The sequence below is a fragment of the Thamnophis elegans genome, chromosome 1 (assembly GCF_009769535.1).
Source record: "Thamnophis elegans isolate rThaEle1 chromosome 1, rThaEle1.pri, whole genome shotgun sequence".
Classification (NCBI taxonomy): Eukaryota; Metazoa; Chordata; class Lepidosauria; order Squamata; family Colubridae; genus Thamnophis; species Thamnophis elegans.
The window spans coordinates 114,508,239-114,796,596 of record NC_045541.1 but is presented as its reverse complement, the minus strand read 5'-3'; the positions used below and the strand labels follow the sequence as shown (position 1 = coordinate 114,796,596).

The following is a 288,358-nucleotide window of genomic DNA, read 5'->3' as shown; positions in this document are numbered from 1 at the left end:
ATGAGTGGTCTGTATTATTCCAAAAAGTATGCTGGCATGTTCTGCTTCCTAACATATTTTTAAACCATGAACACAGTGGATGATCTTTACTTATTTTGCACAATCCTTACCCTTAAATGAACTATGTAGGATAATTTTTAGCATCCTGCAATTAATTTGGTATACAATTTTCTTTCAACTTTCAACCTAACCTACAGGATGGATATTGACTGAGGAAATACATTTTCTGTACCTTAATTGGGGTGATCTGTGATATCAAAAAGCAAATCCCTCTTGCCAGCCTTGCTGCTCCAATTCTAGTCAGATCTTTCATTTCCCCCAATCAGTATATGCTCAGGTAAACTTTTCTGAGGATTGGAGCCAATTTCAAGAGGCAGTAGCGAATATTCTCCCCCACAACTATAAGCAGACAGCCTGATCGGGTTACCAAATCCTACTTCTCCAGAGAATAGATTTGGCTCGAATCTACATCTGTACATTTGTCTGCATCTGGATGCAATTCTTCCAAAGCAGATGTCCTCTCTGGAGAGTTTCCCTTCCAAAAGAGGAATCCCATGTAAGTCCACAGCAGGGGGGGGGGGGGAGCCAGCTAAACGATATCTAGTAAAGCCTTTGGATACACATGCTGGTGAACTTAATGCTGTTTTTATGGGTGATAATAAATCATTCAGAAGAAACCCCCTCAGGATGTATTCTGAATGTGTTCCATTCAACCTCTGCAGTTTTCATTATTTTGGATTTGTGAAAAAAGTCTACTCCGCTAGTATAAATAAACACTGTCAAAAGCAAAGTAGTATTTTTTACTGAGTTTTGAGATTTGCATTCAGTTTAAGTTACATTATATCTTGGCTTCAATGTATTGGTATTACATCATGACACAGCAGTTTATCCTAAGCCCTTTCTTTCATTTAACCAATTAAATGAATTAGAAATCCTCAATTGTCTCCCCATTCCACTTGTTTAAAGACATCAATAATAATAAGCTTTCTATTTGAATTGACAGGACAAAATCTCCAGTTTATAGATCTTTGGCCTTTTGTCACTGAATAAAGAAGCATAAATTGGTTAAAACACAGACATTTTCACTTTTTTTGAGAAGGAAGTTTGATGCGACAAGAAAGGACAATTAACTGCATCCATAGCTTTGTCTTCCTTCTTCCTAAGTTTAATTGTCATTAAAACATAATGCATGATTTAAAAAAGGAATGCACATTAAAACTCAAAATATACTTGTAGTATGAAGGGAAAATATATTGCCACACAAAAATAGATTGTGTCATTTAGGGTTAAAAATTCTAAAAGTCAGTCTGAGGAGGATGTGGATGGGTGGGAAGAATGGCTGGTTTCAGGTTGGCTGGAAGCAAATTATTTATATCTCCAATAAGAACAATGTATGACTACCATAGAATATTTCTGTGTTCAATAAGTAATTGTATCTTATAAGCAGTGAGTGTAAGCAAGAAACTTGCTTGGGGTCAGCTACATTTTGTGATTAGCCAATCAGATCCAATCCCCCTTCAGTGTATGGAACATTGAAATCATCTATTCTAAAGGTTCCACCCTTGCAGATCAATGAGTAAAATAAAATCCAATAAGATCACTTTTCTTTGATCCCAATCTTGGAATATCTTCAACTAGGAATGATCCTAATCTTGGAATATCCTCAACTAGGGGATTCGTATACTGCACAATGTATTCTAATTTTTGTTCTGTTAAACACACATTCTGTGTAATTAACATTTTTTTCCATTGAATGCTGTGCCATTTACAAAGTTTCCTTCTCACATTATTTTTATATATACACACACACACATGGAGAGACTGAGAGAGGGAGAGACAGAGAGAGGGATGGGGGAAAGAGAGAGAGAAAGAGAACTGTACATTTTATTTATTTTTATTTGAAAGTTTATTGGCGCCCATCTTATCACAGGGCAACTCTTTTTATATTTTATAACATTTATATTTTGTATTTTATAATATTCAGTAATACAAAAGCCATTTGAATGACTAAGAATTACAGTAAAAAAAACTTCTTTTACCAAGAATATTTTCTAAAGGAGAAAAAGTTGTAGGTTTGTTTTTAATGAAGACACTGTTGTACAATCAATGCTTTTACATGTAATAATTTCTTGTGTTTTGTTTCCTCTTCTGTGCTTTTCACCTTGTATGTGACACATACATTTCATATACATACACACCCATTCAGTTGTTGACTGCTACCTTTCCACAAGAACCACACACCTTCATCTATACTTGGGCCTTGATTACTGAAATGGAATTAAATATCAAAATAGTTGAAACATAAACAAACATTGTATTGCCTCAGTAATTCAGCTAGGTGTTTTGTTTTGTTTTGTTTTTGGTTCTTTAAGTCATTTTTTCATTCCTGGCAACTGCCTAGACAAGTCCCTATACTTTTTCTTGGCAAGGTTTTTCAGAAGTGGTTAACCATTGTCCAATTTCTAGGGCTGAGAGAAAGTGAACGGTGGGGAGTGGGGGTGTCACCCGGCTGCCTTTTTGTCTAAGGTGGGACCACAACTTATGATCTCCTGGTTTCTAACCTGATGATGCCTTAACCACTACACTCACAGCAAATAATGAAAGTTTTCAAAGTTACAGTATATAAAATCACAGTGCTGTCCCCACCTTGTAAGGCGATGCTGTTATATAACAAATCTACATGATTTGTCTTTTACTGTGATCTTTTATAGTCTATATTTAGCCACAATAAGTATTTTAAGCTACATGACAGTAAGTGACATATAGTAAAATTTGGAGATGTGGTTTGGAATCAAAGATCTCTTAAGGATCCCTTCCTATTCTGTAATTCCCGAGTGCTAAAATATTTTTGTGAGTACAGCTTGCAATGTGAATGACCTGAAGCTTTGTATTTTCTGACAAAGGGCTGTGCTTGTATTTCAAAGGCCTCAAGAATATATATGTGATTTAATCATATCTTGCCCAGGCATGTACTGAATTACCTGAATGTAAGGATTCATTCTTTTTTTCACCCTCAGATTCAGGAGAGAGGGCTTTGTTGTTAGTTGTTTCGGGTCTCTGTTAGAAAAAGACAAAATAAAAAAGAGCTGGCTTTATTTTCTACAAGAAATCTTATGGCCTTATTGCTTATTGTAAAAATCAGATATGGATTTCATGTGCAGAAACTGAATATGTGTGAGTAAAAGCAATTCAATAACTTAGTACAGCAATCACAAATGAGTTTTTCTATCTATTTTTTGAAAGTCCTAATTAAAATATTGTAACAACATAGCCAGTAATAGCTAAATACTTGAATTATCCATGGATTCTTCATTGGGTAAGTTTTTCAGCTAACAGAATCATTCATAGCAATCATATTTTATTTTTTAAGTATGAGCAAATCAAATGATTCTATTGGCTGAAAATCTAACAGTACTGAGCATACCACTTTCTTCATTGACTGGAGAAAGTTACAAGCAGAGATATTGCTGTATATGCAGTAGAATTATTCTAAACAATATATAGTTCAACATTTAAATGATAAACAGTAGCATATAATGGGGCAGCCTTCTTTTGAATTTTGTTGCAGGAGAGATTCTTGGCAAGTGCAAACTGAGATAGATATTATCCTGTATATCTTTCAGTAGCTTCCATTATTTGTTGTTCGTTGTCTATCCCACATAAAGCAAAAAGATGGGAGAAACAACACTTCTTTGTGAGAATGTTAAAAGCTGCTTGTAAAAATTGCCAGTACATAATTAACAAACCACTGTATTTTGCTGTTTTCATATATTGGTGTGGAAAAATGAAACAATTTTATTTATGACACTTGCTGGCATATGATCAAGCTTTACTAAACAGCTTAAAAGAATAAAAGAAATACCAAGGACAGATGTAAAATAAAAATCACTAGAATTCCAAAGTTCTACAAAACCCTGAAAACCCTTTATGCTATTAGAAGATCTAAAAATCATTTTTATTTATATGTAAATTTCGAGTTATTAATTTTATTTTAAACTTTTAAATAAAATTAATTTCAATAAATTATTTTAATTAATTTTTAAAAGCTGAGAAAATTATCTTCCTCCCCCCAAGAAACCCCTTCAATGTGTATATTGGACAAGAGGATGTTCTATAAATGGAATGCAATCAGTCAAAGAGACTCTATAGTCACTTGCTTCTCTTTTGGAAAAGATAACGACTTTAAATCTTTTTTAAAACATTACACCCATGCTTTCTACTGAGCTTGAAAATGGTCTGGAATCTGATGTGTGTTGTAACTAACTTTTTGCAATCAAATGTATTCATTTTGGTGGGGGAGGATAGTGGGATCCATTTGGAATATTAAGAATCTGCAATGGGCAGGTGTCAGTTTGAGAAAAGATGGCTCAATCCTGATGAGAAATCAGACAGTGTCACAGAGAAACTCAACCAGAGGTGGTATTCTACCAGTTCGTACCCGGCTACCCGCCCTGGCTCTAAGGCATCCCATTTAGGCTCCTTTTTTTTGCCAAAAGTACATGCACGGAAGGCTGCGCATGCACTCACATTTTTGAACCGGTAGGGAAGGTAAGTGAATACCACCCCTGAAGTCAACATTATCCTGCCTTGATTTTGTTGAGTAGAAGTTGAGACAGAGAGAAAGTTGGACAGGTTTCCAAGTCCCTGTTAATAACCTTACAATGGTACCATACAATAATAAATAGCATTCTTGGTATCCCTGCTGTGCTAGTTTCGCCAGCTGGCCTACCTCACAGGGATTGTCATAAAACACAGAAGGTGGACTATTAGTCACTCCCAGAAGGCTCTCTCTATGCCAGGAGTTTTCTGGGTCCTTATATCCTTGCTATAAATAGAGATAGGAGAATGTTAATTGATAGCACTCGGCTTTGCTGCGTATTAGATTCCTATTTATTTTTTAATTCAATTTCTGCAGTCGCTCATCTCAGTCAGTGATTCAGGGCACCTTACAATTTAATTTAATTTAATTTGCTTTCAAAATTTAATTTACATTCAAAAGTCAGGTGGGATAGAGGGTATGTCCCCGCTTAGGTATCTTGGGAAATGGGCTGTGTGTCCAGGTCATCCACCTCTGCTGTGACAAAATGAAATCATTTGGCTCTAGCTAAGAATCACCTTATAAGTATGGCAGCATAAAATACGGTTAGCAAATAAATAAATAAATCATGCCATCCTCTGCAGTAGTCACTGATGTCCCCCAAACCACTTTTAAAGGCAGCCTACATGAGATAGCTGAACAAACATCCATTTATCTTGCAAAAGAAGGACATTTGACATGAAAAATGATGGCAATATGATGTATGTCTGCAGCTGGAAAACGGACACTGGCAAAGCAGTGTACATTAGATATCACTATCAGTGAATAATTAAGGATCCAAGGGCTAGCCAAGACTTGTTTACCCTTCCAAATTTCCACTGCCTTCCTTTTGAACACCTACAAAGCCTCTGTCAACTGGGTATAGATTGTGCAAGATAAGGCATTTAACCACAGAAGAAAGGGGAAGGGGCCCAATCTTAAATTTCTTAACCTCATTGTAACAGTGCTGTTTCTGTTTTCATAGTTTCCTAAAACACCACTGGATGGGATTTAACAACTCTGTGAGCAAGGGCCAAAATGTTGTCAGTAAAAGCTGGGGTTTAATGGTGGTTGTTATTGTTGTTTGGTCACATTTTCAGTTGCTAGACTTTCCATTTTCTCATTTTGATCAAGTTAATTTTATCTAGAAAATGTTTGTGGTATGGTATTTGCCAAGTGTAATCATCTTAAGATAATATTCCCAAGAAAAGAACAAGAAATTAAGTACAGTATATATGTGTTACATTAAAGAATGAATTGTCCTGTACACTATACAGTACATTCTTTAATGTCACATGCATATACTTGCTCTATATAACATATAGTACAGTTGTGGTAAAATTAGATATTAACAGTATAGAGCAAATGGATACTAAGAAATAACTGAGCAATCAGTTCAAATGACACCAAAGTGTTAGATGTAATTATTCCAGAATATCTTCATTTAATAAATACCATTTTGCAATGGCATTTTCATATATAGTCTTTCCGCTTTGGGTGCAAACTATCCCACTGGTACCTTATATAAATTTGTCCCATCACATTTGTGCAAAAGCTGTTTTCAAAATGCCACCTAGGATAATGGCTATGCATCTCAGGAGCTTTTGTTTCACTGTCTGCAATCGATATCTTAGCATATAAGAAGGTGTGGAAATATTTTGGGCTTCTCTGGCTAACATGACAGAAAAAAACATTCCCATTACAGGGAAAAAAAATTCAAACCTAAGTCAAAGTTAAATTTAATTCCAAATAATTTGTTGTGTAAGATTTTGTCACCCGGGTCCCTCTTAAGGAAGCTACAGATGCTGTTCAGGCATATACCAAAATCGACAAAAAGTTGCATATGATACCTGCTAGTTTTTGCTGCTGCCACCTGTTTTCCAGGGAATAACTCACCTGATTCCTATTTGGTATCTCCAATGTGTGAAAAATAGGGCAATCACAATATGTTCTCTCTTTTTTGGAACATAATACATCTTTGGGTGGTAGATTAATCTCACCTAGCATTAACACAATCAAACTTTATTTAAAACTAGCTGATAACCTTGCCCATGTATTTATTTATAGAGGGGAAATTGTTCGGACCAAACATACTTTCTAATGCTGGATTTTCCCCCTTACCAGAGGGAGCCCCCTTTGGAGTACTGTGAAGCTGTTACCAGGGCAACTCCACTGTATTGTACAGTAGAATCCAGTACGGCAGAATGGCACAACAGGTTGTATCTTCACAGAACACCACCACCCCAAGAGGTGTTAGGGGTATCTTACCCCCATGGTATTTTTCTCTAGAGAGTAAGTCATCTATGTACCAAGTTTATTGGAATTGCTCAAGGTGTCTCAGAGTTATGCTGGAACACACACACACACACAGCCATTTTCATATAGTAGTAGTAGTAGTAGTAGTAGTAGTAGTAGTAGTAGTAGTAGTAGTAGTAGAAGAAGAAGAAGAAGAAGAAGAAGAAGAAGAAGAAGAAGAAGAAGAAGAAGAAGAAGAAGAAGAAGAATATAAAAGTATAATCACTGATGCCTCAGAGATGGAGGGATATTGGAGTTTTGTTAATACAAGAGGTTCAGACTAAAGTCCTTTTGGAGCGCTGGAACTATGATTCTGATTCTTTCTAGTTAGAACTAATGAGTGCTGCAAATTGGCTCTCCTTGGGCACAAATTCCCAGTAAAATCCAGCTAGCTCCAGGAATGACTGCATCTATCTTTTATTTGTAGGGAAGTGCCATTTTTGGATACTCTATACCTTGTCTTCCACAGGTGATATCGTCCCATGGCCCTAGTAGATACAAACTGAATAAATCCATATTGAGATGTGTTTCTAATGATGATGGTTTATGGATTTAATGAAATTACTGGGAATTGGATGAATTGCTGTGAATATGATAAATATTTTTAAAAAGAAAGTGGAAACATTCTGCACAGCCACTTAGAAGCGGATCTATTTAAAAGTTGGGCTCCAAATACCTGTTGTCAACTATTAATGTTGGTAATATGGATATAATCACTGTTGTAATGTCTCTTATTTCAACACACAATTTTTGTAAGCTGAGTACCTTTTACTGATAAATAAGGTCTTAAATAAATGAGAGGAACTGACATCAAATAATGTATTGCAATCATTGTCATACATAGATACAACAGATCCCAACGAGAGTGGTTTTATTCATGATAAAAATACCGTTCTCTTCCAAGACAAAATAGCAAAGATTCTGAACTATAAACCCACAATTCCCAACCATAATGAATCAGTTGGAATGAGTTGGAATGAATTCCCAACTCTAAGAATCAGACAAAATCAACCCTCCCTTAGTTTTTTTATTTTGTTTTGTATGTTTCCCCTAGCCACAATTTATTGTTAAGGCTTACTTCTGAGGGATTCACCATACCAATTTGTTGCAGTGGAAATGCTGTTCATATATCACACCAAGGAATCCAATGGGGACTTTAGGTTTGGATAAGAGTGATATATAAAATCAGCCACTGTGTTGTAAAATTTTGGTCATGCCTTAATGTGTGAACCAGCTTTTAATCCTGTCAGGGATTCTTGTGGCTTCTGTAAGGATTAACATAACGATTGTGGCATGTGTTTTTGTGGATTACCCACATGTTAATTTAACTTGTACACAGGAACGTGGTGATGGGAAATAGTAAAAAGTGAGTTGAAAATGAAATACAGGCATTCTGTATCTTCTGCAAGTCATTGAGTGCGCTTGGTTATAAGCTGTTGGTTGCTTGGTTTTGAGTGTATGCCTCACCACTTTTGGGTTTTTAAATAGGCTTAATATTTTTCATATTGCCAATTCTCCTGAGCCTGCTGATCTCCTTCTCCCCTCCCCTCTCTCTCCCTCTTCCCCTCCCCACTCTTTCCCCCTCTCTTTCAAAAGTCTTCTCCATCCTTCCTCTCAACTTTCAACCCACGGGTGAAATACTACCAGTTCGGGCCAGTTCACCCGAACTGGTAGTAAAAATGTTACTGGTTCTCCTGAACCAGTAGTTAAAAATGCTAAAAAAAAAAAAGTAAAAAAAAAAGTTCCGATTGCGCAGCTGATTGTCGGAACTTTTTTAAAACTTTTTTTTTTTTTAGCATTTTTAACTACTGGTTCGGGAGAACTGGCAGTTAAAAAAATGCTTTAAAAAGTAAAAAAAAAAAAAATAGTTGGCCATGCCCACCCAGTCAAATGAGCCACCACCACCACCAAGCCACACACACAGAACCGGTAGGGAATTTTTTTGAATTTCACCACTGTTTCAAACCCCTGAGATCATTATTTAGATCAGTGGTCTCCAGTCTTTCCAAATTTGCAGGTGGAGGATGGGTAGAGGGGATGGTTCCGCAGGAGCAGCAGTGAGCAAGCACATGAGCATGCAGTTCCACGTGATGGGCACACGTACCCCCTGTTCACATAAATGGAGTTGAACGCACACACTCATCTGCCTACTATGTGCTCAAATGAAGCTGCTTGTGCAAGTGGAGCTGTGTGTGCTCTTGCCTGCTGCTTCTGTCGCTTTGTTCTGAGTGGGCCATGGCCCGGTAGTGAGCCACAGCCCGTGGGTTGGGGACCCCCGATTTAGATCATATAATTTGTAGGCTTCTTGCAATGTACTTTACCAGTGGCCAGGCCTCCTATCAGACACGCCTCTTCACAGACAAACAAGCAATAGCTCTTCAAAACTATTGTACCTCTGTAACAGTGATGGCCAATTTTTTTACTATGGTTCGGGCATGCTCACACGCACGCTTGCGCAATGCTTCTGCGCATTTGCAGAAGTGTCCAAGCGGGTGGGAAGAGCCTCCCGCCACCGTTACTACCGGTTCGCCCGATCTGGGCTGAACCGGGAGCAACCCACCTCTGCTCTGTTAAGTATTCCCAGCTGCACTCACCTGACCAACAGTTTCTAGAGCTGCATAAATAAAAACAGCTAGGAGAAGGTTGTGTTGGGGGAAATGACTAGAAAAAGAAGGGTTAGGCATGTTCTGCTTGGAAAAGATAGATATTCTTTCTAGCACCCATGCCGCTGGGCCATGTAGGACAACTGGGCTAGTGCCAGGGATCTTTTGAATATAATATGCTTACTTCGGGATTTGGAGTACAAGTGAAATTCCCATGTTCCATAAATGCAGGCTGTGATTGAGTGAGAGAAACAGCTGCGTAGCTTTGGCATCAGGCTTTCCAAGCTGACCCTTAGTGTGTAACCTCTGTCCTCTGGAAAAGCGGCATCCATTTCAGGCAGTGTGGGCATTTATTTACCAGGGGAAGCATTAGGTGCTGAATTGTTCCAAATGTATAAATAGCGTGAGGCGTCTCCAGCATGTTCAGTGCAGACGTGACTTGCAAGTACCTTTCACTTGCGGAGGATGAGGCACATTCCCATCATAGATTTAAAAAGCCAGGATTTGGACTAACAAATATGTTAATCCATAATCTAGATACGTTGATTATGTGATTCTCAGAGGATTTGGTTTCAAATTTTGGTCCTCGAGTAGCAGTGAGTAAAATGAATGAATGCCACCTCTGTGAAATATAGGTCAGGAATGGGAGATGATTCTGGGACACTCTTTACTAATCTTGGGGCTTCCAGAGGGATAATGACCACAGCAGCTGGGAATTCTCCACATGTAGAGGACTTCCAGTTGGACGAAGCTACCTTAGAGCTATTTCCATTTAGAACTCTAGTGAGTGAAACGGAGTCCTAAAGCTGATTCTGCTCTGAGGTGGAGTAAATCAGTTGCTTGTAGATGTCATGAAAAGCTTTGATTTCTTAAGGGATCGAGTTATCATGACTGTGGATTACAGCTGGGAGGGAAAGCACTCATTTCTACCTCAGGGACTATGAGTTTACTTGATCTTGGTCCTAACACACTTTGACCTAGCCCAATGGTAGCATTCTCTCATTCTCTCTCTCTCATTCTCTCTCTCTTATTCTCTCATTCTCTCTCTCTCATTCTCTCCCTCCCTCTCTTCTTCCATGTATGTATGTATGTATGTATGTATGTATGTATGTATGTATATGCCTTTAGAAATTCTGGGTACATACATTTGCATGTATGTACACAGATACATACACATACATACATACACACATATATAGGCAACATATATATGTACCCAGAATATCTAAACTTCAGTTTTATTATTAGTGCTTCCAGAGATTAATATGGCTTTACTTCATCTAGTACGGAACGATATGTTGTTTTTGCAGTCCAAGGTATTATCAAGAATTTTCTCCAGCAGTATAATTCAAAGGCATCTTTTTTTTGTTTTTCATTCAGCCTTTCTGATAGTCCATTATCTCAGCTCAACATATCTATATCTTACAACCTAGAAAACCATGACTTTGACTTAGATCCTGTTATTGTCACTGTGATGTCTCTGCTGGTTTATATTTTGTCTAGAGATGTCTCATATCTTTCTCCCCAAGTAGCTTTTATTCCATAGCTTGCGTCATGATCCTTGTAAATTTGGGAGGGTAAGAAGATAAGGCTTGCAAGATTTTCAACAAATTCTTTGCCTGTTTGCCTTGGGTTGACTTGGCCTGTTATGGTAACCCCATGAGAGGAGGGGGAGTTGGTACTCAGCTGCAGTCTGGCCTTTGCACTTTCTTCTTTCACCTTCAGCAAGGGGTTTCCTCAGTTTCTTTGCTTCTAGCCATCAAAGTGGTGTCATCAGCATATCTGAGGTGTCTCATACATGCAGTCTTTGACTTACAACAGTTTGTTTAGTGACCATTCAAAGCTACACCAGTATTGAAAAAAGTAACGACCATTTTTCACACTTATGACCATTGTAGCATCTCCATGGTCACATAATCAAAATTTGGGTGCTTTTGCAACTGGTTCATATTTATGACGGTTACAGTGTCTCAGGGCCATATGATTCCCCTTTGAGACCTTCTAACATTAAGCTGTATTGATTCCTTTCTGTAGGTTACATTGGTGGCTTTTTTATGTACAGCAAATGGTTCGTTATCATTATGTGGCATACTTAATGGTGTAGATCAGAGGTGTCAAACTCAAGGCCTGGGGGCAGGATAAGGCCCATGAGGTGCTCAGAACTGACCCACAGGGCCACCCTGGAAACAGCCCATTTTCGCTGGTAGAGCTCTCAGGCCACCACAGGCACCCCCGACACAAGTGATGTATAGCTGGCTAACCCCATGCCACCTCCTGGGGTCAAACACAACATTGATACGGCCCTTAATAAAATTGAGTTTGCCGCCCCTGATGTAGATGGTCTGATTCATCCATGTATTTTTTTTAAGAAGTAGGTCTTTGAGTTCATAGGACTTAAATTTTAGCAGAATAATAGAATAACTGAACTGGAAGGGATCTTGGAGGTCTTCTAGTCCAACCCCTGCTCAGGCAAGAGACCTTATTCCAGACAAGTGGCTGTCCACTATCTTTTAAAAAAAACTTCAGTGATGGAGCATGCACAATTTCTGATGGCAAGCGATTCCACCGGTCAATTGTTCTCACTGTTAGGAAATGTCTTTCTTTCCTTGATTAGTTTCCATCCATTGTTTCTTGTCTTGCTTTTTGGTGCTTTGGAAAGTAGGTTGACCCCTTCTTCTTTGTGGCAGCCCCTCAAATATACGTAGCAACACTGCTATGATCTCACACCTAGTCATTCTTTTCACTAGACTAGACAAACCTAGTTCCTGCAACTATTCTTCATAAGTTTTAGCCTCTAAGGAAAAGGTAAAGGTTCCTCTCGCACATATATGCTAGTCATTCCTGACTCTAGGGGGCGGTGCTCATCTCTGTTTCAAAGCCAAAGAGCCAGCACTGTCCAAAGACATCTCCATGGTCTGTGGCCGGCATGACTAAACACCAAAGGCGCACAGAATGCTGTTACCCTCCCACTAAAGGTGGTTCCTATTTTTCTACTTGCATTTTTACATGGTTTTGAATTGCTGGTTGGCAGAAGCTGGGACAAGTAATGGGAGCTCACTCTGTTATGCGCACTAGGGACTTGAACTGCCGAACTGCCGACCTTCCTGATCAACAGTTCAGCATCTTAGCCACTGAGCCACCGCATCCCTCTCTAGCCCTCTATTAATCTTTGTTGCTCTATTTTGCACTCTTTCCAGAGTCTCCATATCTTTTTTATAATATGGTGACCCAAACTGGATGCAGTACTCTTAAGTGTGGTCTTACTAAGGCTTTATAAACAAAATTTGAATTTCTGTGTTTCTTTAGGAAAATATGTTTATATTTAAAATAAAACCTACATTGAAATTGGGTCACTTGAGTATTTCTCAGCATCAGTGTAGATACAAATATGGTTAGCTCAGGCTTATGTTATATATTGTAATGGCCTTAGTAGTTAAACTTAACAATGGTTTCAGAACAATGAGCAATTAGCATTTGTTTTGCTTTTCATCCACTGGAGTGCAAATGAGCAAGAGTGCAGTTCAAGTAAAAGTAATTGGTGGTGTACCATAAATTGAGTGAGTGGGTCACTCACATGCTTCAGTTCTTGAATAATGCACCTCAATGGATTCTGTGGCAAAAGCTTGCAAAATGAATGCCAGGGCTGCCTCCTGATCAGCAGCAAAAAGGAACACCTGAGACTTTAGCATATGTCCTTTCAGATGCATCCATCACTGAGTAGTCCATAATAATTCTTGACAAGCCATCTGCAATATTTCCTTACTAAGGCAGAGAGGTCGAATGGGGAAAACACCACTCACTTGGAAGAGTCTAAGTTACAATCTCAAATGACTCTCTATTTCAGCAGAACACGGATACTGCAGAAGAGACTGCATGCCAAAATATCTGTTTGCTTTAATCCTATGCTATAGGAAACAAGGATCTATCTCTTCTCTCCTTGCTCCATTACTTAGCAAATTTGAGAACATATAAGTAATTGAAACTTGGTATTATGTTTCCACAGCATGTACACGTAGCAGACAATTTACCATTTGGGGATAGGAACTCCATGGATGGCTGATTTTGCCATGTTTGCCAATAAACCACCTCTTTAGATTTGTACAACTGAAGTCAAAAACAGCTCAGGAATCTGTGTTCTCTGCCTGGTGGATGTTTTTGCTCAAGGTGGCATAAAGTCTTGAACTTTCACCACAGGAAATATAGTAGTACATGGCTAGTTTGGTCTAGTGGTTAAGGTACCAGGCTAAAACCAGGAGACTATGAGTTCTAGTTCCACCTTAGATATGAAAGCTAACTGAGTGACTTTGGGGCATTCACTCTCAGTCCAACCCACCTCACAGGGTGGTTGTTGTGAGGAAAAATAGGAGGAAAGAATATTATGTGCCGTATTTTTCGGAGTTTAAGGCACACCTTTTCCCTCAAAACAGAGGGTGAAAATCTGGGTGCGTCTTATAAACTAAATACAGCATTTTTGGCCTGCCGAAACCCTGCCCCCTTCACCAAAATGGCTGTGCATAGCCTTTAGGAGGCTTCTAGAGGGCTCCTGGGGACTGGGAAGGCAGAAATAAGTGAAAAATGGGCCGTTTTTTGCTCAATTTTGCCCAGCCCCCAGGAGCACTCTGCAAGCCTCCTAAAGGCTATGCATGCCATGCCCATTTTGACAAAAAACAGGGCCCGTTTTTGCAAAAAATGGGCCTTTTTTGCTCGTTTTTGCCCCCCAGGCTCCCTGGAGTACTCTATAAGTCTCCTGAAGGCAATCCATGCCCTTTTTTTTTGACAAAAACAGGGCCCATTTTCATGAAAAATGGGTGGTTTTGGGGAGGTCTGCAGAGTGTAAAAACTTTTTTAAAAAATTTGCCTCTTCAAAATCTTGGTGCGTGTTATATTCTGGTGCATCTTATACTCCAAAAATATGGTATGTTCGCCATCTTGAGTTACGTATGAAGTAATAAGGCAGGATAAAAATCTAATCAATCAACCAATCTTCTTAAGTTTGGCTCTTGATAAAAGCAGATCTCACCTCTCCCCACCCAAAAAAAATCCTCTGTGCTCTCTCATTGGTGTGTGGGGAGCACTGTTCCCTCTAAGGTGCGCGCCTGCGCGGCCGCGCACCTTGCAAGAAAGCCCCGCGCAGAGTTTCTATCTGCCGCGCAGAGAAAATCTGTAAAGGAAACGTTTTGCAGGCGGCCGGCTACAACTGGATCCGGCAGTGCTGTTGCCTGTTGGAGGAGGAGGAGGCGAACCAGCCTGCCACCACCGGCCACAGCCAGCCCCGCCGCTCTTCCCGCCCCCTTCCCAGCCCCACAGTCCAGCGGACGCAGAAGAAGCAGCCCCGGGGCTCCGCTGCCATCCCAGGGGAGGAAAATCGTGTTGGACCAGCCTTGGCTGCAACAGTGAGGAGTTAGGAAGTGGGGGATGCAAATGCCCAGCTGTCCGCAAGGCATAGAAATCCTCCCATTCCCCATAATCCTGTCAGAGCTGAAGAAGCTCTGTGCAAAAACCCCCCTTTGTTCCCATCTTGCCTGAGCTCAAAACCGCAGCCTTTAAAGGAGGCTCAGCGTAACGCGGAGGAAGGAAGACGTTTCCTTCTGGGGAAAGAGCTGGAGGCCGGGAGAAAGATCCAAACGCGGACCCTGGCTATCTCCCCTCCCACCTCCTCGCTTCCAGGAACTCCCCGCAACCCCCCCCGCCCCACAAGAGAGACATCAGCGCCGCCCCGAGGGACACGCAGCGGCATCGTCTCCCCCCCCCGCCCGAATAGGGACTCCCAAGTTTTCTAACATTATCTGTTTCTTCTGTTTTTCAATGCAATCAGAGACAAAAATGTTATGTCTGAAATTAAAACACAAGAAGATTGGTATAACTTCAGAATATAGGAGAAATATAAGCTTATTTACTAGATATTCAGGATTAAAACCAACGTTATGAATAGCTTTCACACAGGATACAATATTTCAGAATGCAGAAATGAAGAAGCTGGAGACTTGCTTTGCAACATATTTTACGCACCAATTAGGAAATTTTAATTTTAAAAAACTTAAGAGAAAAAAATACCCCTCACAATAACCCATATTCTTAGAGACTTTCATTTTGGATCTACAATACATGAGGGTGCCTTAGCACCTTGGAGCCATACAGTGGTAGGAAGGGACTGTGATAATAGCTGAATTCTATTTTAATCCACTCACACTTTATAATTCTATGCCTAATGTTAATCTTTATTTATTCTCAATAACACATTAAAACCTTTAAAATGCTTTTGTATGAAATCATGCTAGAAAGAATCATGTGTCTCTAACAATTTTATTGAAATTATAAAACAGGCAGTGACATTTTAATAATTTGAGACACAGTTTACAGAAAGCAAAATTGATTGGGGTTATTATAATTCCCCATTTGTTACCAGAGTTTACTTCTGACAAAAAACAGGAGGAAGCCCTAGGAAGGGCTATTTTACACATTCCTTGAGGGGCTTAATAGTTAAGGTGCTGGACTAGGATTTAAGAGACCTGGTTCAAAACTACCCTCAAGACACAGCCACTTTTTTTCGCAGGAAGGGGGAGTTGAGCTGGTGCTCTGCAGATTTTGATTTTAGAAAAAGAAAATAAAGGCTGCTTGGTCCACATGGACCGGAAAGTCAAAATCCAGAAAATTAACCTTGTTTAGGAAAGTTTTGCACTGATGGAAAAATAGTGTTTTCCAGTGAAAGTTTTTTCCCTACTTTTCCTTGTTTGCTTTTTTGGCCTTCTCTTCTCTCCTCTCCTCTTTTCTTTCTTCCTTTTTTCTTTCCTTCCTTCTTTCTTCCTTTCCTCTTTCTCTCTCTTTCTTTTTTCTGCCTCTTTTTCTTATCCTCCCACCCTCCACTCCCCTTTCTTTTTCTCTTTCTCCTCTTTCCTTTTTTGTCTCTCCCTCTGTCTCTGTCTCTCTCTCCCTCTCCCTTCTTTCCTTCCTCCCTCCCTTCCTCTCCCCTCTTTGTTTGCTTCTTTAAATGCTCCAATTGCTAATCTATATCAGTTGGTAATTTATTCATAACTTGCTAATATCACTGCAGACTATTGGATAGTAAGGGGGAAAGTATAGTCCTCAACTTACAACAGTTCACTTAATGACTAAAGCTACATCAGCACTGAAAAAAGTGAATTACAGCTGTTCTTCACACATGATCATTGCAGCATCCCCATGGTCATATGATCAAAATTTGGATCTTTGGCAACTGCCTCATATTTATGACGGTTGCAGTGTCCTGGGGTCACCTTTTGCAACCATCTGCCAAGGAAAGTCAGTAGGAAAGTCAGACTGACTTAACAACCAGGTTACTGATTTAACCGCAGTGATTCACTTAACTGTAGCAAGAAAGGTTGTAAAATGGGGCAAAACTCACTTAACAAATGTCTCCCTTAGCAATAGAAACTTTGGGCTCAATGATGGTCGTAGATTGAGGACTACCTGTATAGGGAGATTTCGTTACTTAATGGATATTTACATGGTAGAATTGAGTTTCAAATAACACTAAGTTCGTTGTCTTGGGTGACATCTATGGAAAAAATCCAGGTGCTCAGGTATGAAAATGTGCTGCTCAAACACTATACTTTTCCGCTCACACGGAAAAAAAATTAGAGGGAACATTGGTGGGGAGGTGCATTCTTTTTGGGGCAGAAGTGCAAAAGATGCTAGGGAGGTAGAAGAGCTCAGTAAGAACAGCAAAGATGTGGGCAGGGGCTGGCTGTGGAGCAGATCATAAGCTTCTCAAGCGCAAATTCCAAGTTAAAGTAAAGCAGCAGAAGAAACCAAGCAGTTTCCACAATATGGTCTTGATCATATACCCATCATTTTCAAGAGGAACATTAGGAATCATTTTGAACACCTTTCAATAGATTTCTGAAATCAGGAGAAAGTTCTAGCAATAGTATTTAGACTTATATACCACCCCATAGCGCTTTAGGGCACTCTCTAGGCAATTTACACATGTAAGCATCTTGCCCCCAACAATTTGGCTCTTCATTTTACTGATCTTGGAAGAATGGAAGGCTGAGTCAACCTTGAGTCCCATCAAGATTGAACTCCAGGCTATGGGCAGAATTTGCTTGCAATACTGAATTTAACCACTGCATCACCAAGGCTCCTTCTATCCTCAAACCTATATAGCAATAGCAATAGCAGTTAGACTTATATACCGCTTCATAAGGCTTTCAGCCCTCTCTAAGCGGTTTACAGAGTCAGCATATTGCCCCCAACAACAATCCGGGTCCTCGTTTTACCCACCTCGGAAGGATGGAAGGCTGAGTCAACCCTGAGCCGGTGAGATTTGAACAGCCGAACTGCAGAACTGCAGTCAGCTGAAGTAGCCTGCAGTGCTGCATTTAACCACTGCGCCACCTCGGCTCTATATGTTAAAGCATACTAATGGACAGGTAGTAATTAATCACATGGGGATGTGTTTTCCAAATTTAGGTACTCGTTAATGATCTGTTTTATATTTTCTCTGGACAATCCCACCATCCTGTTTAATTGTATAAGATTAGGCAATGGCTGAGATGAGGGATTAAGGAAATAAACAATGTCCCCCAATATCTTCCTGCCCTTATAAGTTTCTTCCTTGCTGTTTTTTTTTAGAGTAATACTGTATATTGATCAAGGTGCCAGTATTGACGTTGACATAAACTCCATGGGTCCAAGTAATCATGGAAGACAGCTATGGGTAGGAGGTTGTTCTCCTAACTGAAATATTTAACATTATAAGATTCTGTTGAGGCATAATATGGATTATTAGCTGATGGCCAAAAATTAAAATTATATTTTTATAAAAATTCCTACCAGACACTTTTTTTATAACCCATGAAACTAATAATCACATTTAATAAAACAGTTACTGTAAAGTCTTTAATACAGATAGTTTTAATATCAAGAAATTATATATCTATATAATAGTAACATGTTAATAGTAATATCACATATACTCACAAGTAGTGATATCACATATAATAAGGTTATCAGAATCTTTATTAGTGCTTTGTTCTGTGGAAAATTCTGAATAGTTTTCTCTATTCACCACCTAGACATGAGATTTTGATATATTATTAAATGAAACAATTTTTCTAGAGGGGTGGTTTTTTTTTTTTTTGGTCTAATTTTTCTGTTAGTAAAAATTTTGCATCTCATGGATGAGGCTGTCACAAATGGAAGGAAGAAAGGAAGAAAGCCCTTATTTGGTCTTAAAGTTTGATCATGTAATTTCAGCCGAATGCACTGCTTTCATCCTATGACTATGCATACTTATTATGCATCATATTTAGAATATCCATTTTTGATTTATGTTTTATATGTGTGTCCATGTCCATGTGTGTGTGTGTATGTGTGTGTGTGTGTGTGTGTGTGTGTGTGTTGTCTGTAAATTTTACCAAAGATCCCCCCTCATGTACTGATGAAAATGCAGTTATTATTTTTATTCAAGTGAGTCAAATATATTGCCAGCTAAATATCTGTCCTGTGTCTAGTTTTGATAAAACATGCTTGTTCTTAACTATTGAAGAATTGCTTATTAAAATCTATTTGTTAAACTAAAATTTTAATATTTACATTAATGAATGGCATATACTGATAATTAGTTACCTATCTATCTATCATTTATCTATCTAATTTAGGTACTGCCCACCTTCCTCTCAGATATATGATGTTTTATCATGCATCGATATGATTGTAATATATACTTCATTGATAAAAAATATAAAATTCCTTTCGCAAAGATCTCATTAGATAGTTGATACAGTTTAGGAGCAAAAATACCAATAAATGCTTTATAACATTCCACAGGAAAGCCATGCAGTCCTGGTGCTTTAATTACTCATAATTTAAAAAATCATTTTTTTTAAAAAAAAGCTTTTCCATGGTCAGAAGAGTAATTGTTGTTGTGAAGAATCCAATTGCAAAAGATCAATTTTAGATTAAAAGACATTTATATCTTCATCAGATAATTCTCAGGGTTGCTACATAAATCCGAATAAAAAAACTTAAAGATGTATGTCCCTGGCAGTTATATATTTTGCTTATCTTATTTTCTTTTTTGTTCCTAAAATTCTTCATTCCCACAAAATTCCACCACTGCTTCTAAATTCTATAATTTGTAGGAACTGCTATCTTCCTCCTCATTTCCACCCAGAGCTGCTTGATAGAATCAACCATATAAATTTAATAAATAAATGTCCAAACCTTTGGAATATTTACAGAAAGGCTGCATCTTTATCAAATTAAGTATCAGGGTAGTTTACAACTTAATTTTCATAAAAGGATTCAAATATTTAACTGTTTTGTATTCTAATTATGTAAAATTAAAATTCAATATCAGCAGTCTTCCAAAGATTCATGAATCGTATTTTTTTCATGACCTATTGTTTATTTTAGATAATTTGCTAATTTACCTGAGGATCTCACTCTGAAAATGAAAGAAGAATGGATATCCCTACAACACTACACTAAGATGAAAAATGCACCTTTGGTCTGCCTGTAGTGAATTATTTGGGCCAATACACTTCCTCAGAAGGACTTTAAGGGCAGAGGTGGCGCAGTAGTTAGGGTGCATTACTGCAGCCACTTCAGCTGATTGCTAGTTCTGCAGCTCGGCGGTTCAAATCTCACCGGCTCAGGATAAAATGAGGACCCAGACTGTGGGGGCAATATGCCGACTCTGTAAACCGCTTAGAGAGGGCTGAAAGCCCTATGAAGCGGTATATAAGTCTAACTGCTATTGCTATTGCTATTTATGGATCTACATAAAGCTGAACATGTCTCAGGCTAGAAACTGGGAGGCTGTGGGTTCCAGTCCTGCCTTAGGCACAAAGCAGCTGGGTGACTTTGGAGTAGTCACTTTCTCTCAGCTATAAGAAGGAGGAAATGGCAAACGACTTCTGAAAAACTGTGCCAAAAAAACCTAGAGGAACTTGTCTGGGCAGTCTCTGAGCACGAGACTCAATTAAACAGAAGGGGGAAAAAACCCTTTATCTGGTTTTTAACTGACTGTCATTAAGGTGAGATTCGGAAACGCTAACAAGTCCCAAACAGATCACTTACAAGAGTACGTTTCCTCAACCTTGCCTTTATCATCCAGACCCCCACATTTCCTTTTGTGGTTCAGACTGACAATTCTAATTTGGATGTGTATATAGTATGCGTATTCAATCTACTCCAGAGTTGGATGACAGCTTCTTGTGATCTTTTTCTTTCAGACAGCTTCTTCTAGCTGAATAAAATGGTTATATTTTTTAACAAGGAACTTTTGGCCACCAAAGACACACTTCAGTGTTGGCATTATCTCCTTTAAATCATAGAATGCCCTGTGAATGTCAGAACTGACAGAGAAATTTGGAACACTTATAAACCTCTAACACAGGGATCCTCAACCTCTGGTCCGTAGCCTGGTATTGGTCCACTGCAGTTGTGGGTTCCTACTAGTCGAACTGGTAGTGGTTTGGTGGCCTGGGTCACTGGAACTGGCAGTGACCTAGGCCTGCCATGCCCACAAACTGGTTCTCCGGGCCATCTTGTTTTTCAGTTCTGTGTAGGCGCAATACAGTTTTTATTGCACTGTGCATGCATGCGCAGTGAACTACTGCCGGAACCTACCCCTGGTCCACGGCCCATTGGGAACCAGGCCATGCAAGTGGGGTGGTAGAGTGCAAAGCTCCATTTGTGCATACATAGGATTAGGTGTGTGTCAAACCATCCTCCTGCTGCCGCCACCACATGCCGCCACTACTGGTCTGCAGAGCCAGGAAAGTTGTGGATCACTGCTCTAAGAGATTCGCACAGCATCAAGGTAGATGGGCAGAATTCTCTTTCCATTTTAACTTTTCTATCTCTTAAACGGTATTCCTATCTCATAGACCAAGCATGGTGATAAGCCAGAATATTCCTTGTCCGTTATCCTTCCCCTTATACAGTACCTGTTAAGTGGCTGGAAACCTTTGGGTCCCCTATGACCTTCTTGGAGTGCAAGAGAGACTTGTTCCGTAATGGACAGAATCTGTATTCAGTAAGATATGTGTGGACATGGATGAATGACCTTCAGCAAGTTTCTCATCCTTCACATTTCCTTTTTCTTTGGAATGGGGAGAACTGCATCACAATGACTGGACATACAACTTCTTTTTCCTTGAGGAAAAAAATAGTGCCTTGTGCTTCTGGTTTGTCCCGGTTCGGCTGAACTAGTAGTGGTGGTGGTGGGAGGCTCTGCCCACCTACCCAGTTGCTTCTGTATATATGCAGAAGCATTGTGCACACACACGAGCACAAGCGAACTGGTAGTAAACCGGCTAGCAACCCATCACTGCTGTGCCACAAGAATTGACTAGTTGGATATTTCAGAGCATTGAAAATGAACTTCTATCTTCTTCCCTGTAACTTTTGATGGCCTCACGTTAGAGCTGATATCAAGGGCGATGTTTAGTCTTGCCATATCTCTCACAATGTTAGCACTTTTATTAGCAAGTGGATTGGACTGTCCTATCTCCACTGCTCCCCCACAGGGCCTTGAAATATAGTTTCCTTGAATTTTATTACCTTTACTATTTGTCTTATACTTTATCACATTTCAAGGATCTGGATGCCATTCCTTTGGTAGTTGCTTCCCTCCCCCTATGATGGCTCATTTAATTTCCTGCTGTAACCTCCTGTCCACTCTTGAAACAGGCTTGCCTATTCATTCAACAGAGTTTCCAGAACCACAGCTTGCCCAAGCATCACATTTCAGTCCACACAGGTGTTAGACATCATCTCTGGTTTTCTAGGGGCTCCTCTGATTGGAGGAGGGGGAAGGGGATGCTCTTGGCACTTCCACATTTGTAAAAGAGGGAAGTTAAACCGAGGCAGAGGAGTAAGAGTTGCAGCTTGTGAAGCAGGGATCTCTGATTTTTCATACCAGTAAAATCCAGTTTGTAAACAAAGAGAGAGATGGCGGAAAACTTCAAGGCTAGGAAACAAGCAGCTACAATCTCTTTGATTCTAAAAGGGGCCCTGGATTTAAACTTAGGGGCTCACTTGATTTACGACTACAATTGAGCCCAACATTTCTGTTGCTAAGCAAAATGGTTGTTAAGTGAATTTTGCCCCATTCTATGACCTTTCTTGGCTGGTGTTAAGTGAATCTGGCTTCCCCATTGACTTTGCTTGTCGAAAGGTCACAAAAGGTGATCACATGACTCTGTGACATTGTAATCATCATCAATGTGAGAGATTTAATAGCTACCAGCTGATATAAGGTTGTAAACTATAAACTGTAAGCTGATGCAATGAGGATGATTCAGCAATAGAGGTGTCTATATATAGATGGTCATTAGAGGGTGTTTCTCTCTCATCGTGTATCTCATTTCTCTCCTTGTGTCTGTAGCTGAGTGGTAAGGGATTTATTTATCATGTGTAGGTCTGTATATAAATATATATAAACCACTATTAATTGTCTAAAGTCTCTGTGTGCTGTATTATACTCCTGGGTTTATCTCATAATAATAGTCTCACTGCCAAAACTCTGACAGGTTATGGGCTCTGTCCAGAGAGCGGGCCAGAGTGACTTGAGAGCCTAGTGTGAGCTTGCACCAGAGTAAGTGGTTTATATCATGGTTAGCAGGCAGCATGACCTCTGCTGGTATAATGGGAGGAGGTTTCCTGGTGTCTCGGCTGAATAAGACCAACTACCTCTCCTGACATGATCACAGGACCATGAGGATTCTGCAACACTTGTAAGTGTGAAAAACAGTCATAAGTCACTTTTTTCAGTGCTGTTGTACCTTTGAACAGTCATTGAATGAACTGTTGTAAGTCGAGGACTATTTGCATATGTAAAAACAGGATTCTAGATGGAAAACGTCTTAATTTGTATGGATTCCTCAGCAGGAAATTGAATTTTCCTCTTTCTTTAAGAAGGTAAGAGAAACTATATGAAATGAAGCCTTGATTTCTACAGTAGTTACATGATTTGAAAAGTTTATAGAATTCCAAAGATGGTGATGTCAGGATAGAACATAATTCTATTCATCAGAACAAGCACAAGGGCTCTAAATATAGATGGACCGGCTTACTACATTTTGTAAGAAATGTAATACTGCATATCATTATCCAAACAAGTTCTTATCCCACAAGATTGTGGGATAAAAACACAAAGTAATGCATAATTGTCTTGAAAAGTGAGAATCCCCTATAAGATGATGCATGACAACATGTAAAATAACTCAACCACACCATTACTATGCAGGTGGGCCTCAACCTGTGACCATAATTAAAGCTGGAATTATGGTCATAAGTTGTACCAGTCATTAAGGAGGTCACAATTTAATCACACCTGATTTTACAACCTTTTCTGTAGTGGTTGTTAAGTAAACCACCATAATCATTAAAGAAATGCGGAGATTGTTAAGGAAACTCATTGTACACCGGGGGGGGGGGGGGGAGGTTTGCCAGAAACTGGAAATAAACTCTGGTTTCTGATAAAAAAAAGTTGTAAATTATAGTCATGCGACCATGGGACACTATAAACAATTATAAATGTGGAGTAGTTGCTGATTTCCAAAATGCAGTCATGTGATTGCAGGGGATCCCAGCCATTGGAACCCCATATCCAATTCATAAATAACTTTGGGGAAGTCTGTCATTAACTTTGAATAGTCGCTAAAAGTGGTAGGTTGGTGTGGGTATGTTACGGTACGGCTGTACTGGTACTAGCCGGGAGCAGCTGAGAGCGTACCAGTATAGTGGCTCATTTAGCCCACCCTGTGCTCTATAATTATTTTTATAGGAAATGGCAAAGTGCACACCTGTGAACAGTGTGAGGCACCTGCTCGAGCCCCAACAAGCAGCTGGTTGTCACAGGGATGGTGTAGTGCACATGCGTGCACAGCGCACGTCAGGCGCGTGCATGAACAGACCACGAGCAGCGTACCGGTAGCGACGGTAAGAACAACCCACCACTGGTCACTAAATATTATAAGTTGAAGACTGCCTGTAGATATGTTTATATGGATGAAATATTTTCATGTAGAATAGATTTATCAATAGCCATTACTCCTGATATTTAAGTTTCTGTTGTCTTCATGCTGCACTACTGAAAAACCTAGAAACATTAGGCAGGCTATTGTAAGAAAGAGATTCCTGGACATTTGTTCTAATTCAAGAGTATCAAACTCGACTTCATTGAGGGCTGCATCAGGGTTGTGTTTGATCTTGGAGGGCTAGGGGTGGGCGTGGCCAGCATGGGTGTGGCCAGCTCGACGTCACTAGTGTCAGGGGCACCTATGACAGCCCGAGTGCTCTGCCAGAAATAAATGGGCTCACAAGCTCTGTTTTTCACTGTGAGGGCATCCTGCAACTCTCTGCCAGTGAAACAGCCCTCCTGAGGTCCATTTTTCCTGGCAGAAGCACCATAGGCCAGTTCTTCTCTGTTTCTAGGATGGCCCCACGGACCAGATCTAAGCATCCCGCACGCTGGATCCGGGCCGCCTTGATTCATGAAAAGATACTTCTTATACAGTAGTGCTAAATGTAATTTGCAGCTAATTATGAACCTTTTAAAAAAGACTCTGTCTGAGCAGGATACAAACATTTGCACCCGCATGAACACTGATAGGAAGTAATCTAATTTATATTTCCTGCATTGTTTCAAATATCATTAATCAATAACACATGGCACTATTGATTAAAAAAAGACTTAAGAGCCAAAGAAGCTTTACACCCCCTGTAAGATGCCAAGCCATAAACCAATTAAAGGCATGGTAACTCTTTTACTAGGTGACTGAACTCTATAAATCGTGGGAACTGCAACTTCTTTGAAAAGCTTAGTGTATCTGAAGAGAGAATGTGGAATGTAAACCACTTTGACAAATATCAATTATTGTAAGAAAACATCTTATACTTCTGGATACCAGAGCAACACACAAGATAAGTGACAGTTGCTTTTCTCAGAACAGCATTTTTGGACTTTATAGCAGCCTTTGTGTGTATATTTTTCATCTGATGCCTCTCTGTTCCACAAAAAGCTGGGCCAGTTCCAGATTCTCCTTTGTATTAGTTGACAAACAAGTCCTCAAAGAACTTTTTACAGCAGCCAAAAATAAATCCTTTAATTACGAGGTAGCTTTACAGCAGACATTATTATATGCATCAGTATTATGAGAGTTGATATTTAATATCGAGCTTAAGATACAGGTTGATCCCTGGCTGTTACTTTTTTCTTAATGAAGCAGGTCTTTTAGTACTCTACACTTTGCTGCATAGAATCATTTACCTTGACTGAATTTCTAAATTCTGTCACAAAGGATAAACAAAGTTGCTCGAAGTCTATTAGGGCTGATAATTAGTTAGACGTGTAATAAAAATATCACTGTTGTTCACATTTTTTAAAGAGATAAATCAAGTGTTTATTTTTAAACAAACATTTATTTCAAGCCACAGCGTAATGAAGTGAAAAACTATCTACTTATACTTTATTATCAGTCCTGTACAACTTGAGGCCTGGCACTGTGAGGGTTTTGATAAAACTCCTTCTCTAGGACTGCAAAAAAACAGCATAATTATCATGTCAGATACCTTGAAAAATAGCTTCTGTGGCCGATAAGCTGCATATCACTTGTAATCCAACCCCATTTTCCAGAACTTCCATATGGAAGAATTTCAATAGTGAATACAATACCATACAATAGCAGAGTTGGAAAGGACCTTGGAGGTCTTCTAGTCCTGCCTAGGCAGGAAATCCTATACCGTTTCAGACAAATGGCTATCCAACTTCTTCTTAAAGACTTCCGGTGTTGGGGCATTCACAACTTCTGGAGGCAAGCTGTTCCACTAATTAATTGTTCTGTCAGGAAATTTCTCCTCAGTTCTAAATTGCTCCTCTCCTTGATTAGTTTCCACCCATTGCTTCTTATTCTACCCTCAGGTGCTTGGGAGAATAGTTTGACTCTCTTTTCTTTGTGGCAACCCCTGAGATTTTGGAACACTGCTGTCATGTCTCCCCTAGTCCTTTCTATTAAACTAGACATACCCAGTTCCTGCAACCATTCTTCATATGTTTTAGTCTCCAGTCCCCTAATCATCTTTGCTGCTCTTCTCTGCACTCTTTTTAGAGTCTCTACATCTTTTTTACATCGTGACGACCAAAACTGAATGCAGTATTCCAAGTGTGGCCTTACCAAGGCATTATAAAGTGGCATTAACACTTCACGTGATCTTGATTCTATCCCTCTGTTTATGTAGCCTAGAACTGTGTTGGCTTTTTTTGCAGCTGCTGCACACAGCTGGCTCATATTTAAATGGTTGTCCACTAGGACTCCAAGATTCCTCTCACAGTTACTACTATTGGGCAAGGTACCACCTATACTGTACCTGTGCATTTCGTTTTTATTGCCTAAATGTATAACCTTACTCTTTTCACCAACGAATTTCATTTTATTAGATAGTGCCCAATGTTCAAGTTTGTCAAGATCCTTCTGTATCTTAAGCCTATCTTCTGGAGTGTTGGCTATTTCTGCCAGCTTGGTGTCATCTGCAGATTTGATGAGTTCCCCATTTATTCCCTCATCCAAATCATTGATCAATTATATACAGGTAGTCCTCAACTTATGACCACAATGGAGCCCAAAACTTATGTTGTTAAATGATAAATTTGTTAAGTGAGTTTTGCCCCATTTTACGACTTGCCTCATTTGATAACTGAATCACTGCTGTTGTTATATTAGTAAAACAGTTGTTAGGTGAATCTGGTTTCCCCATTGACTTTGCTTGTCAGATGTTGCAAAAGGGGATCACACAACCCAGGGACATTGCAATGGTCATAAATGTGAGTCAGTTGTCGAGCATCCGAATATAAACCACATGACTGTGGGGAGGCTGCAATGGGCATAAATGTGAAAAATGGTCATGTCCTTTTTTTCAGTGCCATTTCAGTGTAATTTTGAATGGTCACTAAATGAACTATTGTAAGTCAAGGGCTACCTGTAGCCAGTTTTTCAGAAATTTAGAGTAACAATAAAACAAAACACAATATAATAAGCACAAAACCCAAATGACTGAACTTTCAATAGTAACAGCAGGCTATTCTGAACATCAGCCATTCAGGATGAGAACTAAAATCTGTCTAATTTAGCATCCTTCACAGGTAAAACTTAACCATTTAGTAGTCTACACAAAACATGAGGATAATAGCAGGAAATGATATTTAAAGATATGAATATTTCTGGAGTTAATATTATTGCTTGTTACTAAGAACTCCTGAAAACCTTATTTTTCACATCTTTGTTTAATCCCTTGTATAGATAGCTGTTTAATTTAATGATTATCATTACAGATTATTGGAAGTGATTTTTTAAATTTTGGTTATATAGTGTTTCATGTTTTCTACTGGACTGTCATAAATTTAGATTCACTAAATAAGATGAAGATTTAGAGGGGAAAATGTCCACTTTATTTATTTTTAAAAATAATTTTATTAAAGTTTTAATAAACATATATTAGCAAAAACTAATATAAACTAAATTAGAAGCAAAAAGGAAAGTTAAATAAGAGTTCCAAAATTGCAGAGAAAAAAGAAAACAAGTAGATGGGAAAGAAACAAGAAACAAGACAGTAATAAAGAAATAGTTCCCAACCTTAATCACACAGAGTGTAAACTAATATAATTTTCACTCTCTCATTTAAAATTAGAAATAAAAAATATTCTTCCCATAGCCTAACTTTTATTTATGTGCAATCCACAAATCATCATCTTTTCAGTCCTGGTCAGCAAAACATTCATTAGGAATTACCAGAAATATCAAACTAATAGTTCGTTCCTGATCAAATAGTCCAACTGTATATTCTTTCTTTTCTTCACAATCCTGACCTTTGAATTATTCCAATAGCATGGCAAGATTTGATCTTTCATTAATCTTTGGCATTTAAAAGTAGTTTTCAAAGCTTTCAACAGCCTACTTTGTAAATCGCATCTAGAAGCATCATCCAGAATTTCTTGTCACAGAAATTCTTGATTTGTCTTTTATATTGTAATTTTGGTACCTCAATTTTATTGTCTTCGATACTTTCAAATTCCCTAAGTCTACATCAGGTAAGAACTGTTTTTAAACTCTTTCTAATCTTCTAAAGGTTTAATCATTGAAGGGCTTTGTGCTACCACCCCCTACCCCCCAGTCAACCTTCTTCATCTTTCTCTACCCCAACCCTTCCTTATCCTCCCTTTGCTGGATTTTCTGATACCTCAAACTTCAGTGAGGAGCTCTGTTGATGCTGGGCTCACTCCTCTCCCTACTGAGAGAGAGGGGGGGGAGGGAGAGGGAGAGAAGCCTGGGGCCTTCAGCAATCTGAGCCCACCCCAGATCCTACATCAGCCACAGCACTACCATGGAGGAGGAGCCTTGATGCCTAAAAAGCCCTAAGAGCTGAGAATGACATCACTCACACTCTACTTTCTCAGTTGTGGCCTGTGCTGGTATGCTGCCAATTTAACAACCAGTTCAGTGAGCAAGAGCTTTGCGGGCATGCATGTGCTGAAAATGGAGCATTTAGAAGCTGCTTACCTTCCAAGTCAGCATTGGTAAGTAAAACAGCTGGGGGGAAATCAGCTATGCCACGTGATTGAGATGAGCTAGAAAGCTAGACAGGATAGAGCAGGAGCAGGAAGGCAGGCCCAGCTGATCGTCTGAGGTACCAGTTTGCCAGAACTGGTCCAAATTGATAGAATCCCACCCCTGCTTGTGGTCTTCCTGGCAATGATGAGGAACTAGAGGCCCAGGCAGTGGAGGAGGAGGTGATAGTGAGGGATGGGGGCAAGCACACTGCCAACAGAGTCCCTCTACCATAGTGCTTAAGATATCACTGATCCTAGAAGAGGGGAAGTTGAGGAAGAGTAAGAGGAAGGTCCAGTGAGATGATTACTCCAAGGAGAAGGAAAAAGGTCAGCAGGAGCGGTATTGGGGGAAATGATCATAAATACAGATAGGTCCAAATCATGTGACTGCAGGGGTGTTGCAAAAATTATATGTTTGAGGACAAGTTACAAGCAATGTTCCCTCTAATTTTTTTTCCGTGTGAGCGGAAAAGTATAGTGTTTGAGCAGCACATTTTCATACCTGAGCACCTGGATTTTTTCCATAGATGTCACCCAAGACAACGAACTTAGTGTTATTTGAAACTCAATTCTACCATGTAAATATCCATTAAGTAACGAAATCTCCCTATACAGGTAGTCCTCAATCTACGACCATCATTGAGCCCAAAGTTTCTATTGCTAAGGGAGACATTTGTTAAGTGAGTTTTGCCCCATTTTACAACCTTTCTTGCTACAGTTAAGTGAATCACTGCGGTTAAATCAGTAACCTGGTTGTTAAGTCAGTCTGACTTTCCTACTGACTTTCCTTGGCAGATGGTTGCAAAAGGTGACCCCAGGACACTGCAACCGTCATAAATATGAGGCAGTTGCCAAAGATCCAAATTTTGATCATATGACCATGGGGATGCTGCAATGATCATGTGTGAAGAACAGCTGTAATTCACTTTTTTCAGTGCTGATGTAGCTTTAGTCATTAAGTGAACTGTTGTAAGTTGAGGACTATACTTTCCCCCTTACTATCCAATAGTCTGCAGTGATATTAGCAAGTTATGAATAAATTACCAACTGATATAGATTAGCAATTGGAGCATTTAAAGAAGCAAACAAAGAGGGGAGAGGAAGGGAGGGAGGAAGGAAAGAAGGGAGAGGGAGAGAGAGACAGAGACAGAGGGAGAGACAAAAAAGGAAAGAGGAGAAAGAGAAAAAGAAAGGGGAGTGGAGGGTGGGAGGATAAGAAAAAGAGGCAGAAAAAAGAAAGAGAGAGAAAGAGGAAAGGAAGAAAGAAGGAAGGAAAGAAAAAAGGAAGAAAGAAAAGAGGAGAGGAGAGAAGAGAAGGCCAAAAAAGCAAACAAGGAAAAGTAGGGAAAAAACTTTCACTGGAAAACACTATTTTTCCATCAGTGCAAAACTTTCCTAAACAAGGTTAATTTTCTGGATTTTGACTTTCCGGTCCATGTGGACCAAGCAGCCTTTATTTTCTTTTTCTAAAATCAAAATCTGCAGAGCACCAGCTCAACTCCCCCTTCCTGCGAAAAAAAGTGGCTGTGTCTTGAGGGTAGTTTTGAACCAGGTCTCTTAAATCCTAGTCCAGCACCTTAACTATTAAGCCCCTCAAGGAATGTGTAAAATAGCCCTTCCTAGGGCTTCCTCCTGTTTTTTGTCAGAAGTAAACTCTGGTAACAAATGGGGAATTATAATAACCCCAATCAATTTTGCTTTCTGTAAACTGTGTCTCAAATTATTAAAATGTCACTGCCTGTTTTATAATTTCAATAAAATTGTTAGAGACACATGATTCTTTCTAGCATGATTTCATACAAAAGCATTTTAAAGGTTTTAATGTGTTATTGAGAATAAATAAAGATTAACATTAGGCATAGAATTATAAAGTGTGAGTGGATTAAAATAGAATTCAGCTATTATCACAGTCCCTTCCTACCACTGTATGGCTCCAAGGTGCTAAGGCACCCTCATGTATTGTAGATCCAAAATGAAAGTCTCTAAGAATATGGGTTATTGTGAGGGGTATTTTTTTCTCTTAAGTTTTTAAAATTAAAATTTCCTAATTGGTGCGTAAAATATGTTGCAAAGCAAGTCTCCAGCTTCTTCATTTCTGCATTCTGAAATATTGTATCCTGTGTGAAAGCTATTCATAACGTTGGTTTTAATCCTGAATATCTAGTAAATAAGCTTATATTTCTCCTATATTCTGAAGTTATACCAATCTTCTTGTGTTTTAATTTCAGACATAACATTTTTGTCTCTGATTGCATTGAAAAACAGAAGAAACAGATAATGTTAGAAAACTTGGGAGTCCCTATTCGGGCGGGGGGGGGGAGACGATGCCGCTGCGTGTCCCTCGGGGCGGCGCTGATGTCTCTCTTGTGGGGCAGGGGGGGGGGTTGCGGGGAGTTCCTGGAAGCGAGGAGGTGGGAGGGGAGATAGCCAGGGTCCGCGTTTGGATCTTTCTCCCGGCCTCCAGCTCTTTCCCCAGAAGGAAACGTCTTCCTTCCTCCGCGTTACGCTGAGCCTCCTTTAAAGGCTGCGGTTTTGAGCTCAGGCAAGATGGGAACAAAGGGGGTTTTTTGCACAGAGCTTCTTCAGCTCTGACAGGATTATGGGGAATGGGAGGATTTCTATGCCTTGCGGACAGCTGGGCATTTGCATCCCCCACTTCCTAACTCCTCACTGTTGCAGCCACTGCTGGTCCAACACGATTTTCCTCCCCTGGGATGGCAGCGGAGCCCCGGGGCTGCTTCTTCTGCGTCCGCTGGACTGTGGGGCTGGGAAGGGGGCGGGAAGAGCGGCGGGGCTGGCTGTGGCCGGTGGTGGCAGGCTGGTTCGCCTCCTCCTCCTCCAACAGGCAACAGCACTGCCGGATCCAGTTGTAGCCGGCCGCCTGCAAAACATTTCCTTTACAGAGTTTCTCTGCGCGGCAGATAGAAACTCTGCGCGGGGCTTTCTTGCAAGGTGCGCGGCCGCGCAGGCGCGCACCATAGAGGGAACAGTGGTTACAAGTCTTATTTTTTCATCACTGTTGTAACTTGGAATAATTGTTGAACAAATAGACATTAAGTAAGGAATATCTATAATACATCATCACTATTACATATCATATTTCTTTTCTTACAGAGGAGTTATTTAAGATCTCCAATACATTTTGCTTTTGCATCTCTATATTAACATTTTTGAGATGCAACTGGAACTAAGTAAAATATTCCCATGTATGGCCACACTATGGGTTCATATAAAGACATTATTTCTAATTCTTTAAACAATTCAAAACATATTTGTCCTTTTCACCCACAACTCTTGCCTACTTGAAGTTTTCGCTGAGCAATCCCTGATTACCCCACAATCTCAATGTTGGTTTATTACCAAAGGCTTAAATCTCTAGAGTATTATGGTACTGAATCTACTATTTTTTTGTCCAGAGCAGGTATGAAAATTTTAAACTAACTTTTGTATTTAGTCCTGCACATATAAGATTGAACAAGGTAAGATTTGTTTTTAAATGCAAAATGGAAAAACAGTCTATGGGAGGGTAATAGTTTGAATTTTAGTCTGCATTGTAATTTATAACAGGCCCTAGAACTGTACTTTTCTGAAAACTATGCCATCTCTTGGGCCATCATAAGATATTGATGTACTCTGGTCAGAGTTGCTTGTTAAAATAGGTGGCTACAGAAATCAAATTCAATAAATCAATCAAGTTGATTGGAGTATTCATATATGAGTGCAATCTTTGCATGGAATTCTGATAATTCTCCAATGAATCATTGTCATCAATCATTGCCTTTTCTTTCAGCAGACTAAGAACAAAATCAATCTTGGTCTGGCCTAAAACAATTCACATAGATTTGTAAAAGTCAGGAATTAGTCTTGAGCTACCCGAAATTTCTCTGATAGACTTCTAGGACATTAGAACAACACTGGCTGTGCAGCAACTAATAGGGCTGTTCCTGGTTGAGGCAACCCTCATCACAATCACAATACTAGATGCATTATGGCATTCTGCAGCTTTGTTAGTTGTGCGTCCATGTGCTGTCGATCTTGTCATAATCCCTTGCCCACTTGTTCCGCAGATCAGTGATGTGCAGTCAGGGGAGGCAGAGCCTCACCACTGTCATCATGAAAGGAAAAAAAATGTAAAAGGAAAAAGGCAAGAGCTGAGGTCAGGCTGACCTAGTTGCTGCCAGAGTTACCGTGGATGATTCTGCTTAACTGTTTAAAAAAGCCTCTAAAAAAGTGCCCTCTACAGGAGGCAGGAGAACGACGTGCCTCATCTACGTCAGGAATTTTTCGGCTTTTAACCCTTGCTTAACTCTTCTCGAGTGATCATAAAATGCCTAAAGTCAGACTAGATGAGGCACGTTGTTCTCCTGCCTCCTCCTGTAGAGGGCACTTTTTTAGAGGCTTTTTCAAACAGTTAAGCAGAATCATCAGTTAAGCAGTTAAGCACTAAGCAGAGTCATCCACGGTGACTCTGGCAGCAACTAGCTCAGCCTGACCCCAGCTCTTGCCTTTTTCCTTTTACATTTTTTTCTTTTCATGATGACAGGCAAGAGCAGAGTTGAAATCCTCTCTGAAACAGCTGGAAAAGGTACGTGTGGGTCAGAGGGAGGGGGAGGAATTCAAACTTCATCCTCCTGGTGCGGGCTTTGGGCAAAGGCTGGAGGGAAGTGCTCTCCCTCCCCAAGTGTAATTTGATTGCAGGCAGAGCCACATTGTCTTTTCAAACCTGTAATGAGTGAAGCTGGGCTGGATCCTTCCAGGGCTGGGGAAAAGTGTGTGTGCTCCAGTATGGCTCTTTGACTGGCTTCCTGCCTCCTCCTGTGGTCTCCCTGACTCTCTCCAATCCAACTTTGTGTGTGTGTGTGTGCTTATTTGAGAGAGAGTTTGAGTGAGATAGGGAAGGGGGTAGGAGAGATAGTCCAATCCAACTTGTGTGTGTGTGTGTGTGTGTGTGTGTGTGTTTGAGAGGGGGGAGGGAGGGAGAGAGGGAGGAAGGAGGGGAAAGGAGAAGAAAAAGAAAAAGAAAGAAGGAAACTTATTTTACAAAGGAGAAAAACAAATGCTGTCGCTTTAAATTGGAACTGAGCATGCCTGGCTGTGGAATTCTGGGAGTTGAAGTCCACAAGTCTAAAAAAAATTGTGTCAGTGCCTCACCAGCCATAAATCTCACCGCAGGTCACTGCCGCAGATAGATTAGTGCCTTGAGGATTGATTGGCATATCTGTTGCCAAGGTTAAGGACCAATGCCTCTCTGATGAGACAGTAGGGAGGTTTTCAATCCCTCCTCGCTTGCTTGCAGATGTGCCCAGCAGTTTGCCAAGGTCAACAGTCAAGATTTGCTCTTTCCTTCCTCATTCCCAGGGTCAGGCCTATATTCTATCATTTAAAATAAGGCCAGTGAAATTGTGATTAAAATTCTTCTAAAGTGAAGTGTAAAAAAAGATTGCAGCTTTACCATTGGACACATATACAGAAGGGAGCATTGCTGGTTAAATTCAATGGAATTACTTCCTAATTTACAGTATGTGCCTGGAAGAATCCCTTGGGGGAAAAGAGAGGACTTCTTTTGCTGGACACAAAATAGGGTTACAACTGAAGATATGTAGTAAGTGATAAAGAAGAGGCTTATCAAAATTATCATTCATCTTCCTGGGGATAGCACCTTCAAGCAATCCTCAATCACATTTTTCTGTTTACTAAGCAATCCTCATTCACATTTTTCTGTTTGCTAAATGCACTTTTACTCCACTCTTCTTCCTTTCTATTTATTTTGTAATTTGAAAGAAAGATTACCATAGCAGTGGAAAAACATGCAATGATTATAAATGAATCATCCAAACTCTTATAAATTCTATGAATGAGATAAAGTTATGGTCTTATCTGGAAACATCTTAGCCCATTTTATTATATACAATTTTTTAAAAGTAATAATGATCCCAATACAAATCACTATTTACATTGATAGAATTACCTAGGGAATTCAAAATTATATCCAAGATAAACTCTCTCATTAGCAGCTAGTAGCTAATACTTACTACGGCCTAAATAAATAAATACTCTGTACTTACCTGTATCCTAAGACAATTTTTAAAATAAATATTTGTTTTATTTTTAAACAAACACAAATGAACAGAACAAAAAACATAAAACCATCTTCTATTACAAATTATAGAAAGTATGTCAGTTGGTTACATAATTTCTGTGCATCCCTTCCACAGTCATCACTTACAATACTTACATATCAAATCACATTTTTTAAATCAAATATATTTATATATTACTGTTATTGTACCTCAACCTTCATTTGACTATAATTGTTTTTTAATAATTTTTTTACATTTTTAATTTAAAACAAATACAACATCCTTCTTCACATGCTATAGAAAGTGTATCAGTTGGTTACAAAAAGACTTTTGTGCATCTCTTCCACAGTCAACAAACATAATTCATATTAACTTAAGTATTTTAACTCAAATATTCATACATGTCACCATCATCATATATCCATTTTCATTCGACTATAATTGTTTAAGCGTCCTTCATCATAAAATATACCAAAATTTAATACATAACCACATACTGGCCTTTCAATTACTATTTCTAAAATCCTCCACTAACACTAAACCTTTATGTCCTATTCTAGCTAAACATCCATAATATTTAATAACAAAGTTTTGTAATCCTCCTTTCAAAATCACTAAAGTTTACATCCAGTTTCCTTATGTTATACCCATATCTATATATACATTGTTATTCTTATCCCTCTTTTATTTGACTATATCGTATATCATAACATTTTCCCCCTAGTAATCAAAACTTTAACTGTATCTAACTTAATTCTATTATTATTATTGTACAATTGTATCACAGCGGCCAGTTGTTTCGCCGGATTTGGCATTGGTTACTAGTCGGGCCCCACCCAGGGGCCTAGGACGTCGTAACGTATTTTCGTAATATGCGTGCAGATCCAAGCAGTGCAGCTTTTTGCATTTGACTGATGGTGATTTTGTCAATTTTTAACTGTTTTAAATGTAATTCCAGTGCTTTTGGAATAGCACCCAGTGTGCCAATTACCACTGGAATTACCACTGCTGGTTTGTGCCATAGTCGTTGAATTTCGATTTTTAAGTCCTGGTATCTTGCGATTTTTTCATGTTCCTTCTCGGCGACCCTGCTATCACCTGGTATTGCGATGTCTATGATTGTGACCTTATTTTTCTCAACCAGTGTGATGTCTGGTGTATTATGCGCCAGTATTTTGTCGGTTTGTATACGGAAATCCCACAAGATCTTGACCATCTGATTTTCTGTGACTTTTTCAGGCTGATGTTCCCACCAGTTTGTTGCTGTTTTAATATTATAATTTTTGCACAAATTCCAATGGATCATTTGTGCTACTGAATTGTGCCGCAATTTATAATCAGTCTGCACGATTTTTTTACAGCAGCTGAGTATGTGATCAACAGTTTCGTCAGCTTCTTTGCAAAGTCTGCATTTGGCATCATCAGAGGATTTTATTATTATACAATTGTATCACAGCGGCCAGTTGTTTCACCGGATTTGGCATTGGTTACTAGTCGGGCCCCACCCAGGGGCCTAGGACGTTGTAACGTATTTTCGTAATATGCGTGCAGATCCAAGCAGTGCGGCGTTTTGCATTTGACTGATGGTGATTTTGTCAATTTTTAACTGTTTTAAATGTAATTCCAGTGCTTTTGGAATAGCACCCAGGGTGCCAATTACCACTGGAATTACCACTGCTGGTTTGTGCCATAGTCGTTGAATTTCAATTTTTAAGTCCTGGTATTTTGCAATTTTTTCATGTTCCTTCTCAGCGACCCTGCTATCACCTGGTATTGCGATGTCTATGATTGTGACCTTATTTTTCTCAACAAATGTGATGTCTGGTGTATTATGCGCCAATATTTTGTCTGTTTGTATGCGAAAATCCCACAAGATCTTGACCATCTGATTTTCGGTGACTTTTTCAGGCTGATGTTCCCACTAGTTTGTTGCTGTTTTAATATTATAATTTTTGCACAAATTCCAATGGATCATTTGTGCTACTGAATTGTGCCGCAATTTATAATCGGTCTGCGCGATTGTTTTACAGCAGCTGAGTATGTGATCAACAGTTTCATCAGCTTCTTTGCAAAGTCTACATTTGGCATCATCAGAGGATTTTTCGATTTTGGCCTTAATGGCATTTGTGCGGATAGCTTGTTCTTGCGCAGCCAGGATTAGTGACTCTGTTTCTTTCTTTAATGTACCTGTTGTTAACCATAACCAAGTTTATTCACTGTCCACTTTATCTTTTATTTTTTCCAGAAATTGGCCATGCAGTGCTTTGTTCTGCCAACTCTCCATTCTTGATTTTATCACGTTTTCTGTATTCTTGTTTCGTCTGTTGGGCCTTCAATAGTTTTTTGTTTTTTACTTCAATTAATAGATGTTCTTGACTTTCTTTTAAATAATCAGCCAGTGAGTAATTTGAAGGTTGTTGGCAAGCGTGACCCGTCAAAAGTGTGTTCCACAAAAGTGCGGTCGACGAAATCGCGTATGTGACATCATCATAACGCGACGAAAAAGATCGAAAAATTGAAATAAAAATTAAATTACAGCAAGCCGATTCACATAAAGGTAAGGCTTAGGTTAAGGGTTAGGGTTAGGTTAAGGGTTAGGGTTAGGGTTAGAGCGTTAGCGTTACGTTTAGCGTTAGGTTAAGGGTTAGCGTTAGGTTTTTCGTTACGTTAAGGGTTAGGTTTAGGGTTAGGTTAAGGGTTAGGTTTAGGGTTAGGTTTAGGGTTAGGTTTGGGGGGGTTAGGGGAAGGTTTTAGCTTTATTTTTACATTTTTCGATCTTTTTCGTCGCGCTGTGATGACGTCACATACGCGCTTTCGTCGACCACGATTTTGTCGTCCGCGGTTTTGTGGTAGAACCGTTGGTAGAACCAGTTTTCAGGTGTTGTTCCTTTAGTTGCATCTTTCTGAATCAAGTATGTTTTTCCAGTTGTCAACCATTCATTAATTTGGCCCTTTTATAAAATTTCATTCAGTTGCCTGGCCAATATTGCATGTAAACTGGTCAGATATTTGAGCCAGAAACCATGTAATTGATCCTTTCCAGGTGATGTCCAATTCTTTACCTTTTTTACTCGATTTTTGACCATCTCAGTTGTTATTCTAATACTTGCATTTGTTTGTTGCCAATGCTTTTCTCAAAGTCATGTATCCACTTTGCTTCCTTATTGTAGTCCTTTGCATTTTCCCACAATTCTTTCCAGAATTCAACTGTGGCCTGCTTTTCTGGTTTTTCACTTTTGGTGTCATCATTCATATTAAGACTTTGATAAAAACGCCGTTGGTCTGATCGAAATTGCTGATTTTGTTTATATTGGATGATTCGTGCCTCGAATCATCCAATATAAACATTATTACTATTATTATTACTATTACTATTATTATTATTATTATTATTATTATTATTATTAATGTATAATCCAAAGGGATTGCTAATCTTTCTTACATGGGTACCATTCAATATTCATATCCAATTATACTCATCATAACACTACACATTATATACATTAGTAACATTATCAGTTATTTATTTAAGCTATATCTATTGTCAATAAATTTCACTAAGTTTAACTAGTTTTTAATTATATTCTTCCATCTGTCAACCTGTATATTTCCAATAGCAAAACAGTCTCATATTTTCTGCCATTTGTGGTGCCAGTCCTCTAATCATCTTCTTGATCAATTTTGTATAGACTCCTCTTAGCAACTTCTTGCTTATAAGATCTCTCATATAATCTTGATGCCCTCTTTCTGTTTCCTTATTCAGCTTATCTTTGATTGTCAGCAGTGTTATCAATGCTTTTGCTAATAGAATTTCTCTCTTTAAATCCATAGATTCTTTGGTTTCTTCTTCTTCTGTATCTTGCCCTCTGGAATAAATTTCCTCTCCATTTAATTCGTCTTTCAGTATTCCATTCTTTCCATTTTCAGAGACAAACCAATCACCATAAATATCAACAGGTTTAATCTCTTTATATTCATTTTCCACTTCATTTTTTGAGTTTTAACCACCACATTTTGCATTTGATAGACATCCTCAATATCTTCATCATATTTTGCTGTTATATGCTCTATGTCTTCCAGTTTCTTCTCTATCCTTTCATATGTATTTGATAATTTTTGTATTTCTGAAAGTATCTTTTGCAAGCTTGAGATTTCTGTTTTCTTTTGAAATTGTGCCATTCTCTCAGCTAACAAACACAGCTGCTCTAGCTTGGAAGGTTAATAAAATTAAAACATAGATTCACAGAAACATTTATTTTCACTTTTCTCTGATTAAAGATATACTTCAAAGGGACATCTGTGTGCTTCCCTTCTTATCACTCTCTGTAGCCAAACAGTGAAACCTTGTAGTGCCAAGTCAAAACAATCAGTGGAGAAAAAAAGTGTTCCATTTCCAATACATAAACTCCAATCCACAAACCCTCCCAGCCTCCGAGCAGCAGTGATACCGTTGCAAATATTATTTCTTTTGTATCTTTTTTGTATTTCAAGTTAGAAAAAAGAGTCCAATCTTTAAATGAGTTAGAAAAATACCCACAGCAATGAAAGAGGAAAACTTTAGTCCATAGGTTACAGAGAACAATAAAAGAAAAAATAGAAGAAAACTTAATCTACCCATTTCAAAAGGCTTGCATAAATTCCATCAATGAAGATAGCATTTGAAAAGTAAGATAACCACAGTTCAAAACCATTCCAAATTTAATTCCGCCGCTTGATTCTTCTGTTCTCCAATTTAAATTAATTTTAAGTTTTTTATAGGCAGTCTCTTTTTAAAACAGTAAAAGTTCCTCACCAACTGGAAACACTTTCTTTTTCCGTATCCTTCCATTTTGGAGCCGGCCTGTTTTCGTCAGCCTTGGCTGGATTTTTTGTCGCCGGTTTGAAGAGCTTCTCTTACCTGCATGAGGGACTTTGCGATGTCCCTGAGGTCAGCAAAATGTATTCTTGCTGTTCTCCCGTCTCTTCGGGATGGTTTAGGTCCGATTGTACCACCCAGCAGCAAAAGTATTGGCTGCGGCCTCGGAGCATTGAGACCGCACGTCCATATCATTGTGACATTGGCTCCTCCTCTGTCTATAATTGTTTTTACGTCCTTTTATATGAAATATTCTAAATTTAAAGTAAACTATATAATGGCATTCCATTAAATCCTCCTAAAATCATCCAATAACATTATATCTTTATAACATGTTCTAAATAAAAATTGATTATATTTAATAATAAAGCTTTTAAGCCTCCTATCATAGTCTCCATTTGTAGTTTATATAAAATTTCATAGTATCAAACTAATATACATCTACATCTACATCTACATACATCTACATACATCTACATATATCTACATACATCTACATACATATACATACATATACATACATATACATACATATACATACATATACATACATATACATATGCATTATTATTGTTATTAATCATTTATTTGACTATAACTATTATCACTTCATTTTATACATAATACTCTAAATTTAACTAAGTTTAACTTAATTTTTATTATACACATTCATTACATCAACCTGTATCTTTCCAGTAATAGTGCAATCTTATGTCTCTTGCCATTTGTAGCATTAGTATTCTGATTGCTTTCTTGGTAAGTCTTGTATGGACTTCTCTTCACAACTTGTTGTTCATTTCGTATCTTATGAAAACTCGAAATCTGCTCCTTCCATCAGCTTGTCTTTGATTATCACTGGTGCTTCTGTTAAGATTTCTGTTAAGATTTCTCATCTTACCTCCATAAATTTTTCTCTCTTTTCTTCTTCTATACTTTGAAATCTGGGGTAGAGTTCCAGTCCATCTACCTCCCCTTTCCATATTCCACTCTTGCCATTACCAACCACACTCAGTTTTCTGTCAGTATCCACAATTTTCTTATCTCTTTGCTCATTTTTTTCTTCAATTTTTAGAACTCTGTCCTCCACTTTCTTTGATAAACATCCTCGATTTTTCCATCAAATTTTTCTGTTTCTCCAATCTCTTCTCAATTTTCTCTGTTACTACTAATATTTTTTGAATTTCAGACATAATCATTTGCAATGTTAAAATTTCTTTTTCCTGTTGCACCATTCTTCCAACTTGTAAACACTGCCACTATAGCATTCAAAGCTTTTTGTTAGATTTCAAGCAAGTTCATTGTAATCTTTCAAGTCAAGGCTTTGTCTTTCCTCCAATCCAGCTGTTGATAGCATTCCCAAAGAACACCTGTGTAAACAACCTATGCTGTTCCTACTATCACTCTCAATAAACAAGCTGAAAAGCCTTGAAGTGTCAAATGATCAGAGAGAAAAGAAAATACAATGTTTCCAAGCCTACAGCCTCTAAGTGGCAGTGTTACTTCTTTTCCCTCTATTGTTACAGCCCTCTTTATATTTCTCTCTATATCTTCTTTATGTTTCAAACTTAAAGAAAAAAAATCTTAAATGGAGAGAGAAAACAATCCAATCAAGCATTATAAAAAAAGAAAAAATTTAATCCATAGGCATAAAAAGTAGTAGAAGAAAAACTAATCCATTCAGTTTAAAAAATAGGGAACATTTGCAAAAATTCCACTCATAGAAAGAAAAATTAAAAAAAAGATAACACACAAAGTTTAATGTACTTTAATTTCGCCACTTACTCTCTTCTGTCTTCAATAATTTAGCTTTATTTTTGGGGGGGTAGTCTCTTTTCTAATAATAAAATGTCCTCACCAATTCGACACACTTTCCATTCCGGAGCTGTCCCAACTTCACCAGCTTCAATGGCTGTGTTTCTGTCGTCAGAAATAAGAGCTTCTTCTGGATCAATCGGACTTTGCATTGTCCCTTAGATCAGCAGGATGTACTCTTTTCTATCACCATCTCTACAGGATGGTTTAGGTCCAAAAGGACTGTCCAGCAGCAGAAATATTAACTGTGATCTTGGAGCTTCAAGATCGCACATCGTGTTGTCGCGATGTCAGCCCCTCTTTCCTCTCCTAAGATGATTTGTTTCTTTGCTATCATGGCACAGTGCCAGGATCAAACCTATATTCTGATTCAAGGTCAGACTCTGCTTCTAACTGGCAAGTCAGACTTCTAAAATTTCTCAATTTGACTATTGCTGAAAATTCTAACAATGGAAGTCCAGTTCTCTGGAGGATGCAATGGTCAAAGGTGGCTATGCTTGGACTGGCTCCTGCCACCCAGGATAGCCAGTGGATCTTTCTTCCACTGAGCTCTGTGTTGCAGCTCAACCTTTCTTGAGCAACAAGGTATTCTCAGGTGATGACATGTTACCTGATTCTTGTTGATTTGTTGTGTTCTTGGCTATCCTGTGAATGTTATGCAGCTTCCACTGGGACTTTTGAAGCATGGATCAGATATGTGGAAGGAGATGTTTGAAACATGAAGTGGATTGGTTGCCTTAGCAAGGTTACCATAAAAACAATACTAGCTTTGTTTTATTTCACACACACACACACTTATCTGTTGCTCTAAACAATGTATCCAATTGGCTCTGATTCCTCCATCAAGTAATGGAAAGACCATTATGGTGGGAGCAGGAATAAATCTATCCAAGTCCTGCTTTAGCCTTCCAGAGAGATTTCCCAAGCTACTACCATGTTTCCCCCAAAATAAGAGAGGGTCCTATTTTCTTTTGACCCTCAAAATAAGTGCTTGGCCTTATTTTCGGGGAGGTCTTATTATTTTTGAGGTGCAGGAGGCGGGGAGCATGGTCACCTCATAGCTGCTGCTGTGTTGCAATATTTTCATGGAGGGCTTATTTTCGAAGAAGGATTTATTTTAGCGCATGTGCTCAAAAGCCTGATTAATCTTAATATCCGGGGCGATCTTATTTTTTGGGAAACAGGGTGCCATTATGATCTTTTCATGTTAAAACTAAGGTCTCACTGAGTTAATTTGAGTTTTGAAGGGAGTAGAATAATGGAATGATAATCCTGAATATGTGAAAAGAGTGGGAGATGGATGGGGGTGTAAAATGTATGCTGGAACAGACTGAAGTGATGTCATTTAGAGTATGAGTATATAGGAAAGGTGGAATCCACAGCATGATAATAGTTACGTTATGGAGGTGATTTTGCAAGCTGGTCCATATCATATGTATCTATACATTTGTTAATATTAGATTACTGACTTGTATTGGTTGAGTCTCTGAATTTTTAAAATTTCCTGTCTTCTGCTCCTCTTAATAAAAGGCCAGCTGCAACAGCCTTAACCGTTGTAGCTTTTTCTCTACCTTTCAAGCCAGCTCCCTTTGTCATGTTCTCCTTGAATTATACACTATATGGTTTTGATTTAGAAACTGCCTCCACAGCTGCAATCTCCTCAAGGATGCAGATAAGAAATGCCTTTACAGCTTCTCCGCCTGAGGTGGGTTGAGGGTCAAACTGTTAAAATAGCAACACATGGCAATGAACCTGGCATCTGTGTTATTGTTAAGCTAAGTGCTTAGCGCTACAGAATATTGCTGTACTAGACTGGAGGACGCCCAGATTTCCCAGCATTTCATATTATTTGTAAACTCTTTCCCATAACAAGATCAAACGAGGCTCGCACCCCTTTCAATTCTCAGTGAGCTTCATGTACAATCTGTTCTGATCAGCCTCTGCGCTCTTAGCTTTTGTGGGTTAGGAGACCAGTCATCACTGTAACTTAACAGAATACAGAATAACAGAGTTGGAAGGGACCTTGGAGGTCTTCTAGCCCAACCCCCTGCCCAAGCAGGAGACCTTCTACTATTTCAGACAAATGGTTGTCCAATCTCTTCTTTAAAACTTCCCACATTGAAATACCCACAACTTTCTAGCCAGCTTGGATTTCTCCAATCACGTTGATTTGTTTCTTAAGGTGGGTTTTTGGCTACCACAGTACGCAATGCTCCAGAGGGCGGTGTTAATCCAACAGCCAGATTTGGGGAGAAATTGCACAACTTTCTGAAAGGATTCAATTCAGGACAAAATCTCAATCTAAAACTGTCTATCGTGGACCTCATCAGTGGTGGGTTCCTACCAGTTCGGATGGGTTCTCCCGAACAAGTAGTGCTGCCTTCAAACTGAGAGCAAAACAGTTCTCTGTTCCTTTGAAAGTGGGCCTGCCCACCTGCCCCTGGATTATACTTATCTTTATTTCAGCTTCTGAAGCCCAGCTGATCCGGGGCAGCCGCTCCTCAGTTGTTTTCCTTTTTTTCTGTGTAATTTTCATTCAATTGTGCATGCGCACACAGCAAACCGGTAGTAAAGCTTGTAGGAACTCATCACTGGACCTCACCTCATTCTTAAGATGTCTGTAAAGGGGGTGTGCATTGGCGGACCAGCATGCCTACTGTCCCTGTCTTACTGTCCCCATTTATCTGTATTTACTTCCCTTTCATGTTTATGTTCATACCTATACTTGTTATCTTGTACATGTAGAATAGAATAAAATCGAATTTTTTATTGGCCAAGTGTGATTGGGCACACAAGGAATTTGTCTTTGGTGCATATGCTCTCAGTGTACATAAAAAGACAAGATACATTCATCAAGAATCATAGGTTTGACATGTTTGACAGATAAATAAAATCATTTCTTCTAAATTACATGAATGGATGGATAGATGAGTGAAAATGAGACAAGCGAATACAGAAAATGACTGGGCCATTTGAAGACTGAATGAGAACAATGACTGATAAATATCAGTTAAAACCCCCATCTCAGATACGTAGTTTAGTCTCTTTGTTAGTAGATAGCAAAAGAATACATCTCAAGGTATAATTAAATATTTGTGATAACTGGCTGAGAATCAAAGAAGCATGCAAGAGTATTATGAAGTTCTGAGTACTGAATGGGACATAATATTATTTGGTAGTTTCAAGAACGGAATTTAGAAAAAATGGAAGAAAAAGAAAGTGAAAGAAACTAAAGTTCAGTGACTTCAGAAAATATGAGTTTTCTATGAAAAAATACAGATAGTCCTCAGATTACAATATTTCATTGTTCGAAGGTCCAACAGCAATGAAAATAGTGACTTACTTATGACAAGAGCCCCAGGGGCGCAGTGGTTAGAGTGTGGTACTGCAGGCTACTTCTGCTGACTGCCTGCCGCCTGCAATTTGGCAGTTCAAATCTCATCAGGCTCAAGGTTGACTCAGCCTTCCAACTTTCTAAGGCCGGTAAAATGAGGACCCAGATTATTGGGGGTAATAGGCTGACTCTGTAAACAGCTTACAGAGCGCTGTAAAGCATTATGAAGCGATATATACATCTAAATCAGTGATGGGTTCCTACCGGTTCGGCCCAGTTCGGCTGAAACGGTAGTGGTTTGGTGGCCTGGATCGCTGGAACTGGCAGTGACCCAGGCCTGCCACGCCCCCGAACTGGTTCCGCGGTCTTTTTTCCCATCATAGGCATGTTTCTGCGCATGCGCATAATAGTTTTAAGTAAATCTTTTTGTGCACGTGCAAAACTCCCTCTCTTAGTGAACCAGTAGTAAACCAGTTAGGAAACCACCACTGGTCTAAATGCTGTTGTTATTACTGTTTTTCACACTTATGACTACTGCAGCATCCCCATGGTCATGTGATTTACATTTGGATGCTTGACAACTGGCTCACATTTATGACAGTCGCAGTGTCCCGGGGTCACGTGGTCCCCTTTTGTGACCTTCTGACAATCTAAGTCAATGGGGAAACAGGCTCACTTAACAGCCGTGCAACTGCAGCGATTCACTTAACAAATGTGACAAGAAAGGTTGTAAAATGGGGCAAAACTTCACTTAACAAATGTCTTGCTTAGCAACATAAATTTTGGGCTCAATTGTGGTTGAGGAGTACCCAAACTAGGAAATATATTCCCATCAGAACAAATGGAAAATGGATGCAAGGACAGAGGATTGGAACAGGCTGTCTGCGATCTGCTAGGAAAGAATGCTACTATTACCAGGAACACCCCACCGCCCACCCCCATGTATCCATCAAGAACAGATCATGAAAGAATTATTAGTTTGGAGACCAAAGAAATGCTATAGGATATTGTTCCTTGAGCATTTATCTGAGTGTAAAATGCTAGAGAAGTCTGGTGTAACAAATCATCCATATCAAAAGAGTAAATGATTCTGCATTGTTCTGGAGGGAAACTTATGTGGTGCTTCTTGGCTTCTGATCTCAGCCCAGTGATTCCACCATTTTTGAAAATGTCCATCCTCTGCCAGAGAGGATGGAAGAAAGAACTGCTTATCAGATCTGCAGATGACACCAAACTGGGTGGATTAATTTAAAGGGCAAAACGCAATAAAAAATTACCATATTTTTCAGAGTATAAGACGCAGCGGAGTATAAAATGCACCATACTGGGGGGGGGCAGCAAAAATAAGCAACAAATGGTCCATTTTTCACTCATTCATGCCCTCCCCAGCCCACAGGACCACTCTAGAAGCCTCCTAAAGGCTACGCACGGCCATTTTGGAGAAGGAACAGGGTTTCAAGAGGCCAAAAATGCTGTATTCAGTGTATAAGACACACTCAAGATTTTCACCCTGTTTTTTGAGGTAAAAAGGTGTATCTTATACTCCGAAAAATACGGTAACCTGACAGACTTCAAACTTAGGCCAAATTACTCAGGATGATGATCAGCTGTGATAAGTATAAAGTTTTTCATCTGAGTAAGATACTGCACTGGAGGCAGATGAAGAGGAACTAAGAATACTAGTAGCTACCAATTGTAACATAAACATAAACAAATAGTCAGATGACCAATAAAGTCTAGCCATGCATTAACCGATCACAGACACAAGTAATAGAAGGCAAAAGTGCCATTGTGCTAATTAGGCCACACTTGTGCTGCACTTTAAAATGACATGGGGGAAATTGGAGTGGATTCAAAAGAGAGCTGCCAGGATGATAAAGGGGTTTAAAATCCAAGCCCCATGAGGAATGGTTAAAGCTGCTGGGCATGTTTAATTTGCAAAAGAGAGGACTAGGGAGAGATGTGATAGATGTCTATAAATATCTCAAAGACTGTCATTTGCAAGAGGGACAGACCTCTTCTCTATTGAGACCGAGAACAGCACAAGGACGATTGGTTGAAATTAAAAGAAAGAAAATTCAGGGTGAACATAATGCAGAATTTCCATGATGGTAGGAACTGCTTTATCAATAGAGCAATCCATCCTGGCCTAGATGTTTTCAAATTAGAGCTGGAAGCTTTAATGGAATGGCTTAGTGGCTTCCTGCCCTGAGCAAGGACTTGAAGGAGACTTGCTCTGCAGCAGCTTCATTGCCAGTTATGACCAATAAACTGTAGAAGTTGGCAGGAGTAGCCAGGACATTTTGTTGCTTGAAAAAAAAGAAAACATTCCCATTATGCATACCATGCACAAGTTATTAGCAGTAGGTGGGATCTTAGTTCAATCCTTGCTGATGGAACAACATCCTTCTTCCTCCATTCTGCCTCCATACTCCAAGGTTTAGGGAGCACTAAACAGAGTGCATAACACACAGAGGAGGACTCCAGGGAGCAGATGGTTAGAGAGCAACCATCATGACCTCCCTCTCTCCTCAGTATTCACTGTCTTTCATGATAGGCCTCCAGCAGTTCTGACCAAGTCATTATTTGTTCCAGGTACACATAGTTTGTCATGGGTTATCTTTCAGCTAAGTGGCTCTCTTTGGTTTCTGTGGTCCAAAATAAAGGGGTGGTATATTCTACAACACATATGCTTTGTCTCCCTGGGAGTAAGCAACAGAATCCATGCTTCATCTGAAGCCTTGAAGCTCTTCGGAAGCACAGAGACTTTTAGTCTGCAAATCCAGTACTCAGCCACTTGCTTATGGAAGGGTGAGATAGCCAGTAGTTTTCTCTAGGGAGACTGGCCTGGAAAAACCTTTGTATGCAAGGAATATGCTTGGTCATAGGTTGCAACATAGAGGAGCAACTGCCAACCAAAGCGTTCAGCACTGAGCTAAGTGGACCAATGAACGGACTTGTTGCAATATAGCTTCCTGTGATACATGGATATTCAGAATGGAGCATTAGTGCAAGGAGTGGTGGGGAGGGAAGCAGATTTATTTATGTGAGTTCTTAATGATGTAATTGTTGGAATGCTTACTCAGTTGTAAATTATATTAATCATCCCCCTCATAAGTTTAGTACATGATTGCAATAAGTTTCCTATCAGTAAGGTATGTCTCACGGACACTTTGCATAGGATTGCATCCTAGCCTAAATAGGTTTAGTCTCAAATCAGTTTAATTTGCAGTCTTAGCGCATTAAACATCTTTTTCTTCTTCTTCTACTGGATAATTAATTCACAGACTAGTATAATTAGCAATAGGTAAACTCAGACGCCTTGGAGTTTTGATGATTTCCCCAGAAATGGGGTTATGTTTCCATTTCTTTTGTTGCAGTTAATTTTTTTTTAGAACTCTACATATAGTTAATGCTCCTTCCTTTTCCTTGCCTCATGTCAAAAGATCAGAGAGGTCAAGTCTCAACATGTTAAACAACATGATCACTTCATAAACTCCTTTTGAGTGAAACAAACAGGCGGTCGGTTTGACCACTGTGCATTATATAACTAGTGCATGGGCTGCAGAGCTTGGATGGCTGTCAGAAATTCCGAATGGAGGGGGAAGGGTGCTGCCCTAAACTCGGTGATTACAAACAGTTCCAAGAAACCTAAAGGGAAAGTGGCTGTAGATCAAAGGAACCAAATGGGGATAATTAAACTCCTGTATGCTGCCTAAACAGCTTGCTTTAAGTATGCAGAAGGAGATTTCCCCCCTCCCTTCCTGCTGAAGTGATATGAACCCATTTCTTGTATAGGGATAAAAGGGAAGGCATGCTACTCCGCTAGGGAAATACAAACCGATCATGAATGAATAAGTCTGTTTTATAGCTGTCTCTGTGCGTGGGAGAAAAAAAAACAAAAAAACAAAGACGGAGATGACTATAGAAAGTGTTTAGTTGTCCTAAAATTTAGTGACGATTGCCCTTTTGCTTATGTTGCTGTCTCTTTAAGACCTGCTCTCTGAACAGTTGCACAGAAAGGGAGTGACCTCTGGGCTTTGACAGCTCCCCTAATAACTAGCAGAACCCTGGCTCCTCCTGTATTCTTTGATTGGACAGCGGGCCGGTATCCACTTTCCCGATTGGCCAACCGCTTCCCCTGAGCGAACCTTTAGAACTCTGAGACACAATATTCTGTTACATTGTAGCAAAATGGCGACTGTCATTCACAACCCCCTGAAAGCGTAAGTAGGAATCAAAAATGTACATATTCCGCGTGGTTTAAATATGAAAAAGGGCGCCTTTCCGATGCTTGCTGCCAGACTGAAGCTGGTGCGTCTCCAGACTCCCAGCTGATCTCGTCTCCCTCTTTCTTTTCTTTCCAATATCCTCATTATTATTATTATTTTGTGCAACACACAAAAATCTTTCGCTCGGAAATTAATAAGAAATCTATATATTTGCCCTCTACTTTATTTATCGGTGGGGACGGGGAAAAACCCTCACAAAGAGTTCGGGGCTTTAAGAAGGCACGGATAAGCGCTTGCAGTTTTTTTTCCTCCCCTCCCCGGATTCTTGGCTGCTGGAATTGGCCAGGTTTTTTTTTACGGATTCCGGAGTGGGTGATTGTGCTTGTCAGAGTCCTGTGTGTGGCGTCCGGCTCGGCTTCCAGCGCCGTCCGCACGGTGTCCAGCAGAGAATGATCGATTGTGGAAACTGGGTGCATAATGGTTGTCTTGGCATGCAGTCGGACTGCAGTTTTAAAGAGTTTTGCTTTTTGCAAAACGCTCCAGTAGTTTGAAAGGCTTTGACGCGCGAGAGGAAAGGAGTTTGGAGGGGGGGGGGGTTCCCCTCAGGCTTCTGTTGGTTCCTTTTCTATATTGGCAAAACAGGGGTGGGTGGATTGCAGCCCGCCCGGATCGAGGATTTATTGGGCAGGAAAAGGAGAGAGAGAGAGTTGTGGTCCGAGAGATAAATAACTCCGGTTCGTGGATGGTTGCTTCCAATAAAGCGCAGGAAGTCCGGCGGTCTGTTTTGCATGTCGTTCGCTTTTTCGCTTTTCTAAGTAGGCGATCCCACCCCTCGTCAGGATGTTAGGAGAGCAAGTCCCGGGATGGAGAATAGATCCGATGGACTCTATAGACCTCGCGGGGATGCATGCGGCCGAAAGCAAACTCTGGCTTCTGGCCAGAAATCCTCCAACCAGCGCAGGTGCAGGTGGACCAGTGCGGAAGGGGGGATGTTTCCCCAAAGCAGCCAGGGGACGGGAGTGGGAAATGTCGCCTTCCCTTCGGGAACGAAGGTAGGGGCAGTTAAAAGTCTTTCTTTAACGAGCCACCCGATTTCCCAGGTGGTCTGCAGGCACGCATCGGTGGCTAATAATCCCCAAAGCATTACAGAAGGTGGGGTTTGGCACACGGGTCCAGAGGCGGCTGCCTGCGGACGGGCGCGCGCGGGCGCGCTCTCGCTTTCTTCTCTCCCGCCCCCACTACCTTGACATAGGAGTTTTGCTCCTGGGGGTGGAGGCTCAGAAAGCCAAGCGAAGGGAGTTTTGAGCCGGGCACTTGGCGCAGCGGGGGATCTGGCTGTTGCGGCTTTCTCGCTCAACAACACAAGCCCACATTTCTTTCCTTGGAGTGCTTCCGACTGCAGTTTTCTGCCAGTTTTAATCTTCCCCTCCGGAGTTGGCAAACACTTGGGAAGGGTGTTCCAGGCATACTTCTTGATGTGGGCAAAGGCTGGAGAGAGAAGAGCCTTTTTTTTTTCAGTTGAAAGGCGACGCGCGGGGCTGAGGTGTGTGTGTGGGGGGGGTGGGGGTTCAAGGCAGTGGCCCAGAGAATTTAAAGAAATGGACCTCCGCCACTCCTGTCCTCGTTTTGGGACAAAATAAGGAGGGGGAAACCCTGATAAATGCCAACCGTGGTCTAGGAAGAGACGTTTGCTTATTCTTCAGGACATCAACTCTTTTTTTTGTTGCACGGGTGGGGGTGTGGCGGCGACGCCAGGCGGGCAAATGAGCAGCAAAGGCTGGTTAAAAGGAATCTGCGGTCTCCCCCGGTTTGAAAGCTTGCAATTGCTCAGCTCGCGCCCTTCCTCTGAGAAGCTCAGGGCGGCGCACGTGGCTTTCGGGATCCGAAGCATCCTCGCCAAGCACCTGAGGACAGCAAAAGGCTGGAGGAACAACCTGGGGAGTTCCGTGGGAAACCCGAAGCCTGGCAACCTCGTTGACTAGATACAAGCACACATGTATGCAAATCCCGATTGCCCTGAAGGAAAGGACGCCGAGGACTTGGCCGGGCTTTGGAGGGAATTGCCCAATCCTTGGGTATCCCATGGGTTTGGCATGTCCGGGGGAAGCCGGGTGGGTGGGGAGAAAGCTCTCTTTTCCTTTCCTGGGGATGACCTGCTCGGCCCTCCTTTTTCCCGAGCAGTGGCGGGCTGCTGGTGTGGGGAAGTGCTCGGTCTCAGCCCCCTCCCGCTTCTTTCCGTCTCCTGCACTTGGGGAAGGAGGCGTTGGGGGGGGGGGAGGTTGGTTGGCAGTCAACGACCGATCAGGCAGCCCCGATCGGGGGGGGGGGGGTTCACACTAAAGTCCCGCTACCTTGCCGGACACGAACGCGCTGGGGATGAAAATAACTTCAGGGATTTCTCTATACCTCGCCGAGACAAATGAGTGGCGGAATGGAGTTTGTTCGGGAAAAGTCACTTGCGTTTGAGTTTTCCTCCAAGGAAGGGCAATATTTTCGGAGTGAGATGAAGGAGGGAGGGAGGGGGAGGATCCGGAATCGATTCTTGCTTACATCATAGGTGCAAATGAAGCGTGTGTCTATTGGAGCCGCCGAAGGTTTAACCAGTGTGGCGCGGGTAGAGACAGACAAAAAGAGCCGAGGTCTGGAGGGAAGCCGCTGCCCTCTGAACGCTACATCATTAAATTTAGTCCCAGCAAGGCCTGTTCCGCATCAATCATTCCCGACTTCTTCACCCGGCCAGGCTGAGGCTCTGGAGCTTCATTCGTCTTGTGGCCCAGAGTTCTCGCCCCTAAAATCTTTCATGATCCAAGGCAGGCTTTTAATATAATTAGCTCTCCCTTCTCTCTCTCTCTCTCTCCTCGTCCCCCCACCCCCCGGACTGGGCCGAGAGGAGAGGAAACAATAGATACCAAGCATGGCAAATGCGCTCTTTTTTTTTTAAAGTAATGTTGCTGGCCATCTGTCAATTCGCAAGTTGTTGGTTTATTTTAAAGAGCATTGCTTTTCGAAAGTTGGTGATCGGGAAGAAGAATGGAAATTCGTCCCGAGAGTCAATGATAAGCAAAATCGGCCAGGCACATAATAATTGTGGGGAGGGGAGAGTTGAAGGAAAGGGAGAGGAGGGGGCGATATGGCGTGCAGCGTTTCAGCCCCGTGTGTCCTTCTGGACAATGAAAGCCAGGCGAATGACATTTGCATTTGCTCCGTCTGCATTTTTATTCCCTCTTCAAAGCATCATCTAAAAAGATTGCGCTTCCTCTCTCCGCCTTCCCCCCCCCCCCAACCCGCCAGACTTTCCAGAAACTGGCACAAAGGTCCCCCACCCCCACCCCGCCGGGTTTGAAGATCAGCGAAATGGGCATCGTTTTCTAGACCTGCTAAATCAGGTGATCTCTCCAAACTCTTTGTGTCTTGGCCGCTTCCTTTGACTACGCAAAGACCCCTTTTAATTCCGGCGCTTGCGATAGGAGCCCCCTCAATTCCCGCGACGAATCCCTTTGGGCACAGCTTCCCGGAATATTCAGAAGAAATACTTTGGAGTGCCAGATCCGAGGCAACGACTCCTTTGTTAAATTTCCCCTCGCCGCCTTGTTACAGCAGCCATGCACGATCGTCCGGGGGTCTCCCCTGCAGCGCTTCGTTGCATCGCTCTTTTCCTTTCGGATTCAGCCAGGGATACAGGAGCGCGCATTGTCTTATTTTTGCCGTGGAAACACCTCCTTGCCCACAAGGTGTTAAAGGAAAAAAGCAGGAGAGGTTCTGAATCGATAAGACTAGGCGCCGAGGGGCCAGGGAGTAAAGGCTTCTTTAAAATTAGCACGCCCCGCTCCCAGAATAGAACGCGCTTTCCAAACTTACTTCTTTAGTTGCGGGAAGACTGTAATCTATGGCATAGTACTTGGTCCTTCACTCTCTCTCCCCTCCCCCTCTAACTCCCTCCTTCCCTCTCCCACTCTCTCCCCCGCCCTCCCTCCTTCCCTCTTCCCCTCCCTCCTCTCTCATTCTCTCATTCTCTCCTTCCCTCCCTCCCCTCCCCCTCTCCCTTTCCCTCCCTCCTTCCTCTCCCTCCTTCTCTCCCTTCCTCTCTCTCCCTCCCTCCTTCTCCTTCTCCCCTTCCCTCCTCTTCCTTTCCCTCCCTCCTTCCCGCTCCCCCTCCCCCCTTCTCTCTCTCCTTCTCTCCCTTCCCCTCCCCCTTTTATATACATCTTCCCTTTTCTTTGCCCATCTTTCCCTCCACTCCCCATCTCCCAGTTGCGTTTGGTGATTAAAGGACAAAACTTGTACCAAAACAATCTGAAGCAGCCACAAACAAGGGAGAGCTTTGCTCCTGTAAGGAAACAGTTATTTCTCTCTTATCTCCTGCAAGGCATGCCAGTGTGTTCGGTAACCTTTCCCAAATCCTTTCCTTTGACTTGTATTCCTGCCTTAAATCCATTCCATGCCTCCTGACTGGCAGTTCTGGGAGTTGCTCCAATACATCCCATGAGGATTACATTGGTGAAGACCACTTTAAATATTAGCTTCCAGGACAAATATTTAAGTGCTGCTATGTCCACTTCCTGCACTGGTTCCTACTCATCCATGCCTCTTCTTGCCTGATGTGGATCCTGATCTGCAAGGCTTGGGGCGCGGAGGAGGGGGGGGAATCATCTTGGCTCACTCCATTGTTTTGAATTTTGAGATTTTTCATAAGTGCTTGGTTATTGGTTTTGACCGGGTCCTACAATATTCTGTGGAGGACAATATGTACACCAACAAAATTCTGGGAAAGGTTTTCATTTCTTACTGCAACTTGGTGATGATATGAGGCAACTAAAGCACCTTCCTAGCGATTTATTTGTACTGTACAGTGGGCTTGCCTCAATCCCAGAACTTCATGGAATATGCCATAATCCTCCTGTAACCATCTTGTGTTTTCTTTCCTCTCTAGTTTTGCATTCCTAGCATCTACAAGGTGTGTTTAAAAATGTCATTAACATCGCCACAAAGGTGTGATCGGAGCTTCATGTGTTGTTATGTGCATCACAGAGCTTTGATTGCACTGTTGTGGACACCACCTGGATTCTGACTACATTTTGTGGACATCCCTGACATCTCCCTACCTCCCCCAGCTTCAGTTCTTCTGCTCTGGTTCAGTCTCCCCCACTCCCCAACCGCCATCACTCTGCTAAACAAGTAATTCCCTCAAACCATTCACTAAGGCTGCATTACTACTATTATCTTCTCATTGTTCCTATCACCCATCCCCTCCCACGTATGACTGCAAGACTGTAACTTTGTTGCTTTTATCCTTATGATGTATATTGATTGTTTCCTAGTATGATTTGATTGCTTATTTGTACCCTGTGACTATCATTAAGTGTTGTACCTTATGATTCGTGAGGAATGTATTTTTTTTATGTACACTAAGAGCATATGCACCAAAGACAAATTCCTTGTGTGTCCAATCACACTTGGCCAATAAAGAATTCAATTCTATTCTATTCTATTTGAAATACTCAGGAATCCAGGACTTGCAGCCCATCTTTCAACCTCTCTCCTCCCCCACCTTTCCTCCCAGCAGTATTTTGTGGCCAATAAACATGTTCAGTCCGCCAGAAGCTGTTTTTTGGAGCCCCTCCAAGAGAAGTTTCTCAAGTTAGTTGTGTACTTTTGCATACCTTGGGAGGCCCCCAGTCCCCCCCTCTTTACATCCTTCTTGCATTTTGGTTGCATAAGGGCAAACAAAAAAAGAATTGAGATGACAGTTACTACCCCCCCCCCACCCCAACACAATGTATGTGTGTATTAAATAAACACCTATACAAAGGAAGTCTGAAACAAAGAGTTGAAGTGAAAAATGCTGGTATTTCCAGGAAATTCCTCCTATTTTATCTCCAATTGCTTCCCTGGTCCCCCAACACATTCTGACTTCTTCAGCTGTCAACCCAATATAGTTAGTCCTCAACGTATGACCATAATCGAGCCCTAAATTTATGTTGCTGAGTAGGAAATTTGTTTTGCCCCATTCTAGGACTTTTCCCATTACATTTGTTAAGTGAACCACTGCAGTTGTTAAGTTAGTAACATGGTTGCCAAGTGAATCTGGCTTTCCCATTGACTTTGCTTGTCAGAAGGTCGCAAAAGGGGATCGCGTGACCCCAGGACACTGCAACCGTCGTAAATATGAACCAGCTGTCAATCATCTGAACATAAATCACATGACCACAGGGATGCTGCAATGGTCCTAAACATGTAACATGGTCATGAGTCACTTTGTTCAGTGCCATTGTAACTTTGGATGGTCATTAAATGAGTTGTTGCAGGTTGAGGACTACCTGTATATGATGGATTATATAGCTTACAAGCCTACCTTTACCTATCCCAAAGGTGCTTTTTCACAGTGGCAACTGGATTTTCTGGTTTTTTCTTTGAAGACGTTTCGCTTCTCATCCAAGAAGCTTTTTCAGCTCTGACTATCCGAAGCTTCTTGGATGAGAAATGAAACGTCTTCAAAGACAAACCGGAAAGTCCAGTTGCCTCTTGAAAAAGCACCTTTGGGATAACCATGACCTGGATGACAGAGAATCCATAGACATTTAGCTACCTTGACCTGGTTGTGTGGGTATCTGCCTGACAACTGCAAATACACCTCAGGCACTTGTGAAAGTGGGCAATCATGGACAGGGAAAGGGAAGGGGAAAAGCTGCCATAAGCCTGAAAGCGAAGAATATCAACTAAAGGTAGACACAGTAGCACAGAGTAGAGGGAGTCTGGAAACCACCAGGACCTTTGCACTGGGAAGGCTCTGCATATTTGAATCAGTCTTTAGGGCCTGCCACAGCCCTTGAAGCGTTCCTGATGCACCACGTTGCCTTGATGTAAATCTGAAGTATGCTGAAATACAAATGAAGGCAAAAATACATGTCCAAGGATAATGTTGCAGGATCCAATCTGGATCGGTCACTGGGGCCAGAGGTTTAATCTCCTGAATTTTTGGACGTGTGCTGGAGGGAACTTCTCTCTAGCAGAGTGTGTGTGGGTAGGCTCCAGCAATGAGTGTGAAAGCCAGTGATTGACCCAGATGGGATCCTTCACAACTTTTTAACTCTGGTTCAAAACTCTGGCACTATTCAAGCAGCTCTTCGGTAGACAAAAATTCAACTCTCCAGGCTTAAGACAAGGAGGCAGTTGTTTTGGGAATTTGGTGTGAGATACCAATACATTGTCACAATCATGTCACAGCATATGGAGGACCAGAGTCCATCCAGATAAAAGTAGCACCTCAAAAAATGAAGCAATGGTATGGGGCGAAGGACAGTTACAGGCATGGACAGAGGAAAGAATAAGGGATGCTATCCATTTTTAATATTTTAAAATAGGAAAATAGCTGTTAGAAATGTGATCTATCATTTTGTTTGCACGCTGGGAACAGGTCCAATTCTTACATTAGTATCTGTTAAGCAATTTCTGAAGGTACAGTAGCCAATTCTCTGTAGGCAATCCCAGAGAACTGGAAGAACGTCCGAAGGACAGAGGTAGAGATAGCTGTGCAATTGAAGCCCCGTCCTGTTCGGTATACCCACCCATGCATAGGATCCCCATCCCAAATGCTCACATGATCGTATCTGCCATCTTGATCTTCTCCCAAAGCTAAGGATGCCCTGAGTTTGTCTCAGTAAATATAGATGGGAGTTTCCAGCCTGCAAATGACTTCTTTGTTTTGCAGCATTGTAAAACAATGACCACAGAAATGGATATGAATCAATAATTGGACACAATTAGCATATTTATATAATGCATTATAAATTCCAAGATAGGCTCTGTTGAGATTCCTCATCCTCTCGTGAATCTTCTGTATATGAAATAGGATATATACTCTTCAAATAATGAATACATCTTAGATTTTGTACATTATATGGGATGCTAGTTTAAGAAATTAATAAAAAACCACTTGGTAACCTTTGTGTGATATGCTGGGGTCAACATGTGTTGTGCAAGTACACACTAACTCACTTAATCCATACCAGTGATCCTGATAATTATTTAGGGATAAATTAACATCTTCAGGTCATGGAATAATCCATGGTGTGGATTATTCACAAGAATGTTAATTGCCCTTCCTGAAACATTTACAGAGATGAAATCTAAAGAGGCTCCAGTAAATAAGAGTTTTCTTGGGAACTCTACTTCTATCTCTCTCTTACTTCTTCCATTCTATAGGTGTAAGAGTGAGGGTGGATGGGAAAAAGGAATAGAAAGCGGATTCATCTTAAGGTGTTTCCCTTTTGTGAAAGGGCTAGAAGAACTGGAAAATGGCTGACACAAGACTGATGCGATCACCCTGGGTGGAGTCTGCCGCTACCACATGGAGGACAAGCAGTTGGCTGGTTGAAGAAATTACCAATTCAGCTGTCTCCTGCAAACATGACCTTTTTATGCCATTGTAACAAGGAGCTTGCAGGATCAGCTTTAATGAAAGGAAAATATTTGAACTGGAGGCAGAATAATGGGTAGCGTTGGGACCCCTCCTTGCATGCTTTTAACTGCATCATAAATAGCCTGGTGGCTTTTTTAAATACCATATTCTCACGATGCTGCCTTTGCCCCCTTCCCAGCTCACACCTGAAGCAAGGTAAAGTTGTCACTAGGTTTTAAAATATCATTTTCCTCTCCTCCCTTCGCAGTTACTTATTTATTTATTGATCGTCGTATTTGCTCTGTATTTGCTGATGGGGGAATTCTGTCTAGCTCTTCTTGGTTGATTTAGGCTTGACAGGCCTAACTCCTTCCCTCTGGTCACTGAGGCTATGTTTCATGGCCATGTTGACTTCTGCTGCAGGAAAGCATTTCATACCTCCACAAAGACACCTGCCCTGAGTCCCCTTTGAGAGGCTTATTGGGAACACGGAGTCTCTTATAAAACTTGTTATTTAGGCATGAGTTTTGTGACCCTTTGAAAGAGCACAAGGTCTGTGTTTAAAAATACAGGATTATCCTCTCTGGAGAGAAAAAGTTAGTCCTGTGCTGCCTGACTGGCCAATCTTCAGTTGGCAAAGAACGGCCCATTGCCAATGATCTGTCATCATTGAGTGCACAATAGCTTTTCCACGGCTTTGTCAAAAGCAGGTTTTGCACGACTGTTCTTTTTACTGCTTTGTTACTTTGATGCTGGTGGTGGGGCAGTGCCTTTTTGACTACCTCGTTCCAGCTACTTGGGACATCCGTGGCCCACCCAGTTCCAGATGCTGCTGCCCACAAGGACTGAATAAGTTTAGCAGCCATCACGGCCATTCCCCTGAAGGCACAGCTGAGGGTGGAGCTCGCTTGTTAATGATTGCTTTCTCCTACTTCACCCTACCTGTCTCTGGTCTTTCAGAAGAGTGAGTGAGGTAGTTCAGAAGTGGCCCAACTGACCAGTCTTTAACCATTTGGTTGGGCAACTCAATAGGTGGCTAAACAGAATTTATTGTTGTTGTTATTTATAAACAATAATAATATGTATACTAGTTCTAATGCTTGTAAGCTGCTCAGAGTCCTCTTTGACAGGATGGATGGCACATAAATTAAATAAATAAATGATGAGCAGGTCATTCCCAAGCACCTCCCTATACCTGCCCACCCAACATCAGGAAAAATGATTGGTGTTCCCCCCACCCAATCAGCAGGGTGATGCTTGGCAGGAGTCAGCTGCTTCAAGATTCTAGAAACTCAAAGCGGTCACCTAGGGTATCAAAGTATAGGAGGCTCCAACCTTGAACAGACTTCCAAAATACACAATAGGAGTATAAGAATTGATCGTCTCTCCTTGTGGCTTTAGAGCATTTTTTTTCTGGTGCTTTTTGAAAAATACCCACTAGGTTGGTGAGTGATAGTAGCCAGACCTTGCAAGTCACAAAAAAAGAAAGTACAACTGTGGGCCTGAGGGAACGGAAGATATTGCTGAAGCAAGACAAAATGTACTGAGAGATTGACTAATAGCTTATCAAAGTTATGCCCAATAAAGCAGTAACCGGAATGTCTGCTTGAGAGTTCAATATAATCATAGGGAGCACCAGAATACGACTTTGGCCACGGTGCCAAAATGGGGCCAAAATGTCTAGAACCAGCCCAGTAGGAGGAGCAACAAAACTGGGGGAAATCACCAATCTGCTCTACTTAATTTGTCTTTCAGTAAAAGAGCGAGGACAGCCTTAATTGCTAACTCCATTAGTATAGGGCTTGGTAATTGAGGAAGCACATTTGATGTCAGCATACTTTTTTGCAATGAGTGGTGGGACCATACTGTAACATAGCCAGCCATCAGACTCTTAGTATCACAATGGATAGATGTCTTGTGGTGGAGCTGCTGAATCATCATGTACAGCAGTTGAAGCAAAATATGAGAATCACAACTGTGCCCTGCAATAAACTATTCGACAATCTTCTCTAGTCTAATGAAAAGACGAACTAGGGGAGACAGAATAGCAGCGTTCCAATATTTGAGCAACTCCTACAAATATGAGGGGGTCAACCTATTTTCCAAAGCACTAATAGGCAGGACAAGGAACAATGGTTGGAAACTAACCAAGAAGAGAAGCAACCTAGAACTAAGGTGAAATTTCCTAATGGTGAGAACAATCCACCAATGGAATAGCTTGCCATCACTGGAGGCTTTCAAAAAGATACTGGACAACCATTTGTCTGAAATGGTACAGGGTCTCCTGCTCGGGCAGGAGGTTGGACTAGAAGACCTCCAAGGTCCCATCCAATTCTGTTATTCTATGCTCAGTATTCTGGATAGCGAGGCATCTTCTAGGATGTTCTCCAATTAATTTTTAGCCTTCTGTGGCTTTTGAACTTGTCCAATTCACTATGCTGTCTTTGGGGATAGATGGTTAAGTTTCTCTCACAGTGGGTTTTCCGGTAGAAAACCGATACTCTTCTTTTTCAGAGTCTAACAATATCTTAGACTAATTACATGGTTAGTAATTCTAGCATGAGTTTTTTAAATGAAATGGCAGAGATGTATGTGAGAGGGTGTTTGGGGAAATTGCATTTGGTTACTAAACAGCCCACCTGTTTGAGACTGTCAAAGCTACATTAACTGGAGCAGAAATCAAATAGCATTGACCTGCAGTAGTTATGATCTGCTTCAGAACCCAAATTCTCATAATCAATGAAAGTCTATGCTCCTTATAGGTTTAACCTTCTGGGGAAATATTGGATAAATATAGCTGCATATGTGAAGGGCTGATGGACATTGAACATGAACTAAAGGAGAATGCTGTGATCTAGTGTGATCCCCAGAGTATTTCTCTAGAGCAGTGTTTCTCAACCTTGGCCACTTGAAGATATCTGGACTTCAACTCCCAGAATTCCCCAGCCAGCATTCGCTGGCTGGGGAATTCTGGGAGTTGAAGTCCAGACATCTTCAAGTGGCCAAGGTTGAGAAACACTGCTCTAGAGTGTGATTCCCTAGAGTATTTCTAGGGAAAATACTGTCGTGTTGCCGAGCTTGGAAAACCAGAGGTTCCAGTTTATCATGCCTCAAGTGGATTGGATGAAGCACTCCAGCATGAATGGTTGCTATGTTTTATAAATTTGTTTTCTCCATATTCAGATCTTTCATTGTTCCTGAAGTTATATGGATGGATGAAATATCGTACAGTGGTTACAGTAGAAAATGGGTTTCACATATTCTGTAATTCTGGAACTTATTCCTTCCCTTTTCCCAGTAATTAATAGGATTGGAGGAGGATAACGTTCAAAGGACACAAGAATGACCAAATCATTTTATGTATAAAGAGTGGTGCAGTGGTGCAGTGGTTAGAGTGTAGTACTGCAGGCTACTTCTGCTGATGACCGGCTGCCTACAGTTTGGCAGTTAGAATCTCACTAGGCTCAAGGTTGCCTCAGCCTTCCATCCTTCCGAGGTGGGTAAAATGAGGACCCAGATTGTTGGGGGCAATAGGCTGACTCTGTAAACCACCTAAAGAGGGCTGTAAAGCACTGTGAAGTGGTATATAAGTCTAAGTGCTATTTCTATTGCTATATTTGTAAATTTCATAGGCAAGGCACCCATTTCACAATAATGGGGCATAATTTGAAGAATGCTTACCAGACTCTGTTTAATGGATTCTAGTATTAGTCTTTTTTTTAAAAGCAGAAATCCTCAAAGAATTTCCCCCTGATACTGAGTTAGCTTGAACTAGCTTGTTCTATCAATTTCAGTGGAAGGAAGTACAACATTTAGAAGGTGAAGTGGTTTTTTTCCTCATATTGCAGACTTGTTCATGGTGATGAATGGCAATGGTCTCCTGAGAAATTACATTGCTAAGACTGTTATTAATCAGCTGAGCCAAAGTCATCCCAGCAAGTCTCTGTGGTTGGATTTACACAGTGCATAAAACCATAATGTGGTTTGTTACTGTAATTTTAGTTTAGCATGCTGTGTGAACTCAGCAAACTGTTGAACAAACCATGGCTTTATATGATATATGATTTCAGTCTGTCTTTGTTAACCATTCTATTTTCCTTTAAGAAATAATCCTTATCTGAATAGAACATAAAATCTTGTTGAATGTATATTGAATTAACATACATGGGACCTGGCTGGCTTTACTCGCCCCATAGCAGTAGTTTATTCCATTTTGGCTCTGTTCCTTAATTAACTTATTCCTAAATAGTTCCAAAGTTGCAGTGGGATGATTCCAGAGTATGTGAACTAAAGTCTATAATCTTCCATATGTTTGCAGTTCAGTGCAATATCTGACTAGACTGGCTGATTTCTATGGATGCAATGTATATTCTTAATTACTCTAGTCTGTAATTCCAATGGTATGTAGTGCTGTTCCAGTGAAAAATGGTGAGACGATCTAAAATTATACCAGTTAAAAGAGGTTTTCTTTTACTCTTCTGTAAAAAAGTGTCCTCTATTTACAACAGTTCATTTAGTGACTGTTACAGAGGCTCTGAAAAATGTGAATTATGACCAGGGGTAGACTTCAAAAATTGCAGCAATGGATTTGCTGCCCCATTGCTGGGTGGGCGTGGCGATGGTGGGCATGGCCTAGTCAGCCTCCTGTACCACGGCGGGGTGGGGGTGGACATTTTTTGCCCTCCCCAGGCTCTGGAGGCTTTCCTCGAGCTTCTGGAAGGGCAAAAACTGAGCCAAAAACTGGAAGTGTCAGCCTCTGTTTCACTACTTGCTTTCGGCTGCCATTGAAATGGGGAGGGCGAGTATTTGGGAAGGGAAGTTTTAATTACAGGAGAGATTGTGTAAAGGGAGTTTTGTTCTCACACATCTACTGCGCATGTTGGAGATAGTGGTGGGAGCTGCCAAGGCCAACTGTCCTGCATACCAACCTGATGATGCTTTTTGAAGATGGAACTCACATGACACCTGAGGGATTTGCAGATTGGACTAGGGATGGGGTTACCAGGGGGAGCGGGGTGGGTCATATATTGATATCTATGATTTTGCGCGCTTTTGCCTCAGATCTTGCTTTGCTTAGCAGCTATCTTTTCATAACCAGTGAAAGTACTCTTAATTCTGTGAAATGGAGTTAAGTGGTTTCTTTCTTGGTTGCTGAGGGAGGCTGGCTTGACAGGAAGTCATATTCGCTTAACAACCAGGTTACTAACCTATCAACTGCAGTAATTCATTTAATAACCATGGCAAGAAAAGTAATAAAACGGGGCAAAACTCACTTAACAAATGTTTCATTTAACAAAATAAATTTTGGGCTCCATTGTGGTCGTAAGTCGAGGACTACCTGTAATGTGTAACTTAAGAAGCACAATTACTTTGTAATCATTCTTAAACCATATGTCACACTAGTAGCTAATGATAATTAGATTTTGTGTTCTGAGCAGAAGCATGCTTTTGGCATGAACCACACAGTACCAATATTCAGTAGATTATACAGGCAATTATGATGACGGTGTAAGAAAAGGGATGATGTTTTTGGACTTAGTCTTTACCATCCCCTAATTTTGTTTTCCTTATCCTACCTTCCTGTGATGCTTAGATATCATAGAATTAATTCGTGTTCATATTATAGGAACAAGTTTGAGATGACTGCTTATATATATGTGAATGAACCACGAGTTCATATTTTAATCAACTACACATTTAACCTGCAAGTAACTGCACGTTTCTGTGTAAAGAAATCAAGTAAATTGCATTTATACATGGTCCAAATATTAAGAGCTTGGAAACCAAAATTATGAAAACTCTATGTGGATTTTTTTAGGTACCGCAAGTTTAATATGGCTTTTGCTTTCATAATCATAAAATCTTTGTTAGTTGCCAGTTGACAAATAAAAACGGGTGTTTCTATGCCGTGAATAACAACTTGATCAATAGATGGTCAGATAAAATTGACAAATAGAATTAGAAGAGCACCTGTAAACTGCACTGCTTGCCAATTGTAAGCATAATTTCTAACATGCGTTTGTTGATATTCTCTGTAATTTCTCTCCACCTTCAGTGGTGCTATCCCAGATAACTGAGTGGCTCTTATGTTTTTGAATTATGCAGGTTCAACATATGGGAAGTTAAATCTGCTGATTGAACTCTGTGACATGTGGGTAGGAAATAGGTTAGTGAGGCTCTAAAATCAAGACTGTTTATAAAATATAATTAATACAATTAGCAAAGTCTGTTTTCATAGCTATGAATGGTCATGGTTTTCCATTGCATTCTTGCAGGATGGCTTTGTTTCCCCCAATTTCCAGTCTTAATCAGCAGCCCTGGAATTCCAGATGGCCTCCGTCCAAATACTTGTCACCGTTCAGCTTGTCACAGCTCTAAATCTAGGTTCTTCTGATTCCCCACACCTTATTCTGGAATTAGTTTACTTGGTGGGTGGATTCTCAAACATGACTTAATTACAGTAGTAAATTACCGTATTTATTGGCGTATAACACGCACCGGCGTATAACACGCATCCCCCATTTTAACACAAAAATTTGAGTAAAAATTTTTTTCATTAAAAATAAATGACTTGGAAGCTTGGAACTTAATGTTGGATTAAAATTTATAACATTAGAACATGAATTACTTCCCCACCCTCTTCTGTCACATCATTTTCCCCCCTCTGATCCCCCTGTACCACCTAATCCCCCCCCCAGATCCACCTGTACAACCTAATCCCCCTGTACCACATAGTCCTGATACCACCTGTACCATATAACCCCACCCCCCATATCACATACTCTTTCCCCCTGCGCCACATAACAAGCCCCCCCCACATAAACCCCTATTTCTATATGTTTTTGTTTTCACCACAGTACCTGGCCTGTGTCGCTAGCAGACTCAGGTTACTCTTTAATTGCGCTGACGAGTAACGTCCTCAGCGTAACGTCAGGGACGTCACTCGTCAGAAGTCCGGTGGCCTCGGAGGGTCCTGAGGAGCAGCCTTTAAAACAGCAGCGCGGGCGGCTGCGGACTCACAGCTGATTGGGAGAATGCCGGCGCGTACACTTGGGACCAGAGAGCAGGCGGGCGGGAAGGTAAGCACCCGCAATGATGGAGAAAAAATACAGGCAGCGGGCGGCTCTCTGGCCGCTGCGAGCCGCTGCTGCTAGGATGGGGTTAAATCAGGCAGCGGGCGGCTCTCCAGCCGCCGCTTGTTCAATGATGGGGTTAAAGCGAACAGCAGGTGGCTGGAGAGCTGCCGCCACTGCTGCAAGGTAGGGGTTATATCAGGCAGGGTAGCTGGAGAGCCGCCGACGCTGCCATGAAATGGATGCTGCACTTCTATGAGTATCATGGGCGCCGGTGAATCAGCTGGAGCAGGCAGTTTGGGACCCGGCGTATAACACGCAGTATCGGCGTATAACACGCAGGCAGGGTTTAAGCTTGCAATTTTAGTTTTAAAACTGCGTGTTATACGCCGATAAATACGGTACTTCATTGCAGGCAAGAAAGAGACCAACTGCAACAGAAAATTTGCCTGTTGCAGTTTATAAAAACCCAATCTTTTATATATGTCAATACTACAGGGTTTATATTCTAGGCTTTTTTTAAAAAAGTTAATGGACGTGTGACATTCTCATCAAGGTCACAGAAAGGGGACTGGGTGACAGACTTCTTCACTGTTGCCTGGGAAATACTGGTCTTTTGTGGCTAACTTCATTTCTATTAGTGCTTGGGTAATCAGGGCTGATCAGACTGGGTTTCTGAGATTAACCAAGCCCAGTTAGATGTAACCATCTGCCGAAACAGATAGACGTGATTTTACACACCCTACTCATTATGTTATGCACATGGAGATGCAATTAAAGGCTGCAAACTTTTAGAAGAAGAAAAAAAGCACAGAACAAAACAATTTGATTGTTCCTGTTTCTGTTTCTATTACTTTTGATCTGTAGTAAAATCACAAGGTGAGATTTTTCATGACATAGACCTAAATGCTATGAAACCTTTGTTGAACGGATGATTATAGAAGGCTTGATCAAAAGCTGGAAATTCTGCTCACAGGTCAGAATTTGAGAGCTGTATGATCATGTATAGTCATGGGGACTTATAGCAGAAGAGGTAGTCCTTGAAGTATGACCTTAACTGAGCCCCAAATTTCTGTTGCTAAGCGGGACAATTGTTAAGTGAGTTTTGTCCCATTTTTCGACTGTTCTTTCCAAAGTTATTAAGTGAATCACTGCAGTTGTTAAGTTAGGAACACAGATGTTAAATGAATCTGGCTTCCCCATTGACTTTGCTTGTCAGACGGTCGCAAAAGGGGATCACAGGAACTCAGGGCACTGCAACTGTCATAAACATGAGTCAGTTGCCAAGTAGCTGAATTTTGATCATGCCTCCATGGGGATACTGCAATGGTTGTACTGTAAGTGTGAAAAATGGTTCACGAGTCACCTTTTTTCAATGCTGTTGTAACTTTGAACAGTCCCTAAACAAACTATTGTAAGCCAAGGACTACCTGTAATAGACATAGCTTAGATTTATAGGAAAAAGTGAAACATTGACATCCTACCATTGGTGCTATTGCAAAATATAGAAGACGTAACAATTGTGAGGCTAGGAATTTCCTATGAATCTCCAGTTCTGGATAGGGTACTTCCTCTACACCAGTGATGGCTAAACTTTTTGTCCTCGCGTGTCAAAAGCGTGTGCGTGACAGCGTGCACACATGTGCCCAAACCTATAATACAATGCACGCTCTTCCTGCCCCACATGCATGCGTACGTAACCCCCCCACGTTCTCCGTGCATGCACGCATGACCCCCCCCCCCATGCCCCAGGGAAACCTGCTAACCACAGGGACCAAAAATGGGGTGTGGAGGGGCATCCCTCCCGCTTCCCCTGCGCATGTGTGCGCAACCCCCTGGGCCCCCTGCACATGCACACGTGTCTCCCACATATGCCCACGCCCCCCACATTTGCAGCAGAGATTCGAAAACCAGCTGACCGGCGGGAGGTACGCATGCATGCATAGTGGAGCTGAGCTGGGGTGACATCTCACGTGCCTGCAAAGAGGGCTTCATGACCACCTGTGGCATGCATGCCATACGTTCTCCATCATGGCTCTACAACTTTCCATTCCTTTCTATCCATCTTTTCTCATTTCAGAAAGAGGAGAAAAAAGTCATTTTATTAAATGTTACCATTAAACAATAAGGAGCCCCCAATTGCCTACTTATTGGATACCACTCAGCAATGTATTGTAAGATCTAGATTTACTTTTTCTTCAGAAACAACCAATAAAAAACATAGTGGGAAATTGAATGCTCATCTCTCCTGTGATTTACTGGTCTGCTTGAGCTATGAGCAGTGGTACAAATCACATTGATGGTGAGAACTTAAATCCCTTTCTCACTAGTTGGTTTTCTTTGCTTCAACATCAGCTATAATGTGATAACCTTCTGAGCCAAACATGAGGAAAGAGGGATGGGGTGTTGCAAAGCAAGATTTGATTTTCTGCTTGATTGCAAAACTAATAAAGACTATCAGAGGGAAAACATTTCAGATTTTAAATGTATTTCTGAAAGAGCACAGGAGCAACAATGTTTGAAAAGGTGCTTTTTTTTTGGTCTAAATGAATCTTTTAAAGCCATGGATTCCAATTCAGTAGCCTTAAGGAAGAATGTAAAATTAGTGCATCTGGAGCAAAACAACTCGCTTTCCTTCCATATGTGAACAGCAGATAATTTCAGAAAGACATATTGAAGGCCACACTTTATCTCCCTGCACTGTTTAAATTTAAACCATAGGCAGGTCTAGTCACTCTGAATTGTTTGATGGCAATGCCTAATACTCTTGCATCATGGCAGGAAGATTTCCACATGGAATGGTAGAGAATGTGATTAGCAGGATGTTCCTGCAAAATTCTGATTCACTGAATTCTCCAGGCTTGAGCCAATTCTTCAGAACAATATTTATGTAAGCTGGTTTTCCCAATTATTCGTACATAAAAGCTGAAACTCACTGGAATATATTTCAGTGCTACAGAATTAAGTTCCAAGGCTTGCAAACTTTGTGCAAATGGAGATGCAAAAACATAGTTAACCTATCTTGCATTCAGCGGGTAGGGGAATGTCATTTTCCCAACTCCATTTGCCAAATATTGCAAATATTACTTCCTGCATGTATTCCTATTGAAATCAGTGGGGATCACAAGGCCAACTGCAGCTTGCAGAACAAAGCTTGACTTAATGGGCTGCATGTCCTCTATTTCTTAGCTAGGATTATTTGGTAATTTGGGAATAATATTGTTTGTTTATTCACATACATTGAGAATTTTATTTCACCTGCCATTTATTTTTGAATGTATTGCTTCATAGAGTTTCAGGAATGATTTTTAAATAGCCTTTAGGTTGAGTCAGTCCAGTGATGAAATTCAGTTTTTTTTACTATCGGTTGTGTGGGTGTGGCTTGGTGGGCGTGGCAGGGGAAGGATATTGCAAAATCTCCATTCCTACCCCACTCTGGATTACTGTAACACGCTCTACATGGGGCTGCCCTTGAAGAGTGTTCGAAGACTCCAGTTGGTCCAGAATGCAGCCGCGCGAACAATATTGGGTGTACCTAGATACACCCATGTGGCACCCATCCTCTGCGAACTGCACTGACTCCCCATTGGTCTCCGGATGCGCTTCAAGGTGCTAGTCATTACTTTTAAAGCCCTATATGGTTTAGGACCTGGCTACCTGAGAGACCGCCTCCTGCCACTTACCTCCCAACGGCCAACAAGATCGCACAGGTTGGGCCTCCTCTGGGTGCCATCGACCGGACAATGCCAGCTGGTGACTCCCCGGGGAAGGGCCTTCTCTGTAGCTGCGCCGGCCCTGTGGAACGATCTACCTGTTGAGATCTGGACCCTTACCACTCTCCCGGCCTTCCGTAAAGCCATCAAGACCTGGCTGTTCCGGCAGGCCTGGGGCTGTTGATTAATATCCAGCCCCACTTAGACGGAATGCATGATGTGGAATTTTAATAATTGTATCTTTTTAGTCTTAATTTTTAATATGTTTCTTTTTACCTTGCCTGTAAGCCGCCCAGAGTCCCAAGGGAGTGGGCAGCATACAAATCTTATTAAACGTAAATGTAAACGTAAAACTCTGGGGCCAGCCAGAGGTGGTATTACTGATTCTTTGAACTACTCAAAATTTCCGCTACTGGTTCTCCAGAACCTGTCAGAATCTGCTGAATTTAACTCCTGGATCAGCCTATTATAGTCCTTTATTCCTTTGCTCTGCTTTACAAAAACAAATCTTTTTTAGATCAGAGAGAGTGGCAGCTACTTTTACAGCTACATTAAGTTCATTCAATTTGACCTTAGACTTCAGAGGTAGTATTCAGCAGGTTCTGACCAGTTCTGGAGAACCGGTAGCAGAAATTTTGAGTAGTTTGGAGAACAGGTAAATGCCACCTCTGACTGGCCCTGCCCTCATCTATTCTCTGCCTCCCAAGTCCCAGCTGATCGGGAGGGAATGGGGATTTGCAATATCCTTCCCCTGCCACACCCACCAAGCCACGCCATGAAGCCATGCTATGCCCACCAAGCCACGCCACAGAACAGGCAGTAAAAACTTTTTGAAACCCACCACTGTTAGACTTATACATTAGCTGAAGAATTCTTCTGTAAGCGGTTATATTTTTGGGAGGAGGGGTTTTTTGCTCAAAGCAATCAGTAATGAATATATATACAGTATATATCTGTGTTTCTAGACTGCTGATAGATTTCACTGTCCTGCCATACAGCAACGGTATTTCTAAACTAATTTGTTTCCAAAGAGTAGGATAGAAAAAGGCACAGTGCTCCAGGGGAAAATAAAAGGCAGAAAAAGTGAAAAACTCCTGGAAGCGATTGATGATGTTGTATAGGACATCTGGAGGAATAGATATAAGAGAGAAGTATACCAGCTAAGATGTTGATGTGAAAACAAAATAGAAACTTTCTTATTGATCTCATCTAATCAATTAGAAAGTAGCACTGACTGGAGACAATGTGCAAGCAGCCAAATCTATAAATATTTCTAATGCAATGTTTTTATAAGCTAACTAGGTCTGGCCAGCTAATTTTGAAAGATAGTAGTAGAAGGTCATTGCTTTCATGAGGATGAAAGAAAGATTCCCTCATGTCTGTATGAGGATGAAAAAGTGTCACTTTCTAACAGCATGTCTAAATTGGCCCTTTCTGCCAAGGGATGGGATTGTTTGTCTTAGTGTCTTTCTTTCTTTTTCCTCCATCGCTTGGTTCTGGTTTTTCAAAGCAAGCTAACTCAGAACAAGATGTGGGTATGGGTTGAATCAGTGGGGCCCAAGCTTTGTCAATGTAAAACAACTCTTAGTTTGCTTTCTCTCCTTAAGGTAAAATAATCTTCTTAACATCTTGCTTCCCAAAGTTGTGTAATTCACCTCTTGTAAGAACTAAAATTGTTGTTTCTATATTATTTGCCCAGGCATAGCAGTGGGGTTAACTTGTTCTATTCACATTTCCTTATGAGAGAAGCAATGGTGGGATCCTGCCATTTTAACAACCAGTTCGGTGATTGCGTGTTTCCCCCACGTGAGCAGTTTTACAAAAACTTAATCTTCCACATTACTTCTTGGAGAGTAACACAGCTGAGATGCGGCAATCTGCTCTGCTGCCCTAATCAGCTGAGAGGATATAGGTAAATAAAGCACAAGGCCAGGTGGGCGGGCCAACCTGATCATCAGAGCAAACTGGTTCGCTCTCAGCTGATCGTCAGAGCTACCGGTTTCCCTGAACCAGTCTGAGCCGGCTGAATCCCAGCCCTGGAGAGAAGCCTAGAAACCAAATAGCATATACTTTGGTTAATGCTATCAATGGACATAAAAATAATAGCCATTACAAATCTGTTCATTAAGCAACCAACTACCAAAACTACAGATCCACAGAGGTCACTTCTTTATTAAACCAATTGAACTTTAATTGCTGTTTTGAATTTACCAGAAGTCTCAATTTAGCTTTAATGCCAACTATATCTTTAAAATAGTCTTCTTTCTCCAATTTGTATTGGAAATAAATTAGTATGTTCCAAAAGTTTGGGAAATTTGCAAACATGTTGTTATTATAAAACTTCAGTTGGCTTAATAAAATCATCCAAGTAGTTCTGTAATCCTTATTTGAAATAGTTACCTAATCCAACCATTACTGGGCTGGAAAGAACCAATTCCTAAGGATCACAGACTGACTCATACTGGTTGTTTTCTTCAAGCATTCCAGAATCCAGGCTAAATAGCATTAATCTGTTGCTAGATTTCCTAGCACACTGTGTTGTCTACAGGGGAGAAAGCTGGGAAAGAGCAGGTACTGGAGTCAGTAGTCAGAAATTAAGTGCATTCCTGAATATTAGCTTGGGGAATTTTATCCCTACCATCAGCATTATGTGGATAGCAGATGGAACAAGAAGCCATGAGGGAACCACAGATGGTATCTGTGAGTACATCAGTGGCCATAGACTATATGCCGATATCCTCAGAGTTAGGCTAAATAGCAGGAGTGGAAAAATCTTTTTTTTTCTGGGACTATAACATAGGGCTGAATAAAACTGAGAAGGACCAGGCCTTTCTGTTTTTCCCTAACAAAAGAAGGGCAAAATTTAAAAATAAATCAAAAGATGCACTTATCCAAATTGAGGGCAACAGTTTGCCATTCCAGGCATAATGTCCTAGCTGCCATCATGTTGTGATACAGGCTACCAGTTTCCTTGTCTCAAGAGACCCATAGCAAAGCCAGATCAAGTTTCTACGTGCCTGCTGCCTGTTCCTTTCCTCATTTAAATTTTAAGGCAAGAAAAACGGCACCTACTTCAGTGAAAGAAATATGGAATCATTGACTTAGAAGGGTTCTTAAAAAGTTGCATTTCCAACTCCTCCACAAAGCAGCATCCATTACAGCAGTGGATCTCAACTTTCCTAATGCCACGACCCTTTAATACAGTTGCTCATGTTGTGGTGACCCCCAACCATAAACTTATTTTATGTTTTCTGTATTTTTTTCAAAAATATGTGTTTTCCGATGGTCTTAAGTGACCCCTGTGAAAGGGTCGTTTGACCCACAGGTTGAGAACCACTGCATTAGAGCAATGTTTCTCAGCCTTAGCAATTTTAAGATGCATGGACTTCAACTCCCAGAATTCCCCAGCCAGCCATGTGCGTTCATAGTAGTTTGCTTTTTTCCCTTGAAAAGGCATTCTTGTAAACTGGATTGAACGGAACTAATTCTAATTCTCAAGAATTGTTGTATCATACCATCTCAATAAGGAATGTTTGGGGGAGGGGAAGAAATTTAATTAGTACAAAACAGGTGGCTTTAATAATACGTAATCCTTGACAAAGGAACATCCAGGCTGAATTTTTTAAGTTAATGACACGTTGAACAGAATCTATGATTTTTCTCACAATGAGGACATTTTTCAAAGTGAGACAATAGGAGCTGATAGATTCCTATCACGATGACCTGCTTTTTAAGTTCTTATTATTTCACACAGGGCAATACACAAAATGATTATTTATTCCTTCTGTATTTCTACAGTATTTCTTTTTGTGAACCTCTGACGACAATAGTAATATAGAGCCTTTTGTGAGTATGATTCTTTCCTGCAGGGCTGTTGCTTTCAGCGTTCATACAAATGGCATCACCTCGATGTCAGTACAAAGACCATCATAGGGATATAAAGGTGGGACTACATATCCCGTTTGCTGCCTCTAGAGATCTTTCAGAGTGTCTGGATCCTTTTTTAAAAAAATAGGGCTACTTGAAGAGAAGATTGGATACAGTAAGCCTTGTAAAGGCTTAAGGGAGCTATTTCATCCCTTAACAACCTCTGATCCCTCCAAAAGGCTTATGACCCCGCCTACTTTTGGCATGCAGCTTTCTACCTGCTGTGTGAAGTCTGGAGCAGCCTTGAAATCAACGACAATGATGCATCTCTGATTTAGAGACTGCCTACCTTTTAACCAACATCTGTTTTTGGCAGCAATTTAATGTACTGAGAAGATTTGTGTTCACATAACAGTTGGTCCTTGCTTAGCAACTACAGTTAGGCTTGGAAACACCATCAATAGTGATGCAGTCAAATCATGTGAGTGTGGCAGGCTTGCGCCCTACTTCCTCTTCAGTTGTTAAACAAATCACGGTGGTCATTAAGCAAAACACCACATGACCACAACTTCATGATTTTACTTTGCCTTTTCTGTTCACTCTGCTTGTTGCAAACCAGTTGCAAAGTTGCAATCATATGACCACAGGATGGTGTGACAGTCATAAATGCGTGTTGGTTTGCAAAGTGTTTGAATGGCAGTTCTCTGGCCATGGGATGCTACAACAGTCGTAAATGTGAAGATTGGCTATAAAACTGCTTTTAAACACCGTTGCAACTTCAAAGGATTCCTAAACAAGGTAGTCGGTAGGCAAGGTCTACCTGTATTCTAAAGCTTTACCTGCTGAATCTTGCACATAAAAGAGCTTTAAAGAGGAAAAAACTAAGAGTTTGTACAGTGGGGTTCCCCCCCTCCTTAGCTAGGCAATGCAACTCTCTTAAGAAACAAATACTGCAGTAGAATAATGCAATTAGGACAATTAAGCTTTCACAAGAGGGAAAACTACTTTTGCATTCTGGTGTCAGCAATCAGTCAGATTTAAAACCTATGTGGCTAGAGAGTAAATGATTTTATTTTAGTCACATCACCAGTATTCGGATATGCCAATGAACTGTGCAAGGACTCTTTTACAATGCTTCCCTGCAGGCTTAAATGGTTTTATTACCCCTCTTGTGCTATTTATGTTACTACGAGAAACTCAGGAAAATGTGAAAAGTACCCCTTGCCTCACCTTTTAAAACCTTTAAAGCAACAATAACAAAGCCATCTCTCTGAAGTTCCTAGTTTGAGGGAACAAATGGAAAAGAAAAGGGTAAAATTACTTAAGCAATGTATTTTAGCTGATTTGGCCCTTATCATGTAAAAGTAATAGAGACCACTCAGAACAATTTGATAACTCAAGTCTATCATTTATCATATGCTTTCTCTAAACTAGCAAACATAAATCTTTTCACATCTATACATTTCTCTGTGAGCTACTACATCTATACATTTCTCTGTGAGCTACTGAAGAGTAGCTAATTTACATACCGTTGCCTGGTGTAAAGCTACAAAGTGCTTTTCAAACTTTGCTCATTTTTATTTCTTGCGTCCTTTAAATCACAATTCAGCAAAACATTTTCCTAGGCATTCTCAAAAATGAATCCTCCTGTAATTCGGTAATCAAAATGGCTTTTGTTACATTTTCCTTGGTGTACGCAGGGGTGTCCAAACTTGGGAACGTTAAGACTTGTGGACTTCAACTCCCAGAATTCCCCAGCCAGCCATGCTGTGTCATGTCATGCTGGCTGGGGAATTCTGGGAGTTGAAGTCCACAAGTCTTAAAGTTCCCAAGTTTGGACATCCCTGGTGTACAGGAACAAAATGTGCTATTCTCTGTGTGTGTTTATAGTTCATATCGCACATAACTGTCAAAAACATACTTTAACATTTATCCTGTTACGCTATATAGATCCATAGCTTAACCATTTCAATGACTTCCTTTTATTATTATTTTTCTTGGACACTTGATATACATCATATGTTTCAATTCAACTCTTCAACCATTATTGTTCCCATACAATGCTTGAAATACTCCTTTCTGTTGGGAAATTAATTTATTTCCTGATACTTTTTCAAACTGGACCTGTGCCATTTTTCTGCAGTCTTGTTACTTCCCTTTATTTTATTTTATTCCATCTCTGTTTTGTCCTGATAGCCACGATTTCCCATTTAAAAGTCTCTCTATCCCACATTCAGAACATCTTAGAACCTTTGTATCCTTCATGAATTATTTTAATTAATTCAGCTTTGCTTTTTCATTAATTCTTTTGCCATGTACTTGCATAAATAAATATGCTTAATTGATGCATTTGAAATGAGCAAATTTCTTTCTAAGTAAAAACTGATAGTTATCATTTGGGGTCTCAGAAGAACCCAATTATTTTTGGGGAGTTACTTCCTTTTTTAAAATGTTCATCCATCCATTCATGTCACAATATTTTTCTCTCCCTGGACCACATTCTTTCAGGATATTATTTCTCCCCCCCCAAAAAACTCATTTCTGATTCTTTCATCATCATCATTCACTGAAATGTAAGTTGCAGCTATCACTATCTTTTAAACTTTTTTACAGATTTATCATATCTAGGGGACCCTAGGAATCTTTCCCCTTTCCCCTTCCCTTCCCTGTTATAATATTCTATATTCTATGGTCATTTCCTCTATTACCCATCATTATTTTATTTGTCTTAGCATGGATCAATTGTACAAATTGCTTTTTAAAGATTTTTTTTCTCCAGAGAAAAGAGGTAATAATAGCACTCAGTAGGTTTGGGAAGAAATTCTTAGAACTAATCACATTTCAAGAGCTGACAGCTCTTTGACTCGCCATTTAAAATAAGAGTTAGGATTAGAGATAAACTTTTACCTCTGTAATGTACAAGACTTCTCTATAGTGTATCAAGGTGCAGAACTTTCGTTCATATAGAACAGGGGTTAAACTCAATTTCATTGTGGGCTGCATCAGGGTTGTGTTTGACCTCAGGAGGCTGGGGTGGGCATGGCCAGGTCAACATCACTCATGTTAGGGGTGTCTGTGGTAGCCCGATCACTCTGCCAGAGAAAATGGACTCCCAAGCTCTGTTTGTGGCTGCGATGGCTTCCTGCAACCCTCTGCCAGCAAAAATGGAGCTCTGTTTTTGTTGGCAGAGGCACCAAGGGCCATTCCTTTGCTGTTTCCAGCGTGGCCCTGTGGGCCAGATCTAAGCACCTTTGGGCCAGATCCAGCCCGCGGGCCTTGAGTTTGACACCCTTGATATAGAATATATTTCTATAAACATCTCAATAGTAGACTTTGCCGTGACCTGGAAGCTAAGGAAGCCCAGATCTGGTTAGGTTTTGTATGGGAGACCAGCTGGGAATCCCAGAGCAATTGGCTAGACTGGAATATAATAAGTAAAATAAAAAGCAGTGGCAAGCCAGTTCTGCAAAGTTGCTGTGTAATTTTATTGGCCATATATTCCCCACATCTAGCTTGATTTCAGAGAACCTTGATTACATATGTTTGCTATAAGCCATGGTCCAAATTCCCTTTTGACCAAAGCCAGGAATACTTCATTACTAGTCTTTGTGAAATATAATAAAAATAAATTTCAACATACCTTTTAACAGAGGTGTTTTATCTAGATCAGTGTTTCTCAACCTTGGTGACTTTAAGTCCTGTGGACTTCAACTCCCAGAATTCCCCAGCCAGCGAGACCTGGCTGGGGGATTCTGGGAGTTGAAGTCCACAGGACTTAAAGTTGCCAAGGTTGAGAAACACTGATCTAGATGGTATCTTATGCCTTGATGTTTGTTTATTGTCTATCTTTATTTATCTTTGAGCACATGCATTTTGATGATTACAAGGGTTATCTCTTGTTAAGAATGAACATTTCTGACATAATCACAGACTTCTGATATATATTATAATATTGACCATCAGTCACGGTCAACTGGTTTTAGAAATGGTTTCCTGCTTCTCTCTTTAGACTATTCTTTTGTTAGAAGTCTGGGCTAATTCGTTTGTCCATTGAATAATCTAGAAGACACTTCTCTTGATACATATTTATATTAGTATTTGCAAGAAGAACACCTTTTGCCTCTTTGCATGGCATCTTTAATTGAGTTTTGCTTTTGTGCAGGCTGGGTATGACTCTGAAGAGACAGCCCGTTTTTCTCTCCTGAACATTTACTTTCTGCTTTTGTTTTCCTTGCAACCTTATCCATTGAAAGCACTTTTGGGCTCTTCTGTCTCACAGTCTGTCTTCAAGGTTAGCCATTGCTAAGCAACCAGCACACAAAATTCAAGGCTGGTCAGCCAAGTGCAATGCATTTCCCAGGTTATCTCTCCGATATGAAGTTAAGGGTGACTGGAGTTGGGAGGAAGGGAAGCAGTCCTGGGCAAAGGAGGAGGGCGGAGAGGAGAAGCACATATCGCTATGACTTTGAACAAGGTTCTGGTGAGAGAAAGGATTTCAATTCCACCAGAATGGTTCTTTTCCTTGAGAATGGAATAGTGTGCCTGAGATCTTGCCCCATTGTATTAATTCCACCCCTGCTAAACTTTCCCAGTGGTCCAGCAATCACACATGATTCTTCTGGAAAAGAAGGAGCTGCTATAGGGTTTGGGGTGCAGCTCTCCCAGCAGACTTTCACAGTCAAAACCCTCTTGTCAATCAAGAGGTGCCACGACTGAGATATCATCTTCATTATGTGTGTATATAGTTAAACGAGTGAGGTTCTACACATGTTATTTGCATGGATTACTTGCCACTTAAAATTTATTTGAAATAAATTGAATTGAATTGAATTTATTATATTTCTATGCCGCCCTTTTCCCCAAAGGGGACTCAGGGCGGCTCACAACCCAAGTCGGGGGTGGGGTGGGGTGGGTGGGTTTACAAATAAGGAAAAAAAGAACACGAACAAAACAATACCACAATTTAAAACACTCAACAACCATACCATTCGAGGGGAGACAAAAGCTCATTAGCCCCAGGCCTGTCGGAACAGCCAGGTTTTAAGGGCTTTGCGGAAGGCCTGGAGGGTGGTGAGGGTTCGAATCTCCACGGGGAGCTTGTTCCAGGGTACCACCACCATCATTATCATTATCATCATCAGCACCATATTTTTGGTTTTCAGATAGCTTAGTGTTTAAATGTGTAGGTGAACAATGCAATTATAACATCCTGTTCATTAGACCTATGTACAGTGTGAAAACAGAACTGTTGACATTCATAATAACTGGCTTTCATGCACATAGTTCTAGGCACAGAGGTCTGAGATCAGGAGATACAGCGTTAGTGACTGTGCCCGCATTTCCTAGTCCACATTTTCCAATTCACAGTGGTTACTCAAATAAATGGGTTTTATTCTGTTAGTCAATCTAGTTCTTGAGCCAGAGTCTAACCAAGCTCTAATGAGGCAACTTGCCAGATCAAACTTTCAAAAGCAAATAGCATGGGGGTGTTCAGATGTGCCAGAGAAACCTATCCCAACTGGGTGTGGTTCTGATCTATTGAGACTCAAAACCATATCCATAGTTGGAGACTACCAAATTGGGAAGGGTTATATCCAATCACCGCTGTTTGCTGTTTGATTTGGCAAGTTGTTTTAGTAGATGGAGAATCATTCTTTCGATGTAACAGGCAAAGTCTTCAAATGTCTCCTGGTGATTTTATACTGGACACAGTAGTGGGTTGCAATTTATTTTACTACCAGTTTGCTCATGTGCGTGCAGGCACTCGCACTATTGCATGACGCATTTGCACATGTGCATACGCATGCAGGGTGAACCGGCAGCAGCCCACCACTGACTGGACACATCCATGTCATTTTCTTGGCAGCAATATGGAAGTGGCTTACCCTTGCCTTCTTCTGGGTATTTTGTTGTTGCTGCTGTTGTTGATGGTTTTACTTCCCCAAAGAGCTAATTTTGCCAAGTACTGATTGTCAAGGTGCGGTAGAGGAGAACAGAGCTGCTGCTGTGATTCCTTCTTTTAGAGAGCAACTAAACTCCATGCTGATGTTAGAAGAGTAACAGAGATTGGTAGGGTTTGGATATGGATCACAATGAGAGACCTTATCTTTCAGCCATGCAGATCTTCTAAACAGTGTCTAGTTTCCGTACAGTCTGTTTATGTGGGATAAGAAAACTTTTTCCCCCCCCTCAGGGGAAATTGCTCATGGAGTTTTTATCTGCGTAGAGATCATACACACCAACTAGCAAATGCACGAAGGTGAAGGGCGAGGCTTGCTGCCAAGTATATTTCTCCCTTCCCCCTATGTACACATGTATTCTACTTGCTTTAAATGTTTGCGTTGGACTCATAAGTCCATTGCTTCTGGATCAATCATTCTCTCGAATACAGAAACCCTGAGGACAAGAAATTTCTGCTACGTTTATTGGACTGCGATGTTGTCAGTTAAAATGGTCATGATTTTATTGATTCTTCTATAGAATGCTAGTTAGGGTGGAGCCATAGCTTAGAGGTAATGCTCAGGATCTAAAAAAAAACCCAATAGACCACAAGTTTAGTCTTGGCATTACATACCAAAGCAAAAACCAAAGAACAAGAAACATTTATTTTACTCTTTGCTCACTCTATCTACAAATCCATTTCTCCTCTTTTTTCTGTTCTGAAATACAATAAAGTTAGGTGACTATTTTTTTTACTTATAATATATTCTATATAAAATGTGTACTATATTTATATAATATAAATCTTATATGTGATGTAATATTTATTGGTAATCTGGATGATACCAATGTCATTCAGTACAGGCCTTATCCTTTTGTTTCTCTTTTGTTTTCCATTTTCCTCCTGATTTAGAAAAATGAATCTTGGCTCTTAGAAGATATATCTTCTCTGGTGGGCACATTTGATGGGTTCACTCACTTGGACTTTCCTCAGAGCTCCTCACTTGAGATTTCAGAGGACAGATGATATCTGACTATTGTCAGAAGACATATGAGATTTATTTATTATGGATAGATAGGAAGGATTTCTTTCTATGATGAGAGAGTAACTATGTGTTGTTCTCCCTCATACCTGCCACCCAAGTCCTGAGACATATGCATACTTAAATGAAATAGGGAAGGACCTGTGGGTTGACTGCAAGAAAGTCTGTGATTCAACTACTGCAATTGTTGGAAGAAATGTCCTTCTGGGTTCAGTTCCAAGTGGGGGAAAAACACTGGAAACATGGAGGCTGCTTAGAAAGACGGTTTTAATGGTGGATAGGACCGCATGGCTTGAGGTCCTGAGGAAAAAGGTGATCACATGCTTCCAGGTGTTGGGTAAAGAAGAAGAAATGTCGAAGGAGGGGCTTGCAGGGCTTTTTATTATCGGTTCGGCCCCACCTAACTGCCTCCTGCTCCTGTGCAAGAAATGTATTCTGATTGGTTGTCAGACTCACATGGGGCCATTCAGGGGCAACTCTCTAGGCTGAGTCCAGGTTTGGTTGAATTCTTAGATGCCATGTGGTCAGTGGGTAAAGGGCCAATATTATCATGCCTTAATCCCATCTCCCTGGATCTGAAGGGGAGAACTCTTTATTATGTAAAGTGGACTAGCTCAGGCTTTAATGGCTCATTGACAAAAGGCGGGGCAGGAAGCTGCAGGGAGAGTTACTTTGTCTTTTTGAAACATGTGTCTTCCTTTTCACATCCAGAGAAACATAATATTCTGCCTTTTCAATATTTCCTAGGATATTTCATTTTTCTGGGAGAGGGCTGAGTGATATCGTCCTACACAATCAATGATTGGCTGGCATAGTCAGCAAACATTTTAGCATTACCTGTCCACAGAAAGGGACAGAACATGAAGACATGGACAGCCCAGTTACTTGGACAAGGCAAGGTCTCTTCCTTCCCCCAGACTTGGATAAATCTGATCCCGATAACATGTTTTTGTGTGTGTGTGTGTGTGTCTGTGTGTCTGTGTGTGTGTGTGAACATTCCTTTATTTTTTAAAAATACATTACTTCATTTTCCTTATTTCTTTAAATTTTCTTCTTCGAAAAACTTCAGCATTTGCCCTCAGGAGGCAGAAATTTTGGGAATTGGCTGCTATATTCTGGATTTCCTCCACATACCATTCTGAGTAGGGTTATGTATTATAAATTGAGGCATGCTATATTCTATTATGTGAGAAGAGCAACCATATGTTGGGCATTGGCATGCCTTGGGAGACTGCTTTTCAGTGAGGTGTAGTCTGTGCAGGTAGTCCTTGACTTAGAGCAGTTTGTTTAGTGACCATTCAAAGTTACAACGGAACTGAAAAAAGTGACTTATGATCATTTTTTACCCATACAACCATTGCAGCATCCCCATGTTCACATGATCAAAATTCAGACGCTTGGCAACTGACACCAATTTATGATGGTTGCAGTATCCTGCGCTCAAGTCTATGGGGAAGCCAGATTCACTTAACAACTGTGTTAGTAATTTAAGTGCAACAATTCACTTAACAACTGTGGCAAAAAGTTTGTAAAATGGAGCAAAACTCACTTAACAAATGTCTCACTTAGCAACCTAAATTTTGGGTTCAATGGTGGTTGTAAGTTGAGGACTACCTATATAATATAGAAGAAGAAGAAGGATAAGAGGAAGAAGAGGAGGAATAAGAAGAAATAGTAGTAATAGTAGTAATAGTAGTAGTAGTAGTTTGCTTTCAATTAGTACCACTCTATAACATAATTGCATTAATTTTCTACATTTGATGTAGAATCAAACATTTGATCAAACATTTGATTTTATGGGAGAAAATAAAAGAGTCTAAATTTATAGAAGCGTGTATAGAATTTAACCATATACAGTACTGAATTGGGGTGATTTGAGTACGAATTAAATCTAGTTGTGGAAAGAAGCCCAAATTGATTTATTCCCCCCCCCCCCAATTCTTTGTTAAGTGATGGGAGAATTTGAAGGAACAGAAAATCTGTTCACGCATAATGGGATGACATAATAAAGTTGGCTCTGGCCTTATGCTGTGTATCTCTGGGTTCAGTGTTTGCTGTTTGTGGTGTGCCCACTTGTAGTATGGAGCAAACTCTGTGTGGGTTGAATGAGTCCTTTTGCATTTGGCCAAAATAAAACATTGTCTATGTTTTGACACTCCCATTATTCAGTCTTCCCTACAAGAGATTTGGATGAAAGAGAAAGGTCAGGAAAGCAGCACTTATTTATGTTCCCTCTCCAAGAAAGCCATATTAGCCACAGACCTCGGAAAAATAAAGCAGGGTAGCCGGTTAATGTTCTGGTACTTTAAACAGTCCTGTACACCCTGTGCTGATTTATTGTACCGCATGTTCTACTCCCAATGCTCTAATCATTGGCCGATTCTAACAACTTGTGTAATGGAAAGGTCTTTTTTTTTTTTTTGCTAGTAAACCCTGGGAACCTTGTGACTTTTTTAATGCACACCAGATCAATGAATATTTTTTAGAAACTCCTTGCTTAAATGACCTTTCACTGGATGATCAAACCTTTCTGCCCATTCTTCCTTTCCGTCTCTGAAAGAGAAGCTTGTAATTAGACGAAATGAGGACAGGCTATGCATAAGTATCTGCTTGGTTGGGATTCCTGCCCAGAACGGAAATAAATGAACACTTTGAGCTGGTCAAAATCTTTTGCATCTTTTACATTATTGACAGGTTTATGGTTTGACTGTGGAAGGACGGAGAGTTTATATATACTGTATACAAATCTCTCTCTCTCTGTCCATCTCTGTATCTCTGTCTCTCTCTCTCCATACATGCACACACACACACACACACACAGACATAGACATAGACATAGATATATATATACACACACACATACACAAACATACATACTGAGCAAGAGCTACTGACTGTCAGCAATCTTTCCAACAGACTGATTTTTAAAAAAAAAAAAAACAATACCTTTGATATATATCCTATATTAGGAGACAGCACTATTCTCACATCTTGTACTGTGGTAGAAATTTTGGTTAAGTCCAAAGGAACTAACTCTGTTTTAGCTGCTTGTAAACAGATCATGTAGGACGCAGTGGCTCAGTGGCTAAGATGCTGAGCTTGTCGATCAGAAGGTCAGCGGTTCGAATCCCTAGTGCTGCGTAACGGAGTGAGCTCCCATGACATGTTCCAGTTTCTGCCAACCTAGCAATTCGAAAGCACATAAAAAATACAAGTAGAAAAATAGGGACCACTGGTGGGAAGGTAAGAGCATTCCATGCACCTTCGGCATTTAGTCATGCTGGCCACATGACCACAGAGACATCTTCGGACAGCACTAGCTCTTCGGCTTTGAAATGGAGATGAGCACCACCCCCTAGAGTCGGGAACGGCTAGCACTTAGGTGCAAGGGGAACCTTTACTTTTACCTTAAAGAGAGCATGAATGCTGCCATATCTATATCTTGGAAACATTTCAAGGAGTTACTAATGAACAGACTTAGCATACATTACAAATAATACTCAATCAGAATTTCCTGTTTATTTTTTTTATTTTCACTTGGTAACAGAGGTCAATTCTCTGTAGTAGTCTAGGGCTAACCAGCTTATTGTCCTGTTCTTTAAATACTTTAAAGAACAATTAATGGCAGCAGCTGATAATTTTCATCTAGGCTAAACAGAACAAACGTGTGCATGTCTGTTCTTAAACAAAGTGAACACAGGAGTCATGGGATAGTCACAGGGAAGCATAGCTTTAGATTGCTGGTTATGTAGCTGAATTTCACTGAGTTCAGTTTTTTTCAGTGGAACTAAATTTATGAGGAGACATGGATAGCGATAGGTCTATCCATGTAGGATCAGGTCTAGGACTATCTAGACAATACTCTGTCTCCTATGAGAGGCGCACAAGTAAAACCACCTACTGCCAATCACCTCCACTCAACCAATTAGATCCCATAGATTAGGCCTCCTCCGAGTTCCATCAGCCGATCAGTGTCGACTGGCAACCACGCGGAGGAGAGCCTTCTCGGTGGCAGCTCCGACCCTATGGAACGAACTCCCCATGGAGATTCGTACCCTCACCACCCTCCAGACCTTCCGCATAGCCCTTAAAACCTGGCTGTCCCGACCGGCCTGGGGCTAAAGATCTCAACCCCACCTGAATTGTATGAATGTTGTGCTTTTAACGATGTATTGTCTTATGTGTTTAATCTGGTTTGTCCTCCCTTCCCTCTGAACTGTGAGCCGCCCTGAGTCCCCCCAGGGAAAAGGGCGGCATACAAATAAAGTACCTATACCTAAAAAAAAAAAAAAAAAAAAAAAAAAAAAAGTTCTGCCATTCACAGTGAGTTGTATTATGTTGGGGGTGTGTGCATGAAGGGAGGCTCAGCCATCTCACTGTACACATGTTGTACTCTGACAATAAATGTTTGAATTGAATTGTATCAAGGTAGCCCTTCCCTCCAGTCGCTGCTCCTGTGCATTTAACATGTAGAGGCAAACCGATCTCTTTCTGGTAGTAACATCCAGGCATCAAGGTTAGTTGCCACAGATAGACTTTCTCTCTAGGACAGTGATGGTGAACCCTTTTTGGCTCGCGTGCCAAAAGTGGAGGGAGGGCAGGGGGGATCATGCACGGGCATGCCACACCTATAATGCTGTGCGCACGACCCCAGCGTGCATGTACCCACGACCCCAATGCTCCCCACCATTTTTGGCATGCTTTTTTTGCTCTCCCCAGGCTCCAGCAGCTCTTTATAGCAGCCTGGGATGGGTAAAAACAGCTTCCCCCGCCCCCCTGGAGGCCCTCTGGAGGCTTCAGGAGCTTTAGGGAAGCCTCCTGAAGGCCCCTGAACGCTCCGGAGCACTAAAATCGGCCCTACGAGCAAACCGGACATTCGTTCCCAAACTTCCGGTTTGCCTGTAGGGCCAGCCGGTTTTTCGCGCTCCAGAGGCTTAGCATGCGCCCTCGCCAGCTGACAGGGCAACGCCTCACATGCCCTGACAAATGGCTCTGGTTGCCACCTGTGGCACGTGTGCCGTAGGTTCACCATCACGGCTCTAGGATTTGGTTCAATCCTCTTTTAATATCACTTAAACTAGAATGCAGGTGCCTTAGGCAACTACAGTCCTGTACAAACTTACACAAGAAGTCTATTTCTCAATAGAAATATTTAGGGCTGTTACCTTGACAGCCAGCCCAGCATATTGGTGCATTTTTGTGTCCCCTGGATTGTGCCCAGCATATGTTAAGAAGCTTTACACAGAGGAGTGCAACTGGTGTACATCCAGACCTTTGGAGATGCCTCCCTGGAATCTTAAAAGGATTACCAATTTTTATATTTAAGCTCCAAAACAGAAATGATTGAATATAGTTATAGAGAATAATCAGTTAATTGCATTTAATTTTAATTACATGTGAAACAAAGTTGTGTTTTGTCTTGGTCAAATTTCCTATTTGTTAGGATACAACATCAGATAGGCCCTGCCATCAAAAGGCAAAATGTGTTTCTTGCCCTTCCCATCAAACATTATATACTCCTGTAATCGCTGAAGGGCTGAAAAGTAGATTATTATGTGAAAATAGACATTGGGATTTGTTAATTGTGGATGAGCATAGCCTAAAAATATTAATCTAAACATCATACTAACAGCTTACAAAGAACTTTCTGTTATTGGGATACCATTTCTGGGGTTTGTTTTGTTTTTTGTTAATATTTTGGGTATCTGGAAATCTGGGGGAAAACGCCCTGCAGATTTAATGCCTGTATCAATACATAGAGAAGAAAATATACTGAGTTATTTTGGTATTTATCCATTCATTTTTTTTTTACTCAAAACCTACTCACTGGGTTAGCCTCTGAGTTAGTCTAATGATTTACTTTTGCGATCACCACTAAATGATATAAATCTTAGTTCCTTTCCAGAAATTGAGGATGGTTTTGTTTTTGAAGAGTACAATATTTCTTTCTTTCTTTTCTTGTCTTTGTGCATGCAAGCATCTCAGCCTCAGTGGTTGAGGCAGGGGCAAGTGATACATTGTTTGTAATGTGTGTCATTATGAGAAACCCACAATTTAGTACTTATGTCAAACATCAGAAAATAAGGGCATAAGGGGAGAGGGTTTTTCATGATGTCACCATGTGGATGTCATCATTTTTATACCATCTCAGTTAGCTGTGGTCTCAGCTGTCACTGCTTCTGATTTAGACTAAGCATACGTTTGTGCAAGATGTACCTGGAAAGACTGCCTCTTCTAAAAATTGATTGAATTTGGTCATTTAAAAAAATTATGTTGTCATTTGATTGTGAACAACTTTTAAACTTCTTAATCGGAAGGCATTTCAACAGAAAGTTGTTTGTGCTACTAGATGAATTTGATGTACACCCCTGTAATTTTAGTCTAGCCTAGACATGGATGAAATTGACAATATATTGTCAGTTTCCACTTCTTTCCCCCAGGAAATCAGTGCAAATACAAAAGACTTGTAACCAGACTGTGTATACACGTGTGACATTTTTGTTTCTTGTTCTTATTGCTTCAGAGTATGTGGAGGTAATTCTTATTGTGGGTAAATTCCAAACTGCTTTGGAGGGATTGGGAGTGGAAGTGGTAGCGGCATAGAAAAATCCAAAACAAAGAACTGGGCCAACAATTCAATCCTACACCTATTTTCTTGGAAAATAATGATGAGTTTGAGTAGAGTGTACTCCAACGTTAGCATGCACAGGGATTTCTGCTTATGGAATGTATCTGCCTATCTGCAATATGTTTAAAACCATGTGCAAAACCTACACCCAGCAGTTTCTTTTGTGAACTCATCCAAATGTGTGGCAGAGAATTTGGAGAATGCATGAGGTAGACGAGGGAAACTGCTTGGTAGAGCAAAACATAAGTGGACATTTAACACACTTTAAAGTTTGAGAGATACCAAAAGGATGGGCAGTTCAGAGATGCACATTGCACACCCAATGCACAGTTGAGTTTAACAGGTATGCAGCTTTCAGAGAAGGGCTATAACTTAAAGCAGGAGTCCCCAACCTCCAGTCCACAACTGGGCTGTACAAACAAGCGAAGCCCCATCCGCAGGATGCAGGCAGCACACAAAACCACATCCCCTCCAGTCTGTGGAAAAACCTTTCTCCATGGAACTGGTCCCTAGTGCTCAAAAGGTTGGGGTGATGGTGGTTGCTGACTTACAAGATATTAGTGGCTTCTTAGTGATTTAAGCAGCTCATTTAGCAGGCAACATATACAGCGTCTCTGAAAATTGTAATGATAATCAAGCTGTGTGAACCTGACCAAGCCTCCTCGTTGTAAAGTCCTATCTTAACAAAGTGTACAAGGCCACTGGCTTTTGCCTGCTCCTTCTGTCTTTCTCTCTGTTTTTCTATTCTTTCATTTCTCAAGCTCCAACAGCCAGTCCATCAAAGAATGTAGATCCTAGCATGATACAAATGAAAAGTCCACTATTTCTGAGAAAGAGATGTTATACTCTACATTATTTAGAGTATCCTTTATCGACTCAATTTAAAGTTTCAGTGACTTACGATGTCCCGTCTAACTGAGTCCCATCTGTGATATGTGAGCCACTGATTGGAAACCACTGAAATCATCTTATCTTGATTTATCTATCTCTGTGGTCCCCCACATCTCATTTATGCCACAATAAGTAAGCTGTGTCATGCAGCCCAGTACTATGCTTGATTACTCAGAACGAATCCTGTGCTCAGCGGAGCTTCCTCCGGGTCCCCAATAAGTGGGTTTAGGATGTGATGATGTTACCTAGTTTGGGTAATGAAATATCTGCAAGAAAAGAACCAAGCTCAGAGAACACCAATTATTTTTGAATTCTTCAGCAACCACATGCAGTCAGCCATTTTTCAGTTGCTTACTTATTAGTAGGAATGATTTAATTTTATTTATTTATTCATTTGAGTGTATTAGCTGCCCAATTCTATTGCACTCTGAAAATTCAACTTTATGGATGTTGTAATACCCTCTTGAACTTAAAACAGATATTTAGCCTGGTTTCATTTTTTTTCCTATGAGTGAAAAACTTAACAGGAGCAATCCAACAGCTTCTGATCACATTTCATAATTTGCTTGATGTCATTTCTGGAGCTACTGCAAGATTTCTATGTACATGTTTTTTAATTGTGCAGTAAACTGAATCTAACCCTTCTACAGTTCAAGAAAGCTTTTAGTTGAATGGCTCAGGAGACAGACTGATTGCCTGTTATGTTTTGTGGAGATGTCTCCAGAGAGAAGCATGTTAGATCCACATTAAATTGAGAGTAATATATGAGGGGCTATCACAGCAGGCACATGCTCAAAATTGCTTCAGATTCCTATAGAAATGATAGGAGAGGAAGCACAACCTGTTTCCACATCTGGAGCAGCCCCCTTTCCCTCTCACTTAGTCCCCCTTCCCCCAGTGACTTTCATTTTTTTAGTGTTATCTTGGAAAAAAATGCAGCTCACTAGCACATAATTCTCTTGTTGCATCTTTAAAAGTCTGTCTCTGAAGCCATTCTATAACAGTGTAGGATGATTTTAATTATCTGTCTCTCTCTCTTTAGTGTATGCTGTTGGTAATACACTGTAAATGCCTTTCTTTATCCCTCCACTCTTTTATTACTGTTGGTCTTTTATGATTCTTCACTTGTGTTGATTTTGATGGCACAAACTTGATTGGCTCCTTGAGATTCACACGTTTAGAGCTCTACAGCTCTCAATGGTAAATTGAAATAGTTGGAATAAAATAAATAAAGGTCATAAAGTATCAATTGATATACTAAAACAAAACAGTAGCATTAAAAAGGACTATTCCCCCCCCCCCCCCATGCCAGCGATGCCAACAAATAACATTGGTAAATATCTCAAGTTTCCGTTACTTGTCTCCAAGACAGCTGGGGAAAAAAGAACAAAGAAAGGAAGATTTTGTTAGTGTCCTTTTCAGATGCTCTTTTCCTTAGGGATTTTCCTTGTGGTGTTGTGACATTTTAAATGTGCATGAAAAAAGGGAATCAGTGAGCTAAACTGGTTATGGTTTTTTCGTCATAGGACTTTCCTCACATCCAGTTTCAGCTGCTCAGAGTCATCTTTCCCTTGCTAAGAAACTCTAATATCATTTATAGGTAGTCCTTGATGTACAATCATTCCTTTAATGACTGTTCAAAGTTACAGCGGCATTGAAAAAAGTGACTGATGATCAGTACTCATACCTATGAGTGTTGCAGCATCCCCACGGTCACACTTTGGGTGCTTGGCAACCAGCCTGAAGTCCTGGGATTGTCATTTGCAACCTTCCCTGGGTGCTTCCAACAAGCAAAGTCAACGGGGAAAGCCAGATTTGCTTAATGGCCTCTTGATTTACTTAACAGTTGTAGTGATTCCAGCAGTGGTGGGTTCCTACTGGTTTGGACAGGTTCGGCTGAACCAGTAGTGGTTCGGCGACCTGGGTCCCTGGAACCGGCAGCGACCCAGGCCTGCTACGCCCCCAAACCAGTTCCTCGGTCAGCACCATTGTTTTTCAGTTGCACGCGCACGAGCAAACCAGCAGTAGTGCCGGCAGGAATTCCAGAGGTGGGATTATATTGGTTCAGACCGGTTTGGGCGAACTGGTAGCCCCGACCATCAGCTGGGAATGAACTGGTTCGCTCTGACAATGAAGTGGGCCCATCTGTGCTTAGCTCACCTATATCTTATCAGCTGAGTTGTGCAGCAGAGTGGATTGCCGTGCCTCAGCTGTTTTCTTCCCCCGCAGTAATGCCGAAGGTACTTTTTCTCAAAACCGCGTCCGGTGCCTGTGCGATAAGGTGACCAGACATAACGCTTTTGGCGGGACACCCCCGCTTTTTGATGCATTTTCCCACGTCCCGCCCGCTTTTTTAAAAGGCACGCTTTTTTTGGCGCTGGCAGCTCCCGCCCATCAGCTGCTGGGCTGGCTCATCGTTCTGTTCTATGCTACCTACAAATTTAAGCCAGCCCAGCCTGCCGCTCACTGATTTGATTGGCTGGACTCCAGCCAATCAGTGAGCTGGCCAACCAGCTCACTGATTGGCTGGACTCCTTAGCTGAGGACGCAGAGGAGTCTCCATTTTATTTTGTCTTTCTTGTTGGGGTTGCAGCTGCGCTTACTGGTGGTGAGTAAAATTAATCATGTTTTGTAAAAAATTTTACTCGGGAGTAAATTTTACTTACTCCCGAGTAAAAATTTTACTTGGGAGTAAAAAGCGGCTGCCGGTCGTGCAGAGAACTTCCACGTGGTTCCATCCAGACTTGCCGCCCGTGCTGGCTGGGAACTCCGCAAAGCCAAAGGGGGAGAAGAAAGGGGGCTGTCTCCTCCTCCCAGCCCAGCAAACAGTCCTTTTTTCAGCTGTGCAGACAACTTCCACGTGGCTCTCACAGCCCGGCAGAAGCATTTTTTCGGGGGAGGGCTCTGCCTTAAGCAAGAATTGCATTAAAGACCAGAGCAACAGGTATTTCCTTATTTGCCTGGAGAGACAAATAATTCCTAGGGATACTTGCCATGTTCTTTCATCACCATGACGATCTTATTTTTTTGAGCTAAATGTATTTTTCCAGTTTGAATTGGGCATAATCTTTTTTTATTAATCCACTGTCAGGAAGAGGGATTATAATTTAAAACAGATGATTTCAGTGGCATCTTTTTTATTAATTTAAATTTCTTTCCGTTCTCCATACCCATCTTCTTGTATCAAATAATAGCTGTGGATTCATTGGTATTAAGTGTATATGTTTGAAGCAGTGCAGGAAATCTTGAAAACTTATGAATTTCTCTCCCCTCTGTGGCATTAGGCCTTAGTATCTGATTTGCTATATAACTTAGCAGTAGTTATTAGCACTCTTGGTGAATGATTCCCTTTTCTCAAATTATCTTGAACAATAGTTTGCAGTGTTTTCATATCTTGCACCCAGCTTTTTAAATTTATTATTAAATAATTTGTATTCTATCAGGGGCTTTCAGCAGTTTACAGCAACAAAAATGCCAAATAAAATTATATTATTATAAAATCATTGTAACAATTCCACAAAAACAATAAAAAGAAAATCCAGTGATAAAACCATATTAAATCCCAATGGCTCTAGAAGACAGAATAATTTGTACAGCCTTCCTGAATGGACAGCAGGTTAGGGCTCCCTGCTCTTGGGGGAGGTTTCCAAAGAATGGGCACCAGCTGAAACCTTCCTCCTGAGAAAGCCCTACCTTTGTCATGAATGGGATTACAGGGCCTCCCCAGAAGATATTTAAAGCTCTGGTAAGATAGCTTTGAGGGGGGTGGTCTTTAAATATTTGGACTTTAAGCTGATTTTGGAACATCTGTAAATTTGAAAGCACAAAAAATGCTATTGGCTTGTTTCCAGATGAGTCATTTACTGTAAGGAGTATAGGCTCAATGTATTTTAAAATAATATTTTATTTATTGTGCATATGATTTTTTTAAAATAGTGGTATTCTGTGTTGATTCTTTTTTTAAATTGTCTTAGACTATTTAAAAAAAGATTCTATCCAAAATAAATTGAAACAAGCCATTTTTAAAATTTCTATGCACAATACTTTGAAATGGACTCAGGATTCATGATTGACACTGAGTGAATTTGCACTTTTAATAATCAGGAAGATACAATGGCATTGAAAAAAGTGACTGATGACCATTTTTCACACTTAGCGACCATTTTCACACTTAGCGACCGTTGTGGCATCCTCATGGTTACGCGATCAAAATGTTGATGTTTGGCAACGGATTCGTATTTCTGATGATAGTTTGAAATGGTGACAGTATAAATTATTGCTGGTGTAATACTTAACAATGGTTTTTAAGGATTTCTTTTATTTATAGAATACCTTTTTTATTATTTTGGGGGGATTTTTACTTTTAAATTGTTTATAAAATGTATTTACTACAAGAAATGTTCCTTTTTGCAAATGTGATCTTTGCAAATCTTTGTGATGCAATATGTTCAGACCAGGTTTATGTGTCTCAAAGTGGCTGCTATTCTATGGGCAGGCCAGGTTGGTGCAAGGCTGCTTTGCCAGATTTGGTGTGTTTCACCCTCATTGAATTTTATATCGTATAAATAATGGAAGGAGGAAGGAAGAGAAAAAAGGAGGAAGGGAGTGAGTGAGGAAAGAAGAGGATGGAAGGAGGGAGGAAGGAAGGAAGAGAGGGAAAGAGCAGAAGACAGAGAAGGTGAAGGTAGATAAGCAAGAGGAATGAAGGAAGAAGTGAGGAGTCTCGAGGAGGGGGAAAACATTTAGTGACCAAAGTTACAATGGCATTGAAAAAAGTGACTGATGACCATTTTTCACACTTAGCGACCGTTGAGACCATTTTTCACATTTAGCGACCGTTGCGACCATTTTTCACACTTAGCGACCGTTGCAGCATCCTCATGGTCACGTGATCAAAATTTTGTTTGGCAACAGATTCGTATTTATGCTGGTTTCAGTGTCCTGGGGTGACCTTTTGACAAAAAAATTTTTTTTTAATCAAGCCCCCCCCCCCCCCCGGTCAAGGGTGTCCCTCTTTTCCAATCTGAAAATCTGGTCACCTTACTGTGCGAGCAAAGCGTGCGGTCACCTAACCTGTTGCTAAACCAGTAGGATCCCACTAGTGAGTGATACACTTAACAACCATGGCAAAAGGGGTCATAAAATGGGGCCCAACTCATTTAACAACCACTTTGTTTAGCAGCAGAAATTTTGGGCCCAATTGTGATTGTAAGTCGAGCACTATCACTTGCCCCTCATGAAGCATGATTCTATGGAAAACCAGTTTTTTATCAACACAAAATTTGCAAATCTGAATGACATTGCTCTACTTCCCAAATGCATATCCGTATCTCAATACAATTCAATAACAATGCAGTTGTTAATTATTACCAGGAGGATTAACCCCCCAAACAGACTTTTCCAGTGGTTCTTTTGAAGCTTAAAAGGACTCTTTTCCACAGATGTGAACATGACGCTCTGTTTCCACTCTGTCTTCTAAAATACCCCCTCCCCAGTCATCTGAAAATACAAGAACTAATAATTCTCTCCAGGTCTAGTGACACCTGGAGAAATATTCCCATAACAAACAAATCAGATTTTTCCCAGATGTTTCCATCCTTTAAATCAATCAGAAAGAATGTGGTTCACAGAAGACCTCAGATTGCTCATGGAGAAGTGATTTTAATCCTCCAATACCTTCCTGTCCAAGACAGGTTACAGGCATCTCTGTTGAAAGGAAGCCCATATAGTATTCTGGACAAAAAATGTATTTAAAACATACCTCTTATCAGATGTATTCAGGTAAGACTGCATACATCTATACTTCTAATGAACTGTTGATAATGTTATTTGCATTTATTAATTATATTTTAAAATTTTGCTAGTTTTTCTTGTGGTTTTCTTTTGTTTTGTGAAAATAAAGGAGGGAAAATAAAAGGAAAAAACTAAACATACTGTAAGTCTGTGCATATCTCTGCAGATGTAAACTCTACTGAAGTCAACCTGATTTATTCCCACGTAAGTAATATTGGGCACATAGCTTACAGCTTTAGGGTCACTTAGAGGCCTTCCTAATTTTAATTGTGTTTCAAAGCCTTCTAAAGTATTACTATCCACCAGTTTGTAAATTGTAATGTAACAGGATAGTTGCTAAACAATTGCAATAATATTAAATTAATTCTGAATTAAATGTAATCAATTTAAGTTTCCATTTATGCCTTTCTCATGATTCGATTCTTTTTTAAAAGGACGCGGTGGCTTAGCGGCTAAAACGCTGAGCTTGTCAATCAGAAAGGTGAGCAGTTTGGCAGTTCAAATCCCTAGCGTAACAGAGTGAGCTCCCATTACTTGTCCCAGCTTCTTCCAACCTAGCAGTTTGAAAGCATGTAAAAAATGCAAGTAGAAAAATAGGAAACAGCTTTGGTGGGAAGGTAACAGTGTTTTGTCCGCCCTTGGTGTTTAGTCATGCCGGCCACATGACCACGGAGACGTCTTTGGACAGCGCTGGCTCTTTGTCTTTGAAACTGAGACTTTTGACAGAAGGCTCCTGAGAGGGTTTTTTTTTTTTTTTTTTACTTTTGGTAAAAGAAAAAAGTTGCAGTGGATTGATCAGGAGGTTACATTCAGGTTTTGTGAGGAAATTATTTCTGGTAGAAATTCTCCTGGATAGGTATCAAATGTAGAAGGAGCTTTTTTAGAATCTTGAAATACAAAGTTTAATAGGGAATATAAAGGTGAATAAAGGGACCAGACCTATAAACAGACAGGCTTGTTTTCTCTTTGGTTCAACTGCATGAAACCTCTGGGTGAAGTCATCCACAGATTTTGGATGCCATATCATCAATATACTGATAATATCCGATTATGCCTGTTGACTCCAGGCCAACCAAATGAGATCGATGAAGTTTTGCTTTGGTGCTTGGAGGTTAGGTGAGCCTGGATAGAGAGGAACTGATTCCCACTCAATCCTACCAAGACCAAGTAGCTATGGGGATCACATGGATATTGGGAAAATTACATATCTAACCTTATACAGGGATGCAGTTTCAAATTGAAGAATGTGGAGCATTCTGGAAATCCTCCTCAAGAAGCAAGTGGCAACTGTGGTCAGCAAGGATTTTGCATGCCTCCATTTGGTTTGCCAGTTGTGTCCTTTCCTGGGCCAGGATGCCTTTCAGGTAATCCGTCATGCCTTAATGAACTTGGAACTCGACTTTTGCAATGTGCTCTGCATGGAGCTGCCTTTGAAGACCACTCTGAAACTTCGACTGGTCCAGAATGCAGCAGCACAATATGCTCATGTAACACCTCTCTTTTGCAAATTACATCAGTTACTAGTATGCTTCTGAATGTGATACAAAGTGTGAGATTATGACCTACATGGCATAGCTCCTAATTATCTGAAGAACTATTTACTTAGCTGGTATGAGCTGACAGGGTTGGCAGTGACAATTAAACAGTGTCATCTGTTGGAACCGAGAAGCATGCCTTCTCTGTAATAGTACCTGCTCCTACGCTGATAGTGTTCTGAAATTCTCCAAAAACCTGAATGTTCTCCAAGACACACACTACCCAAAGTCAGTTGGGAGTTAGATGGTACCTAAATTGAATACATTAAATGAAACTGAGCAAGGAAAGTCCGGGGAGAAATGGCCTTGGTCAAGGTGACCTTCTCCTCTACAGGTTGTTCATTCCAAGTGACTGATCAGTTCAATATTCCCCAACCTGTTGCCCCTGAGGTAGACTTTATTTGAATCCCCTTGTAGTATGCCTAACCATCAAGACCAGTGCATCTGGTGGGCACCAGGTTGAGGAAGATTACAGCATTTGTTTATGTTATTTTAGATAATGCTATCTTTCATTGAAATGGTGAATATTTAATGGAGGACTGTTGCCACTGTTGCTGAATATCCAAGTTGACTTAATTTAAGAAAAGCCTGTACTAAGTAAGGTGGGCCAGACAAATGAGTGGGGTAGATAACTTTGATTTGATTTACCTTTAAATTCATGTTAGATTAATTACAGTCTCTTTATCTATCTATCTATCTATCTATCTATCTATCTATCTATCTATCTATCTATCTATCTATCTATCTATCATCATCATCTATCTAATCTCCTGTGTAGGTAATAATTTTCCCCTTGTTCCACATAGAACATAAAATTCAGTGGCAACCTCCTATTCCACTCTTTTGCAAATCATCTTTGGTTATAAATAGTTTCAGGACTACACAGAGCAAAATAATACTTTATGAGTAAATTGTTTCTAGCTTCAATAACCTGCTCAATAGATGTGCTTATCGAAGTCAGGCATTGCTTAATGCAGCTGCTAACTCTTTGCCCATGGAGTAACTTTACAGGCATCCTGTATTAAAGGGCCCTGCAGTTCCCCCAGCAGTAGAACGGAGTTGTATGTATACCACTGCTTACATCTTGCTTGTACTATTTCTTTATATCTTAATGTGGTTTTTTTTACTATTTTTTTTAAACCTCATACTAAACAAAATAAAAATTGTTTACTGAAGAATAAACAAACCAACGTGAAGGACGAACATAATGCAGTAGAATAGCCAGAGCACAGAATTTTAAGATTGAGACAATACTAGCAAAATGTTGGCAAGATTTTTAAGTCTTGGGCTTCTCCTCTCCCCTGCCACTAAGTACATTAAATCTCTTAATTTAACCTATTCTTTTTGCTTAATTTCACTGTGAATACAATATATTCATGATACATAAATATAGCCCCTAAACATGGATAGGAATCGTGTTCTGTGCATGTAATAGTTTGGCAGCGTTCAATTTAACCCAACTGTCACTGATAATCTAACTCTGAAATCCTAAAGTTAGTTAGCGTTTTCTTATTCTGCTATATTTTTTTATACTGGGAAAAGAAAGGAAATGAGAGATTACATAATTGCTGCAGGATATCTGTTAACACTGTACAAATGGAAAGACGAAACACTGAAATGTAATGTCTTTGTCTCAAGTCTTGTGGCTCTTTCTCTAATTTTGCTGGCCTCTTTATGTGCTTGATATATGTGCACAAACAGGATGAGCTTTGTGGCACAGCTGCGGCTGCCATTTTGCTTTTTCTGACCACACCCTGTGGACACTCTGAAACACAATCAAGGAAAACTTTCTCTTACTTACTCTGCTGGATTCCATTCTTAGTTGCAGACTTCATATTATGTGGCTTCATATTATCACTGAAGCAAAGCCAACTTTACAGAAGGCAAAACTATTATAAAAAAATGTGTAGTACTCCTATTTTGAGGAAAAAACAGTGTCTGTCTCTGTGCATTTGTTGCTAGCAAGAATTTAGCTAAGCTATTAACAGGAAGGGACCCTCTGCCTCTCCCTTGGGGCCCCTCACTCATAGCACCTTGGGCAAGAAAAGGCTCACTAACCCATTTGTAATAGCTGGATGTTGAAATTGTACAGGAAGGATTATTAGTATGCAGCCTAAATGGATTCAGGGTTACGGTTGTAGAATTATTTGTCAGTTCCTTGCTCACCTAACAAAATACTAATATACTTTCATTTGTTCTGCAGTGTTGATGGAAACATAGAGTTTAGCAAGTGCAATGAAACAGAGGAAATGCACTTGATCCCCTATGTCATGCATAGTAATTTTACACGTTTAGCCCCATTTCTGAGACATTATCTGTTCAATTACAATAGTAATAGTATGAAGGAACTTTGAGACAGCGATGTGATGGAGCACAAGAATGGTAAAATAGGGAAGTTATCTTTCTAATTTATGGCTGTGTCTTGAATGTTTTACCATTCTGATCAGGGTTCATATTGCATCAGGTATAAATCCAGCATAAGGTGCCCAGATACATGTGAACACACATTTTAACCTTGCTCAGTTATGAAAATCAATATTTTCCTTTTCCCCTATATGTTCTTTAAAAATTTCTTTTTGTGTTCTTTCTACAGACCCAAGGGATGAATGATTAAGCACACTCAGAGATAAAGCCTTAAGACAGTGCTGTACACTATATTTTAAAAGAACAAAGGCAGCTTGTTTTTTCAGAGATGCTAACATTTAATACTTGTTCTTAATATAGGATAAGTTTTGTAGATTACACCAGGAACGGAAGTCATATTATGACAAACATAAACTCTCAATTTCTGCTGGAACTGTGCTTCTCTTTCTGTAGGGGTTTTCTTCATTAAAGAATTGATTCTTAATTCCGTTTCCCATTCTTCCAGATTTGGTTAAATTTGTATTTTTTCCCTTTGCAAACTGGTATTATGTACTCATGCCAACCATATGTTTGCTATCTCCCAAAAGGATAGTTATAATCATTCTGTTGCATGAAATGCACAGATTGCATTTCATAAGCACACAATGACAAGGAAAGGGCTGGAACTAAAACTGCTATTATGAGCATGTCTAGAGTGCCGCCAGAATGGAAAAACTGTGAATGGATAGAATTCTCTCATTCCAAAAGGACCTCATAGAGTTAAAACAAAGGTACCAAATTGGACATTAAATTTATCAGTAGCTTAGACTGTTAATCTAAAAAAGGCAAAAATTACATGTTTGATAAATCATAGCTTATGGTAGAATAAAATATAGGCTTACAAAATTGTTTTTATATGATGTAGATTAATAAGCCTATTAAATACCCTGTTTCCCTGTTTCCCCCAAATAAGACCTCCCCCCAAAATTAACCCTCATTGAAAATATTGCAACACAGCAGCAGCCACCCTTGCTGCTTCCTGCACCTCAAAAATAATAAGACCACCCTGAAAATTAAGCCAAGTGCTTATTCCAGGGGTCAAAAGAAAATAAAACCCTGTCTCATTTTCGGGGAAACATAATAGTATTCAAACATAATATCATTGTTTGTATCCATTTTCTGAAATTGACTAGAAGTAGATTCAGGACAATCAAAGTATTTCTATAATCCTTTTGGTAAATACATCTCTTAAGCACTGAAATAGGATTACAGTATATTATTTAGAATATCTCTCATCCATCCTATGAGGAAGGCTATTTAACTGTTTCCTTTAAAGGGTGAGAGAACAGATGAAAATGTTGTGCTAAGCATGGGTGCCCAATCTAAAGCTATTTAAATCCAGATCCTTTTAAGTAATTAAATAACAACAAATATCACTGCTTTTCTCAAATGATTTCTTTAACTTTTGTGCTGTCTTATACTAATTCCATGATATGTGGGGGCACTGTTTGTGATTAACCTAAGACGTGAGCAGGGGATCTTTGTTCACAGCTGTTATTTTGAAATATTCTGGTTTTCTTGCTACTATTTCAGGCACAAAAGTGCAGACCAGACAGGCGTGAATGCTAACCTTCTGTTGCCAAGACAGCCTTAGATGTCCTCCTCCTCCTCCTCCTCCTCCTCCTCCTCCTCCTCCTCCTCCCCCCCCTCCTCCTCCTCTGTTTTTGTCCTCCACCCACAAGTTTTCTGTCCCTTGTTGTTTACAGGAGCTTCTGTATACTTTTGATTTTACAATTTATATGGTGGGAGGAAGACCTGATACATGATTCCTATTGGCTTTCTGATCACATTGACCTAGGAAAACCCTTCCAAAGTTCTCATCTTAGGCAAAATTTTGCCAAATTAGTGCAATGTACTCCCAATGAAACCATGCCAGAAAAGCTTATCAAGTCTCATTATAATGTTTTACTGCTTCAGATTTAGGAGCCTAGAATGATTGTTTAGATCTGTGCAAAATTATGATGACGCCTTTGTGAGACAGCAAAATGGCATTACAGAATATGTTCTTGCGCTGAAATCATGGGCAGAATTTTGAAAGAGTTAGATTTGAGATTTCATATGTCATATTTTTCCAGCTCCTCTCAGCTATTCCGAAGTCAGTCTTCCCCATGATGATTTCCTGATACCTTAAAAAGCCTTGATGTTTTGGACTGCTGGAACTACAGATCCAGTCCCTCTGGAACAAAAGTCTGTTCTAGATTATCATGGCTCTTTCTTGGTTAATTACACATTATTATGGCTTTTTTTAAAAAAAAATAATCTATCCACAATCCAAGTACCTCTCTTTTTGGTCCAGGTATTCAACAGGTTAACTTTCCATCTGGCCACTGTAGCCCTTAGACTGTACTATATGGGTTAGGGTATAGGGGATTGGTACATTCCCCTCTCTGTCTTAGTGGATTAAGTTGCATCAGATTCAATTTTTCCTTCTTGAAATCTGTGGGCTCATTTGGATTTGAGTCAGCTTGCTCCTTTTGTATTTCTGGTCTTCCGTTTCAAAGCTTGATTGGCATTTTCTGTTGTTATTTGTGGTGTGTTTTACTGTCTCTCTCTCAAAACTGTGATAACCTCCACTCTAGAGCACTGCTGGTTTATTACATTAGACCCATCACTTTTTGGTCAATTTGAGTTTGTAGTATGTTTTGTCATTTTTATTTATTTATTAGCATAGATGCTATACTGGCATATAGCTGTACAATGCCTGCATGCCAATGCCTTTGTGGCAGTTTGAAGTGGGGGGGCTGTGCTCCTTTTTACATGACAAGATTGTTTTCAAGCAATCTTTACATATCTCACTAACCAATATGGTGCAATAACATTCCCCTAATTGGACTGCCAGCTGCTACCAATGGTATGTGATTTTATGGGAAGTCAAAGTATCTGATTAAGGTATCAGAAGCTTGTCTTGTTGTTATGTTACCTTTCTAGTTAAAAAGAGATCCTGAGTTCTTCTTCTCCTAATTGGCAGCATAAAAGGCCAGACAGAGAAAACAGTGGAGTTGAAACCATTTTATCCGCTGTCTACGCAATTTCATGATGTGATTAGTGAGGATTCAAGCATCTATCATGAACTCTATAATAAAATATTGTGGGAAATATTTTTCTTTCTTAATTTTGCCTCCTAGTCTACTACTATTATTAGCAGTACTCCTAATAGCACTCCTTCTCAATTCCCTTATTGGGGAAATGCTTTGTAGCTCTTAATTTCATCGCATATTATTAAAAGGAAGACAAATTAATGTGCCTTATAAACAAAGGAGTAGAGAAAATCTTTCTTGGTTAAGCCAGTAACCATGCTAGAAAAGTTGCTGGGAAGTCCAAATATCTGAGGAGTGCTAAGATGCTGATCCTTGAATTATGAATATTACCATCATGAAATATGATAACTTATTTCTGAACAATGCAATGCATATATTAAATTGGAGCTAATGTCTTCTGGCCGACAGCTTTCTCTGCTTGTGATCTGAGTCTGGCACAGTAAATTAAAAGTGCAGGAGTCCTGCAACCTGGTGGACTTTGAAGTGTTTGTTAGCTTGCCCAAAGCAAAACCATTTTCCTGGCAAGGCAGAATAAACCCTATTCCATCAAAACAGGATTAAATCTCTTCCCACTCTTTTCCAACCTACCCTGGAGTCTTTAAAACTCAGGCTGTGTTAACACAGCAACCAAGAATGCTGCTGACACCTACTAGAATGCAACACTCGCAATGTAATCCTTGCCTGCCCTAAGAACGTACATATGTTGGCGCAGGATCATTTGGGGAGTGGAGCTATGGAAGCAATCACAATACACTGCAACTACGTGTTTCCCTTTACAAGTGTAGCTGTGGATACGTCTTCAGAAATAGTATATACTTGACAGGAGAGATAAACTGAAAGATAGCAATAGCAGTTAGACTTATATACCGCTTCATAGGGCTTTCAGCCCTCTCTAAGCGGTTTACAGAGTCAGCATATTGCCCCCAACAACAATCCGGGTCCTCATTTCACCCACCTCGGAAGGATGGAATGAATGTTTGAATGTTTGAATGTTTATTTCATTTGTATGCCGCCCTTTTCCCCCGAAGGGGGACTCAGGGCGGCTCACAACTCAAACCAGGGAAGGGGGATACAGACAGGCTGAGTCAACCTTGAGCCGGTGAGATTAGAACCGCTGAACTGCAGATAACAGTCAGCTGAAGTGGCCTGCAGTACTGCACCCTAACCACTGCGCCACCTCGGCTCATGGAATCAGAAGTTAGGATCAGAAGTTAGGATGAAAGGATGTGAAAAATGCACAATGTAGTTGTCCCACAGGTACTTTTTCAAGAGGCCACTGGACTTTCTTGTTTTTTCTTTGAAGTTCTTTCGCTTCTCATCCAAGAAGCTTCAGCTTCTTGGATGAGAAACAAAGCTCTTCAAAGAAAAAGCAAGAAAATCCAGTGGCCTCTTGAAAAAGCACCTGTGGGACAACTATGACCTGGATGACTGAGAATCTCCATAGATGCACAGTATAGTTGTTCAGCTGAACGCATAGCAGTCAGGATCTACTATAAATTTTGAAAAGGGTCACATTCTCTTTGGACTTTCCCCCTTTTGCCAAATTCTGTGGCCACTCATTATGCAGCTGCTCACTATAGACCCTTCTGAGGAAGACAAAGCTTTTAAACTAAATAAAGATCTGATCCATTGACCTGACACCTAAGAGAGGAAAGGTGGATGACACAATCCCTTTGGTTTATCAGTGGACACTTGGCACCTCTGTAAGAAGATCCCTTTTGCAGGGCTGTTCCTGCTTCTCAGAGGGGAAAAAAGATTCACCATAATGACAATTTTAGTTGTAAAATGGTGAAAAGAAAAGGAAAAGGAAAAGAAAAGAGAAGGAAAAGAGAAGGAAAAGAAAAGGCAAGCCATTAAAATGTTAAGGATCTTTAAGATGTACTTTAAAATTTCTTGGATGTGTTTTCTGGAAGTTAGATTCCTGTGGGTAGATGTACCGTATATACTCGAGTATAGGCCGACCCGAATATAAGCCGAGGCACCTAATTTTACCACAAAAAACTGGAAAAGTTATTGACTCGAGTATAAGCCTAGGGTGGGAAATGCAGCAGCTACCGGTAAATTTCAAAAATAAAAATAGATACCAATAATGTTTTTGAATATTTATTTCAAAGAAAAACAGTAAACTAGCGGTGTATTTAATGAAATACTTCACTCACCTCATGATGCTGATGTCCCGCTGTGATGATGATGTCCCGTGCAGCCGCGGGAGCGATGTCCCGCCTCCTATGACACACGGCACAGTGATTCCTATCATTGGATCACTGTACCAGAGGAGGTGGGACATCACTATGTGGCTGCTTGCCATAACAAGGAGGAGGTGGGACATCGTTGCAGAGCGGCAGGAGGGGGAGGAAGGGGAATCGTAAGACAGCCCTGCATTACATTAGAACGTGAGGAGGGGGGATGGTGCGGTGCGCGCTGCGCGGCAAACTGACACAGAGGGAGGGGAAACTCACAGGGGCACTGGGCCATTCACGAGTGTCACCCAGCGGCATGGCCCCGCCCCTTTTTCTCCTCCATTTCGGGCAAATTTTTCACTGACTCGAGTATAAGCCGAGGCGGCTTTTTTCAGCCCAAAAAGTGGGCTGAAAAACTAGGCTTATACTCGAGTATATACAGTAGTTTATTTAAACTAAAGCCAAGCAATAAATAACTTCTAGAAGAACTTATAGTTATATGATTTAAGACATTCTCCCAACCTAGGTTCTTGCCATACACATCATCTAAAACTCCCAGAAGCCAAAGGCAGCAGGGAAGTGGTGGTTGACTATATAATTTTTTTTTTAAAAAAAATGCTTGCATTTTTAAAAACACATTTTTCTCAGAGTGGCTTTTGACTCCACTGGAAAGCACCATATTGGAAAAAAATATTTTAGAGGAAGTAGATTCAGGATAAACATCAGGAAGAACTTCCTGACTGTATGCGCTGTCAGCCAGTGAAATAGATTGATGTGAGAGTTCTCTTCTGCAGGAAGAGTTGATGGTCATCTCTTAGAGAGGGATCCTGCAACAAGCAGGGACTTGGACTAGAGGATTTCCAACTCTATGATTCTATAATTCTATGAGTAAGGAAATGCAAATATCTACTCAACAACTGACATTGCTAAATAATTTGCATGGCTCTTCTATTGAAAAGGCTGATTTTGTACAGATTTAGGGCCTTGGCTGATCCACCAGCCATTATGAACTGAAGCCCAATTAAATTGTTTCCTTTAAGGATCTGAATTTTGTTGAAGATTGTACCCAGAAATTCAAGATACACTTATTTAGGAATTTGCTCCCTTAAGCTTCATTCTACTGTTTTCTGAAGTGTACCCGAAATAAAATCATAACATGTTTGTGCAAAGTATGTGACTGCACAACTTTGGTAGGTACATCACTATCTTACTTCATAATGATGAATTAATTCTATAAACTGCTGGTACAGGTAGATACACCTGTTGTGAACTTGTATCTTCAGTAGCCAACCTAAAGTTTTTCCCAGGAAAAAGCAAATGATGTGTGTGTGTATGTATTGTGTGTGTGTGTGTGTGTGTAATTAATGTCAAAATTGATTTTAACCAATAAAAGTTTGCTTGGGTACTAAGGTTTAGACATGAGTTAGTATTTTACTTATTATTTATTTAATAATATTTTATTTATTTATTTAACAAAACTTGATCATAAAACTCAGAACAGTATATCTTGTACACATACAATCACAGATCTAGACACCCACCTGTATGCATAAATATTTAAAACAATTGCTAAAAACAAATGCTTTGTATTTGGTAAAAACCTGACAGCAGAAATATTTAAAAGTTGCTGTGTAAAATATGAACACACTACTGTCATAAAGGGCCTGGGAGAATAAAACCAACTTGGTGTTGAAAAGACAAAGAAGATACCTGGCATATCTCACTGCTTTGGAGGCTATACCCAAGAAGGCACCTATAATAAAATTGATGAATTTAAACAATAGACATAGGCAGTTGCGGATTAAGGCTCACTGGTGCCCTAAGCACTGACAAATCTTAGTGTCCCTCTCCTTCGTATATACGGTACAAATCTTCATTGTTTTTTTTTCCTTTCTCAACTTTGTAGTGCCCCCTTTGGGCCTGGTGCCCTAAGCACGTGCTTAGTCTGCTTAATGGTTAATACACCACTGCACATAGGGTTTAGTTAAGGGAAAGAAAGCTTTGTGGATTGGTTGGGAGTTTCTTTGTTGTTAATTACTGTGGTTTTCAGGCCTCCTCCCCCCCCCCCCCGGCAGAAATGGGGTTAGAGGGAGTTTAGACAGGATGTTGAAGCAATCCTCTTCCTTGACTCTGCTGTTTTGCTTGGCTCTGCTTCTGGGTCAATTTGACACCCGAAAAAAACTGAGAAAGCACAACATGTTTCCGCTGCATTTCCCCTCTATTCTTCTCTTCCTGCTTGCTTAGAAGATCAGTTGAATGGGAAGGTAGGCCGATACCTGGGCTGGAATATTCCATGTGACTGCTAAATGCCAGCAAAGAGACATACTGGATAGAAAACCCCTGTATCTCTCCATTTCTGGAGGTCTGCACCCCAAATATGCTAGACCTAGTTGAGGGGGAGAAGCAATAAAGCAGGTTATAGGTCCCCTATGGGGGAATGAATGTTAAGTTAAAGGATGTGCTAGTCGTTCCTGACTCTAGGGGGCAGTGTCATCTCCATTTCAAAGCCTAAGAGCCAGTGGTGTCCGAAGACGTCTCCGTGGTCATGTGGCCAGCATGACTAAATGCTGAAGGTGCATGAAACACTGTTACATTCCCACCAGAGGTGGTTCCTATTTTTTCTACTTGCATTTTTACATGCTTTCGAACTGCTAGGTTGGCAAAAGCTGGGGCAAGTAATGGGAGCTCACTCTGTTACGTGATACTAGGGTTTCGAACTGTCAACCTTTCTGATCGGCAAGCTCAGTGTTTTAGCCACTGAGCCACCATTGAATGAATGAATGTTAGCTGATGTCTAAGAAGACCAATCTTAGTTCCTGGCTTAGTAAACTCTTAAATTGCTCCAGTTCAGTTGATGAAAGAGTGCATAGAAGACTCTTGTAATAATTCAACCTGACCTCTTTCATCGTAACACCCACAAACCTTTGGCTCACCATGTTCTTGTCACAAGTGGCTTTGTCTTTGTATTATAGGGATAGTCAAAGATAACTCACAAAATTACTATGCAGGCATGCCTGGATTTAGAGATGCCAGTTTACCATGTGGAGACCATGTTTATGTTTTTAAATTCTTCAGTGTGATGGATGTTGCAAGGAATAGTACAATACCATCATTTCATGTCTTAGCTCCTCAGCCGAGGGGTTTCATGAGCAGGACTCCAGATATCCTTTGATCCATTTTCAGGGGTGGGGGGTGGAGAGTGAACTAGAGAAATCCCACTGTGAAATGTTTCTACTGAAAGAATAAATTCCAACCATTTGTGTGTGCTGAATATCAACAAAAAGAACATAGGATTCCCTACCTCCATGCTACCATTTTCATATCTTTCGTATCCAGGATTGAAAACATAGTAGTGGTTTCAGAATCAAGTTCCTTGTTGCTCAGTTTTAGGGTTTAATAACCAACAGCAGGCCACAAATGTAGAGTGAGAAATGTTGCTTAGACCAAAAATCCTGAATGCACTGTCTAGTAAAATAAAAAATAAAAAAAATCTAAGGAATCTTTAAGGGGTTGCAAAGAAAATTGACCAATTTTTGAGCAAAATGCTAAAATAATAATCCTCTTCTTTGTTGTCAAAACTGAAGGGGAAAGGTACTGGAAGAACTCCTACTTTTTTTCAGAAATAGTTACTAAAATGCTTGGATTGTATGACAATGAATAATATTAAAAGAAGTCTGTGCGGGTGCAGATGCATAATTATCAGTGTAGCAAGTGGAATATTGCTTAATTGAACATTTGAACATATTCTGTAGCCATGTAATTTTCTATGTAGTACCTATAAGTTGCAGTGTGTAGCTGACTGTCTGATTTTGAGAAGCTCCTCAGTTTTGGACCTGGTTAGTATTTGGTCGGAAGGAGTGATGGGATTCAACCAGTTCACACTATTTTGGGAGAACTGGTTGTTAACTTTCTGAGCAGTTTGGTGAACTGGTTGTTGGAATAAATCATTAGGGCAGAGAACTGGTTGTTAAATTATTTGAATCCCACCACTGGATTGGAGGCTGCAAGATAATTCTAGAGCAGTAAGCTAATTTAGGAAATTGTAAACATTTTCAGAATAAGACAATGACAACCATCAAATACAAATAAAACTCAAAGAAAGAAAAATAGAGTACTAGGAAAGGAAAAAAATAAAAAGAAGGTAAGATAATTTTTTTTAAAAATATAAAGAAATTACTTCTGATCTTCATCACAACTATTCTTCACTCCTAGAAGATTACAATCCATACTTCGTTGATTTTTAAACTTGGTGTCAACAAAAAGTCCATAAAGGACTGCAAGAATTTTATAGAAGCATATTTTAACCTTGATCAAACAACCCAACTTTGTATTTTTCCCTGTTACATCTAAAATCTTGATCCTTAATCCATTCAGATGTTGCAGTAAGATTTTTAGTTTCTTTTCAATTTTTCTTTCCCCTTCTTTGAAGTGTTAGTTAATCTCTTCTGTAATGCCAATAAAAAGTCATTATATGGGTCATTCTCTTGATTTATCAATTGTATTTCCAAGGAAACTATATGAACCTGATCATAGGAGCAGCAGGTGCCAAACTGTACTTCAGGAAGTCATTACATAAGCTTGAAGTGTAGTATATTTGAATAGTAATCATGATATAACTATTTTGCTTTTCTTTTTTTTAATGCATGCTCAACAAATGCTTAGCTTGAAATTGGTGCCAACCTTTACTCTCTTAGTATACTGTACTAACACAAAATTTGCATGCTATAAGCAGTAACATTTATAATTGTCTTGGACTAAATTTATATACGGTTAGAGAGACCAACTAATATATTCACTTTGTTATAACCCTTTTACTGGCTATTTTCTATTCCATAATCTAGAATTGCCCAGATCTATGAATTTATTTTTCTCAAGTTCACAAGTGTCTTAATGTCACTTAGAAATTTCACTGGCTGAAGACTATATTAGGAAATAATTCTTGTTGATATATCAAAAATTACTTTTAAAAAATTTAAACTTTAATCTTAGACTGTCTACTGTCACCTCACCCCATTCCTAAGAGGTCTTTAAAGGGCGCGCATAAGCACACCAGCGTGCCTACTGTCCCTGTCCTAATATTCCCTTGTATTCGTATTCATTTCATGTATTCATAATCATGTTTACATTTATATCTGTTATCTAATTCATGCTTGATGAAATAAATAAATAAATAAATAAATAAAATAAGTATTATAGTTGGAATTATTTCTGAATATACATGCATAAGATTTTGCTGTAAACATCTTATGCAAACTGTTTTTTTTTTGTCTATGCCATCTAACTTTGGCCTTTCTCTTCCATCCCATTGTTCACAAATTCTAAGCACATTGTGAAAATACAACTGAACAAATGGTCCATGAATCGGTGAGATGGTATGGAAGCTAAAGGATATATCGAGATTAATCTTCAGATGTACTGCTTAACAATTGCCATGGCTTCTTCCAATGTAACTTCTGAACATCCCTGTGCTCGTATATCTACCATTCTCCAAAGTTCCCAGGGGAAAGGGAATGGTTATTAAATCAGCACATCTGTAATGCAGAAACATCCTGAACAGAACAAAGATCAGAAACAGATGTTTTAGGTAAGTACGTATATAGATCAGACAAACCAGCCGAAATCCAGACTAAGCCACATTTTAATCCATCTTTCAGTAGCCTCCAGATGTGTTGGGAGTACAGTTCTTAGAATTCATTAATCAAGCTGCTTGGAATTCTGGAAACTATAATCCTAATACACCTGGAGAACACTGCTTTGGGAAAAACTGTTAATCTCTCTCATTCATTCAGTCATTCATTTTCTATAGCCACCCTTCTCAACCAATGACCATGGGCGCTTTATAAGTCTAAAACTATAGAAACAAAAAAAATATCCAAAATAAATACATATAGCAGCTGAGATAATTAACAGCAAAGCCCAAAGTGGAGCCCGTAGCACATTCAGAGCCCCAGGGTCAGTACACAGACAGGTTTTTAAAGTCTAATGAAATGCCAGCAAGGTTGGGAACATTGTTGTGTAATGGTAATTAATTTATGGGACCAATTTCAATGAGACTAAGATAAATTTAAAGTAATCTGGATTTCAATGGTTGTATTTATTAATTTGTTTAGTGGTTCCATATGTACTCAACTTTCCTATTTGTAGAATACTCAACGACAAGAAAGCAAACACATTCTAGTAAAACAAGTAAATCAATTAAGGCAATGGGAAAAAAAACAAAATTTAGCAATACAAAGTACATTTACTGTAGTCTCATTTTTGAGCACTTTGAAAACCAGTTGGGTTATTTGACTATTCTAAGCAACTTCTCCTTTTTAATTTGCAATCAGAGACCTTTTCTGTTCTTCTTTGCCACTTTTAAGGGTTGTTTCCTGCTTCAGTCTGATAGAAAAAAATTTCCTTGGCCACTTATTCAACAGCTCTGAGTTCCCCATTAAAGAAGTAACCGGGAAAATTTAAACTGGTTGACCTGTGGTGAAAATGAAAGGGGAAATCTCTAAACATTCCATCACTCATGATGAAATTCTTGCTATTGCAAGTGTCTCCAACACTTATTTGTGCTACGAGAGTTTTCTAGAGTTTCCTTATTGTGAAAGCGAGGAGGGCGGACTAATGAAGATAACTAGATACAATCCGCAGTTGGTTTGACTATTAACAGGAGAATGAATGAAGCTCACAGAGGATGAGAATGAAAAAGAAGCACCTCTAATTTCATCCTCACAAGCTTGGTAGGCAAGAAAGGACAACCCTGCATTAAATGCAGAAGAATAAACAAAATGGTGCATAGGCAGAAAACTGGACCAAGAAAGAAATGAACATAGCAGCAACTGGAGCTTACAGTCAAGAGGAGATCTTTATAGCATTTTCTTGGTCCTTCCACTCTATCATTATGAGGTATATGACATAGGTTCACTTTCTAAAGATTCAAGTATTTGTGTTGTGTTAGGCGGGGTAAGATGGGCAGGGCGGGGCCAGCCAGGGGTGGGATTCAACCAGTTCACACTACTTTGGGAGAACCGGTTGTTAACTTTCTAAGTAGTTTGGTGAACTGGTTGTTGGAAGAAATCATTAGGGCAGAGAACCAATTGTTAAATTATTTGAATCCCACCATAGCACCCCGCCCCTCCCACCTCACCCTGCCCCTCCCAGGAGTCTCCACATAGCCGTTTGGGATGTCAGGTAAGTACAGGACCCATACGGAGGCTTGGGGAGGGTGAAAAATGGGCCTCCTGGAAGTCCAGAAATGGGCCCCTTTCTGGCCTCCAGAGGGCCACTGGAGCTTGGGGAGGCCGTTTTTGCCCTCCTGGAGTCTCGAGGAAAGTCTCTAGAGCCCGGGAAGGGCATAAACGCTCCCCCCACCATGGTACAGGAGGCCAACTAGGCCACGCCCACCATGGCTATGCCCACCCAGCAACTGGACAGAGAACCCATTGCTAAAATTTTTGAAGCCAACATTGCAATGCTTCACATATGGAAGAATGAATCTCTCTAAGATCTGAATATTCAAAAGACATCCTTAGAAACAATTAAAATTATTGGATTACCCTTACTAATATACAATAGTTGAGGAGAGAAAGAGTAGCTCCTGCATTGGACAGGCAAACTTCAGAGTTATTCTTACCTTCCTTTCCATTTAGGATCAAAGCGTTACAAAGTGTCAAAATTATCATCCAATGAATACTCATTTATTAAACTTTATATAGCACCAGCTGTCAAGGTTAGTTAAGGATGTCCTGACATGCTCATATAAACGTCTTATCTGGCCACTGGATAGGTAGCACTTCCTTGGCAATTCTTTTCTAAAAATAGGTTTATTGTAGTGTAATATTTGGAAGTAAGCATTTGCCAAGGATATTCTGAAAGAGAGATATTTCAGATCACTGTAAGTTAAATTTCCTGGTGCTATTTGCTGCATATAGGTGCTTCTTCGGTTGTGCTACCAGGAATTGTCTTCAGTCAGCAACTTCCTATTTCACGAAGGCCACGTCTATACTGTGAAAATATTCTCAAATTGTAGTAAATGTTACTTCTCCTGTCATCAGATTGTTCCCTTTCCCCATTTCCACCTACAATTTCTTAGTCTATAACCTTCCTTTTTCCATGGCAGTGTTATATAGGTAAGTCCTCAACTTACAACAGTTCATTTAGTGATTATCCAAAGTTACAATGGCACTGAAAAAAGTGACATGATCATTTTTCATACTTAGGACTATTGTAGCTTCCCCATGGTCATTTTAAAAGTCAGATACTTGACAACTGGTTCATATTTATGATAGTTGCAGTGTCCTTGGGTCATGTGATCAGCTTTTGTGACTTTGTGACAAGCAAAGTCAATGGGAAGCCAGATTCACTTAGCAACCATATTGCTAACAACGAAAAATTTGGGCTCAATTGTGGTTGTATATCAAGGTTTACCTGTACTTCTTTGGTAGTAACAAAAATCATGGACTTGATGGATGGAATCCATGGTAGAGCTTCTTATTATGCTGGAATTGCTCTAGTTAGGACATTCCTAAGCCATCGTTAGATTTGCATGGTTTTGCTTTGTGCAAAGTCAAGCAACTGTGGTTTATGTTTGACCAGATTAGGATTGACTATGACAGGGTTCCTGCCAGTTCTAACCTCTTCTATAGAAGAGGTTCCACAAATCTACAGTGCCGTTTAGAACCGGTTCCAGCTCCCTCCCCCCCGCCCATGCGCACATCATCAAGATGAAGAGCAAGAGGAGGAATTCTGGGAGTTGAGGTCCACAAGTCTTAAAGCTGTCAAGTTTGAACACCCCTGGGGATTTTTTTTCTAAAGGATTAGGGGTGCAAGGGTCTTGTAACTTGACAGCTTTAAGACTTGCATACTTCAATGCTAGAGTTCCTGAGCCAACATGACTAGAGGAGGAATTCTGGGAGTTGAAGTCCACAAGTCTTAAGGCTGTCAAGTTTGAACACCCCTTTTTTTCCTAAAGGGTTAGGGATTCAAGGGTCTTGTAACTTGACAGCTTTAAGATTTGAGTGCTTCAAATGCCAGAGTTTCTGAGCCAACATTTTGGTTGCTAAGCAAGAGCATTGTTAAGTGAGTTTCACCACATTTTACAAGTTGGTCACACCTACCCAATCACATAACTGCCAAGCCACTCCTACTCGGTCACATGGCTCTCAAGCCAATCCCACAAAGCAGGCCACACTTACAGAAGAGGTTCTAAAAATTTTTGAAACCCACCACTGCGTTGTAGGTAGGTTCTCCAAGGTCCTCTTGCACCTGCAAAGGAAACACACTGTCTTGAATGTGAGTGTGGGCACAGTTCAGATTCAGAATAAAATTTATTCAGCTCGTTTGGCCACATCCTGTTTCACTTTGTTTACTGCAATGAAATCAGGCAAATTACTTTTCAGTTTGATGGAGGCAAAGATAGATTTTGCACTACTATTCAGTTGGGAGTGAACATTTGTTTTAATGGTTGGCCAGAGAGCCCAAGACAACAACCCCCACGTCATCAATTAGTGGTATTGTTTTCTTTTTGCAGAAAGAACTGCATTTTCAAATAGTTTAGAGACTTTTGCTGGAGAAAAATGGCAATCTTTTTTTTTTTTTACTACAACTGATTTTATTTCATATTTAAAGATCTCTCAATCAATTTGTTACTTTATTAATCAATTGTTAAGTTGTCCGCAGTTAAAATAGGTCTCTCCTTTTTGGAGTTCTATCTTCTGTTGGTCACCAATCTTTTTATGCAGTACATAGAGACTTTTTAAATATTACCTATTGCCGGTGATTTGAATGTATTGAAACTGTTCTTGTTCTGTGTGAAATGGGAGAGAGATGATTTTATTAATGCCTAAATTGTCGAGGACCATCGTGGTATGTCAGTCAGGTTATCTGAAGGTGGCCATTCTCCTTGTTGTTATTTCAGCTTGTTGTCTGAGCTATTACTCAAGATTTTGTGGAGTTCAAAACAACAGAGATCACAGACAACAGTGGGAGAAGTCATCATCATGATCCCCCCCCCCCCGCATATGTACATTAGTCTTCCACAAATAGTCTGAGCGGTTGGATTGTAACTCCTAAATTCCCAGGTTACATTGGAAGGCCCCAGATTGAGAAAGGCCATAGATATCACCGCCTTTGGCTTTCCATTTTAATCTTTCCTAAGAAATTGTGTTTTCCAACCGCTTCAATTTACAGGTCTGTGTAAGGAAATGTCATTTAGTCTCTTTCTTTATCTAAGTTTTATTCCGCAATAGGACACAATTTCTTGATTTCTATGATTTTACAGTCTGGCAGTACATGTGATCTTTTTCCATCTATATGGATATCACTAGATCTATTCTAGAATGGTTAAGACATTGGGCTGTCAATCAAAATGTTGGCAGTTTGAGACTCAAGTACTCAAGACTCATGATAGGGTGAGCTCTGGTTACTTGCTCCAGCTTCTGCAAACCTAGCAGTTCGAAAGCATGCAAATGTGAGTAGATAAATAGGTACCACTTCAGTGGGAAGGTAACAGTGTTCTTTGTGCCTCAGCGTATAGTCATGCTGACCACGTGACCACAGAACTGTCATCAGACAATGCTGGCTCCCTTGGCTAGGAAGCAAAGATGATCACTTTCCCCTAGATTTGGAAATAACTGGACAGGGGATACCTTTACCTTTAGATCTAATCTGAGTCAAGTGCATCATTTATGAAAAATTCAGTAGAACTTATCTGATTATTGGTAGAAGCTGGTTGATATTCTTTATCTATTGTAGTCTCATAGACTTCATCTCAAAGCAAAGCTGGGCAACCTTTTCAGAGAAAGGGGCTTTATGAAAATAAAGATTGGGCCCTCTCATAAAATTGCTTCTATCACCTCTTCGCCTCTTTCCTTTATGGTATAGCCTCAAAATCAGGGATGGTATCCTACCGGTTCAGACTGGTTCGGCGAACAGATAGCTCCAACAATCAGCTGGGAATGAACCGTTTGTTCCAACTTTCAGTTGGGCCCGCCCGCCCCTGCGCTATACTCACCTATATTTCCTCTTTTGAAGTGAAGCGTGTATGAAGCAAACCCGTTATTAAACCGGTAGGATCCCACCCCTGTTCAAAGTGGCATGTGGCTATGATCCTGGCTAGTCATGATGGGAATCTGTGGGCCTTTAATATCTCCCTGGACTTTGAATGGCAACTCATTCATAGTACGCACCCACACTAATTATGTGCCAGTTAGTTGCAGAGGTACGTATGTGAATGTGTGGCTCCTAATCTTACAGCACTGTTACATCTTCAATTAGAATGTCACTTGGTAGAAGATCTGACTGGATCTTGTGACTGTAATAGAGAGTTGATGTCTAACATTTATTGCAGGAGGTCTTGTCACTATCAATTTATTGTGAAAGGACAGCTACAGGAAATGGCTTCAAAGCTGGCGATGCTATATTGAGTTGACCTAGTTCTACACCTGAATGACTAGGGAGAAAAAAAGGTGGAAGAATTCTTTGGTTCAGAAAACTCTGGAGCTTTATTCAGAATGTTTATTCAGCTCCCTAAAGCAATTCCTTTTTGGAATCTGGGATTCTACATTTACTGTGTTCTCCTCCTCCCCCTTCTCTCTCAATTTTCCTGCAGTTGTGTAGCAGATGTGATTATTCCCATTGTGAGATGGGGGATGCATTTGAGGCCGCTTTACCTGGGTCATTCCTATCCTGTAGAAAATCCCTTTTGCCTTTTGAGAAGAGAATGCTTAGCATTATTATCGTCTGTTTAAGAAAGTAGAGATCCTACTTAGGATGATCTTTCTTATAAAAGGAATGTAACTTTTCACTTTAGTCTGCATTTATACCTTTGTTCATTGCTGTTCTTTTATAGTATTTTTTTTTCACTTAGGGGACAGCTTTTTTGTACATTGCCTCCCACTATTCTATTTATATTTGATTTTTAAAAAGCATTGCAACATGGCAGTCAAAATAATTTTAAAATATTTTTATTCTGAAATTGGAATGAAAGTACTTTCATTTCTTTCCTTTTGGCTTTTGATATTGTAGTTCATTCTGTGGGGTCACCTTTTATCTTGTGCCATATATCCTAACTATGTTTACCTGGCTGTAGGTCCCAATTGTTTTATTAAGCCTTACTTTCCACTCCGAGAGAAAGTTTGTAAGTTTGTAAGTTTAATTTTATTTATAGGCCGCCCAATCCCGAAGGACTCTGGGCGGCTTACAGAAGGGAAGAGAAAGAAAATAAAAGAAAGTAAAAATAAAATAAGACAAGTAAAAACGACACAGATACATTCATTTCAGTCGGGGCTGGATCTCAACAATGAGGTCAACAGTCCCAGGCCTGCCGGAAAAGCCAGGTCTTGACAGCTTTTCTGAAGGCCATTAGAGTGGGTGAGGTCCGGTTTTCTGGGGGTAGTTCCTTCCAAAGGGTCAGGGCAGCCACAGAGAAGGCTCTCCTCCGGGGAGCCGCCAGCCGACATTGTCTGGCTGACGGCATCCGAAGGAGGCCAACCCTGTGGGATCTTACCGGCCGCTGGGAGGAATGTGGCAGTAGGCGGTCTCGCAGGTATGCTGGTCCTAAACCATGTAGGGCTTTAAAGGTAATAACCAACACCTTGAATTGCATCAGAAGACCAATGGGTAGCCAGTGCAGCTCGCGGAGGATAGGTGTAACATGGGTGTGCCTAGGTACACCCAATATCGCTCGCGCAGCTGCATTCTGGACTAGTTGCAGTCTCCGAACGCTTTTCAAGAGTAGCTCCATGTAGAGCGGAAAGAAAGAAAGAGAGAAAGAAAGAAAGAAAGAAAGAAAGAAAGAGAGAGAGAGAGAGAGAGAAAGAGCCAAGGAAGGGTAAGGAGATCCCCTCTGTGTGTGGACATTGGCAGGATACAGGAGCACATCTCAAATTTTAGGGATCCAAACTTTATTTCTGCAGCCTGATGGAAGAATTTCCTGTCCTTCCATCTGCAAAAGGAAACTCCTGCGGGGGGATGCATGAAAAAAATGCTCATATCCTGAAGATCTGAGCTCTATTTCTGTGCTCTGCTGTAGGATTTCCCCTCTTCTTGTGCACAGAAGGGAACTCCTTTGTTGGGCTGCAGAAAACACAGCTTAGATCCCCAAGATCCCTGCAGCCCAATCAAAGACTCCCTGTCCCCAGTGCATTGAAGGGAGGGAAAATCCTTTGATTTTCGGAGGAGCTGGTAGACATTGCAATTGGCAATCACATGACTGCAATGAGCTTAGCAAGTGGTCATAAGTGAAAACAGTTACCTAGCTCCTGGATCATGGTCATGTGACCACAGGTTTGTGTGTGTGTGGGGGACAATTTACAAGGGCCAGAAGTGTTTTATGAACTGTAAAACACCCTTCAAACAGGGCGTTCAAACAATTGTTAAATGGACCACCTGCATTACTTTTATCAGTAAAACTACAATTGCACAATAGTTGAAATGCTTGCCTTGCAAGCAGACATTTGGCGATTTTAAACCTGCCAGAAACATATTGCTTTTCAAGGGATTTTCACAGTCATTTGATATAGAAAGCTTTTAGTGGGGAAAAAAATGTAAGTGGGAAATGGTGTACCACTGGACTTAATCACCCTGTTTAGAGTAAAAAGCCAAAGAAAAACATATCTAGCCCAAGGAAAACAAAATAGAAATTAGAAACCTGGCAGGTTTTGAATTAGCAATCTTCTATTTGCACAGCAATAGCTGTAACCATTGAACTGTTCTAGCATTTTTGATTAAGATAGCTTTAGAATGTGTTAGAAATTACAGGTCTGAAAGAAATCTGTTTTTTGAGATTGCACATACGTACTTTTGGATGCTTTAATCTTTGGTATATAAATTCAATGCATGTGTGTGTGTGTGTGTATTTGCGCATAAAACACACAGATATAAAAATACATACATGTTCATTAAGACCCACCCCAAGGAGGCAACCGTTTTCCCGGGACAGAAATTGGAAGAGCACAGCAGCTGAAGGAGGAGGTGGTAGCCTGATATTCAGACTGAATATTTTTCAGCTTGTTGCCAAAGTGTTGAAGACCAGACAGATTTTCTGAAGATAGCTCAGAGTCAAGTTGACCCAAGCACAAGATAAATGAAGCTTAAGGGCGCAGTGTGAATATGTTTTTACTTTACAGTATGGTTTACTGTTTAATTCTCCTCTTGAATCTGGTCTTCAATCTCTTTAGACCAGATCCAGTTTTGTACCATGTAGAAGCTAGAGGCTTTTCATGAAAATAAGGGGGGAAAGCAATTTAGCCATCCCCATGTTAACATTTTTGAAATATTTTGTGTTGTGAAAAAATGGTTGAGCTAAGGTTTTTTGGAATCACTGATTTGACATTCTGCTTTGTTAAAAAGGCTGCCGATAAACCAAAATCCAAGACCCATGTCAAAATCATTCTTATTAAATGGTTGTATTTATAGCACCTGGGAATTTGGGACTGATGGATTTTCTTTTGTGGTATTACTCTGCACTTGATCATGTTAGCAGAACAATATGTGCAATATTATGAGACTGCTTAAAAGTACTTTATAAATAATCAGGTGTAAAAAACAGTTGCTGATTTTTTTTCCCCTCTAGCCCTAGTGCTGACATTTAAAGATAAAAAAGATGTACCAATTTAAAACAATCTTTGTCATAGGTAGATTGTAAAAAATTGCTGGCATGACATCAGTAGGACAGAAGTTGAACAAACTTTCAAGTAATAACATGTCTTATTGCTGAATAGGATGAGGAGGTGACCTTCCAATTGATCCTAGTTTCTAGGCTTTGAATGTAGACTGGTTATAGTGAAATTGGGACAGATATTTCCTTAGATTTTTTTTCCTGAAAGTATAAACATGGATGGTACCCAGTGGAAAAATTGCAAGGGCAAACAAGTAGGATCATTCAAAGAGCGTATTATATCATATGGGCTTATTTGTCCATGTTATCTTAGCACTGATTACTGTCTCAGGCTGCAGACTTACCATGATCTTTGGCTGTGGTCTTTCTACTTTTGTGTGACCTGATTCTTTGTTTAAAATAGAAATGCCAACTGAATGTTGATCTATCTGCACATGTCAGAGTTAACATTCACCACAGCCATGATGGCAAACTTATGGCACGCATGCCTTCGCCAGCTGCTCTTCTGTTTTTTGGCAGTTGGTCTTCATTGGTGCAGAAAAATGGCCAAAAATGCCCCCAAAACAGACTAAAATATCATTGCCTTATTATTGCCTTCCCTAGGCTTTTCCATCCATGGACCATTTTCAGGCCATCTTCCGGGCTGTTTTCAGGCCATTTTGGGGCCATTTTTTTGGGCTAAAAACTGCCCGAAAAAAAGCCTGAGAACCCCAAAATGGCCTGAAAACGGCCAAAAAAAAAAAAAAGGCATATACGTGCCAGCCAGCTGATCTTCGGATTTCCTGTGTTCCGGCATGCACACATGCACACATGTTTCAGTTCGATGCCGAAAAGGTTCGCCATCACTGACCTATAATTTAATTTAACAGGGTCACCAACAGCATTAATATCATTGCCTTATTATTGCCTTCCCTAGGCTTTTCCATCCATTCTTCATCCAGACAGACAGTACCTAAATTTGATAGATGATAGATAGATAGATAGATAGATAGATAGATAGATAGATAGATAGATAGATAGATAGAAAGAAAGAAAGAAAGAAAGAAAGAAAGAAAGAAATAGACAGAAAAAATCCTCCTTTCTCAGTTTTTGGCTGGATTCAGTTTCTTAATATATAGATTGGTTTGGTCTAGCACCAGGCTAGAAAGCAGGAGACCATAAGTTCTAGTCTTGCCCTAGGCATGGATGCTGGCTGGTTGACGTTTGAGCCAGTCATTCACTCTCAGCTCAACCCATTTCTCAAGGTTACTGTAAGTAAATATAGGAAGAGGTATGAGCATAAAGTATGTTCACTGCCTTGAGGTATTTATAAAAAATAACAATAACCAATATGGGATTAAAACAAAATATTTGTTATGTTGACTTTTGAAAATAAACCACAGTGAAACGAAGACATAACAAAATACATGTTAAGGGAAGGAAGCAGTTTTCAGATTGGGCATATCTCCAAGTGTTTTTGTGAGGATGGGCTTCCTGCAATCCCTGGGCATATTTGGCAACCCAAGCCATCTTGCTCAGCAATGAGGGATGCTGGGAGTAGTAGTTCAGCTGTAGCTTGGGTGGGAAAATGTTTAGAAGGCAAAGCCTAAAATAAGGTACCGTATGCAGAAACTACAATATATTGCACAACTATAGGACAAGAAGTTTCTTCTTGTTTTTCTGTTTTCCTTGAAGCAGGGAACATCTTCAAGGGAATATCTTATTTCACAAACCTGGGGTACAATGATATAGTTTTCTGTAACAGATAGAAACTAGTCTAAGGAATATGTGTCTAGTAAAAAAAAAATCTTATTTCAAACTTTACCTGCATACTGTGCTAGAAATGTCTAGCACGTTAGTAGGTTTACTTATCCCAGTCCACTTACATGGTTTTGAAGACTGAAGAAGGGATAGATTTCTTTCTAGGATACTTTCCAGATGGTAGTTTATTTTTTTTTTAAATGTACTCAATGGCAGAATTACAAATGCAGGAAGCATCCATTTCAGGTGAAATATGAGTTACTGCCGCTCTTACATGGGGAAGATGGGATGACCTAAGTCTGTAGGAGCATAGAGAAGATTATAAGATCAGTTTGACTATGTTGGGGGTGAGGGAAATATGATCTGGTTGGCTAAGGTTTCCCCTGTTTACTGCTCAGTAAAGAGAAAAAAAGGTCATTACTGTGGTTTCTATGTGCTTGAAGATGAGCATTTTTTTTCCCGCTGAGCTGTACTTTTTTGTGCCTTCATGTGAAATATTTATGCCTTGTCACCCCAGATGCACAGGATAATGCTCCAAGTGGTCCTCCACATTATTGTAATTGCTTCTCACTCTGATTCTGTGATCTGGTCTCCCATGGATATTAGAAATATTTGGCTATTGCAGCAAAGAGCAATATGAAATATACCTGCAAATAAATCATGCTCTATATTCAAAAATGAAAAATGAAATTTTGGGATGGCTTTCAGAGCTTTCAGATTTGAACATTATTGAATATTTGTGGGAAATTTTCAGGCAAGCAGCACGTATCAGGAGACCCAGGGGTGGGCTTCAAAAAATTTAGCAAGGGGATCTCTGCCCAGTTGCTGGGTGGGTGTGGCCATGGTGGGTGTGGCCTAGTTGGCCCTCAGCACCATAGCAGGGGGGATGTTTTTGCCCTCCCCGGGCTCCGGAGGCTTTCCTTGAACCTCTAGGAGGGTGAAAATGGCCTCTCCAAACTCCGGATGCCCACCTTCTCAAACTTCTGGTAGTCACACTTTTTGCCCTTCCCGAGCCTCCGTTCGTACCCTGAACTTACCTGCATCCAAAACGGGCTGCGTGGGGATCCTGGGAGAGGCGGGGTGGGGTGGGTGGGGCAAGCCAGGAGTGGGATTTGGGGGTTTCCGAACTGCACAGAATCTTAGCTAGAGGTTCTCCCGAAACCCCTCCGAACCCCCAGCAGGCCACCCCTGAGGAGACCTAAAAGTATTTTTCAGCTAGATGAGTTCTGCAAGGAAGAGTGGTGAAATCATTCCCAAAGCAAGAACAGACAGACTCTTAAGCGGGCTATGGAAATGAGATGTCACAGAGTACTGACCGAAAGTGTGCACTTACCATACTCGTAACTTTCTTGGTTTTTTTTCTTTTTTTTTTTTGAATATTTGAAGAATTGTACTTAAATAATAAACATACATTTTAATTTACAGAAAGATCTCATGTTTATTATAATTCTGTATTCAGGTTGTAACTGCATTGGTCTCCTTATGGATTCATTGAAATATACAATTTGACCAGGTGTCTGCATCTACTACGCTTCTGCATAGTAACTATAGCCCCCGCCCCCCCCCCCAAAAAAAATAAAAAATTCTACCTAACAGCAATCATTTGTATTCTCTTCTGGAAAAGTTTTATTATGGAAATATTTATTGATACCTAAGGTAGTGGAAGAAGACTCTCCACTAAGAAGGTTTGAATGTTTATTTTATTTATATGCCGCCCTATTCCCTGAGGGACTCAGGGCGGCTCACAAACCCAAGGGGGGGGGGAAGGTAAACACAAAGAAACTACAACAGAAAAGGTACAGGGGAATTTAAAAGACAACCAACAGTCACACGATTCGAGAGGGGAAGGGAACTCATCAACCCCAGGCCTGCCGACACAGCCAGGTTTTAACGGCTTTTCGGAAAGCCTGGAGAGAGGTGAGGGTCCGAATCTCTGCGGGGAGCTCGTTCCAAAGGGCCGGAGCAGCCACAGAGAAGGCCCTCCCCTGGGTAGTAGCCAGATGACATTGGCCAGTAGATGGAACCTGGAGGAGGCCTAATCTGTGGGATCTAATGGGCCTTTGGGAGGTAATTGGCAGCAGGCGGTCTCTCAAGTATAACAGCATTAGGTGATTTAAACAAAGCTTTAGGGAGAAAATGCATCTGTACTGTATGATTATTAGGTTTGTAGCCTGATCAGTTCTAGTCTTAAGGCTGATAGCAGTCTCTTCAACCTGAAACACAATGTCAGGGTTCCAAATAACATCCAAAATTAAATCATAGTCCAAGGCAAAGTATTGCTCAAAGTTCCAATTTATTAAGAGAACCATGTTGGCACATCTGGGGAAACCCGAATCTGAGCTTCCTGGGTTTTCCCCACCCAGTTGAGAGTTCATGATCTTGTCCCCACACCCACAAGTCCATCACATGGTCCAATCTTCCACTGCTGTGCTGGCAGTTCCACCCATCCAGTTCCGGTCAGATGCAGAGATGTAGAGACAAAGGATGACCTTGGTTTCTAGAAAGGAATGTAATTTTGACAATATCACATTCTACTCTTTGCTATTCCCCCTCCCAATTCCCCATTAATGAAACAGCATAGTAGAATGGAATATTAGTGTGGCAGGCCAAAGATACCAAAAGGAACTGGCTGCAGGCTTGGCACACAATACTTTAGTATTCTTCAACCTGATCCCTTCTGCCCCATGTTAAATTGCAACTCTGAGAACCATAGTCAGGATTAACAGCAATCCCAAGACCTCTGCAGGCTACCATTAGATGGTACTATTCTTACCTGAAGTAATCAGGTTCTATTACCACAGTAACAAATACCCCAGGACAAAGACTTTCATAATTGACACTGAATTGACTTAGAGAGCCAGTTTGGTGTAGTGGTCAAGACATTGGCTAGTAATCAGAAGACCATGAGTCCTACTCCTTGCTTGGACACAAAGCCAACTAGGTAATCTTGGGCCAGTTACAAACACTTCTGAAAAACTTTTTCAAAAAACTGCAGAGAGTTGTCAGGCTGTCTCTGAGAATTGGACATAAGTGAATGGAAGAAACAAAACTGATCCTACATCAATATGTGACTGGCTGTGAATCAATTGTTTTAGTTCTGTGAGTTTTCCTGTGCCCCTCCACCCCAGTTTTGCATGGGTTTTATTTCATGCAGAAACCCAATTTTACTTATCCATATGAATCAAATTGGGCTGAGGGTACAGGGACGCACATGAAAGACCTTCAAGAAATGCAGTTAGTTGGATAAATGGAAATGGTATTTGGATAAGGTTACGTGTAATAAGGATCATATGGTGGAAAAGCAGATTAATCAGATTGTAAAGAGTTGTGCAGGTTCAGCTGTTGTATGTATAGCTCAGCGAAAAGTACATCGATAAGGCAGTTCCATTTTTTAAAAGGGCAATCAGGTTTTTAAGGCCCATTGCTTTCAATGGGATTTAGCTCTCTCTGCTTAGTACATACAAAACTTACATTAACTACGAAAGGATTGCAGTACAAAGTCCATGTTTTGCATGCAGAGAATTTGGGATTCAGTCCTTGCTGTCTCCAGAAAAAAAAATGCCTGCAACTGACTGAAATCATGGAAATGTGTAATCAGTGTGTAGACTAATGTTTCTCAATCTTAATGAAAGTTAAAATGGCCAAGTGTTGAGAAACAGTAGTATAAACCACAGGAGGGCCATCTTTTGCATTCTAGGTGTTCTTTGACTTCCATTGTCACCATCTAAAAGGCTACAGATTGTCTATCCCTGGTATCAATGACTTGAGCAGAACAGATTAACCATCTGATTAAGCCTAATGATACAATTTCTCATCGTTCTTAATTAGAATGCTACTAAAGAGATCAAGGCAAGTTCTTGTGGCAAATTATGATAAAGCAATAAAGCATTTGCTATAAAGAGAATAAGCCATCTGTCTAACTCTGTTTGAAAGAACATTCTTGCCCTCATTATGAATTATTCTGCAAATTAATTAATATATTAAGGGGCAGAAGTCTTGTTTTGAATAACCATGGATATTCCATTCTTATTTAATTCTTCTCCTCCTCCCTGAATTTGGTGGCAGATAGTCCCATATGAGTGAAAGAAGATTGAAGGTTCAGAGTTTTTTTCCAGATTTGTTCTTGGGGATCTGATGAGATCCTGTAAATCCTTTGTGTTTCTGTCCCCCTGCCTTTTGTTTTCTGCAGTTTTTTGCAAATGTCAAACAAAGATCAGGATATTTTTATGAGATTTTCATCATGTATAGCTCTATAATGAAAAGGCACTATGCAACCTAAAATCAGCTCCATCTATTGGCCTTGATGGATTATGTGCCTACTTCTTAAAAAAGCTCTCAACCACCATAGCAGAACCTCTTACCATAATATATGAAATATTCTTCAGAACCAGCTCCTTGCCTAACTTATGGTCACTAGCCACGGGCATCCCTATCTTCAAAAAGGGTGACCCCAGCCTAGTTGAAAATTACAGACCAATCTCATTATGTTGTCTCAGCTGCAAAGTCATGGAATCAATCCATTATCCTCTACTTAGATACAACCTACTCTCTAACAAGCAGTTTGGCTTCAGAAAAAAATTGTCCTGAATCTGCAATTCTTACACTGCAAAAACATATGGACTTCACAACTCGACCAGGGTTCAGCAATAGACGCAATTTATATAGACGTCTGTAAAGCCTTTGATTCAGTGGTACATGACAAACTACTTCTAAAACTAAAATATTATGGCATCTCCAGTTCCCTTAAGTGGATAACTGCATTCCTATCAAACAGGCAACAAGTAGTCAAAATAGGAAACACCCTATCAAACCATGCACCTGTTAATAGCTGTGTCCCCCAAGGTCACATTTAGGACCCACAGTCTTTATACTTTACATAAATGACCTTTGTGATCATATTATAAGAAACTGCGTTCTCTTCGCTAATGTAAAACTATTCAACACCACTGACAATGCTGCTTCCCTACAAAAAGACCTTGCCTATGTGTCAGAATGGTCAAACAATTGGCAACTCCAAATCTCAACCAACAAGCCAAAAAAAAAAAAAAAAATCAGAACACAAAATACAAGCTGGGTGGATATGACCTCATAGACAACCCCTATTCTGTAACCTAATCTTGTGAAGCTTCTTCTAATATTGAACTAGGGCATACAAAACTTTTGCTAGAACAATTTTTGAATGCAGCTCATCTGTCTGGAACCTGCACTGCATATCAGACATTAATACAATCGAATGGGTCCAGAGATATTTCACGAGAAGACTCCTCCACTCCTCTGCTCACAACAGAATACCTTATGCCACCAGACTTGAAATTTTGGGCCTAGACAACTTAGAACTTTGCCGTCTTCAATCTGACCTAAGCATAGTACATAAAAGTATCTACTACAATGTTCTACCTGTAAACGAATACTTCAGCTTCAACCACAACAACACACAAGCACACAATAGATACCAACCTATGGTAAACCACTACAAATTTGATTGCAGAAAATATGACTTCAGTAACTGGATTGTAATGCCTGGACTGCACTACCTGACACTGTGGTTTCTTTCCCATTTTTTTTTAAAAGGGATCTTCCATCACTGGCCACGAAATTCATGAAAGAAGAAATTGTATTTTAAATCATTATGTTTTAGCAGGGTTTGGGGTTATGGAGAGGAATTCAAGCAAATAGCAATAGCACATAGACTTACATACTACTTCACGGTGCTTTACAGCCCTCTCTAAGCAGTTTACTATATCAGCATTTTGCCCCCAGCAATCTGGCTCCTCATTTTACTGACCTCAGACGAATGGAAGGCTGAGTCAACCTAAATGTGATACAAACCTGAAACATCTTTGATATTTAATTTTATTTATCAAACATATATAGTTTCTCCATCTAACTAGAAGTAACTCTTGTGTTTTGTGTCAGGCAGCTTTCTGTCTTTCTTTAAGACTTTTGTCCCTCTGACCGCCCTCCCCTTCGCAACCTTTGTTGCTTGCTTCTTGAAGGACTGTATCCAATATTCCAGCCCTCTTGTAAAGCCTTGAATTAGCTATCACTCTTCTTGAGATAATTATAGGTTTGTATAATGTACCTATTGTTCTGTTCCACAAAGCCTTGCTGTCATCTAGATGGCTGTGGTGGGGAGATGAGAGAATCTCTCTATGCCTTTTGCAGCCACACTGTGCTGCTAATTAGCATGCTGCTTTTGCCTCTTCCTTCTTAGGGCTTCCTGTTTCAGAGGCCAAATTCTACCCTTTTCCTGGTCTGTTTATTCTTGCTTATTGGCTCTTGTGTGCTACCACTGCAGATGTGTCAGGCAGCCTTCTTCACTACCTGTTCTTAGAACCACATTGATTCATTCACTATATACAGGTAAGTCAGAGTGTAGGATGTGGTTGTCTTTGTAACAGACTTACAAAGGCAATTGAAGGTTCACACAAGGAAGGAGCATCTTGTTTCCAAATATCCTGCTCTTGGATAGCTGTCAGTACTCCCACAGATGCTCTGAAGTTGGACTTGCTTTTTGGAACTGCATTCATTCAACCGGTTCACCGACAAAACCGCGACGGACAAATGCACGCTGTCAAAACCGCTAATTGATTTTCTACAAAAGCGTGCCAACATATGTGTGCCGTCAAAACCGCTAATTGATTTTCGACAAAAGCGTGCCGACAAATGCGCGCTGACAAAATCGTGTCATCAACAAACTACATAGTGTGACGCGTATATGTACCATATAACCCTAACTCTAACCCTAACTCTAACCCTGAAATTTTTTTTGATTTTATTGTGCTTGTCATCGCACTTTTGTCATCGCGAATTTGTCAGCGAGATTTTGACGTCACGTTTTAATCGACACTATTTTGTCGGCGCGCATATGTCTATCGCGCAATTGTCGGGTCACGCATTCAACCTGCTTAGGTTTTTTTTCCCAATGGGAGATCAAGGGGGGCTCATCATATTGAAAATAACCCCAAAGCATTTCAACAGTGGTCAGACATAGAAGAGCAGGAAGAGTCAAAACAAGAGTTACATTGATTGCAATTTGAACAGGGCCAAATAAAGTTGAATGCTTTGTGCTTTAGAGAGCTCTTGGAACCAGATCATCTTGCTAACTATAGATTATTTCTCTGGCTGCAGAAGCTGAGGTGAACATAGCAGGTAGGTCCTATTAACCTGAGTTTAAATATATTACGTGAACCCAGCCTCTCAAGATTAAACATAACAATGATTTCTTTATAAAATATCTGATCCCACCCCACTTTGTATCAAGCACTTTAATGAAAGAGGATTTTCTTCATTAATGTCTGAATTACTAACAGATGGTGATCAACTTCCATCTTCTTCAGCCAGGATGGCCATACTGTACTGCAATTTCCATTCAATAGAAGTTTGTGAGAGAAAGCTGTCTTAGGCTGAAGGAGAACTCAAAATGTATTGGCCAAACATATGACTTTGAAGTCCAGATTCAGCATATACTTTCATAACAAATATAGGAAAGAAATAATGGCAAGTTGTCAAGGCTTTTAATATAGTTAAAAATTCTTGCAAGGATTCCTTCATTCGTACGTACATGTGGGCTTACAAAGAGTTCCATCAACTGAAATGGGCAACTGTTATATTCAAATATTTTTTTCCTAATAGACAACTACCTTTATTTTCGGAGTATAAGACGCACCCTTTTCCCTCAAAAAAGAGGCTGAAAATCTGGGTGCGTCTTATACACTGAATACAGCATTTTTTGCCTCCTGAAACCCCGCCCCTTCACTAAAATGGCCGTGCATAGCCTTTAAGAGGCTTTCAGAATGCTCCTGGGGGCTGAGGAGGGCAGAAATGAGTGAAAAATGGGATGTCTTATGCTCAATTTGCCCTCCCCAGCCCCCAGGAGCACTCTATAAGCCTAAAGGCTATTCATGCCCCCCCCCCTTTTTACAAAAAACAGGGCCATTTTTGGCTGGTTTGGGGAGGGGGCACCGCCCAGGAGCACTCTACAAGCCTCCTAAAAGCTATTCGTGCCCTTTTCTGAAAAAAGAAAACTGGCCCCATTTTTGCAAAAAAAGTGCCATTTGGGGGAGATCTGTAGAGTGCAAAAACTTTTTTTTTTAATTTGCCTCTTCAAAATCTTGGTGAATCTTATACTCCAAAAATACGGTAATCACTTCAAAATGAGGAATAATTAACTTAAAGCAATCACTGAAATTTTAAAAAATGCTAGCTTAAAAAATCATTTAAAATATATGTACAAAAAGACATACAAAAGCAACCGGCATGCATAGTACAAAACAAAACAAAACAAAAAAAGGAAAAATGCTTCTATAATGACCCACTGAAACACGAGTGATATCTTTCTACTCATCCTAAAGGAGGTTGAAAAAAATGAAGATTAGTAAAAATGATTATCGACCAAATGAGATGTTAAAGGAAATGCTGTAGAAATGGCAAGATGTGGATTGCTCTTCACCACAGTAAGCCTGAGCACTGGTAATAAAAACAGTAAGTTATAGGCCAAAATTGATAGTGAAAATTGATAATTATGATTACATATGCCAGAGTAAAGTGACCAAAACCAATTTAATTTCTTAACTGACTGATTATGTGTTGGTCCTATGTATTTTAAAGAAACAATATAAAGATAGGCAATCTATAGTTTTCCACTTTATTTTGAACCTATTCATTTAAATAAGGTAAAGGACTCAAAGTTATATTATACAAGACCGGCTTAAAATTGAAGTTCTGTTCAACAAGTTATGACAGATTGAACTGAAGCTTAGATGGCATTATGGTTCCTGATGTGATATAAATCAAATGCTTTTATAAGTTTGATATAACTGATTTAAAAATAGTGGTAAGTTTTGCTTGGTTTTACCTCAAATAGTCCTTGCTAAACAAGCTCTGGTCACCATAGTTGGTTTTTGGCCCATGCTCATCATTCCAACAAATACTCCAAAGTTTGGTAGCTTTGACAATGGAATTAGATTTAGGACACAATGGTGCTTCTACAATAGCAATAGCAGTTAGACTTATATACCGCTTTATAGGGCTTTCAGCCCTCTCTAAGCAGTTTACAGAGTCAGCATATTGCCCCCACAGTCTGGGTCCTCATTTCACCTTGGAAGGATGGAAGGCTGAGTCAACCTTGAGCCGGTGAGATTTCAACAGCCGAACTGCAGATAGCAGTCAGCTGAAGTGGCCTGTAGTACTGCACTCTAACCACTGCGCACCTCGGCTCTAAGAGAGAGTTAAAACTCCTTTTCCAAGAGTGCAAGGCAACTGGATCTTTCTTAGCCACCTTCTCCAGTCTGGAAGACCTCCAAATGTGTGAATTGCAACTTGCAGGATTCCTTGGCCTGCATGTCTGTTGCTGGAAATTGTAAAAAACTGCTCTAAGCAAATGAAACTGTGAGATGGCTTTGGGAAAGAAATAGTCGGTTTTCCTATGTCCTCTGTGACAAAATCTCTGAAGCTGAAACATAGAAGTAATTGCCTCTGACAAATGGCAATCTCTCAGCTTGACCTACATCACCAAGATATTACAACACTAAAATTCTATTTGGAATGTCTTGGAGGAGAATCAAATGCCAATATAACAAATATGTATGTGGCTTTCATTGTACCAGAAGCTCTCTTTCCCAGCTCTCCAAAACTAATCTAAGGAAATGTTCTTTAAAGTATTTCAGAACTAGATAGACAGTGTTCATTTGTTTAGATATTGTGTGCATAAAAACAAACAAACCAAAAAATAGGTCCACGCGGAATAAGACCCCCCTCCCTTTTTGAATTGTGAGCCGCCCTGAGTCCCCCCAGGGAAAAGGGCGGCATACAAATAAAGGAAATGAAATGACCAAATGTGTCCATTGTTTTGCTATTTTCCAAATTGTAGATATTTTTTTTTTATGTAGAGACTCATTCAGAGACATGAGTCCAGGTACAATCTATAACAGGGGTGTTCAACCTTGGCATCTTAAGACCTGCGGAGTTCCCAGAATTCCTCAACCAGCTGGGGAATTCTGGGAGTTAAAGTCAACAAATCAAAATTGCCAAGGTTGGACACCTCCAGTTTATCGTATCCCACAACCTCTGTACCTTTCCATCACCTCCTTATTCATCCCTTTCTAGCTCTGCATTTTGGTTTCATATGTAGAACCAATCTGCTGTTCAGATGAAAATACATGAAGCTGAATGACCTTAGAAACTGAATGTAAAATTAATGATCATGATCTAACTTATAGTATATTAAGCAATCAATTTTTTCCTATACTTGGTATAAAAACCAGATCTGTCTGCCTTATTTTCTATGATAGCTGACAAATACATTTATTTTTACTTTGTCTTCAAGTCAGGGCTGACTCATGGCAACTCTTCAGACAAATCCCTGTAGTTTTCTTGGCAACATTTTGAAAAGTGGTTGGTCATTGCTTCCTCCCTAGGGTCAAGAGAGAGTGACTGGCTTAAAGTTTCCCAAGTTGACTTCATGCCTAAAACAGGGCTAGGACTCACAGTCTCTCGGTTTATAGCCTGTGCCTTAACCAACACACCAAACTGACTTTCATAACAAATATGATATCCCTGTTAATTACTGATGGTGTGGTAATTTGTCATACAAGATGAAGACACTGGGCGGAATATCTTATTTTGCACCTTGTTTAGTAACTACCGTATGCATCTTGGCAACGGAGAACTTTAGAAGTCTTCTTTTATTCCTCATAAAGATTATTTCTGGATGTGTAATGGAAATAAAAGAAAAGAAACAGATACAAAAGCTTCAAGACATGCCATAAATATTAAAGCTCTAATGTTATTTCATTGGTGTAAACTTTTTAGGAGAAAAGTTATTTGGAATTCCTAAGGAATTTTGAATATTTGGTTTCTGGATAATTAATACACGCCCATGCACTTATTAGTCATGTCAAAGACTTGTGCTGGTTTCTTTGCACATGGCTATATTCCTTCAAAAACTTGCAGCCTGCCTTTCATTGTTCTAGCCTTTTCCCTCTATGACCTAAAGCAGACATTCACAGATGCATTCCAGGCAAAAGTGGATGGTTTCAGATGGAACAATTCCAGAACATTTTCCCTTTGTTTTGCATACTGCAGTTTATTATTGTCTTGACACTTTCTTTTCTGTATTTCATTCCCACATATGGATGCTTCAGGTTTTAGCTTTGATCTTCCCATTTGTTACCATTCAGATATTCAACAACGTGAGTTCTTCTCAGCTTTTCTCTTTCCATCAACATGGTAAAGAATGAGGGTTGCTATAGTCTCTTGTTTCTTAGCCATCACTTTACATTGTTCTTTGATTCTAAATTACTTTTTGGTATTAGGATTTTTTTGCAGCGGAGATGAGTGGCTAAAAAAAAAATCTAATAAATAAAATCTGGAGTTTGTCAAGACCCAGTCACAACTGATCTGGCATTAAAGAATGAGAATTACTGTGCAACCATTTCCAGCTAATTAGCTGAGATTGAAGATCCAATGGTAGCTTTTTTGAATGATAATCTCCAGAAGTTTGCATCACAATAGATACAAATTTAGCGTAAACCCTTCCAATCTCAATTGCAGAAAATATGACTTCAGCAACAGAGTGGTCAATGCCTGGAATGCATTACCTGACTCTGTGGTTTCATCCCCAAATCCCTATAACTTTAACCTTAGACTGTCTACTGTTGACCTCACTCCATTCCTAAGAGGTCTGTAAGGGGCGTGCATAAACGCACCAATGTGCCTACCATCCCTGGCCTACTGTCCCCACTTATTTGTATCCATTTCCTGTATTCATAATCATGTTTATACTTATATCTGTTATCTTATACATGCTTGACAAAATAAATACAATTAAAAATTAAATTAAAGTAACTAGTGGTAGTATTTCAGCAAATAAATCGGTTGATACTTCTTTAGAAGCTAAGGGCTACCTTATCTGGGCTTGTCAGCAGCATTGCAGGGCTGGCCCCCCAAGACTGACAAGAGGACAAGAACTAAATAGTTATTACCGTAGTTCATTTACATTTCATCAAAATATAACTACCATTATATCTGTATATCATTTACTATTTATTCTTTCTTGCCATATTAAAATATGCAAGTTGATAACTGTTTTTGATCTTCTTTGGAATACCATCCAAGGCTTTCAGGAGTTTGTATGCAGCAGGTACTGAGTGAAAGCTTTCTAGGAAGAAAGAGAGGGTGGCACCACATTTGGAATATCAGCTATTACGATATTTTTTCCCCACTGACTTGTTTTAGAGAAATGATAGCAATTCACTACAGTTTAATCATTAATTTTTTACTTCCTTTGCCTATGCCATTGGCATTGCAAACACAGAGATTTGTTAGAAGACTATTACTAATAGTATATAAATATTTTCTATCACCTCAGTCTGTTCCTTTTTTTCATAGTTTTGGAAACTAAATGACTTGATAGGTAAACTAGTCAAGGTAAAGAAATACAAATACAATACAATACAATACAATAGCAGAGTTGGAAGGGACTTTGGAGGTTTCTAGTCCAACCCCCTGCTAGGCAGGAAACCCTATACTGTTTCAGACAAATGGCTATCCAACATCTTCTTACAGAATTCCAGTGTTGGGACATTCACAACTTCTAGAGGCAAGCTCTTCCACTGATTAATTGTTCTAACTGTCAGGAAATTTCTCCTCAGTTCTAAGTTGCTTCTCTCCTTGATTAGTTTCCACCCATTGCTTCTTGTTCCACTCTCAGGTGCCTTGGAAATGACTCCCACGATACATCTAACCATTTAGTTATTATTTTTCTTCTGACTGTGCAAAATGAACAAGTAGATTTCAAACCTGTGCCGTCTCTGCAAGATAAATCGCAGTCCGAGGAGGCTTCTCTTTTTCATTTTCATTTCTACAGTTATTTTCTAGCTACTCCAATCCCCCCAGATAAAGAATATTTGTCCCTTGCTATGATAAAATTTTGACATTGTCAACTCTAACAGGGACTTAGTGATATAGTATTGGCATCTTCGCAAACCACCTTTGCCCTTATCTTGTCAGGTTAACTTACCGTTAACTTAATCCATTCAGTCTAGGACAGCCATCCACCATCTGTTCCACACTCCCTCCCCTCACTGGCTGTGTTAAGTCTGCAGTTCCCAGAATTCCCAGCTTGCCCAGGAACTGCAGACCTGACACTCCTGGACGATGTCAGATTGGAGAAGGGACAAAGAAAATATATTCCAGGTTGGGCTGTGGTGTCATATGATATCAGGAGCCTATGAAATTGTCCTCCTTGGATGCAAGGGGGACAAAAGTGATTGTGAATTGCTCACAAGGTTCTGTCTACAACAAATGTAAGCAATGGAATAAGTCGACAGATAACATGTTCCAGTGGGCTTCCTCTCCCTCCCTCCCACATATAGTAAATTTCTATATAGCTGACAATTAAAATAGGCTTCACGGTTCCTTTCTTCACATCCACTGTTAAATTGTGATTTTTTTTATTCTACAGGGATAGCTGGGTTGCTGTTGGTTTATCAAAAGTTGAAAGACTTGTACTACAATTTGTCATGCCACTGTCCTGCACGATAGAAATCAGTATTTTTAACACAATTTTTGCATTAAGCACACATGCATAGCAAGACAGAATTATCCAAATATATTTGATTTACATGTGTTTTGGAGTAGAAAATCAGATATGATCTCCTAGTTATTAAAATATTTGGTATCCAATGAACAGAACCTTTAAGAGAGAATAAGAGAATAATGCGAATAAGTTCCATTTTACACAGCAGAAATGATGCATAGAATTTCACAATTTCCCATTCTTTTGTAATTTAATTTTATATGTTAGAATAAAAATTCTTATTATATTTGGAAAGCAAAATCATATAGTCTTAGCAAGTAAAATCCACACTTAGGAGTTTGGAGAGAGCTTGGAGAGACTATTTTTCCAAAAATAGTCTGGTTGTTACTCAGTTTGAAAGTAACAGCTAAAGATATGCTTTTAAACAAACAAACAAACAAAAATGAATAAAGGAATTTCCATTGAGGGGGATTCTCTGTAAAGGAAACTATGGTTCAAAGAAACTGGATCAATCGGTAATTGTGATCTTGGGTACCTCATAAAAATAGCTTAAATTAAATTGAATTTTACTGGGAATTTTGGTCAGTGTTCCATTTCCTCCCAGCTGCTGCATGAGGAGAGGAGAAAGAGACACAAAAGCATGTGAAGTGCAGTGTGCACTTCCAGGCACATAGGGTTAACAATGCCTTCACATCTAGTAGCTGGTAAATTTGTAGTACAGGCAGTCCTTGACTTACAAGCAGTCACTTAGTGGCCATTTGAAGTTTTTCATAATACAGATGACTAGGATTGCAATGGCAGTTTCTACTGAACATAGCAACCCAAGGGGAGAAATGTTCCTGCTTTGTTGGAATTGCTGGGGTTTCTAATCCTGGCTTAAGAAAGGAGACAGCATTCAAAGACTATAGACCAGGGGTGTAAAACACACATCATTGGGCCATGGTGGTGCAGTGGTTAAGAGTGCAATACTGCAGGCTACTTCTGCTGACTGCAATTTGGCAGTTCAAATCTCACCAGGCTCAAGGTTGACTCAGCCTTCCATCCTTCCGAGGTGGGTAAAATTAGGACCCAAATTGTTGGGGGCAATGTGCTAATTCTGTAAACTGCTTAGAGCGGGCTTTAAAGCACTGTAAAGCAGTATATAAGTCTAAGTGCTATTGCTATCATGGCGGTGTCACGTGACATAACTATCAGGACTCCCCCCCCCTTTGCTAAACTGGACATGGGCATGTGATGCATCCAGCCTGCGGGCCAGGAGTTTGGCAGCCTTGCTATGGACTATAGACAGATGTTCCTAGCAAGAGGGCAGCCTGGAGGTATGTGGAAACTACAGTCTTTCTTCAGAAACCATATTTATTAGAAAGTGAGATAAAGTTAGAGAATTTTAAGGGGTGTTTCTTAGCATCTGGATGCCCATGTTCTGAAAACGTGAAAGCTGCCAATTCATGAAATATATCATCCCCTGCCTGATGTATTGGCTCTGTTTGTACAACAGTGTGATTCACAACCTAGCCAAACCTATTGTAGCTAAGATATTATGCACATCCTGCCCATAATTCCTGTCCCAGAAGCTCTAACCTGGTTGCGTTTTGAACTGCAATTGAGATTGAAATAAATTGGGTTCCACTGCCCGCACTTAGAGAAGAGATGATTATGGAGCCAATCAAGGAGTGACATAATCCACTGTACAAGATTACTGTTATGATGTGTCCTCCATTCACGCAATAATGCAATCTCACCTTTTTTTTAAACTTCTTCCTCTATTCTAAGTTTACTGGTTTGTTGGTTTCAGTGAATAAAAAGGAAGAAAAAAAATATTGGTCTACCATAGAGTGAGAAGAAAATCTGGGAGCTTTCAAATGAGTTTTCTAAACTTTAGCTTTTCAGAGCTCCTAATTCAAGGAGACTTGACCTTAATGAACTCGCTAATTAAAAGAAGGTTGAGGCTCCCTTTACAGTATTCAAGATTCTATACTTCCCTACCTTTAATTCTTTCATTAAAACTCCTCTTTGAAGTCTGTGAGATTCTGACTTTCTTGATTTTTACCCAGTAGTACAAGGCTTGACACTGTCCAGATGCTACATAAGTCGCATAAATAATTGACAAATATGTAATTTCCAGGTTGACAGACATTCAGGAGAACAGGCAAACTTTCCCCTATGTGTTCAGTTAAATCAAGATCTCAGTATACATTTAAGCTTGGACTTCAATACATGTTTATTAATATATAGTCAAATTAAGTAATTCTAATTAGTTCACTAGGTTATCATTGCACGTTGCCAAACAAACAAAAAAGAAAAAGAAACAAAGCACACATACTTCAAAAAGTGCCATGAAGTTGCATAAAATTTGCACTGTAGATTCTTAAAGTGAATAGAATAGAATAGAATAGAATAGAATAGAATCTGGAAGGGACCTTGGAGTCCAGCCCCCTGCTCAAGCAGGGAGAACCTATACAATCTCAGACAAGTGATTGTTTATTAATTTGGAAATAATTACAGTACTTGAAACAGCAATGTTATACTTGCATGTGATTGTGATCATGTAATCTTCCTTTCTACTTAGCCAGCATACTAGGGTCAGGTGTGTATAATTTCAAGAGCCTGGCTTATCATCCATATGGGTTTCATCGTCAAACCACAATAGGACTGCATGATTTTTCTCATATAAGCCAATATAAAATAAAAAATACAACTGAGTCATCTGAGTCAAAGTGTATATTATTATTATTATTATTTAGTTTCTAGTACAGGTAGTCCTCGACTTGCAACCACAACTGAGCCCAAAATTTCTGTTGATAAGTGAGATATTTGTTAAGTGAATTTTGCCCTGCTTTATGACCACTTTGCCACAGTTGTTAAATGAATTGCCGCAGTTATTAAGTTAGTAAGTTGTTAAGTGAATCCTCATTGACATTGCTTTGTGTCAAAAGGCCACAAAAGGGGATCGCATGGCCCCGGGATACTGCAACTGTCATAAATATGAATCAATTGCCAAGTGTCTGAATTTCGATCATGTGACCATGTGATCATGTGACGTTGCAGCAGTCGTAAGTGTGAAAAACAGTCATGTCACTTTTTACAGTGCCATTGTAACTTGTAATACAATTTGTCATGCCACAGCCTTGCGTAGTAGAAATACAAATTTTTAACATGACATTGGGGACATTGCAACCATCATAAGTGTGAAAAATGGTCATAAGTCACTTTTTTCAGTGCCATTGTAACTTTGAACGGTCACTAAATGAACTGTTGTAAGTTGAGGACTACCTGCATGCATTTCATTTCTGATGCATACCACAATGCAGCAAAAATAATATGCTACAAAAACAGTAATTTTAATGAATAATTAAAACTTAAGTTGTGTAAAACACTACACCCACCCTGATGGAATATTTATATTCTTGTCTATATCTCACCATTAGACTTCTCAATGGAGGGAGGGAGTAAAGGGAGGACAGATGCCACCCAGTGGTGGGTTTCACATTTTATTACCATCGATTCACCATGTTCATGCCCACTCGCTTCGCATGTACTTTGCTTGTGTGAGCACCTTCCGTGCATGTGCCTGGCCTCAAAACCTGCCTAAATAGGACAGCATTGAGCTGGGGCGGGTGGGCAAACCCACCTGTGATTTCTGCTACTGGTTCAGGCAAACCAGTACGAACTGGCTGAATATTACTTCTGATGTCACCATTGGGAATATTTTGGTCACCTAGTTGACTTTTAGATATCTGTGAAAGTAGAATGTTACCAGCTTTCCTCAGCTGACAGACTAAAGACATTAGGCTGGTTAAGGCTGATCTATGCTTATGGTGTAGTGGTGGGATACAATTTTTTTTTACAATCAGTTCTGTGGGCGTGGCTTGGTGGGTGTGGCTTGGTGGGCATGGTAGGGGAAGGATACTGTAAAATCTCCATTCCCTCTCCATTCCAGGGGAAGGTTACTGCAAAATCTTCATTTCTTCCCAATCAGCTGAGATTTGTGAGGCAGAGAATAGATGGGGATGGGGTGAGTTAAGGTGGTATTTACTGGTTCTCCAAACTACTCAAAATTTCCACTACTGGTCAGAAGCTGCTGAATACCACCTATGTTATGGTGGATGGTTTCAGAAATAAATGCTTCTGGAGATAACCTGATTTCAGACCATTGGCAGAGATAGTAGAGTTATTAACCATGGCTTCTGAACAGTATATGGCTCTTTAATCCTTTTTTACATCTGTCAAATTTCTTCAACAAGAAATGGAAGTAAAAACATACCAAATCAGGTTCATATACTGTGGGTTAGACTCCATATAAATCTGTACCTCAAATTTAGTTCTACCCATACAAATTTTCATGGAAATCCTGACCTATTAACTTTGATAAAATCACAGCATTCCATGCACTTACCTTCCAAGGAGTTTGCAACCCACTCATCCTTGTAGACAGTTCTAAATAAGGCTAATATCTTGGATGAAAATATTGGTCCTTTTCCATGGAATTTTCCCATAAGTAGCCCAGCGTTCACTTTTCACAGACACAGATGTGACTAATGAATAGAAATAACCTGGATGCATCTTTTTATTGTATTGTTATAGAATTTGAGATGGCCTTATATTTGTGGGTAGTTATTATTAGTGTAGTGCAATTCAATGATGTTAGTTTAATAGACGAAAGAGAGAGGTGAATTTAAAATAACATTTTCTCGCTAAAGGGAATCTCCTTAAAAGAGCAGAAAGTTTAATTTTCAGTCTTGTTTATTTTTTTAAAGTGGCAATAATGTATTGGATGAGACTGCTAAAATTGGTTTTAGCCTTTCATTATGTATGCTGATTATATTTCTTATGCATTATCAAATTCTATTACTGCAAATCTATTCAAAGGAGTAGATGTTTAAATATATCTTTGTATTTGGTTTGTTGAAGTCCAGGCTCTGGAGCAAAATAAAATCTAATTATTACATTAATGTAAATTCATTATAGAGTTGTTAAATATAATTATAGCTTACAAGAATCATATTGCAAAGCCAAAATTATTTCACTGCATGAAATTAGACATTTGAGGACAGAATTACATAATTTAAACAAATTTCTTTTCAGTTTTGTAAACTTGCAGTGTGACAGACAAATTATGCAATTATGGGACTGGATTATGCCTTAAATTGAGGTATGCTGGACAAATCCAAATAAATGCAATGAATTACTGTAATCCATTTTGCACATTGTCTACCATATATTGGCATCCGTGGGGCTGAGCAAGTGGGGAAGGGGAAATGATGAAATATGCATTATAATGTCAGCATGTAAATGGCATGAATTATGTGCTTGCATTAGATATCATGATGTCCTTACATCACTTAACATAATTAAATTGCACCATTTAATTGTACCACCATGACAATTACACTGTCTTTTGATGCCCTTGGTTCAGATGCCACTGGGGCCATTATAAAGGTGTGTGTATATGTATGTGTATATATACAGGTGAAACTTGAAAAATTAGAATATCGTGCAAAAGTTCATTTATTTCAGTAATGTAACTTAAAGGTGAAACTAATATATGAGATAGACTCATTGCATGGAAAGCAAGATAGTTCAAGCTGTGATTTGTCATAATCGTGATGATTATGGCTTACAGCTCATGAAAACTCCAAATCCACAATATCAGAAAATTGGAATATTGTGAAAAAGTGCAATATTCTAGGCTCAAAGTGTCCCACTCTAATCAGCTAATTAAGCCATAACACCTGCAAAGGGTTCCTGAGCCTTTAAATGGTCTCTCAGTTTGGTTCAGTAGGAATCACAATCATGGGAAAGACTGCTGACCTGACAGTTGTGCAGAAAACCATCATTGACACCCTCCATAAGGAGGGAAAGCCTGAAAAGGTAATTGCAAAAGAAGTTGATATTCCCAAAGTGACATTGCCAAGAAAAAGATGAGAGACATGAGACCGAACAATGCAGAAGAGCTGAAGGCCGCTATTGAAGCCTCCTGGTCTTCCATAACACCTCAGCAGTGCCACAGGCTGATAGCTTCCATGCCAGGCCGCATGGAAGCAGTAATTGCTGCAAAAGGGGCCCATAAGGGGGTCCTGAGTACATATGCATGCTTATATTTTTCAGAGGTCCGATATTGTTCTATGTGCAATCTTTGTTTTATTGATTGCATGTAATATTCTAATTTTCTGAGATTGTGGATTTGGGGTTTTCATGAGCTGTAAGCCATCATCACAATTATGACAAATCACGGCTTTGCATGTAATGAGTCTTATCTCATATATTAGTTTCCCCTTTTAAGTTGCATTACTGAAATAAATGAACTTTTGCACGATATTCTAATTTTTTGTTTTTACCTCCAAAGGTGTTGAATAATCATGTTTAAACATCCATATTAATAATCTGGGTCCTCATTTTACTGACCTTGGAAGGATGGAAAGCTGAGCCAACCTTGAACCGGTGGGAATCAAACTGCCAAAGTGTAGACAGCCAGCAGGCAGCAGAAGTAGCCTGCAGTACTGCATTCTTACCACTGCACCACCTCGGCTTTTAAAAAGTCTCTTGGTATTTCTAAGAAAGGAATAAGTGTTACGATTTTTCTAGCATTGACTATATTGGCAGTATCTCTCTACTTTGGCCCTACTACATGGCGGTTAACACATAGCAGTAGCTTGGTTGGCTTTCCTTCTGTCGAATGTGTCACTGCTGCTTGCTTCTGGATATGAAACGTATGAGGAAAGCTAGATGATGTTGCATTTGAGTTAGCTTGCCAACCTTATCTGATTTGTCTGCTAAAGAAGGAATTTTGAAACTCAGTTAATGGCTGGGGGACTGAATTCTTGATCCATTTGATTGTATAGTTACATTTTTTATATTATAGGAACATTTTAAAAAGACTAAAGCCTTTGCCTGTTCATTCTCTGCACCCTCTCAACAAATTTCTACAATGGATTGGAAGTAGTGGAATGAATCATTTGATGGAGTTGAAGTTATTTTCCCCTACCTGTAAATTAATGGAGAGAGGGGGGCATTGGGGGGGAGGGAGGGAGTGAGACAGAGAGAGACAGAGAGAGACAGAGAGAGACACAGAGAGAGAGACCCTGGTAATGGATTTGCAGATAAATTTTCAGCCAGGAATCTCCATAAGAAAGGGTTTCCAAAAGTCAAGATGGCAGCTGTGACTGCATGATTGAACCTTTACTCTCTTCCCCGCCTCCGCCCCAAGTTTTGTGCATGCAATGCTTACAGAAAGAGATGGATCTTTGGCTGTGCAGTTGCAATCATTATCTTGACCTGCCCTGGTAAACCAGACTGCTGGCAATCCTTCTAATTATCGTTCCTGTTGCTTTGCTGACCAAAATCTGAAGCTAAAATATTGTCATTTGCTTAAGGTCAGATAGTAAGTCCATGAGAAAGATTTGAGCCTCTTATCTTTCGTGGCAGCCCCACCAAGATGCTAATATTATTGTACAGTGTTGTTGAAACTTTGCCATGATAATAAATATCAGGAGTAGAGAAAAAAAAATAAGGGGAAGAACAGCTATAGGAATGGCATTTATCAAAAAGTCCTGTAATTACAGCAAACTCTCTTAAGTTCATGTTAACTTCTGTCTTTGTAGTATATACTAAATAGCTTTAGTTCATTTAGTTTATTCAATCTGGTTGAGTAAAAAACCATTAGTCTAGCAAGCATTTAAGCAATAGCTACATATTACCCTAAATAAATTATATTCGCTGTTTGCAGCCTGTAAACCCTGAGCACTTATCAAATAAATCAGTTATTTCACAATTATCTATTTTGCTGTTTGCTTTGTAAATATATTTTTGTGATGTCAGTAAATAATCATGTGGGCAAGCATTTTTGTGGGGATTTTCAAAAATAGTTCTGATTAGTTCGGAAAACAGGTAAGACAAACTGGGACCCATAACAATGGTCCCAGTTTGGCTTCAACAGAATGCCAGCCATGTTCAACCACTTCATGTTGCCTACAGCAATGTTTCTCAAACTTGGCAACCTTAAGTTGAGGGGACTTCAACTCCCAGAATCCCCCAGCCAGCAAGGAGAATTATGTTGAAGTCTATCCATCTTAAACTTGCCAAGATTGAGAAATACTGTCCTAATTTGTTGACATTCCCCAGCTATTTATCAATTAGCAGAACTGAAAACATGGTCGCCCCAAGGCTGAGCAAGGCATTTGAGAGAGATGCTTCACTGAAGACACCAGGCAATCCTTTGGGAGACTTGCATAGCTGCTTCACGAGCAGCCCTCTCCATTTGCTTGTGCAAGTGTGCATACACAAGCACTTCTGCATGGCACATTTATTGATAGCGTGCTTCTCTGATCTGTTCTGTTAGGTTGGGCACAAGTATTAAAATGCAGCGCTTTGTGGCTTTGTTTGAACTTTGCTTACCATTCTAACAGGGAGACAATTGAGCAGATGATTTTTCAAATGCATTATTTTAAAATTGCTTGAAATTATTTGCTGACCTACAAATAACTTTTTCAGCCATCGGTTGATAACTGCCAGGCCCTTCAATTTTTCTGCAACATGTTTTTCTGCCTAGAGCAAAACTGGACTTTAAACAATCCTCGATGCTGCCAATTTAAAGAAAACATTTAGTTTCAAAAACTTAGTTTTATTTTTAGGCATTCAACTAAAAATAATCCCTTGAAGGGAGTGCTGTAGTTTATCATTTCATTGGTTCTGTTAATACAAAGTGACGGGCACTGCTCATATTTCATTCCATGAGGTGGGGGGGGGGGGCTTAAGCAAAGAGGAGAGTTTATTTTGTTTTCATTCAGCACACTTTCTTTGGAGTTTTATTGTGCATCTTCATTTCAGCAGGGAAAGAAATTTGAGATAATACTGATAAGTGGAATGTAGTATGAAGGGGGAGGCGGGAAATAAAACATTCGGTTTCCTTCTGAGTTAGATTTAAAATGTACATATTTTCCATCTTTAATTACAGCTTTGATTCGGAGTCATGGCTTTGTAGTCGGGCTTGAGTTTTATTGCTTTCCTTTTCTCCCACTCCCCACCACAAGTTTTTAATTGAAAACAGGGGGCCTCAAGAGACACCCTGGAAGTTCTGTGCAGAGAACTGTCTTGGGAGGCTGGCATTGCCTTACACAGCTTGCATTCCTTCATGCTGTCCCTTTCCCTTACTATCCTATCCTAACTGGGCTCCTTTGCTTGTAGTTCCACTAGGAATCGAGTCCATTTTATGGGACCAGTTTTCCCGTACCCTTTTTTGACTGCTGGAAAATCCCAAGAATTGTTGCCACAATTTCTGGTGACATTTTGTGTGCCTTTATTGTTTATGCCACAGACAAATTCAACAGTAGGTATTAATCTTTAATCTTCCCTGCCCCTTGGCTTTAGTTAACAGTAAACTCCTGGTTGTTAGCTACCTTGTTTATCATGCAGTTTTTGAGGGAACCTGCCATAAATGGGGTCTTAGTTTAAGCCGGAAAGGGGGAAAAGAAAAGGAGAACAAGGTTGTATTTATTTGTGATTGCTATGCGGCCTTAAAAAAAAATAGAATTGGCAATTCAGTTCCCAGCAGCTGAAAAGATTAGCATTGTATCTGGATTTTCATATATATATGGTGCTATGTTTCTCACTTGGAAAAGGAGGATCAACCTTGTTTGTACAGATCATCCAACTTGCATTGTGCTGGAAATCGAATCTGTGCTTCATGAGTAAATAGCAATAGCAGTAACACATAGACTTATATACCGCTTCATAGTGCTTTACAGCATTCTCTAAATGGTTTACACAGTCAGCATATTGCCCCCAACAATCAGGGTTCTCATTTTAGCGACCTTGAAGGATGGAAGGCTGAGTCAACTTTGAACCCAGTCTGGATCGAACTCCTAGCAGTGAGCTGAATTAGCCTGAAATACTGCACTGTTCCACCACGGTTCATAGGTAAATAGAAAAATATTTAGTGTGTAACGATAATTGGATCTGTACTCCAAGAACAGATGTAGCATTAGGATTCTTACAGTGCTTATAAAGATGAGTCTCTTTCTTATTGGTTTAACTTGTGCTTCTGCGTTATATGGATTAAACTTTACATTTTCACACATACAAAGGCTCTTTGTCCCTATATAGTCTGTTAAAGTGCTAACTAGTCACTTTTTTTCTTTTCTAGAGTGTCCTGACAGTGTATGTATTTTTTTTTTTTTTGCATTGTTTCATTGTACACGGCCTGTCTGTTTAGAGATCATGGAAGGGAACTTCTTATTGATGCTGACAATGGCATCTCGCAGGCAAGGCTAAATTGTAGTTCTTCATCTTTTGCTTTCTCCTAGTGGAGTGATGATGAACCTTTTTGGCACCAAGTGCCGAAAAGGGACCACTGCGCACGTGCCTGCTTCGCACGCACACATGCTCTCATCTGGGCCACAACCAGCCAGCAAGACTTCCGCTTACTGCCACACACGTGTACACGCCGATCAGCTGGCCAGTGCACATGCTCACACAGGAAAATGAAAGGTCAGCTCTTCCGGTTTCCGGCACTGCCGCATGCACAAAGGCCAGCTGATCACATATGCACGCCATAAACCCAGAAGAGGAACATGTGACCTTGCGTGTGCTAGGTAACATGGCTCTGCGTGCCATGGTTTGCCATCATGGTCCTAGTGCATCTTTTCATCACTGCTTTCCACAGTCAAATGTTCTTTCCCCATACAACCCCCTTTCTCTTTCAGTTTCACCTTTTCCTTTCATTTGTTAGAATTCTATCCAGTCTGTCCTCCAAGGGGCTGCATGAATCTCCCTTTCCTCCTTCCTCCAAGGCATGGTTGGGTTGCCCAGTCCAACAGTTTTCTTGACAATGAGACAGATGTGTGTAAATTATATCTCTGCATAGTTTCCTTCTCTGAGCTTCTCACTGGTAAACATAATGAGACAAGAGAGCCAGGTGTCTGTCAGGTGTCTTCTCCATAGTGAGGGGGGAGGAGTATCCAGGATGGGTTTGACCTTGTCCTCTCGTGATTGGATTGAGTCAGATAAGCTCTTTGGGCTCCGCCCCCTGATACCGGGCATGCCCAGTTTTCTGACTCAATCCGATCGTGAGAAGTTTCTCATTCTGAAGCTCCAGGAATTTACTAGGATCTAAAGGAAAATCTCATTTGGACCCGTCGAGTTTGCCTCCCTTCTTCGCACACAGCCTCCTCCTGCAGGATTGGGACTGCCACTAGCCCCCCTGGGGCGGCACGCTGCCCTGGCCACTGAGGACATCCGAAGAGACTCAGTGAGGAGCTGGGCCGGGCAGCAGGAGGACGGGCAAAAGCCTCTAGCAGGCAGCCCTAACCAGGAGGATGGGCAAAAGCCTCTAGCAGGCAGCCCTAACCGCTGAGGCTTGTAAGTCGCTGGAGCGCTCCGTTGCTCCCTTCAGGGGTTGAGCAACGAACCAGGGCTTCCAAACGCCCTGGAGCGCCCGTGCTGCCTCCACGTGGCCAGAGGATCGTGAGGAAAGAAGCTGTTTCTGGCCACAGCAGCATCGGAGGAGAGGCAGGAGGAAGAAAATCCGGCTGGGAGCGCACGTGGCTAGCTCTCAGGAGCTCAAGCCTCTCTTCAGGCACTTTTAAATTTCGCGCCCCTTTTCAAGCCGGTCGGCGCCATTTTAAAGCCGGGAGGACCCACGTGGTCCAAGATGGCGGCGCCCTGCAGCTACCAGGAAGGAGAATCCCAGGCAGCTGCAAACATGGACTGCAGCCCCACCGGAGGGGCAGAAGAGCAAGCACCCAGGTCAGTGGCTTCCCCAGAGACTGCCCGAGGAGGGGGGGGGAGAGGAAAGGCTAAATGCAAAACAAAGCACCTTTCCCCCAGGGCAGATCCAGAGGAAGGGAGGGGTCACAAGCCCTCCAAGCCTTCTAAATACGAGCGGAGGAGGCATAAGGCTTTAGAGAGGCTTTGCAACAAAGCAGCCAGCCATCAGGATGCCCCAGGCAAAGGGGGAGAAAATCCAGGCACTCCCTTATCCAGTGGAGGCTCAGGGGAGAATCCAGCCCTGCCAGCAAGGATCCCTATAGACACCTCGGGACTTTGGGGCTCTACTCAGGGGTGGCAATCCCCTATCACCCCTACTGTGGGGGCAGCCTTGCCTACTGGCTTTACCCTTTTGGGCAGCCCCCCCCCCTTGCTCAGGGGGGCATCAGCCCCCACCAAACACCTCCCACAGGGGCCCCCAACTTCCAGGAATTAATGATGCAGGCTTTTCAGCAATACATGGCTGCAGCATTTCAACAGCCACAGCCTCAAGGGGCCCCCCTCCCCCCCACCCCAGGGCTCCTGAATTCCCAGAAGCCCAGGAGGAGGAGATTCACAGCTCCTCAGATTCATCCCAGGAGGACAGTGACAATGAAAGTGAGGAAGGCGAGATCAGAGAACTCAAGCTATCAGAGGATGAAGGCATGCCTCCTCCTAAACCCACATTCACTGGGTTGTTCCAGCCCTCACTGTTTGAGTCCCTGCTCTTCAAGGCCAAGGCAACGGTCAAGCTAGGCAACAGAGCAGCGGAGGCCACATCCCAACGCCAGGGCTTCTCAGCAGAGAACATCTTTGATGAGCAGGCCATCGAGGCAGACACTGTTCCTACGCCCAAAACCTTCCTAGGCCTGATAAGGCGCCAATGGGCATCCCCTACAAATGGCCCCTCACCCTCCTCTTCAGACAGGATGTTCTTCAATGTGGACCAAGAGCTGGCTAAGCTACTTGCACAGCCCACCATAGATGATCCAATCGTGGCTCTTCATACATCCACCAACATGCCTGGGGAGCCAGAGGATGCCTTGAAGGCGGAGGACAAGAAGGCAGACCTCACCTTGCAGAGGGGCCATCTAGCAGCGGCCTGGGCTGTGAAAGCATCCACCACAGCCTCTTTCATCATCAGATCTTCCTTGCTGTGGCTGCAGGAGCTACAGCAACGCACCCCCATAGCAGATGCCCGGTCACATCAGGACATCAACAGGCTGGCAGCGGTCATCCAGTTCTCATCGGATGCCACCCTGGCTGCAGCCAGATTTGCTTCCAGGGCGATCGCATCGTCGGTGGCATCACGCAGGCTGCTGTGGCTTCGACAGTGGCAGGCGGAGATTCGTCACAAGTGGCGCCTGGCTTCAGCCCCCTTCACAGGGGACTACCTCTTTGGCTCGGCTCTGGACCGGTTCCTGGTTGAGAACAAGGACAAGAGGAAGGTCCTCGCCACTGCCCAGAAGAAAGGCAGCTTCAGGTCAACTCCATACCCCAGACGCTCCTACTCCCGGGGTCAGGACTCTGGTTCCTTCTTTCGGGGTCAGGACTCCCTTAGGGGGTCAGAGGCAGGTTTCTCAGGAGGCAGGCAGTATCAAGGGGGATTCCCTGCTAGACAGAGGTACCCAGACAGACAGCAAAGAGGCAGGCAGCAGAAGCGGCCCTTTCGAGGGGGCGGAGGAGGCGGAGGGGGGCGCTCCTTCCGCAAATATTAAAGCTAGGTCTAGCGTTCTCCCCATTGGGGGGTGCTTAGCGCACTTCGCTGACCGCTGGGACCTCACCTCCTCTGACAGATGGGTGCAGAAGACCATCAGGCATGGCCTTTCACTCGAATTTCTTTCCAGTCCCCCGAGCTTCTTCCGGATATGTCCGGTTTCTAAGAACCCGACCCGGAGGCTGCTGATGCAGGAAGCCATCCAACACCTGTTGGAGATCAGGGCGATCCAGCCAGTGCCTCCAGAGCAACAGGGTCAGGGGCACTATTCCATCCTGTTTGTCATCCCCAAGGCCTCGGGGGGCTGGAGAGCGATCCTTGACTTGAAACGCCTGAACCGTTCCATTCGCTATAGGAGGTTCAAGATGCACTCCCTGCACTCTATCTTGGAGGGGGTTAGACAAGGAGACTTTCTCACTTCTATAGACCTCACTGAGGCCTATCTGCACATTCCCATTGCCCAGGATCACCGTAGGTATCTCAGGTTCTGCTACATGGGACACCACTATCAGTACCGGGCCCTCCCCTTCGGGCTGTCTTCGGCCCCGAGGGTATTCACAAAGGTAATGGCAGCGCTGGCAGCGCACCTGAGACAGGTCCCGGTGCACATCCAATGTTACCTGGATGATCTGCTCCTGCAGTCATCCTCCTTTAGGGGCGCTCTGCGAGACCTAGACATCACCATGACAGTCCTGAGGGACCACGGGTTTACAGTGAACCTAGCCAAGAGTCATCTCCACCCCTCTACTAGTCTGATTCACCTAGGAACCAGAATAGACACCCAGGCGGGCATGGTCTTCCTGTCACCCGACAGACAGATAGCGCTTAGACAGCTAGCCTCCTCGATAGCCAGGAAGCGCAAGGTGTCCCTAGCCACTCTGTCTAAACTACTAGGCACCATGGTCTCTGCCATTGGCATCGTCCCGTGGGCTCGCCTCCACACCAGAGATCTCCAATGGTTCCTCTTGCCGTTCCAGCGAAGGCGCACGAGCTGTTCGCAGACCAAGGTACTTCTCCCGGTAGAAGTCTCCCGCTCCCTGACTTGGTGGACGTCCCCAGCGATCACGAAGGGCGAAACCTTCTGGACACCAGACCGCTTGACGGTAACGACGGACGCCAGTCTGAGTGGGTGGGGTGCCCATCTGCTGGCTCAGATGGCGCAAGGAGAGTGGACTCAGGCGGAAGGGACTCACAACATAAACTGGTTGGAGCTCAGGGCGGTCCGCCTGGCTCTGTTACGGTTCCAGAACTCGGTCAGGGGCCAGCACATATTAGTCCTCACAGACAATATCACCACCAAGGCTCACATAAACAGACAGGGGGGGACAAGATCAAGGGCCCTCATGAAGGAGGCCAAACGTCTGGGTCAGTGGGCCGAAAGGAACCTCCGGTCTTTGAGGGCAGAACACATAGCGGGGGTGGACAACACCAGGGCCGACTGGCTCAGCCGGGCCGAGGTGGACAACTCAGAGTGGAGGCTACAGCCTGCGATATTCGAGGAGGTGGCCGAGCGCTTCGGGCGCCCGGAAGTCGATCTGTTCGCCACTCCCCTCAACACTCAGCTCCCGAGGTTCTTCTCCAGGTACTGGACACGGGGGGCGGAAGGGACGGATGCTCTGCAGAGCTCATGGCCCAGGGGTCTTTTGTACGCCTTTCCTCCCTTGCCCCTGATTCCCAGGGTCATACGGAAGATCCTTCAGGAGGGGGCGGAAGTGGTTCTGTTGGCCCCGCATTGGCCCCGGAGGCCTTGGTTTGCAGATCTCCAGTCTCTGTCGGTGGAGAGGCCCTGGAGAATTCCCCAGGAGAGGATATCCCTCAGCCAGGGGGCGCTGGAGCACCCGGATCCTCAATGGCTCCAGTTGACCGCTTGGCGATTGAGCGGAGCATCCTGAGGAAAGACCTCTTCTCCCCCAGGGTGATAAGGACTATCCAGGCCGCCCGCAGGCCCTCCACAGAGCGCATCTATGGCTCCACTTGGCGGGCCTTTGACTCTTGGTGCAACTCCCGGGGGTTCAACCCCATCCAGGCTACGGTACCTCAGGTTCTGGACTTCCTCCAGGCGGGCCTGGATAGAGGGTTAGCTCCTAATACAATTAGGAGACAGGTTTCAGCCATCTCCTCAGTTCTCCTGTGTGGCAGAAACCAGAGCCTGACGCACCACCCCATGGTCAAGCAATTCCTTAAGGGGGCCTCCAATCTCAGACCACCTACGGTACACAGGTACCCTTCCTGGGATTTACACAGGGTATTGGACGCTCTAACGGGCGCTCCGTTTGAGCCATTACAAACAGTTTCCCTTAAGTTCCTGACCCTGAAGGTGGCGTTCCTGGTGGCCATCACCTCCGCCAGGCGGATATCCGAACTGCAGGCGCTGTCCACCAGGGAGGATCTCTGTGTCTTTCACCAAGATAGGGTGGTGTTACGGCTGGATCCATCCTTCATTCCCAAGGTGTGCTCCTGCTTCCATCGAGCCCAGGAACTGATTTTGCCCAACTTTTGTCCAGACCCTTCTCACCCATTGGAGAGGAAGTGGCACACTCTGGACGTTAGGAGGGCTCTGAGGATTTACCTCAGGAGAACCAGGCCAAACAGGAAATCCGAAGCCCTGTTTGTCTCCTTCCAACCAGGATCCCTGGGCAATAAGGTAACTTCCACCACTATTGGCAGGTGGTTGCGAACCTGCATTGCCACTGCGTACCAATCGCAGGGGTTACAGACACCAAATCATATCACAGCCCACTCCACGCGGAGTGCAGCCACATCCACGGCCTGGGCCACGCAAGCATCCCTGGCTGAAATCTGCAGGGCAGCCACGTGGGCTTCCCCCTCTCCCTTTGTTAGGAACTATAAGTTGGACTCCTTTGCCTCAGCAGAGGCCTCATTTGGCCGCAGGGTGTTGCAGGCGGTTCACAGGGCAGGACCCGTGCCTCAACAGGCCTGAGTGGGGGACAGGGGGCATCTGGGGTCTCCCTCCCTAGGGACGTGCAGGCTTTGGTACGTCCCATCCTGGATACTCCTCCCCCCTCACTATGGAGAAAGGGCGTTGGTACTTACCTGATACGCCTCTTCTCATAGTGGGGGGAGGAGTATCCAGTCCCTCCCTGACTATGTTTGTACGACTAAGTGTTATGTTCATTGTTTATGTTGTTATTTAAATATTGATGTTGAAGACAATAAAAGCAAAAAATTGAATCAAGAGTCTGGAGTGTATGATGCAACGAGTCGGAAAGAGCTCTTTGTCAGTAAAACTGGGCATGCCCGGTATCAGGGGGCGGAGCCCAAAGAGCTTATCTGACTCAATCCAATCACGAGAGGACAAGGTCAAACCCATCCTGGATACTCCTCCCCCCACTATGAGAAGAGGCGTATCAGGTAAGTACCAACGCCCTTTCTCTGAGCTTCTCACTGGTAAACATAATGAGACAAGAGAGCCAGGTGTCTGTCAGCCTTTTAAAGTAGCCTAGACAAGAAGCACTAACCATGAATACTCACACTACCTTTATTATAAGATTGTAGTAACGAAACCTTGCATGTCTGAAATCATATGTCCCCTCCAGGGATGGGTTCCAGTTGCTGCTACTGCTGGTTTGCTCAGGGACCCGCCGTGCGCGCGCAGTGCAACAAAAATTGCTCTTTGCATGCACAGAAGTCAAAAACAAGATGGCGGCGCCTACGGTGCTGCTGAGAGAATTGATTCGGGGCAGGCCTGGGTTGCTACCGGTTCCAGTGACCCAGGCCGCCAAGTTACTACCGGTTTGGCCAAATCGGTCCAAACCAGTAGAAACCCACCTCTGGTCCTGTATTTTTACTGTTCAGAAAACTAGGGAGGGTCCATTCTGAGATGCTTCCTGTGCTCTCCTTTTGCTTATGAGGACTGAGATAACTTTTACATAGCTCATTCCTACATAAGGATTACTATATCCAATTAAGAGGTTTTTCACTACTATTAAAGGCATCAGGGTAGAGATATCTGCTGGCTACCATCTCATTCTGAGTAGTAACTTAGCCTAATTCCACTTCAGGGTTGGTGTTAGGGTTGTAAGATTTCCCAGAACCCTTCTTCTTCTACTATACAGTGCTGAGAGCTTACCGTACCCCAGCTGGATCAAATCAGACCCTCACCTTTTCTTTTTGGAAAAGGGAAGCAAGGCACGGCAGACGTTGGCTACTGCAGTGCTCATGGATTCCAGATAGAGTGTGGCTCTGTTTCAACCATCTCTCACATTCATCAGCGAAAGCACAGATGGCAAATGTGTCTGAATTTGATAAGAAAGGCTCTTGAGAGGTTCTCCCTCAGCCATGTTTTCCATTTCACGGGTGGCTTTCTGGCTTTCGTCCATTGAAGAGAGTTGGCTCAGACAAGATGGCAGCAGGATCCCTTGCAACTCTTCTTTTTGGATGCAGAGAGATTTGTTACCATTGCAGAAGGAAAGGTAGTAAACATTACTTCCTCTTTCCTCCACGGAGAATAGAATACAATTGATGTTTAGGGGTCAGTCTTCTATCTGGGTGTGGATTTCTCTCCCTATGACCTTCAGTCTTGATTCAGTTCCCAAGCCCTGATGAAACTTTATCTTACTTGTGCCCCCTCCATGTTAGAATCCCTTGCTTTTTAATGATTCAAGTGCCTCATATACTTCCTCTTTTCATTATTTTCAAAAATGAGGGCAGAAGCAGCAAAACATTGCAGGGATTCTAGGCCTACCTAGTTTGAAACTTATGTAAAACTTGACAATATTTTTTTTAAAAAATCATGCAAGCCACATTATTTTGCAGTTTATGTCCACCTCTGATTCCTAACAGATTTAGTGGGAAAGACTTACCAAATGGAAATTGTGAGTCCTGAAATGTAATAGGTCTGGAGCTGTTATGTTAATATTCTAGTTTCAGAAAAGACTGAGTATAAACCCAACTTGAAGCAGGTTGTTCAGAAAGACTTTCCTTTCCTTTCCTTTCCTTTCCTTGCCTTTCCTTGCCTTGCCTTGCCTTGCCTTGCCTTGACTTGACTTGACTTCTTTTCCCTCCCCTCCCCTTTCTTTTTCTTTCCTTTCTTTCTTTCCTTTTCCCTTCCTCCCCTCCCCTCTCCCTTCTTCATCCCTTCCACCCTCCCTTCCTTCTGGAGAGGAATGCACCCTTTGAAGGAATGCATAAGATAGCCATTAGTTCAAATGACAAGCTTTCAGCTTGCTGACTGATGCCTGTGTCAGCATAAACAATTGTCCACAAAGAAGTGTACTTGTCTTCAGCTAAATTATATAATTGCCTGTCAGGTGGAAATTGTTAAAGGAATAAGAGATAATGGTGAAATGGGCACTGATGTTTAAAACCAGTTTTCTTTCTTCTCCTCTTTTCTCTAAAAGGCTTCTGAACATGGCCTTTTTTTAGATGTAATTCATGTTGGAGCCCACTCAAGGACAGCTGTACTTAAAGAGGTGCATGAGATTGCATGTGCTGGAAGCAATGGGGGTGATGGGGTGGAGAAATATAGAAAAGTGGGGGTGGGGGAGTCTCATGTGTGTCATACAGCTTTCCAGTAGCTGGTAGATCTTGGCTATGCTGTCATCTGCTTTGGAATAAAATTCAGCCACAAGTGCTGTCAGCTTTGCATATGGAACTGGAGAGGATGGTATATAATCCATCATTTCAGGCAGCATCTTTTTTTGTGCCAGCTCCAGATTGAGGCAGTTTGGACTACTGCTGTTTTTTCCTTCATGTGCATCATTCTTGTGCGTCATTGTGCATGGCTGCCTTCTATGCCACCTGGACCACAAAATCCTCGGTGACACAGCAGGGAGATTTGGGATGCATTTTCGCTTAGTACAAGAATGTCCAGTTTTGAAAGCTGCTAAAAATGTAAACTGATCCTCAGATCTGGTTCTTGTGCTAAATCATAAGTTATCTTAATGATTCACTGTGGTTATATGATAGACGATATATGTACAATATTCTAGACTTCTCATGTCAAAGTCAACCCCAACCCAATTGGTTTATTTATTGGATTTACACCTTGCCTCTCTAGAAGTTTACCCATCAAGCAGACAAGAAAAATAGGGAGATAACAGAGGGTTCTTCCTTCCTTCCTTCCTTCCTTCCTTCCTTCCTTCCTTCCTTCCTTCCTTCCTTCCATCCATCCATCCATCCATCCATCCATCCATCCATCCTGCTGTCTTAAACTTTGACTGATCCTAAGCTGGCAAATTTCCAAACTTTCCAGGAAACAAGATTTTCAGAGGTTTTGGAGAAGAGGTGCAAAATCTAAGATAGAGAAATGAAACAGGCTTCTGGATAAAGAGGGTGCAGTATCTTTTTGGGGTAGGGATGAGGATGAGGGAGAAAGAAGAGATAGAAGGCAGATTATTTTGTTTACACTTAGTTTATTTGTTCAAATGAGGCAGCTAAGAAGGGAGGAGTGATAGCAGATTGCCCAAGTGACAGAATCCGGTAGATTATATTGAAGGAGAATTTGGTGATTTTAAAATCTCTGCAATACCGTCTGTCATCTGATAAGTATAAAGAATCTTCAGGCAAGAAGTGATGGAGGGAGCAGACTTATCATAGGAGTGAATCTCTCTCTTTTTTCCTTTTCTCATATTTAGCATATAGACTTTTGCAAGTGACCTGCAAAATTTGGAGTATTAAATAAATGGGACAAGTTCTTTGTAGGCTAGTCTGGCAATATTACTCATTTCAAGTTTTGGGTTGGTCCTAAGTTGAAAAATAAACCCCACCTTTGTAAATCAACAATCCATTATGCACATATATTTTCATTTATCTTTATCCCTTGTGTGTTGCTCCAAACACTTCCACTATTTGTGCTATTTCATTCTTGGGGTAGATCAGAGGTGGGTTGCTGCTGGTTTGGCCTAGATTGGCCAAACCAGTAGTAGCAGCGGCAGGAGGCTCCACCCACCCACCCTTCTGCATGCGCAAAAGCATCGTGTGCGTAGTCGAACCGGTAGTAAAAATATTAGCAGTCCACCTCTGGGGTAGATGGAATTACTTTATGAGTGCTCTCTGTCTTTTTTCTCTCCTCTGCAGTCTTGGGGACCAGTTCTACAAAGAAGCCATAGAGCACTGCCGCAGTTACAATTCCCGTCTCTGTGCCGAGCGCAGTGTTCGTCTTCCGTTCCTGGACTCACAGACTGGTGTTGCTCAGAATAACTGTTACATATGGATGGAAAAGAGGCATCGAGGACCAGGTACAAATATGACTTGTGGGAAGCCATGTGGGCTTCCTTTACTAGGAATGTTAAAGTTCTGAGCAGCCACTTTTTGAAGAACCAGCCTAAAACGGCTGACTTGGTAGCCACAGGAGATGAGTAAGTCTTGGTTATTCTCCCAGCTGCATTCTCAGTGTACAGACAAATTTTGCCCCATCCTCAACTTATATCGCTCCAGCTTCTTTATTTCTGTGCAATGGAAAAACAGTACTGAAGAGAATTGACAATTCAGTAAAAGGTTTACTGAACAAACCCATATTTAGCAGACTTTGGATGCAATGGACACATTTTAACTCTGATCAACGTCCCCAAATCACATACAATTTTGCTGCCTCAGAGGTAGTTTGGATGAAATAGTTCAGTTTATTTTCATTTATTTTAATGAGCAATTCATATTGTTGGTGTAGTGATGTCATTACACCAACAATTTATGTGATTCGTGTAATGACATCATTGCATCAACATTATATATTGATGAAAGGGATATTTTCATATTTAACAGACATTCAGATATAATGGACACCCTTCCTCATTTATTTCTTTAAATCAAAGTTTAACTGTGGAAAAGACATTTGAGTCACCTGAGAATAATATACATTATTTTCCAAAAGAAAAATCCACAAGTAACCACCACATCCACTAATCCACACATCCACTAACTATTTTGAAAGACATTCAGTTTGAGAAAGAGCTTGACTTGCTACTATAATGTAAAAATAAAGTGATGTATTATATGGAATTCTGTGATTTTCTCCTTCTGTTGTGTGTGTCTTTGTGTGTCTGTGTGTGTGTGTATGTGTGTAAGCAATGTAAACTGTTTCTGACTGGGAGACAATGAGGTATAGATACCTGCCCCCTCTATTTTAAAAAGAAATTGTAATATGGCCTTTTCTACATAGCTTTTTAATTGCTGAAAAAAACATCCGGTGAAGACACAGAGGTCTTGGTTTAGTTGGTTACCTGAATGGAAGAATACGAAATTAAACAATATTTGTCTACATTTGTGTTTCCCTTTATTCCACTGCATAAGAAAATTAAGAAACATGCAGAGAAGAAAAAGATAGTTGCAAAGAAAATTACAGATTTCAGTTGTTAAGAGGCTCAATGTAGTGTTCTATATCAGTGTTCAGATTTACTCTAGATCAGGCGTGTCCAAACTTTTGGCTTATTTGAATGAAGAGGATTTTTCTTGAGCCACATATAAAATGTATAATATATTTCATATATATATAAATAAAAACTCCCTTCCTTTATTTTATATTTTTATTATGATCTTGTGGGGCCGCATTACTGGCTGACCAGGGCTACACGTGGCCTGCAGGTCATGGGTTGGAGATACCTGTTCTAGATGAAAAATTCTACCATTGTACTCCCAAGATAGGATTGAATTAGGGAGAGCAATATAGAAAGAGAACAGTCAGTTAGTCAAATGCACAAAACTATTATGGTCAATTGATAAAACAATTACTGTATGCCAAACCTTCTACCTTCTCTGATTCAAGATTAAATGTGGTCACTTCAGGATGTGTAAAAATTAGTTGAGTCAAAATGGCCCCTGGATTCTTGTTGCACAAAATTCCAAAATTAAATTAATAATCACTATTTCCGCCATTATCTTATACAGAATGTAAAAATGATATCTAACTGATAAACCTTGAGAGTTAGTTACTGATATATACAGAAAGAAACATCACATGATTTTTCTCTTCATTCTCAAGATTATGATAAATGTGGGATCAAATCAGTTGTTACATTTTTTTTGGTACAGCATGAGTTCCTTTTCTCATTACCGTTGAGATGTAACCATGGACAGCTTGGGTTACCAAGGCTCATTTCCCAGCTGAGCAGGCCAATTGACGAGGAACAATTGACACTCTGTGTGTGGGCACATGAGAAAGCAGAATATAGGTACTTATGTTGGAATAATAGCTCCATTCTTTAGTCAAGTATTATGAGGCATTTATTATCCTCTTTTTTTTCTTCATTTGCTGAGTTATCTTTTAGAGAAACGGTTTTGGAATATTTTTATATTTTTGTTCATGTATTTGTTTTTTCCCTCTTGAACATTATGCTTTTGTCTGTTGAATCTAGAAAGCTTAATTCTGTAGTTATGACCTGAAATATATATTCTGGTAATCTAGTGGCATCAAATCTATCTTTGTGAGTCAGAGTGAGCCTTTGGACTGCAATTTGAAGAAATCTAGGAAGAGCCTTGAGACAGGACTGAAGAATAAGTCAGTAAATTACTGGAAATAAAGGAATGATATTCAATCTGTGATTGGTCTCATAAATTTTACAGATAAATGTTGGCATGTGGAAAGTTTTAAAAAATCAGTTCTGGGAGCTCCCTAAAATAATGATAGGTACAGAAATCTTTTGCTTCTGCTACTTCATTTGAGGATCCCTTCCATTTATTCTTACAAAACAATATCTAGGACCTATTGACAATTCTTATGTAAGGGTTGATATATGTGTTCAAAGACATGGGTCTTTCCTGTAAAAATTCAACTTCCCTGATATTCCCTAAACATTTAATCACTGATTGATTAAATATTTAGCATCATGATTTAGGGCTCTAAGGCTTAGGTTCTAGCCTAGTTTTATCCTGGGTTGTTGAACTTTTTCTAACTACAGATGATCATCTTCTACATACCTGCATACGTCAAATAGATTGGATGTAGCTCTTTAAAAAACATATATATAAGTATCCTTGAGAATTTGATGTTATAAGCTTCCCAGTGTCGCCTTGAAGCAAAATTAAATAAATTGTTAATAGTAGTTTTAATTGTTGGATTGTATCCAACTCTTGATGACTTTATAGGTAAGTGCTCTTCATGCTAGCCTGTCAAGCACAACTTCTTTTAGTGATTGAATTCCATCTTTGTATCAGATACGATGGTATCAAGCCAGTGAGTTTTTTGCTAGCCTCTTTTTCTTGATCCACTAACCATTCCTAGCATCATTGACTTCTCCGATGAATTTGCATGCATGATTTGGCCAAAGTAAATCAGATGTAGTCTTGTGATTTTGGCTTCTAGTGCTATTTCTAGTTTTATATGATTCAGCACTTCTTTTGGTTGTTCTGGCTGTCCATGGTATATACAATAATTTACACCAGCATCACAGTTCAAAGGTGTTAATTATTCTTCAATCAGCAGTTCTTAGTGTACAACTCTCACACCCATACATCATTATAGGGAACACTATTGCTCTAACTAGCATCCTTTTTGTATTTATATCAGTATCTCTGCTTTTCCATATCTTATTCATGTTAACCATTGCAGTGTTGTCTAAGATTATTGTGCATTTGATTTCGGGTGTAAAACTGCCATTTTGAACAATTTTTGATCCAAGGAAGATACATTCTCAAACTATTTCATTTTCCTCTTTCTTGATTTTAAACCTCTCATGTCCATCCGTAGCTGTTGTCATTATCTTTCTTTTCCTGCAGTTAAGACTCGATCCTACTTTTTCACTTTCATGCTTGATTTTCCAGATCATTTTTTCAGGTCTTCTTCATTTTCATGTTGCATCATCCGCATACCTCAGATTATTTATGGTTCTTCCTCCAATCTTCACTTCCAAATCAGACAATTCTAGGTCTAATTTCTGCAAAATCACCATAGCACACACGTCCCAATGGTCGCCCTTTTTCAAGAGGCAACTGGACTTTCTTGTTTTTCTTTGAAGACGTTTAGCTTCTCATCCAAGAAGCTTCTTTTTACTCTGACCACAAAGTCCAGTTGCCTCTTGAAAAAGCACCTTTGGAACAACCATGACTTAGATGACAGAGAATCTCCATGGACTTCAGCATAAAGATCGGTGGTGGGTTCCTACTGGTTCGGACCGGTTCAGCAGAACTGGTAATGGTATGGCGGCCTGGGTTGCTTAAACTGGCAGCGACCCAGACATGCCATGCCCTGGAACCGGTTCTCCTGTTGGCACCATTGGTGCCACCATTTTTTTTTAGTTCTGTGCATGCACAGAACAATTTTAATTGAATTGTGCATGCGTGTGCAGCGCACATCCAGCGTGCATGTGTGCAAAGCATGCATGCGAGCGAACCAGCAGTAAAGCCGGGCAGAACCCACCCCTGATACAGATTGAACAAAAATGGTGATAAAATATATCCCTGTCTGACTTCGCTTACTGGTCCTGAAGCAACCTCTGTCTCCATAGAGTGTTCTCACTATTGCCTGCCTTAGTTGGGACACCAAGATAGCACAAAGCCTCCTATAGCTTATTATGTTCTATATAGTGAAAGGTTATTCTGTAATAGATAAAACACTTATATAGACCCTTTTGATATTTGTGTCTTTTCCATACTCCATTGGCAAAGTGATCTCGAGTGCCACACTCCTTTCTAAAGCCAGCTTGCATATCAGGAAATTCTTGATCCTTTTTAAAAAAAATTAGTTCACCATTGCTTTCTCAAACCCTTCCTATTTATCCAGGCTTGGGATAATGATGAATCAACCTTATGACTGGGTTAACAAATTAATAAAAAATAAATACATAAATTGACACTGATGTATTTGTCCCCAATTCCATTTCCCTTTGACTTATGTAATATTTATGGCACGGCTGCTTACTTTCAGTAAGAAGCAAAACCAACTTTTATTTTTAAATCACTTCTCTTTTGCACCATTCTGATTCCTCAAATAAAGGCTGTATTTCATGGTGATCAGTTCAGGGTTAATTTTAAACAATGCAGTGCACGTCCTTCTCTTTCTTTGTCTTCCTCCCCCTGTAGCTTTTTCACTAGCTTTGAGTTATGGCTCTTCCACACTAATGAGATAAGCAACATAATTCACTGTGGATGCGGGTATTTCCTCTATAATCAAATGGTTAGAACCTTTGGTAAAACACACTGAAAGGCAAGGCAGTTCAGGAGAAGGGAAGACGATACCCCAAGCCAAATAGAGCCTAAACCAAAACCAAGCTATGATCATCTTTTCTATTCAGGCAGACTTGCCTGGATGTATGCATAGGCAGGAACATCTCTCTCTCTCTTGATGTTTCCCCTACTTTTGTCTTACTTGTGGTGTTTTGGGTAGAGGAGAAAAAGAGGAGGAGGAGGGAAAGATGGAAAGAGAAAGACAGTAGAAGAAAGAGAAAAAGAGTTTTTTCTAGGAAATTACCTTGCAGGGACTTCATCTCACCATATAGTGAATAGCTTCTACTTTAAAGTTTGATGGTCATATGAAGAATTCTTCTCAGATGAATTAGGCCAGTGATGGCGAACCTTTTTTGGCTCGTGTGCCAAAAGGGGGGGAGCACAGGGGGTCACACACAGGCATGCCACACCCATAATGCAATGAGCGACTCCCAGTGCACATGCGCGCATGACCAATGCTTCCCCCCATTTTTTGCATGCTCCTCAGGCTCTAGAGGCTTTATAGGAGCCTGGGGAGGGCAAAAACACCCCCCCCCGAGGCCTTCCGGAGGCTTCAGGAGCTTTCTTGGGCTAAAACCGATCCTACAAGCAAATCGGAACTCCGTTCCTGAACTTCCAGTTTGCCCGTAGGGCTGGTTTTTTGTGCTCCGGAGGCTTCAGGGAAGCTACTGAAGCCTCCGGGGGGCAGGGGAGACTGTTTTCGCTCTCCCTAGGCTCCTATAAAGCCTCTGGAGCCTGGGGAGGGCGAAAAATGGTCTAAAAATGGCTGAAGTCAGCTGGCCAGCGAGCACATGCATGCTGACCAGGTGACAGAGCAACGCCTCGCGTGCCCTGACAAATGACTCCGAGTGCCACCTGTGGCACGCATGCTTTAGGTTTGCCATCCCAGAATTAGGCTGAAATTGCCCTTCTTGCTTGTTAGCGTAGAACCTTGTCAATTAGCAAAGGAAAACCAGGTTTTTTAAAATGTAGGATAGTTTCCAGCCCTATTGTGCCTCTTTTGATCTGGACTTCTTGGGGTTATCTGCTCTTCTTTTTCTGAGTTGGAAGTTTTTTTGTCACTTGGAAAATAGAGTGAGTGGCAGAGATTTGTTTCCTCTTTTCTTAGGAAGTACAATTGCTCTGCAGGAATAAAAATGCAAAACACAAAACAAAACACACACAAAAGTTCCAGCCATCTGAAGCTCCTTCTATTTAAATTAAATGGGACAATTATTAGTTATACTTACCAGGCAAGAAAGTATCTTTGCACCCTGCTTTTACCATGTGCTTTGCCTGAGTTTGATCTTTCAATGTTGTTTTGTTTGTATGCCTCTCACTTGATGTTTTCAAGCCACAGTACAAATTGAACTGTACTGACCTGATCATTTCCCCACCTTAAAAAAAAACAACCTTCTTTCAGTTTGGGTGACCTAGTTTGTCACAGATGGATTATTTTGAATTGAATCTGATTCTGTGATGAAAGTTGCACAAATGGTACTTTCAACATGTGAAGCAGACTGCCAAATGTCACATACTTTGAAGACATCCTGTCTTTTACTAAGGCTCATATTATATTACAATACATCATACTTGTTCCTTGTTTCTGGTTTTAGCCACTTCATAGCACTGTACAGAGTTATCCCTCATAACTCTGTGTGCACATCTGAACACCTGATCTCACAGGTGGAAGGCAGGAGTAACTTTGGGCTTGCAATTCACACATTGGGGTTCCACTTTATTATATGTCACTTTGAGTGAACATCAAAGTCTATCAAATATTGCTTTATTTAGCATGACAATTTATAAAATATCTTTGAAAACTGTTTAAATGCCCTTTTAATCACAAATATTTGGAAGACTTTTTTTCAGATTAAGGGTATGCATGGGCCAGTTTGCTGCTTATATTATTGGACCAAGAACAGGGGAAAATGAGTTATAATTCTGCCAACTGTGTGACCATGGGCCAATCACTCTTTCTTAGTCCTTAAAACCTATTTCTGAGAAGATTGCCTAGAAAACTGCAGAGTCTAAAGGCAAATAGGATTTGGCCATTTTGGGGAGGGGGGGGATTTGTGTGTGTGTGTGTGTGTGTGTGTTTTTAAAAAACACCCTCCCTCTCCCTTGAGATACATACTGTTCCCACCTTGCCTGCCTTCAAGTAGTTTTTTAAAACATATTCCTCCCCAGGTCTTAGGTTATTTGAGCAGGTTCCTTTTAGATGACGGTGATGATAAGTCACATTTTGTTGTTCCCTTCATATGTTCATTTTTATTTTATATAATGCCATGTATGTGCTTTAGGTGTGGATACTGTTGTCTTTTAATGTTGTAAAACCACCCATTGTCATTTTGGAGTTGGGCTGCCTAGAAATTTGACAACTAAAATTAATGAACAAATGAATACATAATTTTAAAAGTAGGAAATCTTACACTCTTTGTTCAAATTGTATCACTGCAGCCCTTTCCAGTGAAAAAAAGTGGATTGCAATGGTGCATGATGGTGCAAATCGGTGGACTTTCCTAGTGGAAAGGCAGGATTGAATTGACCTTCTGGGAAGGTCATTGCATCAGGGAAAGTACTATAGACACAACACGACTGCTCCGCGCTGAAGATCAATGGCTCCTCTGTGGAGATCATAGAGAGCACCAAATTCCTTAGTGTTCACCTGGCAGAGAACCTCACCTTGTCCCTCAACACCAGTTCCATAACAAGGAAGGCCCAGCAGCGTATTTACTTTTTTAGGAAACTGAGAAGGCACAGCTTCCACCACACATCCTCATAACCTTCTACAGACGGACCATCGAGAGCACCCTGAGCAGCTGCATCACCACCTGGTTTGGGAATTACACTGTTTCAGATCACAAGACCCTACAGCGAATAGTGAGGACAGCAGAGAAGATCATCGGGGTTGCTCTGTCATGGACATATACACTACACGCTGTAAAGCCAGAAACATTGTGGATGACCACACACACCCTTCATACACGCTCTTTACTCTCCTGCAATCTGGGAAAAGGTACAGAAGCATTCGGGCCCGCACAAACAGACTGTATAACAGTTTCTTTCCACAAGCCATCAGTCTCCTCAACACTCTCTAAATTCTTAGATTTAGAGTTATATGTAGTTCTGTGTTCTGCTCTTTTTCTTTTTATCTATGTTGCCTGATGTAGCATCAGACTGATTGGTCCTGGGGAAACATTGTTTCATCTCACTGTGTACTATACTGTATATTGTTGAAATGACAATAAAACCTACTTGACTTGACTATAGAAATATGCTTATATTATATTACAATACATCAGACTTGTTCCTTGTTTCTGGTTTTAGCCACCTCATAGCACTGTACAGAATTATCCCTCATAACTCTGTGTGCACATCTGAGCACCTGATCTCACAGGTGGAAGGCAGGAATAACTTTGGGCTTGCAATTCACACATTGGGGTTCCACTTTATTATATGTCACTTTGAGTGAATCAGACATCAAAGGCTAGCAAATATTGCTTTATTAAGCATGAGAATTTATCATTCTTGGTCCTGGGGAAACGTTGTTTCGTCTCACTGTGTACTGTACTGTATATTGTCGAAATGACAATAAAACCTACTTGACTTGACTTGACTATAGAAATATGCAGGTCAGGATGGTACCAGCATTTTAACACCTGCTAATTAATCTTAAAGTCCAAGTTCTAGAATCTGATTTGGATTAAAGTAGTATAGCATCTTATATTTTTGTTCCCCAAAATCTAGTTGAGACACAATGAAATATGTTCCCCCACATTTCTGGGTGGGGTTATGGAATGAATGACATTTTAAAGACGTTCTCTGGTTGATTGCTTCCATTTTACTATATTTTCCTTTTTTCTGAAAATATATGATAAGTTTTCAATTTTGACCAGCTGAAGTCCTAAAGGGAAAACATTTCCCCCAGATGTACAGACACCCATAAAATATGATAGATAGAAGCTGGATTAATTACAATGCATGAAATTGCTATGATAATGCAAGGGACAGAGGACAGTGCTGTAAAAATACTTCCCCCTCAAGTCCAAATATTACTTTCTCAATACTGTCTACTGCCAATGATTCTCCAGAGCTGCCCTATGGACCTTGCAAAGTATTTAAATGTACAATCTTTTATTTAAAACAAGATACTGATATTGGCCCTTTCTTTTCTAATAAGTTAACATTGAACAGTATTCTTCTGATCTTCTTCCCTCCCTCCCACCTGTAACTTCAAGAGAAGTACAGGGCGGGGCATAACCTTTTCCTAGGGGGTCACAGCAAGATCGACAGCAGTTTACAACTTCCGCGACACCTCATTTTAAAGCCCATAAAAAACTGAATTGAATGAGCTATTAAATGTTAAATTTGCTTTAAGAATGGCTGGAAAATTCGATTCGGAAGAACAAAGGATCATTGACAGAATAAAATGCATTGCCTTTCGAGAGGCTCGCGATGCTGGAGTGACGTTTATCAATCGAAAATGGATTGCAAACAAATTGAAACGTCATCCGGATTGGGTTACTGATAATTGGAACAAAACAGCCCAAGAATGTTTCACAAAATTTGGAGAAGGGCGTCCTCTGCAACTGTCCCAAGAAAGCAAAGCCATCATTGCAACTGGCAGTCGCAAACAACGAAAAGGAAACCGAAAAGTGGCCCAAGAAATCCTTCAAATTCGTGGAAAACGAGTTGATCAAAGGACAATCGGCCGATATCGAGAACGAGAAGGTTTGAAGCCATTCCACGTCATTTGCAAACCATTGAAAACTCAAACACACGTTCAAGATCGGCTTTGGTTGTGCGATTGGTTGTCTGAATGGACCGAGGAAGATTTTCTTCATTTGGCGCCATCTGACGAATTCTTCGTTTATGCCATTCGAAAACCGAATTTCCAGAACGATCGAATTTGGGCTAAAGACGTCGACGACATCGCCAAACATGAACGATATCGACAAATCGTTCGCAATCCGACTTGCATCGGGATTTTCGTCATTTTCACAGCCAAGAAACTGCATTGGGTTTTGAAGGATAAAGGGGAATCCTGGGATGGCAGTTATTTCCGTGAGAAAATTTTATTGGAGAATGTCATTCCATTTCTCAGTGATCCAGACAATGTCTTGGTGGTTGGTGAGGCTGTCTTTCTTCATGACAAAGCTCCTTGCATGCGTGCAAATGCGACTCAGCAATTGTTAAAGGAAAACAATGTCGAATTTTGGGGCAATGACGTCTGGCCGGGAAATTCGCCAGATCTCAATCTGGCAGAGAACATTGGGGCCATAATTAAGGATGAAGTGGAAGCTCTGATGATTCAGGAGCAAGATCAAAATCGATATTCGGTTGAAACTTTGAGAATGAATTTGGAAACTGTGTTGAAAAATCTGGAAAATCGAACGGAACTGTTTGAAGATTTGTTGTGTTCTTATCCACCTCGTTTGAATGCTGTTCGAAGGGCTAATGGTGGTCATACTGACTATTAAATCATGTCAATAAACTCAGTTTTTGATGGGTTTTGGAATGGTGTATGAATTATTTGTGTTGTTATTACAAGTGTTGCTGTGACCCCCTAGGAAAAGGTTATGCCCCGCCCTGTATATAATATTCAGGTAGTACTTACTTAACAACTACAACTGAGAATGGCAACTCCATCAATAAGTGCCACTATTGTTCAACATGTTCATCATGTGACTGCAATTTCAATCTTATTCCTATCTTTTCTATTGACTTGGCTTGTTAGAAGCTGACTGGGAAGGACACAAATGGCAATAATGTGACCATGGGCTGTGATGGTCATAGCTGTGACGACTAGTCATAAAGTTACTTTTCAGTGCTGTTTTAAGTTTGAACAGTTACTAAACAGGGAAGTCGTTAAGTAAGGATTACCTGTATGTTATTTGTATTAACACAATCAGAAAACAAGTGTAAGTGGAGATTTGGCTAAATCTCAGCTATTTTTGATAATAATTGCGTGTTGGCAGCACCTTGCATAGAAAGCTTGGATAAGACATCATAGTTTGCCAGAAGACATGATAGTTTATATTTAAATCAGCAGATCTTCACATTATCTAGCAAGGAAACCTTAGAAGATGGTTATTGGGGAAAAACTGGGTTTTTTTTTGTATGCCGCTAATTAAAAAGTGATGGGACGGGGTGGCTCAGTGGCTAAGACACTGAGCTTGTCGTTCAGAAAGGTCAGCAGTTCGGCGGTTCGAATCACTAGTGATGCATAACGGAGTGAGCTCCTGTTACTTGTCCCAGCTTCTGCCAATCTAGCAATTTGAAAGCATGTAAAAAATACAAATAGAAAAATAGGGACCACCTTGGTGGAAAGGTAACAGCATTCCATGCATCTTTGGCATTTAGTCATGCTGTCTACATGACCATGGAGACGTCTTCGGACAGCGCTGGCTCTTCAGCTTTGAAAGGGAGATGAGCACGACCCCCTATAGTTGGGAAGGACTAGCACATATGTGCTAGGGGAACCTTTACCTTTACCTAATTATAAAGTCCAGAAGATTCTATTTGTGAAGCTGCTCTAAAGAGTACCTCTGTGAATTCATCAAAATATTGAAATATTACAATGTAAGCAACATTTACTGATAAAACCCTTCCAAGCATAAGGGAGAATGGAAACTGTTTTGTATTGAGCTGGGCACTGCAATTTTCTATATGTACTTTCTGTGCTAGAATGATTAATCTTGTGCTCCTTCTCAAAAATATTATATTGTAATTATTCTGAACCTTAAACATATTTTTATTAAACTAGATATTCGAGAGAGATTCTTACAGGTAATTTTATTTATTTATAGACTTGGTTATTTGTATTTAGATTTCTCCTGCGGTAAACCTTTTGCACCTCACTCTGATTTCTAGACTGTGAAAAACACAAGTAAAAGCTGCTTATTTTTCTAACTGTGAACGGAAACCAGTATGCAATCTACTGATATTGTCCAAGTTATCATCCGCTCTTACTAAATTCCTATAATACTTTTTAAGCTTCTGCAGAATAAGCAATGACAAAATTGATGAATACTACACGTGAAGAAATGATTATAGTAGGGTACAGAAACCCAGGGACATCGTAGCTCAGTGGTTAAGACGCTGAGATTGTCGATCAGAAATGTTGACAGTTCGAAACCCTAGCGCCACGTAACAAAGTGAGCTCCCATTACTTGTCCCAGCTTCTGCCAGCCTAGCAGTTTGAAAGCATGTAAAAAGTGCAAGTAGAAAAATAGGGACCACCTTGGTGGGAAGGTAATAGCACTCCTTGCATCTTTGGCATTTAGTCATGCCAGCCATAAGACCATGGAGACATCTTTGGACAGTGCTGGCTCTTCAGCTTAGAAACGGAGATGAGTACTGCCCTTAGAGCCGGAAATGACTACCACGCATATGTGGTTTATGGTTGGTTTATGGTTTATTAAACTTGTATGCCGCCCTATTCCCAGAGGGACTCAGGGCGGCTAACAAACCAAGGGGAAGGGAACAATACAAGGACAAACAAGACGAGAAACAAATTACAAAGAACAGATTTTAAAAACTCACAACAGTCACAACAATTTGAGTGGGGCTGGGAACTCATCAGCTCCAGGCCTGCCAGAACAGCCAGGTCTTAATGGCTTTGTGGAAAGCCTGAAGGGTGGTGAAGGTCCGAATCTCCACGGGGAGGTCGTTCCAGAGGGCCGGAGCAGCCACAGAGAAGGCTCTCCTCCGAGTAGTTGACAGTTTACATTGGCCAGCGGATGGAATTCGGAGGAGGCCTAGTCTGTGGGATCTAATAGGTCTTTGGGAGGTAATTGGCAGGAGGCGGTCTCTCAAGTACCCAGGTCCGATACCATATAGGGCTTTATAAGTAACGACTAGCACCTTGAAGCGCGTCCGGAGACCAATAGGCAGCCAGTGCAGCTCGCGGAGGATAGGTGTAACGTGGGTGAACTGAGGTGCACCCACAATCGCTCGAGCGGCTGCATTCTGGACAAGCTGAAGTCTCCGAATGCTCTTCAAGAGCTGCCCCATGTAGAGCGCATTACAGTAGTACAGTATGTGGAGGAACCTTTACCTTTACCTTATAGAAAACCAACATTTCCTGGTCCTAAAGTGGAGGAATTCAAGGATCTCTTGCTTTTATATTAGTCTAACAAATTTGACTCCACTGAGTCTGTATTTTCTAATTTATTTATGAATCATCCGATAATTTGTTAGCCTCAAGAGGAGGAAGGGTGGATCAGACTAATTTCATTCAAACTCTTACTGCCAACAAGTCTGGATAATTCACAATGAAAACAAAGCAAAACCCTGCAGTTATATTTGCAAAATTCAATCCAGTTTGTTTGGGTTTTTTTCTTTTTGTTTTTAAAGAAAAGGAGAAGGTGAAATACTTTCCCCCAATATTAAGTACCTTTTTTTTGCTGGAAAATATAAGAAATATAACGTGATTCTTTTTCTGTTCTGCTTTATTTAAAACTTGTCTCAAAGATCTTGGCCATTTCTTTATGCTGCAGTTTAACATTACTAGACAAGCGTCGTCACAATTTGACTCACTGCCAGCAACATACTGAAGTAATCTCCACCTTGGATTGTATATATTTTATGTTTTTTTTCAGCCTCTTAGATGCAATGATCTTTGGAGATAGTGGTCTTATCTCCCATTTCCAGTCTGCTGCACCTTGATAGAGAAAACATTTGCCCATAGAGATCTCTACATAGGAGAGAAAGTTGGAATCTCTGCTTCTGCTTAGCAATGTTGTTTAGCTTTTACTTCCCCAGGAAATAAAGGATTTTAGTCTATTCAGCACTGGGTCTTATTTGTATGATTGGAAGTTGTATCAACATAGGATATAGTTCTGAATGAATATTTTGAAGAAAAGCCATGATATTCTCAAAGAAACTCTTAGATGAGTGTTTTGTATTACCTAAAAGTAATACTTCAACTAAAGCATGGGTTCCCAACCCTAGGGCTATGGCTCATTACTGCACCATGGCCCACTACTGCACTATGGCCCACTACTTCCCCTTGGCCCATTTGGAACTGGGCCATGAGAGTGACAGGGGAGCGTGTTTCCTTGTGCAGCTCCACTTTCATGAGTGACAGGTGCTTACATGAATTGCAGGTACTCATGAGAGTATACAAAGCTCCACTTGTTGAGCGGTAGGCATGCACACTTATTGCTCACACAAATGGAGCTGTGCGCATGCGCGCCTACCATTCATCTGGAGCAATCCCCACTCTCACCCCCTGACCTCCCATGTTGGTCCGCCAAGCAGGAAAGGTTGGGAACTGCTGAACTAAAGGAATAATTTATCCATTCATCATTGTATGTCTGTCTTTATATTATATCTTTATATCTTTATATCTTTATATCTTTATATCTTTATATCTGTCTGTCTGTCTGTCTGTCTGTCTGTCTGTCTGTCTGTCTGTCTATCTATCTATCTATCTATCTATCTATCTATCTATCTATCTATCTATCTACCTACCTACCTACCTACCTACCTACCTACCTACCTACCTATCATCCATTTATTCCAGGTAATGATAGAACTTGAGATCCTAGATTAGAACTCTGTATACATAAAGAGAAACAATAAAGACATTTTTGATGCTTCTGTCCAGTCCTGATTTATCATTTCTTTAAACTCTTTTTCACTTTATTACCAGCTTGGGTCCTTCCTTGTCTCTTTGGCTGAGCTAAGAAGAGCAACAATCCCATCCTAAAGATTGTGCAAATTTGCTCAGTGCAGCAGCAGATGATAGGGTATAGATGATTACCGATGTTATTGGACAAAGCTCACAGGCAGTACAAATTAAAGAATTTGTCGGGAAGTGTGGCTACTGTCAGGGTAATTTCCTCTATAAAATAAAAGTCTGAGGCTAGAGATTCCTCAAATTCCAATTTATTAGAAGAGCCATTTTGGCACATCTGGGAAACCTCAATCTGAAAGCTTCCAGGTTTCCCCCACCCAGTTGAAAGTTCAAGACCCTGCCCCAACACACACAAGGTCATCACATGGTCCAGTCAGTCATTGCCATGAAGGAAGATTCCTTCTATCCACATCAGTCCAGGTGCTGGGGCAAGATGACCTTGACTCTCTGAGAAGGAATGTTATTATGGCTACATATATCCCATGCTCCATACAATCCCCCCTCCCAGTTCCCCACAGCAGAATGTGTGGCAGGCTTGAGGACCAAAGGAAAAGATGGCTTCCAAGCCTGATTGTTGTGCTGATATCCCGAGGGCCACCTAGAAACAGCGACACCCAGAAACAGCATCCAGAAATAGCGACATCAGCTGAAGCTTGTGTATCAGAGGTGGAGTGAGGCCTGAGTTCTGCCCCAGGGAGAAAAACAACAACAGATTGCCCAGAAGTTTGACAGGATTTCAGTGTGCTGAGCCAGAAATAAATCAAGTAACTCCAAACACAGACAATGATTACAGAGTTGTGGAACTGATTCTGGAATAGTGCAATGACCCCGTGTTTTAAGTGCCGGGGATTTAAAATCTGAGCACAGCATATATAACTTCTAAAGAAGTTTGTAGTAAATTTTTTTTTTCATATAATAGCTTGCTTCACCTGTTGAGTGTTTTTTTTTTCATCCAGGTGCGCTTGATGTGGCTTTAAAAAATACCTTAAATCAAACTAATCTTTTCCTGCCTGCCAAGTCTCTGGGGGAAAGGACAGATAGGAAATGCTCCCTGCCTTCCATTCTCTATAGTCAATTTCTCAATCTGATCTTATTAGAGAACCTGATTTAATCAGTTTTGCAGTCAGACAGAAAACTCCCTGGATTGATTTTCCTTGTTTATATAAGGAACGTACACTTTCCCCAGCAGTAAAATTGATAGCCCAGACTGTATTTGGTAGTACATAGGCATCACACTTGCCTGAAGAACTATAATAAAAGCATTAAGAAAAAGGAGAAAGGTCGAGGGGTAGTGGTTGGGGTGGGGGAAACAGTTTCAGAGGAACCTATTTCACATTTTCTGTAGGTAAGGCAGACTTTATTCTTAAAGGATAAAATGCCATGTGGATCCACAGGCTGATATCATATACCAGTGATGGCTAACCTTTTTTCTAAAGGAATACCAAAATTGTGTGTGTGTGTGTGTGCTATTATGCATGTATGCCACACCCACCTGTGCATGCGCACTTGACTCCCCCACCTGTGCATGAATGAGCGACCCCCTGCATGGGGGGGATTTTCACCCTCCCCAGACTCCGGAGGCATTCCTGAAGCCCAGGGGAGGGCATTTTTCAAGAAAGCCCCCAGAGCCTGGGGAGGGCGAAAAACAGGCCCAATGGGAAACAAACTTCTGGTTGACCCGTTGGGCCTGTTTCTTGCCCTCTCTAGGCTCTGGGGGCTTTGCTAAAATTTGGGAGGGCGAAAAACAGCCCAACAGCCCAACTGGAAGTTTAGGAATGAACTTCTGGTTTGCCCATTGGGCCGTTTTTCACCTTCCCAGGAAAGCCTCTGGAGCCCAGCCCCCCCCCCCCCAATGGCCTCCTCCTGTCCCTGGAAGGCCAAAAATCAGCTGGCTGTCACGCACATGCACACCTGAGCTAAGGGCTGCCGTGCCAGCAAATATAGCTCCACGTGCCACCTGCGGCACATGTGCCGTAGGTTCGGCATCACGGTCCTATACTGTACATGCATGTTTCTGTTTGTGATAGATAGAGCAGTGCTAAGGGTGCGTATTTTGGTGTGTAACGTGTATTTACATGTGCACATGTACACACACATGGCACCACTATATCTATCACTGTTGCTGCCTTCTGGTCCTTGTCTAGTCCCATGAAATCTAAGTTTTCCAGCAGATGCCTGTCTGTGGAAGTCCCACAGGATCTTAGCCCTCTTATTCTCCATGGCCATCTATTTCCCAACTGGACTTTGGAAGGTGTCAGCCATACACTGTGCATATGTTCCTGTACTTGGTTGTGCCGTTCAGTATAAGCTGTTCCAGCCTGCATTTGAAGTCTACCATGTTGGACTGTCTCTGAGGTCTCTCTCTATAGTCTACACCTTGAGTCCTGTCTAGTGTGGCAGATCCCTTCTTCTATGGATCTGGTACTTTGTGCCTTTTGTTTTGCTGCTATGATCAGCTGTGACCTCAGCTATCAATTGCTGGAACACCCCATGCAAGTCTTATTTTGCCATAGCATTTTCTCTGCTTGTTCTTCCTCTCATGTCTGCTACTGAGCCACAGTGGTTAGAATGCAGCATCACAGACAAAATCTGCTCACAGCCAGGAGTTTGATCCTGACCGACTCAAAGTTGAGTAAGACTTCCATCCTTTAGTGGTCAGTAAAATGAGGACCCATATTGTTGAGGGAAATTTGTAAACCACTCAGAGAGTGCTGTAAAGGCATTCTCTCATTAGATTATCTTTGGATGGCATCTTACTAATGTACTTCTGGATCCTCTGTCTTTCATCCATGACAGTGGCTTTGAGTCTTATTAGATGCATCTCACCCTCTTTCTGAATGTTTAACAGCAGTGGTGGGTTTCAAACTTTTTCAGAACCTATTCTGTAGGTGTGGCCTGTTTTGTGGGAGTGGCTTGGTGATCATGTGACTGGGTGGGAGTAGCTTGGCAGTCATGTGGCTGAGTGGGAGTGGCTTGGCAGTTATGTGACCAGGTGGGAGTAGCTTGGCAGTTATGTGACTGGGTGGGAGTGGCCAAGTCGATGTCTGAATTCTTTGCCCCAAAGAATGATCTACAAAAGGAAGATATATAAAAAAAGAAATTTATTTATTATTTTATGTACTTACTACTTAAATAAGAATAAAATAAGTACACAAAACAATAAAACAGCTACTTACAGAGGAAATATGACTGTCCTTGCTGGTCTTCAACATTACTGACCACCTTACACACATACTTCCAGCCCCTCTGCCTCTTCCCTCTTCCTGGATTCACTCAGACATTTTTAAAACTCACAGCCTGTGCACAGCACACACTCTTCCAGCCCCTCTGCCTCTTCCCTCTTCCTGGATTCACTCAGATGTTTTTAAAAGAGTGGAAGAGTATGTGCGTGTGCTCAGGCTGTGAGTTTTCAAAATGTCTGAGTGAATCTAGGCAGAGGGAAAAGGCAGAAGGGCTGGAAGTGTGTGTGCTGTGCACAGGCTGTGAGTTTTAAAAACGTCTTGTGCATGCACAGACTGTGTTTTAAAAATGTTTGAGTAAATCCAGGAAGAGGGAAGAGGCAGATGGGCTGGAGGTTTGTGCGTGTGCACAGGCTGTGAGTTTTAAAAACGTCTGAGGGAATCCAGGGGCTGGAAGTGTGTGCATGTGGACCAGGGGTGGGTTTCTCGTCCCATTCCAACCGGTTCGGTTGGAACGGGGCCGGCGGCGTCCTCGTGCACGCGTGCAGTGCACGCATGTGTACTAGCGCCTGTGCGATGCTCCAGCTGCTCCTGGAGGATCGCGCAGGCGCTGTATGCGTTCTGCGCATGCGTGGAAGCGCAGAACTCATCAAAACCGGGTAAGAAACGTGGGCGGGCGGGTGGATCCTTCGGCGTTCCCGGAAGTTACTTACTTCCGGGTTCGCCGACCAACCTGTTCACGGGGACCGCCATGAACCGCCTGAAACCCATCCCTGATGTGGACAAGCTGTGAGTTTTTAAAAGGCCTGAGTGAATCCAGGAAGAGGGAAGAGGCAGAGGGGCTGGAAGCATGTGTTCCTATAGTATCTTCCAGCCGCTCTGCCTCTTCCCCAACATCCTCCCCAGCCACTCACCAGTTCTTTCTTCTCCTGGTTCTTCTTCTGAGAACTTTTCAGCAGCATGGTGAGGATGGGCGGGGTGAGTGAAAGAGTGAATGAGGGAAGGGAGCGTTCCGGTAAGGGGCCTCCTGACCAAGGGGTACGGGAAGGCACGCTAAATTTCACCATCCGGTATGGCTGGTTCAGTCCATACCGGTTGAAACCCATCCCTGTAGTAGTCTCTGGGTTTCAGACCCAGAGTGGAAATCTTTGTACATTGAAAGGAACTTCCAGGTTTTCATATCAACAGCCTCCATGTCTTCCTTTGACCAGCTCACTAAACCAGCAGGTTATCCAACAAAAAGAAAAAACACAAGACCTGGATCTTGTGCAAACTCTCTTTAATTGACTTCCGGTGTTATCCTCCATAATCACATTGCATTTATATAGTGCCAGGGATCCACAGGTATATCTGTGGGGTATTGAGCCATAGGTTATTCTATAGTCAATCTAGGCTATGCTCAGATTGGTCAGTCTAAAACTTGAGTTTCAGGTGAGTACTCTACCTATGAACCTCTGGTATTTTAAGCTTCTGTTGGTGGAGTGTGTGTGCGTGTACGTGTGCACATGTGTGTATTTGGTCATGCACATGTGTGTGTGTATTGTTGAAGGATGAGGGCATATTAGAAGATAAATTAATAAATCCAGGCTCTCAAGCAAATTGTTATGCTGCTGACATGGTTTTTGAGAACAACTATCACTGAAAAACATTCTTGTGTTACACATTTGTAATACTATAATATAAAAAACATTGGTTTCTCTGGGCATTTTACATTTGTGGCTAGACAGCTGGGTAAGTAACATGTAGCTAAAGCATATTAAAGGGATCTTTAGATTCTTCCTTTGATCTCCTGGCTTAACTTCCGTAAAAAAAAATGCAATAAAAGCAGTAAGTCACCTAATTATTCTAATTGCTCTGCTATTCAGTGATTAACTATTTTGTTGTCTGGAAATCATGCGTCTTTTGAATTCAGTGTGTATGTGTCTATTACTTTATGTACTGTATATCTAATACTACATTCTCCTTAGAGTGAATCAAGGGATTCAGATAAACTTAGTTGGCAAAGAAGGAAAAACCAATGAAGGTTCTGTTGTAATTTTTGAGGAAAAGACAGCAGCGCATCAATACCCCCAGAAGAATGGGTAGTGCATTTAGCTTCTGGTCTCACTGGCAAAACCCTGAGAGCTTCCTCTAGTTTCTAGCCAGAAAGGGGACAGACTATGCGGATGTGGGAAAAGTTTAGTTTTGGTATGATGTGTAATTACTGGCAAAAGTTCATTTTTATGATCCCTGAGAGAGATTTAGAGAGTTGTGAGCCATGTTCTTGGACAAATCAAATGGCTTAGAAACAGTGAATTAGTAGTTGAAGAAGTAGGCCTTCAACTGTTTTTTGGAAGTTTCACCAACTCCAGTCAGGTTCTGAGATTCAGGATCACACCCTGAAATAGACAAAAAAAGCAGCAGAATGAGCAAAGGATTATTTAGCAGCCCAAAATGAGAGGGAGAAAAGAATGACCTTTAAAGTAGAATGTTTGTAGCTGAGGATTGAATAGGCAGTTCTTGGTGCTCTCTCAGCTTGATTGTTTTCATGCATATTGATGTTATCTAGTTTGGGTAATGAAACTTCTGTAAAAAAACAACCAAGCTTAGAGAGCATCAAGGACCCCCCAGAATGACTTCTATACATGTCCTATATATTTTTTAAAAAATCAACAATAATAAATGTGATCAAATAAATGAATAAAAACAAATAGATTAATATACTGACAGAATGAATTGCATGGTGACATAAAAAATGGGATGTGGAAATTTTCCTGAACAGCGTGAAAATAATTATGTTCGAGAGTGCTGCGAAGTATGTGAGTTTTGAGTTATACACATGGAAAGTTCTGGAAAAAATGCTTGGGATGATGAAAGGTAGTGGATGAGGAAAACAAAGGGAGTGTGAGAGAATAATTGATAGAAAAAATGATGATCAAAAGGTATTGTAACCATGTATGTAGTGAAAAATGTAGTTACAAAACTAACAAAGAATATAATCAAAGAACATGGAATACTTAAGATTAAAAGAGACAAGTAAAATGGTGAGTGGTTTTCTGGAAAAATGGTCTTTGTAATGTCTCTTTTTTGGTTATCTCATCTCTTTTAGTTGGGTTTTCTTTTTTGCTTACCAATTCTTACTCTTTTTCTTCACTTACATAAATTGCTTACCTTCAAAGGGAATTTCATGATGGAGATATATCTATGTATATTTTTAGCAATATCATCATTGCTTACAAATAGTTTTCTTACCCTGAACAAGATGTTCAGGGGGACTATTGCCAGATTTAACTAGTTCATTTGTAAAGTTTAAAATTAAAATAAAGTGATTCTCAGTTCTGATAGGAGCAGTTTTGCAGATCACTATTTGCTTGCTCTAGAAAGTGATATTCAGCATAGATTTGCCTCCTTTCTGAAGAACCAACTCAGTCTACAGTTTTGGACTTTTCCTAGGTCCAGCTGGATTACTTGAAGCCCAAGATGTACATTCTCTTGAATACGGGACTGTTCTTGACTCAAGGTTGTGGTTAGACATAAGAAAGGTCAATTGTTGGGAAAACCTTATGATGAAGTCAATGGAAATGCTTCATTGACTTCTGGATAGCCCCAAGATCAGTTAAAGCTCAATGCTCTATATTTATGTAGCCTTATAAGACCCCTGGTGACATAGTGGTTAGAATGCAGTATTGCAAGCTAACTCTGCCCACAGCCTGAAATTTGATCCTGACGGACTCAAGGTTGACTCAGCCTTTTATCCTTCTGAGGTTGATAAAATGAGAATCCAGATTGTTGGGGGCAATATGCTGACATAAACTGCCCAGACAGTGCTGTAAAGCACTATGGGCTGGTATATAAGTCTAAGAGCTATTGCTATTTATGGGTTCCTACAAGATTGGTGGCTTAGATACTCAATGGAATATCTGCTTCCCATTTAGTACACTAAATGGTTATACTAAGATTTTTCCCTGAGTGCTATGAGAAATAAGGTGAGTAGTAAGTGCTAGAGATATCTTTTTGATTACAGCTTCCCTCATCTGTGGAACTGTCTCCCTGGTGAGATATACAGTATTTTGTTTTCCATGAAAGAAGGCACACTGTCCCTTACACTTTAAAATGCTTTAATCGGTTAAACTAATCCTATTTTCAGTGCTGTTTTTAGTAGATGCTATTGTATGTAATTTCCACCAAGATAAGTGATCATTTTACCTGCTAGGCAAGGATATGTTATTTCGGTGAGCCAAATAGGTCAGGTTCTAAGTAAGGGAATTAAAGGAGTTTATAAATTGGAATATAAAAATAGAAACATAGCACTGAAGCACTTTTGAGACTCCCTGCCTCTGGCCTCATATTTTGGATATTTAAGAGCATTAGCGTGAGAATTAAAGAATTAGAATGAATAGTGCGTGAGTAGAGCTCATTATCAATTTTACTACTATTTATTTCTTGCAGTAAAGAAGTGCTATGCAAAATGATTGTCCCCATGCGGTGTCAGTTATAGTGGTTTATTCTTTGATGTTCTGCTAAATAGAAATCCCTGCAAACAGGACTATTTGTTTGCAGGGAACAGTTCCCAATCTTTAAATCGTACTTGTTAGTCTACTTTTGCCTTCCAAATACTTATTTGCGGATAACTTTTTTACTCTTGTGAATACAGTGCAGAAGAAAATAGTGTTTTGCATCCTAAAGTCTGTGCCACAATTAACCGATTCATTGTCAACACCCTGCTAGGCTCTTTGTCGCTTGTTCAGCAGTTATCAGGCAGAAAGATCAAAAAATTCCAGATTGAATTTTTCTGGGTCACTTGTTCATCTCTTCTTTAATCTGAGTCACATTACACTGTGATTTTTCCAGAGATGCTGAGAAAATAAACAAATAAAAAAAGAAGCTTATTTTCAGAAGAGTACGAAACCTGAGCTCTTTTTTAAGCTTCAGAGTCCATGATGACTGAGCCACTGACCTTATCTCTCTCATAACACTGCAAGCAGTCTTTGGTACCCAAGGCCACATGCACTGCATGTTGATATTCGCCAAGTGAGAGAGATGGATTATGCTCTCAATCAGTGATGGGATTCAAAATGTTTTACTACCAGTTCTGTGGGTGTAACTTGATGGAGGGGCATGGCTTGGTAAGCGTGGCAGGGGAATACTGCAAAATCTCCATTCCCTCCCAATCAGCTGGGACTTGGGAGACAGAGAATAGATGGGGATGGGGCCTGTCAGAGGTGGTATTTAGCGGTTCTCCGAACTACTCAAAATCTCCGTTACAGGTTCTCCAGAACTGGTCAGAACCTGCTGAATGCCACCTCTGCTCTCAATGCACATTATGCTATATAGTATCATGTAGAGGAATTTGTGCTGCAAGTGTACTATTGGTTTAATGTGACCGTTATGCCTTGTACATATCCTGTGCATATAATATGCAGCTATGACCCTGACTGTTAGATTAGGTCAGTGGTAGTCAACCTGGTCCCTACCACCCACTAGTACGGGTTTTGTCCGATATTGAAGCACTTTCCATTTTAAAATTTAATTGACTTCCCTACTTTATAAATCACCATTACTGTGGAACCGGTGGGCGGTTAGAAAATTTTACTACTAACAGAGATACAAAAGTGGGCGGTAGGTATAAAAATGTTGACTACCCCTGGATTAGGTAATGGAAAGGCACACTCAGGCTTAGGCAACAACAGCTCTTTATTGTAACAGGACAAGTATGTACAATCCAGCGAAGGTTCAGGTTGACAGCAGCCCTTTTATAGGGAGCTGTCAGACCCTTCGACCAATGAGATTAAACCTCTGTTCCCGACGAAAAAGAGGACCTTGGTGGAAACCATTATTACAGTTGCTAGTATCTAACACTAACTGAGGCAGAATTGTTCTAAACAAAGTCATTTTTGAATTTTGATTTTTGAATTCTCTATGAGTCATTTTGAAACTAATAGGAGGAGAATGAAATTAGATAGGGCACCCCATTCTGAATGCAAGAAAGACAGATACGGGAAGTCTTCTTCATCAGTTACATGTGGTCTGAAGAACTAATTTCTTTTTCTATATCTGAAGAAGCCGTGTACCGTTGAGGGAAATTGGGGCATATATACACTAGATTATCATCTGTGCCAGCAAAATGGGGCAAATCTCAACAAATGTCTCACTGTAGCAACAAAAAGTTTGGGTTTACTTGGGGTCGTAGGTCAAGGACTACCTGCATTTTTGTTCTTTTCAAAAGGATTCATTCTGTCTGTCTGTCTGTCTGTCTGTCTGTCTCTCTCTCTCTCTCTCTCTCTCTCTATCTATCTATCTATCTATCTATCTATCTATCTATCTATCTATCATCTATTCTTTGTTGACTCTCTTGTTTTTGTTTCTTTTTGACCTCAGGACTAGCTCCTGGGCAGCTCTATACATATCCTGCTCGGTGCTGGCGCAAGAAGAGACGTTTGCATCCCCCTGAAGACTCCAGGCTGAAGTTGCTGGAGATTAAACCCGGTAAGTGCTCTTCCTATTCATTTCTTTTACTTCCCCATGCTTGCCTTTGCCCACCTGGTGAGTCTTATCTCTTCATCCTTGAATTGGAAAAAAACTATATGAGCATGAAATGGACTGTCCTCCTTACTGATCTCTTCTGTTGCCTCTCTTAAGTCACATGAATTTCCTCCAGGGTTAGAAGGTGACAGTATCCTTGGACCAGGTGGAATAAGGAGGAAAATAGCAATTTAATGTTGCTTCAGCTAAGCATGATTTCATTCATGGACAAGATAGGGGGCGGGATCCTGTTGCTGGGAGTCTTCCTTTTCCTTTGAAAAATGCAAGAAAAAAAGGCTTTATGTGTCTTTAAGTTACTGTTTGAGTGGACTAGAGCACAAGCTATTGCCATTGAAGAAAAATCTACAATGCAAACTTCTGTGTATTTTCTGCTTTTCTTCCAGCTTTATCTGTCTTTTGTCACACTGACAATGTGCAATAGAATTTAAAAAGTCCATTCCAAATTCAGGTACAGATGTGGGAACTACAGTAGGTATGTGAGGGCTTCGTGTTCTTCTACCTTTTAAGAATCTAACATTTGGAATGGAAGTAAATTTCTTGGGTATTACACAAGGCATTACTGTGTTTAGGTTTAATAACTCCTTCTAAGGGCATTGCTACTTGGTGCTCTTTTCATTCCACAATTCTCCAAACCATTTTGAAGTTATGTTTGCAGTTGCTTTCACTCCTACAGACCTCAGAAGCTAAAGAGCAGGAAGGGAACAGCATAAGGCAATTATCTCTCTCTCTCTCTCTTTCTCTCTCTCTCTCTCTCTCTCTCTCTCTCCCTCCCTCCCTCCATCCCTCTCTCCTTCTGATCAGGAGGAACATGCAAGAAAACCATGTGGTTATTATCAGGAAGTGAGTTATGGCAACTGGACTTATTTTCTTGTTGGTTTGAGATGTTTTACTGCCCATCCAAGCAGCTTCTTCACTCTGAACAAGTTGGTTAGGGGAATCTGAACAGGCAAAGAGTCACTGTACCAACTCTTAATGTTTTCTTTAGGGGTATTCCTGCACTAACCTCAGGGTTTCTTCTGCAAAGCCTGTGGCTTTCTTGCTGGTTTGAGATGTTGAGAAGCTGTTTGGATGGGCAGCAAAATATCTCAAACTGACAAGAAAATCGGTTGCTATGACTCAACTTCCTGACAATTTTGCCTGGATGACTGAGAATCTTCATCGACCATTCAATCGTTATTTTTCTCCAAGAGGCAACTTCTAGGCTTCTTTTTCCTCAGTTACTTCAAAAGCCTTTTGCTAGAAGGCAATTTGGCAATCCAATCTCTCCAATAGCTCTAACCTTGGATCAGCGGTGAAATTCTGAAAGGTTCTGGAGAACCGGTAGTGGAAATTTTAAGTAGTTCGGAGACCTGGCAACTACCACCTCTGGCTGGCCCCAGAGTGGGGGAGGAATGGGTTTTTGCAGTATCTTTCCCCTGCCACACCCACCAAGCCACGCCCACAGAACCGGTAGTAAAAATGTTTGAATTTCGCCATTGCCTTGGATGCAAATTGCTGGAGTGCTGAAGCAGAGGAAATGGCTTGGGGGTGGGGGTGGGGGTGAGAAGGTACATTCTAAGCAGAGAGATATGGGATGCTGAAGGTTGCTGTGGGAGCTGGGGATACCAGTAAGTGGTGCAACAAAAACCCCTTTATTCCCCACTCCAACACAAAACCAACAGTTCTCCTTTATGAGACAGTTGCTTGAAAAGATGCCAGACAGCAGTCTAATGTTTTGTAATGAGCCGATCTCCTGCCAAGGAGAAGGGAAAAGGAGACAACCCTCACATCAGTTTCAGCACCTGGCCCATGGGATACCGTAGGACAGAAACATATAAAGCAGAACCCCCCCTCAACCTTTTGGGCACCAGAGGTTGATTCTGTGGAGAGAGGTTTTTCCATGGACTGGAGGGGGCTGGTTTCATATTCTGCCTGAGTCCCATGAATGGGGTTTTGCTTATTTGTGTGGCCCAGTTTCTTGCATGCCACGGACCGGTGTTGGTCCACGAGGTTTGGGACCCCCTGACATAAAGGATCTGAGATGAGCCAAAAGAGCTGAGATCGGTTCTGGCTTCTGCTTAGAGTGGGAGCAGAAGTGTGGTTTGTATTCGCTAATTTGAGGAATTGGTATGAAATGGAACCTGTGAAGCTGTCAAACCATCTTTCCCTTTGAAGGACTCAGAATTAGAATGCTATGTTAAATGAAGCCAGAAGACACTATCTGTGATGAAGGAGCCCAGATGTTCTATGGAGCTTTACTGTGGCTTACAGAAAGAGAACTTGTTTTGTGGAGTTTCATTTGGCTATGATAGAAATTGATTGGTTTAGCTTCTAAAGGTGTGAGAATGCACATCTTTGGACCTGAATTTGGAGTGGTAGAAAGATCCCCTATGAAAGTTCTATTACCATACTAACATAATTGGTACTGCATTTGCAAATGAGCACATGTGAAAGGTGTAGGTGGGAAGTAACTTCCACATTGTTCATCTGTCAATTTTAAGCAGTTCCAACAGCTAGAGGGAATCTATCTCCAAAGGGAGGTCTTGTATTCTAGACTATATGAAGTCCTTCACTGAGATATGCTAAGATGTAAATCAAAATTAGCAAAACATTACACCTCTACTACCTGTGCTATTTAGATGAAAAGCATGACTATTTCTAGTATCATAGAACTAGTAAGGTGAGAAGTGATGACGATTTCCTGATTTTAACCAAATTGCATATCTAGTAAGTCATATTTATTTATTTTCTAATTGCTGTGTCTGATGCCTGATTTATAGTGTGGAAATTTGAGGGTGTAAATCTGAACTGCTAAAGGAGAACCAGAACTAGGGAGAACTAAAGATCACGTACCTCCTCCATAAGCAGTGTAGAAGTGAAAATGAGGAGCTACTTATCTATTTTTCTCTATGCTTCTGAGGCCTTCATATACGTATCATTGCTGGAATTTGAACTGCTTGTGACTTGGCTCATCCTTGAAAGATAGCAGGTGGCCTTCAGAAGAGAGAGAGAGAGAGAGAGAGAGTCTAATTCGAAGAACCAACATATTTTTGTGTGGTTTCTAACTGCTTAACCGAAACATTTTTCTACCATGTTATTGTGCTCAGCTATTTTCAAACCACAGCTAGCACTTGGAACCACAACACCATATGATGGGGACAGGGTAGACAACGGACTTTTCTCTGTTCTTTCAATTGCTAGTTAGGTTAGCATTAATGCATGTGAGGATTACTTCCGTGGTCTTCCTCCACACAGTTCTTTGTTTGCGTTCTGAGGCTTAGCTCAGCTTCTGTTATCACATCTGTTTTAGTGAGCAAAAGGTGCTTTTGGACGGCTTGTTGACTTAGGAGGAGTCTTTGAAAGCAAAAATAAAAAAAAAGGCTGCTAAGTTTTTTGTTATCATTGAGACAACTTGTAAAACATGACTGCTCCAAGTTAACAACCTTGTCCATTTTATCAAGCATTTGTAGGTGTGTGTACATTACTGGGTGTAAAAGGTCCCGTGGGATTTCAACTGGCCTTGTAAGGATTTAGAGAAAATACCAGCATACAAGAGAGTTCTTGCTTCTGCTTATATTCCTTTAGTTCTGTTAGATATTATTTGTAAGTCTATGACGGTCCATCCAATCTTCAGATACATTTTCTTATGAATGCAATGAAGAGATTTCTTTGGACTTTTATATTTTTATCTATCTTCTAAAGAGCCAACCCAAAAGAAATAGACTGATGTAAGATTCTCACCTTGAAGGAACAGAATAGAAATTGAATAGCTGGCCTTTGGTTCATGGCAGCAATTACATAGCAGGCATTCCATTTTAGTCCATGTGTAGCGCAAATCTTAGATAGAGATGAAGGCATATGCAGGAACAGCATAAATGCCTTTTACTAGCTCAAACAGAATAACTCCATTGTATCCTAGAAACTGTTGTTTGGATAATGGATGTCCCATTATTTCTTTTGACTTAGATTTTTCTTTCTTGGTTTTCTTTTTCAAATACAATTGTCTTCACTAATAACTGCTTAGCCACTTCAATCCAATAGGGTTAGAGCGCTCTGGGTCATCCCAATTAGACAATTTCATCTATTGAGGCCTCTCTGGAACGAGGCTTTCCCTAAGTTCTGCGGGGACCCTACTCTACTTATTGGTCTTTCAAAGGGCCTTGAAAACCTGGCTCTTTGCGAAGGCCTTTCTTTGCCTAGGATTGATCAGTATTGCTGCTCAGTTTGCCATCTTTGCTTCTTGTTCTTTTGCTTTATTGCTTCATTACTTAATAGTTTTTCATATTATTGCAATACTGCTTAGACTCATTAGAAGTCATTGGTTGGTATACACCCGGAATAAGAGGGAAAAATAGAATAAAATGGTTAGCAAATCTCACAAAGAAAAATGTCAGGAATGAGGAGTTTAAACCAGTTCAAGTGTAACAGTAAAGTGTTCTTGTTAGGATTTTCTTTCTTTTGATTTTCTTAGATGAAGAAAAATCAAAACAGTGTATACTGAGCCTCCATTTTTGAAAATGTAGAATTTGATTCGTCTACAGATTTTATACCTGTCCTGGATTTGAGCATGATTACCTACTAACCTTCTTGATAAAATAGTTTTGATGGATGATTTCCCCAATTTTTCCATAGAAGGGTGAAATTAATTCTCCAGAATTTTTTAAAGGGTGGTGGCTACAACTTTCGGAAAATCATTATAGAAAAAGGCTATTTATGGTGTCCATCCATAGGACTTACCATAACTGAAGAATGAAAACTCAGGGAGGCTGCAGTACTGACTGTTGGAAAGAGGAAATACCTTAACCAAAACTTCATAATCAGATATTAAAACACCAAAGAGAATTTCACCAAAACTCTCTTTTTGTTTGAATGAAGTGAACACTGGGAAGCAAAAAAAACGTTTTGTTAATAATGTATAACATCTAAAATTTGGGACCTCATTATCTAGGGCCTCAATGCCTTCCAGTTTTTCAGGTAAAGCTACCAAATGTAGCTTTTTTAATTTTAAAATTTTAATTTAAACATAATCTAAACTTGACTGCAGCTTTGCTCATATTAAAAAAAATGAAGCAGTTTCTCATGACTTACTTTTTCCACCTAGAAACCCAGACATTTTGCTCTGGACTCAGTGGAATATGAAAGTAAAACTAATGGCAACTGACAAGTTAAAAAGCCCCATAACTGTCTGATATTGACTTTTTCAGTTTCTATTATTTCAAATGTCTATTTAAAAGAAACAACCCTCATGCATCACAGAATTCAGAGATTTAGAGTTTTCTAAGAAAGGTACAATTTTCTTTTCTTTTAACAAATAGCAACATAAAATCTCTTTCTCTTTTGTCAATATGTAATTCATAAAGGCTTTTATTTCTTTGAATCAATACAGGAAAACTACTATCTGAGGACCAGCAGAGGGAGTAATATTACAGGGCTACCTGTATAAGGGGTTTGATTCTGCTTCCATTACAAATGCTATATATTTAAATCAAGTGATTCATGGAATAAACATAATATTGTAAACTTAACATTTTACTCTCTGAGAAAAAAAAATGCAGTCCCAGTTTTGAAAGCTTTGATTAGGGTCTGACTACCAGCTAAATAAACCTGCATGAAAAAATGGAATTTGCCTATTCTGCTCCATCGTTAGCAGCTGTTAAGTACTTGCAAGTTCTGAATTTTCATCTACTAGTATGGTGTGTAGCCATGCTGGCCACATGATCACAGAAAATCTTTTTGGCAACGTTGGCTCTTTTAGCCTAGAAACAGAGATTAACACTGAGACCACGTCCAGACAGGGAAATCTTTACCTTTTAAGATGTTTGTATGACTCCAGTGCAGCTTTTTATATCAGAAAGGTGGTACATGGAAATGGAAATGGAAATGGAAAATTTATTTATAGGCCGCCCTTTTCCCTGGGGGGACTCAGGGCGGCTTACAATTCATGGGGAGGGGAATACAAACAGTGAGACATAAAACAATACATAATTAAAAATAAAACACAACATTCATCATTCGGGTGGGGATGGATTACAATCTAACCCCAGGCCTGACGGGATAGCCAGATCTTAAGGGCTGTGCGGAAGGTCTGGAGGGTGGTGAGGGTACGGATCTCCACGGGGAGATCGTTCCAAAGGGTCGGAGCTACTACTGAGAAGGCTCTCCTCTGCGTAGTCGCCAGTCGACACTGACTGGCAGATGGGATTCGGAGGAGGCCTAATCTGTGTGATCTAATTGGTCGCGAGGAGGTGATTGGCAGGAGGCGGTCTCTCAAGTACCCAGATCCACTACCATGAAGGGCTTTATAGGTGGTAAGTAGCACCTTGAAGCGCACCCGGAGATCAACAGGTAGCCAGCGCAGCTCGCGGAGGATAGGTGTTATGTGGGTGAACCGAGGTGCACCCACAATCGCTCGCGCGGCCGCATTCTGGACTAGCTGAAGTCGCCGGATGCTCTTCAAGGGCAGCCCCATGTAGAGCACGTTGCAGTATTCCAGCCTTGAGGTCACAAGGGCACGAGTGACTGTTGTGAGAGCCTCCCGGTTCAGGTAGGGTCGCAACTGGTGCACCAGGCGAACCTGGGCAAATGCCCCCCTGGTCACAGCCGACAGGTGGTGATCAAAGGTCAGCTGTGGGTCCAGGAGGACTCCCAAGTTGCGAACCCTGTCTGAGGGGTATAGTGTTTGACCCCCCAGCCTGAGTGATGGAACACTTGCCAAATTATTGGGAGGGAAACACAACAGCCACTCGGTCTTATCCGGGTTGAGTACCAGTTTGCTAGCCCTCATCCAGTCTCTAACGGCTTCAAGGCCCCGGTTCATCACGTCCACCGCTTCATTGAGTTGGCACGGGGCGGACAGATACAACTGAGTATCGTCCGCGTATTGATGGTATCTTATCCCGTGCCTCCGAATGATCTCGCCCAGCGGTTTCATGTAGATGTTGAATAGTAGGGGGGATAAGACCGAACCCTGTGGCACCCCATATGTTAGGGGCCTAGGGGTCGATCTCTGCCCTCCAACTAACACCGACTGTGACCTGTCCGAGAGGTAGGAGGAGAACCACTGCAAGACAGTGCCTCCCACCCCCACCTCCCGCAGTCGTCGCAGAAGGATACCATGGTCGATGGTATCGAAAGCCGCCGAGAGGTCAAGAAGAACCAGGATGGAGGCGTGGCCTCCATCCCTGGCTCTCCAGAGGTCATTGGTCAATGCGACCAAAGCGGTTTCTGTGCTGTAACCAGGCCTGAAGCCAGACTGGAATGTATATATCCCAGTGCAGTACTTTCAAGTTACATTTTTGTTCTAGGATTTTCTAAATAAATATGCATGGGGTTGGGACTTTTGAAGAGTTTTTCAGCTAACCTTCAAGTACATGTCTATAGGCCAATGTGTCACCTTCCCTGAGCCTTTGTACTCCCTGGTTGGCCAGGGAGCAGTGGGGCTCAGGACCCCAGAGAGCACACCAGGATCCGGGGAGCTGGTAGAGTTGTTTAGAAGAGATTGGGGTTAATGTCAGGAAGTGGTGGGTTATGACCGGGCGTACCGGTGCCTGCTGGGAGCACCGGGTACCATTCCGCTACAGTGCTCCGGAGGGCCCATCCGCACTCCTTACCGGTATTTGAGCTCTTCGGGGCTTCCGCACACACACATGGAGCATACGGCATCTGTGCGATGCTCCGCCAAGCAGCTGGAGCATCACGGAGGCGTTGAAGAACATCACAGGCGGTAAGTACGCATGTGTGCTCTGCTCATGTTCATGTGGTGGACGCCAGCCTCGTTGCACCATACCGGTTGCAATGGGATCGGGAACCCACCACTGATGTCAGGGTTCCAAATAGCATCCTCAATAAAATAAGAATTCGAGGCAAGAGATTCCTCAAAACACCAATTTATTAGAAGAGCCATGTTGGCACATCTGGGAAAATCCAAATCGGAAAGCTTCCAGGTTTTCCCTACCCAGTTGAAAGTTCAAGACCCTGCCCTCAACACCCACAAGTCCATCACATGGTCCAATCAGTCACTGCCATGAAGATTCCTTCCATTCATGTCAGTCAAGGTGCCGGGGCAAGAGGACCTTGATTCTCTGAGAAGGAATGTTATTTTGACTGCATATCTTCCAAGCTCCATACCATGCCCCCTCCCAGTTTTCCATAGTAGACATTGTTTGAAATGTGGCAGGCTTGAGGCCCGATACCATGATGACTTCCAAGTCTGACACAATGATTTACAAGTGATGTGACTTTCCCACTCTGAAAACCTGTCTACTTTAACCTTGGACTCACATGATAAGGGGCATCCTACGCAGCATGCAATCTGGGATGCTGAATTTTCTAGCTGCCAGGCTGATCAGGGATTGAATTGTTGCCTTACATGATGTCATGGCAAAATTACACAAGCAATGCACCAAACATGGAGTTTATTTATGAAAGGAAGCTGTCTTTTTAAGCTAGACTCAGCAAAGCAGACTAATACAGAAGAACAAAACTAATCAGAGACAAGGAAATCAAATGAAGCGGAAGACAGAAAAGTAATCAGCCAGTTAAAGAACAATACAGTAGCATGAAACCAAAAGCAGCAGAGTTCCTACTTGTATGGAAGCTAGTGTGCAAATCATTTTATGTGTGAAAGTTTTCTCTGACAGACCTCCAATATGCAATATGCATAGGCATTCTTGTAGAGGAACACAGTGATAAAGTTGGTGAAGGAATGCAGGAACCATTAGCAGAGCTATTAAGAGATAATAAGACAGAGCACAATTGACAACATGGCTCTAAAAAAAGAGAGAGCAAGACAATAGCCCCATACTTTGATCCTGTATGCCACAGGGAAACTGGCAGATTTACAAAAGTCTTGCTTGCCCTTCAGATCTGTTTGCTGATATGTACTGGTGTGGTTCATCTGGCCACGTGGTAAGTAAGCCCTTGTTTCATAAGCATAAGGTTTATGAACATACGATTTAAACATATGGATTTTAAATATAGAATCATGCAAGCATAAATCAATGGAATAGCTTGTCTCCTGGATTTGTAGGTGCTCTATCGTTGGAGGTTTTCAAGAAAAGATTAGACAACTATTTGTCCAAGATGATACAAAGACTCCTGCCTTGGGCAGGCGGTTGGAGTAGAAGACCTCCAAGGTCCCTTCCTGCCCTATGATTCTATGATATTATATCTAGTTAAAGCTGCCCAGTTATTTTGTCTTGAACTCTAGAGTTTATTTATTTAGTTAAGAAAATTTATATGACTACCCAACTCATGCTCAGAGACTCCAAGCAGTTTTCAAGGATAAAAATCCCAAACAAAACAATTAAAAACAATAAACCCTCACACACACACACCCCCCCCCCCCAGGTCAATGAGCCATTTATGGACTCCTTTTTATTCTAAAGTCCCCAGGCCTATTGGCAAAACCAGTGTCAACATTGAACTGAACCTGGCCACAGTCATCTTTCTGTTCCTCAGTTGCCACACAGAAGGGGGAGGAAGGAGGTTGGAATGCATTACTAGTCACAACAAAGAGCTTTCTAGTAAGAATCAAGGTCATCTCTACTGGCAACCAATAAGGCTGGGGAAGGAGCCTGCCAATGAACCCAATTGGCCAATGTGATCTGTGACACTTGGGGATGGGGTTATTTCCTAGTTTAAGTATACTGAAACCACAGGAAAGATTTAGAATTGGTTTTCCATTGAAGCTATGGTGATATGATCTACTCAATAAACAGAACCTTTGAGAAGGAGCCAAGTCTCAGAGTTCTGATTTGCTTGGGTTCATTAGTCAGAGGCTCGATAACCAAGTCTTCAGGGCCTTGCAAAAGAGTGTCAAAATAGGGCTCAATGGTATCTCTGTGGGGATGAAGTTCCACTGGGAGGGAGCCACCACAGAGAAGGCCCTTCTTGATCCCACTAGATGGACCTCCTTAGGAGCGGGGTTATTAAAGTTATTAACAGAGTAGTTCCAGGTACTCAGTACTGTTTTCTAATTGGATGTCTGACATCAGAATGGATAGGGATATTGGAAGCAAACAAACAATTGGCCTCCCCATAGAGATTGGCTTTTCCTTATCTCTGCTGTCTACAAAGCTGTAAAAGTATTTCTCTCAAAGTCAACAATTGAAGAAAAGGGCCACTCAGCTAATAAAATTTAATTAGAAAGTCAGGATACTCTCTATTTCAAACAATCCATTTTGCAGTTAATTCTGGTATGCTCTTAAACCCAAATCCCATTCAAGTAAATAATATATTCATTTGTAATTATTGACTGTTATTTGCTTATCGGATCACTGAGACTCCTTATCCTACTAATCATTCTGATCTCCCTTTTCTCTTTTCATTCTTCCCCTTCCTTCTTTGTTACCAGATGAATAAAATATTCTTACTGGTTGTTATTGTTGGCGAGATTCTACACTTTATATTTAAGGTTTTTTTTTTCCTGTTTAATGGTATATTTGTTTTCAAATTCTTATGCTGTGAGCTGCCTAGCATCAATCTGGAGTTGGGCACCTAAATTGAAGTAAGCAAACAAACTTTTTTTTATTAATCCATTTTCAAGCAGAAAATAAAAATAAATGACAGAAGAAAAAAAGGTTTGGAAACTGAATTAATATAATATTAATAACATATTAGGTATTTTAGAAGATACTAAAGCACTAGGGCCGTATTGAACTATTAAAATGTTTTATCTGGATGTACCTCTATTGTTGCATTGATGGTGAAGAAAATGCCCTGGTTGTGTCATACATGGATTATTAGAACAACTTTATGTCTGAGTTACCTGAGAACTTGCTCCACCCTTTGACTGATGTCTGGTATACTGTTTCTTCTTTTGCTGCTATCTCTTGATCTTATCCAGGTGTACATGGATTGGGAATAATAAGAGACACACCAGTACAAATTGAGAGTATTGACACATGAATACTTGCCTATGAACACCCAGTTATTGAAAGGAGCTACTGATGCTCATGGATCCGTACTGTTGACCTGATCATTACCCAAGGATCATTTAATTCCCCTATGCCAGTGATGGTGAACCTTTTTTGCCTCGGCTGCCAAAAGCACATGCCCACCCCCATAATTTAATGTCCCCCCATGCCCTGCCCCCTGTGCATGCATGTGCACACGGCTTTCTTGGAACCCGGGGAGGGAGAAAATTGCTGCCCCCGCACCCTCAGAGGCTCTCCGGTGGCCGGAAACAGCCCATTTCCTGTCTTCCGGTGGTCCTAGTAAGTCCGTTTTTCACCCTCCCCAGGCTCCAGAGACATTCTAGGAGCCTGGGGAGGGTGAAAAACGGCCCAACACACAAACCAGAAGTTTGGGAACGGACTTCCGGGTTGCCCTTTGGGCCTTTTTTCTCCCTCCAGAGGCTTCAGGAGGCTTCAGCTGACCAGTGTGCACATGCACGTTGGAGCTGCCAGAGCAATGCCTTGGGTGCCCTCAGAACTGGCTCTGTGTGCCACCTGTGGCACATGTGCCATAGGTTCGACATCACAGCTCTATGCATTAGAAGAGTCACATCATTGCTATGAACCTTTTCTCATCAGGCTCCAGTTTCTTCACCAGGAATTAGACTTCCACCAGGATTACACTTGGAATCAGATTGCTTAAAGTTTGAAAAAGTAGATTTCTTTTTCATTGGCCTCTGTGAAGTTGCTTTAAAATCAACACATAAATAAATACCTATCACTTTGAAATGTCCAGAGGTCAATAATATTACATGTCATGGAACTTTTAGTTTAGAAACTTCTTATGTTATGATGTTATGACTGAGTGAAATATATTACTGCATCATTTTTTTTTCTATACTGGAATTGCAGTTAGTTATAAACGCATCGCACATGAAATTAGCAGCACAGATCAAAATTGCTGCTAGAATAATTACATTGGATTTATTATTTCATTTGGAATTTCATTTGAATGGTTGTCTTTCTTTTTCCCCCCTTTTTTTCTATCAAATCAACTTCCCCCCCCCCTACCTTGTTAGGACTTGTTAGATATTGTCTTAAAAGGGAGCTTATTATCAAAATATTTATCAAGTACAAGATTGCATGTTTGTATAGCTTACCTCCTTTGTTCTGTTCTCTCCCCAGTTCACAGAATTTCTTAAGTTCTGCATTCCTGATCATTGCCCAGGAAAACCCAACTATTTGAATAGTTGAAGTATTTGTCTGTGAATCACACATTCCATTTAATACCTGTTTAAAGCAGGTTGCAGACCGGCAAAGGTCTGTGGCATGGCAGAAACCTGGCTGCATAAATAAGCAAAACCCCAACTGCGCATGTGTGGGATAAAAGCAGGGCATGAAACTAAACCCCTTCTGGGTCCGTGGAAAAACTTCTCTCCACTGAAACAATCCCTGGTTCCTGAAAGGTTGGAGGCCACTGGTTTAAGCACTAAATCCAGTGGTGATATTCAGCCGGTTCTCTCCGGTTTGGGTGAATCGGTAGCGGCAGCTGCAGGAGGCTCCGCCCACCCGCCCTGACGTAATGCGCATGTGCTCACATTTGCAAACCAGTAAGGAAAGTAAGTGAATCCCATCACTGACTAAATCTATACAGCTGAAATGGTGATCAGTGTGATAGAAAGTAGAATAAAGTTTCATATACTTTATATGTTACAGGAATCTGGAATAACACTTCATTAAAGTGTCATATTTTTTCTGTTCAATTTCACTGTAGGCTTGTGGATAGAACTGTTCAGGGGGTTGAAGTAACCTAATATTTAAATAATGTCCCCTCCCCTCTTATTCCAGTGCACAGCATGAAGGAATAAGTAATAAATGGTATTAAAGTCTTGTTTGGAATGTTCTAAGCCAGTTTTTATGGTACAGAGAAAGACTGTATATTTTCCATTGTCCTCATTTGTTGTAGCGGGTATTTTCAATCTCTTGTCTTTATTCTTCTCCTGGGTAACTTTTTATAGTGTAATAATCATTTTACTTTTGATGGATAGTAAATAATTTTCTACTGGTTTCTAATTCACTTTAATACCTCCTTGCAATTTGGACTTGATATCCTAATAAAATTTAAGCATTTTATGCTAAAATAATAGGCTTGCCAAATACTATGTCTGATGAATTCAATTATTAGATGTGTTTGTGCCAATATTATAGATTCAGATAAAGGAGGACAGGTGATGCCATATTCACTAAAGCAGGATACAGCTACATAGTATGACTTGTTGGAACAGATATCCTGTCTTCTAGGTAACATGACATGTTAATATCAGAAAATAGTTATTTATTAAGCTGTGCTCCAAGTGGATGGGAGTAGGACAGTTTAGGAGACGGCCCACAAACATTTAGACAATTATGTGACAGCAAAGGTGTAGATATTTCTGTGTCTGTTTCTATCTAGCTCACATGTAGTTGTCTTCAGTTAGATTTAATTCCTCCTGGAAAAAAGATAATTTCTTAAATAGAAGTAACGGGAGCTGACTCTGTTATGCGGTGCTAGGGATTCGAACTGCTGAACTGCCGACCTTTCTGATCAACAAGCTCAGCGTCTTAGCCACTGAGCCTCTGCGTCCCTGTTTCTTATATATAGGCCCACTACTAGTAGAAACAATAATTCCGCTCCTGCGGTGCTACAACCAGGCATAAAATGTTGTTTTTTTTAAAGTCTGGAAATCAAATTGGAATTCTGGTAACTTCATAAACGTGTTCCTGAAGTTCTTGGCAGCAACGTAGCACCCATGACCTTCTCCTAGGTTGTTTTTCTTATTTTCCTGTCTAATTTACAGTCCAGCCACAGGCCAACCTTGTTTAGCTCCTATCAGCACACAAGGGCTGTCAGATGCAGGCACCTGGATGTACAGCTTCCCAAAGCCTTTGTGTTACTTATTAATCATTAACAAAGTAATTATTTAAAATGCAAATTAAATGATGTCTAGCATTTCCCTTGTCTTTATGTACCTTCCAAAGTGTAATCCTCTTTCAGGCCCCCCCTGGCAAACCAGATCGGAAACGCAACTAGATGAGCTAATTCTATGTCAGTGTTTGTCAGTTTGGGCAAATTGAAGATTGAATTCCCAAGGTTGAGAAACACTGTTGTACTTTATTGTAAGCCTACAGTAACAGAATCTTGCAGATCTAAAGACACAAACTTCCCACTGCCACTTTTAAACTGCTTGATCTATTGGGGTGAGTCCTTCCTAAGTTTCTTGCTCTGACCATTAATGCATTGGAGGCTCATCCTTCTCTTATGTGATAGTTTCCTAGGCAGCATCTCTTTCCTTCATCCCCCAAGGTCACCCACACAATCCATTACATCAGGGGTGTCAAACTGGCAGCCCACAGGCCTCATGCATCACGCACAGGCCTTGCCCACCCCAGCTCCACGAATGGGAAAAACGTCAAAAACATCATGTGACGCGGTGAGTTTGATCCCAAGACATTACATCCTCTGCCCTATGGTGGACTTTTGGCTTCAACTCACAGCTTCTGTGCATTCAGGATTGTATGACTTGGTATGACTTGGGAACAATGCTCCTACCATGACATTGAACTAAAAAACAACTCAACGATAACCTGTGCAGTTCCTGTTGCATCACAGCATGGTAGTTTCAGTCCAACATCTGCTGTTATTAAAAACAAAAGCAAGCAAAAAAAAAAATTGGAACTCAAATTCTTACAGTTTGGTTCCATAAGCCAAAATGTAAATGCTATTCCCCAAACCTGCCCAAGTGGTAAAAGATTCTTGAAACTAACTGGGGATAGAAAGTAATGCTGTATTCAACTACAAGTACAGCTGTCCCTGTAACTCAGTGCCCTTCATTCTGCAGGGTGCAAGTGCTGCAAGAAAACTGATAATTGTTATGGATCACAAACCTGTCAGTAAATAATGATCATGTTAATGGTGCAGGGCATGACTTGAGCTTCTGTGCCTGCAGTTGTAAGCTACACCATAATGCCTTTGGTATATGGAGACCATTTAGGCAAGAACTGCTTGCCTAAATGATCTCCATATAACCCTTGGATCCGCGGCTCAGAAATGAGACTGCTGGAATAGGTCCAATCACCTGAGCATTTAGCCTGGTAATTGCTGTCCTATTAAAGACACCAAATAGATGGTGAAGGTCCTCAGAGATGGAATGAGGGCCTCTTTCCTCCTCCCTTAGGAATGTAATGTGGTCACACTTGCCTAGACAATTTGAAGAATTACACGAGGGAGAGGTGACTTGTCCCTTGGTTGTCCTTCCGCTAACCCTCTGTCATCTGGATTGCCATAATTTGCTTTACACTGGGACATCCTTGAAGTCATGTGGAAACCAGTGCCGGCTGATGTGCTTGCTTGTGAAGAAATTTGGAGTTGACCTTGGGGATAGAGAAAGGATGGGCCAGCTGTTAAGGGGAGCTTGAAGAAATGATGAGTGTTTCTCAAATTTGGCAACTTTAACACGTGTGGACTTTAATTCCCAGAGCTCCCCAGCCAGCATGTTTCCAAGTCCATTTTATGGTGCTGATTATTCTTTATTCCCTTATTTAGGCCTCTTCTGGGGTCTAGGTATCTACAAGGTTACTTTTTGAAAATAGATTCTGCTCATCTAATTCAGATGATTTGAGTATATCTAGTGAGGGTCCCCATCTATCAAGAAAGGGGTTAGAATGAGCATAAAGCAAAATGAATATTATTTTCCAAGTTTTCCTCTTCCAAAGCCACCCTGGGGAAAACTTGATATCTATTCCCTTACCCTTCTGAACTCATATACATCCTTGGCTTTTCAGTGATCGATGCTATTTATGCAATATTGCTAAAATATCACGGTTGTTATTATGTTATTTTTAATTATTATATTTGGTTTGTATAATTACATCTGCCTTACGATTCTTTGCCATCTATTTTTGATTGAATGATCTGATTTTTAGAACATTTATTTGGAGCAAACTGGTATATACAAATCCATAACCAATCATCTCAAAGGTTTTTAGAGAGTGTGAAATTTGTAAAATGCATTCAGTGAACTAAGAATTTAATATTTTTAATGTAATTCAGAAAATCCACCTCAAAACATTCAAAGTAATAAAAATCGAAAGCCTCATTTAGCACTCTATTTTAGCAGGAAAGACACCACAAACTTGATTGTTTGACAGTGTGTAAGCAGAGCATTTAATTAGGTCTACCTCTGAGAGCAGAGGTGGTTTCCTGCCAGTTCTAACCTCTTCTATAGAAGAGGTTCCACAAATCTACAGTGCCATTTAGAACCGGTTCCAGCTCCCTCCCCCTGCCCGTCTGCAAATCATCAAGATGAAGAACGAGAGGAGAAATTCTGGGAGTTGAATTCCACAAGTCTTAAAGCTGCCACGTTTGAACACCCCTGGGTTTTTTTTCTAAAGGGTTAGGGGTGCAAGGGTCTTGTAACTTGACAGCTTTAAGACTTGCATGCTTCAAATGCCAGAGTTTCTGAGCCAACATTTTGGTTGCTAAGCAGGAGCGTTGTTAAGTGAGTTTCACAATATGTTACAAGTTGGTCACGCCCACCCAGTCACATGACTGCCAAGCCACTCCCACTCAGTCACATGGCTGGCAAGCCACTCCCATCCGGTCTCATGCAGTTCTGCAGTTTGGCTGTTCAAATCTCACCGGCTCAGGGTTGACTCAGCCTTCCATCCTTCCGAGGTGGGTAAAATGAGGACCCGGATTGTTGTTGGGGGCAATATGCTGACTCTGTAAACCGCTTAGAGAGGGCTGAAAGCCCTATGAAGCGGTATATAAGTCTAACTGCTATTGCTAACTGCTATGGCCGGCAAGCCACTCCCACAAAGCAGGCCACACCTACAGAAGAAAGAGGTTCTAAATAAAATTGAAACCCACCATTGAGTCAGAGGTTAGTTCAAGTGAAGGCTGTAAGGGCAAATTAAGCTTGAGTTGACTGCTGCCATTAGTCTTACAAGGGAAGGGATGAACCTAGTCAGAGGTTTTAAGTACTTGATGCTTAATCCAACGGAGGCAGAAGACTCTGCATTAACTTCTACTTGTGCTATAGAGTTCTACAACAATAGGAATAAAAATATGAAGCATTAATCCATTAATCCATGTTTTATGTTTAGCCTATGCAAGTATCCTTGACTTACAACAGTTCATTTAGTGACTGTTCAAAGTTACAGTGGCACTGAAAAAGTGACATAGGGCCATTTTTCACAGTTACAACCTTTGTAGCATCCCCACGATTATGTGATCAAAATCCAGATGCTTGGGGTCGGACTTCCTGGGAGGAGCTTACTGGTGGAAGCAGCAAAAAATCAGCTGCCTCCGAATTCCTGGCTACGTACCTGATTAGAGGATCTTCCATCTGACGTCTTATCAGGTTTTCTTATCCTTCAGGCAAGAGGGAAAGAAGAAACTGTTTTGCTGGCAAATGCTCTTCGATTTTTGCAGCTTTTGTGCTTGCAAGGAAAGGGGGGCTAGCCCAAGGCAGAACGGCTGTCCGTGCTGGGAACTTCAAACTGCCTTGTGCAGGACAAAGTAGGTCTCTCCCACTCTGCTCTAAGTTTTGTTTGATTTAATCTTATCACGAGCTGAATCCGTTTACTGCGAGGACAATAATTGCTTATCAACATTTTAGCTTCTTCTTTTTTTCTCCTCCGAAAAATTATTTACTCAGAGGCTTTTAAAATGGCGCCGAGCAGGCTGGTTTCTCCGGTAATAACGAACACTTTTTGCTAATTCTCACAAGACTTCAAAAGAATTCAAAACAAAAGAGATAGCTTATCACATGTTTTGGTTTCACAATAGAAGAATTTTACTCCTTCATTAACTTTGCTTATTTGGAAGTTAAACGGTGATGAATCTGTTGAACGGTCTTGTTACAATGTTTACTCACTGAAACTTTTGCCAAGCCTTAAATTTCAAAATAAAAGCCTCTTTACTTAAAGCTGTATATTTAGGCAATAGAGTTTTATTAACTGCAGGCAGACAAATTTTGAAATGGCCTCAAAACCAAATATTAACTTGAAGTCGTCACCCTCTACTTCCAGGGGCACAACCTCAGTGCCTGGTACAAAGCTGCAGCCTCCACTTCCTACGCCCCCTGCTGGGGATGTGTTAACGAAAGAATTTTTTCTGAGTAATCTAAGCGAGGCTTTTAATGCACAGACAATTAAAATGGAAGATAAATTTAGAGATAATAGAGAGGAGAGAAAAGAGGAAATAAAAGAAATGAAAGAAGAAATTAAAAGTGAAATTAAAAGTGAAATAAAAGGACTTAAACAGGAGTTGTATGAGAAATTTGAGGCTAAGGTTGATAAAATTAGAGACGACATGCTGAGTCTTGTAACTGTATTAACAGAACATATTTCTGGAGTGGAAGATACTCTAGAGGTTCTTAATGATGCCAATGCTAACTTGACATTGAAAACAGAGGTGGTGGAACAAAAAGTGGAAAATGCTGAAAAAGAAATTATTATGATACAGTACCGACAAATGGAGTTCGCATTAAGAGTAAGGGGGCTGCGTGAGGAGAAACAGGAGAACCTGAAACAGATCCTATCGGAAGCTTTTGACCGCCTGATGGGAAGACCAGGGACCAACCAAGGCTGGCAAATTGACAAAGCTTACCGCGTTAACTCCTGGCTGGCAAAGCAGAAGCAGCTTCCTCGAGACATCGTTATATATTTTACTACAAGAGAGTTCAGAAATATGGTACTGCAAGCGTCTTATAACACTAAGCTTCAAATTGGCGGTCAAGACCTGGCTGTTTTGAAAGAGATACCACCTCAAATGTTAAGAGCCAGAAGAGACTACGCTTTTTTGGTCGAAGAACTCAGAAATCGTCAGATACAGTATAGATGGGATGCACCATTTGGCATCATATTTACATTTGATAAGCAAAGGTACCGCCTCAACTCTGTATGGAAAGCCCGAGATTTTTATTATAATATATTGAAGGCCGGACACCCTGCACCATCTGGACCTAGAGAAAGACCACAAGAAGGACAGGATAGACAGCAAACTACACAACCACCAGACAAGATGGAGCATCTCTCTTCTCTAGAAGTGCAAGGTGCTATGGAACCAAGACCTAGCCGCATGACTACTAGACGTATGGAGAAACAAGCTAAGAGGCAACAGCATCAACAATCATCGGCCATCGATCAAGGAACTACAACAACAAATCTGGAAGCAGTGGGAGGAGCTAGACCTAAGGTTAAACATGCCGTGCAGGAAGCTCTAAAAATGCTTCAACCAACCAAAGATGACAACTAAGATTTTAACATGGAATGTCAATGGACTGAACTCTCCACAGAAGAGGAAGAAAATATTTCATTATCTTAAACAGTTTAAGAACGATGTAATTTGTTTGCAAGAAACTCATATCAAGTCAACTGATCAAAAATATTTGATCAACTCAAAACTTGGTCAACATTTTGCAGCTTCTGCTATGGAAAAGAAGAATGGTATAGTTGTATACTTAAGAAAAGATATGAAAGCTGAATTAATAGAAGCAGATCCCTTCGGAAGATATATTGCTTTAGACTTAATCTTAGAAGGGAAAAAGACATTACTTTTGGGAATTTATGCTCCCAATCAACAGCAAGATAGATTCTATAGAAATCTTCATGCTAAATTAGTACAGTGGGACTATAGTTCCTGTATACTATTGGGTGACTGGAATGGAGTGATAGACACTAAGAGAGATAAGAAGATTTCCCGCCTAAATACCAAGATGCGAGCAAAGTTACCCAAATCTTTCTTTGACATTATGGATGATTTTGAATTGAGAGATATCTGGCGAGAAAGAAATGCAGAGGAATATGACTTCACTTTCTTCTCGGACAGGCATCAATCCCTTTCAAGGATCGATTTTATTCTAACCACTAATGATTTGCTTCCTAGGGTCAAGAAAACAAAGATTGCAGCTAGAGTCCTTTCGGACCATAACCCAGTTTGGATGGAGTTGGGAAGGGTAGTGCAGGCAAGAAGGTTTTGGAGACTGAATGAAAATTTATTTAGATATGAAAACTATATTAATGATTGTAAAAAATTACTATCTGAATATTTTGTTTTGAATATGAATAAGGGTACATCTATGGAATTTGTATGGGATGCAAGCAAAGCGTATATGAGAGGAGTTTTGATGAATATAAATAAAACACATAGAAATAAGCAAGGGCTAAAACGAACAGAACTGGAAGAGGAAATTAAGAGAAAAGAGCTGGAGTTAACAAGGAAACCAGACGATACAAAGGTTAAGGAAGCTATTAACATATTAAAATCTCAATTTGACATGTTGATCTCTGACCAGGTAGCTACTAATTTATTATATGCAAAACACAATACTTTTTGTAATGCAAACAAACCTGGCAGATGGTTAGCTTATCAGATTAGGAAAAAAAGGAAAACTCGAAATATATCTAAACTGATTTACAGAGGGAAGGAGGTGTTCCAACAGGAAGAGATTCAAAAGGCTTTCTGGGAATTTTTTACAGAACTGTATAAAGGGGATAAAATTAATGGTTTAGACATAGACAAATATTTAGACAAGGAGAAAATACCTTCAGTTAGAGAAGAACACAGGCAAAAATTGAATCAACCAATAACCTCGGGGGAAATCCTGCAGGTAATTAAGCAATTAAAGCCAGGGAAAGCACCAGGTACAGATGGCTTGACAGCGGTTTACTACAAAAACTTACAGTTAGAAATGGTAGAACCTCTTAGAGAATTATTTAATATGATTCAAACGGAAGGTAAAGTCCCTCCATCTTGGAAGACAGCGTTTATATCTTTGATACCCAAAGAAGATCAAGATACTACTCAACCCAAAAATTATAGACCCATTTCATTACTGAATGTAGATTATAAAATTTTTACTAAAATATTAGCAAATAGGTTAATGTTGGTCATTCAACAATTGATACATACGGACCAAACAGGTTTTATACAAGGGAGACAGATGAAAAGTAATGTCAGATTAATTATTAATGCATTAGAATATTTGGGAAAGAACAACCAGATCCCTGCTGCGTTTATATTTTTGGATGCTGAGAAGGCCTTTGATCGAGTTAACTGGCAATTTCTGCTGAAGATATTGCAAAAAATGCAGATAGGAGATAATTTTTTACAGTCAATTAAAGCAATATACCAACAGCAAACAGCACAAATCATAGTCAATGGAAGTTTAACAGACTCTTTTCAAATTGGAAAAGGTACAAGACAGGGTTGTCCTTTGTCCCCATTATTGTTTATTATAACTTTGGAAGTATTGTTGAATAAAATACGGGGCTTGGATGGTTTAAAAGGGATCAAGATTAGGCAGCAAGAATATAGAGTCCGCGCTTTTGCGGATGATTTGGTCATAATATTGGAACAACCGCAGGAATCCAGTATGGTTTTAATGAATACGATTAATCAATATGGTCAAGTGTCTGGCTTTAAAATAAACTTAGGAAAAACCAAAATATTAGCTATAAATATGAATATTAAACAAAAGGAAGAATTAGGAGTGATGCTAGGATGTGAGGTAGTTAAAAAAGTCAAATATCTTGGAGTTAACATTTTAACTTCAAATGGGAAATTATATAAGCATAATTATGAACCACTTTGGCATAGCATACAGACAGAGATGAAAAAATGGGAGAAATTGCACTTATCTTTGCTGGGCAGGATAGCGGCAGTGAAAATGAACATTTTACCAAAATTTTTATTTCTTTTCCAAATGTTACCTATACTTAAAAAAGATGCGAACCTTTTAGAATGGCAGAAGGGTATCAACAAATTTGTGTGGGCAGGAAAGAAGCCGAGGGTAAAGATGAAAATAATGCAAGATGTACGTGAGAGAGGAGGATTGAAACTACCTAATTTAAAACTATATTATGATGCAGTGGCATTATCTGTAATTAGTGATTGGATTCATTTAACCAATGATAGAATATTGAACATTGAGGGACACGATCTGGTATTTGGTTGGCATGCTTACCTGTTATTCAACAAAAAATTGGATAAGAACTTTAAAAGTCATATTTTGAGAAATGCTTTATTGCGGGTTTGGAAGAAATACCAATATAAATTAAATGACAAGATACCCATGTGGGCAATTCCTAGACATGCAATTGAAAATATGAATACAGCACAAAAACAGGATAGATTTACTTACAGACAGCTTCTTACCTCGGAAAGGGGGGTATTACAATTAAAATCTTTAGAGGTATTAAAAGAGGAGAAGGTAGTTCAAACATGGTTCCAGTATGGGCAATTACAGGCTAGGTGGAAAATAGATCAAAAAATCGGCTTTATTCAAGTTGAGGATAATCTGTTTAAACAAATAAGAGATCAAAGCTTAATGCATATAAAGAGGATATATAATGTATTAATACAGATGGATTCGGAAACAGAATTAGTTAAAGATTGTATGATAAAATGGGCTCAAAATATTGAGGAACCAATAATGTTGGATACATGGGAAAGAATTTGGGTAAGAAATGTGAAATTTACACAAGCTCAAAATCTGAGAGAAAATTTTTACAAGATGTTTTATAGATGGCATTTAGATCCTAAAAAGTTGGCTTCTATGTATCCGAATGTACAGCCTAAATGTTGGAGGTGTGGTTCTCTCGATGCTACATATTATCATATATGGTGGACCTGCCAAAAGGTTAAGGCATTTTGGATAAAAATATGGTGGGTCATGCAAAATGTTTTTAAAAAAAGGATAAAGTTTATTCCTCAGTTATTTTTACTAGGTATATGTACTGATTTTACAGTGGTAGAGACCAATTTGATTCTGCACCTGATAACTGCAGCAAGACTGTTGGTGGCGCAATATTGGAAGAAGGAAGACTTGCCTACAATCCAAGAATGGACATTGAAAGTAACAAACTTAGCTGAAATGGCTAAAATATCGGCATATCTCAAAGATCATTCAAATGAGAGATATAAACGAGACTGGAAAAAATGGATTGATTATATACAAAATAAATACGGGACTAAGAAATTCCAGTTAGCCTATGCTTAAGATCAGAAATGATTTAAACTGTCAAAAGTTAGTTCAGTAAGAAGAAGCTAAGTTCAATCTAGAATGTCATTAATTTCTTTATTTCTTTTTTCTCAATAGATTTTAGACTGTGTTAGTTAAAAATCCATACCGTGTACGGGTTCTGGGAAGTCGGGGGGGGAAGGAGGAGGGGGGATGGGGGGGTGGAGGGAGGGAGGGGTACACACAACAAAAAAAATTGTATTTCAATGTCTTAATGATTGACAAATGATGACATATTTGTGTTTGTTTTTTTTAAAGAAAAATAAAAAAGTTCTCTTAAAAATCCAGATGCTTGGCACCTGGTTCCTACATGACTATTTCTCTGTCCCAAGGTAATGTGATCACCTTTTGCAAAGATTTCACAAGTAAAGTCAATGTAGAAGCAAGATTTATTTAACAACTGGAATACTAACTTATCAGTTGTAATGATTCACTTAGCAACTGTGCCAACAAAGGTCATAAAATGAGGCAAAACTCAACAAATGTCTCACTGTCTATGTGAAATGCCTGTTCTCTTACAGTTACAGAGCATAGAGCTAATGAAAATTATAGTAGTAATTTTAAATAACTACAATTTCATAATTATATTTTAAAGATACTCATCATTGGATTTAATGTAAGGAAATTTGTAAGTCTCCTTCTACATTCTTCTAAATGTAAATCTTGTAGGCTTTTGGGGGGAAATTTAAGACTTTTTAAAAGTGACATTTCATTTGGAATGGATAGGCTCATATATCTCTAATTATATACTCTGGTGATTCCTACTTTTCATAATCTAACAGGCAAAAACAATCCGTTTTCTCTTAGAAATGATGCCTGAAGGGGATCTAAACTATCACTAAGATGGCTGGAGCCAAACCTTCCAACTCTTTTGGCCAGCTCTTCCTTCCTGAATTTTAATTGGTCTCCTACAGCTTTGATACATGAGAGAAACACATTAGTGGAGCTAAGATGTCTTCCAGCTCACTCTGCTATTGCTGCTGTTCCATCTTTCACCATCACCATCACAACATATCTCTAAGAGCAGCTTGAAGGATGCTCAGCAGCAAAACAGATCCACAGATTGATTGGCTTTATTACCTTTTCAGAGTCTGCAGTCTTTTCTTTACCTAGTAACATAAACCTTGCTTATGTTCTGCAGACTGATGAATGTCCAGAAGAAGAAAAGTTGTTTAACAAATCTCAGGGACAGATGTTAATGAATGGACACACTGACCTTGTGTGGGAGCCCAAGGTTGCCTGTGTGTTCCTGACTTCTGAGCTAAAGAATTAAACAAATCCAAAGGGTTATGCACCCAAGGAGTTCCATCTGCCTTCTTGTTTATCTGACTTTGAAACAGGGACATGGCATGTCTGTATTTGGCCTGGCTGTTCAGAAAATACATTTCTGTACACGCCAAGGACAGTTGAACAGTCATTCATCTTCTCAATGCAGCACCCCTCTGCAGTCATCCATCTTTTAGCCAAAGCAAGAGCTTCTGGGCTCATTGTTAATCAAATGAAGGAAATCCAAAGTCACTAGCATTTCATCCTCTTCATTAAAATTTGCTCTCTCTCTTTTTTTTTCTTATGGAGAGATTTCTTTTTCTTTCTTAAGTTTTAGAACTTTTGGTTGGGAAAGGAAGGTGGAGTGAGAACAATTGATTGATTTAGTTCCATTTCCCAATGCTTGTGCTAACATAGTGATGACTTTTTGTCCTCGTGTGCCGAAAGTGTGCACATGTGCGCGTGCCCACATCCATAATGCAAAGCATGTATGACCCCCTGCATACCCTGCCCCCCTGTGCATGCTTGTGCGATTCCCCCCTCCCTGCACCATGTTTTGGACCTAGCAGGCCTCGCTGCAGCCTCCTGAGACCAAAAATGGGCTGCAGGGCGAGCACCGCCCCCACCCACACTCACCCTTGCCCCCGCGCATGCATGTGTGACACTGCTCATGAACGTATGTCTCTCGCATGCACCTCACCACTGCACGTGCATGGCAGAGACATTAAAATCAGATGGGAGGCGTGCACGCATGCACAGTGGAGCTGGGCTGGGACGATGCCTCGTGTGCCCTATGAGCCGAGGTGGCGCAGTGGTTAGAGTGCAGTACTGCAGCCACTTCAGCTGACTGTTAGCTGCAGTTCGGCAGTTCAAATCTCACCGGCTCAGGGTTGACTCAGCCTTCCATCCTTCTGAGGTGGGTAAAATGAGGACCCAGACCGTGGGGGCAACATGCTGACTCTGTAAACCGCTTAGAGAGGGCTGAAAGCCCTATGAAGCAGTATATAAGTCTAACAGCTATTGCTAACGGCTATTGCTATTGCCCACAGAGAGCTTCGCCATCAGGTGCTAACACATGGATAAATAGTGGTGGGTGATTATTCCCATATTTTGGACTTCAAATCTGCACAGTTACACTTAAGGCTCATTCTATCTAAAATTGCCTGGCTACCTTCCAAAATCAGACCAACCCCATCCTATCCCTGTCCTCTGCCTCCAGCATTCGTCACTCAGAAGGTTATAAGGAGAATATTGAAATAAAAGTCATCTGTTATTTTCTGCTTTTAAAATTTAATAATTAAATATGGTAAAGACTCCCCTCGCACATATGTGCTAGTCGTTCCCAACTCTAGGGAGTGGTGCCCATCTCTGTTTCAAAGCTGAAGAGCCAGCGCTGTCCAAAGACATCTCTGTGGTCATGTGGCCGGCATGACTAAATGCCGAAGGCTCACGGAATGGTGTTACCAAAAGTGGTCCCTTTTCTACTTGCATTTTTACATGCTTTCGAACTGCTAGGTTGCAGAAGCTGGGACAAGTAATGGGAGCTCACTCTGTTACGCAGCACTAGGGATTCAAACCGTTGAACTGCCAACCTTTCTGATCGACAAGCTCAGCATCATAGCCACTGAGTCACCGCATCCCTCAATAATTAAATAAACATCATTTATTGTTTATCTCTTTATTACATTTTTTTTCCTTGTTTTTCTCCAGGATTAGGGAGTTATGTATCAGTCATATATTTCCTTTTATCTCAGAATTAGTGACTCATCCAAGTACCTTTTATAGCTAAGAGAAGGTTTGGATCCTGTTGGCTACGGTGTAAGAATACCATGTCTGGCTATGTGCTCCATGTTTACTCCATAAATTAATTGCCATACATAGAGCAGCAGTCTTACAATACTTAGTAATTGGATGTAAGCCCTGATGAGTATGTTATCATTTATATCTAAGCACAAATGGAAAGCACTATGCTATCGTTCTTTAAAAATGAATGCCTTCGTTCTCTGGTTAATATTAGACGTCTAAAATAGTTTATTTTTATGAACTATTTTTATTTTAATAGTATAACAAAATGATCTTCTTACCAATACATTTCTAACAGTGATGAAATGTTTAAAAAAAGCAGGCTTTTAAATACTGGATAGTTTTTTCCAAATTATTTTTTAAGAGTTCAGATTTTAACATCTTTGTGACTTTAAAAAAAAACCTTACATAGATTTACTGTAGATTATTATTTGACCACTTCTGCATTCAGTTAAGGAAAAACAAAATATCAAAAAAGTTACTAGGAAAGATGAATGGGTTATTTTTTTTCTTTTCATTAAAAACACTTTAACAATGATAGTGTGTGTGTGTGTGTGTGTGTGTGTGTGTGTGTGTTCATTTCCCTCTTTTAAAAAGTATATTAACAGTATTCTGTGCTGCTTTTATTGTTTCGGAGTTCTTCAACTTTCATATAAAAACATAAAATAATTGAATAATTGCTGAAAAATAATTAGTTATATTCAAAGAATGCTAATGCAGAAGTTAGAACATTTTACCAAACAAGATTTAATATGTAATGATTAAAAACTATAATTATCTCTGTAGTTTAATTCATTGTATCATTCTGAATTGTGACAAGGATTTATGGAAAAGTATCCTTAATGGTTATCAAAATAGTTTCAGGCATTCTCTCGATGGGAGAAAGGTAAACATTTCCACCTGTTAATGCCTTTGTATATACAGTATGAAGTTCTACAAATAAAGGAATCATATATAACGTGTTAAGGTAGAAGTTTGTTTACATAGGTGTTGAAAAACAACCATCCTTGTATTCTTAGTGAAAGGAATTCTGGTAGAGCTCTTTTTGAACAAATGTATAACTAATTTGTAGTTTTCTTGGAGATTAATTATGTGTTTCCAAGTATATGTTGATTCTTCATGACCACATAGATAATAGTTTCTTGTAGATACAGATGGATCTTCCACATCTTTAAATAACTAATTAAATTTTTGTCTTTGTTATTACTATACAAAAATAAATCCATCACTTTTTAAAACCCTTATGCTGCAAGGACTTTTGCCTTTTAACTTGCATAAACTCCAGATGTTTTTACCACCGTAAGCCAGTCTGGGTGCCATCCTTCAGTCAATAAAGATTTCTTCACTACTGTACAAGGATGGTTGCTGCTGGCATTACTGCCGGTTCAGTGCACGCACATTTTTGTCCATAAATAGGTCTGCGCATGCGCAGAACATTAAAAAATGGGGAAAAATTCTGCGCCATGGTATGGAGATGTGGTAGATCTGGGTCACTGCTAGTGACTGATCCGAACTGGTAGGAACTCACCACTGCTACTGTAGTGTCTGCTGTTGACACTCTTAGAAGACAACAGACAACAGTATTTGTGCAGGAATTTCTTTAATGTCTTTATGAGGCTGACTCCAGGTTTAAGACTGTCTTTTGCCAAGGTAACACTTCAACAAGGGTCTAGGACAGTGGGCTAAACTTTTTGTTGTCGCATGCTGAAAGTGCGTGCAACAGCACGCGCTCACACGCTGCGCCCATAATGCAATGCACAAGTGACCCCTCCCGCATGCCCCACCCCCTGCCCATGCATACATGGTCCTTTTGCACTCCCCCACTCCCATGCATGTGTGCGTGACTCCCTGCGTTCCCCCACCTCTTCACATGCCCCCACCCCATTTTGGGCCTAGTAGGCCTCCTGGGAGAGAAAACGGGACCTAGGGGCCTTCTCCCCGCCCCCCCCACACATGCGCAGCAGAGACCCGAAAATCAGCTTGCTGGCGGGAGGCGCACGTGCATGCGCAGTGGAGCTGAGCTGGGGCGATGGCTCGTGTGCCCACAGAAAGGGCTCTGTGTGCCACTTGTGGCATGTGTGCCATAGGTTCTCCATCACGGGTCTAAGACCACTTGCCCCAGCTGACTTGCTGTGGTCGATTTGCCCTGGCCATCTTGCCCTGGCTGACTCGTCTGGCCAACTCACCACTTGAAAATTCAATGCAAGGCAATGCAACTCAAGAGAGGGACAAGTGACTTGCAGCCATTTTTGCCTTGCTTAGGGTTTGAATCTTTTCAAGTTAGAAGTCCTTGAGGCTGGAGTGAGATGCGATTCTTCCTGTTCTTTTCTTGAGTTATTCCACGTTGAATTGTCCCATGGCAAGTTGTCCTGTGGCAAGTCAACTGGGGTGAGTTGGCTGCAGTGAGTTGTCCCATTCCACTTCAATAGGGCTAAAAGATGCTGCTACAATGACATTTGGGAAGCAGTAAAATCAAAGCTATCCTAGGGGATGTGTAGTGGTTGACTGTCATCTTGCTTAGGTTAGGTAACCTTATCAAGTATCGTGTAATTATTGTAGGATTATTTTCTTAGGTTAATTATTTATTTAATAATGTAGAAGTCATGGTATTGTTTTTGCTATCTGTTTTACATGCATGTTTTAGCATATCTTGTAAATATTTTAATATTTCCCATTGTGCGTGGTTTCATGTTATATATTATTCTATAATAGTAGAATACAAATATAAGAAAAAAAATATTTCCTGCAATGCCCCGTAGAGTCTAGCATGACATCTTTGCAGGCATTGGGAGAAATTAAAATGGTAACTGGCAGATCTAACTGCTTGATATAGGGAACTGAAAATGTATTTATTTAGTACATTTATAGGCCACCCATCTCATATATATGACACTGGGCAGCTCACAACTAAAACAGAGTAAAAACAGCTAGAATTTAAAATAACCAAAATGACATTAAAATAGAAGGTGGGAAATATTATGCACCCACAAACAAACCAGGACCTGAGTTTACTTGTGTTATCAGGGCCCCAGATTGGATGGCAAACCTAAGGTTTTAGTGCATTCAAGGCTAGTAGGGTCAGGTCAATGTCTAATTTCTAGGGAGATGATGTTTCAGAGGGCAAGTTTCATGGCAGTAAAGGTCCTCTTCCTGCACCCTCTCTGCCGTGGGACCTGGCCCAAGCTATCCTGTTGGACTAGATGCCACTGAGGATAGACAACCTGTAAGTAATCTGGCCGCAAGTCATGAATTCTTTAAAGGTAATGGCAACACCTTGAATTGCACCCAGAAGCATATTGGCAGACAATAGTATCAAACGACTGATACATATAATTGCCCACCAGAGGTGGGTTCCTCCCTATACAGTCTGGTATGCCGGAAGAAGTAGTAAAAATCTGGAATGCCGGATAGGACCAGTAATAAGAATGGTGGCTTGGCCATGCCCCCAAACCTGTTCTCCTATCAGAAGGTTCTCCCAGAAGAAACGTTTTTAAAAAAAGTTTTCCCCCCTGTAAGTTCAGGCAAAAGGGAAAAAAGCTTTAAAAAGTAAGAGAGAGAGGGAGGGAAGGGAGGGGGAGAGAGGGAGAGAGAGAGAGAGAGAAAGAAAGAAAGAAAGAAAGAAAGAAAGAAAGAAAGAAAGAAAGAAACAAACAAACAAACAAACAAACAAACCTCACTTTTCTGCCGGGAGATTAAGGACAGGAGAAAAACAAATGCCATCGCTTTAAATCAGAACTGAGCATGCCTGGCTGTGGAATTCTGGGAGTTGAAGTCCACAAGTCTTAAAGCTGCAAACTTTGGAGTCCTGCTTTAAATTGAAAAGCTGCTCAGGTTTGCAAAGTGACATTCAGCAGTTATTGGGGGGGGGTGCATCCCACAGAGGGAAGGGAGAAAGGAAGGAAGGAAGGAAGGAAGGAAGGAAGGAAGGAAGGAAGGAAGGAAGGAAGGAAGACAGCACAGCAATTTAGGGCTAGAAGGCTACTCTAGTCTACCCCCCTGTTGCAGCAGGAAACCTTACATTGTCTGGATTATTTTGGTGCCTCTAACAGAGAGGAAAATTGCCATAAGGAGAAGGAGTTTACTAGGACAAGACTACCATGCAGAGGAAGGCAAAGATAGTCCTTGATTTATGACTACAATTGAGCCCAAAATAATGGTTGCTAAGCAAGAGCATTGTTAAGTGAGCTTCACCATGACATCTCCTGGTGAGTGACATCAAGTTGGCCATGCTGACCCAGTCACATAACTGCCGAGTCATGCCCACAAAATCGGCCACGTCCACAAAATAGTTAGTAAAAGTTTTGAAACCCACCCCTGCTGCCAATACTACCATATTTTGTGCCAGCTGAAGTTTCTAACTACTCTTCAAGGGCAGCTTCAGAAAGAGTGAGGTGCAGAAATCCATTCCGAAAGTGAGTAAGGAGTGAGTCAGTGGTGGGTTTCTACCAGTTCAGACTGGTTCGACCGAACTGTTAGCACTGACTGCAAGCTGAGAGCAAACCGGTTCTCTGTTTCCATGAAAGATGGTCTGCCCACCCCTGGGTTATACTGACCTTTATTTCTGCTTCCAAAGCCCAGCTGATCAGTGGCGGCAGATTGAATTGCCGTCCCTCAGTTGGTTTCCTTGCTCCTTTCCTTGTTTGCAATGCAAAAGTTCAGTTTTTGCTAAAGTGCGCATGTGCGCACAGCGTTCACACACACATGCGTGAAGCAAACTGGTTATTCAGCCAGTAGGAACCCACCCCTGGAGTACGTGATTATGATATTAGGCCTGTTGGCTACAGAGTTTGGACTAGAAGACTTCCAAGGTCCCTTCCGACTCCGTTATTCTATGTTATTTGTTCTATTCCATGTCAGGCTGAAATGTGCAATACAGGAACGGAGTCTCATCTTTTACAGATTTATCCAAAGTGATTCTTTAGCTTGTGCTTGAATATTATGGATTGGATTGCCAGAATATCCCTCATGGTGTCTTACCTAATTATGAATGGGTATTATAACTTATACGCCTTTTGGTATCAAATAAAAGCAAGAACTTTTACATTGCTATTTAGGGAAGTGGTGATCTTGTCATTTCCTTTCATTTAAATTTTTAAGCCTAAGAGCATTTAATAGGAAGGGAGGGACTCAGATGCAGGAATCTGTGATTAGAAGATTTGACAGTGATTTTTAATGGCGGTTTGGAACTTGATAAAAGGATTGGAAACTTTAATATTGTTCACATAAATATATAGTGTAATATCTCTTGAAACGCTTCCTTACATCTAAAGCCATGTTCACATGCCATATGGAGGCAATCTTCTGTTAGTGGACACATCTTCCATAGGGATTTGTGGCAGATTTGCTCTTCCTTAGATTTGTGTGCCGTAGTTCCTTATAAATAGCCAGTTTGTCACTTTTCAAAGACAGCATTTTTCTAAATTGAGACCTTAAACCAAAGTTACTTTAATCTCATATTGCTTAGAGGTTGCCATTTACTTTGTCTGGATGATTCTCCCTTGTGTGTTTTGTGGTTTTGTAGTTTTATACATTACTCGGTCTTTTTCTTCATAAGTAGAATTTATGAAACTCATAATGAATACAAAACCACAAAGAGATCTCTCTTCATTGTATCTAAGACAGAAACATGTATGCTTTTTTTCCTCCCATCCTTAATATGCAATGGGTAAGTAGAATTTCAGATCCTTCCTTGTATAGATTCTGTCATTCCTAAATCTTATTTATTTCAATAATATCCAAAATTGCTACAACTGCTTATTTGAATAATTGTTGTATAGTAAAATTATCTACAAGGAGAGCAAATTTTAGCTTGCTTTTAACTATCCTTGAGTATTATTCATTTTATAAAAGATCTCTTTTCTCTTAAGAATATGATAAAACTTCCAGACTTTTTTTTTTACAAACCTTTGGAAAGAGGCCCTTTAAGGAGAACCAGAGTCTTTACAAAGTGGAGAATGAAACTTGAAAAATGAAGGTGACAATGAGGCAGGAAAATAATGTGAGGAATAGCGCTTCTTTAGATCAAACATAGAATTAGTTAGAAGATTAAAGTCCATCTGCTTTCTTTCTTTCATCTTATGACACTATCTGGCTTTTTTTACAAGCCACTCTTCCCCAGGTCCCTCATTTTCTGGAATATTAAAAAATGAGCATAATGTATCTTTAGACTCTGACTCTCCTTGATGAAAGCAAAAACATTGCTGCTCACATAGGATAAGCAGAGGACAATATTATTGTTTGTGGGCAGGAGACTGATAGGACATGTATGTCCCAAGCAGAGATGTTATTCTATTTTCTTCATTACCGGTTTGGTAGTGGGAGTGCCCGTGCCCATGTGCTAGCTTCGCTCATACAGCAGGGTGGGTGGGTGGATGGAGCCTTGCACCACCACCACTACCGGTTCCCCCGAACCAGTGCGAACTGGTCTCAAGAATAACTTGCAGAAATCTAGAGTGGCGAGTTTGGATGAAGTCAAGCTTGGTTAACATTGGGAGACAAATGCATTGAATGAATGTTACAAGACAGTGTGGAGGCTGTTAGTTTGATTTTAGGGGCTTCTGAAGCTAATAAAAGTCAATAAAAATCCCTCTCTATTTGGGGTTTGCATAGTGCTAAAAGAAAAAGACTTCACAATATTATATTGATATGACATCATCATTTATCTAAACTATCAAATACTCAAGGAAGAATGTTTATACTACCTTCTCTCTCCCCCCCCCCCCCCCCAATTCCCTGTCTCTAAAACTCTATCCCTGCCTTTGCATTCTAATGTTGCATTTATGCCTTGGAGATGTGGAAATGAGCAATATGATGGATGGATGCAGCTTGCCTGGATTCTCTACCACTGTTTCCCTTGGGGCCTTCCAGATGCTGGCAGAGAGCACCATCTCAGAAGATGGTATCTTGCAAACTCGACAGCTAGCAGACAATCTCTCTCTCTCTCTCACTGTATTTCCCAGCAGAGTAAGCTTAATCTGTTTTTTCCCCTTCCCCTGGCATACCTCATGATTGTCTTTCTGACTTTAGTTGTTTTGAATAAATGCCATAAATACTTTCCATAAAATAAAAATGGGAAGAATGGGAAGCAGTAATGGAGCTGGTATTTCATACTCTTGTGATGTTGATAGATTCTAATTTGGAACTGACATGAGATGTAATTGCTCATTGAGCCACTCAGTTGCCCTTTAAGGCACTTTCTGCCTTGTTTTGTTAATGAGCTGTGTGGTTACATTCACCCAGCAGTAGATCTCTGATGTGCCAGGCATTTCATGCATTTCAATTTTTAAAAAATTGTTAAGAGGTCTGCCATGTTAAATGGTATCTATCAGAATCAGCTACAGTGTAGAGTTTATGAAAATAAACTGGTCCAAGGAATCCAAGTGACAAATTATTTATATGCGCATTGTGTAAAGCATTTCTTTGCGAGGCAGTTGGATGTAGTGTTTAAGGCATTAACCTTGAAATCAGGAGACTGTGTATTCTAGTCCTGCCTTAGACATGAAGCCAGTTGGTGTGTGTGTGTATGTACGTACACTGGATGGGCTTATTCAGTTCTTGAAGCTGCACATACATGTTTGCCAAAGAGAGCCATTCAACTCACGGATCTGTTTAATATTGATTCCCAGTGTAGTATTTATTTGGTGTGCTGCACCAAAGGTCTCAAGGATAAGGCTGATTAGGTGCTGCATTGGGGTATTATTTGGGTAAGAGGTGGTCTGTAAAAGAAGAGTGATGGGATCTTCTGATTATCTAGGCTGCATGTCAAAGGGGATGCTATATTTATCACTGTTTGACAATATAAAAAAATAGAGTCTCTTTGTGAAGAGCTCAATTTCTTGTAACTTCATGGCCATGGCCACTCTTCTTGTCAACAATATCCAAAGTGGTTTGCCATTTCCATTTCTCAGAATCTTTTTCAACTCTTGAATATAGTGTACATCTCTTAGTATTTCTGCAGCTTTCATCTCCAACTGCTAACCAGATTGAGCTGTTTCAGACAAGATGACCTGATGTCACACCAGCTAAAAGCTTTCCACATAAAAGCTCTCTTCAAATTATCAACTAGACAAATATTTACATTAATGCTTCTCTGAAAAAAAATCACTATTGGTAAGAGTTGGCTATATTTTACTAGCAAGGCTAGTTCATGGAGTTCAAATTCGACTTTTGTATATATCAACATGTCAAAATAATAATTATATCGCTCAATGTTTAAAGACATTTGCTCTTTCTTGTGAATAAACTGAAAACTGTACGACTATTCTATCCATCCTTCTGGTTACTTACTCTAAGGAAATAACAGTAGCTGTTGTTGTTTGATTTGTCAGAAGTTGACCTGCCTCTGAAGAAGGATGGCTTCACATCAGAAGGGACCACACTGGAAGCCTTGTTGCGTGGAGAAGGGCTTGAAAAGAAGATAGATACTAAAGAGGAGGATACGCTACAAGAAATCCAGGTAATAGCCTCACATTTTCAGTTCATTAGCTGTGTGTGCATGGATAAATAGGCTAATTAATCATTATTTCCAGATTGTACGTATTGCCTGTAAGAAGCTTGTCTGGCATCCAGATGGATTGAATAAATAAATAGTTTAGAATTTTGTAAAATTGTTGCATAAAAAGTGATAGGAACTGAAAGTGTCATTTTGGAGATAAATATTCGTGTTAGCAATAAGCACTTGTAAAACAGATTCCATCTAGTTGGGAGGTGGAAGAAATATCTTTAGAACAGGGAGGCTTCTATTGTCAGCTTACAGCTTCTTTACCACCTTATTTAGCTGTTGCTCTGGTGTCTTTTTATTTTCAAATTAGCTTTTCTAAAGCATCCTTCTTCCATCTGGGACAAAAAAAGCTCACAATTTGAGGTCCTAAGACTGCATGAGGTCCTCAGAGGCATTGAACACAGCTGCAGGTGGCACTACAAAAATTGCCAACAAATTTTATTCACCATTCATTGATCTATTTTGCTATATCATCTAGAATGGAAAATGCAGCAAAGAAAAATGATTAAATGCATGAGGAGTAATTATATTAATTGGCTGTAATTATCCTTCAAAGAATTTACCAATTTATTTTTACATAAATCTTTCCGAATCCTTCTCCCCAAATACTTTTTAGAGCACAAATGTTTGCATTCTACTTAATGATCAGGAAAAAGCGTGCATCCTTGATATAATCAAATCATATTGGTAATAAAATAATATCCGTATTTCTTGGAAAAATTCTTAAGTAAATGCACTTAATTTATATTTTTCTTCTCAGTCAAATGGAATATTTAAGGTCGTTTATCATTTATCATTTAAAACACAAACAATTTTTTTTACAAAATTAAAGAATTAAAATAAGGAAATGAAAATACCTAGTAATATCATTGCACGTTAAAAGATTGGCTAAAGATATTTTTTTCCAGATTTTATAAAGGCATACAATGAAGGCCTTAAAAGAGTTTCTAAGATCAGCCCTAAGTAAAATGCAGTAATGAAGATGAGTTGCTCCTAACCCATTAGAATTGTTAATCACTAGTATTCTAAATGTAGTTGTGTAACTCAACTTCCTGAGAATCCAATGTCATCTAAGGATAAAATAGCATTCTATGTTGTGGACCTGATTTTTTTTTAAAGACTAATAATCTCATCTAAAACAATCTGAACTGTGATCTCTATGGCAGTTTACCTATTAACCAACAATACCTCTATCTTTGCCCAAAGTTAATCTTGTACTCTTACTCATCCTCTTGAAATTAGGCATTCCAGCTAGTAAACATTTTGGAGGACTTGGATGATAAGGAATAATATCACAATGTGTTCTCACCATACCAACTTTCCCCCCCAGAATTTTTAAAAAATTTTGTTCTCTTTCATAGTATTTTAAGTATACATTCACATAATTGTTATTCTTCTTTACATTTATCATTCTTATACATTTATTATTTCATTTAATAGGTTATAATATACAGTTTGGGTTGCTTTATTTACCATCCCTTCCTTCTGTTGTAACACCACCTTATTTTCCCTTTCTTTTCTCCCTCCCTTCTCTACTTCCTTCCTTTCTCCTCGCCTTCCCCTTCCTTCTTCCCCTACCTTTCTCCTACTCCTACTCTTCCTCTTCCCTTTCCTATCCTCTCTCCTTCTCTTCCTCTCCCTTCCATCCTCCTCTCCTCACCTCTTTCTTCTTTCCCCCATTTTCCTTTCATTCGCTCTTCCTCGCTCTCTTTCTTTTCTATTATTGTAGATGTCTCTTTCATTTCTCAGTTTGTTTCCTTGGGATGGTATATTTGAGTAATATAATTTGATATCATTTCTTATTCTCTTACCTTCGCTAATCTATCCTAACTATATTATAAATACAATGGTATCTACTTTAATGCTCTGGCTGATATCCCTATGAGTTTTATGTACTTGTTGACATATAGCATCTGAGTATGAAAAAAATTAGTGGCTTGTGCTTTGAATAATAGTTTCCCAACTCTACCTTCTGGAGGTGGCCTGGCAGCAAAGGCTGAAACTATTTACAGAGAGAGAGAGGTGGAAAGGCCGGGAGGGAGGAGGGAGGGAGGGAGGGAGGGAGGGAGGGAGGGAGAGAGAGAGAGAGAGAGAGAGAGAGAGAGAGAGAGAGAGAGAGAGAGAGAGAGAGAAAGAGAAGTAATGTAGGTTAATATTATCAAAAACTAACTAAAAGTCCAAATGAATGAACAGAGCTATAATGTCCCTAAATTTTTCCTCCTGCATCCAGTGTCTAGTATAAATTCTCCAACAAAACAATTAAGTCTAGGCTACTCTATTGCCTACTTGAAACTCTGATTCAGAGAGGTTCATGTAAAAGGAATCCTTTAGATCAGTGATGGTTAACTTTTTCGGCAACAAGTGCCAAAACTGGAACGCATGCACACGCCGGAGCACCAGAACCCGGAAGAGAGCAGCTGGCTGGTGTGCATGCACATGGTGGTCAGCTGATCCTCCAGGTTCCATCACACGCATGTGCAGGATGGACCCTGAAAGAGCAGTTGGTGATGGCGCTTGTGCCCACCGAGAGGGCTCTGCCCGCCACCTCTCGCATGTGTGCTATAGGTTTGCCATCATGGCTTTAGATTCCTCTAGAAATGCCAGATATAAAATGTTTGAGCCTGGCCCCAAAGTATCACCTTTGGTTTCCACTTTAAGAAGGAGTCAGACAAACTGAATCAGGTTTTGGAAAAGCAATTAAGCTTGATCAGGGTACCAGAAATTAAATCTTTTCTAGAGAGGTTGAAGGGGCCGATAATGTTTATCCTTGACAAAAGGGGATGTATGACAGCACTCTTCAAAACTTAAAAGGACGAAGTACAAAAAGAGGTAAAGGATGGATTTAAGTTAAATTTCATAGATACAGATAATAGGCAGATTTCAGCTGAATGTCAAAATGGCTTCTAGAACAGTAAAAGCAATTTGAGAGTCTAACCAATTTCCTAGAAAAGTGGCAAGATCCCCTTCACCAGGTATGGGGTGATTTAATTTGGATCCCTGCAGAACGGAAGGTTGGACTTGATGACCTAAGTGGCTTCTCCCAGCTCTCTCTTACTGTGATATATTTTCTTTGCAATTCTGCTTTAAAAAAAAAGGTCTTCTGTTGCACTGGGATTTGTTTTTAATTATTGTTTATTATTTCAACTCCAGCGGGTTTTGGAAAACGATGAGAATGCAGATGAAGTGAACGAAGAGGAAGAGATAGAAGAAGATATTCCAAAACGAAAAAACAGACCCCGAGGACGGGTAAGCTGCTTTAACCTTTTGAGGGAAGGAGGAGGAGAAGGAGGAGGAGGAGGAGGTGGCCAGAGTAATCCTAATTCCCATTTTTTACACCTTTACTGGTGTTTTTGTTTTTCGCACTCCAATCTTTAATATAAAGCCATCACGAAGTGAAATGATGTAGAAAGCACCCATATATAGTTACGGCACATAACGTGTACTATTTGCTGCCTGTTTTCTCTCTGTAGATCAACTGAAAGTGTGTGTGTGTGTGTGTGTGTGTGTGTGTGTGTGTGTGTGTATTTCCCTTGGTAGTTTCAGGGCAGGGACGAGCTGGCTATTGATCAGTCTTCTCCACATGATGCTCCAGCTGCAGGCTCTCACTAATCAGGCCCCCTGGCAAGAAACCCACGCAGTAGGCAGGCAGCTCACCTCACCTCCTTCTCTTCCTGCCTGCTGCTTGGCTGTCTCAGCCCACTGGGGTGAACTCTTGCAGGCTCTCCGAACTGAGTGAAGCGCAGCCCTACAAAGTCCCAGGAGTAGCTTTCCAGCAGAGAACTCTATTATATTCACCAGGACCTATTTAGTCCTTCATCATTTTAATCAGATAACAATTAAAACAGTGCAGACTGCCACATCTCCACTTTCTAATGTAATTCCATTTGCGGAAAATATGTTCCTTCAGCACACAGGAGAATTTGCCCTCCCTGCATGGAAGGGAAGGGAAATCCTCAGTGCATGGGAGAATAGACCTCAAATGCAATATCCACTCCACATGGCCTCCCCGACTGACTTTCTGGTGAAGCCTGCAGTAATGATTGCAAATGGTGATCACACGATTGCAGGGCGTTTTGCAACCTGTCATAAATGCAAATAGATTGCCAAGTTCCTGAAATACAGTCATGTGAGTTGGGCAGGCCAGTACAATATTTTATAATGCCTGGAAGTGCTTTACTGGCCATATAGCACAGTTCCACCACAAATCCGCGAAACCCTTATCCGCGGAGACATAAGCGCGAAGACTAATTCGCGCCGTTCTAAGCGCTTAAGGAAAAATGCGACCCTACCGTGATGACATAATCGCGGAGGGCAAATTCGCGCATTCCCAAGCACTCAGTACCCTAAACCTAACCCTAAACCTAACCCTAAACCTAACCCTAAACCTAACCCTAAACCTAACCCTAAACCTAACCCTAAACCTAACCCTAAACCTAACCCTAAACCTAACCCTAAACCTAACCCTAAACCTAACCCTAAACCTAACCCTAAACCTAACCCTAAACCTAACCCTAAACCTAACGCTAAACCTAACGCTAAACCTAACGCTAAACCTAACCCTAAACCTAACCCTAACCCTAAACCTAACCCTAAACCTAACCCTAAAACAAACCCCTAAACCTAATCCTAACGCTTACCTTAATTGAAGTCAGCTTTCTGCCACGGCGCCGTTTTAAAGCGCCCTTCTGTTGCCGCGCTGTTGTCGCGGCGGTGATGACGCATGGTGATGATGTCGCGGCTTTAGCGCCGCGATTTTATCACCGCGATTTTGTCGTGCCACGTATAGCACTCATTCTGAGGCTTTTGGGAGTATGAATGGTTGTAAATCAAGGACTATTATAGAATGAAGGACATTGCATTCTTGAGACACTGTTTTGCACTTGGCCTTAATTGATGGACCTGGGAGCTCTAAAAGAGTACAATGGCTCAATGGTTAAAGACACTGAGCTTGTCACTGGGAAGCTGACAGCCCAGGTTTGAGATCCGAGTGCTATGCAATGGGGTGAGCTCCCATTACTTGCCCCAGCTCCTGCCCACCTAGCTGTTCGAAAGCATGCAAATGTGAATAGATTAATAGGTACCATTTTGGTGGCAAGGTAAGAGTGTTCTCGGCACCTTTGCCATAGAGCTATGCTGGCCACATGACCCTGGAAAATGTCTTCAGAAAATGCTGGCTCCCTTGACCATGAAACAGAGATGAGTACTGTGCCCTAAAGTTGGACATGACTGCGCAGGGGAACCTTTATCTTTATCTTTTGTAGCTTATAAAAAGTAAAGCATAAAGTAAATCTTATCAACTTGCCCACTCTTGCTCTAATGTATTCTAATTCTTTCACATCCATTCCCAAGCTGTACTATAATTTGCTTCAAACATTCTCTCTCCTTGGAATACTTCCAGCACATGTGACTGACTTATGTACACCAGATTTTTTTCCCCTAAAATAAATGGGACATTCTCCTTCTCTGCACTAAGCTGCCATTTGCAATAGATTTTCTGAAGCAATCTGGGTCCTCTAAATTATATCTAGAATGTAGATTCCTAATTAATTGTTTCAGAGAACTAAAAAGAAAGGATTCAAGGCAGAAATAACACAGAGGAATGAATATTCCAAATTCGTGAAGGTCCCTTTCTTTCCACAGCATGATTTCATTTTTAATCCTGGGTGCCTTCATCTGTCCTCCTGGCAAGCCTTCCCATTTGGCTGCATTTGAGTGCTCCAAGGCTGCTCTGCTGAAGCTTTTCAGCTGTATACATCCATTCTTGCTATTCGGTGGCAGAAGCTGAAGGCAGCTGTAGATGACTAAATGCCACAGATTGAAGCAATGAGAGCACGCATGAAGCTCTCAGTTTGTACTTCAAGGGTGGTTCTCTTTTTGCCAACCCCCTGAGGCCAGGTATAAAATTATTGGAAATGTTGATAAAGAGATTTGAAGGCCAAAGACATGTGAATCCACAGAAAGCAATTTAAGCAATTTGGGTTTATAAAGTGGTGAAACACTAAAATCTGAGACTCTAAAGCACAGATTATACCCATGATGGCGAGCGTATGGCATGCGTGCCCGAAGTGACATGCGGGCCATGTCACCTGGCACGCGCAGCACAGTGGTGGGTTTCAAAATTTTTTAGAACCTCTTCTGTAGGTATGGCCTGCTTTGTGGGAGTGGCTTGCCAGCCATGTGACCAAGTGGGAGTGGCTTGGCAGTCATGTGACTGGGTGGGTGTGGCCAATTTGTAAAATGTGGTGAAACTCACTTAACAACGCTCTTGTTTAGCAACCAAAATGTTGGCTCAGAAACTCTGGCATTTGAAGCACACAAGTCTTAAAGCTGACAAGTTACAAGACCCTTGCACCCCTAACCCTTTAGAACCCCCCCCCAGGAGTGTTCACACTTGACAGCTTTAAGACTTGTGGACTTCAACTCCCAGAATTCCTCCCTCAGTCATGTTGGCTCAGAAACTCTGGCACTGAAGTGTGCAAGTCTTAAAGCTATCAAGTTACAAGACCCTTGCACCCCTAACCCTTTAGAAAAAAATCCCCAGGGGTGTTCAAACTTGACAGCTTTAAGACTTGTGGACTTCAACTCCCAGAATTCCCCTTCTCGCTCTTCATCTTGATGATGTGTGGATGGGCAGGAGGAGGGAGCCGGAACCAGTTCTAAACAGCACTGTAGATTTGTGGAACCTCTTCTATAGAAGAGGTTAGAACTGGCAGGAACCCAACCCTGGCACAGCATCACCTGTTCCTCTTCTGGGTTTCTGGCGTGCCTGCGCACACAATGATCAGCTGGCTTCGCACGTGCGGAAGTGCCATAAACTGGAAAAGCTGATCTTCCATTTTCCAGAGTGAGCCTGCATGCTGGCCAGCTGATTGTCACACGTGCATTTGCGTGCGTGCGTGCCTGATACCAGAAGTTCATTTTCCGTTCCGCACATGCCCCCCCTTCTTGGTCACAGCCCAAATGAGCATGTACGCTCCCTTTTCAGCACTCGGTGCCAAAAAGGTTTGCCATCACTGGATTATACAGATAACATGGATGTTTTCATACTTATTTTGTATACTTCATATTTTATACACTTCAATGAAGATTTGATGCAGTTGCAAATTATTATGCAAAACAGTATGCATAACACTAATAGTAAAATTACTCAGTGGTAATGTAACGTACACACCCCATCAACCATGACTTTGAAAAAGGGAGACATTTAGAAATCAAGGTACAAAAATGGGACTAGGTATTTTATTTTTTTTGCTTCTCTTAATTCTAGCAACACATATTTTAATTTAATTTTTAATAAGCCTCATTTAACTAATTCTTTGTAGTTCTTTTGAGAATTCATATAGGATATGAAAGAGTGAACTTGTTGCTATGTTGCAATTCCCACATGGTCCAAGGCAATGTGGAACAATGAAATGGGAACTTTCCAATTTCCAGCAGCTGCAACTTAGATAAGGAGAAGAGTACCACAGTAGTGCTAATGTTATTTAAGGACACTAGCAGTACCCGAGCATATTGTTCTACCAACCTATCTGGACCCAATTGCTACATTTGACCAGTGACTAGAACAGATGTATGCTTCTTCTGCTGCAGACTCTACAAGCAGCTCTTCAACTCAATATCAGACGTAACTTCACATTTTCGAAGCTAGTGTTAATTTGTTAATCTGCTCAAGGGCATCTTTTCTCATGAAAGTGTAATAATAATGATGACAAAGCAGAAAGTTCACTGTATGATGTGTGAAATTATTTTGAGTTTAATGTTTTGGGATAACTATAAAGTGTAGTTTTTACATTAATACCTTGGTTTCATTCTAGGCCCGAGGCTCTGGTGGTGGTAGGCGAAGGAATGATGTTTCTTCTATGGATGACCATGATAAACCTTATGTTTGTGACAGTAAGTAACCCCCAGACTTTCATTCAGCTTTTTCAAATGTAATTTTTACTGAGAATTTGATTACAGTAGTAAAATACCAATACAATCTACAATTGTATTGTTTCTCTACAATTAGAGAAAAAGAAGAGAATAGAAAAACAATAAAAAGTGCAGAAAAAGAAAACAAGTAAGAAAAAGAAATATAAAGAAGTGAATTCCAACCTTTATTACAACCAGTAGAAGTAAATTCAGTAACTCTTCAACTTCTCTTTATATACAGGCTGCCTCTTCCCCTATCCCATCTCTTATCAATAAAGAAATCTGTTAAGACCCATAATTTCAATCCTGATTTCAGCAAAAGTCCATTAAGGGTTACCTAAAATGTTCTATTTTAACCTTAATCAAATAAACTAATCTTATATTCCTTGCTTCTAACAATCTTGCTTCTGATCCTTTGATCCCTTTAAATAATGTCCTAGAACTTGATTTGTTTTCATTTTTTCTTTGTCTCTTCTCACAAAATTCTCTACAGTTTTAACAAGTCTCTTTTGTAAATCCAATGTAGGAAGATTCTCCAAGTCATTCTCTTAACTTGTTGTTTGTATATCCCTTTTAATAATTAAGACATCCACCATCTTCTATTGTATATCCAGTGTAGCATCTTTTTCCATACCATTCTTGTAGCCTGTCATTTGTAAATCCATTTTCAGAACAGACACAATCTTTTCAGGTAAATCCTGTTCCTCCTTCACAACATTTTTAAACACCCTCTACCAATAAAATTAACTTCTGGATCCCATGGGAAGGATTCTTTATAATTAAAAAAGTATTTAAAAATCTTGTATCAAATTTCTCTGGATATTTAGCTTATTTGCAACATTCTAAAATAAAAATAAAAATCCCTCTTTTGCCTTCCCTTATTTTTTAGGTCCTTAAACTTGTATTTTTAATAAAGGATTGAAGAAAAGTCAATTGGTGCTTTAAAACTTGTCAACTTAAAGGTTCTTAGTAACTGAAAAGCTGCTAACAAGCTGAAAGTAACTAGAAAACAAAATACGTAAGTTTAGTATCCTTTCAAAGGCACAAACCATTGTTTTAGCTACATGGCTTGTCTCCCAGAGCCCATTGGAAGCACTGTCTTGAAGTGTCCTTTCAAAGAGCAACAGTCTAGAGTGCTTATGAGAGATAACAAATCCTCCCTTTGTCTACAAAGGAACTATTAAAGAGCTGGTCTACCCCCTAGTTCTTCATTTTGCCAAAGTTGTTGCCTGTTTTTCATGGAGCCATCTTCAGTCAATAATTTCTTCCTTGGAAGTCTACTTCTTTAGAATGATTTAGAATCCTATGACTTAGAATTTACATTCTTGTTGATGCAAGTGAAATTTGCATTTGCTCCATGTTCAGTCTTTATCTTCAAATCATTTTATCTAGCTTATCAAAATTCTTGGGAATTTTATTTCTGTCCTTAGGGTATTAGTTAGCACACAAATATTGTGTCATCTATAGATTTCATTAATATGTCTCACCTTTACATCTATGTCATTAATTTAAAAAAAGTGTTTAAAAACACACGGTCCAGAACAAAACATTGTCATTTCCCCACCTCATTACCTCATTCCTATTTGATAAAAAATGATTGATAAGCACTTTTTAAATATAACTTTCCACCAGTTACCACATTTTTCAGAGTATGACACACCTTTTTCCCACAAAAAAGAGGCTGAAAATCTGGGTGCCTCTTATACACTGAATACAGCATTTTTTGCCTCCTGAAACTCCGCCCCTTCACCAAAATGGCCGTGCATAGCTTTTAGAAGAGCTCCTGGAGGCTGGGGAGTGCAGAAATGAGCAAAAAACAGCCTGTTTTTTGCCCCACCCCGCCAGCTCCCAGCAGCACTCTCTAAGCTTCCCAAAGGCTGCCCTTTTTTTTGACAAAAACCAGGTTGTTTTTTTGCTTGTTTTTGCCCCCCCCCCCCCCGAACACTCTACAAGCCTCTAAAGGGTTATTCATGCACTTTTTTTGAAAAACAAAATGGGCCTGTTTCCGTGAAAAATAGACCGTTTTGGGGAGGTTTGCAAAGTGCAAAAACCGTTTTTAAAACCTTGTTGTGTCTTATACTCCGGTGCGTCTTATACTCCGAAAAATACAGTATGTATCCATTTAATTGCTATGCCGTAACATTTGACATAGTAATAGTTTGCTACTCAGAATGTGATGGCATATTTTGCCAAATGCTGAAATCTAAGCATTACATTTACATCATAAGCTACTAAGAGTGGTGCAGTGATCTAGAGATGGAGCTCTCACCTCACAACAAGTTCAATTCTAGATAGAGGCATACTAGGTAGAGGCATACATTTTTCTCTGGGCATACTGAAATTATATCTGCTGAATAAATCTCTGCATTGGCGACAGGAAGGGCATCTGGCCCATCAGCTCCATTCTGTTGCCCAGACTCCACCCCGCAAGGAATTATGGGGTCATTAAAAGAGAATGATGATTCTCATAATCTACTAAAGAAGTTCTACATCAAAAAACTGAAATAAATTTAGTTCGGCAATATTTGTTCTTGACAATTCCATGTTACTTTCTGCCAATCACCATATTATTTTCAAGGTATTTACATATCAAATTCTCAATTTTCTCTAGGTTTTAGTGTTACATAGAGTTCACTATGGTTCTCTCAAACTTTCTTTTCTTTTTCTTTCTTGTGAAGATATGGTCTTTGCCCTCTGATAGCCATGTGGCAATTCCTCTTTTCTCCAAGAGTTTTTAAGCATTATGACAATTGAATGAAGGTCCAGCAAGGCCGTCTGTTCCTGGGGATGTAGTTAATTTAACCTTGAAGATTTAAACTTGTTCCAAGTGAATAGTTATTGCCTTGTTCTTATCAGCTACTACATTCTGCCTAGTGGAATCCATGTTCTCTTGCTGGAGAAGGTTTGAGATAAAATTGAAGATGAATAGCTTGGACTTTTCTTTTTTGAAAACATGTTTTTTGTTTTGCCTCCCTTTTTGAAAATGTCCTGCATTCTTTTTAGTATCACTATTGGGTTTTATGTAACTTTCATTGCACGGTGCATTACAGGAAAGCCTCAACTTACATCCAGTGGTTTAATACAATGCAATACAATAGCAGAGTTGGAAGGGACCTTGGAGGTCTTCTAGTCCAACCCCCTGCCTAGGCAGGAAACCTTATACCGTTTCAGACAAATGGCTATCCAATAAGTGTTTTTAAAGACTTCCAGTATTGGGGCATTCACAACTTCTGGAGGCAAGCTGTTCCATTGATTAATTGTTCTAACTGTCAGGAAATTTCTCCTCAGTTCTAAGTTGCTTCTCTCCTTGATTAGTTTCCACCCATTGCTTCTTGTTCTAACCTCAGGTGCCTTGGATAAAAGTTTGACTCCCTCTTCTTTGTGGCAACCCCTGAGATATTGGAACACTGCTATCATGTCTCCCCTAGTCCTTCTTTGACTGCTCTAAGTTACAACAGCACTGGAAAAAGTGGCTTATGATCAAACCTCACACTTACAATGTCTCAGTATCCCCATAGTCACATGATCAACATTCACGTGCTTGGCAACCAGCATGTCTTTACATTGGTTGCAACATCCTGGCATCGTTTGATCATCATTTACAACTTTCCCAGCCAGATTCCAACAAGCAAAGGCAATGGGGCAAGCAGAATTCACTTAACAATTGCTTAACAATCATTTAACTCCACCACTGCCCTGCTTAGTAATGAAAATTCTGGCCCCAATTGTGGGTTCTAAGTCAAGGACTACCTACCTGTATTATTAATATTTTTATTATTTTATTAATATCCATTGTGTAAAATTGTGCTGCATTTTATGTTTGCCTGCACATCATTTCAAGTGATTTTTGTACATTACTAAAAGTTCCATACATCCATAAATATTAAGCGTCACTTAAATTATACATCTGAGCAATATCTGTGTACTCAGTTGAATAATTTTTGTTCACCTTGGCTCCATTTTATGAAAGACTATCTACAGAATGTAATGGAAACAAGATTCTCTAAATAAGATTGCTCTTTATAAGAATTCCATTATGATTCTTTGGGGGAAAAAATATGCTTATTTCTTGCTCTACTCTATTAATGTCCTGGAGAAAATCCATCTATAGTACATGGTTGCTAAAATTAATACTGACTAGATGGCACATAATCAATAATTGAATCAAACGATCACTATGTTTTGGGTTTTTCTCCATGGGTACAAAATGCATGTTAAGCATTCATTATCTACATATCAGCAAGTACTTTGACCCCATAGGCTGTGTTACTATTTTTAATAGTGTCTATTATACTATTATTATTATTAGTAGTAGTAGTAGTATTATCTATTAATATGAAGAATATTTTTGCTTATGGAAAATTCAGTTTAAAACCAATACAGAATTTCCAACATTCCTTTCAGTTTGAGGTGCTTTATCCCTGATAACTCACTTTAAAGAATTTTGTGCAATCAAGCTGAATACATTTCTGTCATGCTAAATGTAGAGTGCAAGGTGACAGGTATTTCATGCAAACAGAGAGCATAATTTCTTATTAATTATGAACTATATTTTTCTTACTTTTTTTAGATGAAAAGGCATTGAGTATAATCTTAAAGTCTGCTCAGCAATGACCGTGCCATTCTTGCCTTTTGCCTTTTAATTAATGTTCTTAGTTAATAACAGTGTTGAAATGCCTATGTTGCATAAGAAACATTGTTTTGTTCCTGGTGACTAATACAAATTAGTGTGGGTTTTTTCTTCCCATGTTTCAAGGCAGTTGCCTTGTGTACCCCTAACTTCTGTTTCTTTTAGACATTTTTCTTCCATGAACTCATTTCAATTTGAATGTGATCGCTAACAGTGGAAGTAATATTCTGAATTTTTCACATTAGCTTGGTTTCTGTCTTACATAGAGATGGGATGCATAAAATATGTTCAGTTTAAAAATGGGTTATTCATTGCACGCTTGTCAGTGCAGAATGTATCTATATCATATCATAATTATGTCCATGTGTTGATAAGAAATTAATATTTATTCATTATGCTGACTCTATAAACCGAGGGGGCTGTAAAGCACTGTGAAGCGGTATATAAGTCTAAGGATATGTGAAGCGGTATATAAGTCTACATCAATGGTGGGATTCAACTGGTATAACAACCGGTTCGCTGAGCGTGCTCTTCGCCTGCAGTATTGCATTCTAACTACTACACCATCAGGCTCACATGCACAATTGAAACACTGACTTTTTTTTAATGTGTTATGCAGCCATACTTCATATTTGTAGGAGACAATTATATTTGTAGGAGAAGAACTGGTAGAGCCAAGAGGCAGAGTTAAAAGAGGGATCAGCCTAGAATCTCTACATAGCCACAAAAGTACTAAGTCCACCCCCCACCCCCCGCCTTGAATTTGGTTGACCTTTATCTAACTCCAAGCAGGTGCTGACCAGCAGAGCTGCTGGTCTTTCAGACTACTCAGAAGCCTGAAAAACATAAAGTGGCTTTAATGAATGTCACATATGCTCTGTACTCACACTTGTATATGGTTCCAAGCAATTCTTCTGCACAATTTTTGAAGCATGCACAACTTCTTGGAGTATGACATTTCTTTGGGATGCAAAACTTTATGTCAAGAAATAGAAACAGAACTTTTGTTGACTGACATAGGCAGACAACTTGTGTAGAAGTATGCAAGATGAGTTCTGTATCGCTGATGTATCATTTGCTGATCCTGTTTATTGCTCTCTGCACCTTCTGTGTTTGCAGTTTGTGGCAAGCGCTATAAGAATCGACCAGGCCTGAGCTATCACTATGCTCACACTCACCTTGCTAGCGAGGAAGGGGATGATGCTCGGGAACAGGAGACACGTTCACCACCTGTCCACAGAAATGAAAATCATAAACGTGAGTAGGATCTATGTGCCCCTTATATTTATAATGTAAAGCTCCACTCCTTATTTTACCCTCCCACTGCTGCATCCATCTTTGCATTACAGTTCTGGCTGCGCTTACTTTGCTCCTCTGTGAATGGTTAGGACCAAGCTTTTTAATGGAGCTAATCAGCGGCAGCTTTTCCAGATGCTGAGCTCAGCTAATCCAAAATTGGTATCAGATCTCCCATTAACTCAGCAGCAGGTCACTTTCCATCACTGTTCCTTGGGGATGAACATGTGGAGAAGAGACAAGTCAAGCAGTTTTCTAGTGGTTCATTTTGAGAACAACATACAAACTCACTTTTTGTTTCTGTCTTTTCTTCTTGAACAAAATTCCCAAGCTTCGTAAAGTTCTCTATTAAGCAATCAAATAAGAGAAAAAGGTCTTGGTTAAAGAAAGAAAAAATTACCATTGGCTGTAGGTCCAACAATATTTTTTTGCTCCCGAAACTTTTGGACATTATCAAAAATGTATTGAGGCCTCGTTTTTTTAATGACAGAAGGTTGGATGTTAGATTGAAAAATGAATACTTTATAAATTTTTATAAAGCATTGCAGCTAAGAGAGGAAATGGCTGCAGGAACATGTTGCTTCCCTAGAATGTATTTTATAATACGAATGTGGTATTGAAAGTAAAATAAAATTGATGCTAAGATGTAACTCTTTATTGATAAGAATAAATGGGGAAATGTTGAGTCGCATTCCTGTCAAAGCAGCCTAAATAATAATGGCTTTTTATCACATGAAAGTATAGCTAAAGACTGGCTTTTAGTCTCATTTTAGAAGTATAATTCTAAATTAGTATAAAGTGTTATTTCGTTACATTTGGTGGCATAATATAAAGTGCTTCTTTTATTTTTTTATTTCTAATAACTAAATAAAAGTATTATAAAAGAAGAGAGAAAAGTTGGAAAAAATAATGTATAACAATACATATCAATAACTTGAAGCCATGATTCATTACAGCCATCCATGGTTTTCTATATTAACCAATTCTGTAAACCACAGAATAGTTGGAGGCTTATAGATAACTTTCTCATTGTAAATCTATTTCTTTTGTCTAGAAGTCAATTTGTATGCAATTGAGATAAAATGTAAACTTATGAAAATATTAAATCTCATTGAATTAAGAAAATTTTTCGATAGCGTGGAGCATATATGCTATTTCTTTTAAAACATGAGAGATACAGTATAAGTATCTAGTTATTAAAAAAATAAAACTGCAAATAAAAGCAAGAAAAAATATTCTAAATGATTCAGTGATTCAATTAGATAATTTATTAATGCCAATGCAATGGCTAACAATAATTTTCTATGAATTATTTTACATATTCCATAAAATATATTGTCAATTTTCCTTGTTTTTTTTAAAATCCAGAATATAATTTCATGTTTTTAGAATGACCACCCCACAAGATTACCAATAACAACAAATAAAAGAAGCAGTGGGCAGCCAGCTGTATTCATTGTGTTTATTTATATTGTTTTATATGTTACTGCCAAGGGTCATATTAAAATGGCTGTTGTAAAATTATTTCTAATAAAATAATTACATGAATAAATAAACAGACCCAAGTCATCAAATATCTTGTTAATTACTCAATCTCCAGTTATTCACCAACCATAATTCAGGACAGAGAAAGTTTCAAATTAAACCCTCTTTCGTGTTTCTGGCAAATGTGATGCCACTGATAGGACCTCCCTTTCAACCAGACTGTTTCACGGCAGAGGATGCGAAGTTTGGAAAGCATTGGAATCAAATATTTTCAGTATTGGAGAAACAGTCAAAATGCATTTAAATGGATTGCCTGACATGATAAAGTCTCTTGAAATGTAAATGCGTTGAATTAAGTAAACAGATGTAGCCAAAAAACATTCATTTTGCTACTATATCATCGTGTCTGTTAACTACTAAGTTTATTGTCCCTTCTCTGATCAGGTGAGTCCAGTAGTTCTAGCCCTTGAAATCCTTTTGTTCTGAATGATTACAATTTTGCAAGAATTCTTATGGCTAATGGTGAATTATTACAGCTGGGATGAGTCAGCAGGGTGGTGGATTAGAGTTGTCAGATTTCTCATAGAATGCTTTTGCATTGTGTATGTTCCGCTATCTGTATGTTCCCCTAGCTTGTCAGCCAGTGGTATCTATAGAGTGAATAAAAAAGTCCAGTTGTTGCAATGTAATCCCTTTTCCCTTTTGTGGTAATGCTCCCAGTATATGAATGGATTCACACATTATCTTCTTGGTATTGTAGAAAGCTGTAATCGGATTGCCCCAAAGATGCTTTTCAAAAGGAAACTGGGATTCCTTGGTCCCCCCCCCATTCCTTGAAAATGTTTCACTTCTCATCCAAGAAGCTTCTTCAGCTCTGTCATTTGTCTATTGAAAAGCACCTTTGAGACAGCCATGACCTAGATCTGTGATGGTGAACTATAGTACGTGTGCCAGAGGTGGCAGGCAGCATCCTCTCTGATGGCACGTGAGTCATTGATCTTGTGCAGCTCTGCTGTGCACGCGCGCGTGCCTCCCACCGGCCAGCTGGTCTTCGGTTCTCTGCCACGCATGTGGGGGATGAGCGGGGCATGTATGGGAGTCGTGCACACATGCATGGGGGGGTGGGGCATGTGCATGGGGGACATGCATGCTCAGGGGTTGGGGCACATTGCATTTTGGGGATTCAGACATGCACGCATTCGTGCAAATGCACATGCGCTTTGGGCACTCAATCCGGAAAAGGTTAGCCATCACTGACCTAGATGATTGAGAATTTCCATAGACTTCTGTAATCTGATTGTCTAAGAACACATTATTTGACTTTTTGACGGAATTACATATTCTGTGCCAACCACAGTGGTTCCCAGATTGTTTCACATGACAAGTAGAGCTGATAATTGTGCATAAGTCAAAGAACCAATCTTCTTTCGCCCACTCTGGAGAAAGAGAGGAGGAGATATTGCCCATGTTGTGCTCCATATGGTTATTCCTCAAAAGGAGACTGCAAAGCAGCAGTTTCCAGAAGCTGGGGAAACCAGGAGATGAGGGAAGTTGCCATTCTTGCTCCAACAGCTTAAAAAAATTACTGAGTTTCCACTTCCTTTGCTAACTCCTTTCAGAAATTGCCTATTAACTACTTTAAAGAAGTTAGACCTCTTCAAAATGACAAGACTGGAAACAGTAGGTGAACACCTTCAATTCTTCATATAGGAAAATGAAACTATATAAGCTTTAAGAATTTAATAAAGAAATAAACAATAAACGTTTTTACCTCTAGAAAATTTTAAATGAATTAAAAAAGCATTAGACTATTGGGTTTTGCATAGTAAGACTTTGAAATTAATGACTTAAGCAAAATTATTTTTGATTTTGGAGACATAATAAGTACAGTATCTTGTTCAGAGACAATTTTGAGATATTGCACAGAGACTTTGAATCAACAATGCCTGCTTTGTTGTACATTATTATGAACAATCCACTCCTAGAAGAAACTGTGGCAGAAAAAAATTCTGAATAAAACCTATGTTAAGGTTCTGACTGGCAAACCCAAATGAGTCAACACTCCGAGACTTTCAGTTTCCTCAAATAACTGCTTTATTGAGTGCACCATTTCGGCATGGATGATCTTAAAACCAGCTCTGGTTATTTCCCGCAAGATTAGACAGCTCCCTTCCTCCTTGTCACAGGTCACATTGTCCAATTAGGTGTTCTGGTGTCTCCTTGGTAACCTCTTCCAGCCTCTGGCCAGCACCTGTCGAGATGACCTTGGTTCACACAAGATAAGAAGTTGTTGATGTCTGCTCTGACATTCCAAAGCTCCTTCCTTCCCACCCACCCACCCCCAAAGTGTGTCAAGCTGAGAACTGGAGAAAATTGGCTGTGAAGATACGTTTCAAAGTTGACAACCTATCTGACATGATTGTAGACAACAACATAAACTAGAATTTGTTAGTGGATATACAAAATAATAATAATAATAAAAAAATCAGATGAGGCTTTTAAAATAAAGAAGGAAATAAAAATACCGGTCCCTGAGACCTGAATTGAATGGGGGGAAAACATTGCTAACTGGAATTGCCTATAGATAAGAACTGACTTACGGGGTGAAGAATTTTATATCTGTCAATAAGGAGAAGGTTAATAAAGAAGAGGTGGAGAGGCAATGAAACTGTTTCTACTTGTGCAGAGGGTGGGAAGTTGTTCTTGTTTTTTCCCCTTTTCCTCTATTTTTCTTTCCTTTTTTGATTTCTTGCACCTTTATTCTCATTCTTTATATTATCTTTTATTATTGTAGTTAATTTTTTTAAATAAAAAACATTTTTTTAAAAGAAAGGAAAATTTGTTCTCCATATATTCTTCTTTGTAATTTTACCAGATATTTACAATCAGGGCCTGCCAAATCAGGAAAAGAGCTTTGTGAAAAGACAAAAAGATTTTGTTAGCCATAAACTGTGCTAGTTCTGACAAGATGCCTACTTTGAAATCCCTCACTGTATGTATCTACAGTGCTTTGTCTATCTCTCCATCATCTCTCCATCCATTTACCGACACCTCCCCCACCTCCCACCAGCACCTAATTTTTAAAATCTGAAAGGGAAGAAAATAATATTGCAAATACTTTTATCTTTATAGGCTTATGGCATATTACATATCATAACATTATTCTAACTACTGGAAATAATATTCAGCTATTTCTTTGATTTTGGTAGCTATTCCTCAAACATTTTCAGGCAGGTCTTTGCCATCACAAGAGTCACAAATTGCTTTTTAAACAAACTTGCTTAAATGAAGTTGTGTATCCCATCCACATTCCTGTTTCTTGTCTGCAATTCCGTAGAACTTGGATCATGCACCTGGTTTGGGGTTACTAAGAAATTTGTCTATTACTGAGGCAATCACAGCAAAAGTGGAGATGGTCGATTTCTCTCTGTGTTCTTTAAACAGTCACAGAGACTGGCTATTTAGAAATAAACTTTAAATACAAGCTTGGTGCTCCCCATTTCTGACTTTAGGTATTTTTTCAGGCTAATGGAATGGCTAAACTAACAGCTCTTCCCTACTCACTTTATTAAACTGTCATATAAAATAGGTTGAAAGTAGAAACTTTGGAAGAGACCACCTGTTATTCTATGATAAGGCTTCTTAGAGCATTTGAATACCTAAACAAGAAAGTCCAAGTGGTTTCTGCATAATTTTGTATATTTTATTTTAGACATTTTAAAGTTTCTTCTGAACAGAGTACTCAAAGAAGTTGACAAAATATGTCGCATTCTATGATTAGCCTAACAGAGTAGAAAGGAAACAAATAAACAAACACATATGCTTGAAGATAAATAATTTTCCAAAGGAAACAAAAATTTATAACAAAATATAAATGTCTTAAAACATAGTGGCCTCCAACCAATGGTGGCAGATAAATAAAGAGAACGTAAATGTAAGAAATAATCCTTGTGCTGGGGACGGCAACAAGAAGTGTGCTGGGAATGGCAACAAGAAGAAGGAGAAGCTGACGTCACGACGACACAATGTGCAATGTTGGAGCTCCGAGATCGCAGTCAATATTTCTGCCGCTGGACAATCCTTTTGGACCTAAATCGTCCTGTAGAAATGGTGATAGAGAAGAGTACGTCCTGCTGATCTCAGGGACATCGCAAAGTCCCTGATTGATCCAGGAAAAGCTTTTTTTTCCCCGATGACAGAAATGCAGCCTTTGAAGCTGCTGAAGTTGGGACAGCTCCGGAATGGAAGGAAAGCGGAAAGAGAAAGTGTGTCGAATTGGTGAGGAAATTTTTTTTATTAGAAAAAAGACTACCCCCCAAAAAAATCAAAGCCAAATTAAAACTGAAGACAGAAGAGAGTAAGTGGCAAGATTAAGCCATATTAAACTTAGTGTGTTATCTTTTTTTAATTTTTCTTTTTATGGATAGAATTTTTGCAGATGCTTCCTATTTTTTAAACTGAATGGGTTAGTTTTTCTTCTTCTACTTTTATTGTTTGTGTGCCACTCTCATAGATGTGAAAGATATCTTCATTTATTTTGACACTATTATTGATGTCTTGAGGGTGAGGGAGGGGTTTCAAACACAGTCATTTCCATTTCATTGGTCAGATTGAAAGTTTGCTGTGATGCACATAATATTGCTGTACATATAAGTGTTAATATTGCTGTTCCATAGTTAGTTGATTTCCTTGTACACAGAATAAAGCAAGAAAAGAATGCCAGTTCCTCAAGTCTTGCTAGGGTAGGCGGCTGTTGAATTTAGATTTGACAGAGCTGCATTGTTACATAGGCCATTTCCTCACTTGTGATTTATTTATAGCATCATCTAGTATCACCCAGCCACTGTCGAGGCAATATAGAATGTGTCCTCATTACTATTATCTTGGATAACAATGGCTGGATGATGTTGTAAGATGTTATAAATCATTAAAGAGGAAATCGCTAAAGACTGGACTTGAAGAATCTTCTCATTAGCATGAATACAAGGTGAACTGATGGAAGAGAGAACAAAACATCTCTTAATCATTTAATGGAAATGTCCCTTTAAGGCAATTGTCTCAAATAATTTTTGTGGTAATAGGAACTAGAAATATCTTCAGTTTCACCAGTGGAGTGACTGCTAGTGACGTTAGTATAAAGTCTGAGTAACACGTGCCCAAGAACCAGCTCTTGTTCACATAGAACAATTCCTACCAGCATTTCTGCAGCTGTATTTTGTACCTTCTCAAATTGTTAATTTCTCTTGTAGAGTGTGATATAAGTAGTCATTTAATGCCCTGCATTAAATGGCTGCCTGCAATTTGTCAGTCTGAATCTTACCAGGTTCAAGGTTGACTCAGCCTCCCATCCTTCTGAGGTTGGTAAAATGAAGACCCAGATTGTTGGGGGCAATATGCTGACTCTGTTAGAGAGGGCTGTAAAAGCACTATGAAGCGGTATCTAAGTCTAAGGGCTATTGCTATTGCTATTCATGTTTCCATCTTTATCCATTTTAAACAATTTCTCTGGTGACATATATTAACAATACAGCATTTTATAAAAACTCCTTTAAAATTAGAATTTAATGTAAATTTCAAACTGTTTTGAAAGATATTCATTTCTCTGATAGAAATGTCTTTCAAAACAATTATATCTTATTCATTTCCAATCTTGTACAAAAATGTTATTGCAGAACTTGATTGGTTGTCGTCTTCTTCCTAACAAAATACACCAGAATATTCCTTGGCCTTTTTTTTTGTTCTATCAATCTAGATTTTTTTTTAACTTTAGCAGTTTCTCACTTCATATTTTCCTCTTTCCAATCCCCCAAAATTGGGAAGACTTAAACTTTTGTCTAATATTTTCATCATAAGCTTCTTGAATAGACAACTAAATAAAGCCAATAAAGCCAAATTATCTAAAAAGGTTTCCAGGTCTTTATCAAGCACTTCTGTCTTACTCTCTAAAACCACTTAACCATTGATTTGTTTTACCTCTCCATATATTTGGTTTATAGAACTATCCAATTTTTAAATTATTTTTTTCAAGTCCCTCTTTATCTTTACAAGTCATTATTTTTCATAAGTTTCTATCTCTTTCTGCAAATAACGTCTGAAGCAAATCTGTGTAACTTTTTTCTCTCAAGACTGCTCTAGCAATCTCCTCCTTCCCTCTATTGCAATTTTTCTAATAGTTGTCACTGTATATTAAAACCAAAACTGAAAGTACAGTATCTCAATCAAGCAAAAGGAAAAAGAAGATCCGAAGATCCCCATAACTTCAACCACATCACAATTGCAACAAAACATCACTGTCTAATTCAGCACCTTATCTTTTGATATGTAGAGTCCCCCAGTTAAATGCATATGTTAATGATAAACAATAAGTGTTCTCACAAAAGTCTGATTTCTTGAAGTAGCTAAGTTCGAGTTTATGCCAAAGCACTTTCCTTAAAAATAAACATAATAAAAAATAGGAAAATAACTGTTCCTTTTATCCATTTTAAAACTTTCTTAAACCTCTTTGTTAAGCTTTCTACAAAATTTTCTTAAGTCTTTAAATCCTTAGAATCTCTTTTCACTTTGTAATCTTGAAAAAAAGTTTTAAGATAAAAGAATCTGATCTATGCAGCAAAGGAAATCGCTCCATATCTGTAGATTAATTATTTCCAAAAGTGGTTAAGAAATTAGACTAACAAGTGTTGATGTTTGTGTAAGCTACACTGCAATTGTAAGCATACATGGAATTCTGGGACTCCCTGCACTTCAACTCCTGAACTTCCATTTCTGTAGTTTACCTGTAGACCTACTATTTAGAGCACACAAGAGTTGTCTCATGATCTCCTTTTGATACAAGGAGATTACTGCAGTGAGCACCCATCTTCCAGTTCTTAGCCGTTGTGTCTCCTAGTTTCTTTGGAAACATCAGCCTGTCATAATTCCTTACCGGAAGTCCCATAGTCAGCATCTCCATTTTATGCTATATACAATCAATTAGATCTGACAGATGCACTCATCTGACCCTGGGGAGAGGGAGGGAGGGAGAGAGAGAGAGAGAGAAAGACACACAGAGAGAGAGTGAGTTAGTTCTGTTTCTGCTTCTGTTTGGATAATGTTTACAACTTGGAGTTCAATTCACTCACTCACTTTTTTCACATGCCAAGGTTTCATTTATACTGTCATCTATCTTCAATGTGAATGTGCTGTTCATATATTTGATACACAATTGTTAACTGGTTCTTTTGTGCCAAGGGATGAGGCAGAGAATGCCAGATCAATCTACTTCTGGAAGCATTTGTGAATCAGGTTTGACAAACCTACAATGTCATAAGTCTGGATTTTGTGAAATCTCTCTTCCTAGCTTTTACAGAGAGTATAAATTCATATTCTAATCTTCAGCTTTCTGAAACAGATAGAAAGGGCAGAAATACTGTAAATAGTAATCCACTGCTTATTCCCCTAGCGGCATGGAAAGCAAATTAAGCAAACCAATTAAATGAAGGCAAACAAAACCACATTGAAATATAATGGGGGGTGAGAAGGTAACAGACATCTTATTTCTGCACTGGCTTTCTTACATATTCCTTTCCCCTCGTGTTCTTCCATTTCTTCTAATCAAGCATCACCTTGAGGCAATAGCTGTTGTAGTAAGAGGCCTGCTGATGCTGAATCTGTCAAAAACAGATATTGATTTTCTGCCCGATGCCAGCTAAACAGCTTAACAGCATTTGTTCCTCTTATTATCTCTAGCCCTGTTCCTTTTTCTTGCATCTTTTAAACTATTTGGAATGGATCACAAGTAGATTATCCTAAAAATTATTGAAGCTGAGTTTGATCTGTAGTGAGTCAGTATGATAAAGCAATCATACATGATCCATGAGAATATTTGTATTTTCCAATCTTCGTTGTATTTTTTTGGGGAAGAATTCACTTTAAAAAGACAAAAAGTGTCCATCTAATTCAGGGATGTCAAACTCATTTTCATTGAAGGCCGCATCAGGGTGATGTTTGACCTTGGATGGTTGGGTGTGTAGGTGGATGCTGGGTGTGGCCATGGTAGGCATGATACGGGACTGCACCTCCACACACATGGTTTTATAAAAGTAGAGAGGAGTACATTTCTGTGATTTTGTTTTTTTAATACTTACTTGATCTACTTGATCACCTTATGAGAGAAAGATCAGATCAAAAAACTGACTCCATAGGAAGACTAGAACTATAAGTTATTGACAAAGGCTATAGTAGCAGAATCCTGCAAGCCTGAAAAGTAAAATATTTTACCTTTCCTCCCTTTTATAACCTTCTGAGTCAAGGATAGCCTTCTGCAGCACTCCAGGGGGCCCATTTTGGGTCTGAAAGGCTCCTGCAGCACTTTGGCAGCCAAAACCAGTTGCAAGGGCCCCCTCATACCCCATTTTTGCTAGTAGAGGCCAGTCTGTGGGCCAATCCTTTGCTATTTCCAGGCCAGTCCCACGGGCCAGATCAAAGCACCCTGCAGGCCATTTGTGACCTGTGGGCCTTGAGCTTAACACACCTGATCTAATTGAAGTTTAGTTTTGCTTTCCCAGACCAACACGTATTTCCTTTTCTCCTTGCCTCCACTACTTCTTGCTTCCTATTTCAGAAGTTTTCAAACTGTTTCAGGCTGTGGAATCTATTATATTTTTTTAAAAAAAGTTTTCCAGAGTCTCTGACCAAATGGTAAACTCTAGTTATAGAAAATTGACTAAGTTCCTAGCTAAACTTTTCTAATTTTAAAACACTAGCCAGACCTTTTTGACCATTATTACGTATTTTAGCCCATTAATATATTTTTTCCCCACCAGTATTCATCCATGATTTCTTGTACTTGTTTTACTGCCTCTTAAATATTTTTGAAAGCAATTTTCTTTTCATAGCAACTGCAGGTAGTCTTGGTTTAGTGACCACAATTAGCATCTCAGTTGTTAAGCAAAGGAATCACTATGTGAAATTGCAACTATGCTTATGATCTTCAGTTTTCCTTTGCTTTACATAACTGAAAGTCCTAAGTACAAGGATTTGTTACAGATTTACTATTTCATCACAGTGATGCTGTATGAGGCAGTTGCTAAATGAGGACTATTTATATAACCAAGGCAGCCATTCTGTGATTGGCTAGTACGGAATAGTAAAAATAGGGCTCTGCTCTATTTAATTGCACCAGAAGTTCACTCACAAATCATAAACTGGACAATTTATAAACAAATGTAATACAATATTTCATTAGAACCTTCATATTTTGAAACTGGAAATCATATCTTTTTTGCACAATTTAAAATAATTGTTTTATGCAAGTATAGAAAATAACAATAATGAATACTTCAATTGCATAGTCATAAAAAGTACTTCAATAGTGCTACGTTTTGCTTTTGTGGTTGCAGATCTACCCTTTTACATACAGTTTGTGAATATTTCTGAATCACCAAATATTCATCTGCATTTAATTAGGCAGAAAAACCTGAATGTGCAATTTTGTCAGATAGAAAACTTACATAGAGAAACTTAGTGATGAAGCACAGTAAACACATTCTCCCTAGAAAATGCCATTTAATAAGTTCCAAATAAAGGTTTCCCTGAAGTCAGGCTTTATTCATTTTATCGCAGGCATTGGACCTGAAATCCAAGACACTTATGGTTCTTCTCCCTGGTTTCTTTCACAGTCTTGTCATTTGTTCTTTTCTCTTATCTGGTCTCGCAAGCAGGTCTTCTGGTTCATCATGCAGAAGTGCAGATAAAGAAGGATAGATGGGGTCGGACATTGTGTTCCATTTACTTTTGAATCAGGAAATGAAAAGGTCTAACCCCAGTACACTAGAGTTGGAAAGCTGACCAGAAACTATATTTTAAATTACTTAACATTGTGGAGTTAATTCAACCTTCAAGCTATGGGCAAACATTATGGTTTACTGCCACTCTGCTGGGGAAATCATCTGAGGGAAATCTTGCAGCTGAAACTTGATTTAATCTATCATTTCCAGAGATTAAGAAAAAAATGATGCCATTATTTTAATGGGTTCCAAGCTATTCCTCTCATTTCGCAAGCAAAACTTCTTTGAAACATTTTTAAAAAGTACATCTAAGCATAAGTCTATGGATAGAGAAATAAATAAAAGTAGCTTCTCTGATGGAAAGAAACTGTCCTTACCCTGAGCAGCAGTTTTTTGAATGTTACATTGGGAACTTCTATCTTTTCTTTTCTTTTTTTCCCTCTCAGTAGTATTTTCCCCCCTTGGTTAGTCATATGAAGTATATTTGAATATAAACTACTTTTTTCTTTCCTTTTTAAGGAGGTTCTCAGCATGATAATGACAAATATGAGGGAGAAAATACTGTATGTAATGAAATGTAAGGTTAGGCAGTGTAATGTAATATATATTTGTGCCAGTAGTGGGTTGCAGTGGTGGGTTGCAGGCGGTACACCCCGGTATAGGCATACCGGAGCCTTCCCGGAGCACCAGCTACTGTTCCAGTACGGTGCTCCAGAGGGCCCACCCGCCCGCCCAAGCTCCTTACTGGTCTTTTAAGTCTTTGCCATGCATGCGCATGGTGCCTTCAGCACCTGCGCGATGCTCCACTGAGCAGCTGGAGCATTGTGGAAGCTCGTGGAAGCAGTAAAATATATGCGTGTGTTGCTCACTTGGGCGCTGTGCACATCCATGTGGACGATGCCGGACTCGTTGCAACCCAACCGGTTGGAACGGGATCTGGAACCCACCACTGTTTTGTATATGTATGTATATACATACATGCACACATACACACATACACTCTCTTTCACACACAAATACATAGAGAGACCCAGACATATTGTATGTGTGTGTGTTTGTGTGTGTGTCTGAGGAAATGTACAGACTAGCAATGTGCTTGCAGAAATTACATGAACTAAATGTGTGTCTTTATGCATTGCTATATAGAGCTAGATCAGTGAGCCTGAGAGATGGTTTTTGAGTGAATATCTTATTTGCTATACCATGGGTGTCAAACACATGATGTCACGTTGCCTTCATGTGATGTTTCATGACGTTTTTCCCATTTGCAGAGCTGGGGTGGGCGTGGCCGGCATGTGACACATCTAGCCCGCAGGCCACCAATTTTACACCCCCGTGCTAGACATTCTAATGCATGGTGTTTTCTAATAATGGCAACAATCATTAAATACAATTGTCTCTTTATTGGCGCATGTTTGTGAACAGAAATAATGCAATCCTCTTGCCCAAGTTCAAATTCCATCTAGAAGATAGAAGGTGAGGTATTATAGACTCCAACCATTACTTATGCACATCCTTTTCAAATTCCAAACAATTGTATAAGCATAGAGCACTCTTGTAGTTTTAATGAATGTGCTTAGTTGCATTGTAAAACCTTACCTTAATCTCAGTTTCTGTATACAAATATTGATACTTCATCTGCAAAACACATCCTTTTAAAGGTGCAAAGTTTAATATAAATATTGATTTACAACCAAATCAGAAATTAGATATTTTAATGTCTGGTTCCTGTTGTCTCCATTGTATATGAAAACCATTTTTGTGGGAGAGTTGCAAAATTACAGTCCATATGCATATTTTAATCATACAGATAATTGAGACCACACAGCTACTTTCCACATTGGCATTAATGTCTTTCATAAGGATACTTGAGAACATAAGCAACTTTTCTGCCCAATTGTTCAATGGACAAGATTCTGTTATTGCAATCTTACAATTAAGGTAGTATTAGTATTTGTGGTTTTGGTTTCTTGTCTAGTCTACCTCAAAGGGCTGGCATCAATTTTGTCAGCCTGAAAGAATTTCTCCCTTCCCTTGCCTCCTTTAAGAGAACTAGGGAAAGTCCCTGCTGAGACAACCCCCCCACCCCCCCCAGCTTCCATTCCTTCTATGGGCTGAGATATCTTTTGCCTGATTGTTGTCTTTTGTCTCCCAAGGTTATTCTCACAGCCTTTACAAAAGGCCTCAATGGTTATTCTACCAAGTATAGCCAATATGTCTGTGACATATTTCTTGACTGTTGGTTTCTTTATTGCTTATAGTCAACCCATTACTATAATAATTTCAAGCTAGCAACCATATCTATTATCATTAGTTTAGTCTTCTTAATATTCACTATGCTCCCTGACTTTCATTATTTCCGAGTCATTTGCATTTTCAGCAATCCTTAATTCATAATCTTTACCATATTATTGGGTCATAGTAGAAGAATGCACTCTTCTGAAATCTTCTCCTTTTCAAATATCTTCTACCTCTTTCCTCCCAATGATTCAAAATGTATTTTAAGCACAGACAGAAGAATGAGATAACAGAGTTTTGATATGGTAGAATAGATACTAATATTTTGTCTACAGGGGAAACATAATCTTTTTCAGTTCATGCACCTGGAATTGTAAAACTGCCCTATTTTTGAACCCACAACAAGTATTTTCTTTTCCTGATTTGTTGCACTGTTTGGCTCTCTTCTTTTTCTTTCCCCTCACAATTTTTTCTGTTGTTGTCAGGAACAACTATTCGCCTCCTCCTCCTCCTCCTCCTCTTTCTCCATCAGCCTTGTCCTTGAACTGTCATTTTGGGCTGAGAGAGAGTGACAGACCAAAGTCACCCACCTAGCTTTCAAGTTTTAAAATGGGATTAGAACTCACCATCTCTTGATTTCTAGCCTGGTGCTTAAGCCACTAGATTAAAGTGACTCTTAATGACATATGAAACTATCATCTCATACCATTTTAATACTTTTTTAAACCAAATGTTCCTAATACTATCAGAACAGGATGAGATTTTGTAATAGAACCTGTAGAACAATTTTGAGATTTAGATTGTTATGTTAATTTAGTCTAGTATTGTCAGATGAACAGCAATATTTCTCAACTTAGTACTACCCAACAAGTTAGACTGCTACTCCAATTATCCACAACTAGTATACTAGCTAGAAAGTAATAAGTGCTCAAGTTAGTGGCAAAGAGGCCTAAGTTCAATATTTGAATGGCATGGGGGTGGCCAGAGCTTTAAAAGACTGAGATTGTACCTCACAGTTGCCTGCACTGTTTCCTTCTTTGTTTTCTTTAGTATTATATAGATGGCTGGCTGACAACACATGCATTTCATTGCAGGAGCTCATTTATTATTTTAGTTTTTAAATTTTTATCTTTATAAATTGTACTTAATATTCTTAAATAATTATCCAGCACAGAGCTGACAAGCATTCCTGCCTTTAATAATATTCCAAAGGAAGGTAGGGCCAGGACAAAAACTACATTGAATTACATTTAAATTTAGTCCACATTAACACAAATAAATATAGTTTACATATTCTTAGAAAATTCCCTCCTCTGTCATTATTTAAAATTCAGGCTATAGTTCAGGTTCTGAAGATTACACTCAATGCTTCTACTAGGGTTGAGCCCTGCTGACCTATTGGCAGCACTGATGAGGCATGTACTAAAATTCACTATAAACAGAAGAACTTCGGGATGTATAAAGGTTTAGACCTGGTTCCAGAAAGATGCTTGGGGGAATGCTCAAGGGGTTGCAAATTAATTTATCCATTGCTGATTTTTCTTGTAAAATGCCATAGGTCCTTAGTTAATTAGGTCGTATATAAGTGAGATGAGTAAGTAAACAAATAAATAAAATTTAGCAACTGTCTAACCAGCTTCATGTTTTCTCAGTGTGGCATAGTGATGACACAACCGCTTCAAAGAGTTAGAAACAGGTGCTACATTTGCACTACCCTGTGGTTTGAAGCCCTTGTTTAGAAACAAATGCAAATCATTGAATAACTTTTGAACAGAATGGTGAGTTGATCTGGAATATTTCCCCTGATATTCCAGCTTTTTTAAACTGGCATAGAATTCTTTTTCTCTTTAGAAAGAAAGGAACGTTGCAACTATCTTCTCCCTGCAGTTCAAATTGCAATTCATGTTACTGTGTATCCCCTTCCCCTCACAATACCCAGAGCGGTGTAGTTTCCAATTTGTTCCATAAATGGAAAGTATATATTTTTTTCTGCATTAGCAGGGCAGAGAAACGCTTTCCTCTGTAGTGACAGACAAATACCTGGCTTTAGAGCAATGATAAGGCATCTTGGTTGAGGTGGTAGTGATATTAGCATTTTCCTATCACATACAAAGTCAGGCTATCAAAAAGGCTAAGAAACAGGAGTAGAGAAATGCAACAGTGGGAGCAGAGGACAGTACAAAAATCCTTTTGAATAAAAGAGGAAATGTTTGAACTTGGTTTTTTTTTAACGTAAGCTCCATCTGGCTTGTCCTTTAGCACTCTGGGAGATTTATGCTGCCTGCTGTATTTTGCTTCCGTCCCCACCTCTGTCCTGGGCAAAACAATGTGCAGTCTGTGCAGGGAGCCATTCTCTTTGAATCCCACCCCAATGACTTTCTTCATTTCTCATTAAACGTTGGGAGAAAGCCAGCCGGAAGTGGACTCATCTCCAACAGGGATTCAATTGCTTCTTCTCTATGCACATGGCGCTTCCAGGAACGTGCCTGCTCTCAGCTGCCGGTGTTGTTCTCCTCTTCCTGTTTATTTGATGTGGCGATGGTGGTAGTTTTAATTTCTCAAACCCATCTATGCCTTTTGAAAAGAGAGGGGGGGGAGAGAGGGAGGAGGAGGAGGGGGGAAAAGGTCACAAATCAGTTCTTTACACTTGAGAAATGGAGTAATAACAGGTGGCAAGATCAGAGGCAGCCAAAGCCTGGAATTTTGGTTGTCATGGAAACATGTCAGCCTGCGGAGAGATGAGCGCTGTCAGCAGTAGGGGGGAAAAAGGCACACGAGGGGAAACTCAATGCCATTTACCCTGTAGGTTCAGATTGTATGTCAGCCGTCCCTCCGAGGGATGAAGGCTGGAAAGATATGAAAATGGGGAAGCCAAATCCTGCCCACAGATTGGAACTGTTCAAAACCGGGTTTCTGCACAGCTTAAGCCATCAAACAAAAGCTTTTTGTTTTCCTTTTTGCAAAGAAAACACCCCAACCCTATTACCCATTGTGTTGTGTGCCGTTTGGTCTTCGTGCCAACAGAAAAGGCTCTGCTGGCAGGTAGATGAGTCGCACCAGAAGCAGATAACAGATTTCACATTATGGATGCCATTAGAGTGTAAAATGCTTCCCTGTCTTTATTTTGCAAGTTCTAGTATATAGTTTCTTCATGTCATTGATGGGAGTTTTTCTGGTTTTCTGGTGAAATGATACCCAGAGCATTAAATTCAAAAGAGAGTTATGATGCTCAATGCTAGAGGGTGTGTGTGTTTGTTTTGTGTGTGTGTGTGTGTGTGTGTGTGTGTGTGTATTCCTGTAGCCCTACTCCACTCCAAAACCCACCCTTAAGAAAATCTATTTTAAAGTAAAGGTAAAGGTGAAGGACATCTTCAGGGATTAGCACAGCCCAGAGGCAGTTTGACATTTATTGTCTGGCATGGAAACAGAATGGATTAGAAAAGAGACAAAAGTATACGATACCATCAAGAGAGTAAATGAATAGAAATGGAAATGGGCTGGTCACATAGGAAGAAGAACTGATGGCAGGTGGGGAAAGGCAGTCATAGAAGGGATCCCATTTGATAAAAAGTGTTCATGAAAGAGACCAAAAACAAGATTGCAATACATCAGCAAGTATTGGCAAAAGAAAGCTCAGGACTGTGTTGGTTGGAAACATGCAGAAGAGGCTTTCATCTTGCAGATAGAAAATGGCTAAAATGGTGTTGGTGGTGTTGGTTGGAAACATGCAGAAGAGGCCTTCATCTTGCAGGAGATAGAAAATGGCTAAAATGGTGGTGGTGGTGGTGGTGACAGTGGTGTTGGTGTTGGTAATGAAGATGATAACAGAAAGGGAAGGAAGAAGGCAAACCAAAAAAGAAACTGCTAAAGCGCATGCTCTGAAGAAAAGGCACAGAGACGGAATGGATGTAACAACCTTTATTAACGCGAACTGAACAACCAACGAACACTTGTAGCCTGACAGCTCTTTTATATATGAGCTATCAGATCAGTATCAAATAGGAAGCCTGCTACGCTCCCGCTAGACTGCAGCCGCATCGGAACCAATAAGCACTTGCACCTTGGTTGATTGACACCTGCGGTCGTAGGTGCAAGGACTTAGCACTCCTTTCCCTGAATTGCGCAGATGTAGTCCTTTAGGTAGGCGGGCTTCTGGTGGCTCCTCCCCGAGCACCTCAGTTCTTGTTTGGCTGCCGGGGAAGGAGGTTGTCCAGACTCCTCCTCTGCTGATGGCATATGTTTGTCTAGGCCTCCTGGAGACTCTGCCCTTTCCAGATGACTGGAATCATCAGTTTCTGTCTCCTTCTGTATGCATTGGCAGAAAACAAAACGGCAGGTGAAATGGGTTGGAGCCAGTGCATAATGCCCCTTTAACTTGGCAAGCAGGATATCCCAAGGTGAAAACCAGCATGAACTAATGCTGGAGCCGCCAAAGCTCGGGCCATGGAGAACATCTCCAGCCCACATAAACTTAGGGAATATCCTCTCTTCCTCTCTGTGGATATCTCAGTAAAATCATAGGCAATAAGGAAGCATTCGAAGCGCTGAATGAACGCTTCCCAAGATTCCCTCTCTGGCATGAATTCGGTATTGCCATCATTGTGAGGAACATTGTAAGTGGCTATTACTTTGAGAAATCAATTGATTTCCTCTCAGGATCCCACCTTCATCACCAGTGCTAAAGCCTATGCTCTGAGGGAAAGGCATCCATTCTGAAAGAATGGATGCAAGAACCTTTATTAATGCAAACTGAACAACGAACGAACACTTGTAGCCTGACAGCTCTTTTATATGTGAGCTGTCAGATCAGTAACCAATAGGAAGCCTGCTATGCTCCCACCAAACTGCAGCTGCGTCGGAACCAATAAACACTCGCATGTTGCTTGATTGACACCCGTGATCGTAGGCACGAGGACTTAGCAGAAACTCTTGCCTTTCATTCTGAACATTTCTAGAAGGCCTCATTTAAAAAAAGTGAGGATGGTAGTCCAAAGCTTCTTTTTAAATTAAAAGAATAAAACAAACAACCACAGTTGATTTTTGAGTAACAATTCATAGGAGCTACGGGTATATAGATTAGTTTGTTCCTTATCTTTGAAAATATATGTGAAAATAATAATGTGATACAGTTTACCAGAGCCAATAATCTTTGGCTCCATAGCATCCAACATAGTTGATGGTCAGAAAACTTGTGATAGTGGCAAAGAATGGGGATTGAGCTGCTATGCTTTCCATCTCCCTCCTAGATGTTGCCGTGAAGATACAGGGCCATACTGGTGAGGAAAGAATGATGGCTGTTTACTATTCCTAACTTCTGACCAAAAAGAAATTGGATTGGATTCCTACTAAGCTGGTTGAACTTAGGTTACTCTTCATTCATATAATAATACTAAAGTAAGAGTTACAATTGCTTACAGGCTGAGAACCATGCTGATCTTTTCAGGGCCATGGAATGGATTTAGGAAAAAGAAGTGAATTAGTCCAGGACAAAAGATGAAATTTGATGTAATTTAACATATTATTAAATAATTATTTAATAACATTAAATAACATTAATGTGATGTTATGTATTCCATTTGTATGTATTCTGTAGATATTTAATAATTTTCTTCCTCAGTCACATTAAAAATTACATCTTTTGAAGCAATGCTGTCTTCAAGGCTTTGGGGAAAACCAGATTGTTTTGGATTCAAGTGTGGTAAACTTTCATGCTAAATAATGTAATTTATTTACTTTTTTCTAGCTTAGAACCCATCACAAGAAAGAAATGGTACTCATGAGCCATGGCAAATGAGTTCATATAGCATACTAAGCCAAAGATAAAACACATTATGGCTCACTATTGTATAACAATAGTTTTTGTCACATTTATTACTGCTTTTGAGTTGTATTGCATTTTAAAACCGAACTGGAATCCAACTGCTTTAATTTCTTTTAGAGAGTCAAAGGATCAAAACCCAACTTTGATCCGTTGGCTTTGACCAGTTCAAATTTTCAGTTCATAAATGTGGTGTCCAAATACAACTAAGCTAATAAGAATAAAAGATACACATGGAATTTCTCTCAATTTAAAATAATATACTTCTACCTACAGCCCAAAAAGGACCAGATGGGGCCATCATTTCCAATAACTACTGTGATTTCTGCCTTGGAGGATCTAATATGAATAAAAAAAGTGGACGACCAGAAGAGCTTGTTTCATGTTCGGACTGTGGGCGTTCTGGTAGGTGATATGTTATTGCAGCTATCTGTGAGCATTAAGCAACAACAACACTCTTTTCATATCTTGATATTTATAGAGATAAGATTAAGGGATTGTTGAGTGGATTATGTTTTACAATATACGATTGAATGCATATTTTAAAACTAATGGACAAACACAAAAGTAAAAAGTCTTGTAGAAAGACATTTGTTCTCATTTAGATGAAGACAAGATTAAAGGAGAGTTTTTCTCTTCACATGTTACATTTGGTATTCAACAATGTGCCACTCACATTTTCTACAGCCTGGATTATGATCCATACAATGGGTCATTCTTTCTGTCTCTGCCTCTCTTTGTCTATCTCTTTCTCATACATGCACACAAACAAGCACACCTCATATTATGGGGTAAGGTTGAAGACAACTGACTGGTATTATTTTTTAGAATGTAACTTTTAGGGAGTTTTTTTCTCCATTTAATATATATGCTTGTGTATGTATTTATAAGTGTGTGCTTTATAAAAATTAGTTGCTCCATCATAAGTATTTTTTATTTCTTAGAAGTTGTGTTTGGATATTTTTATTTATTTATTAGAATTTATCCCAACTTATTAATTTATGAATAAGTTGAATATTATTTTAACAAAGAAAGTTTGTAAAAGCATTGACTGTGATGTACCGTATATGTTTTAAAAATCATTTTTAAAAAACTACTTTAAGACTTAAATTTAAAACCCATTTTTAAAGTATACATGTAGCCCTTCTGTGGCAAGGTATTTATTTCCTATTTTATTTTTTAAGTTTCCAGAGATGTTATTTATGATAGGAACTATTTTTTGTCTTAAATATGTATATGGATGGGGATTATAATATCCAAGTGTATGCACTGCATATACACAATATAAAATTCAGTTTGTTGTTTCTCCTTCTAAAAATTGTTAACTTGAGTCTATTGTTAAAACAATGCCAAAATATTTTTTGAAAAATTCTGATTTCTGAAAAATCAGAAATTCTTCATTCATTTCCCTTGCTTCACTAAATATATATTGACAACAGTGGAATGCTTTTTATTTTTCTAGAGCTTCATACTTATTAAAGGGACAACAAAGAATTGTGTAGCACTTTAAAGAATCATCTTCCTAAAATTAATGCAGCTTTAGTCACCCAGTCTTTTGGGATGAGTGACCATAATAAATTGAATAAAATTATTCAATAAATAAACTTATCGTAGGTAAGCAAACTGTGTATATGTGTCACACATGCATATATGGACCTATAACTATAACATGCTACATAATGCATTTTTCAGTCACAAAATGCAACAAAGTGCATTTATCTATGTGTTCCATGGCCTCTAATATGACTGGACAGGGGAAACTTTTACCTTTACCTTTTATCCCTGACCTTATATATACACCTTATATACATGTTTCTTGTTCTCCACCAGAATAAATCACATCATACATTCTCTAGCTACACTGATTTCAGGATTTTGGTTGCAATATTATTCATCTGCTTATTTAACAGCATTTATACCCTGCTGCAATTAATTAAACTCTCAGCAAATTACCGATTTCTATTGGGCCATCCTTAAACTACAGGGCGGGGCATAACCTTTTCCTAGGGGGTCACAGCAACACTTGTAATAACAACACAAATAATTCATACACCATTCGAAAGCCCATCAAAAACTGAGTTTATTGACACGATTTAATAGTCAGTATGACCACCATTAGCCCTTCGAACAGCATTCAAACGAGGTGGATAAGAACACAACAAATCTTCAAACAGTTCCGTTTGATTTTCCAGATTTTTCAACACAGTTTCCAAATTCATTCTCAAAGTTTCAACCGAATATCGATTTTGACCTTGCTCCTGAATCATCAGAGCTTCCACTTCATCCTTAATTATGGCCCCAATGTTCTCTGCCGGATTGAGATCTGGCGAATTTCCCGGCCAGACGTCATTGCCCCAAAATTCGACATTGTTTTCCTTTAACAATTGCTGAGTCGCATTTGCACGCATGCAAGGAGCTTTGTCATGAAGAAAGACAGCCTCACCAACCACCAAGACATTGTCTGGATCACTGAGAAATGGAATGACATTCTCCAATAAAATTTTCTCACGGAAATAACTGCCATCCCAGGATTCCCCTTTATCCTTCAAAACCCAATGCAGTTTCTTGGCTGTGAAAATGATGAAAATCCCGATGCAAGTCGGATTGCGAACGATTTGTCGATATCGTTCATGTTTGGCGATGTCGTCGACGTCTTTAGCCCAAATTCGATCGTTCTGGAAATTCGGTTTTCGAATGGGATAAACGAAGAATTCGTCAGATGGCGCCAAATGAAGAAAATCTCGGTCCATTCAGACAACCAATCGCACAACCAAAGCCGATCTTGAACGTGTGTTTGAGTTTTCAATGGTTTGCAAATGACGTGGAATGGCTTCAAACCTTCTCGTTCTCGATATCGGCCGATTGTCCTTTGATCAACTCGTTTTCCACGAATTTGAAGGATTTCTTGGGCCACTTTTCGGTTTCCTTTTCGTTGTTTGCGACTGCCAGTTGCAATGATGGCTTTGCTTTCTTGGGACAGTTGCAGAGGACGCCCTTCTCCAAATTTTGTGAAACATTCTTGGGCTGTTTTGTTCCAATTATCAGTAACCCAATCCGGATGACGTTTCAATTTGTTTGCAATCCATTTTCGATTGATAAACGTCGCTCCAGCATCGCGAGCCTCTCGAAAGGCAATGCATTTTATTCTGTCAATGATCCTTTGTTCTTCCGAATCGAATTTTCCAGCCATTCTTAAAGCAAATTTAACATTTAATAGCTCATTCAATTCAGTTTTTTATGGGCTTTAAAATGAAGTGTCGCGGAAGTTGTAAACTGCTGTCGATCTTGCTGTGACCCCCTAGGAAAAGGTTATGCCCCGCCCTGTACACATAGCCCAGGTGGAAAAACTAACAGAACACAACAATATTGGAGACAGATAATGTCAAATTAATCCTAGAGTGGAGAAAAAAGCCTAAACATCAGTTGTTCCAATTAGCATCATTTAAACATGATCAATTATGTAAAGCCCTACTTGAACAATGTTACTTTGTTCTCCTAGACCTTGAACAGTAGGCCTGTCCTTGAGTATTGTGGGATTTCCCTCATCTGAAAGAACTATTGGTATATAAAAACAGGCTGCTTATCAGACACAGAAACCTAAGGACAAAAACTTGCAAATGACTCAACCATCAATTTTATCCATGTATATATTTACAGAATGGTATTGCAGGAGCTACAATTCCTCAATTTGTGATACGCCTGCATAAAAATCTGGCAATGAGACATCCTGGTTCTGGGTAAAGATCCATCTAATCTAGCACTCTAGCACACAATAATAGCCAAGCAGATGCAAATGGTTAACTCCAATATTTGGAGGGCTCCTCCTTCTGTTTCTTTATATCTATATCCATATATCTGTGTGACACATGCATTCATTTTAGGAAAGTTCATGAAAGCTTGGGTTACTTTATCTTTAAAATACTACAAGGTGTTTTAATTTGCTACACCATGAAAGCATAGCTTCCCTCTGGATATTTTTATTGACAATAATTAATTCTGACCATATTCATTTTCTGTGAACTACCAGCCAGAGGCAGAATTTCCAACATACTTTACTTTTCATACTTACTTTTATATTAAAAAAGTTTTTCTTATCTTCTTGTTCTCATATTTGTAAACCATCTTCAAAATATGCCATAGCAGTTTGATTTTATATATGGCTTTTTAATGTTGGAGTTTAGTGTGTGTGTATATATATATATAAACATATATATGTATATGAGTGTGTATATGTGTATATACACACACTTATACCAAAACTTATTTTCTCTCTATAAAGTTATATTGTATGTTTATTAGAACTACTGATCAACAAGGAATAGGGGAAGGAAATATTTCACACTTTAAGGAATGGATTCTGTAACATAATGTTTCTGATATATATTAAAAATTATATACTGTATTAGAAGTCTTCCACGCTCTCTCTCCCTCCTGCTTTAAAATGTTTACTTTTACTTAAGATATTTTTACAAAGACATTTATTGCAATATGTATTTATTGTTAAAATATTTTCTATTTTAATTTGCAAAGAAATCATACCGCTTAAGAGAACTGGTGCAGAAAGAGAACTCAGTGAGGTGTTTTTTTAAAAAAATGGGAAACTTATGAAATGGGTTATTATCCTAAAATAAAGTGGTTGATACCAAATGAAAGACAATCATTGTACCCTGCACTTTTAATGGATACATAATACAAACTCTGGGCTCAAGAGAAAGTTACTCATATAATTACAAAAATATTTTCTGTGTGTTTCAAAGGAGAGGAAAGCAGGGTTAACCCTTTTGCTGCCTTAGATTATGGGGCATCTGGAGTGGTATAAATATTATTTTTTTAAAAAAAAATCAGTTGTGGTTTATAATTTCCTTACTATCCATGTTTTTTTTATTGCTTTCCATTATTGTCCTGAATATATGTGTGTGTGTGCATGTATGCACAGGCATATATACATATATATTTACGACTGAGGTAACTCTTTTATCTGAAATTTCTAATAATGATTAAAGTAATGTTAAATAATGAAATAAATCATGATGCCTGTTACTTAACCCATGTGCTGATATATTCATCATACATGTCAGCTCATTTGGGAAGAGAAAGCAGGAAGGAAGAAGCCGCTGCAGCATTTCCCACGGAGGACTTGTTCGGTTCCACCTCGGAAAGCGACACCTCAACTTTTCATGGTTTTGATGAGGATGATTCGGAAGAGCCTGTCTCAAACTGGAGCAGCAGCTCCCACTCTGCAAAGAAAAAAGGCAGTTGCTAAAATAACTAAAGCACACAAACTCTATGAATGACTTTTCTGCCCTTTCTGCTACTTTTAAACTCTTACTGTTGTTACTGCATTTTTTTTAGAGCCACCTGTTTTCACTTTGGGGCGAATACACTGAAAGCACAACAAACTAATTTTTTTAAAAAGAAAACCTCTGAAATCTTTTTTTTTTTTACATTTATTTTCAATATTTCCTTAACAGTGCAAATGTGAAATGTGGATATCCTTTTTTTAAGTAATAAGTAAACAATTAAATAGAAGGGCGCTAATTTTATCAGCTTTTAAGATATATATATAGGTATAGATATATACATATATATTATACACAGGTACAACACAAAATCGGAAGGGTTGGACACCAGCAGGTACCTATCTCAAATAGTGTTTTAAATATTTATTTCTATATTCTATATATTATTAGAAGAAAGACTTGAGATTAAGGCAAAAAAAAAAAGAGCATGAATTCTATGCGATAATCTAATTGTTAAAAAAAAAGAGAAACAGTGATAGTATGAATAGTTCAAAATGAAAAGGAAATCCAAATGTTTGCAAGTGTGAATTTTGCACTGCAAAAAGATTGCATTTATTGTAGCACACTGGATTTTTTTTCCTATTCCCCTTTTGTACTACTGCTATGTTCACCGTTAAGAATATACCAAACACAAGGATGATTGACAAAATCACAAACACAAATTTCCTGCCATCTTCATTTTAATGTCTTCATCTTTCCAAGTTTAGCATCATTTTACCAGGCACTGCTTTTTTGGATCTATTTTGCTTGTTCTTTCCATCACCATTTTAGAAAGGACTTTCTGAGCACATCTGTGGAATACACCCATTAATTCTATGGATGAAATAAATAATGTGAATCTTGAAAGGAACGGAAAGAAAAGAAAAATATACCTCATGTTCCTTATTTTATTTTTTAAAAATAATATTAAAAACCCATTTAGTCTTATTTTTGATATTTTTCTTGAAATAAACCAAAGCAATACTCACTAATTTTCAAAGGGCAGCAGAGAATACCGAAACTGATTTGCTATTCCAGCAACATAAACTTGAACAGCAGGATTAAAAAGGTAAGTTGCAAAATAAGCATGTTTTGTTCTTCGTGAAATGCTTGTGCTTTGAATTTGTTGCAAATAATCACTGTGGCTAGTGAAACTCAAGGTAGAGAAACAAATAAACCAAGATATGAATGAGATAAGAGATACCTCTTTGTGATACATCCAATCAAATCAGCAAGTGTCTAATTAATTTTAATTATCCATTGCTTTTAAATAAGGAAATGGTGGCCATCAACTTCAGAACAATCCAGGATATTGTTTAATTTTAAGTACTTGGATTCCAAAATTGAAAATCAGTTTCTGGGTTCAGACAGAATGGTGGTTAATGTGAGACTTCCCACTTTGTAAATTTTGTAAAGAGATTAATAAAGGACTATATGGATAGGCAAAATTATTGTTCATAGTATCTTAGTTTATTAGTTCAGCAATTCATCATATTTTACATTAATTAATATTTCATACATAACTGTGGTTAAGATACACATTTAAAATTAAAATGCAATTTAGTTGACTGAATTATGTCCTGTTTTCTATGTGTCTATATATACATTTATGCCTTTGTGTATGTGTTTTGATAGGCAAGTATAAGTAGAGATATCAGTAATTGTTCCATCTCGTATCACATAACAAATACATTTGAAAAGCTGGGGAATCTGAATACTATTGAATTCAGCATTCTGTATCTTGCTTTATTTTATTTATATATCTTATTTAATTTAAATTATTTATTTATATATTTAATATATATATGTTATATTACACAGTGTCTGTGTCTTACATTAGTCAAACAGATACATGCTGAATGTCATAAATGGGACATTAATATAATAGCCCTCGTATTTAAATAAGGTACTTTTGATTGAGCTATCAGAAATAGTAATTCATATTTGTTAATTTTATGAATACATAGTTCCTTTTAAACTCATCTAAATGATGTCATAACTTATTTGATAATGCAGAATTCTGTTTATTAGTCCTGAATTTCGTCACATTTAGTTTCAGTGGCTTAATTTAAATTCTATTATTAGTAGAAAAACTTCTTGCTCAATACATTTTCTATTCTTTTTTAACTTAAAAACATCTTAGCATTGTACTGTCTCCCCACAGAACTACATCTCCATATACAATTAATAATATAATAGAAATAAACCTAAATCTGCATCTCCTTATACCTAAGTCAATGTTTTTCTTTGTACTTTTTTCCTTTTTAATGAATGAAATAAATGGCCATTTTATAGTCAAAAGCTTTTTATGTAAAGATTCTGTGAGACTTACCGTATTTTTCAGAGTATAAGGCACACTGGAGTATAAGACGTACTAAAATTTTGAAGAGGCAAATTAAAAAAAATATTTTTTGCATTCTGCAGACCTCCCCCAAATCACCCATTTTTCGCAAAAAAGGGCCCAGGTTTTTTTTTTTTTCCAAAAAAAGAGCATGAATAGTCTTAAGGTGGCTTGTAGAGTGCTCCTGCCCGGGGGGAAGGGTGCAAAAACAGCCTGATTTTTTTTGCAAAAACAGGCCCATTTTTTTTGTCAAAAATAGGGCATGCATAGCCTTTAGGAGGCTTATAGAGTGCTCCTGGGGGCTGGAGGGGGCAAAATTGAGCAAAAAAAATTGCCCGTTTTTCATTCATTTCTGCCCTTCCCAGCCCCCAGGAGCACTCTGAAAGCCTCCTAAAGGCTATGCACGGCCATTTTGGTGAAGGGGTGGGGTTTCAGAAGGCAAAAAATGCTGTATTCAGTGTATAAGACGCACCCAGATTTTCAGCCTCTTTTTTGAGGGAAAAGGGTGCGTCTTATACTTCGAAAAATACAGGTAGCTGATATAAAACATACTCAGGATGCAAATAGAAGATAATAAATTTATTTAGACCTATAATTATAAAAAGCAGATCTGCCCAAATGCACAAGATCTCAACAGCAAAGCAACTAATATGTTAGTCCAAAGAGAATATAATATTCTTGTTTTCTGAATTTTTGTCAAACAGTCAAAACATTTTGCAAGAATTACTTGGCTACAGATAACAGTAGTTCCAGAAGAGGAGGCTAACAGCAACAGAAAACATAAATTGTTTTTTGGGGCACATAGTTTTCAATAATGAACTTCTATAATAAATTTAATTCCTTATTTCCTTGTTAATTAACCATATTTGTCTTTCCATGGGTAGGTAACCTAATTTTATTTAAAAGAAACAATGGGAATATATAATTATTATTCATCTTCAGAGCAAAACAAGGTCCTCTTGTCTCCTTTTGGATAGATTTTACCATCAGTTAAAAGTAGTACTACTGGGAGTGAAGAAGTTGGAATTTAGGAGCTTGGTGCTAAGTATTGGAAATATGGGCTTGGCCTATCTAGGCACTACCCATTATTAGACATACTCTGTTTTTAGTGCCATTCCCCACAATTACAAAGAAAGCAAAATACAATGTTGCAGTAGCCTCTGAAATGATAGGCAATCCAGTAAATATTAAGTAAAAGTAATTGTTCTCCCACTGTCAGACTTTCAGAACAGTTGCCCAGGAGGATAGCAAAGTTGGTGATATAATAATTTGTCCTTTTCCCATATATAATCTCTGTTTTAGGGCCAGTATAAGGAAATGAGTTGTTGTTTGAAAACAATGAGTTTTTCGAGGAACACCTTTTAATATACCACAAGCTCTAATAGCAGATAGATACTAATTTGAGCATCATGTTGCCTAATAAAGTTTACAAACTAGATTTGATAAAAACTAGTATCTGAAATCATCTCATGTTACCTACTGTAATCCCAAAATACCTAAAAATAATACTCTCTAGCTTCTATGCAGGATAAACACATAGTAGCATATTGATTTATTTCGTTCTTAATCTTCCGTCCCTCAGTAAATACCCGTAAGTATTGTTCACTGTTAGTAGTTGCTCAAATTTGATATTTTTTCAATTTATGGCTATCGTTTCAAAAATGGAGCAAATTATCCCTGATAATGCCTGAAGCAGATCAGATAGCTAATACACAAAGCCTGTGCAAGGGACACCATCTGTGATAAATGCCTTCTGTGCCTGCTGTCAAATTATAATCTGGAAAATTATTTTTATTATTGTCATGGTCGGAAACAAAAACAAAATTTGTTGTCCAAAATTTGAATTAGTCCCAAGTATAATTTGGTTTGTTTCTATAACATCCACAGTCTGGCTGTTCTATTATACAGTAAACTGTATGATAAACACCATTCTGTTCTGTGTCTAATGTTGTCATTGGTCATGAAAATACCAAAATCAGGTTTAAAATGAAAGCTCTCTTTTTAAATAAAGATTTACGTGAAGGAACGCAGGTTAACAAGTTTTAGAGAATTCTGTACAGCGCATTATGAATTGTACAGAAGGAAGGTAAAAATTCTATTTTTTTAACGTTAGAATTTCAATATCACTTCATTTCTTTAGATTTATAGCCCCCCAATTTTAGGCTTAAAACTTAAAACAGTTTGTATAATTAAACATTCCTGGACTTTTGCACAGTATGTTAATTTGTAATTGACATATACATTTCCCAAAAATATAGCTGTTCTTCAGTAGATTTTTCAAATTTTAATGATTGTACAGGTATATTTGAAAAGATTTTCTTATGGCCACAAGTAGCTTGGTGTATTTATACCCAATGAATTCAGTACTAGCTAGTACATATAAACCTATAATTGAAGTGGTAAAGCATAAACAAAAGATGCCTTTGCTTTTGATATATTCTTGATAGGTGCCATGCGCACTCTCACATATGCCCCAAGTCAAATTCTGGCTTTGGATTTTTCTCTTGCAGAACACTATTTCTATGTTGATTGATTTTTACATAAGCAACTCCTTCCCAGAAATTATAGCTAAGAAGAATTATCTTTATGTTCTTCTTGAATGCTGCACCAACTACTCCCCAGTTTTCATCATTATTTGCTTCAATCCTCCACTACCTCTTCCAAAAATATCTGCATAATTTGGGATATTTTTTTCTTTCATCTGTATGGATTATGGCCAGGGAAAAAAGGGGGCATATTTGTATGATAACCCGGGATTATGGCCAGGGAAAAAAGGGGGCATATTTGTATGATAACCCTGATAACCAGGGAAAAAAGGGGGCATATTTGTATGATAACCCTTTATCTACATAAAATACAAAACAATTGTCAGCCTTCCCAATAGACCAGACCAGATGAGCTAATTTTATTTTACCATAGGGCTATATTAACAGAATCTTGCAAGATTTTATATTGTAGTGCATATCTCCTGCCATCTTTTTTACAGCCTGAGAAGTTAGGGAGACTCCTTTCTCAGTTCTTTCTCTGTCCCTTATGCAGCTCTGGGCTTCCCCAAGCAGCATTTGGTACCCGCTCCCAAGGTTATTCCCATATGCAACAATGAAATTCATCTTCACTAAATTATTATGGTATATTCATTATGTTAAGCAAGGGACTCTTCTTTTCAATCAATATCTATGGCCTTCAAAGAGCTGGCCCTTAATTTTAAAGCTGCCACATACTGACAGATCTGAATAATATGATCTGATTGCAGAACACCATTTTGTCTTAATCAGACTCTGGATGTTCATATCATCCAGATGATATGAACACTTGGAGGATCTTTTCCCAAGATAATAGTATGATGGTACTGGCCTTAATAAAAGGAAGTGTGTACTTAATAGAAAAAGAAAAATATTAATCAAACCGAAGAGCTGAATATCTCATAGGATAGGGGCAGAATACACCGTTAACAGTGCTTATATATAAGAATATACAAAAACTCAGTGATTAGTGAATGGTCTCATTGTCTATATATAGTCAACAGAGAATCACAACAGACCATTAAGAACTGAACATGTTTAAATGGCATAAAAAGCTGGCTGCCAGAGAGTGGAGTAAGAATGGAATGGTTAGATAATGGAATCAAATGTAGCTATATTATATATTTTATTGACAGGCACTACTGATTCATCACTTAATCACAGATTTCTTATCACCATGCATCTTTAAAAAAATTAAATCAGAAACTGAGTAATAAAATGCACAAACCAAATGCACTCCTAATAAGCAACTTTGTATGCGGAGGTGGCGCAGTGGTTAGAGTGCAGGCTACTTCTGCTGGCTGCCTGCAATTTGGCAGATTGAATCTCATCAGCTCAAGGTTAACTCAGCCTTCCATCCTTCTGAGGTGGGTAAAATGAGAACCCAGATTGTTGGGGGCAATATGCTGACTCTGTAAACCGCTTAGAGAGGGCTGTAAAGCACTGTGAAGCGGTATATAAGTCTAAGTACTACTTTTGCTACTATAGGTTGTTTGGCCTGATTTTTAGCAGAAATGTGAGTTAATTTGTAAAACTTCTGAATTTGATTCAGGCATAGTATTGAACATTTGTGTAATAAATCCTTCACAAAATTTATCAAGCTCTAAAGATTTTGGTGATTATAGTGGTGGACTTTTGAAAGAGTTATCACTGTCGCTATTTTTAGCAGCTCAGAAGCTGAAGGATTGGTATGTCAACTTAATCCCGTAGCAGATAGTTTAGGTGAAGAATAAACGGAAAATTTTCATTTAGTTCCAGCATTAAAAGCAGGCAGCTATCATTCCCTTATATGGTCTACTATTCTTAGACTTGTCACATAATTCTACTTAGCTTTCAACTACTGTATCATGAATTTACAGTGTCAGCTTTTGTTGTAGTGAAGTATATAGTCCTGGATTTCATCCATACTTCTAGAAGGGTGATGAGATGTTATATATAGTAGAGAGAACTTATATCTTTTTAAAAGTTTGGCAGAAGCCAGCATTCCAGCAGACTTTCTTCACCCTGAGTGTTATGGTGACACATGTACTAGCTAAATTCATGTATCTGTATAACTAGCTTAGAGTAATAGGGGCACATTAAATAACACACTGGGGAGAGATTCTGCAACTGAGGGCTGGACCAATGCGTAGATGATATTGCCATGATTGTGCTCTTATTAATGTAGGCTCATTGTATTTGCACTGAAAATCTAAAATGACATGGCCCCTGACTATTATTGCTTTGCAAGCAGGGCTGGGCTTCAAACATTTCAGCAATGGGTTCTCTCCTCGGTTAATGGGTGGGCATGGCCATGGTAGGGGTCGGCCTCCTGCACCACAGCAAGGGGAGTCGTTTTTGCCTTCCCCAGGCTCTGGAGGCTTTCCTTGAGCCTCTGGGAGGGCAAAAACTACCTCCCTTGGGCACTGGACGCCTTCCGGGAAGCTCGTTTTCCCCCCTCACCGAGCCTCCGCACAGGCCCTGCACTTACCTCGCATCCAAAACAGGTTGGGTGGAGACTCATGGGAGGGGCATAGTGGGGGGGCATGGTGTAGTGGGCAGGGCCAGCCAGGGGTAGGATTTGGAGGTTCTCCGAACCGGCCATAACGTTAACTACAGGTTCTCCTGAACCTGAATGAACCCGAAGCAGCCCACCCCTGTACCTTTGAAGTAAATGCAGTTACTAAATCATAGCTTTTTAATCATATAACATAAATGGAGCCACTTGTCTGGAAGAATAGTGATCAAAAGTTAAAAGCATAGGGAAAAGATGGTTGAGCGTTTTAAAAAAAATAGATTTCCTCTGGAAGCTAGCTCCTACTCAGTAATGACAGGTTTATATTCTGAATATACTTTGTCTCGATTATTCCAGAGCTGGGAAGTGATGCAGTGGCACAAAGCATGTTTCCAAAGCAAGACTTAGTGTGTTTTTGGTTCATCCAAACTTGAAGATGGGATTTCTTGTTATACCAGATATTGCTATTTTTTTTTAAAAAAAAGAAAGTCTGTTTGCTGTTTGAAATATCTTTGAGCTTTTCTCTTTCTTTCTTTGCTTTTCTTCTACAGATAACACCCCTGTGCTTACTTGGAATCTGAATCCTTCATGGAATCTATGGAAGAAACCAACCAACTAAGAGTGTTCAAAATGCTCTGATCTTTCTCACATTGCCTGATCCTGTCTCACCTGTGTCTTGTTCCCACACGGGAGTTTGGACTGTGGAATGCCTGCTGGCACTTGCTCAGAGAAGTTTTGGGGGTTCCCTAAGCTTGTGCAATACAAAAAAAAACTTACATTTTTTTTAAAAAAAGAAAAATATCTTTAAAGTGTTGTGCGAGTTTGTTTGTGTATGCGTGTGTATGCGTGTATATCCAAGTCCAGGTCAAACTGGAACTGTTCAGCAGCAGAAATGACTGAAAACAACAAACTAATGGAGAAAAAACTTGACATAAACTAGAACAAGTTATTTTATTTATTTCAATATTTAAGAGAGAAAAGTAGTGCTGGCATTGCACAGTATTTTTGTTTAAAATGGATTTTACTTCAGCATTGAAAGGCTTTTTTTGTGAAGGTGGGGCTTTTGCAAAGTGCTCAATGCAAGATAAAGGCTGTTTAGTTGCAGGATAATTTTTTAAAGTTATGAAAATAAAGATAAACTTTGCTCTCTCTTATACTTTAAATATGCCATTCATAGACCATGCTGGGGTTTTCATTTTTCAAAGTGGATGTGGTAAGTTTAAATTATTCTGGATTATTTTTTGAATGTCTGCTAATGTTTTCTACTTAGCTATACTAAATTAGACAAAAACCCTAGTCTAAACAAAATATTTTGAAAAGCAAATGCTGACTTCTGGGCAGGTGTTTAAATCATAGAATAAAAAAAATGTAGACATTAGCAATTATGCTACTGAAGCTAGATGTTTTTAAGGAAAAGAAATGCTGTTTTCTGTAACATTTTCACCTTATGCTAACAGCTTCTTGTGAAATAAATCAACAAAATGTGAACAACTCAACATTTAATTACTGGAATAGTATATTTGGAGAAAAGCCTATACCTCTAATAGTATTATATGAAGCATTTGAAAGAACATTTGGGGACATTTAGAATATTAATTTTCTTTTTCTAGAAATTATAAAATTGGATGCAGTCACAGACCATAGCTGTTCTCTACTAAAGGTTTTTTTAGAACCAAGGTATGATCCATGGACAATTGGTGCTTATAAAGTATGTGTCAGAAATTCTGCAGGAGACTTCCTATTAAAAAGTAACACGAGAATAGGATTATTCTAATCATTTTGCTTGGAGGTGCATGTAAATAATGTAGCAATAAATGATCCTGGAAGGAATTATCTGGATAAAGTTTCCCTCTAAATTAATTATGCCAGATGATGTAAAATAATCCATTGTGTGCGTGGACCAGCAATACCTTGGAACTGGATGGTGCAAAGGAATTGTATGCGTGCTTGCCTGGAAGCAGATTTTGCAGAGTTTTAGTGTGACTTATTCCTTAATAAGTGTGCATAGAAGTGTTTAATCTGGTGTGTAGTTAAATACAGTAATCCTTGGATAAAATCTGTTTGCCATAAAATACAGGTAAAAAAAAACATGATATGCATTTCTAAAACCTCAGTCATCACTTTATGCATGCACAACTCCCTTTTATATATGCATCAAATCCTATTAGCCAATAACAGACATTCAGGTATAATAGACCCTCATTCCTCACATTAGACTATTAAATTAAAAACTTAATGTCATATATTCTTTTAGGGTGTAAATGTGACATCTATTCTCTGAATTTCTGGGAGCAATCCCTAGTTCACTGCTGCACACTCACTGTATAATTCTTTTAAGACTTTTTCAAGAGTCCAAGAATGTGAATCCATAGTTAAGTAAATTAAAGTTGCATGGCAGTGGTGCTATAAATTTTGCATATCCTGTTGTCTCTCAGGGATGCTGGATATTAGGGCAATGCAGAAACTAGCCCAGAAGAAGCACTATATACATTCTAGTCATGGAATACAATATGAGAAGTTAATGTCCCAGGATATTGCACACTAAAAATAATGAAATTCCTGTTAGGATTAATAGGAGAGGAAAAAGATTCCTTAAAATTACATCAATTACAACCCATAAATTACAATTTATTCTGCCATTTTATATAAATGTTCCATTAGGTTAAAAAAAATGTACATCCATATTGAAGAGCTTTTGTGTTGGCGTACAATTGACTTCCAAGGCATATCCTGTACACTTTTTCTGTAAATATTTATTTGTCCACCTTTTTTAAAAAGAAAAATTTGTGAAATTGCAATTGCTGTATATAATTTTTGAAGGTCCTCATTGTTTACAATGCTGTCCTCCAGTCTGCAAATAAAACTTCCTTCTCTAATTATTTTTGGTTTTTTTTCCAATTGATAAATTATTACTTACTTGGTTGCTTAAATGCTTTTTATGAAAGTATTTTTTAAAATTTCCCTATTGCTTTCACTTTGTAGCAAAAAAGAACAGGACATATAAAAACAGCTGATTGAAAGCAGACTTTTGCTCATGTTACCCATTCCTTTGGTCTTTGAGCAGCAAATCGATCTTATTGGTCTAAATAATCTATTTCAATAAGGAACAATACAATACAATAGCAGAGTTGGAAGGGACCTTGAAGGTCTTCTAGTCCAACCCCCTGCCTAGGCAGGAAACCCTATACCGTTTCAGACAAATGGCTATCCAACATCTTCTTAAAGACTTCCAGTGTTGGAGCATTCACAACTTCTGGAGGAAAGCTGTTCCACTGATTAATTGTTCTAACTGTCAGGAAATTTCTCCTCAGTTCTAAGTTGCCTCTCTCCTTGGACACAGTGGCTCAGAGGCTAAGACGCTAAGCTTATCGATTGAAAGGTCGGCAATTTGGCAGTTCAAATCCCTAGCACTACGTAATGGAATGAGCTCCTGTTACTTGTCCCAGCTTCTACCAACCTAGCAGTTCGAAAGCATGTAAAATGCAAGTAGAAAAAATAGTAACTACCTTTGGTGGGAAGGTAACAGTGTTCTGTGTGCCTTTGGTGTTTAATCATGCTGGCCACATGACCATGGAGATGTCTTCAGACACCATTGGCTCTTCGGCTTTGAAATGGAGATGAGCACCATCCCCTAGAGTGGGGAACAATAGCACATATGTGCGAGGAGAACCTTTACTTTTTAATCTCTTTCAACTTGATTCCACTGCCTAATCTATCATCCATCTTCTCTGGGAATTATACTTATCATTGGCTGGGTCTGATTGAGTTGGAGTCCAACATCAACAGGAGAATAAGAAGTTTCACATCCCTGGCCTTGCATAACCCAAAGCATTTCCCAATTCTGCTACTTCCAGTTCTAGGAAGGTCATGTTATCTGAATTTTTGAAAGTTGCAATCCTAATATTATCGAACCCAACTTTCAGGGAGACTGAAATTGTTTCTACAAAGTATAGGATGTATAAAAGAAGACTTAAGGACTTTTTAAATTGGCTTTTTTATGTTGAAGAAAAATAGCTGTCTGGAACCCTGACCTGGATTAAACCCTGATATAATTCAGAAGACACAATGATCTTCTATGGAAAAACTACAGCTGCTAAAGAGTCATTTGGTCAAATGGAAATTAGCCATAGAAGCAAAAATGAGTTATCTCAGACTCACATTGGATAGCACTGAATTTTAGAAGAAAACTAAAAGTAGATTTTGTAAACTTGTTTTTTAAATGTAGTTTACATAATGTGTAGCTTAAGTCTTATTTATTTAACTATAAAATTTATATAGTTTTGACACTATACAGGATAATTACAATAGCTTGTGGACCCAGAGAAATATAAAATTTGGAGCACATTACATTGGGGAAATCTGCAGAAAAGATAATGTGTGCATGCCAATTCAATAGTGTTTTGATACTGGAGGTGTTTGGATCAAGACTTTAAGTAGCATGGTTACAAATATGTCTATAATAAGTTAGGCAAACTTAGTCTACACAAGCTAGAAATTAACTTCTGGTGCATGCCTTCTAAAGGAAATATGATCACAGGACCAGAGATATTAATTCACTGCTATACTACATATTTATTTATATATATTATATAAAGGGAATATATAGTATATTTCTGTTCCTCAAGAATAGGGGTGTCAAATTAGTGGCCTGTGGGCTGGATGCGTCACACGCAGACCATGCTCACCCCAGCTCTGTGAAGGGGAAAAATGTCAAGAAACATCACGTGACACTGCAAGTTTGCTCAAAAGGATAATGCTTTCTGTTGAATGCTGAAACCAAACAAACCACAATTAGAGCCCTAGTGGCATAGTGGTTAGAAGTCAGTACTGCATGCTAACTCTGCCTACAGCCATGAGTTGGCTCAGCCTTCCATCTTTCCGAGGTTGGTAAAATGAGGATCTGGTTTATTGGGGACAATATGCTGACATTTGCTCAGACTGTGCTGTAAAGCACTATGAAACAGTATATAAGTCTTGGCCAGCTCTATAGCCGGAGCCAACAATAAATGCTCTTCCTATTAATGCACCATAGCCTATTCTGTCAGACTAGTCATTATGGTTTGTAAACCCTACTTTATGGCAGTTTTTCCTAATTTGGATGCTTTCCAAATTAGATATTTGAATTCCAATTCTGAGAATTCTTCTGCTAGTGTTCATGTTGCTGAAATTTGTGGAAATTTGGGTCTACATATTTATAGGTTTATGGCTTAGCATTGTAACTGAACAATGATGTAGCTTATTCAGCCAACCATGCTTAAGTCTGACTGAACCGATTGAATCAGGATGCAACACTACATTCCATGCTGTGTTATACAAAGCCTGCAATAGATTTCTCAGACTGTAATTTCTCAATTCTGAAAACTATTCACATATTTTACCTCAAATATACCAGTATAATCTGTTTCAGAAAGGTTGGAGAGGATGTATTATATGCAACATCATAAAGCTTTTTCAAAAGAGGAATCATTAAGTGTTTGGATAATCTTTCAGTTTCAAAAAGTTACTGGGGTAGGTAGGTACAGGTGAGATTGTCATCACAAAGCAGTGTTTCTCAACCTCAAGAACTTTTAAGAGCTGTGCTCTTCAATTCCCAGAATTCTGAGAGTCAAAGTCCATACATCCGAAAATTGCTGAGGTTGATAAACATTGTCATAAAAGATATGTACATTTGAAACTTCCATTTCCCAGTAAGAGATGACACAGAGGCATAGATTCATTTATTTTAAGTATGAATTTACACTGTTTTATATGCTAAGCAGTTTCACAAGTCATGCAATCACAATACTATTTGTGTTAAGAGAAAGAAGGTCAAAAGGGCATTATATTAGCACTTTAAAGGTACGTGTGTTTATGCAAAATGTTAAGGTGGTTTTTTTTTTTATCCAGTCAGACATTCTGCATTTTTGCATCTATATCCTTGTCTCTTTTTCTTTTTTTTTGCTCGGTTGCACATTTTCAAAAGGTTAGTGAGCTTGTCAATTAACGGAATGCTTTGTGGCACGTGAACCTGTCTGGGTGGGAAGCCTGTGGCAAACCAATCATAAATTTCTGAGCCCTGAAGAAATTTTCTTCTAGGACAAACTTGGTTGAAGATGTCATGAAGACAAAAATGGGTGAAAATACAGTATCTGTGTTATAGCTAGTTATTCTGCCTAGTCATTCGATTTTCAATTTCAAATGCATTCTATTAATTTTTTTCGTTTGAGAAGTAAACATTGAAATGTCCCTATGTAGAGGTATAATATCTAATGAAAGCTTTTACCATAAATAGGTAAAATCTTTGCATTTTCCATTGCTATTATCAAATTGAAGATATTATGTTTTTTAGGAGCACTTCACACTATTACTTTAGATTCCAGCTATTCAGATAAATATTCCTACCCTTAATTTCCCTGTATTGCAAATTGGTAGAATATGCAAAGACAGATTTCCTTTCTGTTAGCTACTTTTGGCAATGGGTCTTTATAATCCATAGTGTTTGTTTATGAGACATAATGGTGTGCTTCTCTGGAGGTTGCAGTGACCTACTTTGTTCCCATATGGTGCCAGGCTGATGCATGAATACAATTCTTTCTCAGAAGATTTCACGAACAAAGTGCAAGTAGTTTGCCTAGCAGCTAGTAGTTTAAGGGCCAACAAGGTGAAGCACAGAATTAGCTATTTATCCTAATGAGGAGACTGTAAGTAGGCCCCTGGTAGTTTTCAGGTTAAGACTTTTGTCTATAATACTGCCTGGATCTAAGTGGGGGGGGGGGAATCAAAGATTATCCTTTTTAATGGAAAGCTCAGAGCCCCTCATTTACATTGATAAAGGTGCTTCCTTGTCAGGAGCTCAAATGTTGGTTGATGGAAGAAGGGATGCCTCAGTCCTTAAGCTGACTAGGCAATGAATCTGTGTGCTGCCTGATGATACATCCTAGGTCAGTGGTTCCCAAACTTGGCAACTTTAAGACTTGTGGACTTCAACTCCCATAGTTCTCCAGCCAGCTCTGCTCTATGGCAAAAGAGAATTCTGGGAGTTGAAGTCCACAAGTCTTAAAGTTGCCAAGTTTGGGAACCACTGTCCTAGGTTATGGAAGTTTTTATCAGGACATGGTATGCAAAGTGTTTTTTTTTAATTATTTGTACATTCACCTTTTTTCTTCTTCATTTATTTGTTTACCTCTGTTGTCCTGGTACCTGGCAGAAACAACCCCCCCCCATTTTTTTACTCTGGGAATTTTCCTGAACTGCCCACCCAATGCACCTCAGATAGACGAACAGTGCATAACTAGTTTGCTGCTTCACTATTCTGCCACGTACACCTTGTTTTACAGAAGGAATCCTCCTTTGAACATAGTTCTTTCATTTGGTGCCCTTAGCATTACTTAAGATTTAAATATATATACACCTTTCAGCTGCAAGGATTGTGTGGGGCTTTGGTTGTGATCTCTAAAACACATTTTGGAGTATATGGGAGTGAAAACATTGTGCCTGTCTACAATTCAAAGCAGCTGTCTCTAGTCTATACCCTGGATCAATGTTTTAAAGCAGTATTTCTCAACCTCGGCAACTTTGAGGTGTCTGGACACAAGCTCCCAGAATTCTTCATCCAGCATGCTGGTTGGGGAATTCTGAGAATTGAAGTCCACATGTCTTAAAGATGCTGAGGTTGAGGAACTGTTTTAAAATAAAAGCAGACTTGGCATATTCTTGGCTTGTTCACACCCCTCTAACGTCTGAAGTCTATCCTGGAGATCAAATCCAAACATTGCACAGCATTAACATTTATTAGCCACAAAATATTCAGGGTGTCATTAGGAAAGAAAAGAAAAAGGGAGGTGGGGATGAGTGGAATGAAATAATCTAGAGAAGAGTACAGCCAACTCTCTGAAATTGAGAACAAGAGCTCTTCACCTAGAAGGGTCCTCTACAAACTAGTGTTATATAAATCATGTACTAGTACCATGTACTAGTATTATATGAACCATGTACCAAAATGTTACAATTTGTCATAAGAAATATTTCACTGCCAGAAAAGATTGTGATGGGGGTAAGGACTAGGTGTTTCTCCCTCAGAAAGAAATGTTTCCATGCAACCCTGAGAAAATGATCATAACCGTAAATGCATCACATACTATTGCAGCTTGTGCAAGACTTTTTTTTAAAAAAAGAAATCCTTCTGAGCCACGAGGTGACTGACCAATCCCAACCATTTCCAGCCCCCCCCACCCCACCCCAAGCTTTTATTTTATGGAGTATGTAATTCAGAACTTGACCTAGATTCAGTTCTACTTGCACTATTGGAACTAATGATAGCATGCATATCAGATTTGGAATTGGAACTGCTTATGTGGCATCCTTTTCACAAAGAATGACCCAGAATTAGCTCACTGAATGGGGATACAAATCTGAGACCCCTATTGAAACCTTTAAGCTTTCTGCCATAGGGTTGTGTGGGTGAAGAAAGGTGTTTTCTAAATTGCTGATCCTGAAGAATCTTTTGAGCAGGGCCTACTGGTGTGGTGAGCTAAGAGACAGCTCTCAAAGCGAGCTGTTCTATCTTTGCTCCAGTGTACATCTCTGGTGAGATGTGCTCTGCCTTTCCACACTACATTTTTTTGTCCCTGGATCTTTCCTTTGTGGCCATTAACAAGCTCCCAGAGCTTGGCTGATTTGAAAACTAAGCGGGATCAGCATCAAAAAGTATGTGAATAGGAAACCTAGGCTAGACTAGGAAGACTAAGCAAAATGTCCTGGAAGAAGACAAGCACAAATGACTTCCATGCTTTTGTCAAGATGAGCCTATGGATGTGTCTGCAAAGTCACCAGAAGTTCAGCTTGACTTGAAGGTGGCTTGACTTTGCTGGACTAGAAATGAAACATATCTGTAATGCCAGGAAATTCAGCAGAATGGCCATTCATTCCTCCATTTTAACATATTGTTTAGCATTTTTAGATCTGTAAATTGTTTTCAATTATTCAGGCCAATCCACAATTCTCAAAGACAAACTAGAGTTAAAACTTGAAATAGAGACTAATACCATCTAATAGTACTTTGTCCTCTAAAAACCTCTAGAAAAACAATTAGTTTTTGTAGGATCCCTTCAGATACCAAATGACATGCCCGCTTGATATTCGATCAGATTATATTGATGTTCAGAGTAGTGAAGAAGGTAGAACTGTGGTGATATTGAAGAAAAATTGTAATGAAGTAGGGTGAAGTCTGTAGTGAGGTAAGTATTTGATTTCTAAGTTTTGTGGTAGAATTGTACATAACTAGATACATATGAAACAACTTACTTTCTTATTTAATATAAATGGATTAGCTTAAACTTAGATGCTAACAAGCCTTTGAAAAGTCTGTTCTTTTTTTCCTTCAGATATGTAATATCCTTTCCCCTCTTCATAGTGAGCCAGCAGATGGGATTTAAATGCTACACCATGGGATAGGTATTTTACAAAGACTGGTTGTGAGCAGTCCTCACAGGATCAAGCTGGTGGTGAGTGCTGGCAGGAACAGGTCCAAAACTGTCTATTGATCTTCCTAATATAACCAGGAGCTTCTAGTATTGCAATAGCTCTGCTTTTTCTCTGCTACTGTGATAATGATGAGGATTCATCTTCTTGTAAAGTAATCAATAGCTACAGTGCTGAGTTCCTGGCTGCTATTGTAGGCCTCTTAGAAGTAGCATTTTGCACATAGAATGCTCAGATCAGCAGGAATTGGGCTTAAGGAAAGAGCTTTGCTCAATTCTTCTTTCTGCTCTACCTGAAAATCTTTGGGACACTTTCTGGACTTGGAATTGTTTGAGCAGAGCTTCAGTACAAAGGATGGGGTTGATGGAAATGACCTCCCTCTTTCTGCAATGGAGATTCTCCATTGGCATAAGGAGCACCTTCTAATTGTAGGTGACAATTGAATAACCAAGGTAATGTCTTTTGTTCATTTATGGTGGATTATATCAATAATGCAACATGATAGTCCCATATAATTTCCATAATCCTCCCTAAAGTCTAATTTTTCAGATGCAGCAATAGTATCAGATGAACCTGCAATTTTTTAAAGGAAAACTGAAAAGAAAGAAAGAAAGAAAGAAAGAAAGAAAGAAAGAAAGAAAGGGAATACAGTGAGCTTCTCATGAACATATAACTGAGTTATATTAAAAAATGTTTTTGAGATGGTACATCTAGTGATCTGTGAACTGGTTAATGCCAGTCACTTATTGAATAAGAATGTAATTTTTAGCCCGATTTTTAAAAAATAAAATAGTAAGCTTCATATATCAATGGAAACTATCATATCTAAACCCATTGCTTGAAAAATTCTTAAGGAGAATTGCTGTTTTGTAAATCAAAATCCTAAAAACAAGAGCTGGACTATCAAATTAAATTTATGTAACTGGTCAGTCTAAGGCAGGGGTGTCAAACTTGTGTCATCATGGCATCATCACATGGTGTATCACGACTTTCCCCCTTCACTAAACAGGGCGTGGGTGTGGCCAGGGTGTGACGCATCCAGCCCACAGGCTGCAAGTTTGATAGACCTGGTCTAAGGCATCAGTATAGCAAGAGTAAGCAGAAGTCAAAACTATTCTGAATTTATTAGGAATGTATAGATATTTATTAGGATAATGACATTCATACAAAACAGTAAAATAATTCCACAAATGCCTCTGAATAGCATAATATATTCAATAGCTTTCCCACCCGAAATGCTTGTTCTTTCCATAGGTAAGAACAAACATTCCATAGGTAAGAACAATCTTTTATTGTTAAAGTTAAAAGATACACTAGTGATAAAGTAGCACACTACTTCCTTACTGCTTTCCAAAATAGGTATAGGTAGAAACATGTTCCTGATGCCACCTTAACTATAAGGAAATTACTATTTCCATTTTTAGTTAGTTAAAGGAGAATTGATACCCTGGATCTATCTACTGTATACCACTGTCGTTATATTGGCTGGGAATTATAGGAGTTGATAAGAACTGCAGAGTGGAATTCTTGTTCTTATGTTGCCTTATTGTTATAGGATATTTGCAACTGGAAATGGAAATAGGGAGCATATGGCAAAAGAGAATAATATTTGGGTGGCAAGTGGTTCTAGGCATTGCCTTTTATCCAATCCTGGCTAGTAACAGGGTTTATATGTGCTTTATACTGAAAACACACTTTAAAAGGACTGTGTCTATATTCACTAATAAACTATGTTTATAGCGTTGTGAATGCTATCTGATCAGTTTAGATTTCCTTGTACTGTGGAAATTGGGTTAATTGATTAAATCAAAGTTAAATTAAACATAGCTAAGTGTGTTAGCTATTTACAGCTGAGAGAAACTATTGACTTTTCACAAAGAGGCAGCTTTAAAGCAAAGGGGATTTCTTTTCCCCAAGAAACAAATTTGTAGATAATCTTGGTGGTCTAAGAGATTATGATTGGCCCAAAGTCACTCAGAGAGTTTCTGGGGTTACAAAATGTCAGTCAGTTGAGATTTAGCAAATCAGGAAACAGACTCCCAAGATGACTAAAGCTATTATCTCAGAATAATTTCTCCACGATCATCTCTGTGGCTTCCAACACCAGACAACTAGAGCCTCATTATTCCCAAACACTAAATCACTTCACCATGTTCCAATTTGGTTCAGATTTGTGTTTCATTTCTTAGATTAGAAAGGTTAGTAGCTGGTTGCTAGCCAGGTAACTGGACTCTGAGCAGAGAATTATAGCCCAGAAAGGGTTTCTTTGAATTACCAAATATCCTTTTCCAGCTAAAGTTCAAAACTGTATAATTTTTAGTCATGTCACTTTAATTACATCAATCCACATTCCATGATCTCATAATCCCTAACATGACATATTTATTAGATTACTATCTCATCTTTCTTCCAGAAGCAGAAGGATGGTATTGTTAGTTTTCTCTTTTCCCATTTATTTCTACAACCACCACTTTCTGGAGTAGGTTGGGCTCAGAAAGAGCAAAGAAATGTTTCTACAGTCTTATTCTAGCACTTTAATCATTAATTGGCTCATAATATGTAATCAGGAAAAAATACATTGCCAAGCTCACATGATCACTGTCACTCTTCACTGCATATTGTTTTAAGAATTTGTTTGAATTCTTGAAGCTCCTTCTTTCTCCCTTTCCTTAGACTGTTCTAAATATTAAATACCAGGTGTAGATTTTTAGCGCAGTGTGTTGTCTATTTTTGACTGGCACAAATGCAGTGCTCCATCAGGGGAACCTCCTACAATTCATTGCATGTTTACTTGTGGTACTCTGGGATCTTCCTTGCTTTTGTGAAAAAAATCTATATGATGCTTATACTGCATAAAATTCATTACAAAAGGAAAATGCGGAAGGCAGTATGGTGTGGCAAGAGCTACAAGATAATAGGGCATTGTTCACTGTTGTATGAAATGTAGAAATACTGGCCATTATTGGATATCCCTGTGTAATTTTCTGATAGGGGTATGAGTCAAGGTATGGGTGAAAAAAGTGTTCAACAAAACTTATCAATTGTATGTGAAACAATTTTGACTAAACAGCAGTTTGGGGGAATTGGCTATTTGGAGCAGGACTACTGTATGGAGAGGCATGTCCTCTAGGCTGAGGCTACTGCTCAGATGCCTGTTTTCCCTTTTGCAATTGTTTTTAGAAGAAAAACAAATAGCAGAAAATATAAACTGTGGATTTTTCTACTTAAGGTTATTTCTGGCCTGAAGATCTGCTTTTCTAAAATTCCTTTCTTTTAAGTTATGTGATCAGAAGAACTGCTATACGAAAGATGTAAAATATACAAATAAATCAATCTGCCCAGATTCAAGAGAAGGAAACAGATGTGCACATGTAACAGAGGATACACAAGACCTAACGGGAATGAAGACAATTCAGTATCATTGAAATGGTCATAGGGCTCTCTTGTTTTCACTCCCCAAACTCTCACAAACCAGTTCAAAGCATCCTGCAATTGTCCTCACTGCTACTTTCTTACAATGCTACAACTTGTCCATTGAATCCTTTCAGCTGACCAAAATAATGATGCAAAAACTGGCAGCTTATCTGTGTCTCATTCCTTACCTGAATATAGTCCTGCATCTCTTTCTGCATTGATTAAAATACAGAAGCAGCTTGTATACAGGAAGTGCAAAACCACTCCCCGCTACTAAAAGAAAGAGGCCAAAGTGTGGACTACTGTCATGGCATCATAACCTCCACGGAAGAAGAAAAGCTGGGCATCCTATGAAATCCAGGAGTTCCTACCAAAATTGCAGAGTAGCACAATTAGAAGAGAACCACTGAAAGCAATGTGTAGCGTAGAGTGTATGAGAAGATGAAATGGTCCGGAGACAGGAAATGAACAAAAGAAAGATATTTACAAGTGGAAATTGAAGCAATATGTTAGTGTGTAAAGAATACATTGAAACGAACAGTTGAGATCTTTGAATAGAAAGGCGATTGAGCAGTAAATTCTACCTGGGGAAGTGAAGAATAAAAAGTAGCCAGTAAACCACATTAAACTTGGTACAAGAGAGGAGTGGGAGGAGTAAGCTAGTTTCCCATAATTGCTACCTGTATACTCCCAACCTCAAATTTAATAATTAAAATAATTTAAAACATTTGTCATATCCTGATTCCCCAAAAGTTTCTCAAAACATGTAGAATGACTTAAAGGCTTAAGAATAGTTTGTCTATTTTAAAAAAAAATCTCTTTTTTTCCTCATGGTATAAGTAGGAAAGATTTTTTTAAAATTTGCCTGCAGTTTTGCAAGCCATATCCAAGGAAAGCAAAGAGATCAAAGGATTTAGTCTGACAGTCTGATAGAGGTGAAGACCTTGTTTCTTTCGCATAGGTCTATCTTCAGTTGTAGCCTCTTGCTTCTAAGAATACTAAGAATAGTGTTTCTTTGCTGTTTCATGTAGGAATGAAACTCCTCTTTCTAGGCTAGGCCTGGGTGTCAAATGTAGAAGACTGTGACAATTTTTAGTCGAAATGGAGAAATGGTTGATAGGAAGGCTGAGTTAATCTCTTTCCTACTATCTATTTTCTCCGCCCTTATATATCCATTAAAGCCAACATATAGTTTGAGACGGAAAGGTTTCAGAGCTGAGACATTATTTCTTTGTTGGTTGTAGGAATTCTTTTATAGACTAGAAGAAAGAAAGGTGAACATTGCCTACCTACATTTATGAGGAAAAGAAATAACAGAGGGAGAATAAGTTATCTGGGAATTTTCATCACACATTTTTAGCTGCTGTTCCTTATCACTGTCTTTGTTGTGAACAAAGATCCTTTGCTAATGACTTTCCACCAAGGCTTGTTGAATACCACAAATATAAAATGCCTCGTTTAGTACAGAGGTACACACGGGTCTTGTATCCTTCTCTGCTTCTGCACATGGATATTTTGCTACATGTTAAAATTTGGGGGGAGGGGGGGAACATTGGATGAAAAAGATTTTTTTTAAAAAAAATGATGCCATTTACTTACGGCAGAAACACAGAAGATAGGGCAAAGGATGGGGGAGAAACAAAACGGGCTGTTTCCTTATTGTTTATATTGTTATAAAGAAAGAACGTTGAACCTACCTTATGTTTGTTTGTTTGTATCACCCCTCTTCCAGAACTCCCCATTGCTGATCCTGCTATAGTAGTCCTGCTGTTTGGCAAAACCATCCACACGCATGTAGGGAAGGTCTAGAGTCTCAGCAGTAGTTGTCCTTCCCCTGTTGCTAGCTCTCCTACTTCTCTTCCTTTTATAAATTGTTTTGTATTGGTTGGGGGGGATTTTTTTTTTGGTTGATCCTGAAAGCTTAGTTGTGCAGTTTGATTTCTTCTATGCAGGCTAACCTTAGTAGTGCAGAGCTCTTAAAAATATAAGTTGGCCCAATTGTCCTTCTGACGTATGAATTTGCATTGTAGTTACGTTTCAATCAGTTCAAATAAATCTTCAATGAAAAAAAATCGTTCCCTCCAAATCCTTCATTTATAAAGGAAGAGGAAAAGCCTATTCTTCCTTCCTTCGACTCAGTTGTCTTGCCTTTTTTTTTAATTAAAAGGAAAATAACAACCACAAAGTTTTTAAGAGCTCTGAATAAAATTGCTTTGCCAATGGGGCAGTGGGAAGGAATGACTTATTTTTCTTGTGCCCGGCAGCAAAAGGGTTAATGCTTGCTTTCCTCTTTGATATCCATTAGTTTGGAACCCATGTTGTGATTGGTCCATGTCCATGTCTGTTTTGTTCCTGAACTGTATGACTTTAATTCAAAGAAACCATTCAAAGTGCCGCCTACTCAGCTGAGGTGTTTCCCATTCCTCCAGGTCACCCAACGTGCCTGCAGTTCACAGCAAATATGACAGAGGCTGTCAAAACCTATCAGTGGCAATGCATCGAATGCAAATCCTGTAGCCTCTGTGGAACTTCTGAGAATGACGTAAGCTTATCTTTGTTATCCGTACCTAAATTAGCCATTTGTAATAATGAGTTGCAAACTAATGTACATGATGTCCAGGGTTTATTCATTGAGCTCAAGACAGTCAAGCAGCAGAAGGGAATTCTTTTTGTAAATTCTACATACCCACTCAGTTACAGTATACTTGCTCATCCTTTTTCCCTTTTGTCCCCTTCAAAATTGCTTCCTTGGTTCTCACTTGGGACTACTTAAAGGACCAAACCTGTCTGTTTTGTGGCAATACAGAGTCTGATCCAAGTAGATTGAATCTTAGCAGCTAGGAAAACAATTCATCTTTTAAGAGCAATACTTCCTTCCCCAGAAGGATTGTGTGCTGGTTCAAATGATATGACTCAAAGGCCTTTATTGGACATTATTTGCCCCAGTCATGTCATTTTTACTACAGAGCTTGCAGCAAGTTGAACAAATTTGAAGAGGTGCTTTTTCTAACAATATATCAAGAGCAAAAGTCTCAATCCTATTCAGAGGTTGTCTCTTTTCAAATTATTGCAAATGCCTATCTAATGGCAACTGCATCCAGTCAGTTCTGGAGCTCAGGGCTGTGATGGATGCCACTCGATGGTAGGCTCTTATAAAATGATGGTTTTGCTACAGAGTGTATTGGATTTGAACAGTGATGACCCATAGTGTCTCAAGTAAAATAAGGACCTTTAGGGTGCCATCCATGTCAAAATTGAACAGCCCTCACTCAACAGAAAGGGGGGGGGGGATACAACATCCTCTATCTCCAATCTGCAACACAGTCCTTTCAACAGTTCCAAGAAGGCTCCACAGCCATTTGCACCACTCAGGTGACCCTGATGACACAGATAAATCTCCAGGTGACCTTAATGACCCACTAAAAGAATGCAAATGACCAATGCAAATGTATGCAAGGAATATAAATTCATCCATTCATCCACTCCCCACCATCCAGTCAGAACTGAAGAAGCTTCATGGATGAGAAACAAATGTCTTCAAAGAAAAAACCAGAAAGTCCAGTTGCCTCTTGGAGAAGAAAAGCATCTTTGGGATGACCTTTAAAGACACTATGCATTTTTGATGCATTATCTAAAAGAAACCTTTTCTAATTGGCATGCATATGTAGTTCTATCCTAAGTGGTGCTCTGAGCAATATATACATGCAGAGACTGGGAGAAATAATCTCTCAGCATGGGATGAGATACCATCAATATGCCAGTGGTATCCAGTTGTATATCTTTACCTTGGGTTGAGCAGGAAGACTTTGCAGTTACAGTCTGTGCAAACCCAAATTTTCTCATAGAAAAATATGACTAAGGATGCTTTTATTAGTTGCCAATTAATTGAGGTGCAATTCAAGGTAATAGTTGCCACTTGTAAAACATTGTGTGATTCAAGATTTGAGTTGAATCTGCCCAACTGGTGAGATCAGACCGGGAAGACTCCAAGGGAATGTCATCTGCCATGACCTCTTCTGGGTGGTCTAGAGCAGTGATGGCAAATCTTTTTTTGGCTGCTGTGCCAAAAGCGGAGGAAAGCACAGGAGGGGGGGGCATGTGCCGGTATGCCACACCCATAATGCTTTGCATGTGTGCTCCCCAGCAATCAGTGACCCCCCCCACTTTTGCCCTGTTTTTCTGCCTTCCCCAGGCTCCAGAGACTGTCTAGGAGCCTGGGGAGGGTGCACTCCCTCCGATGCTTTCTGGAGGCCTCAGGAGCTTCCCTGAAGCCTCCAGAGGGAAAAAAATGGACCTACAGGGAACCCAGAAGTTCAGGAATGGTGACTTCCCTGAAGGCTCTGGAGGATGAAAAACAGCCCTACCAGCAAACTGAAAGTCCATTTATGAACTTCCGGTTTGCCCATAAAGCTGGTTTTTCTCACTTTGGAGGCTTCAGCGAAGCTTCTGGAGGGTGAAAAATGGCTTCAAAAGAACACCAAAGTTAGTTGGACAGTGCATGCATGCCCGCTGGCCAACTGACAGAGCAATGCCTCACGTGCCTTGACAAATGGCTCCACATGCCACCTGTGGCACGCATGCCATAGGTTCACCATCACAGGTCTAGAGTATTCCTCCTTTGGAATAGCCTCCCCTTGGATATTTGGCCCACCCACTTATTCAGACTTGTTCGGAAAATGTATCACTTCTGGAAGGCATTTGAGAATGAGAAGGAAAACCACAACATCCATATGCACAGGAACATTAGGTTGAATGTTATCAGCAGTTCTGTAACATTTCCCCCCTAATTCCTACTTGCATTGTTGTTGGCCACTCAGATTCAGATTAATCTCTCTAAATGAGATTTTTTTTCTCTATTTCGAATGCATGTTGCAATGTGCAAGTTAGTTAGATTGCAGGAACATGACAATGCAGCACAAAAGGAAGTAGTCTCTTTATCCATAGTTACTGGTGTGCTCTTTGGTTCCTTATCACTACACATTAACTGTACACATGGGCAGGGTTACATGTTTTTAGCTAGATTGAATAATGTATATATTTTTTCTTTTTTTCCTCAACAATTCTGGATCAGGACCAGTTGCTCTTCTGTGATGACTGTGACCGTGGTTACCATATGTATTGCTTAAACCCACCAGTCTCTGAACCTCCAGAAGGTACAGTTGCTTGGAATATCTATACCAATCATTTCACAAGAGCCCAATCAATATCATTTAAATATTCATATACGTGTTTTGGCGGCATCGTTCTTTTCCCATATTGCTGAAGCAGATTTTTGAAAGCCAGAGGAAAGGAATAGGGAGATTGTCCCATGTGGGGTATGTCTTGCTATATCATACTTCCCATGTGAAATTATAGTCAAAATAACATAAACAATGCAAATCATGGCAAAAAAGCTGCTTAAAGCAGTTTCCTGATTTTTTCCAATAGTTCTATCTTGTTAATTTCATAGCAACAAATCTAAGGATTTCCTTAGGTCACATTTAGCTATAGTGTCCGTCCAGATATTGAAATGATCAATATTGAATGATCAATGTTAATACTGAAAATACCAGCAGTGAACAAAACAATAAAGCTAATGGAAATCCAGTCTCACTGGAAACACTTCCTTCTCTTCCTCACTAGTAATTATTATTGATTAGAAAGGTTAATTTGATTAGAGAAAAAAATCTAATAGTTTATAGGCCTCTTCAGTAGAAGTTAGGGCAATAATTCTCTGAAGCGTGTGATGAGGCTCATAAGCATTCCTTGGGGAAATCAGTTGATTAAATCATGCAATTCTCCTATGGCTCCAATGTCTCCACCCACAGTGAATGGAGGCTGCCTGCCAATTCTATGAAATATTTTACTCTTTCTACCAGCCTTTACTGGTTTGAGTGGGTAATTCCAGTGGATCCTTTCCTTGGAGTGATGTGATTATTCATTGAGCCCTCAATGCAGTGATCTATAGTATTCCTTCAATTGTTGTTCCGCACATGGACAGAATTGTGACTCTTTTTCCATGAACCAAATTGTGTAGTCATATACATTTTAAAAATAAACCTTTTGGTAAGACTTTTGGAATGAGGTAAGTATTTTTCCTATGACAGCCAATAACACTTAAACTTGTAATGAAGATTATGAGTCTCTTTTAAAACTGAAATGGATATTTTTAAACCACCATGACCGCCACTGAAATAAACTGCTGCTAATGTAAGGGAAGCTAATGTATTCTAGCTCACAAGTTATTACACTTCTGTGTAGTCACTGCAGTTAATGAAAACAGAAAGACATACTATAGGACAGTGATGGTGAATCTTTTCAGCATGCTCGTCTGGGCCACAACCCAGAAGAACTGCCCAGGAGGCATGCATGTGCTGGAAAATGGTGCGTGCATGCACGCCAGCCAGCTAGTCTTCTGGTTACTGGTGCACATGTGGGCACAACAATCAGCTGGCCAGTGTGTGCATGCTTATGCTCGAAAATGGAAGATCAGCTCTTCCAGTTTCTATCACTGCTGCACACACGAAGGCCAAGTGATCGTAGCACATGCATGTGTGCCAGAAACCTGGAAGAGGAACGGGCGATGCTGTGCATGCCAGGCAACATGACTCCCGGCACGTGTGCCATAGGTTTGCCATCACTACTATAGGACATATGAAAAACGTCTACAGGAACCTCCTCCCAAATACTTGGGCAGCTTCTGATGCCCTTCAAAATAACTCCTCTTTTCTACATTCACATCTTTGTCTTTAAACAATACCCCAACAAATGGGGGGGGGGGGCGGAGAGATGAGTACAAATTGGAAAAATAGTAGTACACACACTGATATACAATATAATTTATTATAATTTATTATAATTACAATGTGCATATTAAGGTTAGAAGTTGGAAGACTATGATTATGTATATTTAATTGTATTATTATTCTTAGCATTGTGTAAAAAATATATTAAACCAGTCAATACACTGTCCAGAAAATATGTATGGATGTTAAAGGAAAATTATAAATAAAACATATATGCAAAAATAACTTCTCTCCTAACAGAAGTTGCCTAAAGCAGGGGGCAAGAGGAACTAATCTTGGCTGATCCCTAAAAGCTAACAGAGTCAAGTGTGGCTAGTATTTGGTTGGAAAATAAAATAAGAAACAAAGCTACTGCTATTGTTCAAAGTGCACACAAATTGAACCAGCCTTGTTTATCTGCAGACTTGGATATCATTTAGAACAAGGGTGTCAAACTCTATTTCATTGAGGGGCACATCAGGGTTGTATTAGACCTCGGGTGGGCAGGTGAGCGTGGCCAGCTCGACTCATGCCAGGGGCACCTGTGGTGGCCCGAGTGCTCTTCTAGCGAAACAGGTTCCTGAGCTCTGTTTTTGGCTGCACAGCCTCCTGCAATCCTCTGTCAGTGAAAAGAGCTCCATTTTCACTGGCATAGGGTTGCAGGAGGCCGTGGCAGCCCAAAACAGAGCTCGGAAGCCCATTTTTGCTGGCAGAAGCACCGCAGGCTGATCCTTTGCTGTTTTCAGAGCAGCCCTGTGGGCCAGATCTCAGTATTCCGTGGGCCGGATCCAGCCCCTGGGCCTTGAGTTTGACACCCCCTGATTTAGAATGTCTTTTCAACATCTAAACTTTTCTATATCTTTATTTATAGGAAGCTGGAGTTGTCACTTGTGTCAAGAACTACTCCAAGAGAGAGCATCAGCTTTCTGCTATCAGCCCTAGATGAGAATAAAGGATTGGGCTTATTCTTGAATCTGTAGCACCAGCACACCATGATCATCCATCACATAGGCTATGTGTAACCATAGACACGCTCTTGCCCTCATGAAAGGATGAACACTCAAAAAAGCATCCATAGCACTTGCTTCTCCAGGGTTACACTTCACCAAGAATTGACCTCCTGGGTTCTACTAGAAGGAGCACATCTTTGAGGCAAGGGGGAGGATTCTATGTTCCAAATGGATCATTTTCCCCTGCAGTGCATGATTGCAGGTCTGTTGTAATAGATTCATCTGTGTTATGATTATAGCATAAAGGAGAGCTGTTGTAACTGTTGGTGTTTAGGCATTTAAATTGTGTGGATTGTGATTCTGGTTTGATTTGTCTTCTCTTTCCTTCAGATAAATCAGTATTCGCCATTCCTCAAACAGTCATGTCCCCCTAATTCCTAATTAACATGGGCAACAGCTGAAAACAATGTGAGTTAGATTCCCAACATATCCGGAGAACATTTAGATTAGTATTAGAGTGCTTGGTGATTGTTTGTGATCTAGGGCTGTAGTGGGATATTAAACTTTACTTATCAGAAAAGGTTCTAATAGGAAATTGCTGTTTACAAGTAAATATGTCACATAATAGTATCTGGCTGTTTACAGTTCTATAATAAAATCAAAATAACCCTTCATAAGGAAGCGTATCCACAATATCTACCTTGAAACTTCTCCAATGTCCTAATAATACAGAGATAAAATGGTGATATGACTTTGTTATGTTAATGCAGTGGTGACATTCAATTTTTTTAGTACTGGTTCTGTGGGTGTGGTGTGGCTTGGCGGGCATGGCAGAGGAAGGTTACTGAAAAAATTTCCATTCCCACCCCACTCTAGGGCCAGCCAGGGGTGGTATTTGCCAGTTCTCCAAACTACTTAAAATATCCGCTACCAGTTCTCCAGAACCTGTCAGAACCTGCTGAATTTCACCCTTGCATTAATGTATCCCACAGCTAATCTAGATTCCCTGACATATTCCACATCCAGTCTATTGCTCTTCCTAAGTAAATGACACTCCAGTGAAGGAGTGCCGGACTTTCAAGTAAAAAAGGAAAGCTATCCGAAATTCATTTGGGAATATTATATCTTTCTTTACAATGGCTGTCTTCTCTTTCTTAAAGGGTGAAAACTTTAAAGAAAAACTCCTGGTGTTATAATAGGGATTAGAGTGCCAGCAGACAAAATATTGTATCTTCACCTTCTCCTTCCCTACACAGATACAATCAAGAAGCTTGTTTTGTGCAGGGTCATTCAAGGCCCTTGTCTCTGGCAACAGAAGATTGGCAGCTATGTCGGCCCTCATTTCCATTTTTGGGTGACATAGCTGACTTGGGGTCATTAGTTTAATCAAAAAGAAATCCAGGTCTGACTTGGGTTTCAACTAATCATCTCTAAATGCAGCGGCTCCTGTTTTATTTTTAGTTTGCAGCGTATTCTGATCTCTCCTTCCTTTCATTTCCCCCTCAAATAATCCCTATTAAAGGTTTGAATAAAACAATAAAAGATAATGGAGACTAAGGAAAAGAAAGAAAAGAATTACAAGAAAAATAAATGTATAAAGAGAAGAAAAGAACTCCATCCCCTTCATAGCAGGTGTAAACAATTCCCTAATCTCTTCACTTCCTCTTAGCTAACAACTGTAAACTCTTCATCCTCATAACCCTTTTCAAATCAAATCAAATAAGTGACATCTTCTTCAATCCAGTTAATAGTAAAAGATCCATACAGGCCCCTAAGATTTTAACATTAATTAACACATATAAAACTCAACATTCCACAACTTATTTCTTAACTAGAAGAAAACTCCATTTAATTTAATCCATGAAATGGTCTCAATATTCTCAACAAACAACATTTTCAAAACACCAAATTTAAAAATTACGGGGAAAAAATCCCCTTTAGAAACAAAAAGTCCCAATGCAAAATATTCTAAATAACATCTTACATTTTCCTCATCTCTACCTGTAGGTGCATCCACATTTCACAACTATATAATAACCCCAATATCCTAATAGAGCCAAAAAAAAATCCCCTTTAGATAGAGCAAAAATAATTAATTTCTTCTTATTTAAAAAAAATTCTCCAAACTTCCTTACTTTAACTAAAGAAAAACAATTAAATATAAAACCAATATTAAAAATCATAATTACATAAAATAACTCTTTGAGAAGAAGCGTATACATAATATCTACTTTAGGCAAATCCAGTACAACAGCATTAATTCAGAAAGAATCATCCTGTATAACAATGTAACCTATTTATCTCTGCTAGAATAAGCCAACTTTATAATTTTTTAATTTTCTTTTACATAAGAAAGTGTTTCTCTGCAATCCATCCAGGCGGTTGTTGATCCTTATCCAAATTTCTTTAGTGCCTTAAACAGTTTTTCTTATAAATCCAACAAAGGGAAATTATTGCATTATTTCCTGGTATTCTCATTTTTATTTCTTTTTTATTTTTATTTTTAATGCCTCATCCAGTGTATTTTGAAGATTTTACTTCAAAGTGTTCACATTCTCTTCAAGTACATTTTGTTGGACAAATTGTTCTGTGATAACACAATGTTCTTCACAATGTGAAGACACGACATAGTTTTCTTTTCTTGGTACAGATCCCTACACAGTTCTTCAAATATGTCTCTAAATACCATTATAAATTGCTTGTCTTACACCTCAAAAACTCAAAAACATTCTTTCTTTTCCAATTATACATGTATTGTTTTCAAAAAATAGTTTCAAAGTATTAATATTGAAAGCTCCAAACTCTGAATATTTTGAACCCTTAGAACTTCCTGTAGCCAAAACATGATCTAAATTTCTTAACATTAAATTCTTAAAAATTATAAAATCAAATCTTCATATTCTTATATTGAGGATTAACAGCATCCACTCACCTGGTGCTTCCTCTTGTTATTCATAAGGTGTATAATTTCCTTAAATCCATTAATAGACAATTTCCAAAGATCATTAGAAAGGGAAATACATGAACTTAGTGTCCTTAAAAGGCTCCAGTTTGCACTTGAAGCAAAATGATGAATTCCCCCATCTTCTGGTCCTGCCCCACCTCCAAGATTGCCGTCTCTTCAGAAGGACCATAAGGAAAAACAGCTTGGGCAATCTCATGTCATTCACCTTGATTCAGAGAAAATCAAAGGTAGTTGATCTGCTTTGGCTACTTTGTACAAGGCTGCAATCATCAGCTCTACCTGTCTGCAGCACTGTCTTCAGTCAGCCATTTTCCTGAAATCTTGATCTTCCCATCCTTTCAGATGAGCATGCTATGCAACCAAGATCTGGTCATTTGAGGGCGCCAAAATTATGATTGGATTCAAACATGCTAAATGATAGTTTGTTAAATCATGGATTACTGAATGAATCATGATGGCTGGGTTAACCAAGCTAAAACCAAACCAATCAGATTATTGCCTTGCATACTGCATAAAGTCAAATTCTTTCTAATTATACATTCCTTGGGAGAGTTGCTCATAAACAATACAGTGCTCAATATGTTTGGATTTCAGGTTCAAAGTGAATGTGACAATGTCATTAAATGTAGGAATCGTTTGGCGGCAGGAAGGGGAAATCATTTAGGAAAAAAGTGTATAAATTGTTAACAATAGAAAGAGCATTGCAATAGTGAATGTAAAATCTTGTCTGTGACTTACCTTCCTTTGGTCCATGTCTTCAGAGTTTTTCTCTCCAGCTGACCTCTAATAGCATTGATGCCTCTTGGTAGTTAAAAATGTATGTAGGCGGATGCTTTGAAGATATGATTGGAAACCACAGAGACTGTTGACATCATCCATGCTTTAGATGGAATCTAGACAAAGCACAATATTTTGGCCCTAAGTATGTGATCTGCTTCAAGCCTCTTGCTAATACGTGAAAGGAGAATATGGGATACACTGAACACATCCTGTGTAGCACATCCTGTGTATCCTGTGTAATATAATTACTTTACAGATTGAGTCATATTGAGTTAGATCATGAATAGTCTTACCTACCCTGACTGGCAATTTTTGAGGATTCAATACAATTTTTTACAGATCTATATGGAATGCCAAAGATTAAATCTCAGATTGTTACACCAAGCATCAGGACTTCTAGTACAAAGAACCAGAGACTATATTGGGCAAATTGCTACTTTTATAAGCTAGGGATGAACAATGGTTCAGCTGCAGTGCTCTTCAGTTGTTGCAGTCCACCCCCAGCTCTGTTGTTTAGGCGTAACATGAGATTTTAAGGTGCAATATAAAATGTTCATAATTGGCATGCAGCAGATTGGCTTCAATGAATGGGATTTTCTGTCCCCACAGCTATATTTTGTGACTTGTTATACTGCTGAAGCACTTAATCATACCCACTCTGATACACACACAATACCATAAAGTGGTTGGTTTGGTTTTGGCTTGATATAATGCAATATACAAAATTATCATGGCTCAATGTTAAGTGAGAATGTGCCATGTCATAATGGTTTGTTCAACAAATTGTAGCAAATTTGGAACTAAATTAACTCTCCCTCACCCCTCTCTGCCAGGGCTGCATAAACTATTTACTTGAGGTTGACATGGACCTTGTGATGTATGTGATTGAGGAAGAGAGCACTCTATCAGAGGTAGGTTGCTCCTGGTTCGGCCCGGTTCGGCCGAACTGGTAGAGGTGGCGGCGGGAGGCTCTGCCCACCCACATGAACACTTCTGTGCATGCACAAAAGTGTTGTGTGTTGGAGCGCATGCACGAGCATGAAGAAACCGGTAGTAAACCGGTTAGCAACCCACCACTGTCTCTATGACTATTTTGGTTTTCATTTTCCGTGGTTGCATGGTGGATAAAAGGGGGGGAGAGGGGGTACACCTGACCCTGTCCATAATGGTTCCAACCCCAAGGCTATAAACAAAGATTTTACAGTAGATGAATAAGAAAATCATTCAACAGTATATGATACACAAATGTAGGTTAACAAGGTGTTGAGTCAGGCTGAAACTGAAATCATAAAAAAGAGTGGCTAGTTAAAGCAGAATGTATTGATAGCAACTCCAGCCTATAATATACAACATAAAATAAATTTTGAAAGTGCAATAATTTCCCCACTTCAGAAATGAAGATACATTCCATCTAAGGTTAAACATCTTTATATTAGTTTGAATTCAGTTGTAAATGTTCCCAGGGAAAGTGTACATTTTGCAGTTTTATTCTGAGTATGTTTATAAAATGATACAATTATTTCAAAATTATGACTAGTGTTGGATGATAAGAGCATGTGTTATACATACTCTGTCTCTGAAAGCTGCTTGACTCTTTAGTGAAAGCACCAGCAAGCAGAACACATAAATTATTATTATCTATTAAAAGCCCAAGCACAGTTAGCTTGCCAAAATTAGGGTTGTGATACTCCATATACATTCATGTGTGAGCTCCATTGATTTTAATAGGACTGCAGTCAATTCAAGCCAGAATATGAAGGGCTTAGACTATGAACAATGTTATTGGCTCTTAGACCAGCATTTCAAAATTACAATACTAGCGTGCATTGCCAATATATCACAATGGTCTTGTGTAAGCTGGTCATACAAGGTCAAAGCCATCTGCAGAACTGAAGGTCTTCTCATTTTTTTGCATTAGCATTCTAAGTCCTGAGAGAAAGCCTTTCACAAACAAGCACAGATTTTGGGATTAAAATGTTTGCATTTGTTTAACCAGCCTTGCTGGAGTTGCATTTAAACCGCTGCTTCTACACGTGAAAAAACTTGTGAGAATTGGTTTCTTAGATGTAAGGTATCTTAAGGGAGGTGCAGTTTTAGATATTTCATGGTAAACATTCAATGCTTTTTCAAGGGAAGCAAATCCTATAGGTCAATCTAATCAAATTGATGGGGGTTGCTTTTTTTCTTTGTTCTGGGTGAAAGCAGGATTATAAATTGAATTTAAGATCTTCTAAATCTGCTTTATTTAGCAAATTAGTTACTAATAATGACCTCAAAGCCAATCATCAAATTATTTTTCAGGACAGACGCCGACCTAAAATTGTGAACGTGCAATAATGGTGGTACAGAATGCCCCCATCCATGTGCATGCACACAACCACCCAGGTTCTTCCAGACAAACTGATCCAGGATACAAGTATAGTTCAAATGCATGTTTAAGATGCTCCTCCTATAGTTATCAGTGAAATAACCAAGGTTCAAATTAGTAAAACCGTTGCTTCTAAGAGAAGTCATTGCAAAATTACATCCTCATATGAAAAAGGAGCAACTGGGGAAACGATGGCATCCCAGAGAGATGCAAGATGCAATCACGGTGATATTCACAGAATTTATTATTTAGAAAAGGTCTTTGATTTAATACCTTCAATGTGTGTTGTTTGTGCCAGGGAGAAGGGGAGAGATTGGCAACCGGCAGGGTTATTTTCATCTCGATTTTTCTCTTCCAACAACAAGAGAAAATGTCAAAATCCCCTTTGGTGAATAAGTAATTTAAACACACCGTATGAAATCTCGTTTTGCCAGTGATCACAGCAAAGGGACGCAGCAGCCCAGCTTGCTAGAAAAAAAAGGGGGGGCCTGTATAATAAGACGTTCCTTTTTAATGGATGAAAATAACCCCTGCCAGATAAAAGACAGGTTATAGAGTTCTCTTTTCATATTGGATCTTGTAATGACGATAGACAATGTGGAGAAAATGCCCAGGAAGAGAAATAGAATATCTCAGCCACAAACCATGCTGCAAGCTGACTTCTGCAGGAGGCTGTTTTCTATTTCCCAAACAAAGCACCTGCGATGGGAGCTTTCTTGGCTCTGACCAGCTCAGGCAGCAAAGCCGTTCAATTTCCCATTCTGTAGTGACTTTCAGTTACAGAATGGATGCGCTTATGGTGCATAAGAAAGAGGCCCTGGAATTAATCCAGCAAGGCAGATAGGTGGTGTGCACACATGCATGTACGTGTGCCTGCATGCCCATGTTGTTTCTTTGCATCTCCCAGCTGATTCCGAAGCTTAGGACTTAACAGCTGCAGTTCTCTGGCAGAATTAATTCCTTCCGAGTCTTCGCTTCCCTCCTGCTTGTTTCATTCAGGCCTTCTTAAGCCGAAGTGTGAAGGTGCCTGGCAACGCAATTTCCTCCACGGATTTGGGCAACGCGCAACCTTTTTTCCCTTTTTTTTCTCCAGAGGTAGCAGCTCAGACAAAAGTCAGAATACTTTCTTTCAGAGGAAATGGCTCACTTCCTGTGCTAACATGCCCGGGATTTCAGGTCTTGCATTTCAAAATTTGGGTAGCTGATCCAAGCCCCCGAAAAAGCAAGCGAGTCTCAGAGGTGTGCCTGGCAGAGAAATCAAAGACTAAACTTTAAGCAATTAGCATTGTTAATGTTTACTCTGAGATATTACAGCTGCCTAAGTCTCATTAAAATATTCTCCAGGGTGAGGGGGAGTGGAAGAAGGCAGAGATTAAGGTACCAACTTTCTTTCCTATTAAAAAAAAGGCCACCTGATATAATGGCAGGTGCATGTGCTTAAATACCTTGAATAGCAAAGCATGCAAAATATACATATTTTATCCCCTGACTGACCAGTGGCACTGTGTCTGGAATGGCACCTTGTGGAATAACAGGTGCCTAATAAACTGGGAAGAAGTGGATAAATTCTTTAAAATTTGTATTTCTGTAATCGGGATCTCACAAATTCAATACAAAGCTATTCAAGGAAAAAGATACTTTGTAGGAGATCAAACCTCCTATCCTTGGGTTCTTAGGTAGAAAATATTTCTTTTTAATTGATCCAAGACAAAATCCTTAAGTCAAAGACCCTGTAGCACCTTTTTCATCTTGAATCACCTGTGTCATTAAGGGGATGGCACAATAATGAACTACTTTATGTCATAACTGTTGGTGCCTGGTGACAGTTCTTTGGGCACTTATATTGTGCCCAGCCATCTAGAAGCCAGGGGACTTCAATGGACATCAACATACAGAGCATTGCTTTATACAAAGCAGATCATTAGCACAGTAATAGTAATGCAGTAAGAATCAGATCCATCACTTGTGAGACAAAAGTCCTATTCTGGAGGTGCCAGAAATTGAACTGGGAAATTTCTTCATGACAGCCATGGGTTTTATCCCTGAACTGCAACATGAAGGACCCACTGTTCTCATTCCAGGCCGCTTGTTCAGAAGGACACCATGATCGATGCTGCTGAAAGCATCTCAAGGTTCTGGGAGACGTAGCAAGGCTGTAGACCCTTATCTTTCTCTTGGCTTTTTGGTGATTGATTGAAATGTTCCCCAGTAACCGTATCCAGGAGAGACTGAGGTAGCATGGCAACCATCTGAAAACCTATTCCAAGAAAAGGTATTGCATGCTCATTAGAAAGAAGTTCCTCATATACTGCACGGAGGTTTGGTAGGCTTCCGTGAGGATTCATTTTGGTGCGAAATCCCCTTATGATATCACACAACAGCACTTGAGGGCAATCTAAAGTCTGAAAGTCAGCTTCACCCCAATCCCATACATTGAAGGGAAAAGTAGAAGTGTTATGTTCGGATTATTACGCATGTGACTATGGACCAGGTTAGAAGAAAATTGGATGGACTTACTCTCTGTTCATATACTTCCTCTGCCTGGTGCTTTGCTTCAGACATTATTAGCCAAAAAGCTTGACTCTCAGCTTCTGTGTCAAAAGATGTCAAAACAGAACAAAATTTCAAGTCTGCATAGTTTCAAGGCATAGGAATAGTTTTTAGATTATCATTTCCTGTGTGCTTCCTCCACTGATTCGATTAAATGAAATCTTTTAATCTAGAACCTAGCTATACAGTAGTCATTTTTTTTTAGTCATTTTATTAAGATTTATAGGCCGCCCTTTTCCCTGAGGGGACTCAGGGCGGCTTACAATCAATCAAAGGGAAAGGGGTGCACTATCAAAGACAAACAATATGTGAACAAAAGAAAGAAAATAATAAAAACACAACTTGCATTCAACAGTCAACACTCGGGCGGGTAAATTGGGAACCTATCCCCAGACCTGATGGGAGAGCCAGGTCTTGAGGGCTGTGCGGAAGGTCTGGATGGTAGTGAGGGTGCGGATCTCGACGGGGAGGTCGTTCCACAGGGTCGGAGCTGCAACAGAAAAGGCTCTCCTCCGTGTAGTCGCCAGTCGACATTGACTGGCAGATGGAGTGCGGAGGAGGCCCAGTCTGTGCGATCTAATCGGTCGAAGGGAGGTGATCGGCAGAAGGCGGTCTCTCAAGTACCCAGATCCACTACCATGGAGTGCTTTAAAGGTGGTCATCAATACCCTGAAGCGCACCCGGAGATCGACAGGTAGCCAGTGCAGCTCGCGGAGGATGGGTGTAACGTGGGCGAACCGCGGTGCGCCCACTATCACTCGCGCGGCTGCATTCTGGACTAACTGCAGTCGCCGGATGCACTTCAAGGGCAACCCCATGTAGAGCCCATTGCAGTATTCCAGCCTAGAGATCGAAGTAGTCTTCGATTTACAACCACAATTAATCCCAGAATTTCTGTTGCTAAGTGAAACATTTGTTAAGTGAATTTTGCAAATTGCCACATTGGTTAAGTGAATCATGGCACTTGTTAAGTTAGGAACATGGTTGTTAAGTGACTCTGGCTTCCCCATTGACTTTGCTTGTCAGGAGGTCGCAAAAAAGTGATCACATGACCCTGGGATACTGCAACCATCACGAAGCATCAAAATTTTGTTCATGAGACCATAGGGATGCGGCAACGGCCTTAAGGGTGAAAAATGGGCATGAGTCACTTTTTAAGTGCCATTATTCAAAGGAGCAGTCACTAAATGAACTGTTGTAAGTCAAGGACTACCTGTATATACACGTATAAGCTCACAAGAGTCACTTTTGAGAACCCTTATTGCCTCCAATGACGCCTTCTGTTCCTAGGACTTTTTGTCTTTTAAGCAAATAGCAACAAGTAATCAAATCAGCCTTTTTTGACTGCAGCAAATGCCTTCATTTTTCCTTTGGTTCTGACTCATCCTAGGCATGGATGTGGAGGTATAAGTCTTTATTGCTTTTGCTCACAACTATCTGTCAGCCAGGGCAGCTGTGTTAATGCTGCGCTCTCTTCTTCTGGCTTAACTTGAGCCTTTTTTTAGAGGGGGTGGGAAGACGTTTGACTCAGTTTTTTTTACTCCTGATAACTGTCCCTGCAGCCTAGCAAGGTTTTTCAGAAGTGGTTTGCCCTTGCCTTCTCCCTAGGGCTGAGATAAAAGCGATCGGCTCAAGATCACCAGCTGGTTAGTGCCTAAGACAGGACTAGAACTTACCGTTGCCCAGTTTCTAGTCTGATGCCTTAATCACTACACAGAACTGGCTCTCTTATAAGTGTACACTTGAATACACTAAGTCCGCTCATGAGCCTTAGGAACCAGAACAGAGCTAATGCTAATGTAATGTGGGACCAGAACAATTGGTTGATCAAGTCAGACAAAACCATTTGTTTTCCGAGCTTTGTATCAGTCAACAAGGCATCTACTTAATGCTACATATGCTGCCAGGAGAAAAAAATCATACCTTGGAATCTTGAGATCAATGTCCTTGGTGGCCAAGCAAGAAATGTTATTTGAAACATCAAGTACATTTTGAGTACTGGCTAATTTAGCACGCTAGTTGGAGCTGAGATGCATTTCAACAGCTTTGCCCGCTTGGTATTCTGAACACCACTATTAAAATTTCAATATAGTTAAGAATAGTCATGTGCTGGGCTCTTCACTGTTATGAATCAAGGCCTTTCTCCTTA

General features: G+C 39.9%; 1 protein-coding gene across 4 annotated transcripts; it reads left to right on the top strand.

Moving 5' to 3' along the window:
• Positions 1-49,303: 49,303 nt before the first annotated feature.
• Positions 49,304-277,904, top strand: DPF3 (double PHD fingers 3). Of its 4 annotated transcripts, none has more exons than XM_032228422.1 (11): positions 49,304-49,378; positions 152,266-152,426; positions 176,506-176,613; positions 211,006-211,133; positions 214,329-214,424; positions 218,993-219,071; positions 224,839-224,976; positions 244,600-244,728; positions 272,262-272,374; positions 274,904-274,985; positions 277,468-277,904. In XM_032228422.1, the coding sequence occupies exons 1-11, from the start codon at positions 49,347-49,349 to the stop codon at positions 277,536-277,538; spliced, it is 1,137 nt and encodes a 378-aa protein (XP_032084313.1). In that variant the 5' UTR covers positions 49,304-49,346; the 3' UTR covers positions 277,539-277,904. The 4 variants fall into 4 exon arrangements, 3 of the variants coding, with proteins under 3 accessions (XP_032084313.1, XP_032084322.1, XP_032084302.1); XM_032228411.1 differs by lacking the exon at positions 49,304-49,378 and adding an exon at positions 50,231-50,436; XR_004256302.1 differs by lacking the exons at positions 49,304-49,378; positions 272,262-272,374; positions 274,904-274,985; positions 277,468-277,904 and adding exons at positions 50,231-50,436; positions 249,402-250,671; positions 257,511-259,525.
• The last annotated feature ends 10,454 nt before the right edge of the window (positions 277,905-288,358 follow it).

Bases quoted from the DNA above. Each gene is read 5' to 3' on its own strand.
- DPF3 (XM_032228411.1), top strand. From the start codon at position 50,264: ATGGACTCTATAGACCTCGCGGGGATGCATGCGGCCGAAAGCAAACTC. The intron at 211,134-214,328 runs GTAATAGCCTCA...TTTCAACTCCAG, and splicing joins ATACGCTACAAGAAATCCAG to CGGGTTTTGGAAAACGATGA. The intron at 244,729-272,261 runs GTAGGTGATATG...CCATTCCTCCAG, and splicing joins TTCGGACTGTGGGCGTTCTG to GTCACCCAACGTGCCTGCAG.